This window comes from Phyllobates terribilis, unplaced genomic scaffold (assembly GCF_046119375.1).
Source record: "Phyllobates terribilis strain yellow unplaced genomic scaffold, ASM4611937v1 Scaffold_12__6_contigs__length_324123572, whole genome shotgun sequence".
NCBI classification, from domain to species: domain Eukaryota; kingdom Metazoa; phylum Chordata; class Amphibia; order Anura; family Dendrobatidae; genus Phyllobates; species Phyllobates terribilis.
In genome coordinates, this window is record NW_027362772.1 from 96,657,369 (window position 1) to 96,945,726 (window position 288,358).

At 49.5% G+C, this 288,358-nt stretch overlaps 7 protein-coding genes across 12 annotated transcripts; 4 read left to right on the plus strand and 3 right to left on the minus strand.

Moving 5' to 3' along the window:
* The first annotated feature begins 13,933 nt into the window (after positions 1–13,933).
* DNAJC16 (DnaJ heat shock protein family (Hsp40) member C16) lies at positions 13,934–25,627 on the plus strand. The gene is made up of 15 exons (XM_073656204.1): positions 13,934–14,107; positions 18,875–19,053; positions 19,203–19,269; positions 19,426–19,756; positions 20,012–20,196; positions 20,277–20,381; positions 21,149–21,307; positions 21,507–21,637; positions 21,800–21,980; positions 22,125–22,307; positions 22,495–22,571; positions 22,793–22,873; positions 22,951–23,049; positions 23,131–23,298; positions 23,738–25,627. The coding sequence occupies exons 2-15, from the start codon at positions 18,887–18,889 to the stop codon at positions 24,126–24,128; spliced, it is 2,325 nt and encodes a 774-aa protein (XP_073512305.1). The 5' UTR covers positions 13,934–14,107; positions 18,875–18,886; the 3' UTR covers positions 24,129–25,627.
* A 264-nt stretch (positions 25,628–25,891) lies between these two features.
* AGMAT (agmatinase (putative)) lies at positions 25,892–65,611 on the minus strand. The gene is made up of 7 exons (XM_073656205.1): positions 65,153–65,611; positions 28,881–29,083; positions 28,722–28,770; positions 28,379–28,574; positions 27,025–27,204; positions 26,635–26,719; positions 25,892–26,557 (listed from the first exon to the last, which is right to left on the minus strand). The coding sequence occupies exons 1-7, from the start codon at positions 65,608–65,610 to the stop codon at positions 26,484–26,486; spliced, it is 1,245 nt and encodes a 414-aa protein (XP_073512306.1). The 5' UTR covers position 65,611; the 3' UTR covers positions 25,892–26,483.
* A 145-nt stretch (positions 65,612–65,756) lies between these two features.
* CDA (cytidine deaminase) lies at positions 65,757–119,381 on the minus strand. Of its 5 annotated transcripts, XM_073656208.1 has the most exons (6): positions 116,825–119,381; positions 76,177–76,345; positions 68,496–68,703; positions 68,132–68,243; positions 66,839–66,896; positions 65,757–66,321 (listed from the first exon to the last, which is right to left on the minus strand). In XM_073656208.1, the coding sequence occupies exons 3-6, from the start codon at positions 68,674–68,676 to the stop codon at positions 66,208–66,210; spliced, it is 465 nt and encodes a 154-aa protein (XP_073512309.1). In that variant the 5' UTR covers positions 68,677–68,703; positions 76,177–76,345; positions 116,825–119,381; the 3' UTR covers positions 65,757–66,207. The 5 variants fall into 5 exon arrangements, with proteins under 5 accessions (XP_073512309.1, XP_073512307.1, XP_073512310.1 ...); XM_073656206.1 differs by lacking the exons at positions 76,177–76,345; positions 116,825–119,381 and adding an exon at positions 72,545–72,774; XM_073656209.1 differs by lacking the exons at positions 76,177–76,345; positions 116,825–119,381 and adding an exon at positions 72,411–72,488.
* On the plus strand, positions 74,601–174,284 carry LOC141171715 (trypsin-3-like). Its single transcript, XM_073655365.1, has 5 exons — positions 74,601–74,655; positions 76,938–77,100; positions 77,690–77,831; positions 105,936–106,202; positions 173,781–174,284. Exons 1-5 carry the CDS (start codon positions 74,601–74,603, stop codon positions 173,922–173,924), a joined length of 771 nt encoding a protein of 256 aa, XP_073511466.1. The 3' UTR covers positions 173,925–174,284.
* A 27,492-nt stretch (positions 174,285–201,776) lies between these two features.
* On the minus strand, positions 201,777–203,358 carry FAM43B (family with sequence similarity 43 member B). Its single transcript, XM_073657751.1, has one exon. The coding sequence runs from the start codon at positions 203,226–203,228 to the stop codon at positions 202,269–202,271; it is 960 nt and encodes a 319-aa protein (XP_073513852.1). The 5' UTR covers positions 203,229–203,358; the 3' UTR covers positions 201,777–202,268.
* Positions 203,359–219,169: 15,811 nt separating this feature from the next.
* Positions 219,170–227,561, plus strand: MUL1 (mitochondrial E3 ubiquitin protein ligase 1). Of its 2 annotated transcripts, none has more exons than XM_073657753.1 (5): positions 219,170–219,263; positions 219,590–219,711; positions 219,922–220,009; positions 220,161–220,281; positions 226,529–227,561. In XM_073657753.1, the coding sequence occupies exons 2-5, from the start codon at positions 219,592–219,594 to the stop codon at positions 227,247–227,249; spliced, it is 1,050 nt and encodes a 349-aa protein (XP_073513854.1). In that variant the 5' UTR covers positions 219,170–219,263; positions 219,590–219,591; the 3' UTR covers positions 227,250–227,561. The 2 variants fall into 2 exon arrangements, with proteins under 2 accessions (XP_073513854.1, XP_073513853.1); XM_073657752.1 differs by having other exon boundaries at positions 219,237–219,295.
* Positions 227,562–261,365: 33,804 nt separating this feature from the next.
* Positions 261,366–267,453, plus strand: CAMK2N1 (calcium/calmodulin dependent protein kinase II inhibitor 1). The gene is made up of 3 exons (XM_073656211.1): positions 261,366–261,523; positions 263,086–263,389; positions 265,590–267,453. The coding sequence occupies exons 2-3, from the start codon at positions 263,203–263,205 to the stop codon at positions 265,655–265,657; spliced, it is 255 nt and encodes an 84-aa protein (XP_073512312.1). The 5' UTR covers positions 261,366–261,523; positions 263,086–263,202; the 3' UTR covers positions 265,658–267,453.
* The last annotated feature ends 20,905 nt before the right edge of the window (positions 267,454–288,358 follow it).

A 288,358-nucleotide genomic window follows, 5' to 3' on the forward strand; every position in this document is an offset into this window, starting at 1 on the left:
GGGTCCTCAGCAGCACAGAGTATTTCAGGATAGGAGGGAGCTGATCTTATAGAGCAGGGTCCTCAGCAGCACAGAGTATTTCAGGATAGGAGGGAGCTGATCTTATAGAGCAGGGTCCTCACCAGCACAGAGTATTTCAGGACAGGAGGGAGCTGATCTTATAGAGCAGGGTCCTCAGCAGCACAGAGTATTTCAGGATAGGAGGGAGCTGATCTTATAGAGCAGGGTCCTCACCAGCACAGAGTATTTCAGGACAGGAGGGGGCTGATCTTATACAGCAGGGTCCCCAGCAGCACAGAGTATTTCAGGATAGGAGGGAGCTGATCTTATAGAGCAGGGTCCCCAGCAGCACAGAGTATTTCAGTACAGGAGGGAGCTGATCTTATAGAGCAGGGTCCCCAGCAGCACAGAGTATTTCAGGACAGGAGGGGGCTGATCTTATAGAGCAGGGTCCTCAGCAGCACAGAGTATTTCAGGACAGGAGGGAGCTGATCTTATAGAGCAGGGTCCTCAGCAGCACAGAGTATTTCAGGATAGGAGGGAGCTGATCTTATAGAGCAGGGTCCTCAGCAGCACAGAGTATTTCAGGACAGGAGGGGGCTGATCTTATACAGCAGGGTCCCCAGCAGCACAGAGTATTTCAGGACAGGAGGGAGCTGATCTTATAGAGCAGGGTCCCCAGCAGCACAGAGCATTTCAGGACAGGAGGGAGCTGATCATATAGAGCAGGGTCCTCACCAGCACAGAGTATTTCAGGACAGGAGGGGGCTGATCTTATACAGCAGGGTCCCCAGCAGCACAGAGTATTTCAGGACAGGAGGGGGCTGATCTTATAGAGCAGGGTTCCCAGCAGCACAGAGTATTTCAGGACAGGAGGGAGCTGATCTTATAGAGCAGGGTCCCCAGCAGCACAGAGTATTTCAGGACAGGAGGGAGCTGATCATATAGAGCAGGGTCCTCACCAGCACAGAGTATTTCAGGACAGGAGGGGGCTGATCTTATACAGCAGGGTCCCCAGCAGCACAGAGTATTTCAGGAGAGGAGGGAGCTGATCTTATAGAGCAGGGTCCCCAGCAGCACAGAGTATTTCAGGACAGGAGGGAGCTGATCTTATAGAGCAGGGTCCTCACCAGCACAGAGTATTTCAGGACAGGAGGGAGCTGATCTTATAGAGCAGGGTCCTCACCAGCACAGAGTATTTCAGGACTGGAGGGGGCTGATCTTATACAGCAGTGTCCCCAGCAGCACAGAGTATTTCAGGACAGGAGGGGTCTGATCTTATAGAGCAGGGTTCCCAGCAGCACAGAGTATTTCAGGACAGGAGGGAGCTGATCTTATAGAGCAGGGTCCCCAGCAGCACAGAGTATTTCAGGACAGGAGGGGGCTGATCTTATAGAGCAGGGTTCCAGCAACACAGAGTATTTCAGGATAGGAGGGGGCTGATCTTATAGAGCAGGATCCTCACCAGCACAGAGTATTTCAGGATAGGAGGGAGCTGATCTTATAGAGCAGGGTCCTCAGCAGCACAGAGTATTTCAGGACAGGAGGGGGCTGATCTTATAGAGCAGGGTCCTCAGCAGCACAGAGTATTTCAGGACTGGAGGGGGCTGATCTTATAGAGCAGGGTCCTCAGCAGCACAGAGTATTTCAGGACAGGAGGGCGCTGATCTTATAGAGCAGGGTCCTCAGCAGCACAGAGTATTTCAGGACGGGGGGGGGGGGGGGGCTGATCTTATAGAGCAGGGTCCTCAGCAGCACAGAGTATTTCAGGACAGGAGGGGGCTGATCTTATAGAGCAGGGTCCTCAGCAGCACAGAGTATTTCAGGACTGGAGGGGGCTGATCTTACAGAGCAGGGTCCCCAGCAGCACAGAGTATTTCAGGACAGGAGGGCGCTGATCTTATAGAGCAGGGTCCCCAGCAGCACAGAGTATTTCAGGACAGGAGGGAGCTGATCTTATAGAGCAGGGTCCCCAGCAGCACAGAGTATTTCAGGACAGGAGGGAGCTGATCTTATAGAGCAGGGCCCCCAGCAGCACAGAGTATTTCAGGACAGGACGGAGCTGATCTTATAGAGCAGGGTCCCCAGCAGCACAGAGTATTTCAGGATAGGAGGGCGCTGATCTTATAGAGCAGGGTCCTCAGCAGCACAGAGTATTTCAGGACAGTAGGGAGCTGATCTTATAGCGCAGGGTCCTCACCAGCACAGAGTATTTCAGGACAGTAGGGAGCTGATCTTATAGCGCAGGGTCCTCAGCAGCACAGAGTATTTCAGGACGGGGGGGGGGCTGATCTTATAGAGCAGGGTCCTCAGCAGCACAGTGTATTTCAGGACAGGAGGGGGCTGATCTTATAGAGCAGGGTCCTCAGCAGCACAGAGTATTTCAGGACTGGAGGGGGCTGATCTTATAGAGCAGGGTCCCCAGCAGCACAGAGTATTTCAGGACAGGAAGGAGCTGATCTTATAGAGCAGGGTCCTCACCAGCACAGAGTATTTCAGGACAGTAGGGAGCTGATCTTATAGAGCAGGGTCCTCACCAGCACAGAGTATTTCAGGACAGTAGGGAGCTGATCTTATAGAGCAGGGTCCTCACCAGCACAGAGTATTTCAGGACAGTAGGGAGCTGATCTTATAGCGCAGGGTCCTCAGCAGCACAGAGTATTTCAGGACGGGGGGGGGGGGCTGATCTTATAGAGCAGGGTCCTCAGCAGCACAGTGTATTTCAGGACAGGAGGGGGCTGATCTTATAGAGCAGGGTCCTCAGCAGCACAGAGTATTTCAGGACTGGAGGGGGCTGATCTTATAGAGCAGGGTCCCCAGCAGCACAGAGTATTTCAGGACAGGAAGGAGCTGATCTTATAGAGCAGGGTCCTCACCAGCACAGAGTATTTCAGGACAGTAGGGAGCTGATCTTATAGCGCAGGGTCCTCAGCAGCACAGAGTATTTCAGGACGGGGGGGGGGCTGATCTTATAGAGCAGGGTCCTCAGCAGCACAGAGTATTTCAGGACAGGAGGGGGCTGATCTTATAGAGCAGGGTCCTCAGCAGCACAGAGTATTTCAGGACTGGAGGGGGCTGATCTTATAGAGCAGGGTCCCAAGAAGCACAGAGTATTTCTGGACAGGAGGGCGCTGATCTTATAGAGCAGGGTCTCCCCAGCAGCACAGAGTATTTCAGGACAGGAGGGAGCTGATCTTATAGAGCAGGGTCCCCAGCAGCACAGAGTATTTCAGGACAGGAGGGAGCTGATCTTATAGAGCAGGGCCCCCAGCAGCACAGAGTATTTCTGGACAGTAGGGAGCTGATCTTATAGAGCAGGGTCCTTAGCAGCACAGAGTATTTCAGGACAGGAGGACGCTGATCTTATAAAGCAGGGTCTCCAGCAGCACAGAGTATTTCAGGATAGGAGGGAGCTGATCTTATAGAGCAGGGTCCTCACCAGCACAGAGTATTTCAGGACAGTAGGGAGCTGATCTTATAGAGCAGGGTCCTTAGCAGCACAGAGTATTTCAGGACAGGAGGGCGCTGATCTTATAGAGCAGGGTCCTCACCAGCACAGAGTATTTCAGGACAGTAGGGAGCTGATCTTATAGAGCAGGGTCCTTAGCAGCACAGAGTATTTCAGGACAGGAGGGCGCTGATCTTATAGAGCAGGGTCCTCACCAGCACAGAGTATTTCAGGATAGGAGGGAGCTGATCTTATAGAGCAGGGTCCTCACCAGCACAGAGTATTTCAGGACAGGAGGGAGCTGATCTTATAGAGCAGGGTCCTCACCAGCACAGAGTATTTCAGGATAGGAGGGGGCTGATCTTATAGAGCAGGGTCCCCAGAAGCACAGAGTATTTCAGGACACGAGGGAGCTGATCTTAGAGAGCAGGGTCCCCAGCAGCACAGAGTATTTCAGGACAGAAGGGAGCTGATCTTATAGAGCAGGGTCCTTAGCAGCACAGAGTATTTCAGGACAGGAGGGAGCTGATCTTATAGAGCAGGGTCCGCAGCAGCACAGAGTATTTCAGGACAGGAGGGCGCTGATCTTATAGAGCAGGGTCCTCACCAGCACATAGTATTTCAGGACAGTAGGGAGCTGATCTTATAGAGCAGGGTCCTTAGCAGCACAGAGTATTTCAGGACAGGAGGGAGCTGATCTTATAGGGCAGGGTCCGCAGCAGCACAGAGTATTTCAGGACAGGAGGGCGCTGATCTTATAGAGCAGGGTCCCCAGCAGCACATAGTATTTCAGGACAGTAGGGAGCTGATCTTATAGAGCAGGGTCCTTAGCAGCACAGAGTATTTCAGGACAGGAGGGAGCTGATCTTAGAGAGCAGGGTCCCCAGCAGCACAGAGTATTTCAGGACAGGAGGGCGCTGATCTTATAGAGCAGGGTCCTCACCAGCACAGAGTATTTCAGGACAGGAGGGAGCTGATCTTATAGAGCAGGGTCCTCAGCAGCACAGAGTATTTCAGGACAGTAGGGAGCTGATCTTATAGAGCAGGGTCCTTAGCAGCACAGAGTATTTCAGGACAGGAGGGAGCTGATCTTATAGAGCAGGGTCCGCAGCAGCACAGAGTATTTCAGGACAGAAGGGAGCTGATCTTATAGAGCAGGGTCCCCAGCAGCACAGAGTATTTCAGGATAGGAGGGAGCTGATCTTATAGAGCAGGGTCCCCAGAAGCACAGAGTATTTCAGGATAGGAGGGAGCTGATCTTATAGAGCAGGGTCCCCAGCAGCACAGAGTATTTCAGGACACGAGGGAGCTGATCTTAGAGAGCAGGGTCCCCAACAGCACAGAGTATTTCAGGACAGGAGGGAGCTGATCTTATAGAGTAGGGTCCTCACCAGCACATAGTATTTCAGGACAGTAGGGAGCTGATCTTATAGAGCAGGGTCCTCAGCAGCACAGAGTATTTCAGGACAGGAGGGCGCTGATCTTATAGAGCAGGGTCCTCAGCAGCACAGAGTATTTCAGGACAGGAGGGAGCTGATCTTATAGAGCAGGGTCCTCACCAGCACAGAGTATTTCAGGACAGGAGGGAGCTGATCTTATAGAGCAGGGTCCCCAGCAGCACAGAGTATTTCAGGACAGGAGGGAGCTGATCTTATAGAGCAGGGTCCTCACCAGCACAGAGTATTTCAGGACAGGAGGGAGCTGATCTTATAGAGCAGGGTCTCCAGCAGCACAGAGTATTTCAGGACAGGAGGGAGCTGATCTTATAGAGCAGGGTCCTTAGCAGCACAGAGTATTTCAGGACAGGAGGGCGCTGATCTTATAGAGCAGGGTCCCCAACAGCACAGAGTATTTCAGGACAGGAGGGAGCTGATCTTATAGAGTAGGGTCCCCAGCAGCACAGAGTATTTCAGGACAGGAGGGAGCTGATCTTGTAGAGCAGGGTCCTCACCAGCACAGAGTATTTCAGGACAGGAGGGAGCTGATCTTATAGAGCAGGGTCCTCACCAGCACAGAGTATTTCAGGACAGGAGGGAGCTGATCTTATAGAGCAGGGTCCCCAGCAGCACAGAGTATTTCAGGACAGGAGGGAGCTGATCTTATAGAGCAGGGTCCTTAGCAGCACAGAGTATTTCAGGACAGGAGGGCGCTGATCTTATAGAGCAGGGTCCCCAGCAGCACAGAGTATTTCAGGACAGGAGGGAGCTGATCTTATAGAGCAGGGTCCGCAGCAGCACAGAGTATTTCAGTACAGGAGGGAGCTGATCTTATAGAGCAGGGTCCTCAGCAGCACAGAGTATTTCAGGACTGGAGGGAGTTGTTCTTATAGAGCAGGGTCCCCAGCAGCACAGAGTATTTCAGGACTGGAGGGAGCTGTTCTTATAGAGGAGGGTCCACAGCAGCACAGAGTATTTCAGGACAGGATGGGGCTGATCTTATAGAGCAGGGTCCTCAGCAGCACAGAATATTTCAGGACAGGAGGATGCTGATCTTATAGGGCAGGGTCCCCAGCAGCACAGAGTATTTCAGGACAGGAGGGAGCTGATCTTATAGAGCAGGGTCCTCACCAGCACAGAGTATTTCAGGACTGGAGGGAGCTGATCTTATAGAGGAGGGTCCACAGCAGCACAGAGTATTTCAGGACAGGATGGGGCTGATCTTATAGAGCAGGGTCCTCAGCAGCACAGAGTATTTCAGGACAGGAGGATGCTGATCTTATAGGGCAGGGTCCCCAGCAGCACAGAGTATTTCAGGACAGGAGGGAGCTGATCTTATAGAGCAGGGTCCCCAGCAGCACAGAGTATTTCAGTACAGGAGGGAGCTGATCTTATAGAGCAGGGTCCCCAGCAGCACAGAGTATTTCAGGATAGGAGGGAGATGATCTTATAGAGCAGGGTCCGCAGCAGCACAGAGTATTTCAGAACAGGAGGGAGCTGATCTTATAGAGCAGGATCCCCAGCAGCACAGTGTATTTCAGGATAGGAGGGGGCTGATCTTATAGAGCAGGGTCCTCACCAGCACAGAGTATTTCAGGATAGGAGGGAGCTGATCTTATAGAGCAGGGTCCTCAGCAGCACAGAGTATTTCAGGATAGGAGGGAGCTGATCTTATAGAGCAGGGTCCTCAGCAGCACAGAGTATTTCAGGACAGGAGGGCGCTGATCTTATAAAGCAGGGTCCCCAGCAGCACAGAGTATTTCAGGATAGGAGGGAGCTGATCTTATAGAGCAGGGTCCCCAGCAGCACAGAGTATTTCAGGACAGGAGGGAGCTGATCTTATAGAGCAGGGTCCTCACCAGCACAGAGTATTTCAGGACTGGAGGGAGCTGATCTTATAGAGCAGGGTCTCCAGCAGCACAGAGTATTTCAGGACAGGAGGGAGCTGATCTTATAGAGCAGGGTCCCTAGCAGCACAGAGTATTTCAGGACAGGAGGGAGCTGATCTTATAGAGCAGGGTCCTCAGCAGCACAGAGTATTTCAGGACAGTAGGGAGCTGATCTTATAGAGCAGGGTCCCCAGCAGCACAGAGTATTTCAGGACAGGAGGGAGCTGATCTTATAGAGCAGGGTCCCCAGCAGCACAGAGTATTTCAGGATAGGAGGGAGCTGATCTTATAGAGCAGGGTCCCCAGCAGCACAGAGTATTTCAGGACAGGAGGGAGGTGATCTTATAGAGCAGGGTCCCCAACAGCACAGAGTATTTCAGGACAGGAGGGAGCTGATCTTATAGAGTAGGGTCCCCAGCAGCACAGAGTATTTCAGGACAGGAGGGAGCTGATCTTATAGAGCAGGGTCCTCACCAGCACAGAGTATTTCAGGACAGGAGGGAGCTGATCTTATAGAGCAGGGTCCCCAGCAGCACAGAGTATTTCAGGACAGGAGGGAGCTGATCTTATAGAGCAGGGTCCTCACCAGCACAGAGTATTTCAGGACAGGAGGGAGCTGATCTTATAGAGCAGGGTCCCCAGCAGCACAGAGTATTTCAGGACAGGAGGGAGCTGATCTTATAGAGCAGGGTCCTTAGCAGCACAGAGTATTTCAGGACAGGAGGGCGCTGATCTTATAGAGCAGGGTCCCCAGCAGCACAGAGTATTTCAGGACAGGAGGGAGCTGATCTTATAGAGCAGGGTGCTCAGCAGCACAGAGTATTTCAGGACTGGAGGGAGTTGTTCTTATAGAGCAGGGTCCCCAGCAGCACAGAGTATTTCAGGACTGGAGGGAGCTGTTCTTATAGAGGAGGGTCCACAGCAGCACAGAGTATTTCAGGACAGGATGGGGCTGATCTTATAGAGCAGGGTCCTCAGCAGCACAGAGTATTTCAGGACAGGAGGATGCTGATCTTATAGGGCAGGGTCCCCAGCAGCACAGAGTATTTCAGGACAGGAGGGAGCTGATCTTATAGAGCAGGGTCCTCACCAGCACAGAGTATTTCAGGACTGGAGGGAGCTGATCTTATAGAGGAGGGTCCACAGCAGCACAGAGTATTTCAGGACAGGATGGGGCTGATCTTATAGAGCAGGGTCCTCAGCAGCACAGAGTATTTCAGGACAGGAGGATGCTGATCTTATAGGGCAGGGTCCCCAGCAGCACAGAGTATTTCAGGACAGGAGGGAGCTGATCTCATAGAGCAGGATCCCCAGCAGCACAGTGTATTTCAGGATAGGAGGGGGCTGATCTTATAGAGCAGGGTCCTCACCAGCACAGAGTATTTCAGGATAGGAGGGAGCTGATCTTATAGAGCAGGGTCCTCAGCAGCACAGAGTATTTCAGGATAGGAGGGAGCTGATCTTATAGAGCAGGGTCCTCAGCAGCACAGAGTATTTCAGGACAGGAGGGCGCTGATCTTATAAAGCAGGGTCCCCAGCAGCACAGAGTATTTCAGGATAGGAGGGAGCTGATCTTATAGAGCAGGGTCCCCAGCAGCACAGAGTATTTCAGGACAGGAGGGAGCTGATCTTATAGAGCAGGGTCCTCACCAGCACAGAGTATTTCAGGACTGGAGGGAGCTGATCTTATAGAGCAGGGTCTCCAGCAGCACAGAGTATTTCAGGACAGGAGGGAGCTGATCTTATAGAGCAGGGTCCCTAGCAGCACAGAGTATTTCAGGACAGGAGGGAGCTGATCTTATAGAGCAGGGTCCTCAGCAGCACAGAGTATTTCAGGACAGTAGGGAGCTGATCTTATAGAGCAGGGTCCCCAGCAGCACAGAGTATTTCAGGACAGGAGGGAGCTGATCTTATAGAGCAGGGTCCCCAGCAGCACAGAGTATTTCAGGATAGGAGGGAGCTGATCTTATAGAGCAGGGTCCCCAGCAGCACAGAGTATTTCAGGACAGGAGGGAGGTGATCTTATAGAGCAGGGTCCCCAACAGCACAGAGTATTTCAGGACAGGAGGGAGCTGATCTTATAGAGTAGGGTCCCCAGCAGCACAGAGTATTTCAGGACAGGAGGGAGCTGATCTTATAGAGCAGGGTCCTCACCAGCACAGAGTATTTCAGGACAGGAGGGAGCTGATCTTATAGAGCAGGGTCCCCAGCAGCACAGAGTATTTCAGGACAGGAGGGAGCTGATCTTATAGAGCAGGGTCCTCACCAGCACAGAGTATTTCAGGACAGGAGGGAGCTGATCTTATAGAGCAGGGTCCCCAGCAGCACAGAGTATTTCAGGACAGGAGGGAGCTGATCTTATAGAGCAGGGTCCTTAGCAGCACAGAGTATTTCAGGACAGGAGGGCGCTGATCTTATAGAGCAGGGTCCCCAGCAGCACAGAGTATTTCAGGACAGGAGGGAGCTGATCTTATAGAGCAGGGTCCCCAGCAGCACAGAGTATTTCAGTACAGGAGGGAGCTGATCTTATAGAGCAGGGTCCTCAGCAGCACAGAGTATTTCAGGACTGGAGGGAGTTGTTCTTATAGAGCAGGGTCCCCAGCAGCACAGAGTATTTCAGGACTGGAGGGAGCTGTTCTTATAGAGGAGGGTCCACAGCAGCACAGAGTATTTCAGGACAGGATGGGGCTGATCTTATAGAGCAGGGTCCTCAGCAGCACAGAGTATTTCAGGACAGGAGGATGCTGATCTTATAGGGCAGGGTCCCCAGCAGCACAGAGTATTTCAGGACAGGAGGGAGCTGATCTTATAGAGCAGGGTCCTCACCAGCACAGAGTATTTCAGGACTGGAGGGAGCTGATCTTATAGAGGAGGGTCCACAGCAGCACAGAGTATTTCAGGACAGGATGGGGCTGATCTTATAGAGCAGGGTCCTCAGCAGCACAGAGTATTTCAGGACAGGAGGATGCTGATCTTATAGGGCAGGGTCCCCAGCAGCACAGAGTATTTCAGGACAGGAGGGAGCTGATCTCATAGAGCAGGGTCCCCAGCAGCACAGAGTATTTCAGTACAGGAGGGAGCTGATCTTATAGAGCAGGGTCCCCAGCAGCACAGAGTATTTCAGGATAGGAGGGAGATGATCTTATAGAGCAGGGTCCGCAGCAGCACAGAGTATTTCAGAACAGGAGGGAGCTGATCTTATAGAGCAGGGTCCCCAGCAGCACAGAGTATTTCAGGACAGGAGGGAGCTGATCTTATAGAGCAGGGTCCTCACCAGCACAGAGTATTTCAGGATAGGAGGGAGCTGATCTTATAGAGCAGGGTCCTCAGCAGCACAGAGTATTTCAGGACAGGAGGGCGCTGATCTTATAAAGCAGGGTCCCCAGCAGCACAGAGTATTTCAGGATAGGAGGGAGCTGATCTTATAGAGCAGGGTCCCCAGCAGCACAGAGTATTTCAGGACAGGAGGGAGCTGATCTTATAGAGCAGGGTCCTCACCAGCACAGAGTATTTCAGGACTGGAGGGAGCTGATCTTATAGAGCAGGGTCTCCAGCAGCACAGAGTATTTCAGGACAGGAGGGAGCTGATCTTATAGAGCAGGGTCCCTAGCAGCACAGAGTATTTCAGGACAGGAGGGAGCTGATCTTATAGAGCAGGGTCCTCAGCAGCACAGAGTATTTCAGGACAGTAGGGAGCTGATCTTATAGAGCAGGGTCCCCAGCAGCACAGAGTATTTCAGGACAGGAGGGAGCTGATCTTATAGAGCAGGGTCCCCAGCAGCACAGAGTATTTCAGGATAGGAGGGAGCTGATCTTATAGAGCAGGGTCCCCAGCAGCACAGAGTATTTCAGGACAGGAGGGAGCTGATCTTATAGAGCAGGGTCCTCAGCAGCACAGAGTATTTCAGGACAGTAGGGAGCTGATCTTATAGAGCAGGGTCCTTAGCAGCACAGAGTATTTCAGGACAGGAGGGCGCTGATCTTATAGAGCAGGGTCCCCAGCAGCACAGAGTATTTCAGGACAGGAGGGAGCTGATCTTATAGAGCAGGGTCCTCAGCAGCACAGAGTATTTCAGGATAGGAGGGGGCTGATCTTATAGAGCAGGGTCCCCAGCAGTACAGAGTATTTCAGGATAGGAGGGGGCTGATCTTATATAGCAGGGTCCCCAGCAGCACAGAGTATTTCAGTACAGGAGGGAGCTGATCTTATAGAGCAGGGTCCCCAGCAGCAATGAGTATTTCAGGACAGGAGGGAGATGATCTTATAGAGCAGGGTCCCAGCAGCACATAGTATTTCAGGACAGGAGGGGACTGATCTTATAGGGCAGGGTCCCCAGCAGCACAGAGTTTTTCAGGACAGGAGGGAGCTGATCTTATAGAGCAGGGTCCCCAGCAGCACAGAGTATTTCAGGACAGGAGGGGACTGATCTTATAGAGCAGGGTCCTTAGCAGTACAGAGTATTTCAGTACAGGAGGGAGCTGATCTTATAGAGCAGGGTCCCCAGCAGCACAGAGTATTTCAGGACAGGAGGGGACTGATCTTATAGGGCAGGGTCCCCAGCAGCACAGAGTTTTTCAGGACAGGAGGGAGCTGATCTTATAGAGCAGGGTCCCCAGCAGCACAGAGTATTTCAGGACAGGAGGGAGCTGATCTAATAGAGCAGGGTCCCCAGCAGCACAGAGTATTTCAGGATAGGAGGGAGCTGATCTTATAGAGCAGGGTCCCCAGCAGCACAGAGTATTTCAGGACAGGAGGGAGCAGATCTTATAAAGGAGGGTCCCCAGCAGTACAGAGTATTTCAGGACAGGAGGGGGCTGATCTTATAGAGCAGGGTCCCCAGCAGCACAGAGTATTTCAGGATAGGAGGGAGCTGATCTTATAGAGCAGGGTCCTCAGCAGCACAGAGTATTTCAGGACTGGAGGGAGCTGTTCTTATTGAGCAGGGTCCCCAGCAGCACAGAGTATTTCAGGATAGGAGGGAGCTGATCTTATAGAGCAAGGTCCTCAGCAGCACAGAGTATTTCAGGACTGGAGGGAGCTGTTCTTATAGAGCAGGGTCCCCAGCAGCACAGAGTATTTCAGGACAGGAGGGAGCTGATCTTATAGAGCAGGGTCCTCAGCAGCACAGAGTATTTCAGGACTGGAGGGAGCTGTTCTTATAGAGCAGGGTCCTCACCAGCACAGAGTATTTCAGGACTGGAGGGAGCTGTTCTTATAGAGCAGGGTCCCCAGCAGCACAGAGTATTTCAGGATAGGAGGGAGCTGATCTTATAGAGCAGGGTCCTCAGCAGCACAGAGTATTTCAGGACTGGAGGGAGCTGTTCTTATAGAGCAGGGTCCTCAGCAGCACAGAGTATTTCAGGACAGGAGGGAGCTGATCTTATAGAGCAGGGTCCTCAGCAGCACAGAGTATTTCAGGACTGGAGGGAGCTGTTCTTATAGAGCAGGGTCCCCAGCAGCACAGAGTATTTCAGGACAGGATGGGGCTGATCTTATACAGCAGGGTCCCCAGCAGCACAGAGTATTTCAGGACAGGAGGGGGCTGATCTTATAGAGCAGGGTCCCCAGCAGCACAGAGTATTTCAGGACTGGAGGGGGCTGATCTTATAGAGCAGGGTCCCCAGCAGCACAGAGTATTTCAGGACTGGAGGGAGCTGTTCTTATAGAGCAGGGTCCCCAGCAGCACAGAGTATTTCAGGACAGGAGGGAGCTGATCTTATAGAGCAGGGTCCCCAGCAGCACAGAGTATTTCAGGATTGGAGGGAGCTGTTCTTATAGAGCAGGGTCCCCAGCAGCTCAGAGTATTTCAGGATAGGAGGGAGCTGATCTTATACAGCAGGGTCCGCAGCAGCACAGAGTATTTCAGTACAGGAGGGAGCTGATCTTATAGAGCAGGGTCCCCAGCAACACAGAGTATTTCAGTACAGGAGGGAGCTGATCTTATAGAGCAGGGTCCGCAGCAGCACAGAGTATTTCAGAACAGGAGGGAGCTGATCTTATAGAGCAGGGTCCCCAGCAGCACAGAGTATTTCAGGATAGGAGGGAGCTGATCTTATAGAGCAGGGTCCCCAGAAGCACAGAGTATTTCAGGACAGGAGTGCGCTGATCTTATAGAGCAGGGTCCTCAGCAGCACAGAGCATTTCAGGACAGGAGGGAGCTGATCTTATAGAGCAGGGTCCCCAGCAGCACAGAGTATTTCAGGACAGGAGGGAGCTGATCTTATAGAGCAGGGTCCCCAGCAGCACAGAGTATTTCAGGATAGGAGGGAGCTGATCTTATAGAGCAGGGTCCCCAGCAGCACAGAGTATTTCAGGACAGGAGGGAGCTGATCTTATAGAGCAGGGTCCTCAGCAGCACAGAGTATTTCAGGATAGGAGGGAGCTGATCTTATAGAGCAGGGTCCCCAGCAGCACAGAGTATTTCAGGATAGGAGGGAGCTGATCTTATAGAGCAGGGTCCCCAGCAGCACAGAGTATTTCAGGACAGGAGGGAGCTGATCTTATAGAGCAGGGTCCTCAGCAGCACAGAGTATTTCAGGATAGGAGGGAGCTGATCTTATAGAGCAGGGTCCCCAGCAGCACAGAGTATTTCAGGACAGGAGGGAGCTGATCTTATAGAGCAGGGTCCTCAGCAGCACAGAGTATTTCAGGACTGGAGGGAGCTGTTCTTATAGAGCAGGGTCCCCAGCAGCACAGAGTATTTCAGGACAGGAGGGAGCTGATCTTATAGAGCAGGGTCCTCAGCAGCACAGAGTATTTCAGGACAGGAGGGAGCTGATCTTATAGAGCAGGGTCCTCAGCAGCACAGAGTATTTCAGGACAGGAGGGAGATGATGTTATAGAGCACTGTCCTCCGCAGCACAGAGTATTTCAGGAGACAGGCATGCATGCACAGTGACACTTCAGGAGGATGAATGTTCCGGCTGTGCGGAGAGGACGCAGGATGATAGGCAGTGGGGTGGAAAGGGTTAAGCGGCAGCGCAGAGAGCACGTAGTGTCGGCTCCATCGCTATAGCAACAGCACGGCGTTAGGGGACAGATCACGTGGGGAGATAGGGGCGGGCTCTAGAGTGTATCCATAGCAATGCTCACAGGGAGACCGGACTGCCAGTCAAGGACGGCGACTGCCGATTGGAGGAGACTGCTGTCAGTCATCTGGATTCAGCCACGGTTGATGGGCGGGGCTTTCGATTCGTTTTCCGGTTCCGTCTGTGAGGTGAGATTCAGGCCGTGATGGGGCGGTGAACGGAACCTGGAGCCGAGACCGGAGCCTGGAGCAGTGGAGCCGGAGCAGCCCCCACACGGGAGGACGCAGCGAGCGGCCGGGGAGGAGGTGAGGAGCGGTCTGAGCGGAGGAGCAGCCGCGGCGCCGGTTACATCATGTCCGGTTATGTCACCTGCAGCTGCCGCTCCCGGGCGCCGTCCACGGTCATAGTGACAGCTGTGTGCCCCGGTCCTATACTGTGTACGGTGCACGGACCCGCCGCCTGAGCCGGGCACTGTGCAGGGCCGCGTTCACACGGTGGACGGCTCACAGGCAAAACGCAAGAGAATACCAGGAGCAGAACCGGAGCCGGGAGGGCCGCTATGCGCGCGTTCACACTGGTGTCGGGTTACTGCCATTGCTGCGTCCTGATGGCTGCACCTTATAATATACCGGTTTATCCGCGGCCGCGTTACATTGTTGTCAGTTTTCTGCTCCCTCAGGTCCCGCTGATATTCCTGCTCTGTGACTATTTATTCCTGCAGAGATTTGCTAATTTTGTTTTATTTCTCCCTGTATACAGTATAGGGGGGCTGTCCTCTGTATACGGGGGCTCTGGCGGGGGGGCGCTGTCCTCTGTATACGGGGGCTCTGGCGGGGGGGCGCTGTCCTCTGTGTACGGGGGCTCTGGCGGGGGGGCTGTCCTCTGTATACGGGGGCTCTGGCGGGGGGGCTGTCCTCTGTGTACGGGGGCTCTGGCGGGGGGGCGCTGTCCTCTGTATACGGGGGCTCTGGCGGAGGGGCGCTGTCCTCTGTATACGGGGGCTCTGGCGGGGGGGCGCTGTCCTCTGTATACGGGGGCTCTGGCGGGGGGGCTGTCCTCTGTATACGGGGGCTCTGGCGGGGGGGCGCTGTCCTCTGTATACGGGGGCTCTGGCGGGGGGGCGCTGTCCTCTGTATACGGGGGCTCTGGCGGGGGGGCGCTGTCCTCTGTGTACGGGGGCTCTAGCTTGGGGGGCTGTCCTCTGTGTACGGGGGCTCTGGCGGGGGGGCGCTGTCCTCTGTATACGGGGGCTCTGGCGGGGGGGCGCTGTCCTCTGTATACGGGGGCTCTGGCGGGGGGGCGCTGTCCTCTGTATACGGGGGCTCTGGCGGAGGGGCGCTGTCCTCTGTATACGGGGGCTCTGGCGGGGGGGCGCTGTCCTCTGTATACGGGGGCTCTGGCGGGGGGGCGCTGTCCTCTGTATACGGGGGCTCTGGCGGGGGGGCGCTGTCCTCTGTGTACGGGGGCTCTGGCTGGGGGGGCTGTACTCTGTGTACAGGGGCTCTGGCTGGGGGGGCTGTACTCTGTGTACAGGGGCTCTGGCGGGGGGCTGTCCTCTGTGTACGGGGGCTCTGGCTGGGGGGGCTGTACTCTGTGTACAGGGGCTCTGGCGGGGGGCTGTCCTCTGTGTACAGGGGCTCTGGCGGGGGGCTGTCCTCTGTGTACGGGGGCTCTGGCTGGGGGGGCTGTCCTCTGTGTACAGGGGCTCTGGCGGGGGGCTGTCCTCTGTGTACAGGGGCTCTGGCGGGGGGCTGTCCTCTGTGTACGGGGGCTCTGGCTGGGGGGGCTGTACTCTGTGTACAGGGGCTCTGGCGGGGGGCTGTCCTCTGTGTACGGGGGCTCTGGCGGGGGGCTGTCCTCTGTGTACGCGGGCTCTGGCGGGGGGGGGCGCTGTCCTCTGTGTACGCGGGCTCTGGCGGGGGGGGCGCTGTCCTCTGTGTACGGGGGCTCTGGGGGGGGCTGTCCTCTGTATACGGGGGCTCTGGGGGGGGCTGTCCTCTGTATACGGGGGCTCTGTCCTCTGTATACGGGGGCTCTGGGGGGGGCTGTCCTCTGTATACGGGGGCTCTGTCCTCTGTATACGGGGGCTCTGGGGGGGGCTGTCCTCTGTATACGGGGGCTCTGTCCTCTGTATACGGGGGCTCTGGGGGGGGCTGTCCTCTGTATACGGGGGCTCTGTCCTCTGTATACGGGGGCTCTGGCTGGGGGGGCTGTCCTCTGTGTACGTGGGCTCTGGCTGGGGGGGCTGTCCTCTGTATACGGGGGCTCTGGCGGGGGGGCGCTGTCCTCTGTATACGGGGGCTCTGTCCTCTGTATACGGGGGCTCTGGCTGGGGGGGCTGTCCTCTGTGTACGTGGGCTCTGGCTGGGGGGGCTGTCCTCTGTATACGGGGGCTCTGGCGGGGGGGCGCTGTCCTCTGTATACGGGGGCTCTGGCGGGGGGGCGCTGTCCTCTGTATACGGGGGCTCTGGCGGGGGGGGGCGCTGTCCTCTGTATACGGGGGCTCTGGCGGGGGGGGCGCTGTTCTCTGTATACGGGGGCTCTGGCGGGGGGCTGTCCTCTGTATATGGGGGCTCTGTCCTCTGTATACGGGGGCTCTGTCCTCTGTATAAGGCGGCTCTGGCGGGGGGGGCGCTGTCCTCTGTATACGGGGGCTCTGGGGGGGCTGTCCTCTGTATACGGGGGCTCTGGGGGGGGCTGTCCTCTGTATACGGGGGCTCTGGGGGGGGCTGTCCTCTGTATACGGGGGCTCTGGGGGGGGGCTGTCCTCTGTGTACGGGGGCTCTGTCCTCTGTATACGGGGGCTCTGGGGGGGGCTGTCCTCTGTGTACGGGGTCTCTGGCGGGGGGGGGGCGCTGTCCTCTGTATACGGGGGCTCTGTCCTCTGTATACGGGGGCTCTGGCGGGGGGCTGTCCTCTGTGTACGGGGGCTCTGGCTGGGGGGGCTGTCCTCTGTGTACGGGGGCTCTGGCGGGGGGGGGCGCTGTCCTCTGTGTACGGGGGCTCTGGCTGGGGGGGCTCTGTCCTCTGTATACGGGGGCTCTGGCTGGGTGGGCTGTCCTCTGTGTACGTGGGCTCTGGCTGGGGGGGCTGTCCTCTGTGTACGTGGGCTCTGGCTGGGGGGGCTGTCCTCTGTGTACGGGGGCTCTGGCGGGGGGGGGGGCGCTGTCCTCTGTGTACGGGGGCTCTGGCTGGGGGGGCTCTGTCCTCTGTATACGGGGGCTCTGTCCTCTGTGTACGTGGGCTCTGGCTGGGGGGGCTGTCCTCTGTGTACGTGGGCTCTGGCTGGGGGGGCTGTCCTCTGTGTACGTGGGCTCTGGCTGGGGGGGCTGTCCTCTGTGTACGTGGGCTCTGGCGGGGGGCTGTCCTCTGTGTACGGGGGCTCTCGCTGGGGGGGGCTGTCCTCTGTGTACGGGGGCTCTGGCTGGGGGGGCTGTCCTCTGTGTACGGGGGCTCTGGCTGGGGGGGCTGTCCTCTGTGTACGGGGGCTCTGGCGGGGGGCTGTCCTCTGTGTACGGGGGCTCTGGCGGGGGGGGCGCTGTCCTCTGTGTACGGGGGCTCTGGCGGGGGGCTGTCCTCTGTGTACGGGGGCTCTGGCGGGGGGGGCGCTGTCCTCTGTGTACGGGGGCTCTGGCGGGGGGGGGCGCTGTCCTCTGTGTACGGGGGCTCTGGCGGGGGGGGGGCGCTGTCCTCTGTGTACGGGGGCTCTGGCGGGGGGCTGTCCTCTGTGTACGGGGGCTCTGGCTGGGGGGGCTGTCCTCTGTGTACGGGGGCTCTGGCGGGGGGCTGTCCTCTGTGTACGGGGGCTCTGGCGGGGGGGGGGGCTGTCCTCTGTGTACGGGGGCTCTGGCGGGGGGGGGCGCTGTCCTCTGTGTACGGGGGCTCTGGCGGGGGGGGGGGCTGTCCTCTGTATACGGGGGCTCTGTCCTCTGTATACGGGGGCTCTGGCTGGGTGGGCTGTCCTCTGTATACGGGGGCTCTGGCGGGGGGGGCGCTGTTCTCTGTATACGGGGGCTCTGTCCTCTGTATACGGGGGCTCTGTCCTCTGTATAAGGCGGCTCTGGCGGGGGTGGCTCTGTCCTCTGTATAAGGCGGCTCTGGCGGGGGGGGGCTGTCCTCTGTGTACGGGGGCTCTGGCGGGGGGGGGGCTGTCCTCTGTGTACGGGGGCTCTGGCGGGGGGGGGCTGTCCTCTGTGTACGGGGGCTCTGGCGGGGGGGGGCTGTCCTCTGTGTACGGGGGCTCTGGCGGGGGGGGGCTGTCCTCTGTGTACGGGGGCTCTGGCGGGGGGGCTGTCCTCTGTGTACGGGGGCTCTGGCGGGGGGGCTGTCCTCTGTGTACGGGGGCTCTGGCGGGGGGGGCTGTCCTCTGTGTACGGGGGCTCTGGCGGGGGGGCTGTCCTCTGTGTACGGGGGCTCTGGCGGGGGGGGCTGTCCTCTGTGTACGGGGGCTCTGGCGGGGGGGGCTGTCCTCTGTGTACGGGGGCTCTGGCGGGGTGGGCGCTGTCCTCTGTGTACGGGGTTTCTGGCGGGGGGGGCGCTGTCCTCTGTGTACGGGGGCTCTGGCGGGGGGGGCGCTGTCCTCTGTTTACGGGGGCTCTGGCGGGGGGGGCGCTGTCCTCTGTTTACGGGGGCTCTGGCGGGGGGGGGGGGCGGCACTGTCCTCGGTGTATGGCGGCTCTGGCAGGGGGGCTGTCCCTAGTACACTGGGGTATACAGCAGTTAATACCTGCCATCCAAGAAAGGATGCAAGTGATATATGAGAGTACGAGGCTCATTAATGTGGTGGAAGGAAAGTTGTCAGAGCGTGCAGAGCATCGCAGCTACGATAGAAAAGTGTCGTGATGTGCTGCAGACCCGCAGGGAGTAATGCACAATGCAGCTTTATACTGTGCAGGACGCACCCAGCCTTCAGTGAATGCATAGTCCATCCTTTCTGCAGCTCTGGATGTGAGTGGAGTATGAGCTATGATGTAACCGGATGCTTCCTTTCTGCAGCTCTGGATGTGACTGGAGCAGGGTCATTTCCACTGTGAGTTGAAGCTTTATCACAGATGACGATTTCTCTTTTTCAGTGACTGTGAGACATGGGCCACCGAAAACTGCGCCTCCTCTGGCGGTTTCTGGTATTTCTAACCCTCGCGCTCAAGATCCTTTCTGCAGCCGACTTCGATCCGTACCGCGTTCTGGGCGTGAGCCGGACAGCGAGCCAGGCGGACATCAAGAAAGCCTACAAGAAGCTGGCCCGAGAGTGGTGGGTGCCATCAGTGTGGCGGTGTATGAGTGGCGCACCTCCCGTAACCACCGGGTTTACAGAGCTCTCTGCGCCATTCTCCTGCCGTGGCTCCCTTGTGTTGGGTTCGGCGGTGACTTGTGAGGTTATAAATGTCTCGTTCATTTCAGGCATCCGGATAAGAATAAGAACCCGGGAGCGGAAGACAAATTCATCCAAGTCAGCAAAGCGTATGAGGTACGTGACCGAGCGCGGGGGGGCAGTGGATGAACCATGACGCGATGCTCGGACACCGGAGCTGTTCTGATCCATCCTGGGATCTGTAGTTCCCGCTGCTCGATGGTAGACTTACACTTCTGTGTTATTAATGTTCTGCAACCTCCGACTCCTTAGATTCTTTCAAACGAAGAGAAGAGGACGAACTACGACCGCTATGGAGACGTGGGGGAGAACCAGGGTTACTCCCAGCAGCAGCACCATCACTTCCGCCATTTCCACGACAGCTTCTACTTCGATGAGTCCTTCTTCCACTTTCCCTTTAATTCTGAGCGCAGGGATTCCACCGACGAGAAGTATCTCCTGCAATTCTCCCACTACATCAACGAGGTGGTCCCTGACAGCTTCCGCAAGCCCTACCTCATCAAGATCACCTCCGACTGGTGCTTCAGCTGCATCCACATCGAGCCCGTGTGGAAGGAGGTGGTGCAGGAACTGGAAGGGATAGGTATGTATATACTCCAGAGCTGCACTCACTATTCTGCTGCTGCAGTCACTGTGTACATACATTACATTACTGATCCTGAGTTACCTCCTGTATTATACTCCAGAGCTGCACTCACTATTCTGCTGCTGCAGTCACTGTGTACATACATTACATTACTGATCCTCAGTTACATCCTGTATTATCCTCCAGAGCTGCACTCACTATTCTGCTGGTGCAGTGATTTCTTATGCGGCTGACGTTATGTCTTTTTTCCAGGTGTTGGCATAGGAGTGGTGCATGCCGGGTACGAGAGGCGTCTGGCGCACCATCTTGGCGCACATAGCACCCCATCCATTTTGGGGGTGATTAATGGGAAGATCTCCTTCTTTCACAATGCCGTCTTACGGGAGAACCTGCGACATTTTGTAGAAAGTTTACTTCCAGGGAATCTGGTGGACAAGGTGAGCGCCGCTCTGGGGGATGAGATTTATCCGGGGGGCTCCCTGGAATATTATGACATCCAACCATCATTGTTTTACAGATCACAGATAAGAACTACGTCGGCTTCTTGTCCGGCTGGCAGCAGGAGAATAAGCCGCACGTCCTCCTGTTCGATCAGATGTCTCCTGTCCCACTGATCTACAAGGTGAGGACCACAGTCGGGGGCCACGTGCTGTCCTGTCTGTATGCTGATGGGACTGCTGGCAGCGGCGCCGTACGGGAGCCCGCGCTGTCCCCGGCTGGGAGCGGCGCCGTACAGGAGCCCGCGCTGTCCCCGGCTGGGAGCGGCGCCGTACAGGAGCCCGCGCTGTCCCCGGCTGGGAGCGGCGCCGCACGGGAGCCCGCGCTGTCCCCGGCTGGGAGCGGCGCCGCACGGGAGCCCGCGCTGTCCCCGGCTGGGAGCGGCGCCGCACGGGAGCCCGCGCTGTCCCCGGCTGGGAGCGGCGCCGCACGGGAGCCCGCGCTGTCCCCGGCTGGGAGCGGCGCCGTACGGGAGCCCGCGCTGTCCCCGGCTGGGAGCGGCGCCGTACGGGAGCCCGCGCTGTCCCCGGCTGGGAGCGGCGCCGTACGGGAGCCCGCGCTGTCCCCGGCTGGGAGCGGCGCCGCACGGGAGCCCGCGCTGTCCCCGGCTGGGAGCGGCGCCGCACGGGAGCCCGCGCTGTCCCCGGCTGGGAGCGGCGCCGCACGGGAGCCCGCGCTGTCCCCGGCTGGGAGCGGCGCCGCACGGGAGCCCGCGCTGTCCCCGGCTGGCAGCGGCGCCGCACGGGAGCCCGCGCTGTCCCCGGCTGGGAGCGGCGCCGCACGGGAGCCCGCGCTGTCCCCAGCTGGCAGCGGCGCCGTACGGGAGCCCGCGCTGTCCCCGGCGGACCCACGACCCCGGCCGTTCTCACCACATTGCCTTTGTTTCTGCAGCTGACTGCCTTCGCCTACAAGGATTACCTGTCGTTCGGGTACGTGGACCTGGGCCAGAGGGAGACGGAGCAGATGAGCAGTCAGTACAATATTAACATGTACGCGCCGACCATGCTGGTCTTCAAGGAGCACATTCACAAGCCGGCCGACGTGGTGCAGGTAACTCTCCGGGGAACGGGGGACTGGCGCTGCTGATTGGAGAGCGCCTGGAGTTTTGTTTGTACGGTCGTCAGAGGTAGGACTGGTTCATAGTAGGGGGCGACTATGAGCAATCAATGGGTGAATCAGTATGGGGGCCACTCCCGCACCCCTGACCGGACCCCGGACTAATGGGATCTCCTGTATACTTTGTCTTTAGGCACGTGGGATGAAAAAACAAGTCATCGACGACTTCATCTCTACCAACAAGTTCCTGCTGGCGGCGCGGCTGACTAATCAGAAGCTGTTCCAGGAGCTGTGCCCCGTGCGGAAATCTCACCGTCAGCGCAAGTAAGTCCCAGCACTCATGGTGCACACTGCATATCTGCACTCCATCCGTTACCGACTCTTTCCTGGCAGGTAAAAGGCGTCGCTCCCAATCCTAGATATTCCGCTTAGATGCTCGTTGTGCTCCTCGGCCGCTCTCTGTCCATCGCTTTCTGCTTCTTGCAGATATTGCGTCGTCCTGCTGACGGGAGAGGGAGAATCCTTCCAGAAAACGTACCGATCCTTCCTGGGTTTCGCCTCGGCCAACACCAAGGACACGGTGCGATTTGTCCACGTCTTCAAGGAGCGTCAACAAGAGCTCGCCATCTCGCTGCTAGGAGAAGATATAAAGCCCGGAGACTCCTCCGTATGTACCGCAGGGTTCTGGGCGGAAATGGTCGCCCCCTTATTTCTATGGCTCGGGGTGGGGGGGTGTACACCGCCACTGCGCCTCCAGGGAGGATCACAACGTGTCGGGGTCCAAAGCTGAATCATATTGACTCCCCGGCAGGCGGCCATCCTGGAGAGACGCAACTCGGCCGGCAGAATCGTGTACAAGACGCTGGCCGGCGTCTGGAGCGGCAGCGAGGAGAACAAGTTTGCCCTTTTGGAGTTCCTGGATCGCTTGAGGAAAGACCCCAGTCTGCTGTCGTCCGAGACCACCCTGTCCGATCTGAATGACGAGCTGGCGCCGGTACGTTCCTTGTGGTGTAGAGATCTCAGTCCAGCTTGGTTACATGCACGGCCGCCCCCCCCCCATCACTATATGGGGGGCTAAGAACACGAGGCGCAGAGTGGGGTGCAACATTCACATCGAGGGGGTGTGTGTCGGGCGACCCCCTCGAGGTCCTCGCTGTAACTGCTTTATTTATCGTTGTCAGGTGTTTTTCCTGCGCTGGTTTTATACCGCGGTCGACTACTGGTCGGATTTATGGGAGAGCGTTCTCCATAATAACTGGTAAGTAGCTTCACCCCGCAGTGTCCACCCGGGATCAGGGTCCCCTTTGGGGACTGGACCCTGCGACTTCTTGTTCTGCGGCCGGGCTTCATGGCGCATGCATTCGGCGTGCCGTGGGTGACGGCTGGGTAACGCCGCTTCTGCGCCCGCTACATACACCCGCACCTATACGCTTGGATCGCCGTCCGATACTGAAAGTGTTAATATTGGCTTCCGTGCAGGCGGGAGATGATGCCGCTGCTGTCCCTGATCTTCTCGGCCCTCTTCATCCTCTTCGGGACAGTGATCGTGCAGGCGTTCAGGTAAACGCGGGGTCCTCGGGGGGCCATGATGACCCTTGATATGAGATTAGGGTTAACCCTTTATCCACCTGTTTCAGTGACTCCAGCGATGAGCGAGACTCTGTGCCGTCTGATAAAGAAGAGCCGAGCGACAAGGAGAGGAGCGGCGAGGCCAGCTTCACCCGGGAGAGCACCAGGTAAGCGGGCGGCGTAGGAGTGACCAATATCCACCGCTCCCTCCGTGATCAGTGCCGGTGACCATTATATCGTTATCACAGGGTTCCTAAGAAAGGCTTTGTGGAGGTGACGGAGTTAACGGACGTGAATTACATGAGTAACCTGGTCCGGCTGCGCCCGGGGCACATGAACGTCGTCCTCATCCTCTCCAGCTCCACCAAGGCCAGCTTGCTGCAGAAGTTCGCTCAAGAGGTGTACACGTTCACCGGGTAAGCCTATCCGTGGTTATATCGCTGACATACGCTGTCACATCGCAGTGGCCGATACTGTGCCAGTTACAGATGTAGCAGAGGCGACTTGGTCATTTCGTTTGACAATCCATGACCAATCCAGCTCTGCTACATGTGTAGTGTGGGGATAACTCAAGTGTCCGTAGCTGGATAGCGTATGTATCTGATCCTGGCCATGTCGCTGTTCACATGGTGCAGTCAGTAGCAGCCCCTTTGTGGTTATAGGGGGGTTCCCCCTACTGGCGGGCACGCGTCAGGGGGGGGGTTCCCCCTGCTGGCTGGCGCGCGTCAGGGGGGAGGTTCCCCCTGCTGGCTGGCGCGCGTCAGGGGGGAGGTTCCCCCTGCTGGTGGGCGCGCGTCGGGGTGGAGTTCCCCCTGCTGGCGGGCGGTCGTCTTAGTGCCTTGTCCTCTGTCACAGGAGCAGCTCCCTGCACTTCTCCTTCCTGAACCTGGACAAGCACCGCGAGTGGCTGGAGTACCTGCTGGAGTTCGCCCAGGACGCGGCGCCCATCGCCTACCAGTATGACGAGCACTTCTTGGAGCGCGACCACACCGGGTACGTGCTGGCGCTGAACGGGCACAAGAAATACTTCTGTCTCTTTAAAGCGCAGTCCACGCTGGAGGAGGAGAAGCTCTGCGAGGAGGGGGATCTCTGCCCGCCCAGCGGGGACTCCTTACGGAAGATTTCTCTGGGCTCCGGGGCCGGACACATCAAAAAAAAATTAAATAAGCTGTCGCTGTGGATGGAGCGCCTCCTAGAGGGCTCGTTACAGAGGTTCTACATCCCCTCCTGGCCGTCACTGGACTGACACCGCACCAAACTGTGAACATTACAGGTCCGTCCTGACCTCAGGACCCCGACGCGCGTCATGGCGTCCTGCCAGGGGCAAACAGGGGGGTGCCGTGAGCGGCCCCCAGAACGACGCCATTGACTAGATCACATACTGCCTGCTTTTGTCTTAAGTTCTCTTCAGCTACATCAAAGAGCTTTACGCTGCCTCCGAGGGTCCGGGTCTGACAACCTCCTCCCCCACCTTCTCATTGACCCACAATTCTTCATGTCGACCACTAGAGGTCTCTAGTGAGTAATCGGCAGCGTCACCACCCCCCTGCATCCAATCCTGACAACTGTGGACTTAGCAATAAGGCACTCGACAACCCCACGTTCTGCGGGATGAGACGCACCCCAATACTTCCCGGAACAGCCGCACAATCATCAAGCCATCCCGGCAGACATCAATAGGGCGTGCAAACTTTTTTTTTTTTTAGAAAGTTTCTGTAGTTCTATTTTCCTAGTTTTTAACAGTGTGGCGCCATCTGGTGGACACATGCGGAATGACGCCTCGCTGCATTTTCTTTGTATCAAGGAACAGAGTGGTCAGACCTGCGGATTTAATTAATACCCCGGTGCATTATCATTATTAACCCCTGAGCTGCCACCCGATAAGAGTAGAACCAGGTGATTATCCAGACTAGCGGTCATTATATTTCGGTACATGGCCAGTGAATGTAGCTGATTTATCCCCGTCCTTCCTTCTGTTGGGGAGGGGGGGTGTACTTACTTATCTGCTGTCGTCATTATTATTTTATTTTTTTTTCCCCCCATTTTGATAATTAAGGTTTTTGTGACTTTCACGTTCAATGCCAAAGTCTCTGTCGCAGTGAAAGACGCCCCGAAACGCGCAGCTCTTCTATGTGGCCCCCCCACAAATCCTTAAAGGGGCCCAAATTCCAGACCCGTGTGAAAAGCTGCGTATTATCGTCTTGTGTTCTCTGTTATCAGGTTCTCATAAGCTCCATGACATTTCAGACGTAGACTCTCGCCCCGTCCTTCCTAAATGTGTAACGTCTTGTCCTGTAGATGTTTCCTGGAAATGTTGCTGCTGATATATATATATATATATTTTTTTTTTCTTCTTCCTAGTTTTTAACTTTACTTGAATTTTTCATGTACTTCTCCTTTAACGAGCGCACGATCGTTGGTTTCTGCCACTTGCATTAATTACTGCCACCAGGTGGACAGTTTAGGAATTGCAGTTCGGGAATCAGTACAGAGACTGGAGCTGCAGCGATCGGGGCGGACCCTGCGGTGGGTTTAGTGACGGCGGCCCCTTATTCCCCTGTCCTGTAGGTCACTGGTAAAGCCCCCGGTCCTTCCCCCCCCCCCCTCCGCATGTCCGTCTGCCCCCCGGTGTGACGAAGTTGTCAGGAGTTTGTCGCATTGCACGATACTTTCCTACTCCTGCAGCACTGAAACGGTTAAACGCCCCCCCGTGCTGAAGTCTTTTTTTTTTTTTTTTTTTTTTTTCTGTAAAGAATAAAAAGCGAAATCCCCCGGATTCTGTAACTTCCGTCTGGACGATCAGTTTGCACTTTTTTTTTTTTTTTTAGGAATAAAATAATTTATTTTAATTTTTTTTTTTTTTTTTTTAATATTTATTATTATTATTATTGCATTGGAAACGGAAATAAACTATTTTACTGTGTGAAGTAAACGCTGCGTCCTCTTTGTGGGGACGGGACTTAAAGGGGATAGAAAAAAAAACAGCGCCACTCCTGGTTACAGGTTGGATGTGGTATTGCAGCTCTGTTTTATTCCCTGCACAACCTGGAAGAGAAAGCAGCCATGTTTTTCTAATCATGGACATCCCCTTTAAGGGGTGTGGGAGAGGCGGAGCTTTTTGGGTGCTATTTGCATATCATGCTCCACCCCCTCAGTTACCCAGTGCTGTCCTCTGCTGGATACTGCATGTCCAGCCTAATTTAAAGGGCCGGTACACCTTTTTATGGAGTTGCCTGTTTGCACAGGGGTCGTAGAGGATCAGGTTTCCCGCCACGCGCAGGAGACTTAACAAAAGTGGACCTGCCCTTTAAGACCTGGCAGTAGGCTATGTATAGCTAATCTTATTTCCTGATCAATGTTGATCCATGGGAGAGATTTTGGGTGGAGTGGCCCTTTAATAATTAAAACCCCATTACAATTCCAGCTGTGAAACGTCAGGATCTGACAACCTCTGTCCATGGACGGGAAAGTGGTGTCGGATTGTGGGACTGGCGCTTAGGGCGCGGCGTTCCCCCTCCGGAGCTGCAGTTCTCTGATTGGTGGTTGCTGTGATCGTGTCTCCTCCTCCTCCTCCTCCTCCGCAGCGGCGCCCTCTGCTGGTTCAGTAGGTCGGGACGCCGGGCAGCACACACAGCATCTCGAACAGCAGGTTGGCGGCCAGCAGCGCGGTGTTACCTGGGGGAAGCAATTGTTTGTATCATCCATACTGAGCATGCTCGGCGGCCGGGCATTGTGGGAGTTGTAGTACTCACCTGACTGATCGTACACAGGCGCCACCTCCACCAGGTCACAGCCCACGAGGTTCAAGCCGCGACTTCCTCGAATAATCTGCAGCGCCTGCGCACAGGACAGACGTCACACGGTCAGTCTGCACCACCTCCTGTCTCTGCTTTACACTTCCACGTTGCTCTACTCGAGAACAGAATGGCCTTGCCCAGGCTCAAGTTTGCTGCTCTATGCTTCGCACTGCAGCGCTGCTCCGTTTGGAATTACAAATGGGAAGCACATTGCAGACTATCTCATCAGAGCCTTAAACTAGTGGTATCGTCCCCCATTCTTTACACTGCAGCGCTGCAGTAAGGTGCATGGAGAGATCACCAAAGAGAAAATAGCAGGGAGGGGTCCTGAGACCGGCTTCCTACCTGGTGGGATGTCAGGCCGGCGATCTCTGGGGTCCCGGTACCGGGGGCAAACGACGGGTCAATTCCATCAATGTCGAAGCTGAGGTAGACGGGTCGCTCGCCCATTTGTTGTCTCACTTCTGACATCAGCGGAACCAGAGACCGGAACCAGCAGTCCTCCACCGGGACCACCCGAAAACCCTGCGGGGTACCGGCGTCCGGTGAGAGTCATCCTCCAGACGATGGGAGTCCATTCACTAATCAGGCAGCTCTCCCATTCACCAGGTCTTATCCTCCAGTCACCCCCAGAGCTGCAGTCACTATTCTGCTGTTACATCACGTCTTATCCTCCAGTCACCCCCAGAGCTGCAGTCACTATTCTGCTGTTACGTTGTGTCTTATCCTCCAGTCACCTCCAGAGCTGCAGTCACTATTCTACAGTTACATCATTCCTTATCCTCCTGTCACCTCCAGAGCTGCACTCAATATTCTGCTGTTACATCGTGTCTTATCCTCCAGTCACCTCCAGAGCTGCAGTCACTATTCTGCTGTTACATCACGTCTTATCCTCCAGTCACCTCCAGAGCTGCAGTCACTATTCTACAGTTACATCATTCCTTATCCTCCTGTCACCTCCAGAGCTGCACTCAATATTCTGCTGTTACATCGTGTCTTATCCTCCAGTCACCTCCAGAGCTGCAGTCACTATTCTGCTGTTACGTTGTGTCTTATCCTCCAGTCACCTCCAGAGCTGCAGTCACTATTCTACAGTTACATCATTCCTTATCCTCCTGTCACCTCCAGAGCTGCACTCAATATTCTGCTGTTACATCGTGTCTTATCCTCCAGTCACCTCCAGAGCTGCAGTCACTATTCTGCTGTTACATCACGTCTTATCCTCCAGTCACCTCCAGAGCTGCAGTCACTATTCTGCTGTTACATCACGTCTTATCCTCCAGTCACCTCCAGAGCTGCAGTCACTATTCTACAGTTACATCATTCCTTATCCTCCTGTCACCTCCAGAGCTGCACTCAATATTCTGCTGTTACATCGTGTCTTATCCTCCAGTCACCTCCAGAGCTGCAGTCACTATTCTGCTGTTACGTTGTGTCTTATCCTCCAGTCACCTCCAGAGCTGCAGTCACTATTCTACAGTTACATCATTCCTTATCCTCCTGTCACCTCCAGAGCTGCACTCAATATTCTGCTGTTACATCGTGTCTTATCCTCCAGTCACCTCCAGAGCTGCAGTCACTATTCTGCTGTTACATCGTGTCTTATCCTACAGTCACCTCCAGAGCTGCACTTCAGGAGGGCTCGCTGCTGTGTTGCAGCTCTGGATGTGACTGGAGCACAGCCCATGAGGTTGATCACCTGCTCCCGGCAGAATTCGTATCTATCGGGGTCGTAGGCGGAACCGCGGATCCCGATCTGCACGACTCGCTGTCCGTCCAAGAGGCCTTCATCCAGGCAGCGGCGGAACGGGGTCCCATGATAGATCTTCTCGCCCAGCGCCTGCTCCCCGGTGTCGGTGTGCGCGTCCACGTGGATCAGACCCACAGGTCCGTGCCTAGAAGAAATGTGTTACCTGCGCTGACACACTGTAACAAACCCTCAGCTGGATTAGGTCCGGTTGGTTATTCAGCAAGCAGTGATACTGAACTGTGAGGACGGCCAATGTTCTAGGCAGCAGGGGGGGGGGTGGGGGGTCACTTACTTTTCTGCTACGGCCTGGAGGATGGGGTAGGTGATAGTATGATCTCCACCTACGGGAAAGAAAGCAGAGGTACTGACACTGCGCGGTGACCCACCGCAGCGAGGCCGCCCCCGTCCTCCACAGCTTCACCCAGGACGCCCCCGTCCTCCACAGCCTCACCCAGGGTCAGTGGGATGCAGCCGGCCGCCATGACCTTCTGGTAGGCGTCTCGAATCCTGCGGCAGCTGTCCGGCAGGTTGTACAGATTGACATTGACATCGCCGATATCCGCTACTTGCAGAGAGTTGTACGGCGCCGCCCTGGTGGCCACATTGTATCTCCGCACCATGCAGGATTCTGCTCTGATGTGACGAGGACCGAACCTGCGCAACAGTGACAGCAAGATGATGGGGAGAGTAGTGCCGCGGGGCATCTCAGCTGAGAGTATCACATAGGATTAGATACACGGCTCAGCAGACAGTATCACACAGGATAGGATTAGATACACGGCTCAGCAGACAGTATCACACAGGATAGGATTAGATACAGGGCTCAGCAGATAGTATCACACAGGAGAGGATTAGATACACGGCAGAGAGTATCACACAGGAGAGGATTAGATACACGGCTCAGCAGACAGTATCACACAGGAGAGGATTAGATACACAGCTCAGCAGACAGTATCACACAGGAGAGGATTAGATACACGGCAGAGAGTATCGCACAGGAGAGGATTAGATACACGGCTCAGCAGACAGTATCACACAGGAGAGGATTAGATACACGGCTCAGCAGACAGTATCACACAGGAGAGGATTAGATACACAGCTCAGCAGACAGTATCACACAGGATAGGATTAGATACACGGCTCAGCAGACAGTATCACACAGGAGAGGATTAGATACACGGCTCAGCAATCAGTATCGCACAGGAGAGGATTAGATACACGGCTCAGCAGACAGTATCACACAGGATGGGATTAGATACACGGCTCAGCAATCAGTATCACACAGGAGAGGATTAGATACACGGCTCAGCAGATAGTATCACACAGGATAGGATTAGATACACAACTCAGCAGACGGTATCACACAGGAGAAGATTAGATACACAGCTCAGCAGATAGTATCACACAGGAGAGAATTAGATACACGGCTCAGCAGACAGTATCACACAGGAGAGGATTAGATACACGGCTCAGCAGACGGTATCACACAGGATAGGATTAGATACACGGCTCAGCAGACGGTATCACACAGGAGAGGATTAGATACACAGCTCAGCAGACAGTATCACACAGGAGAGGATTAGATACACAACTCAGCAGACAGTATCACACAGGAGAGGATTAGATACACGGCTCAGCAGACAGTATCACACAGGAGAGGATTAGATACACGGCTCAGCAGACGGTATCACACAGGATAGGATTAGATACACGGCTCAGCAGACGGTATCACACAGGAGAGGATTAGATACACAACTCAGCAGACAGTATCACACAGGAGAAGATTAGATACACAACTCAGCAGACAGTATCACACAGGAGAAGATTAGATACACAGCTCAGCAGATAGTATCACACAGGAGAGGATTAGATACACAACTCAGCAGACAGTATCACACAGGAGAAGATTAGATACACGGCTCAGCAGACAGTATCACACAGGATAGGATTAGATACATGGCTCAGCAGACAGTATCACACAGGAGAAGATTAGATACACAGCTCAGCAGACAGTATCACACAGGATAGGATTAGATACACAGCTCAGCAGACAGTATCACACAGGAGAGGATTAGATACACGGCTCAGCAATCAGTATCGCACAGGAGAGGATTAGATACACGGCTCAGCAGACAGTATCACACCGAATAGGATTAGATACACGGCTCAGCAGACAGTATCACACAGGATGGGATTAGATACACGGCTCAGCAATCAGTATCGCACAGGAGAGGATTAGATACACAGCTCAGCAGATAGTATCACACAGGATAGGATTAGATACACAACTCAGCAGACGGTATCACACAGGAGAAGATTAGATACACAGCTCAGCAGACAGTATCACACAGGAGAGGATTAGATACACGGCTCAGCAGACAGTATCACACAGGAGAGGATTAGATACACGGCTCAGCAGACAGTATCACACGAGAGGATTAGATACACGGCTCAGCAGACAGTATCACACAGGAGAGGATTAGATACACGGCTCAGCAGACAGTATCACACAGGAGAGGATTAGATACACGGCTCAGCAGACAGTATCACACGAGAGGATTAGATACACAGCTCAGCAGTCAGTATCACACAGGAGAGGATTAGATACACGGCTCAGCAGACAGTATCACACAGGAAAGGATTAGATACACTGCTCAGCAGACAGTATCACACAGGAGAGGATTAGATACACGGCTCAGCAGACAGTATCACACAGGAGAGGATTAGATACACGGCTCAGCAGACGGTATCACACAGGAAAGGATTAGATACACGGCTCAGCAGACGGTATCACACAGGATGGGATTAGATACACGGCAGAGAGTATCACACAGGATAGGATTAGATACACGGCTCAGCAGACAGTATCACACAGGAGAGGATTAGATACACGGCTCAGCAATCAGTATCGCACAGGAGAGGATTAGATACACGGCTCAGCAGACAGTATCACACAGGAGAGGATTAGATACACGGCTCAGCAGACAGTATCACACAGGATAGGATTAGATACACGGCTCAGCAGACAGTATCACACAGGATGGGATTAGATACACGGCTCAGCAGACAGTATCACACAGGAGAGGATTAGATACACGGCTCAGCAATCAGTATCGCACAGGAGAGGATTAGATACACGGCTCAGCAGACAGTATCACACAGGAGAGGATTAGATACACGGCTCAGCAGACAGTATCACACAGGAGAGGATTAGATACACGGCTCAGCAGACAGTATCACACAGGAGAGGATTAGATACACGGCTCAGCAGACAGTATCACACAGGAGAGGATTAGATACATGGCTCAGCAATCAGTATCGCACAGGAGAGGATTAGATACACGGCTCAGCAGTCAGTATCACACAGGAGAGGATTAGATACACGGCTCAGCAGACAGTATCACACAGGAGAGGATTAGATACACGGCTCAGCAATCAGTATCGCACAGGAGAGGATTAGATACACGGCTCAGCAGACAGTATCACACAGGAGAGGATTAGATACACGGCTCAGCAGATAGTATCACACAGGATATGATTAGATACACGGCTCAGCAGACAGTATCACACAGGAGAGGATTAGATACACGGCTCAGCAGACAGTATCACACAGGAGAAGATTAGATACACAGCTCAGCAGACAGTATCGCACAGGAGAGGATTAGATACACGGCTCAGCAGACAGTATCACACAGGAGAGGATTAGATACACGGCAGAGAGTATCACACAGGATAGGATTAGATACACGGCTCAGCAATCAGTATCGCACAGGAGAGGATTAGATACACGGCTCAGCAGACAGTATCACACAGGAGAGGATTAGATACACGGCAGAGAGTATCACAAAGGATGGGATTAGATACACGGCTCAGCAATCAGTATCGCACAGGAGAGGAGTAGATACACGGCTCAGCAGACAGTATCACACAGGAGAGGATTAGATACACGGCAGAGAGTATCACACAGAATAGGATTAGATACACGGCTCAGCAGACAGTATCACACAGGATAGGATTAGATACACGGCTCAGCAGACAGTATCACACAGGATGGGATTAGATACACGGCTCAGCAGACAGTATCACACAGGAGAGGATTAGATACACGGCTCAGCAGTCAGTATCACACAGGATTGGATTAGATACACGGCTCAGCAGATAGTATCACACAGGATAGGATTAGATACACGGCTAAGCAGACAGTATCACACAGGAGAGGATTAGATACACGGCTCAGCAATCAGTATCGCACAGGAGAGGATTAGATACACGGCTCAGCAGACAGTATCACACAGGATGGGATTAGATACACGGCTCAGCAGACAGTATCACACAGGATAGGATTAGATACACGGCTCAGCAGACAGTATCACACAGGATAGGATTAGATACACGGCTCAGCAATCAGTATCGCACAGGAGAGGATTAGATACACGGCTCAGCAGACAGTATCACACAGGAGAGGATTAGATACAGGCTCAGCAGATAGTATCACACAGGATAGGATTAGATACACAACTCAGCAGACGGTATCACACAGGAGAAGATTAGATACACGGCTCAGCAGACAGTATCACACAGGAGAGGATTAGATACACGGCTCAGCAATCAGTATCGCACAGGAGAGGATTAGATACACGGCTCAGCAGACAGTATCACACAGGAGAGGATTAGATACACGGCTCAGCAGACAGTATCACACAGGAGAGGATTAGATACACGGCTCAGCAGACAGTATCACACAGGAGAGGATTAGATACACGGCTCAGCAGACAGTATCACACAGGAGAGGATTAGATACACGGCAGAGAGTATCACACAGGATAGGATTAGATACACGGCTCAGCAGACAGTATCACACAGGAAAGGATTAGATACACGGCTCAGCAGACAGTATCACACAGGATGGGATTAGATACACGGCTCAGCAGACAGTATCACACAGGATAGGATTAGATACACGGCTCAGCAGATAGTATCACACAGGAGAGGATTAGATACACGGCTCAGCAGACGGTATCACACAGGAGAGGATTAGATACACGGCTCAGCAGACGGTATCACACAGGAGAGGATTAGATACACGGCTCAGCAGACGGTATCACACAGGATAAGATTAGATACACGGCTCAGCAGACGGTATCACACAGGAGAGGATTAGATACACGGCTCAGCAGACGGTATCACACAGGATAGGATTAGATACACGGCTCAGCAGACGGTATCACACAGGAGAGGATTAGATACACGGCTCAGCAGACAGTATCACACAGGAGAGGATTAGATACACAGCTCAGCAGACAGTATCACACAGCATAGGATTAGATACACGGCTCAGCAGACAGTATCACACAGCATAGGATTAGATACACGGCTCAGCAGACGGTATCACACAGTAGAGGATTAGATACACGGCTCAGCAGACAGTATCACACAGGATGGGATTAGATACACGGCTCAGCAGTGAGTATCACACAGGAGAGGATTAGATACACGGCTCAGCAGACAGTATCACACAGGATGGGAGTAGATACACGGCTCAGCAGACAGTATCACACAGGAGAGGATTAGATACACGGCTCAGCAGACAGTATCACACAGGATGGGATTAGATACACGGCTCAGCAATCAGTATCGCACAGGAGAGGATTAGATACACGGCTCAGCAGACAGTATCACACAGGATAGGATTAGATACACGGCTCAGCAGTCAGTATCACACAGGATAGGATTAGATACACGGCAGAGAGTATCACACAGGATGGGATTAGATACACGGCTCAGCAATCAGTATCGCACAGGAGAGGATTAGATACACGGCTCAGCAGACAGTATCACACAGGATAGGATTAGATACACGGCTCAGCAGACAGTATCACACAGGAGAGGATTAGATACACGGCTCAGCAGACAGTATCACACAGGATAGGATTAGATACAGGCTCAGCAGACAGTATCACACAGGAGAGTATTAGATACAGGCTCAGCAGACAGTATCACACAGGATAAGATTAGATACACGGCTCAGCAGACAGTATCACACAGGAAAGGATTAGATACACGGCTCAGCAGACAGTATCACACAGGAGAGGATTAGACACACGGCTCAACAGACGGTATCACACAGGAGAGGATTAGATACATGGCTCAGCAGACAGTATCACACAGGAGAGGATTAGATACACGGCTCAGCAGACAGTATCACACAGGAAAGGATTAGATACACGGCTCAGCAGACAGTATCACACAGGATAGGATTAGATACACGGCTCAGCAGACAGTATCATACAGGATAGGATTAGATACACGGCTCAGCAGACGGTATCACACAGGAGAGGATTAGATACATGGCTCAGCAGACAGTATCACACAGGAAAGGATTAGATACACAGCTCAGCAGATAGTATCACACAGGAGAGGATTAGATACACAACTCAGCAGACAGTATCACACAGGAGAAGATTAGATACACAGCTCAGCAGACAGTATCACACAGGAGAGGATTAGATACACGGCTCAGCAGACAGTATCACACAGGAGAGGATTAGATACACGGCTCAGCAGACAGTATCACACAGGAGAGGATTAGATACACGGCTCAGCAGACAGTATCACACAGGATGGGATTAGATACACGGCTCAGCAGACAGTATCACACAGGATAGGATTAGATACACGGCTCAGCAGATAGTATCACACAGGAGAGGATTAGATACACGGCTCAGCAGACGGTATCACACAGGAGAGGATTAGATACACGGCTCATCAGATAGTATCACACAGGATAGGATTAGATACGCGGCTCAGCAGACGGTATCACACAGGAGAGGATTAGATACACGGCTCAGCAGACGGTATCACACAGGAGAGGATTAGATATACGGCTCAGCAGATAGTATCACACAGGATAGGATTAGATACAGGGCTCAGCAGACGGTATCACACAGGAGAGGATTAGATACACAGCTCAGCAGACAGTATCACACAGGAGAGGATTAGATACGCGGCTCAGCAGACAGTATCACACAGGAGAGGATTAGATACACAGCTCAGCAGACAGTATCACACAGGAGAGGATTAGATACGCGGCTCAGCAGACGGTATCACACAGGAGAGGATTAGATACACGGCTCAGCAGACGGTATCACACAGGATAGGATTAGATACACGGCTCAGCAGACGGTATCACACAGGATAGGATTAGATACACGGCTCAGCAGACGGTATCACACAGGAGAGGATTAGATACACGGCTCAGCAGACAGTATCACACAGGAGAGGATTAGATACACAGCTCAGCAGACAGTATCACACAGCATAGGATTAGATACACGGCTCAGCAGACAGTATCACACAGCATAGGATTAGATACACGGCTCAGCAGACGGTATCACACAGGAGAGGATTAGATACACGGCAGAGAGTATCACACAGGATAGGATTAGAAACACGGCTCAGCAGACAGTATCACACAGGAGAGGATTAGATACACGGCTCAGCAATCAGTATCGCACAGGAGAGGATTAGATACACGGCTCAGCAGACAGTATCACACAGGAGAGGATGAGATACATGGCTCAGCAGATAGTATCACACAGGATGGGATTAGATACACGGCTCAGCAGACAGTATCACACAGGAGAGGATTAGATACACGGCAGAGAGTATCACACAGGATAGGATTAGATACACGGCTCAGCAGACAGTATCATACAGGAGAGGATTAGATACATGGCTCAGCAGATAGTATCACACAGGATGGGATTAGATACACGGCTCAGCAGACAGTATCACACAGGAGAGGATCAGATACACGGCAGAGAGTATCACACAGGATAGGATTAGATACACGGCTCAGCAGACAGTATCACACAGGAGAGGATTAGATACACGGCAGAGAGTATCACACAGGATAGGATTAGATACACGGCTCAGCAATCAGTATCGCACAGGAGAGGATTAGATACACGGCTCAGCAGACAGTATCACACAGGAGAGGATTAGATACACGGCTCAGCAATCAGTATCGCACAGGAGAGGATTAGATACACGGCTCAGCAATCAGTATCGCACAGGAGAGGATTAGATACACGGCTCAGCAGACAGTATCACACAGGAGAGGATTAGATACACGGCAGAGAGTATCACACAGGAGAGGATTAGATACACAGCTCAGCAGACAGTATCGCACAGGGCGGGATTAGATACACGGCTCAGCAGACAGTATCACACAGGAGAGGATTAGATACACGGCTCAGCAGACGGTATCACACAGGAGAGGATTAGATACACGGCTCAGCAGACGGTATCACACAGGAGAGGATTAGATACACGGCTCAGCAGACGGTATCACACAGGATAAGATTAGATACACGGCTCAGCAGACGGTATCACACAGGAGAGGATTAGATACACGGCTCAGCAGACGGTATCACACAGGAGAGGATTAGATACACGGCTCAGCAGACAGTATCACACAGGAGAGGATTAGATACACAGCTCAGCAGACAGTATCACACAGCATAGGATTAGATACACGGCTCAGCAGACGGTATCACACAGGAGAGGATTAGATACACGGCAGAGAGTATCACACAGGATAGGATTAGATACACGGCAGATAGTATCACACAGGAGAGGATTAGATACACGGCAGAGAGTATCACACAGGAGAGGATTAGATACACGGCAGATAGTATCACACAGGAGAGGATTAGATACACGGCTCAGCAGACAGTATCACACAGGATAGGATTATATACACGGCTCAGCAGACAGTATCACACAGCATAGGATTAGATACACGGCTCAGCAGACGGTATCACACAGGAGAGGATTAGATACACGGCAGAGAGTATCACACAGGATAGGATTAGAAACACGGCTCAGCAGACAGTATCACACAGGAGAGGATTAGATACACGGCTCAGCAATCAGTATCGCACAGGAGAGGATTAGATACACGGCTCAGCAGACAGTATCACACAGGAGAGGATTAGATACATGGCTCAGCAGATAGTATCACACAGGATGGGATTAGATACACGGCTCAGCAGACAGTATCACACAGGATAGGATTAGATACACGGCAGAGAGTATCACACAGGATAGGATTAGATACACGGCTCAGCAGACAGTATCACACAGGAGAGGATTAGATACACGGCTCAGCAATCAGTATCGCACAGGAGAGGATTAGATACACGGCTCAGCAGACAGTATCACACAGGAGAGGATTAGATACACGGCTCAGCAGACAGTATCACACAGGATAGGATTAGATACACGGCTCAGCAGACAGTATCACACAGGATAGGATTAGATACACGGCTCAGCAGACAGTATCACACAGGAAAGGATTAGATACACGGCTCAGCAGACAGTATCACACAGGATAGGATTAGATACAGGGCTCAGCAGACAGTATCACACAGGAGAGGATTACATATACGGCTCAGCAGACAGTATCACACAGGATAGGATTAGATACAGGGCTCAGCAGACGGTATCACACAGGAGAGGATTAGATACACGGCTCAGCAGACAGTATCACACAGGAGAGGATTAGATACACGGCTCAGCAGACAGTATCACACAGGATAGGATTAGATACAGGGCTCAGCAGACAGTATCACACAGGAGAGGATTAGATACAGGGCTCAGCAGACAGTATCACACAGGATAGGATTAGATACACAGCTCAGCAGACAGTATCACACAGGAGAGGATTAGATACACAGCTCAGCAGACAGTATCACACAGGAGAGGATTAGATACACGGCTCAGCAGACAGTATCACACAGGATAGGATTAGATACACGGCTCAGCAGACAGTATCACACAGGATGGGATTAGATACACGGCAGAGAGTATCACACAGGAGAGGATTAGATACACGGCTCAGCAGACAGTATCACACAGGATGGGATTAGATACACGGCTCAGCAGACAGTATCACACAGGAGAGGATTAGATACACGGCAGAGAGTATCACACAGGATAGGATTAGATACACAGCTCAGCAGACAGTATCACACAGAAGAGGATTAGATACAGGGCTCAGCAGACAGTATCACACAGGAGAGGATTAGATACACGGCTCAGCAATCAGTATCGCACAGGAGAGGATTAGATACACGGCTCAGCAGACAGTATCACACAGGAGAGGATTAGATACACGGCTCAGCAGACAGTATCACACAGGAGAGGATTAGATACACGGCTCAGCAATCAGTATCGCACAGGAGAGGATTAGATACACGGCTCAGCAGACAGTATCACACAGGATGGGATTAGATACACGGCTCAGCAGACAGTATCACAGGAGAGGATTAGATACAGGGCTCAGCAGACAGTATCACACAGGATAGGATTAGATACACGGCAGAGAGTATCACACAGGAGAGGATTAGATACACGGCTCAGCAGACGGTATCACACAGGAGAGGATTAGATACAGGGCTCAGCAGACAGTATCACACAGGAGAGGATTAGATACACGGCTCAGCAGACAGTATCACACAGGATAGGATTAGATACACGGCTCAGCAGACAGTATCACACAGGATGGGATTAGATACACGGCTCAGCAGACGGTATCACACAGGAGAGGATTAGATACACGGCTCAGCAGACAGTATCACACAGGAGAGGATTAGATACACGGCTCAGCAATCAGTATCGCACAGGAGAGGATTAGATACACGGCTCAGCAGACAGTATCACACAGGATGGGATTAGATACACGGCTCAGCAATCAGTATCGCACAGGAGAGGATTAGATACACGGCTCAGCAGACAGTATCACACAGGAGAGGATTAGATACACGGCAGAGAGTATCACACAGGATAGGATTAGATACACGGCTCAGCAGACAGTATCACACAGGATGGGATTAGATACACGGCTCAGCAGACAGTATCACACAGGAGAGGATTAGATACACGGCTCAGCAGTCAGTATCACACAGGATAGGATTAGATACACAGCTCAGCAGACAGTATCACACAGGAGAGGATTAGATACACGGCTCAGCAGATAGTATCACACAGGAGAGGATTAGATACACGGCTCAGCAGACGGTATCACACAGGAGAGGATTAGATATACGGCTCAGCAGATAGTATCACACAGGATAGGATTAGATACGCGGCTCAGCAGACGGTATCACACAGGAGAGGATTAGATACACGGCTCAGCAGACGGTATCACACAGGAGAGGATTAGATACGCGGCTCAGCAGACGGTATCACACAGGAGAGGATTAGATACACGGCTCAGCAGATAGTATCACACAGGATAGGATTAGATACGCGGCTCAGCAGACGGTATCACACAGGATAGGATTAGATACACGGCTCAGCAGACAGTATCACACAGGATAGGATTAGATACGCGGCTCAGCAGACGGTATCACACAGGAGAGGATTAGATACACGGCTCAGCAGACGGTATCACACAGGAAAGGATTAGATACACGGCTCAGCAGACGGTATCACACAGGAGAGGATTAGATACACGGCTCAGCAGACGGTATCACACAGGAGAGGATTAGATACACGGCTCAGCAGACGATATCACACAGGAGAGGATTAGATACACGGCTCAGCAGACGGTATCACACAGGATTAGATTAGATACACGGCTCAGCAGACGGTATCACACAGGAGAGGATTAGATACACGGCTCAGCAGACGGTATCACACAGGATAGGATTAGATACACGGCTCAGCAGACGGTATCACACAGGAGAGGATTAGATACACGGCTCAGCAGACAGTATCACACAGGAGAGGATTAGATACACAGCTCAGCAGACAGTATAACACAGCATAAGATTAGATACACGGCTCAGCAGACAGTATCACACAGGAGAGGATTAGATACAGGGCTCAGCAGACAGTATCACACAGGATGGGATTAGATACACAGCTCAGCAGAGAGTATCACACAGGATATGATTAGATACACGGCTCAGCAGACAGTATCACACAGGAGAGGATTAGATACACGGCTCAGCAATCAGTATCGCACAGGAGAGGATTAGATACACGGCTCAGCAGACAGTATCACACAGGAGAGGATTAGATACACGGCAGAGAGTATCACACAGGATAGGATTAGATACACGGCTCAGCAATCAGTATCGCACAGGAGAGGATTAGATACACGGCTCAGCAGACAGTATCACACAGGAGAGGATTAGATACACGGCAGAGAGTATCACACAGGATAGGATTAGATACACGGCTCAGCAATCAGTATCGCACAGGAGAGGATTAGATACACGGCTCAGCAGACAGTATCACACAGGATAGGATTAGATACACGGCTCAGCAGACAGTATCACACAGGATGGGATTAGATACACAGCTCAGCAGACAGTATCACACAGGATGGGATTAGATACACAGCTCAGCAGACAGTATCACACAGGATAGGATTAGATACACGGCTCAGCAGACAGTATCACACAGGATAGGATTAGATAAACGGCTCAGCAGACAGTATCACACAGGAGAGGATTAGATACACGGCTCAGCAGATAGTATCACACAGGAGAGGATTAGATACACGGCTCAGCAGACGGTATCACACAGGAGAAGATTAGATACACAGCTCAGCAGACAGTATCACACAGGATAGGATTAGATACACAGCTCAGCAGACAGTATCACACAGGATAGGATTAGATAAACGGCTCAGCAGACAGTATCACACAGGATAGGATTAGATACACGGCTCAGCAGATAGTATCACACAGGAGAGAATTAGATACACGGCTCAGCAGACGGTATCACACAGGAGAAGATTAGATACACAGCTCAGCAGACAGTATCACACAGGATAGGATTAGATACACAGCTCAGCAGACAGTATCACACAGGATAGGATTAGATACACGGCTCAGCAGACAGTATCACACAGGAGAGGATTAGATACACGGCTCAGCAATCAGTATCGCACAGGAGAGGATTAGATACACGGCTCAGCAGACAGTATCACACAGGATGGGATTAGATACACGGCTCAGCAATCAGTATCGCACAGGAGAGGATTAGATACACAGCTCAGCAGACAGTATCACACAGGAGAGGATTAGATACAGGCTCAGCAGATAGTATCACACAGGATAGGATTAGATACACAACTCAGCAGACGGTATCACACAGGAGAAGATTAGATACACAGCTCAGCAGACAGTATCACACAGGAGAGGATTAGATACACGGCTCAGCAGACAGTATCACACAGGAGAGGATTAGATACACGGCTCAGCAGACAGTATCACACAGGAGAGGATTAGATACACGGCTCAGCAGACAGTATCACACAGGAGAGGATTAGATACACGGCAGAGAGTATCACACAGGATAGGATTAGATACACGGCTCAGCAGACAGTATCACACAGGAAAGGATTAGATACACGGCTCAGCAGACAGTATCACACAGGATGGGATTAGATACACGGCTCAGCAGACAGTATCACACAGGATAGGATTAGATACACGGCTCAGCAGATAGTATCACACAGGAGAGGATTAGATACACGGCTCAGCAGACGGTATCACACAGGAGAGGATTAGATACACGGCTCAGCAGATAGTATCACACAGGATAGGATTAGATACGCGGCTCAGCAGACGGTATCACACAGGAGAGGATTAGATACACGGCTCAGCAGACGGTATCACACAGGAGAGGATTAGATATACGGCTCAGCAGATAGTATCACACAGGATAGGATTAGATACACGGCTCAGCAGACGGTATCACACAGGAGAGGATTAGATACACGGCTCAGCAGACAGTATCACACAGGAGAGGATTAGATACGCGGCTCAGCAGACGGTATCACACAGGAGAGGATTAGATACACGGCTCAGCAGACTGTATCACACAGGAAAGGATTAGATACACGGCTCAGCAGACGGTATCACACAGGAGAGGATTAGATACACGGCTCAGCAGACGGTATCACACAGGAGAGGATTAGATACACGGCTCAGCAGACGGTATCACACAGGAGAGGATTAGATACACGGCTCAGCAGACGGTATCACACAGGATAAGATTAGATACACGGCTCAGCAGACGGTATCACACAGGAGAGGATTAGATACACGGCTCAGCAGACGGTATCACACAGGATAGGATTAGATACACGGCTCAGCAGACGGTATCACACAGGAGAGGATTAGATACACGGCTCAGCAGACAGTATCACACAGGAGAGGATTAGATACACAGCTCAGCAGACAGTATCACACAGCATAGGATTAGATACACGGCTCAGCAGACAGTATCACACAGCATAGGATTAGATACACGGCTCAGCAGACGGTATCACACAGGATGGGATTAGATACACGGCTCAGCAGACAGTATCACACAGGAGAGGATTAGATACACGGCAGAGAGTATCACACAGGATAGGATTAGAAACACGGCTCAGCAGACAGTATCACACAGGAGAGGATTAGATACACGGCTCAGCAATCAGTATCGCACAGGAGAGGATTAGATACACGGCTCAGCAGACAGTATCACACAGGAGAGGATTAGATACACGGCAGAGAGTATCACACAGGATAGGATTAGATACACGGCTCAGCAGACAGTATCACACAGGAGAGGATTAGATACATGGCTCAGCAGATAGTATCACACAGGATGGGATTAGATACACGGCTCAGCAGACAGTATCACACAGGAGAGGATTAGATACACGGCAGAGAGTATCACACAGGATAGGATTAGATACACGGCTCAGCAGACAGTATCACACAGGAGAGGATTAGATACACGGCTCAGCAATCAGTATCGCACAGGAGAGGATTAGATACACGGCTCAGCAGACAGTATCACACAGGAGAGGATTAGATACACGGCTCAGCAGACAGTATCACACAGGAGAGGATTAGATACACGGCAGAGAGTATCACACAGGAGAGGATTAGATACACAGCTCAGCAGACAGTATCGCACAGGGCGGGATTAGATACACGGCTCAGCAGACAGTATCACACAGGAGAGGATTAGATACACGGCTCAGCAGACAGTATCACACAGGAGAGGATTAGATACACGGCTCAGCAGACAGTATCACACAGGAGAGGATTAGATACACGGCTCAGCAGACAGTATCACACAGGAGAGGATTAGATACACGGCTCAGCAGACAGTATCACACAGGATGGGATTAGATACACGGCTCAGCAATCAGTATCGCACAGGAGAGGATTAGATACACGGCTCAGCAGACAGTATCACACAGGATAGGATTAGATACACGGCTCAGCAGTCAGTATCACACAGGAGAGGATTAGATACACGGCTCAGCAGACAGTATCACACAGGAGAGGATTAGATACACGGCTCAGCAGACAGTATCACACAGGATAGGATTAGATACACGGCAGAGAGTATCACACAGGATGGGATTAGATACACGGCTCAGCAATCAGTATCGCACAGGAGAGGATTAGATACACGGCTCAGCAGACAGTATCACACAGGATAGGATTAGATACACGGCTCAGCAGACAGTATCACACAGGAGAGTATTAGATACAGGCTCAGCAGACAGTATCACACAGGAGAGTATTAGATACAGGCTCAGCAGACAGTATCACACAGGATAAGATTAGATACACGGCTCAGCAGACAGTATCACACAGGAAAGGATTAGATACACGGCTCAGCAGACAGTATCACACAGGAGAGGATTAGACACACGGCTCAGCAGACGGTATCACACAGGATAGGATTAGATACTCAACTCAGCAGATAGTATCACACAGGATAGGATTAGATACACGGCTCAGCAGACAGTATCACACAGGAGAGGATTAGATACACGGCTCAGCAGACAGTATCACACAGGAAAGGATTAGATACACGGCTCAGCAGACAGTATCACACAGGATAGGATTAGATACACGGCTCAGCAGACAGTATCATACAGGATAGGATTAGATACACGGCTCAGCAGACGGTATCACACAGGAGAGGATTAGATACATGGCTCAGCAGACAGTATCACACAGGATAGGATTAGATATACGGCTCAGCAGACAGTATCACACAGGAAAGGATTAGATACACGGCTCAGCAGACAGTATCACACAGGATAGGATTAGATACACGGCTCAGCAGACAGTATCACACAGGAGAGGATTACATATACGGCTCAGCAGACAGTATCACACAGGATAGGATTAGATACAGGGCTCAGCAGACAGTATCACACAGGAGAGGATTAGATACACGGCTCAGCAGACAGTATCACACAGGAGAGGATTAGATACACGGCTCAGCAGACAGTATCACACAGGAGAGGATTAGATACAGGGCTCAGCAGACAGTATCACACAGGAGAGGATTAGATACACGGCTCAGCAGACAGTATCACACAGGATAGGATTAGATACACGGCTCAGCAGACAGTATCACACAGGATAGGATTAGATACAGGGCTCAGCAGACAGTATCACACAGGAGAGGATTAGATACAGGGCTCAGCAGACAGTATCACACAGGATAGGATTAGATACACAGCTCAGCAGACAGTATCACACAGGAGAGGATTAGATACACAGCTCAGCAGACAGTATCACACAGGAGAGGATTAGATACACGGCTCAGCAGACAGTATCACACAGGATAGGATTAGATACACGGCTCAGCAGACAGTATCACACAGGATGGGATTAGATACACGGCAGAGAGTATCACACAGGAGAGGATTAGATACACGGCTCAGCAGACAGTATCACACAGGATGGGATTAGATACACGGCTCAGCAGACAGTATCACACAGGAGAGGATTAGATACACGGCAGAGAGTATCACACAGGATAGGATTAGATACACAGCTCAGCAGACAGTATCACACAGGAGAGGATTAGATACAGGGCTCAGCAGACAGTATCACACAGGAGAGGATTAGATACACGGCTCAGCAATCAGTATCGCACAGGAGAGGATTAGATACACGGCTCAGCAGACAGTATCACACAGGAGAGGATTAGATACACGGCTCAGCAGACAGTATCACACAGGAGAGGATTAGATACACGGCTCAGCAATCAGTATCGCACAGGAGAGGATTAGATACACGGCTCAGCAGACAGTATCACACAGGATGGGATTAGATACACGGCTCAGCAGACAGTATCACACAGGAGAGGATTAGATACAGGGCTCAGCAGACAGTATCACACAGGAGAGGATTAGATACACGGCTCAGCAGACAGTATCACACAGGATAGGATTAGATACACGGCTCAGCAGACAGTATCACACAGGATAGGATTAGATACACGGCTCAGCAGACAGTATCACACAGGAGAGGATTAGATACACGGCTCAGCAGACGGTATCACACAGGAGAGGATTAGATACAGGGCTCAGCAGACAGTATCACACAGGAGAGGATTAGATACACAGCTCAGCAGACAGTATCACACAGGATGGGATTAGATACACGGCTCAGCAGACAGTATCACACAGGATGGGATTAGATACACGGCTCAGCAGACGGTATCACACAGGAGAGGATTAGATACACGGCTCAGCAGACAGTATCACACAGGAGAGGATTAGATACACGGCTCAGCAATCAGTATCGCACAGGAGAGGATTAGATACACGGCTCAGCAGACAGTATCACACAGGAGAGGATTAGATACACGGCAGAGAGTATCACACAGGATAGGATTAGATACACGGCTCAGCAGACAGTATCACACAGGATGGGATTAGATACACGGCTCAGCAGACAGTATCACACAGGAGAGGATTAGATACACGGCTCAGCAGTCAGTATCACACAGGATAGGATTAGATACACAGCTCAGCAGACAGTATCACACAGGAGAGGATTAGATACACGGCTCAGCAGATAGTATCACACAGGAGAGGATTAGATACACGGCTCAGCAGACGGTATCACAAAGGAGAGGATTAGATATACGGCTCAGCAGATAGTATCACACAGGATAGGATTAGATACGCGGCTCAGCAGACGGTATCACACAGGAGAGGATTAGATACACGGCTCAGCAGACGGTATCACACAGGAGAGGATTAGATATACGGCTCAGCAGATAGTATCACACAGGATAGGATTAGATACGCGGCTCAGCAGACGGTATCACACAGGATAGGATTAGATACACGGCTCAGCAGACAGTATCACACAGGATAGGATTAGATACGCGGCTCAGCAGACGGTATCACACAGGAGAGGATTAGATACACGGCTCAGCAGACGGTATCACACAGGAAAGGATTAGATACACGGCTCAGCAGACGGTATCACACAGGAGAGGATTAGATACACGGCTCAGCAGACGGTATCACACAGGAGAGGATTAGATACACGGCTCAGCAGACGATATCACACAGGAGAGGATTAGATACACGGCTCAGCAGACGGTATCACACAGGATAAGATTAGATACACGGCTCAGCAGACGGTATCACACAGGAGAGGATTAGATACACGGCTCAGCAGACGGTATCACACAGGATAGGATTAGATACACGGCTCAGCAGACGGTATCACACAGGAGAGGATTAGATACACGGCTCAGCAGACAGTATCACACAGGAGAGGATTAGATACACAGCTCAGCAGACAGTATAACACAGCATAGGATTAGATACACGGCTCAGCAGACAGTATCACACAGCATAGGATTAGATACACGGCTCAGCAGACGGTATCACACAGGATGGGATTAGATACACGGCTCAGCAGACAGTATCACACAGGAGAGGATTAGATACACGGCAGAGAGTATCACACAGGATAGGATTAGATACACGGCTCAGCAGACAGTATCACACAGGAGAGGATTAGATACACGGCTCAGCAATCAGTATCGCACAGGAGAGGATTAGATACACGGCTCAGCAGACAGTATCACACAGGAGAGGATTAGATACACGGCTCAGCAATCAGTATCGCACAGGAGAGGATTAGATACACGGCTCAGCAGACAGTATCACACAGGAGAGGATTAGATACACGGCTCAGCAGACAGTATCACACAGGAGAGGATTAGATACACGGCTCAGCAATCAGTATCGCACAGGAGAGGATTAGATACACGGCTCAGCAGACAGTATCACACAGGATGGGATTAGATACACGGCTCAGCAGACAGTATCACACAGGAGAGGATTAGATACAGGGCTCAGCAGACAGTATCACACAGGATAGGATTAGATACACGGCAGAGAGTATCACACAGGAGAGGATTAGATACACGGCTCAGCAGACGGTATCACACAGTAGAGGATTAGATACAGGGCTCAGCAGACAGTATCACACAGGAGAGGATTAGATACACGGCTCAGCAGACAGTATCACACAGGATAGGATTAGATACACGGCTCAGCAGACACTATCACACAGGATGGGATTAGATACACGGCTCAGCAGACGATATCACACAGGAGAGGATTAGATACACGGCTCAGCAGACAGTATCACACAGGAGAGGATTAGATACACGGCTCAGCAATCAGTATCGCACAGGAGAGGATTAGATACACGGCTCAGCAGACAGTATCACACAGGATGGGATTAGATACACGGCTCAGCAATCAGTATCGCACAGGAGAGGATTAGATACACGGCTCAGCAGACAGTATCACACAGGAGAGGATTAGATACACGGCAGAGAGTATCACACAGGATAGGATTAGATACACGGCTCAGCAGACAGTATCACACAGGATGGGATTAGATACACGGCTCAGCAGACAGTATCACACAGGAGAGGATTAGATACACGGCTCAGCAGTCAGTATCACACAGGATAGGATTAGATACACGGCTCAGCAGACAGTATCACACAGGAGAGGATTAGATACACGGCTCAGCAGATAGTATCACACAGGAGAGGATTAGATACACGGCTCAGCAGACGGTATCACACAGGAGAGGATTAGATATACGGCTCAGCAGATAGTATCACACAGGATAGGATTAGATACGCGGCTCAGCAGACGGTATCACACAGGAGAGGATTAGATACACGGCTCAGCAGACGGTATCACACAGGAGAGGATTAGATATACGGCTCAGCAGATAGTATCACACAGGATAGGATTAGATACGCGGCTCAGCAGACGGTATCACACAGGATAGGATTAGATACACGGCTCAGCAGACAGTATCACACAGGAGAGGATTAGATACGCGGCTCAGCAGACGGTATCACACAGGAGAGGATTAGATACACGGCTCAGCAGACGGTATCACACAGGAAAGGATTAGATACACGGCTCAGCAGACGGTATCACACAGGAGAGGATTAGATACACGGCTCAGCAGACGGTATCACACAGGAGAGGATTAGATACACGGCTCAGCAGACGATATCACACAGGAGAGGATTAGATACACGGCTCAGCAGACGGTATCACACAGGATAAGATTAGATACACGGCTCAGCAGACGGTATCACACAGGAGAGGATTAGATACACGGCTCAGCAGACGGTATCACACAGGATAGGATTAGATACACGGCTCAGCAGACGGTATCACACAGGAGAGGATTAGATACACGGCTCAGCAGACAGTATCACACAGGAGAGGATTAGATACACAGCTCAGCAGACAGTATAACACAGCATAAGATTAGATACACGGCTCAGCAGACAGTATCACACAGCATAGGATTAGATACACGGCTCAGCAGACGGTATCACACAGGAGAGGATTAGATACACGGCAGAGAGTATCACACAGGATAGGATTAGATACACGGCTCAGCAGACAGTATCACACAGGAGAGGATTAGATACACGGCTCAGCAATCAGTATCGCACAGGAGAGGATTAGATACACGGCTCAGCAGACAGTATCACACAGGAGAGGATTAGATACACGGCTCAGCAGACAGTATCACACAGGAGAGGATTAGATACACGGCAGAGAGTGTCACACAAGATAGGATAAGATACACGGCTCAGCAGACAGTATCACACAGGATAGGATTAGATACACGGCTCAGCAGTCAGTATCACACAGGATAGGATTAGATACACGGCTCAGCAGACGGTATCACACAGGAGAGGATTAGATAAACGGCTCAGCAGATAGTATCACACAGGAGAGGATTAGATACACGGCTCAGCAGACAGTATCACACAGGATAGGATTAGATACAGGGCTCAGCAGACAGTATCACACAGGAGAGGATTAGATACACGGCTCAGCAGATAGTATCACACAGGAGAGGATTAGATAAACGGCTCAGCAGACGGTATCACACAGGAGAGGATTAGATAAACGGCTCAGCAGACAGTATCACACAGGATAGGATTAGATACAGGGCTCAGCAGACAGTATCACACAGGAGAGGATTAGATACACGGCTCAGCAGATAGTATCACACAGGAGAGGATTAGATACACGGCTCAGCAGACAGTATCACACAGGAGAGGATTAGATACACGGCTCAGCAATCAGTATCGCACAGGAGAGGATTAGATACACGGCTCAGCAGACAGTATCACACAGGAGAGGATTAGATACACGGCAGAGAGTATCACACAGGATAGGATTAGATACACGGCTCAGCAATCAGTATCGCACAGGAGAGGATTAGATACACGGCAGTGAGTATCACACAGAATAGGATTAGATACACGGCTCAGCAGACAGTATCACACAGGATAGGATTAGATACACGGCTCAGCAGACAGTATCACACAGGATGGGATTAGATACACGGCTCAGCAGACAGTATCACACAGGAGAGGATTAGATACACGGCAGTGAGTATCACACAGAATAGGATTAGATACACGGCTCAGCAGACAGTATCACACAGGATAGGATTAGATACACGGCTCAGCAGACAGTATCACACAGGATGGGATTAGATACACGGCTCAGCAGACAGTATCACACAGGAGAGGATTAGATACACGGCTCAGCAGTCAGTATCACACAGGATAGGATTAGATACACGGCTCAGCAGATAGTATCACACAGGAGAGAATTAGATACACGGCTCAGCAGACGGTATCACACAGGAGAAGATTAGATACACAGCTCAGCAGACAGTATCACACAGGATAGGATTAGACACACAGCTCAGCAGACAGTATCACACAGGATAGGATTAGATACACGGCTCAGCAGACAGTATCACACAGGAGAGGATTAGATACACGGCTCAGCAATCAGTATCGCACAGGAGAGGATTAGATACACGGCTCAGCAGACAGTATCACACAGGATGGGATTAGATACACGGCTCAGCAATCAGTATCGCACAGGAGAGGATTAGATACACAGCTCAGCAGACAGTATCACACAGGAGAGGATTAGATACAGGCTCAGCAGATAGTATCACACAGGATAGGATTAGATACACAACTCAGCAGACGGTATCACACAGGAGAAGATTAGATACACAGCTCAGCAGACAGTATCACACAGGAGAGGATTAGATACACGGCTCAGCATACAGTATCACACAGGAGAGGATTAGATACACGGCTCAGCAGACAGTATCACACAGGAGAGGATTAGATACACGGCTCAGCAGACAGTATCACACAGGAGAGGATTAGATACACGGCAGAGAGTATCACACAGGATAGGATTAGATACACGGCTCAGCAGACAGTATCACACAGGAAAGGATTAGATACACGGCTCAGCAGACAGTATCACACAGGATGGGATTAGATACACGGCTCAGCAGACAGTATCACACAGGATAGGATTAGATACACGGCTCAGCAGATAGTATCACACAGGAGAGGATTAGATACACGGCTCAGCAGACGGTATCACACAGGATAGGATTAGATACACGGCTCAGCAGATAGTATCACACAGGATAGGATTAGATACACGGCTCAGCAGACGGTATCATACAGGAGAGGATTAGATACACGGCTCAGCAGACGGTATCACACAGGAGAGGATTAGATATACGGCTCAGCAGATAGTATCACACAGGATAGGATTAGATACACGGCTCAGCAGACGGTATCACACAGGAGAGGATTAGATACACGGCTCAGCAGACAGTATCACACAGGAGAGGATTAGATACGCGGCTCAGCAGACGGTATCACACAGGAGAGGATTAGATACACGGCTCAGCAGACTGTATCACACAGGAAAGGATTAGATACACGGCTCAGCAGACGGTATCACAGAGGAGAGGATTAGACACACGGCTCAGCAGACGGTATCACACAGGAGAGGATTAGATACATGGCTCAGCAGACAGTATCACACAGGAGAGGATTAGATACACGGCTCAGCAGACAGTATCACACAGGAAAGGATTAGATACACGGCTCAGCAGACAGTATCACACAGGATAGGATTAGATACACGGCTCAGCAGACAGTATCATACAGGATAGGATTAGATACACGGCTCAGCAGACGGTATCACACAGGAGAGGATTAGATACATGGCTCAGCAGACAGTATCACACAGGAGAGTATTAGATACACGGCTCAGCAGACAGTATCACACAGGAGAGGATTAGATACATGGCTCAGCAGACAGTATCACACAGGATAGGATTAGATACACGGCTCAGCAGACAGTATCACACAGGAAAGGATTAGATACACGGCTCAGCAGACAGTATCACACAGGATAGGATTAGATACAGGGCTCAGCAGACAGTATCACACAGGAGAGGATTAGATACACGGCTCAGCAGACAGTATCACACAGGAGAGGATTAGATACAGGGCTCAGCAGACAGTATCACACAGGAGAGGATTAGATACAGGGCTCAGCAGACAGTATCACACAGGATAGGATTAGATACACGGCTCAGCAGACAGTATCACACAGGATAGGATTAGATACACGGCTCAGCAGACAGTATCACACAGGATAGGATTAGATACAGGGCTCAGCAGACAGTATCACACAGGAGAGGATTAGATACACAGCTCAGCAGACAGTATCACACAGGAGAGGATTAGATACACAGCTCAGCAGACAGTATCACACAGGAGAGGATTAGATACACGGCTCAGCAGACAGTATCACACAGGATAAGATTAGATACACGGCTCAGCAGACAGTATCACACAGGATGGGATTAGATACACGGCAGAGAGTATCACACAGAATAGGATTAGATACACGGCTCAGCAGACAGTATCACACAGGATAGGATTAGATACACGGCTCAGCAGACAGTATCACACAGGATGGGATTAGATACACGGCTCAGCAGACAGTATCACACAGGAGAGGATTAGATACACGGCTCAGCAGTCAGTATCACACAGGATAGGATTAGATACACGGCTCAGCAGATAGTATCACACAGGAGAGAATTAGATACACGGCTCAGCAGACGGTATCACACAGGAGAAGATTAGATACACAGCTCAGCAGACAGTATCACACAGGATAGGATTAGACACACAGCTCAGCAGACAGTATCACACAGGATAGGATTAGATACACGGCTCAGCAGACAGTATCACACAGGAGAGGATTAGATACACGGCTCAGCAGACAGTATCACACAGGATAGGATTAGATACACGGCTCAGCAGACAGTATCACACAGGAAAGGATTAGATACACGGCTCAGCAGACAGTATCACACAGGATAGGATTAGATACAGGGCTCAGCAGACAGTATCACACAGGAGAGGATTAGATACACGGCTCAGCAGATAGTATCACACAGGATGGGATTAGATACACGGCTCAGCAGACAGTATCACACAGGAGAGGATAAGATACATGGCTCAGCAGACAGTATCACACAGGATGGGATTAGATACACGGCTCAGCAGACAGTATCACACAGGATGGGATTAGATACACGGCTCAGCAGACAGTATCACACAGGATGGGATTAGATACACGGCTCAGCAGACAGTATCACACAGGAGAGGATTAGATACAGGGCTCAGCAGACAGTATCACACAGGAGAGGATTAGATACAGGGCTCAGCAATCAGTATCGCACAGGAGAGGATTAGATACACGGCTCAGCAATCAGTATCGCACAGGAGAGGATTAGATACACGGCTCAGCAGACAGTATCACACAGGAGAGGATTAGATACACGGCTCAGCAGACAGTATCACACAGGAGAGGATTAGATACACGGCTCAGCAATCAGTATCGCACAGGAGAGGATTAGATACACGGCTCAGCAGACAGTATCACACAGGATGGGATTAGATACACGGCTCAGCAGACAGTATCACACAGGAGAGGATTAGATACAGGGCTCAGCAGACAGTATCACACAGGAGAGGATTAGATACAGGGCTCAGCAGACAGTATCACACAGGAAAGGATTAGATACACGGCTCAGCAGACAGTATCACACAGGATAGGATTAGATACACGGCTCAGCAGACAGTATCACACAGGAGAGGATTAGATACACGGCTCATCAGACGGTATCACACAGGATAGGATTAGATACACGGCTCAGCAGACAGTATCACACAGGATAGGATTAGATACACGGCTCAGCAGACAGTATCACACAGGATGGGATTAGATACACGGCTCAGCAGACGGTATCACACAGGAGAGGATTAGATACACGGCTCAGCAGACAGCATCACACAGGAGAGGATTAGATACACGGCTCAGCAATCAGTATCGCACAGGAGAGGATTAGATACACGGCTCAGCAGACAGTATCACACAGGATGGGATTAGATACACGGCTCAGCAGACAGTATCACACAGGAGAGGATTAGATACACGGCTCAGCAGTCAGTATCACACAGGATAGGATTAGATACACAGCTCAGCAGACAGTATCACACAGGAGAGGATTAGATACACGGCTCAGCAGATAGTATCACACAGGAGAGGATTAGATACACGGCTCAGCAGACGGTATCACACAGGAGAGGATTAGATATACGGCTCAGCAGATAGTATCACACAGGATAGGATTAGATACGCGGCTCAGCAGACGGTATCACACAGGAGAGGATTAGATACACGGCTCAGCAGACGGTATCACACAGGAGAGGATTAGATATACGGCTCAGCAGATAGTATCACACAGGATAGGATTAGATACGCGGCTCAGCAGACGGTATCACACAGGATAGGATTAGATACACGGCTCAGCAGACAGTATCACACAGGATAGGATTAGATACGCGGCTCAGCAGACGGTATCACACAGGAGAGGATTAGATACACGGCTCAGCAGACGGTATCACACAGGAAAGGATTAGATACACGGCTCAGCAGACGGTATCACACAGGAGAGGATTAGATACACGGCTCAGCAGACGGTATCACACAGGAGAGGATTAGATACACGGCTCAGCAGACGATATCACACAGGAGAGGATTAGATACACGGCTCAGCAGACGGTATCACACAGGATAAGATTAGATACACGGCTCAGCAGACGGTATCACACAGGAGAGGATTAGATACACGGCTCAGCAGACGGTATCACACAGGATAGGATTAGATACACGGCTCAGCAGACGGTATCACACAGGAGAGGATTAGATACACGGCTCAGCAGACAGTATCACACAGGAGAGGATTAGATACACAGCTCAGCAGACAGTATAACACAGCATAGGATTAGATACACGGCTCAGCAGACAGTATCACACAGCATAGGATTAGATACACGGCTCAGCAGACACAAAGGATGGGATTAGATACACGGCTCAGCAGACAGTATCACACAGGAGAGGATTAGATACACGGCAGAGAGTATCACACAGGATAGGATTAGATACACGGCTCAGCAGACAGTATCACACAGGAGAGGATTAGATACACGGCTCAGCAATCAGTATCGCACAGGAGAGGATTAGATACACGGCTCAGCAGACAGTATCACACAGGAGAGGATTAGATACACGGCTCAGCAGACAGTATCACACAGGAGAGGATTAGATACACGGCAGACAGTATCACACAGGATAGGATTAGATACACGGCTCAGCAGACAGTATCACACAGGATAGGATTAGATACACGGCTCAGCAGTCAGTATCACACAGGATAGGATTAGATACACGGCTCAGCAGACGGTATCACACAGGAGAGGATTAGATAAACGGCTCAGCAGACAGTATCACACAGGAGAGGATTAGATACAGAGCTCAGCAGACGGTATCACACAGGAGAGGATTAGATACACGGCTCAGCAGACAGTATCACACAGGATAGGATTAGATACACGGCTCAGCAGACGGTATCACACAGGAGAGGATTAGATACACGGCTCAGCAGACAGTATCACACAGGAGAGGATTAGATACACAACTCAGCAGACGGTATCACACAGGAGAGGATTAGATACACGGCTCAGCAGACAGTATCACACAGGAGAGGATTAGATACACGGCTCAGCAGACGGAATCACACAGGAGAGGATTAGATACACTGCTCAGCAGACAGTATCACACAGGATAGGATTAGATACACTGCTCAGCAGACAGTATCACACAGGATAGGATTAGATACACTGCTCAGCAGACAGTATCACACAGGATAGGATTAGATACACAGCTCAGCAGACGGTATCACACAGGAGAGGATTAGATACACTGCTCAGCAGACAGTATCACACAGGATAGGATTAGATACACAGCTCAGCAGACGGTATCACACAGGAGAGGATTAGATACACGGCTCAGCAGACAGTATCACACAGGATAGGATTAGATACACGGCTCAGCAGACAGTATCACACAGGATAGGATTAGATACACGGCTCAGCAGACAGTATCACACAGGATGGGATTAGATACACGGCTCAGCAGACAGTATCACACAGGAGAGGATTAGATACACGGCTCAGCAGTCAGTATCACACAGGATAGGATTAGATACACAGCTCAGCAGACAGTATCACACAGGAGAGGATTAGATACACGGCTCAGCAGATAGTATCACACAGGATATGATTAGATACACGGCTCAGCAGACAGTATCACACAGGAGAGGATTAGATACACGGCTCAGCAGACAGTATCACACAGGATGGGATTAGATACACGGCTCAGCAATCAGTATCGCACAGGAGAGGATTAGATACACGGCTCAGCAGACAGTATCACACAGGATGGGATTAGATACACGGCTCAGCAATCAGTATCGCACAGGAGAGGATTAGATACACGGCTCAGCAGACAGTATCACACAGGAGAGGATTAGATACACGGCTCAGCAGACGGTATCACACAGGAGAGGATTAGATATACGGCTCAGCAGATAGTATCACACAGGATAGGATTAGATACGCGGCTCAGCAGACGGTATCACACAGGATAGGATTAGATACACGGCTCAGCAGACAGTATCACACAGGATAGGATTAGATACGCGGCTCAGCAGACGGTATCACACAGGAGAGGATTAGATACACGGCTCAGCAGACGGTATCACACAGGAAAGGATTAGATACACGGCTCAGCAGACGGTATCACACAGGAGAGGATTAGATACACGGCTCAGCAGACGGTATCACACAGGAGAGGATTAGATACACGGCTCAGCAGACGATATCACACAGGAGAGGATTAGATACACGGCTCAGCAGACGGTATCACACAGGATAAGATTAGATACACGGCTCAGCAGACGGTATCACACAGGAGAGGATTAGATACACGGCTCAGCAGACGGTATCACACAGGATAGGATTAGATACACGGCTCAGCAGACGGTATCACACAGGAGAGGATTAGATACACGGCTCAGCAGACAGTATCACACAGGAGAGGATTAGATACACAGCTCAGCAGACAGTATAACACAGCATAGGATTAGATACACGGCTCAGCAGACAGTATCACACAGCATAGGATTAGATACACGGCTCAGCAGACACAAAGGATGGGATTAGATACACGGCTCAGCAGACAGTATCACACAGGAGAGGATTAGATACACGGCAGAGAGTATCACACAGGATAGGATTAGATACACGGCTCAGCAGACAGTATCACACAGGAGAGGATTAGATACACGGCTCAGCAATCAGTATCGCACAGGAGAGGATTAGATACACGGCTCAGCAGACAGTATCACACAGGAGAGGATTAGATACACGGCTCAGCAGACAGTATCACACAGGAGAGGATTAGATACACGGCAGACAGTATCACACAGGATAGGATTAGATACACGGCTCAGCAGACAGTATCACACAGGATAGGATTAGATACACGGCTCAGCAGTCAGTATCACACAGGATAGGATTAGATACACGGCTCAGCAGACGGTATCACACAGGAGAGGATTAGATAAACGGCTCAGCAGACAGTATCACACAGGAGAGGATTAGATACAGAGCTCAGCAGACGGTATCACACAGGAGAGGATTAGATACACGGCTCAGCAGACAGTATCACACAGGATAGGATTAGATACACGGCTCAGCAGACGGTATCAAACAGGAGAGGATTAGATACACGGCTCAGCAGACAGTATCACACAGGAGAGGATTAGATACACAACTCAGCAGACGGTATCACACAGGAGAGGATTAGATACACGGCTCAGCAGACAGTATCACACAGGAGAGGATTAGATACACGGCTCAGCAGACGGAATCACACAGGAGAGGATTAGATACACTGCTCAGCAGACAGTATCACACAGGATAGGATTAGATACACTGCTCAGCAGACAGTATCACACAGGATAGGATTAGATACACTGCTCAGCAGACAGTATCACACAGGATAGGATTAGATACACAGCTCAGCAGACGGTATCACACAGGAGAGGATTAGATACACTGCTCAGCAGACAGTATCACACAGGATAGGATTAGATACACAGCTCAGCAGACGGTATCACACAGGAGAGGATTAGATACACGGCTCAGCAGACAGTATCACACAGGATAGGATTAGATACACGGCTCAGCAGACAGTATCACACAGGATAGGATTAGATACACGGCTCAGCAGACAGTATCACACAGGATGGGATTAGATACACGGCTCAGCAGACAGTATCACACAGGAGAGGATTAGATACACGGCTCAGCAGTCAGTATCACACAGGATAGGATTAGATACACAGCTCAGCAGACAGTATCACACAGGAGAGGATTAGATACACGGCTCAGCAGATAGTATCACACAGGATATGATTAGATACACGGCTCAGCAGACAGTATCACACAGGAGAGGATTAGATACACGGCTCAGCAGACAGTATCACACAGGATGGGATTAGATACACGGCTCAGCAATCAGTATCGCACAGGAGAGGATTAGATACACGGCTCAGCAGACAGTATCACACAGGATGGGATTAGATACACGGCTCAGCAATCAGTATCGCACAGGAGAGGATTAGATACACGGCTCAGCAGACAGTATCACACAGGAGAGGATTAGATACACGGCAGAGAGTATCACACAGGATAGGATTAGATACACGGCTCAGCAGACAGTATCACACAGGATAGGATTAGATACACGGCTCAGCAGACAGTATCACACAGGATGGGATTAGATACACGGCTCAGCAGACAGTATCACACAGGATAGGATTAGATACACGGCTCAGCAGTCAGTATCACACAGGAGAGGATTAGATACACAGCTCAGCAGACAGTATCACACAGGAGAGGATTAGATACACGGCTCAGCAGATAGTATCACACAGGATAGGATTAGATACACGGCTCAGCAGACAGTATCACACAGGAGAGGATTAGATACACAGCTCAGCAGACAGTATCACACAGGAGAGGATTAGATACACAGCTCAGCAGACAGTATCACACAGGAGAGGATTAGATACACGGCTCAGCAGATAGTATCACACAGGAGAGGATTAGATACACGGCTCAGCAGACGGTATCACACATGAGAGGATTAGATACACGGCTCAGCAGACAGTATCACACAGGAGAGGATTAGATACGCGGCTCAGCAGACGGTATCACACAGGATAGGATTAGATACGCGGCTCAGCAGACGGTATCACACAGGAGAGGATTAGATACAGAGCTCAGCAGACGGTATCACACAGGAGAGGATTAGATACACGGCTCAGCAGACAGTATCACACAGGATAGGATTAGATACACGGCTCAGCAGACGGTATCACACAGGAGAGGATTAGATACACGGCTCAGCAGACAGTATCACACAGGAGAGGATTAGATACACAGCTCAGCAGACGGTATCACACAGGATAGGATTAGATACACGGCTCAGCAGACGGTATCACACAGGAGAGGATTAGATACACGGCTCAGCAGACGGTATCACACAGGATAGGATTAGATACACGGCTCAGCAGACGGTATCACACAGGAGAGGATTAGATACACGGCTCAGCAGACAGTATCACACAGGAGAGGATTAGATACACAGCTCAGCAGACAGTATCACACAGCATAGGATTAGATACACGGCTCAGCAGACAGTATCACACAGCATAGGATTAGATACACGGCTCAGCAGACGGTATCACACAGGATGGGATTAGATACACGGCTCAGCAGACAGTATCACACAGGAGAGGATTAGATACACGGCAGAGAGTATCACACAGGATAGGATTAGATACACGGCTCAGCAGACAGTATCACACAGGAGAGGATTAGATACACGGCAGAGAGTATCACACAGGAGAGGATTAGATACACGGCTAAGCAGACAGTATCACACAGGAGAGGATTAGATACACGGCAGAGAGTATCACACAGGATAGGATTAGATACACGGCTCAGCAGACAGTATCACACAGGAGAGGATTAGATACATGGCTCAGCAGATAGTATCACACAGGATGGGATTAGATACACGGCTCAGCAGACAGTATCACACAGGAGAGGATTAGATACACGGCAGAGAGTATCACACAGGATAGGATTAGATACACGGCTCAGCAGACAGTATCACACAGGAGAGGATTAGATACACGGCTCAGCAGACAGTATCACACAGGAGAGGATTAGATACACGGCAGACAGTATCACACAGGAGAGGATTAGATACACGGCTCAGCAGACAGTATCACACAGGAGAGTATTAGATACAGGCTCAGCAGACAGTATCACACAGGAGAGGATTAGATACACGGCTCAGCAGACGGTATCACACAGGATAAGATTAGATACACGGCTCAGCAGACAGTATCACACAGGAAAGGATTAGATACAGGGCTCAGCAGACGGTATCACACAGGATAAGATTAGATACACGGCTCAGCAATCAGTATCGCACAGGAGAGGATTAGATACACGGCTCAGCAGACAGTATCACACAGGATAGGATTAGATACACGGCTCAGCAGACAGTATCACACAGGAGAGTATTAGATACAGGCTCAGCAGACAGTATCACACAGGAGAGGATTAGATACACGGCTCAGCAGACGGTATCACACAGGATAAGATTAGATACACGGCTCAGCAGACAGTATCACACAGGAAAGGATTAGATACACGGCTCAGCAGACAGTATCACACAGGAGAGGATTAGATACACGGCTCAGCAGACAGTATCACACAGGAGAGGATTAGATACACGGCTCAGCAGACGGTATCACACAGGATATGATTAGATACACGGCTCAGCAGACAGTATCACACAGGAGAGGATTAGATACACGGCTCAGCAGACGGTATCACACAGGATAAGATTAGATACACGGCTCAGCAGATGGTATCACACAGGAGAGGATTAGATACACGGCTCAGCAGACGGTATCACACAGGATAAGATCAGATACACGGCTCAGCAGACAGTATCACACAGGAAAGGATTAGATACACGGCTCAGCAGACAGTATCACACAGGAGAGGATTAGATACACGGCTCAGCAGACGGTATCACACAGGAGAGGATTAGATACACGGCTCAGCAGACAGTATCACACAGGAGAGGATTAGATACACGGCTCAGCAGACAGTATCACACAGGATAGGATTAGATACACGTCTCAGAAGACAGTATCACACAGGATAGGATTAGATACACGGCTCAGCAGACAGTATCACACAGGAAAGGATTAGATACACGGCTCAGCAGACAGTATCACACAGGATAGGATTAGATACACGGCTCAGCAGACAGTATCACACAGGAAAGGATTAGATACACGGCTCAGCAGACAGTATCACACAGGAAAGGATTAGATACACGGCTCAGCAGACAGTATCACACAGGAAAGGATTAGATACAGGGCTCAGCAGACAGTATCACACAGGAGAGGATTAGATACACGGCTCAGCAGACAGTATCACACAGGAAAGGATTAGATACACGGCTCAGCAGACAGTATCACACAGGATAGGATTAGATACACGGCTCAGCAGAGAGTATCACACAGGATGGGATTAGATACACGGCTCAGCAGACAGTATCACACATGATAGGATTAGATACACGGCTCAGCAGACAGTATCACACAGGAGAGGATTAGATACACGGCTCAGCAGACAGTATCACACAGGATAGGATTAGATACACGGCTCAGCAGACAGTATCACACAGGAGAGGATTAGATACACGGCTCAGCAGACAGTATCACACAGGAAAGGATTAGATACACGGCTCAGCAGACAGTATCACACAGGAAAGGATTAGATACACGGCTCAGCAGACAGTATCACACAGGAAAGGATTAGATACACGGCTCAGAAGACAGTATCACACAGGATAGGATTAGATACACGGCTCAGCAGACAGTATCACACAGGAAAGGATTAGATACACGGCTCAGCAGACAGTATCACACAGGATAGGATTAGATACACGGCTCAGCAGACAGTATCACACAGGATGGGATTAGATACACGGCTCAGCAGACAGTATCACACAGGAGAGGATTAGATACACGGCTCAGCAGACAGTATCACACAGGAGAGGATTAGATACACGGCTCAGCAGACAGTATCACACAGGATAGGATTAGATACAGGGCTCAGCAGACAGTATCACACAGGAGAGGATTAGATACAGGGCTCAGCAGACAGTATCACACAGGATAGGATTAGATACACAGCTCAGCAGACAGTATCACACAGGAGAGGATTAGATACACGGCTCAGCAGACAGTATCACACAGGAGAGGATTAGATACACGGCTCAGCAGATAGTATCACACAGGAGAGGATTAGATACACGGCTCAGCAGACAGTATCACACAGGATAGGATTAGATACAGGGCTCAGCAGACGGTATCACACAGGAGAGGATTAGATACAGGGCTCAGCAGACAGTATCACACAGGATAGGATTAGATACAGGGCTCAGCAGACAGTATCACACAGGAGAGGATTAGATACACGGCTCAGCAGACAGTATCACACAGGAGAGGATTAGATACAGGGCTCAGCAGACAGTATCACACAGGAGAGGATTAGATACACGGCTCAGCAGACAGTATCACACAGGATAGGATTAGATACACGGCTCAGCAGACAGTATCACACAGGAGAGGATTAGATACAGGGCTCAGCAGACAGTATCACACAGGATAGGATTAGATACACAGCTCAGCAGACAGTATCACACAGGAGAGGATTAGATACACGGCTCAGCAGACAGTATCACACAGGAGAGGATTAGATACACGGCAGAGAGTATCACACAGGATAGGATTAGATACACAGCTCAGCAGACAGTATCACACAGGAGAGGATTAGATACAGGGCTCAGCAGACAGTATCACACAGGATAGGATTAGATACACAGCTCAGCAGACAGTATCACACAGGAGAGGATTAGATACACGGCTCAGCAATCAGTATCGCACAGGAGAGGATTAGATACACGGCTCAGCAGACAGTATCACACAGGAGAGGATTAGATACACAGATCAGCAGACAGTATCACACAGGAGAGGATTAGATACACGGCTCAGCAGACAGTATCACACAGGATAGGATTAGATACACAGCTTAGCAGACAGTATCACACAGGATAGGATTAGATACACAGCTCAGCAGACAGTATCACACAGGAGAGGATTAGATACACGGCTCAGCAGACAGTATCACACAGGATAGGATTAGATACACGGCTCAGCAGACAGTATCACACAGGATAGGATTAGATACACAGCTTAGCAGACAGTATCACACGGGATAGGATTAGATACACGGCTCAGCAGTCAGTATCACACAGGATAGGATTAGATACACGGCTCAGCAGACAGTATCACACAGGATAGGATTAGATACACGGCTCAGCAGACAGTATCACACAGGACAGGATTAGATACACAGATCAGCAGACAGTATCACACAGGAGAGGATTAGATACACGGCTCAGCAGACAGTATCACACAGGATAGGATTAGATACACGGCTTAGCAGACAGTATCACACAGGATAGGATTAGATACACGGCTCAGCAGACAGTATCACACAGCATATGATTAGATACACGGCTCAGCAGACAGTATCACACAGGATAGGATTAGATACACGGCTCAGCAGACAGTATCACACAGGATAGGATTAGATACACGGCTCAGCAGACAGTATCACACAGGATAGGATTAGATACACGGCTTAGCAGACAGTATCACACAGGATAGGATTAGATACACGGCTCAGCAGACAGTATCACACAGCATATGATTAGATACACGGCTCAGCAGACAGTATCACACAGGAGAGGATTAGATACATGAGTCAGCAGACAGTATCACACGGGAGAGGATTAGATACACGGCTCAGCAGACAGTATCACACAGGATAGGATTAGATACACGGCTCAGAAGATCGTATCACACAGGATAGGATTAGATACATGAGTCAGCAGACAGTATCACACGGGAGAGGATTAGATACACGGCTCAGCAGACAGTATCACACAGGAGAGGATTAGATACACGGCTTAGCAGACAGTATCACACGGGATTGGATTAGATACACGGCTCAGCAGACAGTATCACACAGGATAGGATTAGATACACGGCTCAGTAGACAGTATCACACAGGATAGGATTAGATACACGGCTCAGCAGACAGTATCACACAGGATAGGATTAGATACACGGCTCAGCAGACAGTACCACACAGGATAGGATTAGATACACGGCTCAGCAATCAGTATCACACAGGACAGGATTAGATACACGGCTCAGCAGTCAGTATCACACAGGAGAGGATTAGATACACGGCTCAGCAGACAGTATCACACAGGAGAGGATTAGATACACGGCTCAGCAGACAGTATCACACAGGATAGGATTAGATACACAGCTCAGCAGACAGTATCACACAGGATAGGATTAGATACACGGCTCAGCAGACCGTATCACACAGGATAGGATGAGATACACGGCTCAGCAGACAGTATCACACAGGATAGGATTAGATACACATGGACTATTTCTGAACATACTGTGCCCCTTAGACTTTATGATGACACTTTTCTTCCCGGCTGCAGCCACCCCCAGAGGGCGCTCATCACACACACACCGTATAATTACACGGGAATTGGCTCCCCCTAGTGGAGGCTGCGGGAGCTTTTGCAGGATATTTGCATGTCAGCGGTTGGGATCTCCTTTATTTTGGGAGCCCTCCAGACCTTCCCGGAGAGGGGACATACGATCCCTCTGCTCAGCAGCTCAGTAACACATGAGATAATGTTACGCTCCATAATGGAGAATAAGCCCCCCCGGACCGCCCCCTCTGCCCTGCGGGGACCTGCGGGGGCAGCATGGTCCGGCCGCACCGTTCTGCGCTCCTTGCCTTGCTCCAGGTCGGTTGGAGGTGCCGGTATCCAGGGGGACCCCGATAAACGCTGCGTCCAGCCCCTCCGCAGACTCCTGGTAGGGAAGACGACACATGGTGCTTACTCCGGCCATTCGAGCCACCTCTTCAGCGCTCAGCGGCTCGTTAAACCTCGAACCAGACATCCTGCGCCCAGGGGGGGCTCCCCTGCTCCCACAATCCGGCAGAGACCCCAAAACTGAGCAGGAGGCCCAGCGGGGGTGCAGTTTCCGGATGCACGGAGCGGCGGCTCTGCAGATGGCGATCACTTTGGCCATGACGAGATACTTGTCCCAGAGTACAAGGTGCGGACGTCTCCTTCTTGTGTCGCTCTCCGCCCCTCGGGTGACAGCGGATCTAATGCTTCTCCCCTCCCCTAAATTCGGACACCTCCAGCCCTCCAGGTGCTGGATGTGGCCCTCGGTCTCTGGTGACATCTGTTGGTCACTGCTGGTATTGCACTGATGGTGCAGAGAGTGACCCTTGGCCCCGCGCGGTCATAAAGGCTTATTACTGACGCTCTACAGAAATTGGCCCTCTCCATTGCAAACAACGCCGCGGCCTGTGGGGGGCGCAGAAGGACGATCTCAGTGTCAGATTTGGTTGTGACTAGAGTAATGTGCACAGGCCACATCTATTTATTGGTACATTAAAATCATCAGCACAAATCAGTCCCGGCCTCAACGTCGGCCGTCATCGGGCCACAACTTCTATTTCTCTGTGACAATGACCACCGGTACGCCCGCCGGTACTTCTCCCTCTGCGGCCATCACTCAGCTTTTCCTGATCCTGAATGGCACCTTGTCTCGTTACACAGCAACATGGGAGACGGCTCGTATGGCTGTATATGGGACAGAAGGCCATTCTGGATGTGTGATGTCAGCCCCAGGGTGGAGTTGGGGACCCTATGACCTTCCTCGTGGCTGCGCTCCGGGGGGTCCGCGCTCCGGGGGGTTCGCGCAGTGTCCGTTCTCCTGGAATATCTCATCTTCATTTAATAAATAACCATTTACATCTGGTGAATGTTCATCCTCTTATTTCATGGTCAAGTTCTCGGGTCCAAAGGACATGGGCAGCAGCTGCTGGAGGGTGGTGATGACGTAGGAGCCGCTCGGCTTGGTGAGGATGATCTGCCACTCCGAGCCAAACTGCAAGAAAGAGACACGAGATCAGACTGTGCAGCCTGCAAGATCCGTCCGTACTGGGCCGGGGAAGCGGCACGTGGCCAAAGATCGCTAAATTGTGCAGCACGATTGAAGTCAATGGGGTCGCACTGAGAGGCTGCAACCGCAACAAGAAATCGCTTCTTAGAATTGCTTGTCAAAAGTCGCCGTGTAGTCCTAAATGAAGGAGTGCACCGGCACCAAGACAGCGAGCGTGCACCCCCTACGTCCTGACGCGCATGCACCCCCTGCGTCCTGACGCGCGTGCACCCCCTGCGTCCTGACGCGCGTGCACCCCCTGCGTCCTGACGCGCGTGCACCCCCTGCGTCCTGACGCGCGTGCACCCCCTGCATCCTGATGCGCGTGCACCCCCTACAATCACTACTCGCTTGCCACCCTTGCACTCCCCAGAATCAGATCAGCTATTCGCTACTTGTCAAACTGAAATGAAGTCGACCAATGGATCAGATAAAAGAGCTGCTTAGCAATGACCCCTCGTACCTCCCTCATGACCTGTCTGCAGGCCCCGCACGGAGTTATAAATTCGTTTTCCACGTCACTGTAAGAAAAAAAAGCAGAAAAACACAATCAAATCTATAAAGAAAATGAATCTAAAAGTGATTGCACTATTCACACTGGCCACCAGAGGGCAGCAATGCTGAGAAGTGATCTGTATACTGCAGGAACCGGATTGGCAGGATAAGCGCAGTGAGAACGGCAGTGTGGACGCGGCCCTATACCGGCGCAGTTATTTCACCTTCTTCCAGACAGTTGATTATTTCCCTGTTATAATAGATCGGTTATAATATAATCGCACGATCCGACTCCTCCTGTTAACCAGTAATCGGCAGAAGCTCAGCTGTCAATCATTAATCCGTGGGGTCAGGTCTGAGGCTGCAATCATTAACCCCATGTGAGTCCCTGGTACATGATTAACCCAAGGTTTCCCCTACCGTTCTCTGTTATCTGCCATTTTTAGGAGTACAGAATACAATCTATTGTTCTCTGTTATCAGCCATGCCAGGCTGGGTTATCATGGTGGTCACATGTATCTAACACCATCGCCTCCCGCTGACACAGCTGCGGTCGTTACAGTGTCTCAGCGCAGCAGCTCTTATACTTTGGGATACGTTTTTTGCACCCAGCTATGTAGATCTGTTCATCCTGAGCTTCCTGGTTCAGGAGTTAGATGATTCATACACAGAGAATGGGACTTGGACTTCAGGCCATTCTGGGTTCATGGAAAGTTGGGTGACGAGACGACGAGATCAGCGGCGCCTCCGACATTGTAACACGGCAGTAACGACGACGTATAAAATGTCAATAAAATCTTTTACGGATAAGATTGTTAGAATTTACAAAGTGACGCGTAAAGTTTATTGAGACCTTGGATCTCCTGGGGGCGCCCGCATCTTATTTATGGGGGTCATGTGGTTAGAAGTCACCATTGTGCTGACATTTGTGATCCCCCCCCATGTGATCTCATGTAACTGAGCTCATCCTGAGCCTCTTGGTTCATGAACAGAATGCCAAATCCACAGTTTGCACTGACATCTTCGGAGGATGATGGAATATTCCCTGCACATCGGGCACCGGGACGACTTTTACACTTCAATGTGGTTGTCTGGGACCAGAAAAAAACATGGACGCTTCTTTCTAGAAACAGCACCCCCCCTCTGATCATGGCTGGGTCTGGTATTGCAGCTCCATTGAAGTGAATGTAGCTGACTTGCAATACCAGATACAACCTGTTGACAGGAGTGGCGCTGTTTCTTTCATACTTTTTTTACCTACCTGGCTATAGCGATGGCAGTGAACTTCTTGGACCCCTCGGACACGGCAGTTTGGATGGCGGTCCGCTCGGCGCAGATCCCCAGCGTGTAACAGGCGTTCTCTATATTACAGCCTACAAAAAAAATATATATATATATCAACCCATAAGGATGGAGCAATCAGCAGCAGTAAGTACACCAGCCTCATGGGGCTGAGGAGGGGCACATAAAGGAAATGCACAGCAATACAACAAGTACAAGCTTGGCCATTTAAAGGGTCCCTGACCTCCAGATATTGGGGTTCACAGCTGAGGACTGGGGGGGTCATTGTGACCCCCCGTTGAGGATGTGATGGTGCTGGTGGATTTTTGGGATTTCACATTTACCCAGGAAGATCCTCCCGTCCGGACTGAGCAGCGCCGCCCCGACCCGGAACCTGCTGTAGGGGCAGTGGGCGAAAGCTTTGGCTTCGTGGCTCTTCCGGATGAGACTTTGGATCAGTTCGGGCTCCAGGCCGCAGTGCGAAGGACCGTTGTGGACGCCATCTTCATGGAAGTCGTCATTCATCTTCTTAGTGACGGAGGATCCTTCAATCTGGGGGAAGAGAAAAGATTGAGATTTACCAAGGTGATTCCTTTCTGCTCTCCGAACACCCTTCACCGTCGCCCCTCGTCTCTCCGCACTTTCCAAAACTGCAAAATGCGTCAAAACCCCTAAAGACGAAGCGACTTCTTCACCATCATCGTTGGGAAAGGCCGGTGATTCAAACTTTCCAGCTTTATAAAAACCTCCTCTAACCTTGTGCCAAAAACCAGCAGCCGTGGGACCTTCTAAGCAGCCGCCGAGCACTGACAATGGTGGAGGACACAAAGCTGGAGAAGCTATAAGAAGATAGCAAAGAGTTTTCAGGTTGCCCTTTCCTCAGTTCAAAATGTAATTAAGAAATGGCAGTTACCAGGAACAGTGGAGGTCAAGATCAGGTCTGGAAGACCAAGCAAAATTTCAGTGAGAGCTGCTCATTCAATTGCTAGAGAGGCAAATCAGAAGCCCCGCTTGACTGCAAAAGACCTTCAGAAAGATTTAGCAGACTCTGGAGTTGTGGTACATTGTTCTACTGTTCAGAGACACCTGCACAAATATGGCCTTCATGGAAGAGTCATCAGAAGAAAACCTCTCCTGCGTCATCACCATAAAATTCAGCATCAGAAGTGAAAAAGAACATCTAAACAAGCCTGATGTATCCTGGAAACAAGTCCTGTGGACCGATGAGGAAAAATAGAAGTCTTTGTCCACAATGATGAAAGGAATGTGTGGAGAAAAAAGGGCACAGAATTTCAGGAAAAGAACATCCCGCCGACCATTAAGCATGGCGGTGGATCAATCATGCTTTGGGGTTGTGTTGCAGCCAATGGCACGGGGAACATTTCACGGGTAGAGGGAAGAATGGATTCAATGACATGTCAACAAATTCTTGATGCAAACCTAACACCATCTGTAAAAAAGCTGAAGGTGAAAAGAGGATGATTCTACAAATGGATAATGATCCTAAACACACGTCATAATCTGCAATAGACGACCTCAAAAGAAGCAAGCAGAAGGTTTTACAATGGCCCTCACAGTCCCCTGATCTGAACATCATTGAAAATCTGTGGCTAAACCTCAAAATAGCAGAGGAGGCAAGACGCCCCAGGAATCTCACAGAACTGGAGGAATTCTCCAAGGAAGAATCGAGGAAAATCCCTCAAACAAGAACTGAAAGACTCTTTTCTGGCTACAAAATGCGTTTACAAGCTGTGATACTTGCAAAAGGGGGCGCTACTAGGTACTGACCATGCAGGGCGCACAAACTTTTGCATCGGTCTATTTTCCTTTTTAAAATGTAAAAAATTATAATATATATATATATTTTGCTTAAAATACAAAGGAAATGTGTCATCTGTAACTTTAGGCCTTTTAGATCATTTCATCTTCAACTTGCTGAACTGTTCACAATAACAGGAATTTTGACCAGGGGTGCACAAACTTTTACATGCCACTGTATATATATATTTCTATACCTGTCTCATATATATATATATATATATATATATATATATATATATATATATATATATATATATATATATATATATATATACACAGACACACACACACACACACACGTATGTGCTCACCTGTCGCCTCCTCTAGCTCGGTGTTGCTCTCGCACTGAGACGTCCCGGCTCGGCAGCAGATATATCAGCAGGTCGCGGCGTCCGCCCGTCCGCAGTTCTCGGAGCTCATTGGATGACGAGTGACAAACAGCTGAGTCGTCCCCGGACATCACAATAGTCTGTGCTGCCAGTGACAGCATTGTGCAGCCTCCGGTCACAGCTGATGGGAGTGGAAACAATGGGGGTTGTAGTGGATATCCACCTCCCCCACTATAACAACCAGACCTGTCACCAACAGGATGAAAACTTCTACAACTCTGATCGCTTTGTGTTTCAGTTTATCAGACTTTTCTTCTTGCAGTCCGTGACCCTAGTGCTGCTCACAGCTGATATTTGGCACAGTTGCATCCAGTCTAGGCGATCCTTTGTGCCGTAATGAAGCCTTACCTGTAAAGATCTCCGCTTGCTGCCAATGAATAGAAATATTCTCCTTTTCTCTACAGTCTATTCTAAACTCAGAGCGAAACAACCTGGACTCCAAACTGGTACATTGTAACAAAGCATCTGCTCAGGACAAGGTTTGTGCGGCTCACAGAGGATTGCTCAGGCTGGGTTCAATACTAAGAAAAACAGGAATTCTCCCATTCACTGACAGCAAGCGGAGATGTAGAAAATAGGGATGAAGAGTAAGGAGGTTGCTGTACACAGTGGCACAGGGTGGAATATAAACCGATGCATGCTGGCAGATGTAGTGTCACAACAGCTGGAGAGCCGCAGGTTGCAGACTCTGATCTGGCACTGATACTGGAGGGAACAGCACAGGCTGGGAATGGCCATCAGGGCTGGACTGGGCATCCGGCAATTCTACAAATGGATAATGATCCTAAACACACGTCACAATCCACAATAGACGACCTCAAAAGGCGCAAGCTGAAGGTTTTACAATGGCCCTCACAGTCCCCTGATCTGAACATCATTGAAAATCTATGGCTAGATCTCAAAATAGGAGAGGAAAGCAAGACGCCCCAGGAATCTCACAGAACTGGAGGAATTCTCCAAGGAAGAAAGGAGGAAAATCCCTCAAACAAGAACTGAAAGACTCTTGTCTGGCTACAAAAAGCGTTTACAAGCTGTGATACTTTCCAAAAGGGGGCGCTACTAGGTACTAACCATGCAGGGTGCCCAAACTTTTGCATCAGCCCATTTTCCTTTTTGTAATTTTTAATATGTAAAAGATGAAAAAATATATATTTTTTTTGCCCAAATTACAAAGTAAAGATGTCTGTGTGCTACATCTTACAGAGATGAATTATAGACGGAAGAAGGTGTCATGGCGGTCTGGACCGAATGCAAAGGAAAAAAGAAAATAAGCGACAACAATCAGTGAGAACGTCACTGGTGAGAAACTGCACAGTGCACACATATAGGGTCTGCAGAGCGCTGGTGTAGACCTGCTATTACTTGTATACGGTCAGTGTGTGGTGGTGATATCAGTCCTAGTACAGAGGTTTTGGTTAACGCTCACTATGGCGGTATTATTATTATTGGTTTTGCAGTAAATGTTGATTTCCTCCAGGCCGGGTAACGTTAGTAATACATATATATGAGGCTCGGGGGCCTGTGTACTTTCTAATGCCAGGGCCGAGTTTCAGTCCCAGTCCGTCCCTGGTGGTCATACATTTAGGAGCACAGAGGTCGGGTCGTTAGTACGGATCATGCAAACACCGAAAGTGCAAACTGAGGTTTACTTAGCGCCAAACGTGAGCGATATTGCCTTCAGGGTCACCAACATCACGGGCAGCGCCAGTATCTGAGCATTTACAGGGGCCTCACCCGGAAAATCTGCCCAGCAGCGCCCCCACGTACACACCTGACATGCCGGACCCCAGGAAAGCTGGGTCAGAACCTAAAAAAGAATCATTAACAACCAGGAAACAAACTAATGCAACATGTTACAAAGTAACAGAACTTAAAGGGACAGAGGGATAAAAAGGCCACTAGATGGCGCAAGGCTTTTTTTTCTTTCTTTACATTAATAGCAGATTAACCTGCTGCATCAACCCAAGATCTAGTGCAACCAACGTGCTGAAGGGCCAATGTCTATACTCTTCTGGGACTTGTAGTTCCTCACCTGTCAGTGTGTATTACCTGGTCGGTGCATATATAAGGTCACCTGCTGTATATTCACGTTGGTGATGAAGGAAATGAAACAGGAAGCGGCAGAGCAACAAAGTGTCATCAGCAGGAAATACACAGGAGGGGGCACCGATGCCGACACTCACCCATCTTATAAGGGATGAGCGCACTCCAAGAGGGACCAGATTAGCTGCCGACAGGAGGAGCGGCTCTGAAAGTTGATGCCGAGTGTGAACAGGAGTGAAGATTTGAGACCGGTGTCTGAGTGTGAAGGATCGATACATGTAACTGTGAGACCAAAGGACACTTCTGCAACAAGAGGCTGGCTGTGTGAGCTGAAAACCATGCCAAAGAGCAGGAGGTGCTGCTGAAGACCATGCCAAAGAGCAGGAGGTGCTGCTGAAGACCATGCCAAAGAGCAGGAGGTGCTGCTGAAGACCATGCCAAAGAGCAGGAGGTGCTGCTGAAGACCATGCCAAAGAGCAGGAGGTGCTGTTGAAGACCATGCCAAAGAGCAGGAGGTGCTGCTGAAGACCATGCCAAAGAGCAGGAGGTGCTGTTGAAGACTATGCCAAAGAGCAGGAGGTGCTGTTGAAGACCATGCCAAAGAGCAGGAGGTGCTGCTGAAGACCATGCCAAAGAGCAGGAGGTGCTGCTGAAGACCATGCCAAGGAGGAGGTGCTGCTGAAGACCATGCCAAAGAGCAGGAGGTGCTGCTGAAGACCATGCCAAAGAGCAGGAGGTGCTGCTGAACACTATGCCAAAGAGCATGAGGTGCTGCTGAAGACCATGCCAAATAGCAGTAGGTGCTGCTGAAGACATTGCCAGCAGACAGAAAAGTGTCCCGTCAGCTCACCACTGCTAATTGTGTACCTCTGTTTTAGTAAAGCTGTTGAAACCATCAAGTCCATCGCCTCATGTAAGATTATGCAAGCATCAATTAACTTAATTGCCCCATGACAGACCATGCAACCATCAAGTTCATTGCCTCATGCAACCATCAACCTTTTCTCGCTCATCTAACTAAAATTGCTGAACTCTCCCTTGTGTGCACGTCTGCCGGTCCTAAGTAGGGAATCACTCTACCAACAAGGACCAGAATATTCTATAATATTAAAGTACCGCTCCACCATCTATCCTCTTTAAATAAAGAAGTTGCACTAAGTTTCAGTCTCTTTTCCACTCACCTTCAGACCTCACATGTTGCTCCTAGTTTCAGGCTTTTCTCATGTCAGGACCTGCTGGATGTAGGGTGCCACCTTAACTGGCTCTCAAGTATCAGCACAGCTTCATTCCTGGAGTGACCCCTCTCTCTGTACGGTGACACAGCTGGGTGATCTGCCCTCTCCAACACAGTCTCTACATCGTCTTCCTCCTCCCTGCTGGCTCTGCTGATGCCATACTTACCCTCAACCAGGAAAGCCTTTTTGGTAGGACACAGCATGTGGCACGCAAAGAGAACTTGTTTTCCAGGCCACCACCTCCATGAAAAAGTTTCAGAGGGTTTTGGTGGGGTTCAGCAGTGCCCAAAAGCTTCTGGGAATTTGAGGGGATCTTCTTTTCCTAGGGGCTGTGTGCAGACAGAATTATGTGACATTCAGCAGGACAACCAGCTATTTACAGGGGTTGCACAGACTCTACATCAGGAAAATGTTTTTGTTTTTTTTCCAGGAGACTGGGAAGCTGAGCGATTAACCCCACGTGGGAGCTGAAGTAATGGCCACGGTAGTCACCCAGTTTTCCCAACGACGACTGAATAGGGGCTAGTAAAATAACTGCAGAGTTTTTGATTTTTGGGGGGGGGGGACTTTACATTAGTTACACGTCTTCTGGTGCTTCAGAGTTTTTTTTTCCAGGTTTTCACAGAGTTAACAGAGATTTTACAGAACCAAGCTGTCAGGATTCGGTTCTCGAGGTGACGACCTGGATGCACACATGACAATGTGAGGAAACATCTCATGTTATCCCGACAGGTGCCAGCGAAACCAGAGATGCCCTGATGCCACCTACGGCTCCGTGGCATGAGCCGCCGGGGGGTAAGATGAGCTGCCTCCTCTGTCCTCAGATACCTCATGGGACATAATAGCCCTTTCTACCTGGTTGTAGCGTTGCCGTGGTGAGAGGGGAAGGAAGCGGGTACCGGGTGGCAGGGTTTTGTGGGTCACACGGCTGAGTTCTTTCTCTGCCCGTCGACACTATAGGATGGATTGTCACAAGCTGCGGCTCCTGCTCATCCTGCAATTTTCTACATTGATCGGTGAGTTTCCTGAACGGACGTTGGGGAATTGCTGTGTAAGTAATTTCCTGGGATCTCTCCTACTCCTGGGATGGAGGTAATTGCCGTGTATGCGATTGTATAGTGATCAGATCACATCTGCCTGTATAGGGGAATCAGTCCCACACTTGTCGGGTAATTGCCGTCTAAGCGATTGTCTTATCAGATCACTTCTGCTTATAACGACTATTATGAGATCGCGCTCTGGATTGGCGATTTATGGGATTGCCTTAATGTAAGGAAGAAATCTACGATACTGAGCAGTGACGGGGGTGAACTTGTGCTTGCGGCATTTAAAGGGGTATTCCGGAATCGTATCCTAATCACACAGGTGACACCGCGGGAGGGGGGGGGGGTCACGGCGGAGACACAGCTGTGCGAATGGGCTGCAACAGTCCATCGTGGACATTGCTGGGGGTCTTCACTCATGGACTCCCCCATTTATGATTCTATCATAGGACGATCATTTGGAAAAGTGACGCCGTCCTCTTAGTGCATTATTGGGGGGGGTTCCCCCGTCCTCTGTACATGGATGACCGTTCATCAGGACGGCCGCCATTGTGTGCGACATGTCCAGCCACAGAGAACGGCGCCTCCCCCGGACACATCAGCGGTATATTGGGGTGCGGGGAGGGGGCCCCTTTAATGTTTTAATGCCTAAACTGAAACATTGTAACCCTCCAAATACCTGAGCGAATGGTGATGATACGTCATTAACCCTTCACTTACCTGTAAGCAATATCGTCCATCATTAACCCGTTCCATCCTGGCAATATATTCCTTTATAAACCCCTCGCTTACCTGTAAGATCGTCCATGATTAACCTGTAACGGTCAGGTCATTCATTTACCCCTTCCTTTCCTGCAATATGCCCCATCATTAACCCTTTCCTTAACTGTAACATGACCGCTTTCCTCACCTGTGCAATAGCCCATTATTAACCTCTTCTTTACCTGTAACACGGCCCAACATGAACCCATTGTCCATCATTAACCCATTCATTATCTAAAATTAACCCGTTCCTTACCTGCCATATAGTCCATCATTAACCCGTTCCTTACCTGCAATATAGTCCATCATTAACCCGTTCCTTACCTGCCATATAGTCCATCATTAACCCGTTCCTTACCTGCCATATAGTCCATCATTAACCCGTTCCTTACCTGCCATATAGTCCATCATTAACCCGTTCCTTACCTGCCATATAGTCCATCATTAACCCGTTCCTTACCTGCAATATAGTCCATCATTAACCTGTTCCTTACCTGTAATATAGTCCATCATTAACCCGTTCCTTACCTGCAATATAGTCCATCATTAACCCGTTCCTTACCTGCAATATAGTCCGTCATTAACCCGTTCCTTACCTGCAATATAGTCTATCATTAACCCGTTCCTTACCTGCCATATAGTCCATCATTAACCAGCTCCTTACCTGCAATATAGTCCATCATTAACCCGTTCCTTACCTGCCATATAGTCCATCATTAACCAGCTCCTTACCTGCAATATAGTCCATCATTAACCCGTTCCTTGCCAGTGCTGTCCTGGCCCGGGGTGGACGGGTCATTTCTATGCAATGAGCGACTAATCAGCTTAATGGAGATTTCCAGGAACGCGCGTCAGGGCTCAGCGCCGGCTGCTCTTCCAGGAATCCTGAGCTGCACAGAATCTGCGATAGAGAAGTGGGAAAAGTCACATGAAGGGTCCGAGGCGCCTACAATAAATGCAACCTGACATGGAGAGAAAATCCTGTAAAGGGCTTCTCCGGGACCCCTATAGATCCCAGTGTCGTGAATCTTGATCATTCCAGATTTACCTTAATTTTTTCAGCCTTCTGCTCATCCTGAGCTTTCTGGTGCACGAATGTAATGCTAGAGCTGCACTGACACTGAGCAGTTTAGATACCCTGCCGTTTAGATACCATTTTGAGTATCTAATCTGCTCCTTTTCAGCTGTATTACTGGTGCAAAGATGACGCTGAGGTTGTTACAATGTGTCAGTGCAGTAAATGCATCACAGAGGATTGCGCAGACTGGACACAATTGTGACAAAGCTTCAGCTGTGAGGTCTTTAGGTTTTTCAGCCTCTGGATGTAACAAGAAGTATCAGCAAGCAGAGATCTTGAAAATGGGGCGAGATAAAGCACGACATATACCAGAAGCGGCGGCACTTTCCATTACTCAGTGATTGACGTCATGATTGTCAGCTCACGAGACCAGAACAGCGAATGTCGCAGTAATGACTGACTTGTGATGTTCCAGGTGAGGGGAAGAGGACCATGCCCCGTATTATCGGGGGGCATTCAGTGTCGCCATACTCCACGCGGTACCTGGTGTCTCTGAGGAGGAATACAGGGCTCCACTTCTGTGGGGGGTCGCTGGTCAGCAGGTTCTGGGTCCTCACGGCCGCCCATTGCAAGATCGAGTAAGTAAAGGCGGGAGACAATATGGCTGCAGGTGGGGGGCTGCAGGAGACGGCCGGCAAGTGGGGGTCTGCAGGTGGGGGGCGGCAGGTGGCCAGGGGCTGCAAGTGACAGGCTGCAGGAGACGGCCGGCAAATGGGGGTCTGCAAGTGACGGGCTGCAGGTGGGGGTAGCGGCAGGTGGCCAGGGGCTGCAAGTGACGGGCTGCAGGTGGGGGGCTGCAGGAGATGGCCAGCAAATGGGGGTCTGAAAATGACGGACTGCAGGTGGGGGGCGGCAGGTGGTGAGGGGCTGCAAGTGGGGGGCTGCAAGTGGCGGGCTGGTATCTGATCGGAACTTGTTTTATAAAGCGGTGAATGCTGTCATTATACTCCAGTCACATCCAAAGCTGCAATTACAAATCCTGTACCACATCTCTCTACTGCCCCCTAATGGTGGGTGTAATGCAGCACTGACAATTCTGGTGGTGTGTAAATGCAGCTCTGGATGTGACTAGAGGCCAGAACCTGTGAAGTGTTTCCGATGTGACTGGACATTGGACGGATCTTACGTGTTGATTTAAACCGCGGTGATCGTTCATCGTGTCCAAAGACAGAACCAGATGGTGGTCGTCGCTGGGGAATATTCCTTGTCCATCTTCGAAGGGACGGAGCAGATTTTCCGGCCTGTGAAGCTCGTGTGTCACCCGAACTACAGCTCGTCCTCCAAGAACGCCGACATCATGCTGATCAAGGTGAGCAAAGGGGGCGCCCGTGAGAAATGTAACAATGCGGGTGACGGGGTCACACTGCGACCCACAAAACACCGCAACAAAAAAGTCATAAAACGTCCAACTGCTGCTGACAAAGCCGCATGCACACAAAGCATAGCCACACAGAGAGCATAGCCGCACATAGAGCATAGCCGCGCACACACAGAGCATAGCCGCACACAGAGCATAGCCGCATGCACACAAAGCATAGCCACACAGAGAGCATAGCCGCGCACACACAGAGCATAGCCGCACACAGAGCATAGCCGCACACAGAGCATAGCCGCATGCACACAAAGCATAGCCGCACACAGAGCATAGCCGCGCACACACAAAGCATAGCCGCACACAGAGCATAGCCGCATGCACACAAAGCATAGCCGCACACAGAGCATAGCCGCGCACAAAGCATAGCCGCGCGCACACAAAGCATAGCCGCGCACACACAAAGCATAGCCGCACACACACAGAGCATAGCCGCACACACACAGAGCATAGCCACGCACACACAGAGCATAGCCGCACACACACAGAGCATAGCCACACAGAGAGCATAGCCGCGCACACACAGAGCATAGCCACACAGAGAGCATAGCTGCGCACACACAGAACATAGCCGCACACAGAGCATAGCCGCACACAGAGCATAGCCGCACACAGAGCATAGCCGCACACAGAGCACAGCCACATGCACACAAAGCATAGCCGCACACAGAGCATAGCCGCGCACACACAAAGCATAGCCGCACATAGAGCATAGCCGCACACAGAGCATAGCCGCACACACACAGAGCATAGCCGCGCACACACAGAGCATAGCCGCGCACACACAGAGCATAGCCGCGCACACACAGAGCATAGCCGCGCACACACAGAGCATAGCCGCGCGCACACAGAGCATAGCCGCACGCACACAGAGCATAGCCGCACACACACAGAGCATAGCCGCACACACACAGAGCATAGCCGCACACACACAGAGCATAGCCGCACACACACAGAGCATAGCCGCACACACACAGAGCATAGCCGCACACACACAGAGCATAGCCGCACACACACAGAGCATAGCCACACACACAGAGCATAGTCGCACACAGAGCATAGCCGCACACAGAGCATAGCCGCACACAGACAGAGCATAGTCGCACACAGAGCATAGCCGCACACAGAGCATAGCCACACACAGAGCAAAGCCACACACAGAGCAAAGCCACACACAGAGCAAAGCCACACACAGAGCATAGCCGCACACACAGAGCATAGCCGCACACAGAGCATAGCCGCACACAGAGCATAGCCGCACACAGAGCATAGCCGCGCACACACAGAGCATAGCCGCACACAGAGCATAGCCGCACACAGAGCATAGCCGCATGCACACAAAGCATAGCCGCACACAGAGCATAGCCGCGCACACACAAAGCATAGCCGCACACACACAAAGCATAGCCGCACACACACAGAGCATAGCCGCACACACACAGAGCATAGCCGCACACACACAGAGCATAGCCACACAGAGAGCATAGCCGCGCACACACAGAGCATAGCCGCACATACACAGAGCATAGCCACACAGAGAGCATAGCCGCGCACACACAGAGCATAGCCGCACACAGAGCATAGCCACACAGAGAGCATAGCCGCACACAGAGGATAGCCGCACACAGAGCATAGCCGCACACAGAGCATAGCCGCACACAGAGCATAGCCACATGCACACAAAGCATAGCCGCACACAGAGCATAGCCGCGCACACACAAAGCATAGCCGCACATAGAGCATAGCCGCACACAGAGCATAGCCGCACACACACAGAGCATAGCCGCGCACACACAGAGCATAGCCGCGCACACACAGAGCATAGCCGCGCACACACAGAGCATAGCCGCGCACACACAGAGCATAACCGCGCACACACAGAGCATAGCCGCGCACAAACAGAGCATAGCCGCACACAGAGCATAGCCGCATGCACACAAAGCATAGCCGCACATAGAGCATAGCCGCACACAGAGCATAGCCGCACGCACACACACAGAGCATAGCCGCACACACACAGAGCATAGCCGCGCACAGAGCATAGCCGCGCACACACAAAGCATAGCCGCACATAGAGCATAGCCGCACACAGAGCATAGCCGCACACACACAGAGCATAGCCGCACACACACAGAGCATAGCCGCACACACACAGAGCATAGCCGCACACACACAGAGCATAGCCGCACACACACAGAGCATAGCCGCACACATACAGAGCATAGCCGCACACATACAGAGCATAGCCGCACACATACAGAGCATAGCCGCACAAACACAGAGCATAGCCGCACACAGACAGAGCATAGCCGCACACAGAGCATAGCCGCACACAGAGCATAGCCGCACACACACAGAGCATAGCCGCACACAGAGCATAGCCGCACATAGAGCAAAGCCACACACAGAGCAAAGCCACACACAGAGCAAAGCCACACACAGAGCATAGCCGCACACAGAGCATAGCCGCACACACACAGAGCATAGCCGCACACAGAGCATAGCCGCACACAGAGCATAGCCGCACACACACAGAGCATAGCAGCACACAGAGCATAGCCGCACACAGAGCATAGCCGCACACACACAGAGCATAGCCGCACACACACAGAGCATAGCCGCACACACACAGAGCATAGCCGCACACACACAGAGCATAGCCGCACACAGAGCATAGCCGCACACACACAGAGCATAGCCGCACACACACAGACCATAGCCGCACACAAAGCATAGCCGCACACACAAAGCATAGCCGCACACACAAAGCATAGCCGCACGCACACAAAGCATAGCCGCACGCACACAGAGCATAGCCGCACGCACACAGAGCATAGCCGCACACAAAGCATAGCCGCACACACACAGAGCATAGCCGCACACACACAGAGCATAGCCGCACACACACAGAGCATAGCCGCACACACACAGAGCATAGCCGCACACACAGAACATAGCCGCACACACAGAGCATAGCCGCACACACAGAGCATAGCCGCACACAGAGCATAGCAGCACACAGAGCATAGCAGCACGCACACAGAGCATAGCCGCACACAGAGCATAGCCGCACACACACACAGAGCATAGCCGCACACACACACAGAGCATAGCCGCACACACACACAGAGCATAGCCGCACACACACACAGAGCATAGCCGCACACACACAGAGCATAGCCGCACATAGAACATAGCCAAACACACAAAGCATAGCCGCACACACACAGAGCATAGCCGCACATAGAACATAGCCACACACACAAAGCATAGCCGCACATAGAGCATAGCCGCACATAGAGCATAGCCGCACACAGAGCATAGCCGCACACAGAGGATAGCCGCACACAGAGCATAGCCGCACACAGAGCATAGCCGCACACAGAGCATAGCCACATGCACACAAAGCATAGCCGCACACAGAGCATAGCCGCGCACACACAAAGCATAGCCGCACATAGAGCATAGCCGCACACAGAGCATAGCCGCACACACACAGAGCATAGCCGCGCACACACAGAGCATAGCCGCGCACACACAGAGCAAAGCCGCGCACACACAGAGCATAGCCGCGCACACACAGAGCATAGCCGCGCACACACAGAGCATAGCCGCGCACACACAGAGCATAGCCGCGCACAGAGCATAGCCGCATGCACACAAAGCATAGCCGCACATAGAGCATAGCCGCACACAGAGCATAGCCGCACACACACAGAGCATAGCCGCACACACACAGAGCATAGCCGCACACACACAGAGCATAGCCGCACACACACAGAGCATAGCCGCGCACAGAGCATAGCCGCGCACAGAGCATAGCCGCGCACACACAAAGCATAGCCGCACATAGAGCATAGCCGCACACAGAGCATAGCCGCACACACACAGAGCATAGCCGCACACACACAGAGCATAGCCGCACACACACAGAGCATAGCCGCACACATACAGAGCATAGCCGCACACATACAGAGCATAGCCGCACAAACACAGAGCATAGCCGCACACAGACAGAGCATAGCCGCACACAGAGCATAGCCGCACACAGAGCATAGCCGCACACACACAGAGCATAGCCGCACACAGAGCATAGCCGCACATAGAGCAAAGCCACACACAGAGCAAAGCCACACACAGAGCATAGCCGCACACAGAGCATAGCCGCACACACACAGAGCATAGCCGCACACAGAGCATAGCCGCACACAGAGCATAGCCGCACACACACAGAGCATAGCCGCACACAGAGCATAGCCGCACACAGAGCATAGCCGCACACAGAGCATAGCCGCACACACACAGAGCATAGCCGCACACACACAGAGCATAGCCGCACACAGAGCATAGCCGCACACACACAGAGCATAGCCGCACACACACAGACCATAGCCGCACACAAAGCATAGCCGCACACACAAAGCATAGCCGCACGCACACAAAGCATAGCCGCACGCACACAGAGCATAGCCGCACACACACAGAGCATAGCCGCACACACACAGAGCATAGCCGCACACACACAGAGCATAGCCGCACACACACAGAGCATAGCCGCACACACACAGAGCATAGCCGCACACACAGAACATAGCCGCACACACAGAGCATAGCCGCACACACAGAGCATAGCCGCACACACAGAGCATAGCCGCACACAGAGCATAGCAGCACACAGAGCATAGCAGCACGCACACAGAGCATAGCCGCACACAGAGCATAGCCGCACACACACACAGAGCATAGCCGCACACACACACAGAGCATAGCCGCACACACACACAGAGCATAGCCGCACACACACACAGAGCATAGCCGCACACACACACAGAGCATAGCCGCACACACACAGAGCACAGCCGCACATAGAACATAGCCAAACACACAAAGCATAGCCGCACACACACAGAGCATAGCCGCACATAGAACATAGCCACACACACAAAGCATAGCCGCACATAGAGCATAGCCGCACACACAAAGAGCATAGCCGCACACAAAGCATAGCCGCACACAGAGCATAGCCGCACACAGAGCATAGCCGCACACACACAGAGCATTGCCGCACACAAAGCATAGCCGCACACAAAGCATAGCCGCACACACATAAAGCATAGCCGCATGCACACAAAGCATAGCCGCAAAGCATAGCCGCACACACACAAAGCATAGCCGCACACACACAAAGCATAGCCGCACACAGAGCATAGCAGCACACAAAGCATAGTAGCACACAGAGCATAGCCGCACACAAAGCAGAGCCGCACACACATAAAGCATAGCCGCACACACAAAGCATAGCTGCACACACAAAGCATAGCCGCACACACAGAAAGCATAGCCGCGCACACAAAGCATAGTAGCACACAGAGCATAGCCGCACACAAACAAAGCATAGCCGCACACAAACAAAGCATAGACGCACACAGAGCATAGCCGAACGCACACAAAGCATAGCCGCACACAGAGCATAGCCGCAAGCACACAAAGCATAGCCGCACGCACACAAAGCATAGCCGCACACACACAGAGCATAGCCGTACACAGAGCATAGCCGCACGCACACAAAACATAGCCACACACACACACAGAGCATAGCCGCACACAGAGCATAGCCGCACACAGAGCATAGCCACACACAGAGCATAGCCACACACAGAGCATAGCCGCACACACAGAGCGTAGCCGCACACACAGAGCGTAGCCGCACACACAGAGCATAGCCGCACACACAGAGCATAGCCGCACGTACAAAAAGCATAGCCACGCACACAGAGCATAGCCACGCACACAGAGCATAGCCACGCACACAGAGCATAGCCACGCACACAGAGCATAGCCACGCACACAGAGCATAGCCGCACACAAAGCATAGCCGCACACAAAGCATAGCCGCACACAAAGCATAGCCGCACACAGAGCATAGCCGCACACAGACAGCATAGCCGCACAGACAGCATAGCCGCACAGACAGCATAGCCGCACACAGAGCATAGCCGTACACAGAGCATAGCCGTACACAGAGCATAGCCGCACACACACAGAGCATAGCCGCACACACACAGAGCATAGCCGCACACACACAGAGCATAGCCGCACACAAAGCATAGCCGCACACACACAGAGCATAGCCGCACACACACAGAGCATAGCCGCACACACAGAGCAGAGCCGCACACACAGAGCAGAGCCGCACACACAGAGCATAGCCGCACACAGAGCATAGCCACACACAGAGCATAGCCGCACACAGAGCATAGCCGCACACAGAGCATAGCCGCACACACACAGAGCATAGCCGCACACACACAGAGCATAGCCGCACACACACAGAGCATAGCCGCACACAGAGCATAGTCGCACATAGAACATAGCCGCACACACACACACAGCATAGCCGCACACACACACACAGCATAGCCGCACACACACAGAGCATAGCCGCACACACACAGAGCATAGCCGCACACACAGAGCATAGCCACACAAAGCATAGCCGCACACAGAGCAAAGCCACACACACACAAAGCATAGCCGCACACACACAGAGCATAGCCGCACACACAAAGCATAGCCGCACACAAACAGAGCATAGCCGCACACACACAAAGCATAGCCGCACACACACAGAGCATAGCCACACACAAAGCATAGCCACACACAAAGCATAGCCGCACACACACAGAGCATAGCCACACACAGAGCATAGCCGCACACACACAGAGCAGAGCCGCACACACACAGAGCAGAGCCGCACACAAAGCAGAGCCGCACACAAAGCAGAGCCGCACACAGAGCATAGCCGCACACAGAGCATAGCCGCACACAGAGAATAGCCGCACACACACAGAGCATAGCCGCACACAGAGCATAGCCGCACATAGAGCATAGCCGCACATAGAGCATAGCCGCACATAGAGCATAGCCGCACACACACAGAGCATTGCCGCACACAAAGCATAGCCGCGTACAAAGCATAGCCGCACACAAAGCATAGCCGCACACACACACAAAGCATAGCCGCACACAAAGCATAGCCGCACACAAAGCATAGCCGCACACAAAGCATAGCCGCACACACAGAGCATAGCCGAACACACAGAGCATAGCCGCACACACAGAGCATAGCCGCACACAGAGCATAGCCGCACACAAAGCATAGCCGCACACAAAGCATAGCCGCACGCAAAGCATAGTAGCACGCACACAAAGCATAGTCGCACGCACACAAAGCACAGCCACACACAGAGCATAGCCGCACACAGAGCATAGCCGCACGCACACAGAGCATAGCCGCACGCACACAGAGCATAGCCGCACGCACACAGAGCATAGCCGCACACAGAGCATAGCCGCACACAGAGCATAGCCGCACACAGAGCATAGCCGCACACAGAGCATAGCCGCACGCACACAAAGCATAGTCGCACGCACACAGAGCATAGCCGCACGCACACAGAGCATAGCCGCACACAGAGCCTAGCCGCACACACACAGAGCATAGCCGCACACACAGAGCATAGCCGCACACACACAGGGCATAGCCGCACACAGAGCATAGCCGTACACACACAGGGCATAGCCGCACACAGAGCATAGCCGTACACAGAGCATAGCCGTACATAGAGCATAGCCGCACGCACACAGAGCAGAGCCACACACACAGAGAATAGCCGCACACACAGAGCATAGCCACACACAAAGCATAGCCGCACACACACAGAGCATAGCCACACACAAAGCATAGCCGCACACACACAGAGCATAGCCACACTCAGAGCATAGCCGCACGTACACAAAGCATAATCGCACGCACACAGAGCATAGCCGCACATAGAGTATAGCCACACATAGAGCATAGCCACACACACACAGACCATAGCCGCACACACACAAAGCATAGCCGCACACACACAAAGCATAGCCGCACACACACAAAGCATAGCCGCACACACACAAAGAATAGCCGAACACACAGAGCATAGCCGCACGCAGAGCATAGCCGCACGCAAAGCATAGCCGCACGCAAAGCATAGCCGCACACACACAAAGCATAGCCGCACACACACAAAGCATAGCCGCACACACACAAAGCATAGCCGAACACACAGAGCATAGCCGCACGCAAAGCATAGCCGCACGCAAAGCATAGCCGCACGCAAAGCATAGCCGAACGCACACAAAGCATAGTAGCACGCACACAAAGCATAGTCGCACGCACACAAAGCACAGCCACACACAGAGCACAGCCGCACACAGAGCACAGCCGCACACAGAGCACAGCCGCACACAGAGCACAGCCGCACACAGAGCATAGCCGCACACAGAGCACAGCCGCACACAGAGCACAGCCGCACACAGAGCACAGCCGCACACAGAGCATAGCCGCACACAGAGCATAGCCGCACACAGAGCATAGCCGCACACACACAGAGCATAGCCGCACACAGAGCATAGCCGCACACAGAGCATAGCCGCACACGAGCATAGCCACACGCACACAAAGCATATTCGCACGCACACAAAGCATATTCGCACGCACACAGAACATAGCCGCACGCACACAGAGCATAGCCGCACACAGAGCATAGCCGCACACAGAGCATAGCCGCACACACACAGAGCATAGCCGCACACACAGAGCATAGCCGCACACACACAGAGCATAGCCGCACACACACAGAGCATAGCCGCACACACACAGAGCATAGCCACACACACAGAGCATAGCCGCACACAGAGCATAGCCACACACACACAGAGCATAGCCACACACAGAGCATAGCCGCACGTACACAAAGCATAATCGCACGCACACAGAGCATAGCCACACACAGAGCATAGCCGCACGCACACAGAGCATAGCCGCACACAGAGCATAGCCGCACGCACACAGAGCATAGCCGCACACACACAGAGCATAGCCGCACACACACAGAGCATAGCCGCACACACACAGAGCATAGCCGCACACAAAGCATAGCCGCACACAGAGCATAGCCGCACACAGAGCATAGCCGCACACAGAGCATAGCCGCACGCACACAAAGCATAGTCGCACGCACACAGAGCATAGCCGCACACACACAGAGCATAGACGCACACACACAGAGCATAGCCGCACACACACAGAGCATAGCCGCACGCACACAGAGCATAGCCACACACACAGAGCATAGCCACACACAAAGCATAGCCGCACACATACAGAACATAGCCACACACAAAGCATAGCCGCACACACACAGAGCATAGCCACACACACAGCATAGCCGCACGAACACAAAGCATAATCGCACGCACACAGAGCATAGCCGCACGCACACAAACCATAGCCGCACACAGAGCATAGCCGCACGCACACAAAGCATAGCCGCACACACAGAGCATAGCCACACGCACACAAAGCATAGTCGCACGCACACAAAGCATAGCCGCACACAGAGCATAGCCGCACACACACAGAGCATAGCCGCACACACAGAGCATAGCCGCACACAGAGCATAGCCACACACACAGAGCATAGCCACACACACAGAGCATAGCCACACACACAGAGCATAGCCACACACACAGAGCACAGCCGCACACAGATCATAGCCACACACAAAGCATAGCCGCACACACACAGAGCATAGCCACACACAAAGCAAAGCCGCACACACACAGAGCATAGCCGAACGTACACAAAGCATAATCGCACGCACACAGAGCATAGCCACACACAGAGCATAGCCGCACGCACACAAACCATAGTCGCACCAGAGCATAGCCGCACGCACACAAACCATAGCCGCACACAGAGCATAGCCGCACACACACAGAGCATAGCCGCACACAGAGCATAGCCGCACACAGAGCATAGCCGCACACACACAGAGCATAGCCGCACACAAAGCATAGCCGCACACAGAGCATAGCCGCACACAAAGCATAGTCGCACGCACACAGAGCATAGCCGCACGCACACAGAGCATAGCCGCACACAGAGCATAGCCGCACACACACAGAGCATAGCCGCACACACACAGAGCATAGCCGCGCACACACAGAGCATAGCCACACACAGAGCATAGCCACACACAGAGCATAGCCACACACACAGAGCATAGCCACACACACAGAGCATAGCCGCACACAGAGCATAGCCACACACACAGAGCATAGCCGCACACAGAGCATAGCCGCACAAAAAGAATAGCCGCACACACACAGAGCATAGCCACACACAGAGCATAGCCACACACAGAGCATAGCCACACACAGAGCATAGCCACACACAGAGCATAGCCGCACGCACACAAACCATAGCCGCACACAGAGCATAGCCGCACGCACACAGAGCATAGCCGCACGCACACAGAGCATAGCCGCACGCACACACACAGAGCATAGCCGCACACACACAGAGCATAGCCGCACACACACAGAGCATAGCCGCACACACACAGAGCATAGCCGCACACACACAGAGCATAGCCGCACACACACAGAGCATAGCCACACGCACACAGAGCATAGCCACACACACAGAGCATAGTCACACACAAAGCATAGCCGCACACAAAGCATAGCCGCACACACACAAAGCATAGCTGCACACACACAGAGCATAGCCACACACAGAGCATAGCCACACGTACACAAAGCATAGCCACACACAGAGCATAGCCGCACACAGAGCATAGCCGTACACAGAGCATAGCCGCACGCACACAGAGCATAGCCACACACACAGAGCATAGCCACACACAAAGCATAGCCGCACACAAAGCATAGCCGCACACACACAGAGCATAGCCACACACACACAGAGCATAGCCACACACAGAGCATAGCCACACACAGAGCATAGCCGCACGCACACAGAGCATAGCCACACACAGAGCATAGCCACACACAGAGCATAGCCGCACGCACACAGAGCATAGCCACACACAGAGCATAGCCGCAAGCACACAAACCATAGCCGCACACAGAGCATAGCCGCACGCACACAAACCATAGCCGCACACAGAGCATAGCCGCACACATAGCATAGCCGCACGCACACAAAGCATAGCCGCACACACACAGAGCATAGCCGCACACAGAGCATAGCCGCACACACACAGAGCATAGCCGCACACACACAGAGCATAGCCGCACACAGAGCATAGCCGCACGCACACAGAGCATAGCCGCACGCACACAGAGCATAGCCGCACACACAGAGCATAGCCGCACACACAGAGCATAGCCGCACGCACAGAGCATAGCCGCACGTACACAAAGCATAACCGCACGTACACAAAGCATAACCGCACGTACACAAAGCATAACCGCACGTACACAAAGCATAACCGCACGCACACAGAGCATAGCCACACACAGAGCATAACCGCACGCACACAAAGCATAGCCACACACAGAGCATAACCGCACGCACACAAAGCATAGCCGCACACAGAGCATAGCCGCACACAGAGCATAGCCGCACACAGAGCATAGCCGCACACACACAAAGCATAGCCACACACAGAGCATAGCCGCAAACAGAGCATAGCCGCACACAGAGCATAGCCGCACACACACAAAGCATAGCCGCACACAAAGCATAGCCACACACAGAGCATAGCCGCACACAGAGCATAGCCGCACACAGAGCATAGCCGCACACAGAGCATAGCCGCACACAGAGCATAGCCACACACACACAAAGCATAGCCGCACACAAAGCATAGCCACACACAGAGCATAGCCGCACACAGAGCATAGCCGCACACAGAGCATAGCCGCACACAGAGCATAGCCGCGCACACACAAAGCATAGCCGCACGCACACAAAGCATAGCCAAACACAGAGCATAGCCACACGCACACAAATCATATCCACACACAGAGCATAGCCGCACACAGAGCATAGCCGCACGCACACAAAGCATAGCCGCACACAGAGCATAGCCGCACACAGAGCATAGCCGCACACAGAGCATAGCCGCACACAAAGCATAGCCGCACACACAGAGCATAGCCGCACACACAGAGCATAGCCGCACACACAGAGCAAAGCCGCACACAGAGAGCATAGCCGCGCACAGAGCATAGCCGCGCACAGAGCATAGCCGCGCACAGAGCATAGCCGCGCACAATAAGCATAGCCGCACACAATAAGCATAGCCGCACACAATAAGCATAGCCGCACACAGAAAGCATAGCCGCACGCACACAAAGCATAGCCGCACGTACACAAAGCAAAGCCACACACCGAGCATAGCCGCAAGCACACAAAGCATAGCCGCACGCACACAAAGCATAGCCACACGCAGAGCATAGCCGCACGCACACAAAGCATAACCACACACAGAGCATAGCCGCACACAGAGCATAGCCGCACACAGAGCATAGCCGCACGCACACAGAGCATAGCCGCACGCACACAGAGCATAGCCACACACAGAGCATAGCCACACACAGAGCATAGCCGCGCACAAAGCATAGCCGCACACAAAGCATAGCCGCACGCACACAGAGCATAGCCGCACAGAGAGCATAGCCGCGCACAGAGCATAGCCGCGCACAGAGCATAGCCGCGCACAGAGCATAGCCGCGCACAGAGCATAGCCGCACACAAAAAGCATAGCCGCACACAAAAAGCATAGCCGCACGCACACAAAGCATAGCCGCACGTACACAAAGCAAAGCCACACACCGAGCATAGCCGCAAGCACACAAAGCATAGCCGCACACACACAAAGCATAGCCACACGCAGAGCATAGCCGCACGCACACAAAGCATAGCCACACACAGAGCATAGCCGCACACAGAGCATAGCCGCACGCACACAGAGCATAGCCACACACAGAGCATAGCCGCACACAGAGCATAGCCGCACACAGAGCATAGCCGCACACAGAGCATAGCCGCACACAAAAAGCATAGCCGCACACAAAAAGCATAGCCGCACACAAAAAGCATAGCCGCACGCACACAGAGCATAGCCGCACACAGAGCATAGCCGCACACAGAGCATAGCCGCACACAGAGCATAGCCGCACACAGAGCATAGCCGCACACAGAGCATAGCCGCACACAAAAAGCATAGCCGCACACAAAAAGCATAGCCGCACACAAAAAGCATAGCCGCACGCACACAGAGCATAGCCGCACGCACACAGAGCATAGCCGCACACAGAGCATAGCCGCACGCACACAAAGCATAGCCGCACGCACACAAAGCATAGCCGCACGCACACAAAGCATAGCCACACACAAAGCATAGCCGCACGCACACAAAGCATAGCCACACACAAAGCATAGCCGCACACACACAAAGCATAGCCGCACACAGAGCATAGCCGCACGCACACAGAGCATAGCCACACACAGAGCATAGCCACACACAGAGCATAGCCACACACAGAGCATAACCGCACACAGAGCATAGCCGCACGCACACAAAGCATAGCCACACAGAGCATAGCCGCACACAGAGCATAGCCGCACACAGAGCATAGCCGCACACAGAGCATAGCCGCACACAGAGCATAGCCGCACACAGAGCAAAGCCGCACACAGAGCAAAGCCGCACACAGAGCAAAGCCACACACAGAGCAAAGCCACACACAGAGCAAAGCCACACACAGAGCATAGCCGCACACACACAAAGCATAGCCACACACAAAGCATAGCCGCACACACACAAAGCATAGCCGCACACAGAGCATAGCCGCACGCACACAGAGCATAGCCACACACAGAGCATAGCCACACACAGAGCATAGCCACACACAGAGCATAACCGCACACAGAGCATAGCCGCACGCACACAAAGCATAGCCACACAGAGCATAGCCGCACACAGAGCATAGCCGCACACAGAGCATAGCCGCACACAGAGCATAGCCGCACACAGAGCATAGCCGCACACAGAGCAAAGCCGCACACAGAGCAAAGCCGCACACAGAGCAAAGCCACACACAGAGCAAAGCCACACACAGAGCAAAGCCACACACAGAGCATAGCCGCACACACACAAAGCATAGCCGCACACAGAGCATATCCGCACACAAAGCATAGCCACACACAGAGCATAGCCACACACAGAGCATAGCCGCACACAGAGCATAGCCGCACACAGAGCATAGCCGCACACAGAGCATAGCCGCACACACACACAAAGCATAGCCGCACACAAAGCATAGCCACACACAGAGCATAGCCGCACACAGAGCATAGCCGCACACAGAGCATAGCCGCACACAGAGCATAGCCGCACACAGAGCATAGCCGCACACAGAGCATAGCCGCACACAGAGCATAGCCGCACACAGAGCATAGCCACACACAGAGCATAGCCACACACACACAAAGCATAGCCGCACACAGAGCATAGCCCCACACACACAACGCATAGCCGCACACAGAGCATAGCCGCACGCACACAAAGCATAGCCACACACAGAGCATAGCCACACACACACAAAGCATAGCCACACACACACAAAGCATAGCCACACACACACAAAGCATAGCCACACACAGAGCATAGTCGCACACAGAGCAAAGCCACACACAGAGCATAGCCACACACAGAGCATAGCCGCACGCACACAGAGCATAGCCACACACAGAGCAAAGCCACACACAGAGCATAGCCACACACAGAGCATAGCCACACACAGAGCATAGCCACACACAGAGCATAGCCACACACAGAGCATAGCCGCACGCACACAAAGCATAGCCGCACACAGAGCATAGCCGCACACAGAGCAAAGTTGCACGCACACAAAGCATAGCCACACACAGAGCATAGCCACACACAGAGCATAGCCACACACAGAGCATAGCAGCACACAGAGCATAGCAGCACACAGAGCATAGCAGCACACAGAGCATAGCAGCACACAGAGCATAGCAGCACACACACAAAGCATAGCCACACACAGAGCATAGCCACACACAGAGCATAGCCACACACAGAGCATAGCAGCACACAGAGCATAGCCGCACGCACACAGAGCATAGCCGCACACAGAGCATAGCCGCACACAGAGCAAAGCCACACACAGAGCATAGCCACACACACACAAAGCATAGCCGCACACAGAGCATAGCTGCACGCACACAAAGCATAGCCAAACACAGAGCATAGCCGCATGCACACAAAGCATAGCCACACACAGAGCATAGCCGCACACAAAGCATAGCCGCACACAAAGCATAGCCGCACACAAAGCATAGCCGCACACAAAGCATAGCCGCACACAGAGCAAAGCGGCGCACAGAGCATAGCCGCGCACAGAGCAAAGCCGCGCACAGAGCAAAGCCACGCACAGAGCATAGCCGCGCACAGAGCATAGCCGCGCACAGAGCATAGCCGCACACAAAAAGCATAGCCGCACACAAAAAGCATAGCCGCAAGCACACAAAGCATAGCCGCACGTACACAAAGCAAAGCCACACACCGAGCATAGCCGCAAGCACACAAAGCATAGTCGCACGCAGAGCATAGTCGCACACAGAGCATAGCCGCACACAGAGCATAGCCGCACACAGACCATAGCCGCTCGCAGAGCATAGCCGCACACAGAGCATAGCCGCACGCACACAGAGCATAGCCGCACGCACACAAAGCATAGCCGCACGCACACAAAGCATAGCCACACACAGAGCATAGCCGCTTGCACACAGAGCATAGCCGCACACAGAGCATAGCCGCACACAGAGCATAGCCGCACACAGAGCATAGCCGCACACAGAGCATAGCCGCACACAAAAAGCATAGCCGCACACAAAAAGCATAGCCGCACACAAAAAGCATAGCCGCACGCACACAGAGCATAGCCGCACGCACACAGAGCATAGCCGCACGCACACAAAGCATAGCCGCACACAAAGCATAGCCGCACACAAAGCATAGCCGCACGCACACAAAGCATAGCCACACACAGAGTATAGCCGCACACAGAGCATAGCCACACACAGAGCATAGCCGCACACAGAGCATAGCCGCACACAGAGCATAGCCGCACGCACACAAAGCATAGCCACACACAGAGTATAGCCGCACACAGAGCATAGCCACACACAGAGCATAGCCGCACACAGAGCATAGCCGCACACAGAGCATAGCCGCACACAGAGCATAGCCGCACACAGAGCATAGCCGCACACAGAGCATAGCCGCACACAGAGCAAAGCCACACACACACAAAGCATAGCCGCACACAGAGCATAGCCACACACACACAAAGCATAGCCGCACACAGAGCATAGCCGCACGCACACAAAGCATAGCCACACACAGAGCATAGCCACACACACACAAAGCATAGCCACACACACACAAAGCATAGCCACACACACACAAAGCATAGCCACACACAGAGTATAGCCGCACACAGAGCATAGCCACACACAGAGCATAGCCGCACACAGAGCATAGCCGCACACAGAGCATAGCCGCACACAGAGCATAGCCGCACACAAAAAGCATAGCCGCACACAAAAAGCATAGCCGCACACAAAAAGCATAGCCGCACGCACACAGAGCATAGCCGCACGCACACAGAGCATAGCCGCACACAGAGCATAGCCGCACACAGAGCATAGCCGCACGCACACAAAGCATAGCCGCACGCACACAAAGCATAGCCGCACGCACACAAAGCATAGCCGCACGCACACAAAGCATAGCCACACACAAAGCATAGCCGCACGCACCCAAAGCATAGCCACACACAGAGCATAGCCACACACAGAGCATAACCGCACACAGAGCATAGCCGCACGCACACAAAGCATAGCCACACAGAGCATAGCCGCACACAGAGCATAGCCGCACACAGAGCATAGCCGCACACAGAGCATAGCCGCACACAGAGCATAGCCGCACACAGAGCAAAGCCGCACACAGAGCAAAGCCGCACACAGAGCAAAGCCACACACAGAGCAAAGCCACACACAGAGCATAGCCGCACACACACAAAGCATAGCCGCACACAGAGCATATCCGCACACAAAGCATAGCCACACACAGAGCATAGCCACACACAGAGCATAGCCGCACACAGAGCATAGCCGCACACAGAGCATAGCCGCACACAGAGCATAGCCGCACACACACACAAAGCATAGCCGCACACAAAGCATAGCCACACACAGAGCATAGCCGCACACAGAGCATAGCCGCACACAGAGCATAGCCGCACACAGAGCATAGCCGCACACAGAGCATAGCCGCACACAGAGCATAGCCGCACACAGAGCATAGCCGCACACAGAGCATAGCCACACACACACAAAGCATAGCCGCACACAGAGCATAGCCACACACACACAAAGCATAGCCGCACACAGAGCATAGCCGCACGCACACAAAGCATAGCCACACACAGAGCATAGCCACACACACACAAAGCATAGCCACACACACACAAAGCATAGCCACACACAGAGCATAGTCGCACACAGAGCAAAGCCACACACAGAGCATAGCCACACACAGAGCATAGCCGCACGCACACAAAGCATAGCCACACACAGAGCATAGCCACACACAGAGCAAAGCCACACACAGAGCATAGCCACACACAGAGCATAGCCACACACAGAGCATAGCCACACACAGAGCATAGCCACACACAGAGCATAGCCACACACAGAGCATAGCCGCACGCACACAAAGCATAGCCGCACACAGAGCATAGCCGCACACAGAGCATAGCCGCACACAGAGCATAGCCGCACACAGAGCAAAGTTGCACGCACACAAAGCATAGCCACACACAGAGCATAGCCACACACAGAGCATAGCCACACACAGAGCATAGCAGCACACAGAGCATAGCAGCACACAGAGCATAGCAGCACACAGAGCATAGCAGCACACACACAAAGCATAGCCACACACAGAGCATAGCCACACACAGAGCATAGCCACACACAGAGCATAGCAGCACACAGAGCATAGCCGCACGCACACAGAGCATAGCCGCACACAGAGCATAGCCGCACACAGAGCAAAGCCACACACAGAGCATAGCCACACACACACAAAGCATAGCCGCACACAGAGCATAGCTGCACGCACACAAAGCATAGCCAAACACAGAGCATAGCCGCATGCACACAAAGCATAGCCACACACAGAGCATAGCCGCACACAAAGCATAGCCGCACACAAAGCATAGCCGCACACAAAGCATAGCCGCACACAAAGCATAGCCGCACACAAAGCATAGCCGCACACAGAGCAAAGCGGCGCACAGAGCATAGCCGCGCACAGAGCAAAGCCGCGCACAGAGCAAAGCCGCGCACAGAGCAAAGCCACGCACAGAGCATAGCCGCGCACAGAGCATAGCCGCGCACAGAGCATAGCCGCACACAAAAAGCATAGCCGCACACAAAAAGCATAGCCGCAAGCACACAAAGCATAGCCGCACGTACACAAAGCAAAGCCACACACCGAGCATAGCCGCAAGCACACAAAGCATAGTCGCACGCAGAGCATAGTCGCACACAGAGCATAGCCGCACACAGAGCATAGCCGCACACAGACCATAGCCGCTCGCAGAGCATAGCCGCACACAGAGCATAGCCGCACGCACACAGAGCATAGCCGCACGCACACAAAGCATAGCCGCACGCACACAAAGCATAGCCACACACAGAGCATAGCCGCTTGCACACAGAGCATAGCCGCACACAGAGCATAGCCGCACACAGAGCATAGCCGCACACAGAGCATAGCCGCACACAGAGCATAGCCGCACACAGAGCATAGCCGCACACAGAGCATAGCCGCACACAAAAAGCATAGCCGCACACAAAAAGCATAGCCGCACACAAAAAGCATAGCCGCACGCACACAGAGCATAGCCGCACGCACACAGAGCATAGCCGCACGCACACAAAGCATAGCCGCACACAAAGCATAGCCGCACACAAAGCATAGCCGCACGCACACAAAGCATAGCCACACACAGAGTATAGCCGCACACAGAGCATAGCCACACACAGAGTATAGCCGCACACAGAGCATAGCCGCACACAGAGCATAGCCGCACACAGAGCATAGCCGCACACAGAGCATAGCCGCACACAGAGCATAGCCGCACGCACACAAAGCATAGCCACACACAGAGTATAGCCGCACACAGAGCATAGCCACACACAGAGCATAGCCGCACACAGAGCATAGCCGCACACAGAGCATAGCCGCACACAGAGCATAGCCGCACACAGAGCATAGCCGCACACAGAGCATAGCCGCACACAGAGCAAAGCCGCACACAGAGCATAGCCGCACACAGAGCATAGCCGCACACAGAGCAAAGCCACACACAGAGCAAAGCCACACACAGAGCATAGCCGCACACAGAGCATAGCCGCACACACACAAAGCATAGCCGCACACAGAGCATATCCGCACACAAAGCATAGCCACACACAGAGCATAGCCACACACAGAGCATAGCCACACACAGAGCATAGCCGCACACAGAGCAAAGCCACACACAGAGCATAGCCGCACACAGAGCATAGCCGCACACAGAGCAAAGCCGCACACAGAGCATAGCCGCACACAGAGCATAGCCGCACACAGAGCATAGCCGCACACAGAGCATAGCCACACACAGAGCATAGCCACACACAGAGCATAGCCACACACAGAGCATAGCCACACGCACACAAATCATATCCACACACAGAGCATAGCCGCTCACAGAGCATAGCCGCACACAGAGCATAGCCGCACACAGAGCATAGCCACACGCACACAGAGCATAGCCACACGCACACAGAGCATAGCCACACGCACACAGAGCATAGCCACACACAGAGCATAGCCACACACAGAGCATAGCCACACGCACACAAAGCATAGCCACACACAAAGCATAGCCACACACAGAGCATAGCCGCACACAGAGCATAGCCGCACACAGAGCATAGCCGCACACAGAGCATAGCCACACACAGAGCATAGCCACACACAGAGCATAGCCACACACAGAGCATAGCCACACACAGAGCATAGCCACACGCACACAAAGCATAGCCACACACAGAGCATAGCCGCACACAGAGCATAGCCGCACACAGAGCATAGCCGCACACAGAGCATAGCCACACACAGAGCATAGCCACACACACACAAAGCATAGCCGCACGCACACAAAGCATAGCCACACACAGAGCATAGCCACACACAGAGCATAGCCACACACAGAGCATAGCCACACGCACACAAAGCATAGCCACACGCTCCCAAAGCATAGCCGCACACAGAGCATAGCCGCACACAGAGCATAGCCGCACACAGAGCATAGCCGCACGCACACAAAGCATAGCCGCAAGCACACAGAGCATAGCCGCAAGCACACAGAGCATAGCCGCACGCACACAGAGCATAGCCGCACACAGAGCATAGCCGCACACAGAGCATAGCCGCACACAGAGCATAGCCGCACACAGAGCATAGCCGCACACAGAGCATAGCCACACACAGAGCATAGCCACACACAGAGCATAGCCACACACAGAGCATAGCCACACACAGAGCATAGCCACACACAGAGCATAGCCGCACACAGAGCACAGCCGCACACAAAGCATAGCCGCACACAAAGCATAGCCCTACACAAAGCATAGCCGCACGCACACAGAGCATAGCCTCACACAGAGCATAGCCACACACAAAGCATAGCCGCACACAGAGCATAGCCGCACACAGAGCATAGCCGCACACAGAGCATAGCCGCACACAGAGCATAGCCGCACACAGAGCATAGCCGCACACAGAGCATAGCCGCACACAAAGCATAGCCGCACACAAAGCATAGCCGCACGCACACAGAGCATAGGCGCACACACACAGAGCATAGGCGCACACACAGAGCATAGGCGCACACACAGAGCATAGGCGCACACACACACAGAGGATAGCCACGCAAACACAGAGGATAGCCACGCACACACAGAGGATAGCCACGCACGCACAGAGGATAGCCACGCACGCACAGAGCATAGCCACGCACACACAGAGCATAGCCACGCACACACAGAGCATAGCCACGCACACACAGAGGATAGCCGCACACAGAGCATAGCCGCACACAGAGCATAGCCGCACACAGACCATAGCCGCTCACAGACCATAGCCGCACACAGAGCATAGCCGCACACAGAGCATAGCCGCACACAGAGCATAGCCGCACGCACACAAAGCATAGCCGCACGCACACAGAGCATAGCCACACACAGAGCATAGCCGCACACAGAGCATAGCCGCACACAAAAAGCATAGCCGCACACAAAAAGCATAGCCGCACACAAAAAGCATAGCCGCACGCACACAGAGCAAAGCCGCACGCACACAGAGCAAAGCCGCACACAGAGCATAGCCGCACGCACACAAAGCATAGCCGCACGCACACAAAGCATAGCCGCACGCACACAAAGCATAGCCGCACACAGAACATAGCCGCACGCACACAAAGCATAGCCACACACAGAACATAGCCGCACACAAAGCATAGCCACACACAGAGCATAGCCACACACAGAGCATAGCCGCACACAGAGCATAGCCACACACAAAGCATAGCCGCACACAAAGCATAGCCGCACACAAAGCATAGCCGCACACAGAGCATAGCCACACACAGAGCATAGCCGCACACAGAGCATATCCGCACACAAAGCATAGCCACACACAGAGCATAGCCGCACGCACACAAAGCATAGCCGCACGCACACAAAGCATAGCCGCACGCACACAAAGCATAGCCACACACAGAGCATAGCCGCACACAGAGCATAGCCGCACACAGAGCATAGCCACACACAAAGCATAGCCGCACACAAAGCATAGCCGCACACAAAGCATAGCCACACACAAAGCATAGCCGCACAGAGCATATCCGCACAGAGCATAGCCACACACAGAGCATAGCCGCACACACACAGAGCATAGCCACACACACAGAGCATAGCCGCACACAGAGCATAGCCGCACACAGAGCATAGCCGCACACAGAGCATAGCCGCACACACACACAAAGCATAGCCGCACACAAAGCATAGCCACACACAAAGCATAGCCACACACAAAGCATAGCCACACACAGAGCATAGCCACACACAGAGCATAGCCACACACAGAGCATAGCCGCACACAGAGCATAGCCGCACACAGAGCATAGCCGCACACAGAGCATAGCCACACACACACAAAGCATAGCCGCACACAGAGCATAGCCACACACACACAAAGCATAGCCGCACGCACACAAAGCATAGCCACACACAGAGCATAGCCACACGCACACAAATCATATCCACACACAGAGCATAGCCGCACGCACACAAAGCATAGCCGCACACAGAGCATAGTTGCACGCACACAAAGCATAGCCACACACAGAGCATAGCCACACACAGAGCATAGCAGCACACACACAAAGCATAGCCACACACAGAGCATAGCCGCACGCACACAAATCATATCCACACACAGAGCATAGCCGCACGCACACAAAGCATAGCCGCACACAGAGCATAGTTGCACGCACACAAAGCATAGCCACACACAGAGCATAGCCACACACAGAGCATAGCAGCACACACACAAAGCATAGCCACACACAGAGCATAGCCACACACAGAGCATAGCCGCACACAGAGCATAGCCGCACACAGAGCATAGCCGCACACAGAGCATAGCCGCACACAGAGCAAAGCCACACACAGAGCAAAGCCACACACAGAGCATAGCCGCACACAGAGCATAGCCGCACACAGAGCATAGCCGCACACAGAGCATAGCCGCACACAGAGCATAGCCGCACACAGAGCAAAGCCGCACACAGAGCAAAGCCGCACACAGAGCATAGCCACACACAGAGCATAGCCACACACAGAGCATAGCCACACGCACACAAATCATATCCACACACAGAGCATAGCCGCTCACAGAGCATAGCCACACACAGAGCATAGCCACACGCACACAAATCATATCCACACACAGAGCATAGCCGCTCACAGAGCAAAGCCACACACAGAGCATAGCCACACACAGAGCATAGCCACACACAGAGCATAGCCGCACACAGACCATAGCCGCACACAGACCATAGCCGCACACAGAGCATAGCCGCACACAGAGCATAGCCGCACACAGAGCATAGCCGCACACAGAGCATAGCCACACACAGAGCATAGCCACACACAGAGCATAGCCGCACACAGAGCATAGCCGCACACAGAGCATAGCCGCACACAGAGCATAGCCGCACACAAAGCATAGCCGCACACAAAGCATAGCCGCACACAGAGCATAGCCGCACACAAAGCACAGCCGAACACAAAGCACAGCCGCACACAAAGCATAGCCGCACACAAAGCATAGCCGCACGCACACAGAGCATAGCCACACACAGAGCATAGCCACACACAGAGCATAGCCACACACAGAGCATAGCCACACACAGAGCATAGCCACACACAGAGCATAGCCAGACACAGAGCATAGCCAGACACAGAGCATAGCAGCACACAGAGCATAGCCGCACACAGAGCATAGCCGCACACAGAGCATAGCCGCACACAGAGCATAGCCGCACACAGAGCATAGCCGCACGCACACAGAGCATAGGCGCACACACACAGAGCATAGGCGCACACACACAGAGCATAGGCGCACACACACAGAGCATAGGCGCACACACACAGAGCATAGGCACACACACAGAGCATAGGCACACACACAGAGCATAGGCACACACACACACAGAGCATAGGCGCACACACACACAGAGCATAGGCGCACACACAGAGCATAGGCACACACACAGAGCATAGGCGCACACACAGAGCATAGGCACACACACAGAGCATAGGCACACACACAGAGCATAGGCACACACACACACAGAGCATAGGCGCACACACACACAGAGCATAGGCGCACACACAGAGCATAGGCGCACACACACACAGAGCATAGGCGCACACACACACAGAGCATAGGCGCACACACACACAGAGCATAGGCGCACACACACACAGAGCATAGGCGCACACACAGAGCATAGCCACGCAAACACAGAGCATAGCCACGCAAACACAGAGGATAGCCACGCACACACAGAGCATAGCCACGCACACACAGAGCATAGCCACGCACACACAGAGGATAGCCACGCACACACAGAGGATAGCCACGCACACACAGAGGATAGCCACGCCAACACAGAGGATAGCCACACCAACACAGAGGATAGCCACGCCAACACAGAGGATAGCCACGCCAACACAGAGGATAGCCACGCCAACACAGAGCATAGCCACGCCAACACAGAGGATAGCCACGCACACACAGAGGATAGCCACGCACACACAGAGGATAGCCACGCACACACAGAGCATAGCCACGCCAACACAGAGCATAGCCACGCCAACACAGAGCATAGCCACGCGCACCCAGAGCATAGCCACGCCAACACAGAGGATAGCAACGCCAACACAGAGGATTGCCATGCACACACACACAGAGCATAGCCACGCGCACACAGAGCATAGCCACGCCAACACAGAGGATAGCCATGCACACATACACAGAGCATAGCCACACAGACAGAGCATAGATACATACAGAACACAATGACTGACAAAAGAGCAACAAAGCATAAATGACAGAGGTTTCGTGCTAGGAACATATTTCATTAGTATAATGACCCCCCACAATACAACATTATAGAATTCTATACACATAGAAAACAGGAAAGAGATGAAATAAACTAAAACCACCCAGAAAGATGATATGCCAGTATATTAAAATTAAAACGTTATTAGTATTTCTAAAAACATAAAGTACAGTACAGTACCATAAGAAGTCAGCAAAGATGAAGAAAACAAGTAAAGAAACCGAGCCGAGTGATCCACAGAAAAATATATATATGGGAGAGCAGTGAAAACCGTTATTGCCCAACCATTTGTGAAGCAGATCACTATACCTAGAAGACAACATGAGTACATTTTAGGTTTAATAACAGAAGGTACAGTTGTGCTCAAAAGTTTTCACACCCCGGCAGCATTGTTCCTTTCTCGGCCTTGTTTCAGAGAATATTAATGAGAACAAAAAAACTTTTCCTCCACTCATAGCCATTGGTTGGGTGAAGCCATTTATTGTGTTTTCTCTTTTTAAATCTTAATAACAACCAAAAACATCCAAATGACCCTGATCAAAAGTTCCCATCCCCCAGTTCTTAATACCGTGTATTGCCCCCTCTAACATCAATGACAGCTTGAAGTCTTTTGTGGTAGTTGTGGATGAGGTTCTTTATTTTCTCAGATGGTAAAGCTGCCCATTCTTCTTGGCAAAAAGCCTCCAGTTCCTGTAAATTCCTGGGCTGTCTAGCATGAACTGTGCGCTTGAGATCTCCCCAGAGTGGCTCAATGATAGTGAGGTCAGGAGCCTGAGATGGCCACTCCAGAACCTTCACTTTGTTCTGCTGGAGCCAATGACAGGTCGCCTTGGCCTTGTGTTTTGGATCGTTGTCATGTTGGAACGTCCAAGTACGTCCCATGCGCAGCTTCCGTGCTGATAAGTGTAAATTTGCCTCCAGTATTTGCTGATAACGTGCTACATTCATCTTTCCTTCAACTTTTACCAAGTTTCCTGTGCCTTTGTAGCTCACACATCCCCAAAACATCAGCGATCCACCTCCATGCTTTACTGTAGGAATGGTGTTCCTTTCATCATAGGTCTTGTTGACCTCTCTCCAAATGTAACGTTTATGGTTGTGGCCAAAAAGTAAAATTTTGGTCTCATCACTCCAAATTACCTTGTTCCAGAAGTTTTGAGGCTTGTCTCTGTGCTGTTTGGTGTATTGTAGGTGAGATACTTTGTGGCATTTGCGCAGTAATGACTTTCTTCTGGCGACTCGACCATGCAGCCTATTTTTCTTCAAGTGCCTCCTTATTGTGCATCTTATAACAGCCACACCGCTAGTTCTCAGAGAGTCCTGAATTTCAGCTGATGTTATTTGTGGGTTTTTCTTTGCATCCCGAATAATTTTCCTGGCAGTTGTGGCCGAAATTTTTGTTGGTCTACCTGACCGTGGTTTGGTTTTTACAGAGCCCCTGATTTTCCATTTGTTAATCATAGTTTGAACGCTGCTGACTGGCATTATCAATTCCTTGGATATCTTTTTATATCCCTTTCCTGTGTTATACAGTTCAACTACCTTTTCCCGTAGATCCGCTGACAATTCTTTTGCTTTCCCCATGACTCACAATCCAGAAACGTCAGTGGCTGGATGAAAGATGCAAGAGTCTGTCTGGATCCCAGAAACTCACTCAGCTTTTATACACACACACACTGATTACAAGCAAACAGGTCACAGGTGATGATGTTACCTTTAGCAGCCATTCAAACCCATTTGTGTCAAATCCTGTGCATGTTATCAGGCCCAAATCACCAGGGTATGTGAACTTTTGATCAGGGTCATTTGGATGTTTTTGGTTGTCATTAAGATTTAAAAAGAGAAAACACAGTAGTTTGACAATAAATGACTTCACCCAACCAATAACCATGAGTGGAGAAAAAGGTTTTTTGTTATCATTCATATTCTCTGAAAAAAGGCCAAGAAAGGAAAAATACTGCCAGGGTGTGTAAACTTTTGAGCACAACTGTATCTACCATTGAAAAATACATTAGCCCACTGTCAGTGGTTGGAAACAAGTAAATCAATTGTGCAACATAAAAAATTATAAAGGTCAAAGTGACAAATGCGTAGCTAATAACAGCACCACGAGATTGCAATTGCTAATACAAAATTAATATATGGAGGCAGACAGATTTATATACAACATTAAAGTGGCAAGTGCATGATGACATATATAAAGTGCTGGTGTGCTGAAAAAATATAACTGTCTGCAAAAATATTAGTATAAGGCTAATCTCAGCAAAAGGACAGGGGTCAATATAAAATATTGTCATGAAGCATGAGAGAATGTCGTGCATGACTCTCCGTATAAATAACATCTCAGCACATGAGATAATTGTATTACTCACCCATAAATGGATAGATGAAGGGGATCACTCACTCATACCCCGACGCGCGTTTCTCCTCTGGCTTTTATGAGGGGATGCACATACTGAGCACAGCCATGAACACACAGAGCATAGCCACACTCACACAGAGCATAGCCAGAAATACACGCAGAGCATAACCACGCACAGAGCATAACCATGGACAGAGCATAGCCACACATACAGAGCATAGCCACGTGCACGCACAGAGCATAGCCACGCACAGAGGAAAGCCATGCACACACACACAGAGCATAGTCACACACAAAGCATAGTCACACACACTCAGAGGATAGCCACACACGCACACAGATGATAGCGCCCACCCACACAAACACACGATAGCCACACACACACACACACACACACACACACACAGGATAGCCACGCACACACAGAGGATAGCCACACACACACAGAGGATAGCCACACACACACACACAGATGATAGCGCCCCCCCACACACACACACAGGATAGCCACACACACACACACACACAGGATAGCCACGCACACACAGAGGATAGCCGCGCACACACACACACAGAGGATAGCCATGCATTCACAGAGGATAGCCACGCACGCACAGAGGATAGCCACACAGATTAGACACTCTGCAGCTCTATTTCTGCACAGAAGTTGTCAGTAAAGCTGAGATGAGACTTGTTAGGTTCTCATTGACTCGGCTGGTTCTGTATTATTAACATTGGGGGTTTCCCGCACCAAATACGTAACATGTGAACTTACCCCAAGCATAAATTCCCACGTTGCAGATTTTGCTGCAGATATTTCTGAGGCTACAATATGGCTCCATTTGTTTAAAGGGCGAAGATTCAGAGCAACAGAACAAAAGCAAAACTTTCCGCATCAGAATCCACAGCAAATATTTAATGAGCACTAGGAGTAATGTGAATGCCTGAGAAGTAACGCCACCGCCATTTGTTTTCACAGCTGAATCGTGCCGCGGTGTATAACTCCTTTGTGTCCATAGTGCCTCTTCCAGCACAGGGGGTCTCGCCCAGTGGGGGTCGCCTGTGTCAGGTGTCTGGCTGGGGTTACACCAGTGCAATCAGCGGCAAAGCCTCCGACATTCTGCGCAGCGTCAAACTGCCCATTGTCCCGCTGCGACTGTGCAACAGCTCCGCCTCGTACTCCGGACACATCACCAAGAACATGATCTGTGCCGGCTACAACAACGGGGGCAAAGACGCCTGCCAGGTAACCGTCACCACCCGCTCTGCCTGCAGGGGGCAGCTTTATATGGGGGAAAATAGAAACGTGCTACAGTAAAGTACCCAAGTAATATCGCCATATAGTGCTAGATGTCAGCACCAGCCATAATACTGCCATACAGTACCCCAGTAATATCGCCATATAGTGCTAGATGTCAGCACCAGCCATAATACTGCCATACAGTACCCCAGTAATATCGCCATATAGTGCTAGATGTCAGTACCAGCTGTAATACTGCCATACAGTACCCCAGTAATATCGCCATATAGTGCTAGATGTCAGCACCAGCTGTAATACTGCCATACAGTACCCCAGTAATATCGCCATATAGTGCTAGATGTCAGCACCAGCTGTAATACTGCCATACAGTACCCCAGTAATATCGCCATATAGTGCTAGATGTCAGCACCAGCCATAATACTGCCATACAGTACCCCAGTAATATCGCCATATAGTGCTAGATGTCAGCACCAGCTGTAATACTGCCATACAGTACCCAGTAATATCGCCATATAGTGCTAGATGTCAGTACCAGCTGTAATACTGCCATACAGTACCCCAGTAATATCGCCATATAGTGCTAGATGTCAGCACCAGCTGTAATACTGCCATACAGTACCCAGTAATATCGCCATATAGTGCTAGATGTCAGCACCAGCTGTAATACTGCCATACAGTACCCCAGTAATATTGCCATATAGTGCTAGATGTCAGCACCAGCTGTAATACTGCCATACAGTACCCCAGTAATATCGCCATATAGTGCTAGATGTCAGCACCAGCCATAATACTGCCATACAGTACCCCAGTAATATCGCCATATAGTGCTAGATGTCAGCACCAGCCATAATACTGCCATACAGTACCCCAGTAATATCGCCATATAGTGCTAGATGTCAGTACCAGCTGTAATACTGCCATACAGTACCCCAGTAATATCGCCATATAGTGCTAGATGTCAGCACCAGCTGTAATACTGCCATACAGTACCCCAGTAATATCGCCATATAGTGCTAGATGTCAGCACCAGCTGTAATACTGCCATACAGTACCCCAGTAATATCGCCATATAGTGCTAGATGTCAGCACCAGCCGTAATACTGCCATACAGTACCCCAGTAATATCGCCATATAGTGCTAGATGTCAGCACCAGCCATAATACTGCCATACAGTACGCCAGTAATATCGCCATATAGTGCTACATGTCAGCACCAGCTGTAATACTACCATACAGTACCCCAGTAATATCGCCATATAGTGCTAGATGTCAGCACCAGACATAATACAACCATACAGTACCCCAGTAATATCGCCATATAGTGCTAGATGTCAGCACCAGCCTTAATACTGCCATACAGTACCCCAGTAATATCGCCATATAGTGCTAGATGTCAGCACCAGCCTTAATACTGTCATACAGTACCCCAGTAATATCACCATATAGTGCTAGATGTCAGCACCAGCCATAATACTGCCATACAGTACCCCAGTAATATCGCCATATAGTGTTAGATGTCAGCACCAGCCATAATACTGCCATACAGTACCCCAGTAATATCGCCACATAGTGCTAGATGTCAGTACCAGCTGTAATACTGCCATACAGTACCCCAGTAATATCGCCATATAGTGCTAAATGTCAGTACCAGCTGTAATACTGTCATACAGTACCCCAGTAATATCGCCATATAGTGCTAGATGTCAGCACCAGCCATAATACTGCCATACAGTACCCCAGTAATATCGCCATATAGTGCTAGATGTCAGCACCAGCCATAATACTGCCATACAGTACCCCAGTAATATCGCCATATAGTGCTAAATGTCAGCACCAGCCATAATACTGCCATACAGTACCCCAGTAATATCGCCATATAGTGCTAGATGTCAGCACCAGCTGTAATACTGCCATACAGTACCCCAGTAATATCGCCATATAGTGCTAGATGTCAGCACCAGCCATAATACAGCCATACAGTACCCCAGTAATATCGCCATATAGTGCTAGATGTCAGCACCAGCCATAATACAGCCATACAGTACCCCAGTAATATCGCCATATAGTGCTAGATGTCAGCACCAGCCATAATACAGCCATACAGTACCCCAGTAATATCGCCATATAGTGCTAGATGTCAGTACCAGCTGTAATACTGTCATACAGTACCCCAGTAATATCGCCATATAGTGCTAGATGTCAACACCAGCTGTAATACTGCCATACAGTACCCCAGTAATATCGCCATATAGTGCTAGATGTCAGCACCAGCCTTAATACTGCCATACAGTACCCCAGTAATATCACCATATAGTGCTAGATGTCAGTACCTGCCGTAATACTGCCATACAGTAGACCAGTAATATTGCCATATAGTGCTAAATGTCAGTACCAGCTGTAATACTGTCATACAGTACCCCAGTAATATCGCCATATAGTGCTAGATGTCAGCACAAGCTGTAATACCGCCATACAGTACCCCAGTAATATCGCCATATAGTGCTAGATGTCAGCAGCCGTAATACAGTCATACAGTACGCCAGTAATATCGCCATATAGTGCTAGATGTCAGTACCAGCTGTAATACTGCCATACAGTACGCCAGTAATATTGCCATATAGTGCTAGATGTCAGTACCAGCTGTAATACTGCCATACAGTACCCCAGTAATATCGCCATATAGTGCTAGGTGTCAGCACAAGCTGTAATACCGCCATACAGTACCCCAGTAATATCGCCATATAGTGCTAGATGTCAGTACCAGCTGTAATACTGCCATACAGTACCACAGTAATATCGCTATATAGTGCTAGATGTCAGCACAAGCTGTAATACCGCCATACAGTAACCCAGTAATATCGCCATATAGTGCTAGATGTCAGCACAAGCTGTAATACCGCCATACAGTACCCCAGTAATATCGCCATATAGTGCTAGATGTCAGTACCAGCTGTAATACCGCCATACAGTACCCCAGTAATATCGCCATATAGTGCTAGATGTCAGTACCAGCTGTAATACCGCCATACAGTACCCCAGTAATATCGCCATATAGTGCTAGGTGTCAGCACAAGCTGTAATACCGCCATACAGTACCCCAGTAATATCGCCATATACTGCTAGATGTCAGCACAAGCTGTAATACCGCCATACAGTACCCCAGTAATATCGCCATATAGTGCTAGGTGTCAGCACAAGCTGTAATACCGCCATACAGTACCCCAGTAATATCGCCATATAGTGCTAGATGTCAGTACCAGCTGTAATACCGCCATACAGTACCACAGTAATATCGCCATATAGTGCTAGATGTCAGCACAAGCTGTAATACCGCCATACAGTACCCCAGTAATATCGCCATATAGTGCTAGATGTCAGCACAAGCTGTAATACCGCCATACAGTACCCCAGTAATATCGCCATATAGTGCTAGAGGTCTGTACCTGCCGTAATACCGCCATACAGTACCCCAGTAATATCGCCATATAGTGCTAGATGTCAGCATCAGCCGCAATACTGTCATACAGTACCCCAGTAATATCACCATATAGTGCTAGATGTCAGCACAAGCTGTAATACCGCCATACAGTAACCCAGTAATATCGCCATATAGTGCTAGATGTCAGCACCAGACATAATACAACCATACAGTACCCCAGTAATATCGCCATATAGTGCTAGATGTCAGCACCAGCCTTAATACTGCCATACAGTACCCCAGTAATATCGCCATATAGTGCTAGATGTCAGCATCAGCCGTAATACTGCCATACAGTACCCCAGTAATATCGCCATATAGTGCTAAATGTCAGCACCAGCCATAATACTGCCATACAGTACCCCAGTAATATCGCCATATAGTGCTAGATGTCAGCACCAGCTGTAATACTGCCATACAGTACCCCAGTAATATCGCCATATAGTGCTAGATGTCAGCACCAGCCATAATACAGCCATACAGTACCCCAGTAATATCGCCATATAGTGCTAGATGTCAGCACCAGCCATAATACAGCCATACAGTACCCCAGTAATATCGCCATATAGTGCTAGATGTCAGCACCAGCCATAATACAGCCATACAGTACCCCAGTAATATCGCCATATAGTGCTAGATGTCAGTACCAGCTGTAATACTGTCATACAGTACCCCAGTAATATCGCCATATAGTGCTAGATGTCAACACCAGCTGTAATACTGCCATACAGTACCCCAGTAATATCGCCATATAGTGCTAGATGTCAGCACCAGCCTTAATACTGCCATACAGTACCCCAGTAATATCACCATAGAGTGCTAGATGTCAGTACCTGCCGTAATACTGCCATACAGTAGACCAGTAATATTGCCATATAGTGCTAAATGTCAGTACCAGCTGTAATACTGTCATACAGTACCCCAGTAATATCGCCATATAGTGCTAGATGTCAGCACAAGCTGTAATACCGCCATACAGTACCCCAGTAATATCGCCATATAGTGCTAGATGTCAGCAGCCGTAATACTGTCATACAGTACGCCAGTAATATCGCCATATAGTGCTAGATGTCAGTACCAGCTGTAATACTGCCATACAGTACGCCAGTAATATTGCCATATAGTGCTAGATGTCAGTACCAGCTGTAATACTGCCATACAGTACCCCAGTAATATCGCCATATAGTGCTAGGTGTCAGCACAAGCTGTAATACCGCCATACAGTACCCCAGTAATATCGCCATATAGTGCTAGATGTCAGTACCAGCTGTAATACTGCCATACAGTACCACAGTAATATCGCTATATAGTGCTAGATGTCAGCACAAGCTGTAATACCGCCATACAGTACCCCAGTAATATCGCCATATAGTGCTAGATGTCAGCACAAGCTGTAATACCGCCATACAGTACCCCAGTAATATCGCCATATAGTGCTAGATGTCAGTACCAGCTGTAATACCGCCATACAGTACCCCAGTAATATCGCCATATAGTGCTAGATGTCAGTACCAGCTGTAATACCGCCATACAGTACCCCAGTAATATCGCCATATAGTGCTAGGTGTCAGCACAAGCTGTAATACCGCCATACAGTACCCCAGTAATATCGCCATATACTGCTAGATGTCAGCACAAGCTGTAATACCGCCATACAGTACCCCAGTAATATCGCCATATAGTGCTAGGTGTCAGCACAAGCTGTAATACCGCCATACAGTACCCCAGTAATATCGCCATATAGTGCTAGATGTCAGTACCAGCTGTAATACCGCCATACAGTACCACAGTAATATCGCCATATAGTGCTAGATGTCAGCACAAGCTGTAATACCGCCATACAGTACCCCAGTAATATCGCCATATAGTGCTAGATGTCAGCACAAGCTGTAATACCGCCATACAGTACCGCAGTAATATCGCCATATAGTGCTAGAGGTCAGTACCTGCCGTAATACCGCCATACAGTACCCCAGTAATATCGCCATATAGTGCTAGATGTCAGCATCAGCCGCAATACTGTCATACAGTACCCCAGTAATATCACCATATAGTGCTAGATGTCAGCACAAGCTGTAATACCGCCATACAGTAACCCAGTAATATCGCCATATAGTGCTAGATGTCAGTACCTGCCGTAATACTGCCATACAGTACCCCAGTAATATCGCCATATAGTGCTAGATGTCAGCATCAGCCGCAATACTGTCATATAGTACGCCAGTAATATCGCCATATAGTGCTAGATGTCAGTACCTGCCGTAATACTGCCATACCGTACCCCAGTAATATCGCCATATAGTGCTAGATGTCAGTACCTGCCGTAATACTACCATACAGTACCCCAGTAATATCGCCATATAGTGCTAGATGTCAGTACCTGCCGTAATACCGCCATACCGCACCCCAGTAATATCGCCATATAGTGCTAGATGTCAGTACCTGACGTAATACCGCCATACCGTACCCCAGTAATATCGCCATATAGTGCTAGATGTCAGTAACTGCCGTAATACCGCCATACCGTACCCCAGTAATATCGCCATATAGTGCTAGATGTCAGTACAGCTGTAATACTGTCATACAGTACCACAGTAATATCGCCATATAGTGCTAGATGTCAGCACAAGCTGTAATACCGCCATACAGTACCCCAGTAATATCGCCATATAGTGCTAGATGTCAGCATCAGCCAAAATACTGTCATACAGTACGCCAGTAATATCGCCATATAGTGCTAGATGTCAACACCAGCTGTAATACTGCCATACAGTACGCCAGTAATATCGCCATATAGTGCTAGATGTCAGTACCTGCCGTAATACTGCCATATAGTACGCCAGTAATATCGCCATATAGTGCTAGATGTCAGTACCAGCTGTAATGATGCCATAGAGTACCCCAGTAATATCGCCATATAGTGCTAGATGTCAGCACCAGCCATAATACTGCCATACAGTACCCCAGTAATATCACCATATAGTGCTAGATGTCAGCACCAGCCGTAATACTGTCATACAGTGCCCCAGTAATATCGCCATATAGTGCTAGATGCCAGTACCTGCCGTAATACTGTCATACAGTACCCCAGTAATATCGCCATATAGTGCGAGATGTCAGTACCTGCCATAATACTGCCATACAGTACCACAGTAATATCACCATATAGTGCTAGATGTCAGCACAAGCTGTAATACCGCCATACAGTACCCCAGTAATATCGCCATATAGTGCTAGATGTCAGTACCTGCCGTAATACTGCCATACAGTACCCCAGTAACATCGCCATATAGTGCGAGATGTCAGCACCAGCCATAATACAGCCATACAGTACCCCAGTAATATCGCCATATAGTGCTAGATGTCAGTATCAGCTGTAATACTGTCATACAGTACCCCAGTAATATCGCCATATAGTGCTAGATGTCAACACCAGCTGTAATACTGCCATACAGTAGACCAGTAATATCGCCATATAGTGCTAAATGTCAGTACCAGCTGTAATACTGTCATACAGTACCCCAGTAATATCGCCATATAGTGCTAGATGTCAGCACAAGCTGTAATACCGCCATACAGTACCCCAGTAATATCGCCATATAGTGCTAGATGTCAGCATCAGCCGTAATACTGTCATACAGTACGCCAGTAATATCGCCATATAGTGCTAGATGTCAGTACCAGCTGTAATACTGCCATACAGTACGCCAGTAATATCGCCATATAGTGCTAGATGTCAGTACCAGCTGTAATACTGCCATACAGTACCCCAGTAATATCGCCATATAGTGCTAAGTGTCAGCACAAGCTGTAATACCGCCATACAGTACCCCAGTAATATCGCCATATAGTGCTAGATGTCAGTACCAGCTGTAATACTGCCATACAGTACCACAGTAATATCGCCATATAGTGCTAGATGTCAGCACAAGCTGTAATACCGCCATACAGTACCCCAGTAATATCGCCATATAGTGCTAGATGTCAGCACAAGCTGTAATACCGCCATACAGTACCCCAGTAATATCGCCATATAGTGCTAGATGTCAGTACCAGCTGTAATACCGCCATACAGTACCCCAGTAATATCGCCATATAGTGCTAGATGTCAGTACCAGCTCTAATACGGCCATACAGTACCCCAGTAATATCGCCATATAGTGCTAGGTGTCAGCACAAGCTGTAATACCGCCATACAGTACCCCAGTAATATCGCCATATAGTGCTAGGTGTCAGCACAAGCTGTAATACCGCCATACAGTACCCTAGTAATATCGCCATATAGTGCTAGATGTCAGCACAAGCTGTAATACCGCCATACAGTACCCCAGTAATATCGCCATATAGTGCTAGATGTCAGTACCAGCTGTAATACTGCCATACAGTACCACAGTAATATCGCCATATAGTGCTAGATGTCAGCACAAGCTGTAATACCGCCATACAGTACCCCAGTAATATCGCCATATAGTGCTAGATGTCAGCACAAGCTGTAATACCGCCATACAGTACCCCAGTAATATCGCCATATAGTGCTAGATGTCAGTACCAGCTGTAATACCGCCATACAGTACCCCAGTAATATCGCCATATAGTGCTAGATGTCAGTACCAGCTGTAATACGGCCATACAGTACCCCAGTAATATCGCCATATAGTGCTAGGTGTCAGCACAAGCTGTAATACCGCCATACAGTACCCCAGTAATATCGCCATATAGTGCTAGGTGTCAGCACAAGCTGTAATACCGCCATACAGTACCCTAGTAATATCGCCATATAGTGCTAGATGTCAGCACAAGCTGTAATACCGCCATACAGTATCCCAGTAATATCGCCATATAGTGCTAGGTGTCAGCACAAGCTGTAATAGCGCCATACAGTACCCCAGTAATATCGCCATATAGTGCTAGATGTCAGTATCAGCTGTAATACCGCCATACAGTACCACAGTAATATCGCCATATAGTGCTAGATGTCAGTACCTGCCGTAATACTGTCATACAGTACCCCAGTAATATCGCCATATAGTGCTAGATGTCAGCATCAGCCGCAATACCGTCATACAGTACCCCAGTAATATCACCATATAGTGCTAGATGTCAGCACAAGCTGTAATACCGCCATACAGTAACCCAGTAATATCGCCATATAGTGCTAGATGTCAGTACCTGCCGTAATACTGCCATACATTACCCCAGTAATATCGCCATATAGTGCTAGATGTCAGCATCAGCCGCAATACTGTCATACAGTACGCCAGTAATATCGCCATATAGTGCTAGATGTCAGTACCTGCCGTAATACTGCCATACCGTACCCCAGTAATATCGCCATATAGTGCTAGATGTCAGTACCTGCCGTAATACTGCCATACAGTACCCCAGTAATATCGCCATATAGTGCTAGATGTCAGTACCTGCCGTAATACCGCCATACCGCACCCCAGTAATATCGCCATATAGTGCTAGATGTCAGTACCTGACGTAATACCGCCATACCGTACCCCAGTAATATCGCCATATAGTGCTAGATGTCAGTACAGCTGTAATACTGTCATACAGTACCACAGTAATATCGCCATATAGTGCTAGATGTCAGCACAAGCTGTAATACCGCCATACAGTACCCCAGTAATATCGCCATATAGTGCTAGATGTCAGCATCAGCCAAAATACTGTCATACAGTACGCCAGTAATATCGCCATATAGTGCTAGATGTCAGTACCTGCCGTAATACTGCCATACAGTACGCCAGTAATATCGCCATATAGTGCTAGATGTCAGTACCAGCTGTAATACTGCCATACAGTACCCCAGTAATATCGCCATATAGTGCTAGATGTCAGTACCTGCCGTAATACTGCCATACAGTAGACCAGTAATATCGCCATATAGTGCTAGATGTCAGTACCAGCTGTAATGCTGCCATACAGTACCCCAGTAATATCGCCATATAGTGCTAGATGTCAGTACCTGCCGTAATACCGCCATACCGCACCCCAGTAATATCGCCATACAGTGCTAGATGTCAGCATCAGTCGCAATACTGCCATACAGTACGCCAGTAATATCGCCATATAGTGCTAAATGTCAGTACCAGCTGTAATACTGTCATACAGTACCCCAGTAATATCGCCATATAGTGCTAGATGTCAGCACAAGCTGTAATACCGCCATACAGTACCCCAGTAATATCGCCATATAGTGCTAGATGTCAGCATCAGCCTAATACTGTCATACAGTACGCCAGTAATATCGCCATATAATGCTAGATGTCAGTACCAGCTGTAATACTGCCATACAGTACGCCAGTAATATCGCCATATAGTGCTAGATGTTAGTACCAGCTGTAATACAGCCATACAGTACCCCAGTAATATCGCCATATAGTGCTAGATGTCAGTACCTGCCGTAATACTGCCATACAGTACCCCAGTAATATCGCCATATAGTGCTAGATGTCAGCACAAGTTGTAATACCGCCATACAGTACCCCAGTAATATCGCCATATAGTGCTAGATGTCAGTACCTGCCGTAATACTGCCATACAGTACCACAGTAATATCGCCATATAGTGCTAGATGTCAGCACAAGCTGTAATACCGCCATACAGTACCCCAGTAATATCGGCATATAGTGCTAGATGTCAGTATCAGCCGTAATACTGTCATACAGTACGCCAGTAATATCGCCATATAGTGCTAGATGTCAACACCAGCTGTAATACTGCCATACAGTAGACCAGTAATATCGCCATATAGTGCTAGATGTCAGTACCAGCTGTAATGCTGCCATAGAGTACCCCAGTAATATCGCCATATAGTGCTAGAAGTCAGTACCTGCCGTAATACTGCCATACAGTACCCCAGTAATATCGCCATATAGTGCTAGATGTCAGCACCAGCAGTAATACTGCAATACAGTACCACAGTAATATCGCCATACAGTGCTAGATGTCAGCACCAGCAGTAAAACTGCAATACAGTACCCCAGTAATATCACCATATAGTGCTAGATGTCAGCACCAGCCGTAATACTGCCATACAGTACCCCAGTAATATCGCCATATAGTGCTAGTGACGCGCCCCTGGGCCTGTGTCGCGCTGCGTTGCGCACGCGGGAGCTTACCCGGAGCCGGATCTGTTTAGGGTTGTAGTCTCGTGGCGGTGACCCGGTCCGTGCCCAGGGAGTCAAACTGGACGGCAGTCTGTTAGCGGTAGAAAATGGTTGATGACTACGCCACCCGTTGAATGCAGCCAGGGGGCTGCTGCTGCAGGGCAGACCGCTGAGGCCGGTGGAAGGATGGTGCAGCGTGATAGTATAACCCCCAACGGGAGGGGTATGGCCTCAGGGCAGCCGACGTGGATGATGGGGGTAGCAGGAACCACTCAGAGACGGTATGGTAGCGTTCAGGGTCTTTACTGGTAACAACGATAGACCCTCCCGGAGTACTTGCTAGCGAACGGGGCCTGGTCAGTCCTTGAGCAGATGGGATCTCCCCTGGCCAGGCGTAGTTGTAGGCCTCCCAAGCTGACTGTACTCTTCTGGCTACCTTGCTAGAAGCTGATGTAAGTAGCCCACGTCCCTGAGTGTACCGTGTGGTGCTCACCCGTATGGCCGGTGACTCGGGGCCTTCTAATGGCTTCCGCTCCACGATGGCGGTGCTGGTCCCACGCGTGTGACCGGGCCTTCGGGCTTCTGGGCCAGGGGACCTGAAATCCCCTGCCTGACGGATTCTGCTGCTGGGTAGAAGTTAGTCCCCACAGCCTCGGACTCCGGGTCCGGTAAAGAATCTTCTTAGTCAGGGCGAGCTCTTTAGCTGCCAGCCCCTGACTCCTTGTGACTCTGCTGCTTCCTATGCTGCTCTTGTCTCTACTCTTCCTGGACTCCAGGCTCAGGCCCCTGGACAGGGCCTGCCTGTGGAGCAGAGCCCATAGAGCAGCTCTGCTCCCTGTCTTCTCCTCTCAGAACCTTCTACTCTGCCTCAGCCCCAGGTTTATATAGGGGAAGTCCTTCCCCTCCCAAGACTGGGCAGGAGGTGTGGCATGCACAGGATCCCTGACCAAAGGACCTCCCACCTGCTCTCAGACGTAATATCTCTATCACTGTGACAACCAGACCCCTGGGGTGTCACACTCCCCCCTAGTGAAATTTAGTACTCCGGGACTAAACACTTTTTATAAAAATATAACAAGGTATATCAAAGAACAATAAAATACAATAAGGAAACACAATAAGATGGTCACGGATGTCCGCAACCGGGTGCAGTCTTTGAAGAGCAAGGTGTCCATTTCACCAAAACAGGGAGACGTAACCAGGTAGGGGTCTGTCCTACCCCGAGTCCTTAACAGTCTTTTAGTCCATCCTGGGTTACGCTCCACTAACTGTACAAAGGATTCCCGGTAAATCCACCAAGGACTCCTATAAATAACTGGAAACACATAATATTTACAAGATATGGCCGCTCTCAGTCCTCGGCCAGTGGGGATAAGGATTGGCTGCTCACAGTCCTCAGCCTGTGGGGAGATGGGATGGCTGCTCACAGTCCTCAGCCTGGTTAAGGATAGGGGACACACGGGAACAGTTCACACTTGTCCCAACGGGGACCATATTTTAATTAGCAACACAAGTACCCCTATGGGTAACTATGTACAGTTCCACTTTACCGTACTTCAGTAACGGCATCCTCCTGCTCCTTCTTGTGTGTAGGCTTCAGACCCGTCCGGGTCCTCTTGGATTTCCTCGTATTGGTAGTACTGCAGCTCCTCCTTGGTTAACGTGGAGGGCGTACAGTCCTTTTGCACCTGGGGAGTTCAGGCCTTGCGACCAGGCGTGGAGACGGTCGCCGTTGATGACGCCCGGGGTCAGAGGGTGCAACTTTGGGCCTGGGCGCGGGCTGGTGGTGGTAGTGCCCAGGGCTGGAGGGCTTGGCCGCAGGGCTTGTTGCGGGGGCTGGAGCAGGTCGGTGTCTGCAGCGCCCGGAATCGGCGGCTCCACCAGGGGGCCCGGGAGCAGGCTGACGCTGGCAGCGTCCGGGACAGGGAGACTCCTCTTACCTGCTCCCGCGACCGCTCCTGCGTCACGCGTCTTCTCCCGGCGCTGGTCGGGGCCGGCGACGACTGGGGCACTGCCGATGCTGGGCAGCTTAGTCTGCTGCCGGTCGGCCATCTTGCTGTCCGTTCCTGGTGTCCTCCTCCCCCCTAGTGGACCGTGGCCTACCTTCCGGAGATCCTCTTCCGTAGGCCGCGGCTCCGCAGTCAATCGTCGGGGTAGAGGACCTGGCGTCGCGCTCCTGTGACGTCGGCGTCTGCTGGGCTCCTTCCAGGACCTTACGCAACGTCCGGACGTGAGGCGGGGCTTCCGTTCTCGCGCGCTTTCGGAGTCCACGCCCCTCTTCTTCCCGCGCGGCGTCCTCAAGATGGCGTCCAATGGCGGGAAAACTCCACGGATGGCGGGAAGAAGGCTGAAGATGGCGCCGGATGGCGGGAAACTTCACCGATGGCGGGAAGAAGGCTGAAGATGGCGCCGGATGGCGGGAATCTTTCACCGATGGCGGGAATCTTCACCACTGGTAAGTTTGAACAGTCTTTGCTTTTCAGGCACGCAGTACCCGGTGGTTGCGGGCACGTGATCCTGCCGACTACGCCAAAGTTGACGCGCCCCTGGGCCTGTGTCGCGCTGCGTTGCGCACGCGGGAGCTTACCCGGAGCCGGATCTGTTTAGGGTTGTAGTCTCGTGGCGGTGACCCGGTCCGTGCCCAGGGAGTCAAACTGGACGGCAGTCTGTTAGCGGTAGAAAATGGTTGATGACTACGCCACCCGTTGAATGCAGCCAGGGGGCTGCTGCTGCAGGGCAGACCGCTGAGGCCGGTGGAAGGATGGTGCAGCGTGATAGTATAACCCCCAACGGGAGGGGTATGGCCTCAGGGCAGCCGACGTGGATGATGGGGGTAGCAGGAACCACTCAGAGACGGTATGGTAGCGTTCAGGGTCTTTACTGGTAACAACGATAGACCCTCCCGGAGTACTTGCTAGCGAACGGGGCCTGGTCAGTCCTTGAGCAGATGGGATCTCCCCTGGCCAGGCGTAGTTGTAGGCCTCCCAAGCTGACTGTACTCTTCTGGCTACCTTGCTAGAAGCTGATGTAAGTAGCCCACGTCCCTGAGTGTACCGTGTGGTGCTCACCCGTATGGCCGGTGACTCGGGGCCTTCTAATGGCTTCCGCTCCACGATGGCGGTGCTGGTCCCACGCGTGTGACCGGGCCTTCGGGCTTCTGGGCCAGGGGACCTGAAATCCCCTGCCTGACGGATTCTGCTGCTGGGTAGAAGTTAGTCCCCACAGCCTCGGACTCCGGGTCCGGTAAAGAATCTTCTTAGTCAGGGCGAGCTCTTTAGCTGCCAGCCCCTGACTCCTTGTGACTCTGCTGCTTCCTATGCTGCTCTTGTCTCTACTCTTCCTGGACTCCAGGCTCAGGCCCCTGGACAGGGCCTGCCTGTGGAGCAGAGCCCATAGAGCAGCTCTGCTCCCTGTCTTCTCCTCTCAGAACCTTCTACTCTGCCTCAGCCCCAGGTTTATATAGGGGAAGTCCTTCCCCTCCCAAGACTGGGCAGGAGGTGTGGCATGCACAGGATCCCTGACCAAAGGACCTCCCACCTGCTCTCAGACGTAATATCTCTATCACTGTGACAACCAGACCCCTGGGGTGTCACACTCCCCCCTAGTGAAATTTAGTACTCCGGGACTAAACACTTTTTATAAAAATATAACAAGGTATATCAAAGAACAATAAAATACAATAAGGAAACACAATAAGATGGTCACGGATGTCCGCAACCGGGTGCAGTCTTTGAAGAGCAAGGTGTCCATTTCACCAAAACAGGGAGACGTAACCAGGTAGGGGTCTGTCCTACCCCGAGTCCTTAACAGTCTTTTAGTCCATCCTGGGTTACGCTCCACTAACTGTACAAAGGATTCCCGGTAAATCCACCAAGGACTCCTATAAATAACTGGAAACACATAATATTTACAAGATATGGCCGCTCTCAGTCCTCGGCCAGTGGGGATAAGGATTGGCTGCTCACAGTCCTCAGCCTGTGGGGAGATGGGATGGCTGCTCACAGTCCTCAGCCTGGTTAAGGATAGGGGACACACGGGAACAGTTCACACTTGTCCCAACGGGGACCATATTTTAATTAGCAACACAAGTACCCCTATGGGTAACTATGTACAGTTCCACTTTACCGTACTTCAGTAACGGCATCCTCCTGCTCCTTCTTGTGTGTAGGCTTCAGACCCGTCCGGGTCCTCTTGGATTTCCTCGTATTGGTAGTACTGCAGCTCCTCCTTGGTTAACGTGGAGGGCGTACAGTCCTTTTGCACCTGGGGAGTTCAGGCCTTGCGACCAGGCGTGGAGACGGTCGCCGTTGATGACGCCCGGGGTCAGAGGGTGCAACTTTGGGCCTGGGCGCGGGCTGGTGGTGGTAGTGCCCAGGGCTGGAGGGCTTGGCCGCAGGGCTTGTTGCGGGGGCTGGAGCAGGTCGGTGTCTGCAGCGCCCGGAATCGGCGGCTCCACCAGGGGGCCCGGGAGCAGGCTGACGCTGGCAGCGTCCGGGACAGGGAGACTCCTCTTACCTGCTCCCGCGACCGCTCCTGCGTCACGCGTCTTCTCCCGGCGCTGGTCGGGGCCGGCGACGACTGGGGCACTGCCGATGCTGGGCAGCTTAGTCTGCTGCCGGTCGGCCATCTTGCTGTCCGTTCCTGGTGTCCTCCTCCCCCCTAGTGGACCGTGGCCTACCTTCCGGAGATCCTCTTCCGTAGGCCGCGGCTCCGCAGTCAATCGTCGGGGTAGAGGACCTGGCGTCGCGCTCCTGTGACGTCGGCGTCTGCTGGGCTCCTTCCAGGACCTTACGCAACGTCCGGACGTGAGGCGGGGCTTCCGTTCTCGCGCGCTTTCGGAGTCCACGCCCCTCTTCTTCCCGCGCGGCGTCCTCAAGATGGCGTCCAATGGCGGGAAAACTCCACGGATGGCGGGAAGAAGGCTGAAGATGGCGCCGGATGGCGGGAAACTTCACCGATGGCGGGAAGAAGGCTGAAGATGGCGCCGGATGGCGGGAATCTTTCACCGATGGCGGGAATCTTCACCACTGGTAAGTTTGAACAGTCTTTGCTTTTCAGGCACGCAGTACCCGGTGGTTGCGGGCACGTGATCCTGCCGACTACGCCAAAGTTGACGCGCCCCTGGGCCTGTGTCGCGCTGCGTTGCGCACGCGGGAGCTTACCCGGAGCCGGATCTGTTTAGGGTTGTAGTCTCGTGGCGGTGACCCGGTCCGTGCCCAGGGAGTCAAACTGGACGGCAGTCTGTTAGCGGTAGAAAATGGTTGATGACTACGCCACCCGTTGAATGCAGCCAGGGGGCTGCTGCTGCAGGGCAGACCGCTGAGGCCGGTGGAAGGATGGTGCAGCGTGATAGTATAACCCCCAACGGGAGGGGTATGGCCTCAGGGCAGCCGACGTGGATGATGGGGGTAGCAGGAACCACTCAGAGACGGTATGGTAGCGTTCAGGGTCTTTACTGGTAACAACGATAGACCCTCCCGGAGTACTTGCTAGCGAACGGGGCCTGGTCAGTCCTTGAGCAGATGGGATCTCCCCTGGCCAGGCGTAGTTGTAGGCCTCCCAAGCTGACTGTACTCTTCTGGCTACCTTGCTAGAAGCTGATGTAAGTAGCCCACGTCCCTGAGTGTACCGTGTGGTGCTCACCCGTATGGCCGGTGACTTGGGGCCTTCTAATGGCTTCCGCTCCACGATGGCGGTGCTGGTCCCACGCGTGTGACCGGGCCTTCGGGCTTCTGGGCCAGGGGACCTGAAATCCCCTGCCTGACGGATTCTGCTGCTGGGTAGAAGTTAGTCCCCACAGCCTCGGACTCCGGGTCCGGTAAAGAATCTTCTTAGTCAGGGCGAGCTCTTTAGCTGCCAGCCCCTGACTCCTTGTGACTCTGCTGCTTCCTATGCTGCTCTTGTCTCTACTCTTCCTGGACTCCAGGCTCAGGCCCCTGGACAGGGCCTGCCTGTGGAGCAGAGCCCATAGAGCAGCTCTGCTCCCTGTCTTCTCCTCTCAGAACCTTCTACTCTGCCTCAGCCCCAGGTTTATATAGGGGAAGTCCTTCCCCTCCCAAGACTGGGCAGGAGGTGTGGCATGCACAGGATCCCTGACCAAAGGACCTCCCACCTGCTCTCAGACGTAATATCTCTATCACTGTGACAACCAGACCCCTGGGGTGTCACACTAGATGTCAGCATCAGCCGCAATACTGCCATACAGTACGCCAGTAATATCGCCATATAGTGCTAAAAGTCAGTACCAGCTGTAATACTGTCATACAGTACCCCAGTAATATCGCCATATAGTGCTAGATGTCAGCACAAGCTGTAATACCGCCATACAGTACCCCAGTAATATCGCCATATAGTGCTAGATGTCAGCATCAGCCGTAATACTGTCATACAGTATGCCAGTAATATCGCCATATAATCCTAGATGTCAGTACCAGCTGTAATACTGCCATACAGTACGCCAGTAATATCGCCATATAGTGCTAGATGTCAGTACCAGCTGTAATACCGCCATACAGTACCCCAGTAATATCACCATATAGTGCTAGATGTCAGTACTAGCTGTAATACAGCCATACAGTACCCCAGTAATATCACCATATAGTGCTAGATGTCAGCACAAGCTGTAATACCGCCATACAGTACCCCAGTAATATCGCCATATAGTGCTAGATGTCAGCATAAGCCGTAATACTGTCATACAGTATGCCAGTAATATCGCCATATAATCCTAGATGTCAGTACCAGCTGTAATACTGCCATACAGTACGCCAGTAATATCGCCATATAGTGCTAGATGTCAGTACCAGCTGTAATACTGCCATACAGTACCCCAGTAATATCACCATATAGTGCTAGATGTCAGTACTAGCTGTAATACAGCCATACAGTACCCCAGTAATATCACCATATAGTGCTAGAAGTCAGCACAAGCTGTAATACCGCCATACAGTACCCAAGTAATATCGCCATATAGTGCTAGATGTCAGTACCTGCCGTAATACTGCCATACAGTACCCCAGTAATATCGCCATATAGTGCTAGATGTCAGCATCAGCCGCAATACTGTCATACAGTACCCCAGTAATATCGCCATATAGTACTAGATGTCAGCATCAGCCGCAATACTGTCATACAGTACGCCAGTAATATCGCCATGTAGTGCTAGATGTCAGTACCTGCCGTAATACTGCCATACCGTACTCCAGTAATATCGCCATATAGTGCTAGATGTCAGTACCTGCCGTAATACTGCCATACAGTACCCCAGTAATATCACCATATAGTGCTGGATGTCAGTACCTGCCGTAATACTGCCATACAGTACCCCAGCAATATCACCATATAGTGCTAGATGTCAGTACCTGCCGTAATACTGCCATACTGTACCCCAGTAATATCGCCATATAGTGTTAGATGTCAGTACCTGCCGTAATACCGCCATACCGTACCCCAGTAATATCGCCATATAGTGCTAGATGTCAGTACCTGCCGTAATACTGCCATACAGTACCCCAGTAATATCGCCATATAGTGCTAGATGTCAGTACCTGCCGTAATACTGCCATACAGTACCCCAGTAATATCGCCATATAGTGCTAGGTGTCAGTACCTGCCGTAATACTGCCATACCGTACCCCAGTAATATCGCCATATAGTGCTAGGTGTCAGTACCTGCCGTAATACTGCCATACCGTACCCCAGTAATATCGCCATATAGTACTAGATGTCAGCATCAGCCGCAATACTGTCATACAGTACGCCAGTAATATCGCCATGTAGTGCTAGATGTCAGTACCTGCCGTAATACTGCCATACCGTACTCCAGTAATATCGCCATATAGTGCTAGATGTCAGTACCTGCCGTAATACTGCCATACAGTACCCCAGTAATATCACCATATAGTGCTAGATGTCAGTACCTGCCGTAATACTGCCATACAGTACCCCAGCAATATCACCATATAGTGCTAGATGTCAGTACCTGCCGTAATACTGCCATACTGTACCCCAGTAATATCGCCATATAGTGTTAGATGTCAGTACCTGCCGTAATACCGCCATACCGTACCCCAGTAATATCGCCATATAGTGCTAGATGTCAGTACCTGCCGTAATACTGCCATACAGTACCCCAGTAATATCGCCATATAGTGCTAGATGTCAGTACCTGCCGTAATACTGCCATACAGTACCCCAGTAATATCGCCATATAGTGCTAGGTGTCAGTACCTGCCGTAATACTGCCATACCGTACCCCAGTAATATCGCCATATAGTACTAGATGTCAATACCTGCAGCAAAACCCCATACAGTATCCCAGTAATATCGCCATATAGTGCTAGATGTCAGTACCAGCTGTAATGCTGCCATAGAGTACCCCAGTAATATCGCCATATAGTGCTAGATGTCAGTACCTGATGTAATACTGCCATACAGTACCCCAGTAATATCGCCATATAGTGCTAGATGTCAGCACAAGCTGTAATACCGCCATACAGTACCCCAGTAATATCGCCATATAGTGCTAGATGTCAGCATTAGCCGTAATACTGTCATACAGTACGCCAGTAATATCGCCATATAGTGCTAGATGTCAGTACCAGCTGTAATACTGCCATACAGTACGCCAGTAATATCGCCATATAGTGCTAGATGTCAGTACCAGCTGTAATACTGCCATACAGTACCACAGTAATATCACCATATAGTGCTAGATGTCAGCAAAAGCTGTAATACCGCCATACAGTACCCCAGTAATATCGCCATATAGTGCTAGATGTCAGTAACTGCCGTAATACTGCCATACAGTACCCCAGTAATATCGCCATATAGTGCTAGATGTCAGCATCAGCCGCAATACTGTCATACAGTACCCCAGTAATATCGCCATATAGTGCTAGATGTCAGCATCAGCCGCAATACTGTCATACAGTACGCCAGTAATATCGCCATATAGTGCTAGATGTCAGTACCTGCCGTAATACTGCCATACCGTACCCCAGTAATATCGCCATATAGTGCTAGATGTCAGTACCTGACGTAATACTGCCATACAGTACCCCAGTAATATCACCATATAGTGATAGATGTCAGTACCTGCCGTAATACTGCCATACCGTACCCCAGTAATATCACCATATAGTGCTAGATGTCAGTTCCTGCCGTAATACTGTCATACAGTACCCCAGTAATATCGCCATATAGTGCTAGATGTCAGCATCAGCCGCAATACTGTCATACAGTACGCCAGTAATATCGCCATATAGTGCTAGATGTCAGTACCTGCCGTAATACTGCCATACCGTACCCCAGTAATATCGCCATATAGTGCTAGATGTCAGTAGCTGCCGTAATACTGCCATACAGTACCCCAGTAATATCACCATATAGTGCTAGATGTCAGCACCAGCAGTAATACTGCCATAGAGTACCCCAGTAATATCGCCATATAGTGCTAGATGTCAGTACCTGCCGTAATACTGCCATACAGTACCCCAGTAATATCACCATATAGTGCTAGATGTCAGTACCTGCCGTAATACTGCCATACCGTACCCCAGTAATATCGCCATATAGTGTTAGATGTCATTACCTGCCGTAATAACGCCATACCGTACCCCAGTAATATCGCCATATAGTGCTAGATGTCAGTACCTGCCGTAATACCGCCATACCGTACCCCAATAATATCGCCATATAGTGCTAGATGTCAGTACCTGCCGTAATACTGCCATACAGTACCCCAGTAATATCGCCATATAGTGCTAGATGTCAGTACCTGCCGTAATACCGCCATACCGTACCCCAGTAATATCGCCATATAGTGCTAAATGTCAGTACCATCTGTAATACTGTCATACAGTACCACAGTAATATCGCCATATAGTGCTAGATGTCAGCACAAGCTGTAATACCGCCATACAGTACCCCAGTAATATCGCCATATAGTGCTAGATGTCAGCATCAGCCATAATGCTCATACAGTACGCCAGTAATATCGCCATATAGTGCTAGATGTCAGTACCTGCCGTAATACTGCCATACAGTACCCCAGTAATATCGCCATATAGTGCTAGATGTCAGTACCAGCTGTAATGCTGCCATAGAGTACCCCAGTAATATCACCGCATAGTGCTAGATGTCAGCACCAGCCATAATACTGCCATACAGTACCCCAGTAATATCGCCATATAGTGCTAGATGTCAGTACCTGCCGTAATACTGCCATACAGTAGACCAGTAATATCGCCATATAGTGCTAGATGTCAGTACCTGCCGTAATACTGCCATACAGTACCCCAGTAATATCGCCATATAGTGCTAGATGTCAGTACCTGCCGTAATACTGCCATACAGTACCCCAGTAATATCGCCATATAGTGCTAGATGTCAGTACCTGCCGTAACACTGCCATACAGTAGACCAGTAATATCGCCATATAGTGCTAGATGTCAGTATCTGCCGTAATACTGCCATACAGTAGACCAGTAATATCGCCATATAGTGCTAGATGTCAGCACCAGCCATAATACTGCCATACAGTACCCCAGTAATATCGCCATATAGTGCTAGATGTCAGTACCTGCCGTAATACTGCCATACAGTACCCCAGTAATATCGCCATATAGTGCTAGATGTCAGTACCTGCCGTAATACTGCCATACAGTAGACCAGTAATATCGCCATATAGTGCTAGATGTCAGTACCAGTTGTAATACCGCCATACAGTACCCCAGTAATATCACCATATAGTGCTAGATGTCAGTACCAGCAGTAATACAGCCATAGAGTACCCCAGTAATATCGCCATATAGTGCTAGATGTCAGTACCTGCCGTAATACTGCCATACAGTAGACCAGTAATATCGCCATATAGTGCTAAATGTCAGTACCAGCTGTAATACTGTCATACAGTACCACTGTAATATCGCCATATAGTGCTATATGTGAGCACAAGCTGTAATACCGCCATACAGTACCCCAGTAATATCGGCATATAGTGCTAGATGTCAGCATCAGCCATAACACTGTCATACAGTACGCCAGTAATATCGCCATATAGTGCTAGATGTCAACACCAGCTGTAATACTGCCATACAGTACGCCAGTAATATCGCCATATAGTGCTAGATGTCAGTACCAGCTGTAATGCTGCCATAGAGTACCCCAGTATTATCGCCATATAGTGCTAGATGTCAGTACCTGCGGTAATACTGCCATACAGTACCCCAGTAATATCGCCATATAGTGCTAGATGTCAGCACCAGCAGTAATACTGCAATACAGTACCACAGTAATATCGCCATACAGTGCTAGATGTCAGCACCAGCAGTAAAACTGCAATACAGTACCCCAGTAATATCACCATATAGTGCTAGATGTCAGCACCAGCCGTAATACTGCCATACAGTACCCCAGTAATATCGCCATATAGTGCTAGATGTCAGCAAAGGCAGTAATACTGCAATACAGTACCACAGTAATATCGCCATACAGTGCTAGATGTCAGCATCAGCCGCAATACTGCCATACAGTACGCCAGTAATATCGCCATATAGTGCTAAAAGTCAGTACCAGCTGTAATACTGTCATACAGTACCCCAGTAATATCGCCATATAGTGCTAGATGTCAGCACAAGCTGTAATACCGCCATACAGTACCCCAGTAATATCGCCATATAGTGCTAGATGTCAGCATCAGCCGTAATACTGTCATGCAGTATGCCAGTAATATCGCCATATAATCCTAGATGTCAGTACCAGCTGTAATACTGCCATACAGTACGCCAGTAATATCGCCATATAGTGCTAGATGTCAGTACCAGCTGTAATACTGCCATACAGTACCCCAGTAATATCACCATATAGTGCTAGATGTCAGTACTAGCTGTAATACAGCCATACAGTACCCCAGTAATATCACCATATAGTGCTAGATGTCAGCACAAGCTGTAATACCGCCATACAGTACCCCAGTAATATCGCCATATAGTGCTAGATGTCAGCATCAGCCGTAATACTGTCATACAGTATGCCAGTAATATCGCCATATAGTGCTAGATGTCAGTACCTGCCGTAATACTGCCATACAGTACCCCAGTAATATCGCCATATAGTGCTAGATGTCAGCATCAGCCGCAATACTGTCATACAGTACCCCAGTAATATCGCCATATAATCCTAGATGTCAGTACCAGCTGTAATACTGCCATACAGTACGCCAGTAATATCGCCATATATTGCTAGATGTCAGTACCAGCTGTAATACTGCCATACAGTACCCCAGTAATATCACCATATAGTGCTAGATGTCAGCACAAGCTGTAATACCGCCATACAGTACCCCAGTAATATCGCCATATAGTGCTAGATGTCAGTACCTGCCGTAATACTGCCATACAGTACCCCAGTAATATCGCCATATAGTGCTAGATGTCAGCATCAGCCGCAATACTGTCATACAGTACCCCAGTAATATCGCCATATAGTACTAGATGTCAGCATCAGCCGCAATACTGTCATACAGTACGCCAGTAATATCGCCATATAGTGCTAGATGTCAGTACCTGCCGTAATACTGCCATACCGTACTCCAGTAATATCGCCATATAGTGCTAGATGTTAGTACCTGCCGTAATACTGCCATACAGTACCCCAGTAATATCACCATATAGTGCTAGATGTCAGTACCTGCCGTAATACTGCCATACAGTACCCCAGCAATATCACCATATAGTGCTAGATGTCAGTACCTGCCGTAATACTGCCATACTGTATCCCAGTAATATCGCCATATAGTGTTAGATGTCAGTACCTGCCGTAATACCGCCATACCGTACCCCAGTAATATCGCCATATAGTGCTAGATGTCAGTACCTGCCGTAATACTGCCATACAGTACCCCAGTAATATCGCCATATAGTGCTAGATGTCAGTACCTGCCGTAATACTGCCATACAGTACCCCAGTAATATCGCCATATAGTGCTAGGTGTCAGTACCTGCCGTAATACTGCCATACCGTACCCCAGTAATATCGCCATATAGTACTAGATGTCAATACCTGCAGCAAAACCCCATACAGTATCCCAGTAATATCGCCATATAGTGCTAGATGTCAGTACCAGCTGTAATGCTGCCATAGAGTACCCCAGTACTATCGCCATATAGTGCTAGATGTCAGTACCTGACGTAATACTGCCATACAGTACCCCAGTAATATCGCCATATAGTGCTAGATGTCAGCACAAGCTGTAATACCGCCATACAGTACCCCAGTAATATCGCCATATAGTGCTAGATGTCAGCATTAGCCGTAATACTGTCATACAGTACGCCAGTAATATCGCCATATAGTGCTAGATGTCAGTACCAGCTGTAATACTGCCATACAGTACGCCAGTAATATCGCCATATAGTGCTAGATGTCAGTACCAGCTGTAATACTGCCATACAGTACCACAGTAATATCACCATATAGTGCTAGATGTCAGCACAAGCTGTAATACCGCCATACAGTACCCCAGTAATATCGCCATATAGTGCTAGATGTCAGCACAAGCTGTAATACCGCCATACAGTACCCCAGTAATATCGCCATATAGTGCTAGATGTCAGCATCAGCCATAATGCTCATACAGTACGCCAGTAATATCGCCATATAGTGCTAGATGTCAGTACCTGCCGTAATACTGCCATACAGTACCCCAGTAATATCGCCATATAGTGCTAGATGTCAGTACCAGCTGTAATGCTGCCATAGAGTACCACAGTAATATCGCCATATAGTGCTAGATGTCAGTACCTGCCGTAATACTGCCATACAGTAGACCAGTAATATCGCCATATAGTGCTAGATGTCAGTACCTGCCGTAATACTGCCATACAGTACCCCAGTAATATCGCCATATAGTGCTAGATGTCAGTACCTGCCGTAATACTACCATACAGTACCCCAGTAATATCGCCATATAGTGCTAGATGTCAGTACCTGCCGTAATATTGCCATACAGTAGACCAGTAATATCGCCATATAGTGCTAGATGTCAGTACCTGCCGTAATACTGCCATACAGTAGACCAGTAATATCGCCATATAGTGCTAGATGTCAGCACCAGCCATAATACTGCCATACAGTACCCCAGTAATATCGCCATATAGTGCTAGATGTCAGTACCTGCAGTAATACTGCCATACAGTACCCCAGTAATATCGCCATATAGTGCTAGATGTCAGTACCTGCCGTAATACTGCCATACAGTAGACCAGTAATATCGCCATATAGTGCTAGATGTCAGTACCAGTTGTAATACCGCCATACAGTACCCCAGTAATATCACCATATAGTGCTAGATGTCAGTACCAGCAGTAATACAGCCATAGAGTACCCCAGTAATATCGCCATATAGTGCTAGATGTCAGTACCTGCCGTAATACTGCCATACAGTAGACCAGTAATATCGCCATACAGTGCTAAATGTCAGTACCAGCTGTAATACTGTCATACAGTACCACTGTAATATCGCCATATAGTGCTAGATGTCAGCACAAGCTGTAATACCGCCATACAGTACCCCAGTAATATCGCCATATAGTGCTAGATGTCAGCATCAGCCGTAATACTGTCATACAGTACGCCAATAATATCGCCATATAGTGCTAGATGTCAGTACCAGCTGTAATACTGCCATACAGTACGCCAGTAATATCGCCATATAGTGCTAGATGTCAGTACCAGCTGTAATACAGCCATACAGTACCCCAGTAATATCGCCATATAGTGCTAGATGTCAGCACAAGCTGTAATACTGCCATACAGTACCCCAGTAATATCGCCATATAGTGCTAGATGTCAGTACCTGCCGTAATACTGCCATACAGTACCACAGTAATATCGCCAGATAGTGCTAGATGTCAGCACAAGCTGTAATACCGCCATACAGTACCCCAGTAATATCGGCATATAGTGCTAGATGTCAGTATCAGCCGTAATACTGTCATACAGTACGCCAGTAATATCGCCATATAGTGCTAAATGTCAACACCAGCTGTAATACTGCCATACAGTACGCCAGTAATATCGCCATATAGTGCTAGATGTCAGTACCTGCCGTAATACTGCCATACAGTAGACCAGTAATATCGCCATATAGTGCTAGATGTCAGTACCAGCTGTAATGCTGCCATAGAGTACCCCAGTAATATCGCCATATAGTGCTAGATGTCAGTACCTGCCGTAATACTGCCATACAGTACCCCAGTAATATCGCCATATAGTGCTAGATGTCAGCACCAGCAGTAATACTGCAATACAGTACCACAGTAATATCGCCATACAGTGCTAGATGTCAGCATCAGCCGCAATACTGCCATACAGTACGCCAGTAATATCGCCATATAGTGCTAAATGTCAGTACCAGCTGTAATACTGTCATACAGTACCCCAGTAATATCGCCATATAGTGCTAGATGTCAGCACAAGCTGTAATACCGCCATACAGTACCCTAGTAATATCGCCATATAGTGCTAGATGTCAGCATCAGCCGTAATACTGTCATACAGTATGCCAGTAATATCGCCATATAATCCTAGATGTCAGTACCAGCTGTAATACTGCCATACAGTACGCCAATAATATCGCCATATAGTGCTAGATGTCAGTACCAGCTGTAATACTGCCATACAGTACCCCAGTAATATCACCATATAGTGCTAGATGTCAGTACCAGCTGTAATACAGCCATACAGTACCCCAGTGATATCACCATATAGTGCTAGATGTCAGCACAAGCTGTAATACCGCCATACAGTACCCCAGTAATATCGCCATATAGTGCTAGATGTCAGTACCTGCCGTAATACTGCCATACAGTACCCCAGTAATATCGCCATATAGTGCTAGATGTCAGCATCAGCCGCAATACTGTCATACAGTACCCCAGTAATATCGCCATATAGTACTAGATGTCAGCATCAGCCGCAATAATGTCATACAGTACGCCAGTAATATCGCCATATAGTGCTAGATGTCAGTACCTGCCGTAATACTGCCATACCGTACTCCAGTAATATCGCCATATAGTGCTAGATGTCAGTACCTGCCGTAATACTGCCATACAGTACCCCAGTAATATCACCATATAGTGCTAGATGTCAGTACCTGCCGTAATACTGCCATACAGTACCCCAGCAATATCACCATATAGTGCTAGATGTCAGTACCTGCCGTAATACTGCCATACTGTACCCCAGTAATATCGCCATATAGTGTTAGATGTCAGTACCTGCCGTAATACCGCCATACCGTACCCCAGTAATATCGCCATATAGTGCTAAATGTCAGTACCAGCTGTAATACTGTCATACAGTACCCCAGTAATATCGCCATATAGTGCTAGATGTCAGCACAAGCTGTAATACCGCCATACAGTACCCTATTAATATCGCCATATAGTGCTAGATGTCAGCATCAGCCGTAATACTGTCATACAGTATGCCAGTAATATCGCCATATAATCCTAGATGTCAGTACCAGCTGTAATACTGCCATACAGTACGCCAGTAATATCGCCATATAGTGCTAGATGTCAGTACCTGCCGTAATACTGCCATACCGTACCCCAGTAATATCGCCATATAGTGCTAAATGTCAGAACCAGCTGTAATACTGTCATACAGTACCCCAGTAATATCGCAATACAGTGCTAGATGTCAGCACAAGCTGTAATACCGCCATACAGTACCCTAGTAATATCGCCATATAGTGCTAGATGTCAGCATCAGCCGTAATACTGTCATACAGTATGCCAGTAATATCGCCATATAATCCTAGATGTCAGTACCAGCTGTAATACTGCCATACAGTACCCCAGTAATATCACCATATAGTGCTAGATGTCAGTACCAGCTGTAATACAGCCATACAGTACCCCAGTAATATCACCATATAGTGCTAGATGTCAGCACAAGCTGTAATACCGCCATACAGTACCCCAGTAATATCGCCATATAGTGCTAGATGTCAGTACCTGCCGTAATACTGCCATACAGTACCCCAGTAATATCGCCATATAGTGCTAGATGTCAGCATCAGCCGCAATACTGTCATACAGTACCCCAGTAATATCGCCATATAGTACTAGATGTCAGCATCAGCCGCAATAATGTCATACAGTACGCCAGTAATATCGCCATATAGTGCTAGATGTCAGTACCTGCCGTAATACTGCCATACCGTACTCCAGTAATATCGCCATATAGTGCTAGATGTCAGTACCTGCCGTAATACTGCCATACAGTACCCCAGTAATATCACCATATAGTGCTAGATGTCAGTACCTGCCGTAATACTGCCATACAGTACCCCAGCAATATCACCATATAGTGCTAGATGTCAGTACCTGCCGTAATACTGCCATACTGTACCCCAGTAATATCGCCATATAGTGTTAGATGTCAGTACCTGCCGTAATACCGCCATACCGTACCCCAGTAATATCGCCATATAGTGCTAGATGTCAGTACCTGCCGTAATACTGCCATACAGTACCCCAGTAATATCGCCATATAGTGCTAGATGTCAGTACCTGCCGTAATACTGCCATACAGTACCCCAGTAATATCGCCATATAGTGCTAGGTGTCAGTACCTGCCGTAATACTGCCATACCGTACCCCAGTAATATCGCCATATAGTACTAGATGTCAGTACCTGCATCAAAACCCCATACAGTATCCCAGTAATATCGCCATATAGTGCTAGATGTCAGTACCAGCTGTAATGCTGCCATAGAGTACCCCAGTAATATCGCCATATAGTGCTAGATGTCAGCATAAGCTGTAATACCGCCATACAGTACCCCAGTAATATCGCCATATAGTGCTAGATGTCAGCATCAGCCGTAATACTGTCATACAGTACGCCAGCAATATCGCCATATAGTGCTAGATGTCAGTACCAGCTGTAATACTGCCATACAGTACGCCAGTAATATCGCCATATAGTGCTAGATGTCAGTACCAGCTGTAATACTGCCATACAGTACCACAGTAATATCACCATATAGTGCTAGATGTCAGCACAAGCTGTAATACCGCCATACAGTACCCCAGTAATATCGCCATATAGTGCTAGATGTCAGTACCTGCCGTAATACTGCCATACAGTACCCCAGTAATATCGCCATATAGTGCTAGATGTCAGCATCAGCCGCAATACTGTCATACAGTACCCCAGTAATATCGCCATATAGTGCTAGATGTCAGCATCAGCCGCAATACTGTCATACAGTACGCCAGTAATATCGCCATATAGTGCTAGATGTCAGTACCTGCCGTAATACTGCCATACCGTACCCCAGTAATATCGCCATATAGTGCTAGATGTCAGTACCTGCCGTAATACTGCCATACAGTACCCCAGTAATATCACCATATAGTGCTAGATGTCAGTACCTGCCGTAATACTGCCATACAGTACCCCAGTAATATCGCCATATAGTGCTAGATGTCAGTACCTGCCGTAATACTGCCATACAGTACCCCAGTAATATCGCCATATAGTGCTAGATGTCAGTACCTGCCGTAATACCGCCATACCGTACCCCAGTAATATCACCATATAGTGCTAGATGTCAGTACCTGCCGTAATACTGCCATACAGTACCCCAGTAATATCGCCATATAGTGCTAGATGTCAGCATCAGCCGCAATACTGTCATACAGTACGCCAGTAATATCGCCATATAGTGCTAGATGTCAGTACCTTCCGTAATACTGCCATACCGTACCCCAGTAATATCGCCATATAGTGCTAGATGTCAGGACCTGCCGTAATACTGCCATACAGTACCCCAGTAATATCACCATATAGTGATAGATGTCAGTACCTGCCGTAATACTGCCATACAGTACCCCAGTAATATCGCCATATAGTGCTAGATGTCAGTACCTGCCGTAATACTGCCATACAGTACCCCAGTAATATCGCCATATAGTGCTAGATGTCAGTACCTGCCATAATACCGCCATACAGTACCCCAGTAATATCACCATAGAGTGCTAGATGTCAGTACCAGCTGTAATACTGCCATACCGTATCCCAGTAATATCACCATATAGTGCTAGATGTCAGTACCTGCCGTAATACTGCCATACAGTACCCCATTAATATCGCCATATAGTGCTAGATGTCAGTACCAGCTGTAATACTGCCATACCGTACCCCAGTAATATCACCATATAGTGCTAGATGTCAGTACCTGCCGTAATACTGCCATACCGTACCCCAGTAATATCGCCATATAGTGCTAGATGTCAGTACCTGCCGTAATACTGCCATACAGTACCCCAGTAATATCACCATATAGTGATAGATGTCAGTACCTGCCGTAATACTGCCATACAGTACCCCAGCAATATCACCATATAGTGATAGATGTCAGTACCTGCCGTAATACTGCCATACCGTACCCCAGTAATATCACCATATAGTGCTAGATGTCAGTACCAGCTGTAATACTGCCATACCGTACCCCAGTAATATCACCATATAGTGCTAGATGTCAGTACCTGCCGTAATACTGCCATACAGTACCCCAGCAATATCACCATATAGTGATAGATGTCAGTACCTGCCGTAATACTGCCATACAGTACCCCAGTAATATCACCATATAGTGCTAGATGTCAGCACCAGCAGTAATACTGCCATAGAGTACCCCAGTAATATTGCCATATAGTGCTAGATGTCAGTACCTGCTGTAATACTGCCATACCGTACCCCAGTAATATCGCCATATAGTGTTAGATGTCAGTACCTGCCGTAATAACGCCATACCGTACCCCAGTAATAGTAATAGTAATAGTTAGTAAAGCCGAATAAAGACTTGCGTCCATCAAGTTCGACCTGTTAGTTCTGTAATTGCTAAAGTTGATCCAGAGGAGGCAAAAACCCCAAATGATTTGGCCAATCTTCACCTGAGGAAAAATTCCCTCCCGACTCTGAAACCAGCAGTCAGAATAAATCCCTGTATCAACCTACTATTTTATTTTATTTTTAAGTATACGCTGAAATCTGCCTGGTATCTAGAAAAGCATCCAGTCCCCGCTTGAACTGGTTTAGTGAATCTGACATTACCGTCTCCTCACTCAGTGAATTCCATATTCTCACTGCTCTTACCGTAAAGAACCCCTTCCTATGCTGGTGCTGAAACCTTTTCTCTTCCAGTCTTAGTGAGTGCCCTCTTGTTACCGTAATATCCCTCCTTTTGAACAAATCCCGGCCAAGGTCTCTATACTGTCCCCTAACATATTTGTTCGCCATATAGTGCTAGATGTCAGTACCTGCCGTAATACCGCCATACCGTACCCCAGTAATATCGCCATATAGTGCTAGATGTCAGTACCTGCCGTAATACTGCAATAGAGTACCCCAGTAATATCGCCATATAGTGCTAGATGTCAGTACCTGCCGTAATACCGCCATACCGTACCCCAGTAATATCGCCATATAGTGCTAGATGTCAGTACCTGCCGTAATACTGCCATACAGTACCCCAGTAATATCGCCATATAGTGCTAGATGTCAGTACCTGCCGTAATACTGCCATACCGCACCCCAGTAATATCACCATATAGTGCTAGGTGTCAGTACGTGCCGTAATACTGCCATAGAGTACCCCAGTAATATCGCCATATAGTACTAGGCGTCAGCACCAGCCATAATACCGCCATACAGTACCCCAGTAATATCGCCATATAGTGCTAGATGTCAGCACCAGCAGTAATACTGTCATACAGTACGCCAGTAATATCGCCATATAGTGCTAGGTGTCAGCACCAGCTGTAATACTGCCATACAGTATCACAGTAATATCGCCATATAGTGCTAGATGTCAGCACAAGCTGTAATACCGCCATACAGTACCCCAGTAATATCGCCATATAGTGCTAGATGTCAGTACCTGCCGTAATACTGCCATACTGTACCCCAGTAATATCGCCATATAGCACTAGATATCAGTACCAGCCGCAATACCGCCATACAGTATCCCAGTAATATCGCCATAGAGTGCTAGATGTCAGTACCTGCCGTAATACTGCCATACAGTACCCCAGTAATATCGCCATATAGTGCTAGATGTCAGCATCAGCCGCAATACTGTCATACAGTACGCCAGTAATATCGCCATATAGTGCTAGATGTCAGTACCTGCCGTAATACTGCCATACAGTGCCCCAGTAATATCATCATATAGTGATAGATGTCAGTACCTGCCGTAATACTGCCATACAGTACCCCATTAATATCGCCATATAGTGCTACGTGTCAGTACCTGCCGTAATACTGCCATACCGTACCCCAGTAATATCGCCATATAGTGCTAGATGTCAGCACAAGCTGTAATACCGCCATACAGTACCCTAGTAATATCGCCATATAGTGCTAGATGTCAGCATCAGCCGTAATACTGTCATACAGTATGCCAGTAATATCGCCATATAATCCTAGATGTCAGTACCAGCTGTAATACTGCCATACAGTACGCCAGTAATATCGCCATATAGTGCTAGATGTCAGTACCAGCTGTAATACTGCCATACAGTACCCCAGTAATATCACCATATAGTGCTAGATGTCAGTACCAGCTGTAATACTGTCATACAGTACCCCAGTAATATCGCCATATAGTGCTAGATGTCAGTACCAGCTGTAATACTGCCATACAGTACCCCAGTAATATCGCCATATAGTGCTAGATGTCAGTACCAGCTGTAATACTGCCATACAGTACCCCAGTAATATCACCATATAGTGCTAGATGTCAGCACAAGCTGTAATACCGCCATACAGTACCCCAGTAATATCGCCATATAGTGCTAGATGTCAGTACCTGCCGTAATACTGCCATACAGTACCCCAGTAATATCGCCATATAGTGCTAGATGTCAGCATCAGCCGCAATACTGTCATACAGTACCCCAGTAATATCGCCATATAGTACTAGATGTCAGCATCAGCCGCAATAATGTCATACAGTACGCCAGTAATATCGCCATATAGTGCTAGATGTCAGTACCTGCCGTAATACTGCCATACCGTCCTCCAGTAATATCGCCATATAGTGCTAGATGTCAGTACCTGCCGTAATACTGCCATACAGTACCCCAGTAATATCACCATATAGTGCTAGATGTCAGTACCTGCCGTAATACTGCCATACAGTACCCCAGCAATATCACCATATAGTGCTAGATGTCAGTACCTGCCGTAATACTGCCATACTGTACCCCAGTAATATCGCCATATAGTGTTAGATGTCAGTACCTGCCGTAATACCGCCATACCGTACCCCAGTAATATCGCCATATAGTGCTAGATGTCAGTACCTGCCGTAATACTGCCATACAGTACCCCAGTAATATCGCCATATAGTGCTAGATGTCAGTACCTGCCGTAATACTGCCATACAGTACCCCAGTAATATCGCCATATAGTGCTAGGTGTCAGTACCTGCCGTAATACTGCCATACCGTACCCCAGTAATATCGCCATATAGTACTAGATGTCAGTACCTGCAGCAAAACCCCATACAGTATCCCAGTAATATCGCCATATAGTGCTAGATGTCAGTACCAGCTGTAATGCTGCCATAGAGTACCCCAGTAATATCGCCATATAGTGCTACATGTCAGTACCTGACGTAATACTGCCATACAGTACCCCAGTAATATCGCCATATAGTGCTAGATGTCAGCACAAGCTGTAATACCGCCATACAGTAGCCCAGTAATATCGCCATATAGTGCTAGATGTCAGCATCAGCCGTAATACTGTCATACAGTACGCCAGTAATATCGCCATATAGTGCTAGATGTCAGTACCTGACGTAATACTGCCATACAGTACCCCAGTAATATCGCCATATAGTGCTAGATGTCAGCACAAGCTGTAATACCGCCATACAGTAGCCTAGTAATATCGCCATATAGTGCTAGATGTCAGCATCAGCCGTAATACTGTCATACAGTACGCCAGCAATATCGCCATATAGAGCTAGATGTCAGCACAAGCTGTAATACCGCCATACAGTACCCCAGTAATATCGCCATATAGTGCTAGATGTCAGTACCTGCCGTAATACTGCCATACAGTACCACAGTAATATCACCATATAGTGCTAGATGTCAGCACAAGCTGTAATACCGCCATACAGTACCCCAGTAATATCGCCATATAGTGCTAGATGTCAGTACCTGCCGTAATACTGCCATACAGTACCCCAGTAATATCGCCATATAGTGCTAGATGTCAGCATCAGCCGCAATACTGTCATACAGTACCCCAGTAATATCGCCATATAGTACTAGATGTCAGCATCAGCCGCAATACTGTCATACAGTACGCCAGTAATATCGCCATATAGTGCTAGATGTCAGTACCTGCCGTAATACTGCCATACCGTACTCCAGTAATATCGCCATATAGTGCTAGATGTCAGTACCTGCCGTAATACTGCCATACAGTACCCCAGTAATATCACCATATAGTGCTAGATGTCAGTACCTGCCGTAATACTGCCATACAGTACCCCAGCAATATCACCATATAGTGCTAGATGTCAGTACTTGCCGTAATACTGCCATACTGTACCCCAGTAATATCGCCATATAGTGTTAGATGTCAGTACCTGCCGTAATACCGCCATACCGTACCCCAGTAATATCGCCATATAGTGCTAGATGTCAGTACCTGCCGTAATACTGCCATACAGTACCCCAGTAATATCGCCATATAGTGCTAGATGTCAGTACCTGCCGTAATACTGCCATACCGTACCCCAGTAATATCGCCATATAGTACTAGATGTCAGTACCTGCAGCAAAACCCCATACAGTATCCCAGTAATATCGCCATATAGTGCTAGATGTCAGTACCAGCTGTAATGCTGCCATAGAGTACCCCAGTAATATCGCCATATAGTGCTAGATGTCAGCACAAGCTGTAATACCGCCATACAGTACCCCAGTAATATCGCCATATAGTGCTAGATGTCAGCATCAGCCGTAATACTGTCATACAGTACGCCAGCAATATCGCCATATAGTGCTAGATGTCAGTACCAGCTGTAATACTGCCATACAGTACGCCAGTAATATCGCCATATAGTGCTAGATGTCAGTACCAGCTGTAATACTGCCATACAGTACCACAGTAATATCACCATATAGTGCTAGATGTCAGCACAAGCTGTAATACCGCCATACAGTACCCCAGTAATATCGCCATATAGTGCTAGATGTCAGTACCTGCCGTAATACTACCATACAGTACCCCAGTAATATCGCCATATAGTGCTAGATGTCAGCATCAGCCGCAATACTGTCATACAGTACCCCAGTAATATTGCCATATAGTGCTAGATGTCAGCATCAGCCGCAATACTGTCATACAGTACCCCAGTAATATCGCCATATAGTGCTAGATGTCAGTACCTGCCGTAATACTGCCATACCGTACCCCAGTAATATCGCCATATAGTGCTAGATGTCAGTACCTGCCGTAATACTGCCATACAGTACCCCAGTAATATCACCATATAGTGATAGATGTCAGTACCTGCCGTAATACTGCCATACAGTACCCCAGTAATATCGCCATATAGTGCTAGATGTCAGTACCTGCCGTAATACTGCCATACAGTACCCCAGTAATATCGCCATATAGTGCTAGATGTCAGTACCTGCCGTAATACCGCCATACCGTACCCCAGTAATATCACCATATAGTGCTAGATGTCAGTACCTGCCGTAATACTGCCATACAGTACCCCAGTAATATCGCCATATAGTGCTAGATGTCAGCATCAGCCGCAATACTGTCATACAGTACGCCAGTAATATCGCCATATAGTGCTAGATGTCAGTACCTTCCGTAATACTGCCATACCGTACCCCAGTAATATCGCCATATAGTGCTAGATGTCAGGACCTGCCGTAATACTGCCATACAGTACCCCAGTAATATCACCATATAGTGATAGATGTCAGTACCTGCCGTAATACTGCCATACAGTACCCCAGTAATATCGCCATATAGTGCTAGATGTCAGTACCTGCCGTAATACTGCCATACAGTACCCCAGTAATATCGCCATATAGTGCTAGATGTCAGTACCTGCCGTAATACCGCCATACAGTACCCCAGTAATATCACCATAGAGTGCTAGATGTCAGTACCAGCTGTAATACTGCCATACCGTACCCCAGTAATATCACCATATAGTGCTAGATGTCAGTACCTGCCGTAATACTGCCATACAGTACCCCAGTAATATCGCCATATAGTGCTAGATGTCAGTACCAGCTGTAATACTGCCATACCGTACCCCAGTAATATCGCCATATAGTGCTAGATGTCAGTACCTGCCGTAATACTGCCATACCGTACCCCAGTAATATCGCCATATAGTGCTAGATGTCAGTACCTGCCGTAATACTGCCATACAGTACCCCAGTAATATCACCATATAGTGATAGATGTCAGTACCTGCCGTAATACTGCCATACAGTACCCCAGCAATATCACCATATAGTGATAGATGTCAGTACCTGCCGTAATACTGCCATACCGTACCCCAGTAATATCACCATATAGTGCTAGATGTCAGTACCAGCTGTAATACTGCCATACCGTACCCCAGTAATATCACCATATAGTGCTAGATGTCAGTACCTGCCGTAATACTGCCATACAGTACCCCAGCAATATCACCATATAGTGATAGATGTCAGTACCTGCCGTAATACTGCCATACAGTACCCCAGTAATATCACCATATAGTGCTAGATGTCAGCACCAGCAGTAATACTGCCATAGAGTACCACAGTAATATCACCATATAGTGCTAGATGTCAGTACCTGCCGTAATACTGCCATACCGTACCCCAGTAATATTGCCATATAGTGCTAGATGTCAGTACCTGCCGTAATACTGCCATACCGTACCCCAGTAATATCGCCATATAGTGTTAGATGTCAGCACCAGCCATAATACCGCCATACAGTACCCCAGTAATATCGCCATATAGTGCTAGATGTCAGCACCAGCAGTAATACTGTCATACAGTACGCTAGTAATATCGCCATATAGTGCTAGGTGTCAGCACCAGCTGTAATACTGCCATACAGTATCCCAGTAATATCGCCATATAGTGCTAGATGTCAGCACAAGCTGTAATACCGCCATACAGTACCCCAGTAATATCGCCATATAGTGCTAGATGTCAGTACCTGCCGTAATACTGCCATACTGTACCCCAGTAATATCGCCATATAGCACTAGATATCAGTAACAGCCGCAATACCGCCATACAGTATCCCAGTAATATCGCCATATAGTGTTAGATGTCAGCACCAGCCATAATACCGCCATACAGTACCCCAGTAATATCGCCATATAGTGCTAGATGTCAGTACCTGCCGTAATACTGCCATACCATACTCCAGTAATATCGCCATATAGTGCTAGATGTCAGTACCAGCTGTAATACTGCCATACAGTACCACAGTAATATCACCATATAGTGCTAGATGTCAGCACCAGCAGTAATACTGCCATACAGTACGCCAGTAATATCGCCATATAGTGCTAGATGTCAGTACCTGCCGTAATACTGCCATACAGTACCCCAGCAATATCACCATATAGTGCTAGATGTCAGTACCTGCCGTAATACTGCCATACAGTACCCCAGTAATATCGCCATATAGTGCTAGATGTCAGTACCTGCCGTAATACTGCCATACAGTACCCCAGTAATATCGCCATATAGTACTAGATGTCAGTACCTGCAGCAAAACCCCATACAGTATCCCAGTAATATCGCGATATAGTGCTAGATGTCAGTACCAGCTGTAATGCTGCCATAGAGTACCCCAGTAATATCGCCATATAGTGCTAGATGTCAGTACCTGACGTAATACTGCCATACAGTACCCCAGTAATATCGCCATATAGTGCTAGATGTCAGCACAAGCTGATATACTGCCATACAGTACCCCAGTAAAATCGCCATATAGTGCTAGATGTCAGCATCAGCCGTAATACTGTCATACAGTACGCCAGCAATATCGCCATATAGTGCTAGATGTCAGTACCAGCTGTAATACTGCCATACAGTACGCCAGTAATATCGCCATATAGTGCTAGATGTCAGTACCAGCTGTAATACTGCCATACAGTACCCCAGTAATATCGCTATAGTGCTAGATGTCAGTACCTGCCGTAATACTGCCATACAGTACCCCAGTAATATCGCCATATAGTGCTAGATGTCAGCATCAGCCGCAATACTGTCATACAGTACCCCAGTAATATCGCCATATAGTGCTAGATGTCAGCATCAGCCGCAATACTGTCATACAGTACGCCAGTAATATCGCCATATAGTGCTAGATGTCAGTACCTGCCGTAATACTGCCATACCGTACCCCAGTAATATCGCCATATAGTGCTAGATGTCAGTACCTGCCGTAATACTGCCATACAGTACCCCAGTAATATCACCATATAGTGATAGATGTCAGTACCTGCCGTAATACTGCCATACAGTACCCCAGTAATATCGCCATATAGTGCTAGATGTCAGTACCTGCTGTAATACTGCCATACAGTACCCCAGTAATATCGCCATATAGTGCTAGATGTCAGTACCTGCCGTAATACCGCCATACCGTACCCCAGTAATATCACCATATAGTGCTAGATGTCAGTACCTGCCGTAATACTGCCATACAGTACCCCAGTAATATCGCCATATAGTGCTAGATGTCAGCATCAGCCGCAATACTGTCATACAGTACGCCAGTAATATCACCATATAGTGCTAGATGTCAGTACCTGCCGTAATACTGCCATACCGTACCCCAGTAATATCACCATATAGTGCTAGATGTCAGGACCTGCCGTAATACTGCCATACAGTACCCCAGTAATATCGCCATATAGTGCTAGATGTCAGTACCTGCCGTAATACTGCCATACAGTACCCCAGTAATATCGCCATATAGTGCTAGATGTCAGTACCTGCCGTAATACCGCCATACAGTACCCCAGTAATATCACCATATAGTGCTAGATGTCAGTACCAGCTGTAATACTGCCATACCGTACCCCAGTAATATCACCATATAGTGCTAGATGTCAGTACCTGCCGTAATACTGCCATACAGTACCCCAGTAATATCACCATATAGTGCTAGATGTCAGCACCAGCAGTAATACTGCCATAGAGTACCCCAGTAATATTGCCATATAGTGCTAGATGTCAGTACCTGCCGTAATACTGCCATACAGTACCCCAGTAATATCACCATATAGTGCTAGATGTCAGTACCTGCCGTAATACTGCCATACCGTACCCCAGTAATATCGCCATATAGTGTTAGATGTCAGTACCTGCCGTAATAACGCCATACCGTACCCCAGTAATATCGACATATAGTGCTAGATGTCAGTACCTGCCGTAATACCGCCATACCGTACCCCAGTAATATCGCCATATAGTGCTAGATGTCAGTACCTGCCGTAATACTGCCATACAGTACCCCAGTAATATCGCCATATAGTGCTAGATGTCAGTACCTGCCGTAATACTGCCATACAGTACCCCAGTAATATCGCTATATAGTGCTAGATGTCAGTACCTGCCGTAATACTGCCATAGAGTACCCCAGTAATATCGCCATATAGTGCTAGGTGTCAGCACCAGCTGTAATACTGCCATACAGTACCCCAGTAATATCGCCATATAGTGCTAGGTGTCAGCACCAGCTGTAATACTGCCATACAGTATCCCAGTAATATCGCCATATAGTGCTAGATGTCAGCACCAGCTGTAATACTGCCATACAGTACGCCAGTAATATCGCCATATAGTGCTAGATGTCAGTAACAGCCGTAATACTGCCATACCGTACCCCAGTAATATCACCATATAGTGCTAGATGTCAGTACCTGCCGTAATACTGTCATACAGTACCCCAGTAATATCACCATATAGTGCTAGGTATCAGCACCAGCCATAATACTGCCATACAGTACCACAGTAATATCACCATATAGTGCTAGATGTCAGCACAAGCTGTAATACCGCCATACAGTACCCCAGTAATATCGCCAAATAGTTCTAGATGTCAGTACCTGCCGTAATACTGCCATACCGTACCCCAGTAATATCGCCATATAGTGCTAGATGTCAGTACCTGCCGTAATACCGCCATACCGTACCCCAGTAATATCGCCATATAGTGCTAGATGTCAGTAACTGCCGTAATACCGCCATACCGTACCCCAGTAATATCGCCATATAGTGCTAGATGTCAGTACCAGCTGTAATACTGTCATACAGTACCACAGTAAAATCGCCATATAGTGCTAGATGTCAGCACAAGCTGAAATACCGCCATACAGTACCCCAGTAATATCGCCATATAGTGCTAGATGTCAGCATCAGCCATAATACTGTCATACAGTACGTCAGTAATTTCGCCATATAGTGCTAGATGTCAACACCCGCTGTAATACTGCCATACAGTACGCCAGTAATATCGCCATATAGTGCTAGATGTCAGTACCTGCCGTAATACTGCCATACAGTACGCCAGTAATATCGCCATATAGTGCTAGAAGTCAGTACCAGCTGTAATGCTGCCATAGAGTACCACAGTAATATCACCATATAGTGCTAGATGTCAGCACCAGCCATAATACTGCCATACAGTACCCCAGTAATATCACCATATAGTGCTAGATGTCAGCACCAGCAGTAATACTGCCATAGAGTACCCCAGTAATATCGCCATATAGTGCTAGATGTCAGTACCTGCCGTAATACTGCCATACAGTACCCCAGTAATATCACCATATAGTGCTAGATGTCAGTACCTGCCGTAATACTGCCATACCGTTCCCCAGTAATATCGCCATATAGTGTTAGATGTCAGTACCTGCCGTAATACCGCCATACCGTATCCCAGTAATATCGCCATATAGTGCTAGATGTCAGTACCTGCCGTAATACCGCCATACCATACCCTGTAATATCGCCATATAGTGCTAGGTGTCAGTACCTGCCGTAATACTGCCATACAGTACCCCAGTAATATCGCCATATAGTGCTAGATGTCAGTACCTGCCGTAATACTGCCATACAGTACCCCAGTAATATCGCTATATAGTGCTAGGTGTCAGTACCTGCCGTAATACTGCCATACAGTACCCCAGTAATATCGCCATATAGTACTAGGCGTCAGCACCAGCCATAATACCGCCATACAGTACCCCAGTAATATCGCCATATAGTGCTAGATGTCAGTACCAGCTGTAATACTGTCATAGAGTACCCCAGTAATATCGCCATATAGTGCTAGATGTCAGCACCAGCAGTAATACTGCCATACAGTACGCCAGTAATATCGCCATATAGTGCTAGGTGTCAGCACCAGCTGTAATACTGCCATACAGTATCCCAGTAATATCGCCATATAGTGCTAGATGTCAGCACAAGCTGTAATAATGCCATACAGTACGCCAGTAATATCGCCATATAGTGCTAGGTGTCAGCACCAGCTGTAATACTGCCATACTGTACCCCAGTAATATCGCCATATAGTACTAGATGTCAGTACCAGCCGCAATACCGCCATACAGTATCCCAGTAATATCGCCATATAGTGCTAGATGTCAGCACCAGCTGTAATATGCCATACAGTACCCCAGTAATATCGCCATATAGTGCTAGATGTCAGTACCAGCCGCAATACCGCCATACAGTATCCCAGTAATATCGCCATATAGTGCTAGATTTCAGTACCTGCTGTAATACTGCCATACTGTACCCCAGTAATATCGCCATATAGTACTAGATGTCAGTACCAGCCGCAATACCGCCATACAGTATCCCAGTAATATCGCCATATAGTGCTAGATGTCAGTACCTGCTGTAATACTGCCATACTGTACCCCAGTAATATCGCCATATAGTACTAGATGTCAGTACCAGCCGCAATACCGCCATACAGTATCCCAGTAATATCGCCATATAGTGCTAGATGTCAACACCAGCTGTAATATGCCATACAGTACCCCAGTAATATCGCCATATAGTACTAGATGTCAGCACAAGCTGTAATACCGCCATACCGTACCCCAGTAATATCGCCATATAGTACTAGATGTCAGTACCAGCCGCAAAACCGCCATACAGTATCCCAGTAATATCGCCATATAGTGCTAGATGTCAACACCAGCTGTAATATGCCATACAGTACCCCAGTAATATCGCCATATAGTACTAGATGTCAGTACCAGCCGCAATACCGCCATACAGTATCCCAGTAATATCGCCATATAGTGCTAGATGTCAACACCAGCTGTAATATGCCATACAGTACCCCAGTAATATCGCCATATAGTACTAGATGTCAGTACCAGCCGCAATACCGCCATACAGTATCCCAGTAATATCGCCATATAGTGCTAGATGTCAACACCAGCTGTAATATGCCATACAGTACCCCAGTAATATCGCCATATAGTGCTAGATGTCAGTACCTGCCGTAATACTGCCATACAGTATCCCAGTAATATCGCCATATAGTGCTAGATGTCAACACCAGCTGTAATACTGCCATACAGTACCCCAGTAATATCACTATATAGTGCTAGATGTCAACACCAGCTGTAATACTGCCATACAGTACCCCAGTAATATCACCATATAGTGCTAGATGTCAGTACCTGCCGTAATACTGCCATACAGTAACCCAGTAATATCGCCATATAGTGCTAGATGTCAGCACCAGCCATAATACTGCCATACAGTACCCCAGTAATATCGCCATATAGTGCTAGATGTCAGCACCAGACATAATACAGCCATACAGTACCCCAGTAATATCGCCATATAGTGCTAGATGTCAGCACCAGCCATAATACTGCCATACAGTACCCCAGTAATATCGCCATGTAGTGCTAGATGTCAGCACCACCAATAATACTGCCATACAGTACCCCAGTAATATCGCCATATAGTGCTAAATGTCAGTACCAGCTGTAATACTGTCATACAGTACCCCAGTAATATCGCCATATAGTGCTAGATGTCAGCACAAGCTGTAATACCGCCATACAGTACCCCAGTAATATCGCCATATAGTGCTAGATGTCAGCATCAGCCGTAATACTGTCATACAGTACCCTAGTAATATCGCCATATAGTGCTAAATGTCAGTACCAGCTGTAATACTGTCATACAGTACCCCAGTAATATCGCCATATAGTGCTAGATGTCAGTACCAGCTGTAATACTGCCATACAGTACGCCAGTAATATCGCCATATAGTGCTAGATGTCAGTACCAGCCGTAATACTGCCATACAGTACCCCAGTAATATCACCATATAGTGCTAGATGTCAGTACCTGCCGTAATACTGCCATACAGTACCCCAGTAATATCGCCATATAGTGCTAGATGTCAGTACCTGCCGTAATACTGCCATACAGTACCCCAGTAATATCGCCATATAGTGCTAGATGTCAGTACCTGCCGTAATACTGCCATACAGTACCCCAGTAATATCACCATATAGTGCTAGAAGTCAGTACCAGCTGTAATACTGCCATACAGTACCACAGTAATATCACCATATAGTGATAGATGTCAGCACCAGCCATAATACTGTCATACAGTACCCCAGTATTATCGCCATATAGTGCTAGATGTCAGTACCTGCCGTAATACTGCCATACATTACCCCAGTAATATCGCCATATAGTGCTAGATGTCAGTACCAGCTGTAATACTGCCATACAGTACCCCAGTAATATCACCATATAGTGCTAGATGTCAGTACCTGCCGTAATACTGCAATAGAGTACCCCAGTAATATCGCCATATAGTGCTAGATGTCAGTACCTGCCGTAATACTGCCATACACTACCCCAGTAATATCACCATATAGTGCTAGATGTCAGCACCAGCCATAATACTGCCATACAGTACCCCAGTAATATCACCATATAGTGCTAGATGTCAGCACCAGCCATAATACTGCCATACAGTACCCCAGTAATATCGCCATATAGTGCTAGATGTCAGTACCTGCCGTAATACTGCCATACAGTACGCCAGTAATATCGCCATATAGTGCTAGAAGTCAGTACCAGCTGTAATGCTGCCATAGAGTACCACAGTAATATCACCATATAGTGCTAGATGTCAGCACCAGCCATAATACTGTCATACAGTACCCCAGTAATATCGCCATATAGTGCTAGATGTCAGTACCTGCCGTAATACTGCCATACATTACCCCAGTAATATCGCCATATAGTGCTAGATGTCAGTACCTGTCGTAATACTGCAATAGAGTACCCCAGTAATATCGCCATATAGTGCTAGATGTCAGTACCTGCCGTAATACTGCCATACACTACCCCAGTAATATCACCATATAGTGCTAGATGTCAGCACCAGCCATAATACTGCCATACAGTACCCCAGTAATATCGCCATATAGTGCTAGATGTCAGTACCTGCCGTAATACTGCCATACAGTACCCCAGTAATATCGCCATATAGTGCTAGATGTCAGTACCAGCCGTAATACTGCCATACAGTACCACAGTAATATCACCATATAGTGCTAGATGTCAGCACAAGCTGTAATACCGCCATACAGTACCCCAGTAATATCGCCATATAGTGCTAGATGTCAGTACCTGCCGTAATACTGCCATACAGTACCCCAGTAATATCGCCATATAGTGCTAGATGTCAGCATCAGCCGCAATACTGTCATACAGTACGCCAGTAATATCGCCATATAGTGCTAGATGTCAGTACCTGCCGTAATACTGCCATACAGTACCCCAGTAATATCACCATATAGTGCTAGAAGTCAGTACCAGCTGTAATGCTGCCATAGAGTACCACAGTAATATCACCATATAGTGATAGATGTCAGCACCAGCCATAATACTGTCATACAGTACCCCAGTATTATCGCCATATAGTGCTAGATGTCAGTACCTGCCGTAATACTGCCATACATTACCCCAGTAATATCGCCATATAGTGCTAGATGTCAGTACCAGCTGTAATACTGCCATACACTACCCCAGTAATATCGCCATATAGTGATAGATGTCAGTACCTGCCGTAATACTGCAATAGAGTACCCCAGTAATATCGCCATATAGTGCTAGATGTCAGTACCTGCCGTAATACTGCCATACACTACCCCAGTAATATCGCCATATAGTGCTAGATGTCAACACCAGCTGTAATATGCCATACAGTACCCCAGTAATATCGCCATATAGTACTAGATGTCAGCACAAGCTGTAATACCGCCATACCGTACCCCAGTAATATCGCCATATAGTACTAGATGTCAGTACCAGCCGCAATACCGCCATACAGTATCCCAGTAATATCGCCATATAGTGCTAGATGTCAACACCAGCTGTAATATGCCATACAGTACCCCAGTAATATCGCCATATAGTACTAGATGTCAGTACCAGCCGCAATACCGCCATACAGTATCCCAGTAATATCGCCATATAGTGCTAGATGTCAACACCAGCTGTAATATGCCATACAGTACCCCAGTAATATCGCCATATAGTACTAGATGTCAGTACCAGCCGCAATACCGCCATACAGTATCCCAGTAATATCGCCATATAGTGCTAGATGTCAACACCAGCTGTAATATGCCATACAGTACCCCAGTAATATCGCCATATAGTGCTAGATGTCAGTACCTGCCGTAATACTGCCATACAGTATCCCAGTAACATCGCCATATAGTGCTAGATGTCAACACCAGCTGTAATACTGCCATACAGTACCCCAGTAATATCACTATATAGTGCTAGATGTCAACACCAGCTGTAATACTGCCATACAGTACCCCAGTAATATCACCATATAGTGCTAGATGTCAGTACCTGCCGTAATACTGCCATACAGTAACCCAGTAATATCGCCATATAGTGCTAGAAGTCAGCACCAGCCATAATACTGCCATACAGTACCCCAGTAATATCGCCATATAGTGCTAGATGTCAGCACCAGCCATAATACAGCCATACAGTACCCCAGTAATATCGCCATATAGTGCTAGATGTCAGCACCAGCCATAATACTGCCATACAGTACCCCAGTAATATCGCCATGTAGTGCTAGATGTCAGCACCACCAATAATACTGCCATACAGTACCCCAGTAATATCGCCATATAGTGCTAAATGTCAGTACCAGCTGTAATACTGTCATACAGTACCCCAGTAATATCGCCATATAGTGCTAGATGTCAGCACAAGCTGTAATACCGCCATACAGTACCCCAGTAATATCGCCATATAGTGCTAGATGTCAGCATCAGCCGTAATACTGTCATACAGTACCCTAGTAATATCGCCATATAGTGCTAAATGTCAGTACCAGCTGTAATACTGTCATACAGTACCCCAGTAATATAGCCATATAGTGCTCGATGTCAGTACCAGCTGTAATACTGCCATACAGTACGCCAGTAATATCGCCATATAGTGCTAGATGTCAGTACCAGCCGTAATACTGCCATACAGTACCCCAGTAATATCACCATATAGTGCTAGATGTCAGTACCTGCCGTAATACTGTCATACAGTACCCCAGTAATATCGCCATATAGTGCTAGATGTCAGTACCTGCCGTAATACTGCCATACAGTACCCCAGTAATATCGCCATATAGTGCTAGATGTCAGTACCTGCCGTAATACTGCCATACAGTACCCCAGTAATATCACCATATAGTGCTAGAAGTCAGTACCAGCTGTAATGCTGCCATAGAGTACCACAGTAATATCACCATATAGTGATAGATGTCAGCACCAGCCATAATACTGTCATACAGTACCCCAGTATTATCGCCATATAGTGCTAGATGTCAGTACCTGCCGTAATACTGCCATACATTACCCCAGTAATATCGCCATATAGTGCTAGATGTCAGTACCAGCTGTAATACTGCCATACAGTAGACCAGTAATATCACCATATAGTGCTAGATGTCAGTACCAGCTGTAATACTGCCATAGAGTACCCCAGTAATATCGCCATATAGTGCTAGATGTCAGTACCTGCCGTAATACTGCCATACAGTACCCCAGTAATATCGCCATATAGTGCTAGATGTCAGTACCTGCCGTAATACTGCCATACAGTAGACCAGTAATATCGCCATATAGTGCTAAATGTCAGCATCAGCCGTAATACTGTCATACAGTACCACAGTAATATCGCCATATAGTGCTAGATGTCAGCACAAGCTGTAATACCGCCATACAGTACCCCAGTAATATCGGCATATAGTGCTAGATGTCAGCAACAGCCGTAATACTGTCATACAGTACGCCAGTAATATCGCCATATAGTGCTAGATGTCAACACCAGCTGTAATACTGCCATACAGTACGCCAGTAATATCGCCATATAGTGCTAGATGTCAGTACCTGCCATAATACTGCCATACAGTAGACCAGTAATATCGCCATATAGTGCTAGATGTCAGTACCTGCCGTAATACTGCCATACAGTAGACCAGTAATATCGCCATATAGTGCTAGATGTCAGTACCAGCTGTAATGCTGCCATAGAGTACCCCAGTAATATCGCCATATAGTGCTAGATGTCAGTACCTGCCGTAATACTGCCATACAGTACCCCAGTAATATCGCCATATAGTGCTAGATGTCAGCACCAGCAGTAATACTGCCATACAGTACCACAGTAATATCACCATATAGTGCTAGATGTGAGCACCAGCCGCAATACCGCCATACAGTACCCCAGTAATATCGCCATATAGTGCTAAATGTCAGTACCAGCTGTAATAGTGTCATACAGTACCCCAGTAATATCGCCATAAAGTGCTAGATGTCAGCACCAGCAGTTATACTGCCATACAGTACCACAGTAATATCACCATATAGTGCTAGATGTCAGCACCAGCCGCAATACCGCCATACAGTACCCCAGTAATATCGCCATATAGTGCTAAATGTCAGTACCAGCTGTAATACTGTCATACAGTACCCCAGTAATATCGCCATACAGTGCTAGATGTCAGCATCAGACGCAATACTGCCATACAGTACCCCAGTAATATCGCCATATAATGCTAAAAGTCAGTACAAGCTGTAATACCGCCACACAGTACCCCAGTAATATCGCCATATAGTGCTAGATGTCAGTACCAGCTGTAATACTGCCATACAGTACGCCAGTAATATCGCCATATAGTGCTAGATGTCAGTACCAGCGGTAATACTGCCATACAGTACGCCAGTAATATCGCCATATAGTGCTAGATGTCAGTACCAGCTGTAATACTGCCATACAGTACCACAGTAATATCACCATATAGTGCTAGATGTCAGTACCTGCCGTAATACTGCCATACAGTACCCCAGTAATATCGCCATATAGTGCTAGATGTCAGTACCTGCCGTAATACTGCCATACAGTACCCCAGTAATATCGCCATATAGTGCTAGATGTCAGTACCTGCCGTAATACTGCAATAGAGTACCCCAGTAATATCGCCATATAGTGCTAGATGTCAGCACCAGCCATAATACTGCCATACAGTACCCCAGTAATATCGCCATATAGTGCTAAATGTCAGCATCAGCCATAATACTGTCGTACAGTACCCCAGTAATATCGCCATATAGTGCTAAATGTCAGCATCAGCCATAATACTGTCGTACAGTACGCCAGTAATATCGCCATATAGTGCTAGATGTCAACACCAGCTGTAATACTGCCATACAGTACGCCAGTAATATCGCTATATAGTGCTAGATGTCAGTACCCGCCGTAATACTGCCATACAGTACGCCAGTAATATCGCCATATAGTGCTAGATGTCAGTACCTGCAGTAATACTGCCATACAGTACCCCAGTAATATCACCATATAGTGCTAAATGTCAGCACCAGCAGTAATACTGCCATAAAGTACCCCAGTAATATCGCCATATAGTGCTAGATGTCAGTACCTGCCGTAATACCGCCATACCGTACCCCAGTAATATCGCCATATAGTGCTAGATGTCAGTACCAGCCGTAATACTGTCATACAGTACCACAGTAATATCGCCATATAGTGCTAGATGTCAGCACAAGCAGTAATACCGCCATACAGTACCCCAGTAATATCGCCATATAGTGCTAGATGTCAGTACCTGCCGTAATACCGCCATACCGTACCCCAGTAATATCGCCATATAGTGCTAGATGTCAGTACCAGCCGTAATACTGTCATACAGTACCACAGTAATATCGCCATATAGTGCTAGATGTCAGCACAAGCTGTAATACCGCCATACAGTACGCCAGTAATATCGCCATATAGTGCTAGATGTCAGTACCTGCCGTAATACTGCCATACAGTACCCCAGTAATATCGCCATATAGTGCTAGATGTCAGTACCAGCTGTAATACTGCCATACAGTACCCCAGTAATATCGCCATATAGTGATAGATGTCAGTACCTGCCGTAATACTGCCATACAGTACCCCAGTAATATCGCCATATAGTGCTAGATGTCAGTAGCTGCCGTAATACTGCCATACAGTACCCCAGTAATATCGCCATATAGTGATAGATGTCAGTACCTGCCGTAATACTGCCATACAGTACCCCAGTAATATCGCCATATAGTGCTAGATGTCAGTACCAGCTGTAATACTGCCATACAGTACCCCAGTAATATCGCCATATAGTGCTAGATGTCAGTACCTGCCGTAATACTGCCATACAGTACCCCAGTAATATCACCATATAGTGCTAGATGTCAGCACAAGCTGTAATACCGCCATACAGTACCCCAGTAATATCACCATATAGTGCTAGATGTCAGCACCAGCCATAATACTGCCATACAGTACCCCAGTAATATCGCCATATAGTGCTAGATGTCAGTACCAGCCATAATACTGCCATACAGTACCCCAGTAATATCGCCATATAGTGCTAGATGTCAGCATCAGTCGCAATACTGTCATACAGTACCCCAGTAATATCGCCATATAGTGCTAGATGTCAGCATCAGCCGCAATACTGTCATACAGTACGCCAGTAATATCGCCATATAGTGCTAGATGTCAGTACCTGCTGTAATACTGCCACACAGTACCCCAGTAATATCGCCATATAGTGCTAGATGTCAGTACCTGCCGTAATACTGCCATACCGTACCCCAGTAATATCGCCATATAGTGCTAGATGTCAGTACCTGCCGTAATACCGCCATTCCGTACCCCAGTAATATCGCCATATAGTGCTAAATGTCAGTACCAGCTGTAATACTGTCATACAGTACCACAGTAATATCGCCATATAGTGCTAGATGTCAGCACAAGCAGTAATACCGCCATACAGTACCCCAGTAATATCGCCATATAGTGCTAGATGTCAGCATCAGCCATAATACTGTCATGCAGTACGCCAGTAATATCGCCATATAGTGCTAGATGTCAACACCAGCTGTAATACTGCCATACAGTACGCCAGTAATATCGCTATATAGTGCTAGATGTCAGTACCTGCCGTAATACTGCCATACAGTACGCCAGTAATATCGCCATATAGTGCTAGATGTCAGTACCTGCAGTAATACTGCCATACAGTACCCCAGTAATATCGCCATATAGTGCTAGATGTCAGTACTTGCCGTAATACTGCCATACCGTACCCCAGTAATATCGCCATATAGTGCTAGATGTCAGTACCTGCCGTAATACCGCCATTCCGTACCCCAGTAATATCGCCATATAGTGCTAAATGTCAGTACCAGCTGTAATACTGTCATACAGTACCACAGTAATATCGCCATATAGTGCTAGATGTCAGCACAAGCTGTAATACCGCCATACAGTACCCCAGTAATATCGCCATATAGTGCTAGATGTCAGCATCAGCCATAATACTGTCATACAGTACGCCAGTAATATCGCCATATAGTGCTAGATGTCAATACCAGCTGTAATACTGCCATACAGTACGCCAGTAATATCGCCATATAGTGCTAGATGTCAGTACCAGCTGTAATGCTGCCATAGAGTACTCCAGTAATATCACCATATAGTGCTAGATGTCAGTACCAGCCGCAATACTGTCATACAGTACCCCAGTAATATCGCCATATAGTGCTAGATGTCAGTACCTGCCGTAATACCGCCATACCGTACCCCAGTAATATCGCCATATAGTGCTAGATGTCAGTACCAGCCGTAATACTGTCATACAGTACCACAGTAATATCGCCATATAGTGCTAGATGTCAGCACAAGCTGTAATACCGCCATAGTACCCCAGTAATATCGCCATATAGTGCTAGATGTCAACACCAGCTGTAATACTGCCATACAGTACGCCAGTAATATCGCCATATAGTGCTAGATGTCAGTACCTGCCGTAATACTGCCATACAGTACGCCAGTGATATCGCCATATAGTGCTAGATGTCAGTACCAGCTGTAATGCTGCCATACAGTACCCCAGTAATATCACCATATAGTGCTAGATGTCAGCACCAGCCATAATACTGCCATACAGTACCCCAGTAATATCGCCATATAGTGCTAGATGTCAGTACCTGCCGTAATACTGCCATACAGTACCCCAGTAATATCGCCATATAGTGCTAGATGTCAGTACCAGCTGTAATACTGCCATACAGTACCCCAGTAATATCGCCATATAGTGATAGATGTCAGTACCTGCCGTAGTACTGCCATACAGTACCCCAGTAATATCGCCATATAGTGCTAGATGTCAGTACCAGCTGTAATACTGCCATACAGTACCCCAGTAATATCGCCATATAGTGCTAGATGTCAGCATCAGCCGCAATACTGTCATACAGTACGCCAGTAATATCGCCATATAGTGCTAGATGTCAGTACCTGCCGTAATACTGCCATACAGTACCCCAGTAATATCGCCATATAGTGCTAGATGTCAGTACCTGCCGTAATACTGCCATACCGTACCCCAGTAATATCGCCATATAGTGCTAGATGTCAGTACCTGCCGTAATACCGCCATTCCGTACCCCAGTAATATCGCCATATAGTGCTAAATGTCAGTACCAGCTGTAATACTGTCATACAGTACCACAGTAATATCGCCATATAGTGCTAGATGTCAGCACAAGCAGTAATACCGCCATACAGTACCCCAGTAATATCGCCATATAGTGCTAGATGTCAGCATCAGCCATAATACTGTCATACAGTACGCCAGTAATATCGCCATATAGTGCTAGATGTCAACACCAGCTGTAATACTGCCATACAGTACGCCAGTAATATCGCTATATAGTGCTAGATGTCAGTACCTGCCGTAATACTGCCATACAGTACGCCAGTAATATCGCCATATAGTGCTAGATGTCAGTACCTGCCGTAATACTGCCATACAGTACCCCAGTAATATCGCCATATAGTGCTAGATGTCAGTACCTGCCGTAATACTGCCATACCGTACCCCAGTAATATTGCCATATAGTGCTAGATGTCAGTACCTGCCGTAATACTGCCATTCCGTACCCCAGTAATATCGCCATATAGTGCTAAATGTCAGTACCAGCTGTAATACTGTCATACAGTACCACAGTAATATCGCCATATAGTGCTAGATGTCAGCACAAGCAGTAATACCGCCATACAGTACCCCAGTAATATCGCCATATAGTGATAGATGTCAGCATCAGTCATAATACTGTCATACAGTACGCCAGTAATATCGCCATATAGTGCTAGATGTCAGTACCTGCCGTAATACTGCCATACAGTACGCCAGTAATATCGCCATATAGTGCTAGATGTCAGTACCTGCCGTAATACTGCCATACAGTAGACCAGTAATATCACCATATAGTGCTAGATGTCAGTATCAGCTGTAATACTGCCATAGAGTACCCCAGTAATATCGCCATATAGTGCTAGATGTCAACACCAGCTGTAATACTGCCATACAGTACGCCAGTAATATCGCCATACAGTGCTACGTGTCAGCATCAGCTGCAATACTGCCATACAGTACGCCAGTAATATCGCCATATAGTGCTAGATGTCAGTACCTGCCGTAATACTGCCATACAGTAGACCAGTAATATCACCATATAGTGCTAGATGTCAGCATCAGCCATAATACTGCCATAGAGTACCCCAGTAATATCGACATATAGTGCTAGATGTCAGTACCTGCCGTAATACTGCCATACAGTACGCCAGTAATATCGCCATATAGTGCTGGATGTCAGTACCTGCCGTAATACTGCCATACAGTACCCCAGTAATATCGCCATATAGTGCTAGATGTCAGCATCAGCCGCAATACTGTCATACAGTATGCCAGTAATATCGCCATATAGTGCTAGATGTCAGTACCTGCCGTAATACCGCCATACCGTACCCCAGTAATATCGCCATATAGTGCTAGATGTCAGTACCAGCTGTAATACTGTCATACAGTACCCCAGTAATATCGCCATATAGTGCTAGATGTCAGCATCAGCCATAATACTGTCATACAGTACGCCAGTAATATCGCCATATAGTGCTAGATGTCAATACCAGCTGTAATACTGCCATACAGTACGCCAGTAATATCGCCATATAGTGCTAGATGTCAGTACCAGCTGTAATGCTGCCATAGAGTACTCCAGTAATATCACCATATAGTGCTAGATGTCAGTACCAGCCGCAATACTGTCATACAGTACCCCAGTAATATCGCCATATAGTGCTAGATGTCAGTACCTGCCGTAATACCGCCATACCGTACCCCAGTAATATCGCCATATAGTGCTAGATGTCAGTACCAGCCGTAATACTGTCATACAGTACCACAGTAATATCGCCATATAGTGCTAGATGTCAGCACAAGCTGTAATACCGCCATAGTACCCCAGTAATATCGCCATATAGTGCTAGATGTCAGTACCTGCCGTAATACTGCCATACAGTACGCCAGTGATATCGCCATATAGTGCTAGATGTCAGTACCAGCTGTAATGCTGCCATACAGTACCCCAGTAATATCACCATATAGTGCTAGATGTCAGCACCAGCCATAATACTGCCATACAGTACCCCAGTAATATCGCCATATAGTGCTAGATGTCAGTACCTGCCGTAATACTGCCATACAGTACCCCAGTAATATCGCCATATAGTGCTAGATGTCAGTACCAGCTGTAATACTGCCATACAGTACCCCAGTAATATCGCCATATAGTGATAGATGTCAGTACCTGCCGTAATACTGCCATACAGTACCCCAGTAATATCGCCATATAGTGCTAGATGTCAGTACCAGCTGTAATACTGCCATACAGTACCCCAGTAATATCGCCATATAGTGCTAGATGTCAGCATCAGTCGCAATACTGTCATACAGTACCCCAGTAATATCGCCATATAGTGCTAGATGTCAGCATCAGCCGCAATACTGTCATACAGTACGCCAGTAATATCGCCATATAGTGCTAGATGTCAGTACCTGCCGTAATACTGCCATACAGTACCCCAGTAAAATCGCCATATAGTGCTAGATGTCAGTACATGCCGTAATACTGCCATACCGTACCCCAGTAATATCGCTATATAGTGCTAGATGTCAGTACCTGCCGTAATACCGCCATTCCGTAACCCAGTAATATCGCCATATAGTGCTAAATGTCAGTACCAGCTGTAATACTGTCATACAGTACCACAGTAATATCGCCATATAGTGCTAGATGTCAGCACAAGCAGTAATACCGCCATACAGTACCCCAGTAATATCGCCATATAGTGCTAGATGTCAGCATCAGCCATAATACTGTCATACAGTACGCCAGTAATATCGCCATATAGTGCTAGATGTCAACACCAGCTGTAATACTGCCATACAGTACGCCAGTAATACGCTATATAGTGCTAGATGTCAGTACCTGCCGTAATACTGCCATACAGTACGCCAGTAATATCGCCATATAGTGCTAGATGTCAGTACCTGCAGTAATACTGCCATACAGTACCCCAGTAATATCACCATACAGTGCTAGGTGTCAGCATCAGCTGCAATACTGCCATACAGTACGCCAGTAATATCACCATATAGTGCTAGATGTCAGTACCTGCCGTAATACTGCCATACAGTACCCCAGTAATATCGCAATATAGTGCTAGATGTCAGTACCTGCCGTAATACTGCCATACCGTACCCCAGTAATATTGCCATATAGTGCTAGATGTCAGTACCTGCCGTAATACCGCCATTCCGTACCCCAGTAATATCGCCATATAGTGCTAAATGTCAGTACCAGCTGTAATACTGTCATACAGTACCACAGTAATATCGCCATATAGTGCTAGATGTCAGCACAAGCAGTAATACCGCCATACCGTACCCCAGTAATATCGCCATATAGTGCTAGATGTCAGTACCTGCCGTAATACCGCCATTCCGTACCCCAGTAATATCGCCATATAGTGCTAAATGTCAGTACCAGCTGTAATACTGTCATACAGTACCACAGTATTATCGCCATATAGTGCTAGATGTCAGAACAAGCAGTAATACCGCCATACAGTACCCCAGTAATATCGCCATATAGTGATAGATGTCAGCATCAGCCATAATACTGTCATACAGTACGCCAGTAATATCGCCATATAGTGCTAGATGTCAGTACCAGCTGTAATACTGCCATACAGTACGCCAGTAATATTGCTATATAGTGCTAGATGTCAGTACCTGCCGTAATACTGCCATACAGTACCCCAGTAATATCGCCATACAGTGCTACGTGTCAGCATCAGCTGCAATACTGCCATACAGTACGCCAGTAATATCGCCATATAGTGCTAGATGTCAGTACCTGCCGTAATACTGCCATACAGTAGACCAGTAATATCACCATATAGTGCTAGATGTCAGTATCAGCTGTAATACTGCCATAGAGTACACCAGTAATATCGCCATATAGTGCTAGATGTCAGTACCTGCCGTAATACTGCCATACAGTACGCCAGTAATATCGCCATATAGTGCTAGATGTCAGCATCAGCCATAATACTGCCATACAGTACGCCAGTAATATCGCCATATAATGCTAGATGTCAGTACCTGCCGTAATACTGCCATACAGTAGACCAGTAATATCGCCATATAGTGCTAGATGTCAGTACCTGCCGTAATACTGCCATACAGTACCCCAGTAATATCGCCATATAGTGCTAGATGTCAGCACCAGCAGTAATACTGCCATACAGTACCCCAGTAATATCGCCATATAGTGCTAGATGTCAGCATCAGCCGCAATACTGCCATACAGTAAGCCAAGTAATATCGCCATATAGTGCTAAATGTCAGTACCAGCTGTTATACTGTCATACAGTACCCCAGTAATATCGCCATATAGTGCTAGATGTCAGCACAAGCTGTAATACCGCCATACAGTACCCCAGTAATATCGCCATATAGTGCTAGATGTCAGCATCAGCCGTAATACTGTCATACAGAACGCCAGTAATATCGCCATATAGTGCTAGATGTCAGTACCAGCAGTAATACTGCCATACAGTACGCCAGTAATATCGCCATATAGTGCTAGATGTCAGCACAAGCTGTAATACCGCCATACAGTACGCCAGTAATATCGCCATATAGTGCTAGATGTCAGCACCAGCCATAATACAGCCATACAGTACCCCAGTAATATCGCCATATAGTGCTAGATGTCAGTACCAGCTGTAATACTGCCATACAGTACGCCAGTAATATCGCCATATAGTGCTAGATGTCAGTACCAGCTGTAATACTGCCATACAGTACCACAGTAATATCACCATATAGTGCTAGATGTCAGCACAAGCTGTAATACCGCCATACAGTACCCCAGTAATATCGCCATATAGTGCTAGATGTCAGTACCTGCCGTAATACTGCCATACAGTACCCCAGTAATATCGCCATATAGTGCTAGATGTCAGCATCAGCCGCAATACTGTCATACAGTACGCCAGTAATATCGCCATATAGTGCTAGATGTCAGTACCTGCCGTAATACCGCCATACCGTACCCCAGTAATATCGCCATATAGTGCTAGATGTCAGTACCAGCTGTAATACTGTCATACAGTACCACAGTAATATCGCCATATAGTGCTAGATGTCAGCACAAGCTGTAATACCGCCATACAGTACCCCAGTAATATCGCCATATAGTGCTAGATGTCAGCATCAGCCATAATACTGTCATACAGTACGCCAGTAATATCGCCATATATTGCTAGATGTCAATACCAGCTGTAATACTGCCATACAGTACGCCAGTAATATCGCCATATAGTGCTAGATGTCAGCATCAGCCATAATACTGTCATACAGTACGCCAGTAATATCGCCATATAGTGCTAGATGTCAGTACCAGCTGTAATACTGCCATACAGTACCCCAGTAATATCGCCATATAGTGATAGATGTCAGTACCTGCCGTAATACTGCCATACAGTACCCCAGTAATATCGCCATATAGTGCTAGATGTCAGTACCAGCTGTAATACTGCCATACAGTACCCCAGTAATATCGCCATATAGTGCTAGATGTCAGTACCTGCCGTAATACTGCCATACAGTACCCCAGTAATATCACCATATAGTGCTAGATGTCAGCACAAGCTGTAATACCGCCATACAGTACCCCAGTAATATCACCATATAGTGCTAGATGTCAGCACAAGCCATAATACTGCCATACAGTACCCCAGTAATATCGCCATATAGTGCTAGATGTCAGCATCAGTCGCAATACTGTCATACAGTACCCCAGTAATATCGCCATATAGTGCTAGATGTCAGCATCAGCCGCAATACTGTCATACAGTACGCCAGTAATATCGCCATATAGTGCTAGATGTCAGTACCTGCCGTAATACTGCCATACAGTACCCCAGTAATATCGCCATATAGTGCTAGATGTCAGTACCTGCCGTAATACTGCCATACCGTACCCCAGTAATATCGCCATATAGTGCTAGATGTTAGTACCTGCCGTAATACCGCCATTCCGTTCCCCAGTAATATCGCCATATAGTGCTAAATGTCAGTACCAGCTGTAATACTGTCATACAGTAGCACAGTAATATCGCCATATAGTGCTAGATGTCAGCACAAGCAGTAATACCGCCATACAGTACCCCAGTAATATCGCCATATAGTGCTAGATGTCAGCATCAGCCATAATACTGTCATACAGTACCCCAGTAATATCGCCATATAGTGCTAGATGTCAACACCAGCTGTAATACTGCCATACAGTACGCCAGTAATATCGCTATATAGTGCTAGATGTCAGTACCTGCCGTAATACTGACATACAGTACGCCAGTAATATCGCCATATAGTGCTAGATGTCAGTACCAGATGTAATGCTGCCATAGAGTACCCCAGTAATATCACCATATAGTGCTAGATGTCAGTACCTGCCGTAATACTGCCATACAGTACCCCAGTAATATCGCCATACAGTGCTAGGTGTCAGCATCAGCTGCAATACTGCCATACAGTACGCCAGTAATATCGCCATATAGTGCTAGATGTCAGTACCTGCCGTAATACTGCCATACAGTACCCCAGTAATATCGCCATATAGTGCTAGATGTCAGTACCTGCCGTAATACTGCCATACAGTAGACCAGTAATATCGCCATATAGTGCTAGATGTCAGTACCAGCTGTAATGCTGCCATAGAGTACCCCAGTAATATCGCCATATAGTGCTAGATGTCAGTACCTGCCGTAATACTGCCATACAGTACCCCAGTAATATCGCCATATAGTGCTAGATGTCAGCACCAGCAGTAATACTGCCATACAGTACCCCAGTAATATCGCCATATAGTGCTAGATGTCAGCATCAGCGGCAATACTGCCATACAGTAAGCCAGTAATATCGCCATATAGTTCTAAATGTCAGTACCAGCTGTAATACTGTCATACAGTACCCCAGTAATATCGCCATATAGTGCTAGATGTCAGCACAAGCTGTAAAACCGCCATACAGTACCCCAGTAATATCGCCATATAGTGCTAGATGTCAGCATCAGCCGTAATACTGTCATACAGTACGCCAGTAATATCGCCATATAGTGCTAGAAGTCAGTACCAGCTGTAATACTGCCATACAGTACGCCAGTAATATCGCCATATAGTGCTAGATGTCAGTACCAGCTGTAATGCTGCCATAGAGTACCCCAGTAATATCACCATATAGTGCTAGATGTCAGTACCTGCCGTAATACTGCCATACAGTACCCCAGTAATATCGCCATACAGTGCTAGGTGTCAGCATCAGCTGCAATACTGCCATACAGTACGCCAGTAATATCGCCATATAGTGCTAGATGTCAGTACCTGCCGTAATACTGCCATACAGTACCCCAGTAATATCGCCATATAGTGCTAGATGTCAGTACCTGCCGTAATACTGCCATACTGTACCCCAGTAATATCGCCATATAGTGCTAGATGTCAGTACCTGCCGTAATACTGCCATACAGTAGACCAGTAATATCGCCATATAGTGCTAGATGTCAGTACCAGCTGTAATGCTGCCATAGAGTACCCCAGTAATATCGCCATATAGTGCTAGATGTCAGTACCTGCCGTAATACTGCCATACAGTACCCCAGTAATATCGCCATATAGTGCTAGATGTCAGCACCAGCAGTAATACTGCCATACAGTACCCCAGTAATATCGCCATATAGTGCTAGATGTCAGCATCAGCCGCAATACTGCCATACAGTACCCCAGTAATATCGCCATATAGTGCTAGATGTCAGTACCTGCCGTAATACTGCCATACAGTACCCCAGTAATATCGCCATATAGTTCTAAATGTCAGTACCAGCTGTAATACTGTCATACAGTACCCCAGTAATATCGCCATATAGTGCTAGATGTCAGCACAAGCTGTAAAACCGCCATACAGTACCCCAGTAATATCGCCATATAGTGCTAGATGTCAGCATCAGCCGTAATACTGTCATACAGTACGCCAGTAATATCGCCATATAGTGCTAGATGTCAGTACCAGCTGTAATACTGCCATACAGTACGCCAGTAATATCGCCATGTAGTGCTAGATGTCAGTACCAGCTGTAATACCGCCATACAGTACCCCAGTAATATCGCCATATAGTGCTAGATGTCAGTACCTGCCGTAATACTGTCATACAGTACGAGAGTAATATCGCCATATAGTGCTAGATGTCAGCATCAGCCGCAATACTGCCATACAGTACGCCAGTAATATCGCCATATAGTGCTAGATGTCAGCATCAGCCGCAATACTGTCATACAGTACGCCAGTAACATCGCCATATAGTGCTAGATGTCAGTACCTGCCGTAATACTGTCATACAGTACGCCAGTAATATCGCCATATAGTGCTAGATGTCAGTACCTGCCGTAATACTGCCATACAGTAGACCAGTAATATCGCCATATAGTGCTAGATGTCAGTACCAGCTGTAATGCTGCCATAGAGTACCCCAGTAATATCGCCATATAGTGCTAGATGTCAGTACCTGCCGTAATACTGCCATACAGTACCCCAGTAATATCGCCATATAGTGCTAGATGTCAGCACCAGCAGTAATACTGCCATACAGTACCCCAGTAATATCGCCATATAGTGCTAGATGTCAGCATCAGCCGCAATACTGCCATACAGTAAGCCAGTAATATCGCCATATAGTTCTAAATGTCAGTACCAGCTGTAATACTGTCATACAGTACCCCAGTAATATCGCCATATAGTGCTAGATGTCAGTACCTGCCGTAATACTGCCATACCGTACCCCAGTAATATCGCCATATAGTGTTAGATGTCAGTACCTGCCGTAATACTGCCATACAGTACCACAGTAATATCACCATATAGTGCTAGATGTCAGCACAAGATGTAATACCGCCATACAGTACCCCAGTAATATCGCCATATAGTGCTAGATGTCAGTACCTGCCGTAATACTGTCATACAGTACGCCAGTAATATCGCCATATAGTGCTAGATGTCAGCATCAGCCACAATACTGTCATACAGTACGCCAGTAATATCGCCATATAGTGCTAGATGTCAGCATCAGCCGCAATACTGTCATACAGTACGCCAGTAATATCGCCATATAGTGCTAGATGTCAGTACCTGCCGTAATACTGCCATACAGTACCCCAGTAATATCGCCATATAGTGCTAGATGTCAGTACCTGCCGTAATACTGCCATACCGTACCCCAGTAATATCGCCATATAGTGTTAGATGTCAGTACCTGCCGTAATACCGCCATACCGTACCCCATTAATATCGCCATATAGTGCTAGATGTCAGTACCTGCCGTAATACCGCCATACCGTACCCCAGTAATATCGCCATATAGTGCTAGATGTCAGTACCTGCCGTAATACTGTCATACAGTACGCCAGTAATATCGCCATATAGTGCTAGATGTCAGTACCTGCCGTAATACTGCCATACCGTACCCCAGTAATATCGCCATATAGTGCTAGATGTCAGTACCTGCCGTAATACTGTCATACAGTACGCCAGTAATATCGCCATATAGTGCTAGATGTCAGTACCTGCCGTAATACTGCCATACAGTACCCCAGTAATATCGCCATATAGTGCTAGATGTCAGTACCTGCCGTAATACTGCCATACCGTACCCCAGTAATATCGCCATATAGTGCTAGATGTCAGTACCTGCCGTAATACTGTCATACAGTACGCCAGTAATATCGCCATATAGTGCTAGATGTCAGTACCTGCCGTAATACTGCCATACAGTACCCCAGTAATATCGCCATATAGTGCTAGATGTCAGTACCTGCCGTAATACTGCCATACCGTACCCCAGTAATATCGCCATATAGTGTTAGATGTCAGTACCTGCCGTAATACCGCCATACCGTACCCCATTAATATCGCCATATAGTGCTAGATGTCAGTACCTGCCGTAATACCGCCATACCGTACCCCAGTAATATCGCCATATAGTGCTAGATGTCAGTACCTGCCGTAATACTGCCATACAGTACCCCAGTAATATCGCCATATAGTGCTAGGTGTCAGTACCTGCCGTAATACTGCCATACCGTACCCCAGTAATATCGCCATATAGTACTAGATGTCAGTACCTGCAGCAAAACCCCATACAGTATCCCAGTAATATCGCCATATATTGCTAGGTGTCAGCACCAGCTGTAATACTGCCATACAGTACCCCAGTAATATCGCCATATAGTGCTAGGTGTCAGTACCTGCCGTAATACTGCCATACCGTACCCCAGTAATATCGCCATATAGTACTAGATGTCAGTACCTGCAGCAAAACCCCATACAGTATCCCAGTAATATCGCCATATAGTGCTAGATGTCAGTACCAGCTGTAATACTGCCATACAGTACCCCAGTAATATCGCCATATAGTGCTAGATGTCAGCACCAGCAGTAATACTGCCATACAGTACCCCAGTAATATCGCCATATAATGCTAGATGTCAGTACCTGCCGTAATACTGCCATACAGTACCCCAGTAATATCACCATATAGTACTAGATGTCAGTACCTGCCGTAATACTGCCATAGAGTACCCCAGTAATATCATCATATAGTGCTAGATGTCAGTACCTGCCGTAACACTGCCATACAGTACCCCAGTAATATCGCCATATAGTGCTAGATGTCAGTACCTGCCTTAATACTGCCATACAGTACCCCAGTAATATCGCCATATAGTGCTAGATGTCAGCACCAGCAGTAATACTGCCATAGAGTACCCCAGTAATATCGCCATATAGTGCTAGATGTCAGTACCTGCCGTAATACTGCCATACAGTACCCCAGTAATATCACCATATAGTGCTAGATGTCAGCACCAGCAGTAATACTGCCATAGAGTACCCCAGTAATATCACCATATAGTGCTAGATGTCAGCACCAGCCGCAATACCGCCATACAGTACCCCAGTAATATCACCATATAGTGCTAGATGTCAGCACCAGCAGTAATACTGCCATAGAGTACCCCAGTAATATCACCATATAGTGCTAGATGTCAGTACCTGCCGTAATACTGCCATACAGTACCCCAGTAATATCGCCATATAGTGCTAGATGTCAGCACCAGCAGTAATTCTGCCATACAGTACCCTAGTAATATCACCATATAGTGCTAGATGTCAGCACCAGCCGCAATACCGCCATACAGTACCCCAGTAATATCACCATATAGTGCTAGATGTCAGCACCAGCAGTAATACTGCCATAGAGTACCCCAGTAATATCGCCATATAGTGCTAGATGTCAGTACCTGCCGTAATACTGCCATACAGTACCCCAGTAATATCACCATATAGTGCTAGATGTCAGCACCAGCAGTAATACTGCCATATAGTACCCCAGTAATATCACCATATAGTGCTAGATGTCAGTACCTGCCGTAATACTGCCATACAGTACCCCAGTAATATCGCCATATAGTGCTAGATGTCAGCACCAGCTGTAATACTGCCATACAGTATCCCAGTAATATCATCATATAGTGCTAGATGTCAGCACCAGCAGTAATACTGCCATAAAGTACCCCAGTAATATCGCCATATAGTGCTAGATGTCAGTACCTGCCGTAATACTGCCATACAGTACCCCAGTAATATCACCATATAGTGCTAGATGTCAGTACCTGCCGTAATACCGCCATACAGCACCCCAGTAATATCGCCATATAGTGCTAGATGTCAGTACCTGCCGTAATACTGCCATAGAGTACCCCAGTAATATCATCATATAGTGCTAGATGTCAACACCAGCAGTAATACTGCCATACATTACCCCAGTAATATCACCATATAGTGCTAGATGTCAGTACCTGCCGTAATACTGTCATACAGCACCCCAGTAATATCACCATATAGTGCTAGATGTCAGTACCTGCCGTTATACTGTCATACAGTACCCCAGTAATATCGCCATATAGTGCTAGATGTCAGCACCAGCTGTAATACTGCCATACAGTATCCCAGTAATATCATCATATAGTGCTAGATGTCAGCACCAGCAGTAATACTGCCATAAAGTACCCCAGTAATATCGCCATATAGTGCTAGATGTCAGTACCTGCCGTAATACTGCCATACAGTACCCCAGTAATATCACCATATAGTGCTAGATGTCAGTACCTGCCGTAATACTGCCATACATTACCCCAGTAATATCACCATATAGTGCTAGATGTCAACACCAGCAGTAATACTGCCATACAGTACGCCAGTAATATCGCCATATAGTGCTAGATGTCAGTACCTGCCGTAATACTGCCACACAGTACCCCAGTAATATCACCATATAGTGCTAGATTTCAGCACCAGCAGTAATACTGCCATACAGTACCCCAGTAATATCACCATATAGTGCTAGATGTCAGTACCTGCCGTAATACTGCCATACAGTATCCCAGTAATATCACCATATAGTGCTAGATGTCAGTACCTGCCGTAATACTGCCATACAGTACCCCAGTAATATCACCATATAGTGCTAGATGTCAGCACCAGCAGTAATACTGCCATACAGTACCCCAGTAATATCACCATATAGTGCTAGATGTCAGTACCTGCCGTAAGACTGCCATACATTACCCCAGTAATATCACCATATAGTGCTAGATGTCAACACCAGCAGTAATACTGCCATACAGTACGCCAGTAATATCGCCATATAGTGCTAGATGTCAGTACCTGCCGTAATACTGCCATACAGTACCCCAGTAATATCACCATATAGTGCTAGATGTCAGCACCAGCAGTAATACTGCCATACAGTACCCCAGTAATATCACCATATAGTGCTAGATGTCAGTACCTGCCGTAATACTGCCATACATTACCCCAGTAATATCACCATATAGTGCTAGATGTCAACACCAGCAGTAATACTGCCATACAGTACGCCAGTAATATCGCCATATAGTGCTAGATGTCAGCACCAGCAGTAATACTGCCATACAGTACCCCAGTAATATCGCCATATAGTGCTAGATGTCAGTACCTGCCGTAATACTGCCATACAGTATCCCAGTAATATCACCATATAGTGCTAGATGTCAGTACCTGCCGTTATACCGCCATACAGTACCCCAGTAATATCACCATATAGTGCTAGATGTCAGCACCAGCAGTAATACTGCCATACAGTACCCCAGTAATATCACCATATAGTGATAGATGTCAGTACCTGCCGTAATACTGCCATACATTACCCCAGTAATATCACCATATAGTGCTAGATGTCAACACCAGCAGTAATACTGCCATACAGTACGCCAGTAATATCGCCATATAGTGCTAGATGTCAGCACCAGCAGTAATACTGCCATACAGTACCCCAGTAATATCGCCATATAGTGCTAGATGTCAGTACCTGCCGTAATACTGCCATACAGTACCCCAGTAATATCACCATATAGTGCTAGATGTCAGTACCTGCCGTAATACTGCCCTACAGTACCCCAGTAATATCACCATATAGTGCTAGATGTCAGCACCAGCAGTAATACTGCCATACAGTACCCCAGTAATATCGCCATATAGTGCTAGATGTCAGTACCTGCCGTAATACTGCCATACAGTACCACAGTAATATCGCCATATAGTACTAGATGTCAGCACCAGCAGTAATACTGCAATACAGTACCACAGTAATATCGCCATACAGTGCTAGATGTCAGCATCAGCCGCAATACTGTCATACAGTACCCCAGTAATATCACCATATAGTGCTAGATGTCAGTACCAGCAGTAATACTGCCATAGAGTACCCCAGTAATATCACCATATAGTGCTAGATGTCAGTACCAGCAGTAATACTGCCATAGAGTACCACAGTAATATCACCATATAGTGCTAGATGTCAGTACCTGCCGTAATACTGCCATACAGTACCCCAGTAATATCGCCATATAGTGCTAGATGTCAGCACCAGCAGTAATACTGCCATAGAGTACCACAGTAATATCACCATATAGTGCTAGATGTCAGTACCTGCCGTAATACTGCCATACAGTACCCCAGTAATATCGCCATATAGTGCTAGATGTCAGCACCAGCAGTAATACTGCCATAGAGTACCACAGTAATATCACCATATAGTGCTAGATGTCAGTACCTGCCGTAATACTGCCATACAGTACCCCAGTAATATCGCCATATAGTGCTAGATGTCAGCACCAGCAGTAATACTGCCATACATTACCCCAGTAATATCGCCATATAGTGCTAGATGTCAGCACCTGCCGTAATACTGCCATACAGTACCCCAGTAATATCGCCATATAGTGCTAGATGTCAGTACCTGCCGTAATACTGCCATACAGTACCCCAGTAATATCACCATATAGTGCTAGATGTCAGTACCTGCCGTAATACTGCCATACTGTACCCCAGTAATATCGCCATATAGTGCTAGATGTCAGTACCAGCTGTAATACTGCCATACAGTACCCCAGTAATATCGCCATATAGTACTAGATGTCAGTACCAGCCGCAATACCGCCATACAGTATCCCAGTAATATCGCCATATAGTGCTAGATGTCAACACCAGCTGTAATACTGCCATACAGTACCCCAGTAATATCGCCATATAGTGCTAGATGTTAGTACCAGCTATAATACTGTCATACAGTACCCCAGTAATATCGCCATATAGTGCTAGATGTCAGTACCTGCCGTAATACTGCCATACAGTACCCCAGTAATATCGCCATATAGTGCTAGATGTCAGTACCTGCCGTAATACTGCCATACAGTACCCCAGTAATATCGCCATATAGTGCTAGATGTCAGTACCTGCCGTAATACTGCCATACAGTACCCCAGTAATATCACTATATAGTGCTAGATGTCAACACCAGCTGTAATACTGCCATACAGTACCCCAGTAATATCACCATATAGTGCTAGATGTCAGTACCTGCTGTAATACTGCCATACAGTACCCCAGTAATATCGCCATATAGTGCTAGATGTCAACACCAGCTGTAATACTGCCATACAGTACCCCAGTAATATCGCCATATAGTGCTAGATGTCAGTACCAGCCGTAATACTGCCATACAGTACCCCAGTAATATCGCCATATAGTGCTAGATGTCAGTACCTGCCGTCATACTGCCATACAGTACCCCAGTAATATCGCCATATAGTGCTAGATGTCAGTACCTGCCGTAATACTGCCATACAGTACCCAAGTAATATCGCCATATAGTGCTAGGTGTCAGTACCAGCCACAATACTGCCATACAGTACCCCACTAATATCGCCATATAGTGCTAGGTGTCAGTACCTGCCGTAATACCGCCATACAGTACCCAAGTAATATCGCCATATAGTGCTAGGTGTCAGTACCAGCCACAATACTGCCATACAGTACCGCAGTAATATCGCCATATAGTGCTAGGTGTCAGTACCTGCCGTAATACCGCCATACAGTACCCCAGTAATATCGCCATATAGTGCTAGATGTCAGCACCAGCCAGTTCACATGTAATGCTACCATATAGTCGTAAATAGTGATACCAGCCGGTTGATATGTAATACTGTCATACAGCACATAAATAATACTGCCATCTAGTCCCCACATAATACTCCGGTACAGTTCCTATATAGCAGTGCAGTCCAGACTTCTGGTTACATTTGTTTTGCCCCTCGGCCCCTTTTAACCCCTCAGCATGTGGACACGTATTACGGAGACTTAGGGTAACTTCTCCCCTTCTTCGTTACAGGGCGACTCCGGGGGGCCCCTGGTCTGTGACGGGCGAGTGTTTGGCATTGTATCCTGGGGTCACAGCTGTGCGAACCCCAAATACCCCGGGGTGTATACGGCCGTGGCCAATTTCCAGAAGTGGATTTACAGGACAATATTTTAAAGAAATTCAACATCTGTGGTGAAATTTTGTGACTAAAGACCTCGGGGTGCAGCAGCCAAAAGAACAGGGGAAAAGTGGGGTTCATGGACACGGTGACCTCTGACCCGTCCGTCCCGGTATAATGGTGCTCGGCAGCACACCGCTGCCACATGGGTTACACCGCACAGGGATATCAGGACCATTGGGGGCACTTTCTTCTTGGTGCTGGGGGAAAAGAAAAGAAGAATTCTGGGGTTCATAGGTTCAAAGTGTCTCTGCACCCCAAGTCTGAGGCAATGTATAAACCTGATGACCCCCCGGTGGTCCTGGTGTCAGCCCTGTGACCGGCGGTGCCCTCCCCGTCTCCTCGCCCTGTCTGTACCCGGATATTAATTACAGTCTCGCCTCTTTTGCACCTTTACTCTCTTGTCTGATCATTGTTGTGTTACTTTGGGAGGGAAATCTGCAAATCTGTGCAGCATGAAGAGGCAGTCTGCTCTACAGCAGGTCTATGCACTTCTGCACCTGTGGCCATAACTTCTCAGCAATGTTACATAGATGACAGATGCCCGGTATACGGCGGGTCTTGTGGGGTGTTCCCCGTATACGGCGGGTCTTGTGGGGTGTTCCCCGTATACGGCGGGTCTTGTGGGGTGTTCCCCGTATACGGCGGGCCGTGTGGGGTACTCTCGGTATACGGCGGGCCGTGTGGGGTACTCTCGGTATACGGCGGGCCGTGTGGGGTACTCTCGGTATACGGCGGGCCGTGTGGGGTACTCTCGGTATACGGCGGGCCGTGTGGGGTACTCTCGGTATACGGCGGCCCGTGTGGGGTACTCTCGGTATACGGCGGCCCGTGTGGGGTACTCTCGGTATACGGCGGCCCGTGTGGGGTACTCTCGGTATACGGCGGCCCGTGTGGGGTACTCTCGGTATACGGCGGCCCGTGTGGGGTACTCTCGGTATACGGCGGCCCGTGTGGGGTACTCTCGGTATACGGCGGCCCGTGTGGGGTACTCTCGGTATACGGCGGCCCGTGTGGGGTACTCTCGGTATACGGCGGGCCGTGTGGGGTACTCTCGGTATACGGCGGCCCGTGTGGGGTACTCTCGGTATACGGCGGCCCGTGTGGGGTACTCCCGCTATACGGTGGGTCTCGGGTGTTTCCGGAATGTGGCTGGTCTTATGGGGGGATCCTGGTATACAGAAGGTCTTACGAGGGGTTCAGCAGCAGAGTCATCAATGTGTGAGCTCCTCTTGGGCTATGACGTATTGGTGGTCACCCAGCTTTCCCAGGAACAGAAAGAAAAAGGAATGACCATTTTTTGGTTGAAATAAAGTGAAGGAAGAGACGGGGGCAGCAGCTGTGAGGAAGCGCAGACGTCTCCAGGTGACGGCTGCCATGACACGGTGACCGCCCGAGGACCGAGCCCTTATTACAGCTATTGATTTTGCTCCTTGGCAGGTGGGGGAGGGGATTATTAGGACGGGGGTTCTCTGCCCTCCATTCATCGATCAGCCTCTTCTCCGGAGACTATAGAAATTGCAACTTGTCGTCATAGCAACACTGGTGACATCATCAGGCGGATTGTTGCTTAAGAAACGCAGTGAATTCCAAATGTATCCAAAAGCGTCATCACCTCCTTCACTGGTCTGGGGGCAAATGTGCCCATTAACCTCTTTCCTTGACAAGTTTCAAAGCTCCTTCAAGAGTAGGACATTGAGTTATAGGATAACTACAAAGACGGCCCAAGACACGGAGCCTTATCCGAAGGACGTCAAAAAGTACACACTGTACCAGAAACTCAGCCGTCTTGTACTATGCGTACTCTATAGGTCTCTATGCTAAAAGACAACTTCATGATAGGAGTTAATTATAAGGGTTCCGCTAGTCGCCTGTAGTCACCACTAGGGGGAGCTCCCTGTATACAGAGATACATAATAAGATCCTGTCTGCAGCCACCACTAGGGGGAGCTCCCTGTATTTAGAGATACATGATAAGATTCTGTCTGCACCCACCACTAGGGGGAGCTCCCTGTATACAGAGATACATGATAAGATTCTGTCTGCAGCCACCACTAGGGGGAGCTCCCTGTATACAGAGATACATGATAAGATTCTGTCTGCAGTCACCACTATGGGGAGCTCCCTGTATACAGAGATACATGATAAGATCCTGTCTGCAGCCACCACTAGGGGGAGCTCCCTGTATACAGGAGATACATGATAAGATTCTGTCTGCAGTCACCACTAGGGGGAGCTCCCTGTATACAGAGATACATGATAAGATTCTGTCTGCAGCCACCACTAGGGGGAGCTCCCTGTATACAGAGATACATGATAAGATCCAGTCTGCAGTCACCACTAGGGGGAGCTCCCTGTATATAGAGATACATGATAAGATCCTGTCTGCAGTCACCACTAGGGGGACCTCCCTGTATACAGAGATACATGATAAGATACTGTCTGCAGCCACCACTAGGGGGAGCTCCCTGTATACAGAGATACATGATAAGATTCTGTCTGCAGCCACCACTAGGGGGAGCTCCCTGTATACAGAGATACATGATAAGATCCTGTCTGCAGTCACCACTAGGGGGAGCTCCCTGTATATAGAGATACATGATAAGATCCTGTCTGTAGCCACCACTAGGGGGAGCTCACTGTATACAGAGATACATGATAAGATCCTGTCTGCAGCCACAACTAGGGGGAGCTCCCTGTATACAGAGATACATGATAAGATTCTGTCTGCAGCCACCACTAGGGGGAGCGCCCTGTATACAGAGATACATGATAAGATTCTGTCTGCAGTCACCACTAGGGGGAGCTCCCTGTATACAGAGATACATGATAAGATTCTGTCTGCAGCCACCACTAGGGGGAGCTCCCTGTATACAGAGATACGTGATAAGATCCAGTCTGCAGTCACCACTAGGGGGAGCTCCCTGTATATAGAGATACATGATAAGATCCTGTCTGCAGTCACCACTAGGGGGACCTCCCTGTATACAGAGATACATGATAAGATACTGTCTGCAGCCACCACTAGGGGGAGCTCCCTGTATACAGAGATACATGATAAGATTCTGTCTGCAGCCACCACTAGGGGGAGCTCCCTGTATACAGAGATACATGATAAGATCCTGTCTGCAGTCACCACTAGGGGGAGCTCCCTGTATATAGAGATACATGATAAGATCCTGTCTGCAGTCACCACTAGGGGGACCTCCCTGTGTACAGAGATACATGATAAGATTCTGTCTGAAGCCACCACTAGGGGAGCTCCCTGTATATAGACATATATGATAAGATTCTGTCTGCAGCCACGACTAGGGGGAGCTCCCTGTATACAGAGATACATGATAAGATTCTGTCTGCAGCCACCACTAGGGGGAGCTCCCTGTACACAGAGATACATGATAAGATTCTGTCTGCCGACACCACTAGGGGGAGCTCCCAGTATACAGAGATACATGATAAGATTCTGTCTGCAGCCACCACTAGGGGGAGCTCCCTGTATACAGAGATACATGATAAGATCCTGTCTGCAGCCACCACTAGGGGGAGCTCCCTGTATACAGAGATACATGATAAGATTCTGTCTGCAGCCACCACTAGGGGGAGCTCCCTGTATACAGAGATACATGATAAGATTCTGTCTGCAGCCACCACTAGGGGGAGCGCCCTGTATACAGAGATACATGATAAGACCCTGTCTGCAGTCTCCACTAGGGGGAGCTCCCTGTATACAGAGATACATGATAAGATTCTGTCTGCAGCCACCACTAGGGGGAGCTCCCTGTATACAGAGATACATGATAACATTCTGTCTGCAGCCACCACTAGGGGGAGCTCCCTGTATACAGAGATACATGATAAGATCCTGTCTGCAGCCACCACTAGAGGGAACTCCCTGTATACAGAGATACATGATAAGATTCTGTCTGCAGTCACCACTAGGGCGAGCTCCCTGTATACAGAGATACATAATAAGATTCTGTCTGCAGTCACCACTAGGGCGAGCTCCCTGTATACAGAGATACATAATAAGATTCTGTCTGCAGCCACCACTAGGGGGAGCTCACTGTATACAGAGATACATGATAAGATCCTGTCTGTAGCCACCACTAGGGGGAGCTCACTGTATACAGAGATACATGATAAGATTCTGTCTGCAGCCACCACTAGGGGGAGCTCCCTGTAGACAGAGATACATGATAAGATCCTGTCTGCAGTCACCACTATGGGAAGCTCCCTGTATACAGGGATACATGATAAGATTCTGTCTGCAGCCACCACTAGGGGGAGCTCTCTGTATACAGAGATACATGACGAGATCCTGTCTGCAGTCACCACTAGGGGGAGCTCCCTGTATACAGAGATACATAATAAGATTCTGTCTGCAGCCACCACTAGGGGGAGCTCCCTGTATACAGAGATACATGATAAGATTCTGTCTGCAGCCACCACTAGGGGGAGCTCCCTGTATACAGAGATACATGATAAGATCTTCACTGCAGCCACCACTAGGGGGAGCTCCCTGTATACAGAGATACATGATAAGATTCTGTCTGCAGCCACCACTAGGGGGAGCTCCCTGTATACAGAGATACATAATAAGATTCTGTCTGCAGCCACCACTAGGGGGAGCTCCCTGTATACAGAGATACATGATAAGATCCTGTCTGCAGCCACCACTAGAGGGAACTCCCTGTATACAGAGATACATGATAAGATTCTGTCTGCAGTCACCACTAGGGGGAGCTCCCTGTATACAGAGATACATAATAAGAATCTGTCTGCAGCCACCACTAGGGGGAGCTCACTGTATACAGAGATACATGATAAGATCCTGTCTGCAGTCACCACTAGGGGGAGCTCCCTGTAGACAGAGATACATGATAAGATCCTGTCTGCAGTCACCACTAGGGGGAGCTCCCTGTATACAGAGATACATGATAAGATTCTGTCTGCAGCCACCACTAGGGGGAGCTCCATGTATACAGAGATACATGATAAGATCCTGTCTGCAGCCACCACTAGGGGGAGCTCCCTGTATACAGAGATACATGATAAGATCCTGTCTGCAGCCACCACTAGGGGGAGCTCCATGTATATATAGAGATACATGATAAGATCCTGTCTGCAGCCACCACTAGGGGGAGCTCCATGTATATATAGAGATACATGATAAGATCCTGTCTGCAGTCACCACTAGGGGAAGCTCCCTGTATACAGAGATACATGATAAGATCCTGTCTGCAGCCACCACTAGGGGGAGCTCCATGTATATATAGAGATACATGATAAGATCCTGTCTGCAGCCAACACTAGGGGGAGCTCCCTGTATACAGAGATACATGAAAAGATCCAGTCTGCAGTCACCACTATGGGAAGCTCCCTGTATACAGGGATACATGATAAGATCCTGTCTGCAGCCACCACTAGGGGGAGCGCCCTGTATGCAGAGATACATGATAAGATCCTCACTGCAGCCACCACTAGGGGGAGCTCCCTGTATACAGAGATATACAATAAGATTCTGTCTGCAGCCACCACTAGGGGGAGCTCCCTGTATACAGAGATACATGACGAGATCCTGTCTGCAGCCACCACTAGGGGAAGCTCCCTGTATACAGAGATACATGATAAGATCCTGTCTGCAGCCACCACTAGGGGGAGCTCACTGTATACAGAGATATATGATAAGATTCTGTCTGCAGCCACCACTAGGGGGAGCTCACTGTATACAGAGATACATGATAAGATCCTGTCTGCAGCCACCACTAGGGGGAGCTCCCTGTATACAGAGATACATGATAAGATTCTGTCTGCAGTCACCACTAGGGGGAGCGCCCTGTATACAGAGATTCATGATAAGATCCTGTCTGCAGCCACCACTAGGGGGAGCTCCCTGTATACAGAGATACATGATAAGATTCTGTCTGCAGTCACCACTAGGGGGAGCTCCCTGTATACAGAGATACATGACGAGATCCTGTCTGCAGCCACCACTAGGGGGAGCTCCCTGTATACAGAGATACATGATAAGATCCTGTCTGCAGCCACCACTAGGAGGAGCTCCCTGTATACAGAGATACATGATAAGATCCTGTCTGCAGTCGCCACTAGGGGGAGCTCCCTGTATACAGAGATACATGATAAGATCCTGTCTGCAGTCACCACTAGGGGGAGCTCCCTGTATACAGAGATACATGATAAGATCCTGTCTGCAGTCACCACTAGGGGGAGCTCACTGTATACAGAGATACATGATAAGATTCTGTCTGCAACCACCACTAGGGGGAGCTCATTGTATACAGAGATACATGATAAGATCCTGTCTGCTGCCACCACTAGAGGGAGCTCCCTGTATACAGAGATACATGATAAGATCCTGTTTGCAGCCACCACAAGAGAGAGCTCCCTGTATACAGAGATACATGATAAAATCCTGTCTGCAGCCACCACTAGGGGGAGCTCACTGTATACAGAGATACATGATAAGATCCTGTCTGCAGCCACCACTAGGGGGAGCTCCCTGTATACAGAGATACATGATAAGATTCTGTCTGCAGCCACCACTAGGGGGAGCTCACTGTATACAGATATACATGATAAGATCCTGTCTGCAGCCACCACTAGGGGGAGCTCACTGTATACAGAGATACATGATAAGTTCCTGTCTGTAGCCACCACTAGGGGGAGCTCACTGTATACAGAGATACATGATAAGATCCTGTCTGCAGCCACAACTAGGGGGAGCTCCCTGTATACAGAGATACATGATAAGATTCTGTCTGCAGCCACCACTAGGGGGATCTCCCTGTATATATAGAGATACGTGATAAGATTCTGTCTGCAGCCACCACTAGGGGGAGCTACCTGTATACAGAGATACATGATAAGATTCTGTCTGCAGCCACCACTAGGGGGAGCTCCCTGTACACAGAGATACATGATAAGATTTTGTCTGCAGTCACCACTAGGGGGAGCTCCCTGTATACAGAAATACATGATAAGATCCTATCTGCAGCCACCACTAGGGGGAGCTCCCTGTACACAGAGATACATGATAAGATTCTGTCTGCAGTCACCACTAGGGGGAGCTCCCAGTATACAGAGATACATGATAAGATTCTGTCTGCAGCCACCACTAGGGGGAGCTCCCTGTATACAGAGATACATGATAAGATCCTGTCTGCAGCCACCACAAGGGGAGCTCCCTGTATATAGACATATATGATAAGATTCTGTCTGCAGCCACCACTAGGGGGAGCTCCCTGTATACAGAGATACATGATAAGATTCTGTCTGCAGCCACCACTAGGGGGAGCTCCCTGTACACAGAGATTCATGATAAGATTCTGTCTGCTGTCACCACTAGGGGGAGCTCCCAGTATACAGAGATACATGATAAGATTCTGTCTGCAGCCACCACTAGGGGGAGCTCCCTGTATACAGAGATACATGATAAGATTCTGTCTGCAGTCACCACTAGGGCGAGCTCCCTGTATACAGAGATACATAATAAGATTCTGTCTGCAGCCACCACTAGGGGGAGCTCACTGTATACAGAGATACATGATAAGATCCTGTCTGTAGCCACCACTAGGGGGAGCTCACTGTATACAGAGATACATGATAAGATTCTGTCTGCAGCCACCACTAGGGGGAGCTCCCTGTAGACAGAGAGATACATGATAAGATCCTGTCTGCAGTCACCACTAGGGGGGGCTCCCTGTATACAGAGATACATGATAAGATTCTGTCTGCAGCCACCACTAGGGGGAGCTCCCTGTATACAGAGATACATGATGAGATTCTATCTGCAGCCACCACTAGGGGGAGCTGCCTGTATACAGAGATACATGATAAGATCCTGTCCGCAGCCACCACTAGGGGGAGCTCCCTATATACAGAGATACATGATAAGATTCTGTCTGCAGCCACCACTAGGGGGAGCTCCATGTATACAGAGATACATGATAAGATCCTGTCTGCAGCCACCACTAGGGGGAGCTCCCTGTATACAGAGATACATGATAAGATCCTGTCTGCAGCCACCACTAGGGGGAGCTCCATGTATATATAGAGATACATGATAAGATCCTGTCTGCAGCCAACACTAGGGGGAGCTCCCTGTATACAGAGATACATGATAAGATCCAGTCTGCAGTCACCACTATGGGAAGCTCCCTGTATACAGGGATACATGATAAGATTCTGTCTGCAGCCACCACTAGGGGGAGCTCCCTGTATACAGAGATACATGACGAGATCCTGTCTGCAGTCACCACTAGGGGGAGCTCCCTGTATACAGAGATACATAATAAGATTCTGTCTGCAGCCACCACTAGGGGGAGCTCCCTGTATACAGAGATACATGATAAGATTCTGTCTGCAGCCACCACTACGGGGAGCTCCCTGTATACAGAGATACATGATAAGATCCTCACTGCAGCCACCACTAGGGGGAGCTCCCTGTATACAGAGATACATGATAAGATTCTGTCTGCAGCCACCACTAGGGGGAGCTCCCTGTATACAGAGATACATAATAAGATTCTGTCTGCAGCCACCACTAGGGGGAGCTCCCTGTATACAGAGATACATGATAAGATCCTGTCTGCAGCCACCACTAGAGGGAACTCCCTGTATACAGAGATACATGATAAGATTCTGTCTGCAGTCACCACTAGGGGGAGCTCCCTGTATACAGAGATACATAATAAGAATCTGTCTGCAGCCACCACTAGGGGGTGCTCACTGTATACAGAGATACATGATAAGATCCTGTCTGCAGTCACCACTAGTGGGAGCTCCCTGTAGACAGAGATACATGATAAGATCCTGTCTGCAGTCACCACTAGGGGGAGCTCCCTGTATACAGAGATACATGATAAGATTCTGTCTGCAGCCAGCACTAGGGGGAGCTCCATGTATACAGAGATACATGATAAGATCCTGTCTGCAGCCACCACTAGGGGGAGCTCCCTGTATACAGAGATACATGATAAGATCCTGTCTGCAGCCACCACTAGGGGGAGCTCCATGTATATATAGAGATACATGATAAGATCCTGTCTGCAGCCACCACTAGGGGGAGCTCCATGTACATATAGAGATACATGATAAGATCCTGTCTGCAGTCACCACTAGGGGAAGCTCCCTGTATACAGAGATACATGATAAGATCCTGTCTGCAGCCACCACTAGGGGGAGCTCCATGTATATATAGAGATACATGATAAGATACTGTCTGCAGCCAACACTAGGGGGAGCTCCCTGTATACAGAGATACATGAAAAGATCCAGTCTGCAGTCACCACTATGGGAAGCTCCCTGTATACAGGGATACATGATAAGATCCTGTCTGCAGCCACCACTAGGGGGAGCGCCCTGTATGCAGAGATACATGATAAGATCCTCACTGCAGCCACCACTAGGGGGAGCTCCCTGTATACAGAGATATATAATAAGATTCTGTCTGCAGCCACCACTAGGGGGAGCTCCCTGTATACAGAGATACATGACGAGATCCTGTCTGCAGCCACCACTAGGGGAAGCTCCCTGTATACAGAGATACATGATAAGATCCTGTCTGCAGCCACCACTAGGGGGAGCTCACTGTATACAGAGATATATGATAAAATTCTGTCTGCAGCCACCACTAGGGGGAGCTCACTGTATACAGAGATACATGATAAGATCCTGTCTGCAGCCACCACTAGGGGGAGCTCCCTGCATACAGAAATACATGATAAGATTCTGTCTGCAGCCACCACTAGGGGGAGCTCCCTGTATACAGAGATACATGATAAGATTCTGTCTGCAGTCACCACTAGGGGGAGCGCCCTGTATACAGAGATTCATGATAAGATCCTGTCTGCAGCCACCACTAGGGGGAGCTCCCTGTATACAGAGATACATGATAAGATTCTGTCTGCAGTCACCACTAGGGGGAGCTCCCTGTATACAGAGATACATGATAAGATTCTATCTGCAGCCACCACTAGGGGGAGCTCCCTGTATACAGAGATACATGATAAGATTCTGTCTGCAGTCACCACTAGGGGGAGCTCCCTGTATGCAGAGATACATGATAAGATTCTGTCTGCAGCCACCACTAGGGAGAGCTCCCTGTATACAGAGATACATGACGAGATCCTGTCTGCAGCCACCACTAGGGGGAGCTCCCTGTATACAGAGATACATGATAAGATCCTGTCTGCAGCCACCACTAGGAGGAGCTCCCTGTATACAGAGATACATGATAAGATCCTGTCTGCAGTCACCACTAGGGGGAGCTCCCTGTATACAGAGATACATGATAAGATCCTGTCTGCAGTCACCACTAGGGGGAGCTCCCTGTATACAGAGATACATGATAAGATCCTGTCTGCAGCCACCACTAGGGGGAGCTCCCTGTATACAGAGATACATGATAAGATCCTGTCTGCAGCCACCACTAGGGGGAGCTCCCTGTATACAGAGATACATGATAAGATCCTGTCTGCAGCCACCACTAGGGGGAGCTCCCTGTATACAGAGATACATGATAAGATTCTGTCTGCAGTCACCACTAGGGGGAGCTCACTGTATACAGAGATACATGATACGATTCTGTCTGCAGCCACCACTAGGGGGAGCTCATTGTATACAGAGATACATGATAAGATCCTGTCTGCTGCCACCACTAGAGGGAGCTGCCTGTATACAGAGATACATGATAAGATCCTGTTTGCAGCCACCACAAGAGAGAGCTCCCTGTATACAGAGATACATGATAAAATCCTGTCTGCAGCCACCACTAGGGGGAGCTCACTGTATACAGAGATACATGATAAGATCCTGTCTGCAGCCACCACTAGGGGGAGCTCCCTGTATACAGAGATACATGATAAGATTCTGTCTGCAGCCACCACTAGGGGGAGCTCACTGTATACAGATATACATGATAAGATCCTGTCTGCAGCCACCACTAGGGGGAGCTCACTGTATACAGAGATACATGATAAGATCCTGTCTGCAGCCACCACTAGGGGGAGCTCACTGTATACAGAGATACATGATAAGATCCTGTCTGCAGCCACAACTAGGGGGAGCTCCCTGTATACAGAGATACATGATAAGATTCTGTCTGCAGCCACCACTAGGGGGATCTCCCTGTATATATAGAGATACGTGATAAGATTCTGTCTGCAGCCACCACTAGGGGGAGCTACCTGTATACAGAGATACATGATAAGATTCTGTCTGCAGCCACCACTAGGGGGAGCTCCCTGTACACAGAGATACATGATAAGATTTTGCTGCAGTCACCACTAGGGGGAGCTCCCTGTATACAGAAATACATGATAAGATCCTATCTGCAGCCACCACTAGGGGGAGCTCCCTGTACACAGAGATACATGATAAGATTCTGTCTGCAGTCACCACTAGGGGGAGCTCCCAGTATACAGAGATACATGATAAGATTCTGTCTGCAGCCACCACTAGGGGGAGCTCCCTGTATACAGAGATACATGATAAGATCCTGTCTGCAGCCACCACAAGGGGAGCTCCCTGTATACAGAGATACATGATAAGATCCTGTCTGCAGCCACCACTAGGGGGAGCTCCCTGTATACAGAGATACATGATAAGATTCTGTCTGCAGCCACCACTAGGGGGAGCTCCCTGTACACAGAGATTCATGATAAGATTCTGTCTGCTGTCACCACTAGGGGGAGCTCCCAGTATACAGAGATACATGATAAGATTCTGTCTGCAGCCACCACTAGGGGGAGCTCCCTGTATACAGAGATACATGATAAGATTCTGTCTGCAGCCACCACTAGGGGGAGCTCCTTGTATACAGAGATACATGATAAGATTCTGTCTGCAGCCACCACTAGGGGGAGCTCCCTGTATACAGAGATACATGATAAGATTCTGTCTGCAGCCACCACTAGGGGGAGCGCCCTGTATACAGAGATACATGATAAGATCCTCACTGCAGCCACCACTAGGGGGAGCTCCCTGTATACAGAGATACATAATAAGATTCTGTCTGCAGCCACCACTAGGGGGAGCTCCCTGTATACAGAGATACATGATAAGATCCTCTCTGCAATCACCACTAGGGGGAGCTCCCTGTATACAGAGATACATGATAAGATTCTGTCTGCAGCCACCACTAGGGGGAGCTCCCTGTATACAGAGATACATGATGAGATTCTATCTGCAGCCACCACTAGGGGGAGCTGCCTCTATACAGAGATACATGATAAGATCCTGTCCGCAGCCACCACCAGGGGAAGCTCCCTGTATACAGAGATACATGATAAGATTCTGTCTGCAGCCACCACTAGGGGGAGCTCCATGTATACAGAGATACATGATAAGATCCTGTCTGCAGCCACCACTAGGGGGAGCTCCCTGTATACAGAGATACATGATAAGATCCTGTCTGCAGCCACCACTAGGGGGAGCTCCATGTATATATAGAGATACATGATAAGATCCTGTCTGCAGCCAACACTAGGGGGAGCTCCCTGTATACAGAGATACATGATAAAATCCTGTCTGCAGTCACCACTATGGGAAGCTCCCTGTATACAGGGATACATGATAAGATCCTGTCTGCAGCCACCACTAGGGGGAGCGCCCTGTATACAGAGATACATGATAAGATCCTCACTGCAGCCACCACTAGGGGGAGCTCCCTGTATACAGAGATATATAATAAGATTCTGTCTGCAGCCACCACTAGGGGGAGCTCCCTGTATACAGAGATACATGACGAGATCCTGTCTGCAGCCACCACTAGGGGAAGCTCCCTGTATACAGAGATACATGATAAGATCCTGTCTGCAGCCACCACTAGGGGGAGCTCACTGTATACAGAGATACATGATAAGATCCTGTCTGCAGCCACCACTAGGGGGAGCTCCCTGCATACAGAGATACATGATAAGATTCTGTCTGTAGTCACCACTAGGGGGAGCGCCCTGTATACAGAGATTCATGATAAGATCCTGTCTGCAGCCACCACTAGGGGGAGCTCCCTGTATACAGAGATACATGATAAGATTCTGTCTGCAGTCACCACTAGGGGGAGCTCCCTGTATACAGAGATACATGATAAGATTCTGTCTGCAGCCACCACTAGGGGGAGCTCCCTGTATACAGAGATACATGATAAGATTCTGTCTGCAGTCACCACTAGGGGGAGCTCCCTGTATACAGAGATACATGATAAGATTCTGTCTGCAGCCACCACTAGGGGGAGCTCCCTGTATACAGAGATACATGACGAGATCCTGTCTGCAGCCACCACTAGGGGAAGCTCCCTGTATACAGAGATACATGATAAGATCCTGTCTGCAGCCACCACTAGGGGGAGCTCATTGTATACAGAGATACATGATAAGATCCTGTCTGCAGCCACCACTAGGGGGAGCTCCCTGCATACAGAAATACATGATAAGATTCTGTCTGCAGTCACCACTAGGCGGAGCTCCCTGTATACTGAGATACATGATAAGATTCTGTCTGCAGCCACCACTAGGGGGAGCTCCCTGTATACAGAGATACATGATAAGATTCTGTCTGTAATCACCACTAGGGGGAGCGCCCTGTATACAGAGATTCATGATAAGATCCTGTCTGCAGCCACCACTAGGGGGAGCTCCCTGTATACAGAGATACATGATAAGATTCTGTCTGCAGTCACCACTAGGGGGAGCTCCCTGTATACAGAGATACATGATAAGATTCTGTCTGCAGCCACCACTAGGGGAGCTCCCTGTATACAGAGATACATGATAAGATTCTGTCTGCAGTCACCACTAGGGGGAGCTCACTGTATACAGAGATACATGATAAGATTCTGTCTGCAGCCACCACTAGGGGGAGCTCCCTGTATACAGAGATACATGACGAGATCCTGTCTGCAGCCACCACTAGGGGGAGCTCCCTGTATACAGAGATACATGATAAGATCCTGTCTGCAGCCACCACTCTGAGGAGCTCCCTGTATACAGAGATACATGATAAGATTCTGTCAGCAGTCACCACTATGGGGAGCTCCCTGTATACAGAGATACATGATAAGATCCTGTCTACAGTCACCACTAGGGGGAGCTCCCTGTATACAGAGATACATGATAAGATTCTGTCTGCAGCCACTACTAGGGGGAGCTCACTGTATACAGAGATACATGATAAGATCCTGTCTGCAGTCACCACTAGGGGGAGCTCCCTGTATACAGAGATACATGATAAGATCCTGTCTGCAGCCACCACTAGGGGGAGCTCCCTGTATACAGAGATACATGATAAGATCCTGTCTGCAGCCACCACTAGGGGGAGCTCCCTGTATACAGAGATACATGATAAGATTCTGTCTGCAGTCACCACTAGGGGGAGCTCACTGTATACAGAGATACATGATAAGATTCTGTCTGCAGCCACCACTAGGGGGCGCTCACTGTATACAGAGATACATGATAAGATCCTGTCTGCTGCCACCACTAGGGGGAGCTCCCTGTATACAGAGATACATGATAAGATCCTGTCTGCAGCCACCACTAGAGAGAGCTCCCTGTATACAGAGATACATGATAAAATCCTGTCTGCAGCCACCACTAGGGGGAGCTCACTGTATACAGATATACATGATAAGATCCTGTCTGCAGCCACCACTAGGGGGAGCTCACTGTATACAGAGATAAATGATAAGATCCTGTCTGCAGCCACCACTAGGGGGAGCTCACTGTATACAGAGATACATGATAAGATCCTGTCTGCAGCCACAACTAGGGGGAGCTCCCTGTATACAGAGATACATGATAAGATTCTGTCTGCAGCCACCACTAGGGGGATCTCCCTGTATATATAGAGATACATGATAAGATTCTGTCTGCAGCCACCACTAGGGGGAGCTACCTGTATACAGAGATACATGATAAGATTCTGTCTGCAGCCACCACTAGGGGGAGCTCCCTGTACACAGAGATACATGATAAGATTTTGTCTACAGTCACCACTAGGGGGAGCTCCCTGTATACAGAAATACATGATAAGATCCTATCTGCAGCCACCACTAGGGGGGGGCTCCCTGTACACAGAGATACATGATAAGATTCTGCCTGCTGTCACCACTAGGGGGAGCTCCCAGTATACAGAGATACATGATAAGATTCTGTCTGCAGCCACCACTAGCGGGAGCTCCCTGTATACAGAGATACATGATAAGATCCTGTCTGCAGCCACCACTAGAGGGAACTCCCTGTATACAGAGATACATGATAAGATTCTGTCTGCAGCCACCACTAGGGGGAGCTCACAGTATACAGAGATACATGATAAGATCCTGTCTGTAGCCACAACTAGGGGGAGCTCACTGTATACAGAGATACATGATAAGATTCTGTCTGCAGCCACCACTAGGGGGAGCTCCCTGTATACAGAGATACATGATAAGACCCTGTCTGCAGTCACCACTAGGGGGAGCTCCCTGTATATAGAGATACATGATAAGATCCTGTCTGCAGTCACCACTAGGGGGAGCTCCCTGTGTACAGAGATACATGATAAGATTCTGTCTGAAGCCACCACTAGGGGAGCTCCCTGTATATAGACATATATGATAAGATTCTGTCTGCAGCCACCACTAGGGGGAGCTCCCAGTATACAGAGATACATGATAAGATTCTGTCTGCAGCCACCACTAGGGGGAGCTCCCTGTATACAGAGATACATGATAAGATCCTGTCTGCAGCCACCACTAGGGGGAGCTGCCTGTATACAGAGATACATGATAAGATCCTGTCCGCAGCCACCACTAGGGGGAGCTCCCTGTATACAGAGATACATGATAAGATTCTGTCTGCAGCCACCACTAGGGGGAGCTCCATGTATACAGAGATACATGATAAGATCCTGTCTGCAGCCACCACTAGGGGGAGCTCCCTGTATACAGAGATACATGATAAGATCCTGTCTGCAGCCACCACTAGGGGGAGCTCCATGTATATATAGAGATACATGATAAGATCCTGTCTGCAGCCAACACTAGGGGGAGCTCCCTATATACAGAGATACATGATAAGATCCTGTCTGCAGTCACCACTATGGGAAGCTCCCTGTATACAGGGATACATGATAAGATCCTGTCTGCAGCCACCACTAGGGGGAGCGCCCTGTATGCAGAGATACATGATAAGATCCTCACTGCAGCCACCACTAGGGGGAGCTCCCTGTATACAGAGATATATAATAAGATTCTGTCTGCAGCCACCACTAGGGGGAGCTCCCTGTATACAGAGATACATGACGAGATCCTGTCTGCAGCCACCACTAGGGGAAGCTCCCTGTATACAGAGATACATGATAAGATCCTGTCTGCAGCCACCACTAGGGGGAGCTCCCTGTATACAGAGATACATGATAAGATTCTGTCTGCAGCCACCACTAGGGGGAGCTCCCTGTATACAGAGATACATGATAAGATTCTGTCTGCAGCCACCACTAGGGGGAGCGCCCTGTATACAGAGATACATGATAAGATCCTCACTGCAGCCACCACTAGGGGGAGCTCCCTGTATACAGAGATACATAATAAGATTCTGTCTGCAGCCACCACTAGGGGGAGCTCCCTGTATACAGAGATACATGATAAGATCCTGTCTGCAGCCACCACTAGAGGGAACTCCTTGTATACAGAGATACATGATAAGATTCTGTCTGCAGCCACCACTAGGGGGAGCTCACTGTATACAGAGATACATGATAAGATCCTGTCTGTAGCCACAACTAGGGGGAGCTCACTGTATACAGAGATACATGATAAGATTCTGTCTGCAGCCACCACTAGGGGGAGCTCCCTGTAGACAGAGATACATGATAAGATCCTGTCTGCAGTCACCACTAGGGGTAGCTCCCTGTATACAGAGATACATGATGAGATTCTATCTGCAGCCACCACTAGGGGGAGCTGCCTGTATACAGAGATACATGATAAGATCCTGTCCGCAGCCACCACTAGGGGGAGCTGCCTGTATACAGAGATACATGATAAGATCCTGTCCGCAGCCACCACTAGGGGGAGCTCCCTGTATACAGAGATACATGATACGATTCTGTCTGCAGCCACCACTAGGGGGAGCTCCATGTATACAGAGATACATGATAAGATCCTGTCTGCAGCCACCACTAGGGGGAGCTCCCTGTATACAGAGATACATGATAAGATCCTGTCTGCAGCCACCACTAGGCGGAGCTCCATGTATATATAGAGATACATGATAAGATCCTGTCTGCAGCCAAAACTAGGGGGAGCTCCCTGTATACAGAGATACATGATAAGATCCTGTCTGCAGTCACCACTATGGGAAGCTCCCTGTATACAGGGATACATGATAAGATCCTGTCTGCAGCCACCACTAGGGGGAGCGCCCTGTATGCAGAGATACATGATAAGATACTCACTGCAGCCACCACTAGGGGGAGCTCCCTGTATACAGAGATATATAATAAGATTCTGTCTGCAGCCACCACTAGGGGGAGCTCCCTGTATACAGAGATACATGACGAGATCCTGTCTGCAGCCACCACTAGGGGAAGCTCCCTGTATACAGAGATACATGATAAGATCCTGTCTGCAGCCACCACTAGGGGGAGCTCACTGTAAACAGAGATACATGATAAGATTCTGTCTGCAGCCACGACTAGGGGGAGCTCACTGTATACAGAGATACATGATAAGATCCTGTCTGCAGCCACCACTAGGGGGAGCTCCCTGCATACAGAAATACATGATAAGATTCTGTCTGCAGTCACCACTAGGCGGAGCTCCCTGTATACTGAGATACATGATAAGATCCTGTCTGCAGCCACCACTAGGGGGAGCTCCCTGTATACAGAGATACATGATAAGATTCTGTCTGCAGTCACCACTAGGGGGAGCGCCCTGTATACAGAGATTCATGATAAGATCCTGTCTGCAGCCACCACTAGGGGGAGCTCCCTGTATACAGAGATACATGATAAAATTCTGTCTGCAGTCACCACTAGGGGGAGCTCCCTGTATACAGAGATACATGATAAGATTCTGTCTGCAGCCACCACTAGGGGGAGCTCCCTGTATACAGAGATACATGATAAGATTCTGTCTGCAGTCACCACTAGGGGGAGCTCCCTGTATACAGAGATACATGATAAGATTCTGTCTGCAGTCTCCACTAGGGGGAGCTCCCTGTATACAGAGATACATGATAAGATCCTGTCTGCAGCCACCACTAGGAGGAGCTCCCTGTATACAGAGATACATGATAAGATTCTGTCAGCAGTCACCACTATGGGGAGCTCCCTGTATACAGAGATACATGATAAGATCCTGTCTGCAGTCACCACTAGGGGGAGCTCCCTGTATACAGAGATACATGATAAGATTCTGTCTGCAGCCACCACTAGGGGGAGCTCACTGTATACAGAGATACACGATAAGATCCTGTCTGCAGCCACCACTAGGGGGAGCTCCCTGTATACAGAGATACATGATAAGATTCTGTCTGCAGCCACCACTAGGGGGAGCTCACTGTATACAGATATACATGATAAATCCTGTCTGCAGCCACCACTAGGGGGAGCTCACTGTATACAGAGATACATGATAAGATCGTGTCTGCAGCCACCACTAGGGGGAGCTCACTGTATACAGAGATACATGATAAGATCCTGTCTGCAACCACAACTAGGGGGAGCTCCCTGTATACAGAGATACATGATAAGATTCTGTCTGCAGCCACCACTAGGGGGATCTCCCTGTATATATAGAGATACATGATAAGATTCTGTCTGCAGCCACCACTAGGGGGAGCTACCTGTATACAGAGATACATGATAAGATTCTGTCTGCAGCCACCACTAGGGGGAGCTCCCTGTACACAGAGATACATGATAAGATTTTGTCTACAGTCACCACTAGGGGGAGCTCCCTGTATACAGAAACACATGATAAGATCCTATCTGCAGCCACCACTAGGGGGAGCTCCCTGTACACAGAGATACATGATAAGATTCTGCCTGCTGCCACCACTAGTGGGAGCTCCCAGTATACAGAGATACATGATAAGATCCTCACTGCAGCCACCACTAGGGGGAGCTCCCTGTATACAGAGATACATAATAAGATTCTGTCTGCAGCCACCACTAGGGGGAGCTCACTGTATACAGAGATACATGATAAGATCCTGTCTGTAGCCACAACTAGGGGGAGCTCCCTGTATACAGAGATTCATGATAAGATCCTGTCTGCAGCCACCACTAGGGGTAGCTCCCTGTAGACAGAGATACATGATAAGATCCTGTCTGCAGTCACCACTAGGGGTAGCTCCCTGTATACAGAGATACATGATAAGATTCTGTCTGCAGCCACCACTAGGGGGAGCTCCCTGTAGACAGAGATACATGATAAGATCCTGTCTGCAGTCACCACTAGGGGTAGCTCCCTGTATACAGAGATACATGATAAGATTCTGTCTGCAGCCACCACTAGGGGGAGCTCCATGTATACAGAGATACATGATAAGATCCTGTCTGCAGCCACCACTAGGGGGAGCTCCCTGTATACAGAGATACATGATAAGATCCTGTCTGCAGCCACCACTAGGGGGAGCTCCATGTATATATAGAGATACATGATAAGATCCTGTCTGCAGCCACCACTAGGGGGAGCTCCATGTATATATAGAGATACATGATAAGATCCTGTCTGCAGCCAACACTAGGGGGAGCTCCCTGTATACAGAGATACATGATAAGATCCTGTCTGCAGTCACCACTATGGGAAGCTCCCTGTATACAGGGATACATGATAAGATCCTGTCTGCAGCCACCACTAGGGGGAGCGCCCTGTATGCAGAGATACATGATAAGATCCTCACTGCAGCCACCACTAGGGGGAGCTCCCTGTATACAGAGATATATAATAAGATTCTGTCTGCAGCCACCACTAGGGGGAGCTCCCTGTATACAGAGATACATGACGAGATCCTGTCTGCAGCCACCACTAGGGGAAGCTCCCTGTATACAGAGATACATGATAAGATCCTGTCTGCAGTCACCACTAGGGGGAGCTCACTGTATACAGAGATACATGATAAGATCCTGTCTGCAGCCACCACTAGGGGGAGCTCCCTGCATACAGAAATACATGATAAGATTCTGTCTGCAGCCACCACTAGGGGGAGCTCCCTGTATACAGAGATACATGATAAGATTCTGTCTGCAGCCACCACTAGGGGGAGCTCCCTGTATACAGAGATTCATGATAAGATTCTGTCTGCAGCCACCACTAGGGGGAGCTCCCTGTACACAGAGATACATGATAAGATTTTGTCTGCAGTCACCACTAGGGAGAGCTCCCTATATACAGAGATACATGATAAGATCCTATCTGCAGCCACCACTAGGGGGAGCTCCCTGTACACAGAGATACATGATAAGATTCTGTCTGCTGTCACCACTAGGGGGATCTCCCAGTATACAGAGATACATGATAAGATTCTGTCTGCAGCCACCACTAGGGGGATCTCCCTGTATACAGAGATACATGATAAGATCCTGTCTGCAGCCACCACTAGGGGGAGCTCCCTGTATACAGAGATACATGATAAGATTCTGTCTGCAGCCACCACTAGGGGGAGCTCCCTGTATACAGAGATACATGATAAGATCCTGTCTGCAGTCACCACTAGGGGGAGCTCCCTGTATATAGAGATACATGATAAGATCCTGTCTGCAGTCACCACTAGGGGGACCTCCCTGTGTACAGAGATACATGATAAGATTCTGTCTGAAGCCACCACTAGGGGAGCTCCCTGTATATAGACATATATGATAAGATTCTGTCTGCAGCCACCACTAGGGGGAGCTCCCTGTACACAGAGATACATGATAAGATTCTGTCTGCTGTCACCACTAGGGGGAGCTCCCAGTATACAGAGATACATGATAAGATTCTGTCTGCAGCCACCACTAGGGGGAGCTCCCTGTATACAGAGATACATGATAAGATCCTGTCTGCAGCCACCACTAGGGGGAGCTCCCTGTATACAGAGATACATGATAAGATTCTGTCTGCAGCCACCACTAGGGGGAGCGCCCTGTATACAGAGATACATGATAAGATCCTCACTGCAGCCACCACTAGGGGGAGCTCCCTGTATACAGAGATACATAATAAGATTCTGTCTGCAGCCACCACTAGGGGGAGCTCCCTGTATACAGAGATACATGATAAGATTCTGTCTGCAGCCACCACTAGGGGGAGCTCCCTGTACACAGAGATACATGATAAGATTCTGTATGCTGTCACCACTAGGGGGAGCTCCCAGTATACAGAGATACATGATAAGATTCTGTCTGCAGCCACCACTAGGGGGAGCTCCCTGTATACAGAGATACATGATAAGATCCTGTCTGCAGCCACCACTAGGGGGAGCTCCCTGTATACAGAGATACATGATAAGATTCTGTCTGCAGCCACCACTAGGGGGAGCTCCCTGTATACAGAGATACATGATAAGATTCTGTCTGCAGCCACCACTAGGGGGAGCTCCCTGTATACAGAGATACATGATAAGATCCTGTCTGCAGTCACCACTAGGGGGAGCTCCCTGTATACAGAGATACATGATAAGATCCTGTCTGCAGCCACCACTAGAGGGACCTCCCTGTATACAGAGATACATGATAAGATTCTGTCTGCAGTCACCACTAGGGGGAGCTCCCTGTATACAGAGATACATAGTAAGATTCTGTCTGCAGCCACCACTAGGGGGAGCTCACTGTATACAGAGATACATGATAAGATCCTGTCTGTAGCCACCACTAGGGGGAGCTCACTGTATACAGAGATACATGATAAGATTCTGTCTGCAGCCACCAGTAGGGGGAGCTCCCTGTAGACAGAGATACATGATAAGATCCTGTCTGCAGTCACCACTAGGGGGAGCTCCCTGTAGACAGAGATACATGATAAGATCCTGTCTGCAGTCACCACTAGGGGGAGCTCCCTGTATACAGAGATACTTGATAAGATTCTGTCTGCAGCCACCACTAGGGGGAGCTCCCTGTATACAGAGATACATGATGAGATTCTATCTGCAGCCACCACTAGGGGGAGCTGCCTGTATACAGAGATACATGATAAGATCTTGTCCGCAGCCACCACTAGGGTGAGCTCCCTGTATACAGAGATATATGATAAGATTCTGTCTGCAGCCACCACTAGGGGGAGCTCCATGTATACAGAGATACATGATAAGATCCTGTCTGCAGCCACCACTAGGGGGAGCTCCCTGTATACAGAGATACATGATAAGATCCTGTCTGCAGCCACCACTAGGGGGAGCTCCATGTATATATAGAGATACATGATCAGATCCTGTCTGCAGCCAACACTAGGGGGAGCTCCCTGTATACAGAGAAACATGATAAGATTCTGTCTGCAGTCACCACTAGGGGGAGCTCCCTGTATACAGAGATACATGATGAGATTCTGTCTGCAGCCACCACTAGGGGGAGCTCCCTGTATACAGAGATACATGACGAGATCCTGTCTGCAGTCACCACTAGGGGGAGCTCCCTGTATACAGAGATACATGATAAGATCCTGTCTGCAGCCACCACTAGGGGGAGCTCCCTGTATACAGAGATACATGATAAGATTCTGTCTGCAGCCACCACTAGGGGGAGCTCCCTGTATACAGAGATACATGATAAGATCCTGTCTGCAGCCACCACTAGATGGAGCTCCCTGTATACAGAAATACATGAGAAGACCCTGTCTGCAGCCACCACTAGGGGGAGCTCCCTGTATACAGAGATACATGATAAGATCCTGTCTGCAGCCACCACTAGGGGGAGCTCCCTGTATACAGAGATATATGATAAGATCCTGTCTGCAGTCACCACTAGGGGGAGCTCCCTGTATACAGAGATACATCATAAGATTCTGTCTGCAGCCACCACTAGGGGGAGGTCCCTGTATACAGAGATACATGATAAGATTCTGTCTGCAGCCACCACTAGGGGGAGCTCCCTGTATACAGATATACATGATAAGATCCTGTCTGCAGCCACCACTAGGGGGAGCTCCCTGTATACAGAGATATATGATAAGATCCTGTCTGCAGTCACCACTAGGGGGAGCTCCCTGTATACAGAGATACATGATAAGATCCTGTCTGCAGCCACCACTAGGGGGAGCTCCCTGTATACAGAGATACATGATAAGATCCTGTCTGCAGCCACCACTAGGGGGAGCTCCCTGTATACAGAGATACATGATAAGATCCTGTCTGCAGCCACCACTAGGGGGAGCTCCCTGTATACAGAGATACATGATAAGATTCTGTCTGCAGTCACCACTAGGGGGAGCTCACTGTATACAGAGATACATGATAAGATCCTGTCTGCAGCCACCACTAGGGGGAGCTCACTGTATACAGAGATACATGATAAGATCCTGTCTGCAGCCACCACTAGGGGGAGCTCCCTGTATACAGAGATACATGATAAGATCCTGTCTGCAGCCACCACTAGGGGGAGCTCACTGTATACAGAGATACATGATAAGATTCTGTCTGCAGCCACCACTAGGGGGAGCTCCCTGTATACAGAGATACATGATAAGATCCTGTCTGCAGTCACCACTAGGGGGAGCGCCCTGTATACAGAGATTCATGATAAGATCCTGTCTGCAGACACCACTAGGGGGAGCTCACTGTATACAGAGATACATGATAAGATCCTGTCTGCAGTCACCACTAGGGGGAGCGCCCTGTATACAGAGATTCATGATAAGATCCTGTCTGCAGCCACCACTAGGGGGAGCTCCCTGTATACAGAGATACATGATAAGATTCTGTCTGCAGCCACCACTAGGGGGAGCTCCCTGTATACAGAGATACACGATGAGATTCTGTCTGCAGCCACCACTAGGGGGAGGTCCCTGTATACAGAGATACATGATAAGATTCTGTCTGCAGTCACCACTAGGGGGAGCTCCCTGTATACAGAGATACATGATGAGATTCTGTCTGCAGCCACCACTAGGGGGAACTCCCTGTATACAGAGATACATGATAAGATTCTGTCTGCAGTCACCACTAGGGGGAGCTCCCTGTATACAGAGATACATGATAAGATCCTGTCTGCAGCCACCACTAGAGGGAGCTCCCTGTATACAGAAATACATGAGAAGACCCTGTCTGCAGCCACCACTAGGGGGAGCTCCCTGTATACAGAGATACATGATAAGATTCTGTCTGCAGCCACCACTAGGGGGAGCTCCCTGTATACAGAGATACATGATAAGATCCTGTCTGCAGCCACCACTAGAGGGAGCTCCCTGTATACAGAAATACATGAGAAGACCCTGTCTGCAGCCACCACTAGGGGGAGCTCCCTGTATACAGAGATACATGATAAGATTCTGTCTGCAGCCACCACTAGGGGGAGCTCCCTGTATACAGAGATACATGATAAGATCCTGTCTGCAGCCACCACTAGGGGGAGCTCTCTGTATACAGAGATACGTGATAAGATCCTGTCTGCAGTCACCACTAGGGGGAGCTCCCTGTATACAGAGATACATGATAAGATCCTGTCTGCAGCCACCACTAGGGGGAGCTCCCTGTATACAGAGATACATGATGAGATTCTGTCTGCAGCCACCACTAGGGGGAGCTCCCTGTATACAGAGATACATGATAAGATTCTGTCTGCAGCCACCACTAGGGGGAGCTCCCTGTATACAGAGATACATGATAAGATCCTGTCTGCAGCCACCACTAGAGGGAGCTCCCTGTATACAGAAATACATGAGAAGACCCTGTCTGCAGCCACCACTAGGGGGAGCTCCCTGTATACAGAGATACATGATAAGATCCTGTCTGCAGCCACCACTAGGGGGAGCTCCCTGTATACAGAGATATATGATAAGATCCTGTCTGCAGTCACCACTAGGGGGAGCTCCCTGTATACAGAGATACATGATAAGATTCTGTCTGCAGCCACCACTAGGGGGAGCTCCCTGTATACAGAGATACATGATAAGATCCTGTCTGCAGCCACCACTAGAGGGAGCTCCCTGTATACAGAAATACATGAGAAGACCCTGTCTGCAGCCACCACTAGGGGGAGCTCCCTGTATACAGAGATACATGATAAGATCCTGTCTGCAGCCACCACTAGGGGGAGCTCCCTGTATACAGAGATATATGATAAGATCCTGTCTGCAGTCACCACTAGGGGGAGCTCCCTGTATACAGAGATACATGATAAGATTCTGTCTGCAGCCACCACTAGGGGGAGCTCCCTGTATACAGAGATACATGATAAGATCCTGTCTGCAGCCACCACTAGAGGGAGCTCCCTGTATACAGAAATACATGAGAAGACCCTGTCTGCAGCCACCACTAGGGGGAGCTCCCTGTATACAGAGATATATGATAAGATCCTGTCTGCAGTCACCACTAGGGGGAGCTCCCTGTATACAGAGATACATGATAAGATTCTGTCTGCAGCCACCACTAGGGGGAGCTCCCTGTATACAGAGATACATGATAAGATCCTGTCTGCAGCCACCACTAGGGGGAGCTCTCTGTATACAGAGATACGTGATAAGATCCTGTCTGCAGTCACCACTAGGGGGAGCTCCCTGTATACAGAGATACATGATAAGATTCTGTCTGCAGCCACCACTAGGGGGAGCTCCCTGTACACAGAGATACATGATAAGATTCTGTCTGCAGCCACCACTAGGGGGAGCTCACTGTATACAGAAATACATGATAAGATCCTGTCTGCAGTCACCACTAGGGGGAGCTCCCTGTATATAGAGATACATGATAAGATTCTGTCTGCAGTCACCACTAGGGGGAGCTCCCTGTATACAGAGATACATGACAAGATCCTGTCTGCAGTCACCACTAGGGGGAGCTCACTGTATACAGAAATACATGATAAGATCCTGTCTGCAGTCACCACTAGGGGGAGCTCACTGTATACAGAGATACATGATAAGATTCTGTCTGCAGCCACCACTAGGGGGAGCTCACTGTATACAGAGATACGTGATAAGATCCTGTCTGCAGTCACCACTAGGGGGAGCTCCCTGTATACAGAGATACATGATAAGATTCTGTCTGCAGCCACCACTAGGGGGAGCTCCCTGTATACAGAGATACATGATAAGATCCTGTCTGCAGCCACCACTAGGGGGAGCTCCTTGTACACAGAGATACATGATAAGATTTTGTCTGCAGTCACCACTAGGGGGAGCTCCCTGTACATAGAGATACAGGATAAGATCATGTGTGTAGTAATAAATATATGCAGTTACTGGTGGGGGGTGGGAGAGCACATAACAGTGGATTTGGAGGGTCAACATATCATACAATGGGATTAGTCAGTATGGCCACCCTATTACCTGCCAGAGAATAGTTCTGCTAACACAGCTGACAGCTCGTTACAATGTATTAGTGGAGGTGAGCGCTGTCTAAACTTTCAGTACTAGACCTGGTGCGTTGTTACAATGTATCACTCCCAGGAAGGAAACATGGTGGACATTGCTCCTTCCCTTGACCTGAACTGATCTTGATGATGTCACAGTGTTAGATTAGTGATGTCACCTGGGGCTCAGCACTAACATATTCCATACTGTGGCATCATTTGTAAGATCTATGAATGGACACATTGTCGCTTACATTGGATGGTTCTTTGTTGCAATGTGAACAGACACAACACAGAATTCATTTTATTCCTATTGTCACTATATATATATATACACTGTGGGAATCCGGTGTCTGGTGTTGTACTTGAGGCCGGGGTCACGCGGACAATCCTCCTTTGTATACATTGTGTACACACACAACACGAGTGCGGCAGCGTGATGTCATCACAGACAATCAGCGCAGGGTTAATAACAATCACTTACAGTCACACGGAAGGAAAATTTCCACTGCAGGCGCAAAATCCACACCGACAACTTAAAGGACAAACTAGAAAAAAACAAAAAATTCCACCAAAAATTGAAAAAAAAAAAAAAATAATAATATATTATATATATAAAATAAAAAAATCAGTAAAATATAAATAATAATAAAAATATATTTATAATAATCATAAAAAATAACCATAATAATAATACAAATGAAAAAGTAATAAAAAAACAATGTTTATAATAATAATAATAATAATACAAACAATAAAATATAAAATAATAATAATAAATCTCTTTGCTGGCTGACAACTATTATTGCTCTCACTCGGGTTGTCATTTTAATTTGCTTATTGAGTGTTTGGAAAATTAAGGCCACAGCCAACATGGCTGCGATGACAACTCCCAGCAGGGGAGGTCACCCAGCTTTCCAAACTCTGATCACCCGTAACGGAGTCGAGTGGATTCTGCGCATCCAATACATGTGAACAGCGATTCCACAACTGTTCGCACGTATTGAAAAATGTATGGATAAGTTGAGTATTAATCTCTACTCTATCCCTGGGACTGAAAGTGGGGCACATAACTGTGCTCAAGAGCAGTAAAGGCGGCCATATTGGTTGTCACCCAGCTTTCCCAGGTGCAGATAAAACAGAAATTCATCATTTCTATCTACAATTTGCAGAACAGAATAAAACCACGAAGCCGTCATCACATCACCAGCAGCGGGCACAGCTAGAGCCTAATGAGCTACAACCTGAAATGGCTGATAACAGGAAACAATAGACTGAAACTTATTCGCAAGCAGAAGGTATACCGTCCCTTTAATTTACAGACCGGGTCGCCGGTGAATTTACAGGAGAGACACAAATGCTGGGACGTGCGGTTTATTGGCACAGGTTATAAACCGAGATTTTCCATAGTTAACACTTCCTGGAAATCACTGATTGCATCAATGCAATCATTATAGTGAACAGCCTCGGCTGCTTCTGAACCTCTTTAGATGACGAGACTTCTGGGCAAAGACGTTAGAAATTACAAGGCGGTCACTGAATGTTATGTCTGTCTATGGGGACCACCAGCCAGGAAGACAGAGGTTAGTGAAACAATGTAGCCTTCACAAGTAACTCGCAGTTATCAGCCACCACCAACATAGCAAGAAGTCACCACCATCTACAAGTAACCAAGCCCAGTCTGTGTCCACCACCGGAGAGGGAGCTGAGTGCCAGGGGGTGGCATCAAGCCACTTTGCCCCAGCCAGGGTAATTAGATGAATTTTTGCCCCAGGTGACAGCCTGGTGGTTCCTGTGCCACATGGGGTCTGCATGAGACCAGGACTTGGAGGTGCCCCCCGGGAAGAAGCTCAGCAGATAGTCCTCATGGGGCGCTTCCAGTCGGACAGCTGTGTGCCAGGGGTGTAAAGGAGTTTTTGGGCCAAAGCTCTTTGGATGCTGAGTCTCCGGAGGTCCTGGGCAAGTTCCAGGATGATGTCCCTGTCACAATGTAGATGCTGATGGAGGATCACCCTCTGAGGGTCCATCCAGTCCTCCTCACCACCCTCCTCCTCCTCCTCCTCTTCCAATATTGAGCTCAGCCTGGGCACAGTCCTGCTCCTCTCCACAGGTGGGTTATAGGAGCAGGTCGCATTCAGGATCTTCCTCAGGGGGATTTTGGGGACCGCAGACTCCCCCAGAAAAGCCTTCTGCTCCCTCCTAAAATCACTTTGCCTCTTTAACCTTTTAAACTCGTTGAAGGCAACCATGGAGGTCTGGCACAGGGTCTGCTCCATGGCTTTAGCCTTCTCCGCCTTGGAGACCAGGGCGGCATGGCATCTCAGGACCACCGCCTTGTTCTTAATTTGGTGCCTGTAGACCCAGGAGAAGACCTTGGGGTGCCCGGCGTTGGCTGCGCAGTAGGTGATACGGTGCAGGAGGTAGGCATGGACCGTTTTTCTGGAGCCTCTTTTGGAGGGGCTCATCCTGATTCCATAAGACCCCAAAGAGAGTTTCATCTTGGTGCTGCAGCCCCCTGATTCGCTCTTCTGCCAGATCTTGTTGACCGCTTCCACCGTGCAGCCCTCTCCCTTGGCTTGGAGGGTCACGGCATTGCCCAGGTACCACACCGTGTATGATGGGTCCTCTTGGTTTAGGACTACCTTCTGCCTCCTGCTGCTGAAGACATTGCCCAGGCGCTCCAGGGGCAGCGGAGGCAGGAGGTCAGGGCAGGAGTGGAGGAAGGAGGACAGCAGGGAAGAGTAACTCACCCCCTTCCCCTTCTTGTCCTTCTTCACCAGCACAAACTTGCTTTTCCTCCAGGGCAGCATGGTGCGATCTCCAGTGCAGGAGCTTTGTGCTGTGGAGCAAGGAGCCTGGATGCTGGAGGAATGAGGAGGAGAAGGCTGCGGCTGCCTCCCTCTTCCTCTGCCACACCTCTGCTATTCCAACTTCATCACCGTTGCTAGAAAACCACCGCCACGTTATTTGCACTCGCCCTCTGACTGCCACCGCCACCAGAAAAAAAAGCCACCCACACATGCCCATTGGGGAATTGCTATTTATGCAACTTCTTCATGAGTACCCGCTCCAAATAAATCCACTTGCCTTTAATAAATAATAATCTTTTTATTTGTATAGCGCCAACATATCCTTCAGCGCTTTACAATTCAGACAATTTACAGACATTATCGGCACTGTCCCCATTGGGGCTCACTTTCTACATCCCTTATCACTTTATTGTTGGGAGTGTGGGGGGAAACCCATGCAAACTTTGTCCTGGGTGGGATTTGAACCCAGGACCCCAGTGCTTCAAGACTGCAGTGCTAACCACTGAGCCACCATACAGTGCTAACCACTGAGCCACCGTGCTGCCCAGCCCTGCTTTTTCCCCTGCTAGACACCTTGTTTGCAAATCCGTAGTGTGAGAAAGCAGATTAGATTGCACTATAACGTCTACCGATCCCACCTGCCCCAGCGAGGGGCATCAATTACTGCACCACTAGGCGGTATTCTTTATGGGAGACTGGAAACGCCGGAGGACACTGAGTGCGAGTGGTAAGGGCTCTCAGCTCCACAACTAAGAGAAATAGCCGATCAGGGGTCTGGGAAAGCTGAGTGACAGCCCAGCCGGCAGCAGCAGTGGGCCATCGGAGAAAGACTCCATTGAGGCAAGGGTCATAATTGATTTACTGAAAGTGTCCAGCAGATAATTTATTGCTCCTGAGTTTCTAGGAAATTGTTTCGTTGTATCTGTATAGGACGTGATCTCCGAGGAGACATTGATTGATGGAAACCAATCGATCGGAAGGATCACGAGCTCCCGAGAACGGCTCACAGCACAGACAGCACACCATAACCTCAGCGCGGGGCAATCACAACCCGCAGACCCTGAATATCCACCAGCAGCCATACTGTGCATCTCCCCCTCTCTGTGTTCCCGACTCCACATTCCTCTGCAGGAGTCCTGTGTACCTGGCAGCAGATCCTGGTTTGGTGCGGACTTCATACCTTGGATGAAATCTGGGGATCTGGAAATAAAGTCATCACCTTCGCTGACCATTATCTGCTGCCATTAAGGGAATCCACTGCCAGGAAGGCGACGCTGTACAATATAGGCAGGCGGTATGGTCCGATACATGCAGAACATCACCCCACCACCCTGCAGAACATCGCCCCGTCACCCTGCCTTTCCTGGTAAGTCTCCTTCCCATAGTGCACCCATCGCTTACCAAGGAAAATGGACACCGCCACCAAAGCCACAGAGCACCGGGGCTACCCCCGCCAAATCTGCCATGAACCAGGGGCACCCCTGTCAAATCTATCACACACTGGGGACACCCCTGCCAAATCTTATGTGAACCGGGGCCACCCCTGCCAAAACTGCCGTGCACCAGGGATACCCCCACAAAAGCCGCTGTGCATCAGAGACACCCCCACAAAAGGCGCGGTGCACCGGGGACACCCCCACAAAAGGCGATGTGCATCGGAGACATCCCCACAAAAGGCGCGGTGCACCGGGGACACCCCCGCAAAATCTGCCGTGCACCGGGGACACCACCACAAAAGTGCTGTGCATCGGGGACACCCCCACAAAAGGCGCAGTGCACCGGGGACACCCCCACAAAAGGCGCTGTGCATTGGGGACACCCCCAGAAAAGGCACTGTGCATCAGGGACACCCCCACAAAAGTCGCTGTGCATCGGGGACACCCCCACAAAAGGCGCTGTGCATCGGGGACACCCCCACAAAAGGCGCTGTGCATCGGGGACACCCCCGCCAAATCTGCCGTGCACTAGGGACACCACCACAAAAGTGCTGTGCATCGGGGACACCCCCACAAAAGGCATTGTGCACCCAAGGACACCCCCCACAGGACACTATGGTTTACTATGCGCCGCTGTCACCAAACAATACATATTATTCCTCTCCCCTGCTGTTGTTTTTAATGTTATGGCAGACGGGTGTATGAGCAGACTGTTCCCGTATACGGTAATGAGGCGATACTACCAGCATTACCACAACCTCAATGGTTCCCATGGGAGAATCGCCGTCGCCATGAGGCTCCAGGCTGCCGTCAGAAATATAGGCCTCATCTATCAAAACTGACTCCGTTGCCCATAGCAACCAATCAGAGCTCAGCTTTCAGTCCTCACAAGACTCTGATTCAATGAAAGCTGCGCTGTGATTGGCTGCTATGGGCAGCAGAGCTGATGCAGACATCTCCCCCAGTAACATTCTCATTTTTGACAGAAAATTGGTGTTGATATCCCCCCCAGTGTATAAAACGTATCCACCAGAGAGCCCCTCTAATGGGGGCCACTTCCACAATGCATTTATTGAGTGCACCCGCCGCCCTTATCAGCATCACGTGACTGAGTCTCATTCATCCGTTATCGTTACATCGGCGCCAGTGTCATAACATGAATGAAATCAGTACAAAATATTCACTAATCCCCCCCCCCCCACCCCCTACACCTTCCAACAAAATGAATATGAATGCCGCCGCGTCAGAAAACTTTCTATATTTATCGGCTGCGTTCTGTTTCTACGGCAACCGAAGTTCTGAAAATGATGTCAAGTAACGAACTTCACAAAGTTGCCATGGAAACTGACAGGAGACAAAAATTAATATCGGAATAAATTCTGCGCCTCGGTTCTCTGGATACGATGTCGCCCCTCAGAAAGGAGCAGACGGCCGTCCCTCCGACTGGGGGGGGCACCAACTATGGGGGGAAATCGGTCCAAGAAGAGAGGCACCTTGAAATTATCACATAATAGCAAATCCTTAACCCTCTAATAATGTCGCCTATTTTCCATTTTTTTTGCTCTATTTCCCCCCCCCTCATCTTTCTTTCTTGAGCCATAGCTTTTTTTATTTTTCCACTCCCATTTCCATAGAATGGATTTATTTTTTGTGGGACAAGATGTAATTTTTAATGCCGCCGCTGATTTTTACCATACGATGTACTGAAAAACAAGAAAAAGAAAAAAAAGTGCGATGAAGTTGTGATGAAAGCCGGCCGGTGGGTGCAGCTCTCTGGCGCCCCCTTACCTCTCAGGTCAGTCAAGGTACTGCACCTAGAGAAAGTAGTGCCAGGTAGCTGCAACCAGCGCAGGGAACACGGTAGTGTGTTATCCCTTCAACGTCACTAAACCGTAACGTCACTACACAGCACAACTCGCTAGCGCCCTCTTAGCCTCAGGTCAGTCAAGGAACTGCACCTAGGATAAGCGGTCGCCAGGGAGACTGTCCTGTAACCTACTGGGTATCGGGGCCCTCTGTAGTGAGGGCGGTATATATATCTTCCTTGGCCGCGCCAGGAATATATATATCTGAACCTCCGACCGTCACTACCAGCCTTCCCCAATCCCCAGTTGGTATGCTGCCACCAGTCCCTATTTTAGATATACGCCCAGTCCGTGAATGGGCCTATATCGGGTCAGGAACCAACCCTGGGTAGCGTTTTGGCTTGAGCCGAGCTCACACGGACGTGCGTTCGTTATGCAGAATAAAAGGCAGGCCCACAATTACTTGAGGTAATTGATTATAATAATACACTAGATACACGATATACAACTAAATATACACAGGTATAAGGTCAGGCTAAACTATACAACAATGGAATACAACACACAGAATCACCACAGCATATCAGTTACCGGTTTCTTGATTTTCTTGTGACGCAGGGAGAGGATTCTGCGATCGCAGGCACGGTTCTTTGTTACAGGCTGAGGCCTACCACCGCATGGTCAAACTGCTCCTCCCCTTGGTGGCCTCAGCTGGTGCTCAGATGTTCAGCACACCACTCTTGGGTCAAGACTGACTTGTCTCTTGTCTGTCCTGCTATCTTACCTGCCCCGTCCCGCCCACTGCTGGTGAGGTCAGCTGGCTCAGTCTCCACCCTCAGGTCTAACTTCGATCAGAAGCCCAAATTCTATGGAACCCAATAACTTCTTCTGGGATGGTCTCATGATACCCCCAGGGGTTCCCATGGATTCGGGCCGCCGTAACCGACCTTTTGATATCAATTATGATACCATACGGTCCTCAGGAATGGCTCCGCGCTATATCTTGGCTTCCAGAGCACGTACAAACGTCTACCGCGGAGGCTTGTGTGCGCAATGGCTCCGGGACGCCGTGATATTTTTTTATTGGCCCATCCCACGCAACATGCGTGTACTATTCATGTTTCTATATCTTATGCCTCCATGCTTGTGACAGACAAAGAAACTAGTCCTATGGGACAAATGGTCAGGTACAGATAGACGAAGCACCCCCCCCTGCTGGCTGTGTTTCCTCTCGCAGTCTTTGAAGCTCCTAGCATTCAAGTGTTAAGTAGGCTTCTTATCTTACAGGAGCCTGGATGGGGGGAAACTATCTAGTTGACGTTTTAACAGAAGGTCCCAAGGGTGGGGGCTGCTGAAGTGTGGCCATCCCTGGATATGATTTATCATTACCAAGATGGCGGCTACAGGTTCATCACACCTCCCCCTATACGAGGGCGCGAGGGGGTAGCACATTCCTGTGTTCCCCCGTGCGTCCTTCTGCACCCTCCCCTTGCCGGGATAACCCGTCAGCGTTACCGTGGTCACGGCCTCTTCTGTGGCGAATGGAGAAGTGGTACTGCTGGAGAGCGAGGCTCCAGCGTAGCAACCTGCCATTCGACCCAGAGACCGTGTGTAACCAGCTGAGGGGGTTGTGGTCCGTCTCCACGGTGAAATGGCTCCCGTACAAGTAGGGCTGCAGACGCTGCAGGGCCCATACAATTGCCAGGCATTCTTTTTCCACCGTGGAGTAAGCCACCTCCCGGGGCAGTAGCTTCCTGCTCAGGTACAAGACAGGATGTTCCTGGCCTGTCGTGTTGACCTGACTTAGCACAGCACCGAGGCCAAAGTCACTGGCGTCGGTCTGTACCACAAACGGCCGGTCGAAGTCGGCAGCTTGCAGTACAGGGGAGCTACTTAGGGCGGCCTTGAGTGCCCCGAAAGCTGTCTCGCAGGCGACTGTCCAGTCGACTGCGACGGGCAGCTTCTTCTTGGTGAGGTCCGTCAGGGGCTTGGCCAGGGTGCTATAGTGTGGGACGAACCTCCTATAGTACCCGGCGGTCCCCAAGAAGGACATCACCTGCTTTTTGGTCCTAGGAGTGGGCCAGGATGCGATGGCATCCACTTTCCCCGGTTCTGGCTTCAGAACCCCCCCGCCTACCCGGTGACCCAGGTAGAGGACCTCACTCATGCCCAGCTGGCACTTTTCCGGCTTGATGGTCAAGCCTGCCCGGTGGATCCGACCGAGCACCTGCCGCAGGTGCTCTAGGTGATCCTCCCAAGTGGGACTGAAGACTGCAATATCGTCCAAGTACGCAGCCGCGTACCCTTCAAGTCCCTCAAGCAGCGTATTGACCATCCGCTGAAAAGTGGCAGGGGCATTCTTCATGCCGAATGGCATCACTGTGGACTCGTACAGTCCAAAAGGGGTGATAAAGGCAGAGCGTTCCCTTGCCGCGGGGGTCAGAGGAATCTGCCAGTACCCCCGGCTCAGATCCATGATGGTCAGGTACTTAGCCCCGGCCATCCGATCGAGCAGGTCATCGATGCGTGGTATGGGGAACGCATCGGTGGCCGTTACAGCGTTGAGCCCCCGGTAGTCCACGCAGAACCGTGTAGTTCGGTCCTTCTTTGGTACGAGGACTACAGGCGAGGCCCACGCGCTGCTGGATGCCTGGATCACCCCCAGCTTCAGCATCTCGTCTATCTCTTGGCGCATGTTTCCCTGCACCTCGAAAGAGACCCGATATGCTGAACGCCGGATCGGCGGGTGATCGCCAGTGTCCACGTCGTGGACAGCCATCTCAGTCCTTCCGGGCAGGCTGCTGAACAGCCCCCGGAAGGGGTGCAGGGTGGTCCCCAGCTGGGACCGTTGGTCCTCCGTGAGCTGGTGGCCAACCCCCACATCCTCGATGGACCCACCCGCCTTGGCTTGGGTGAGCAGATCCAGGAGGGTTTCTACCTCTCCTTCCTCGGGAAGGTTGCACACTGGGTGGGCAGTCGCTTCCCGCTCATGATGAGCCTTCATCATGTTCACGTGGAAGGCCTTCCTCCTTCCACGGGCGTGATCCAGGGTGACCAGATAGGTGACGGCATTGAGTTTCTGGTGCACGAAGTAGGGACCTTCCCAGGCTGCCTGAAGCTTGTTCTGTGGTACGGGGACCAGTACCCACACCTTTTGACCCACCTGGTAGGTCCTCTCACAAGCATTCTGGTCGTACCACCGCTTCTGGTCGGCCTGGGCCTGGGCCATATTGTCCTGCACCAGCTTTGCCAAGGCCATCATCCTGTCCCGGTGGCGCACGACATACTCGATGACCGACACCTCGGGGGTGGCCAAATCCCCTTCCCATGCTTCCTTCACCAGAGCCAGGGGGCCCCGTACCCGTCGCCCGTACAGGAGCTCAAAGGGGGAGAACCCCGTTGAGGCCTGCGGAACCTCCCGGTAAGCAAATAGGAGGTGTGGGAGGTAACGCTCCCAGTCTCTCCCGTGGGAGTCGACCAACATCTTAAGCATCTGCTTTAAGGTGCCATTGAACCGCTCACACAGGCCATTAGTCTGTGGGTGATACGGGCTGGCCACCAGATGTTGCACCTGCATTTGCTTACAGAGGGACTCCATCAGCCGCGACATGAACTGGGTCCCTCGGTCGGTGAGCATTTCTTGGGGGAAACCCACTCTGGAGAAGATCTCCAGTAAGGCGGTAGCCACCTTGTCGGCCCGAATGGACGACAAAGCTACCGCTTCCGGGTACCGGGTGGCATAGTCCACTACCGTGAGTATGAAGCATTTCCCGGAGTGGCTGGGAGTGGACAGAGGTCCAATAAGATCCACAGCAACCCTCGAGAAAGGCTCTTCGATGATTGGCAGAGTTACCAGTGGGGCTTTGGGGCGCGGCCCCGCCTTCCCCACCCTCTGACAGGTGTCACACGAACGGCAGTAGGCACCCACCGCGGCTCCCATCCCAGGCCAGTAGAAATGCTGAGCTATCCTGGCCTTGGTTTTAGCGATCCCTAGGTGTCCGGCCATCGGAATCTCGTGTGCGATCCGCAACAATTCCGCCCTGAACGGATAGGGTACCACTAACTGTCGGTCCCTGGGCCACACCTCCGGTGAACCCTGCTGGACCGTTACCCGGTACAGCCGTCCCTGGTCCCAGACCACCCGCTCGCAGTCTGACTCCATGGGAGGCTGTGCCGCCTGTTCCTTGAGAGCTTTCAGGCTGTCGTCTGCTTCCAACGCAGCCTGAAATTCCTGACTTGATGTGGCCAGAATCGACGAAACTGCCACATCCTCTGTCAGCCCCTCCGGGCATGTCACCTGGCCGCTGTCTGACCCGGCAGACACTTGGTCAGAAGTGGGGAAGCCGTCGGACCTCTGCAAGGCTCCTTGGGCTCCGGCGCTCCCACTCCTGGTGACAGCGGCTATGACCGCTGTGACCGTGGGTAGTGCCTGCTTCCCCTCTGTTTCTGACCAAGCCGCCCGATCAGGCAGGCTTCCTAGGCCTTTGGACATCTCGGATGTGGGGAACTCCTGCCCTGGGGTCTTACCTGGCGGCTCCTCTCTTGGGACACCCCCACCTCCCATGGCCTGTTCCTCCCCCTGCAGTGGGCCTATACTCAGCAGCCTGGATACCCCTGGGAGCCCTACACTGCCGGTAGCTGCCCCCCTCTCCATCCCTGAGCTTCCCTCTACAGAATCCTGCCCGCCCCCTCCCTCACCGGAGGACAAGAGGTCACGGCACGCCGGCTGAGCACCTCTGCGGGCATCCCCACACTCCCCACCTGCTTTCACTAACCCTGTTTGTGTTGTGTCTGTGCAGGTGTTACCCTCAGGTTTCACTCCCTCCTCCTCAGCAGGACACACACTACATACAACATGGTTGGCATTAGCAGCAGACAAATCAATACACTCTTGGGGGGCCGAACTTGGGGGTTCAGAGGGTACATACTGCGATACTAGACGCCCCAAGTCGGTCCCTAATAAAACATTTGCGGGAATATTTGGCGTTACTCCCACCTCCCGCATCCCCCTTCCAGCACCCCAGTCCAAATACACCATGGCAACGGGAAGTGCCGGCTCCACGCCTCCAACCCCGGAGACGGAAAGAGTCTTTCCTGGTACCAAGTCCTGGGGGGACACCACCTCAGGCCGTACCAGTGTTCGTTCAGCGCCCGTGTCCCGCAGTCCCATGACCGCAGAACGGCCTATGGTGACGGGTTGGATGTTGTCCAGGGACCTACCACCACCCCCTCCCACACACAAAACATTGGGCGCTCTCTGGGACTGGGATGGGGTCTTTTGGCGCTGGGGACACTCAGCCCTAAAGTGTCCTGGTTTGTTGCATAGATGACAACGTCTTACGTCTGGTCCTTGCCTGGAGAGGGCAACAGGGGGATACACCCCTTGTGTTCTAGGGGCCGGGGAAACAGGGGCATGACTGGGCTTACCCCCTCTCCAGGTGCTGCTGGCAGACTTCTTCAGCTCAGGCGCCCTGTTATTGGCATACTCGTCTGCCAGGGCGGCTGTAGCAGAAGCCCCTGTTGGTTTTCGGTCACGGAGGAACTGTCGGAGGTCCTCTGGGCAGTTCCACAAGAACTGCTCCGTGACGAACAGTTCCTGGACCTCCTGGCGGGTAGTAAGCGCTAGACCCGAGGTCCAGTGCTCTGCGGCTCTCAACAGCGCCCGCATATGATCGGTCCAGGTGTCCTTGGGGCCACGCAGCAGGCTCCGGAACTTCTGGCGGTACGACTCGGGAGTGAGGTTGTACTGCCGGATCAGGGCCCGCTTGATGCAGTCGTAGTTCTGTACCTCCCCGGCAGGTAAGTCCCCCAAGGCATCCAGGGACTTACCCCTCAAACGGGGGGTCAGGTATCTGGCCCACTGATCCCGGGCCAGATGGTGCTGAAGACAGGTCCGTTCAAATGCCACCAGAAAGGAGTCCAGGTCCCCATCCTTCTCCAGTAGAGGGAAGTCCTCAGCTCGGACTTTGGACGACTTGGTCTCCTGATGGGTTGGTTGCTCTAGCGGAAGCCCCCGCTGGGCCAGGTCCAGTTGGTGCTGGCGCTCCGCAGCTCGCTCTGCACGCTCTGCAGCTTCACGCTCCGCAGCCTCCCGGCGCTCTGCAGCCCGCTCTGCACGCTCCGCAGCCTCCCGGCGCTCCGCAGCTTCGCGCTCCTCCTCCGCTGCCTTCTCTGATGCTGCCAGGAGGGTTTTGTAGACGGCATCGCCATGAGACTGGAGACTTGCCATAGCCGCTTGTAAAAGGGCTTGTGATCTGGACAGGCTGGGCTGGGTAGGTGGTGGGCAGCCCACTGCGGGACCGTATACTGGGGACTGGCTCCCTGAGGTGCCCGGGCTGGACTCCTCCTCGCCATGAGTAACAATGTCCTCCCCTCCTGCCACACGGACCGTAGCATTAGCCTCCTGCAGGGTCTTGCTCCTGGTGCCGTCTGCCATCTTGGTAACCGACACCGCTGCAACCCTGAGTTTGCACACACCTTGTTATACTTTTAGCCTGACCGTCTAATGTTGGGCTGACCTTAAGACTCCAGCAGTGGAAGTTACCACTGGCAGTCTTTAGTGCCTGGGAGTAGGGGTCCCACAACACTATTATTCTGCAATCCCACCGCTCTGCCACCAATGTTATGAAAGCCGGCCGGTGGGTGCAGCTCTCTGGCGCCCCCTTACCTCTCAGGTCAGTCAAGGTACTGCACCTAGAGAAAGTAGTGCCAGGTAGCTGCAACCAGCGCAGGGAACACGGTAGTGTGTTATCCCTTCAACGTCACTAAACCGTAACGTCACTACACAGCACAACTCGCTAGCGCCCTCTTAGCCTCAGGTCAGTCAAGGAACTGCACCTAGGATAAGCGGTCGCCAGGGAGACTGTCCTGTAACCTACTGGGTATCGGGGCCCTCTGTAGTGAGGGCGGTATATATATCTTCCTTGGCCGCGCCAGGAATATATATATCTGAACCTCCGACCGTCACTACCAGCCTTCCCCAATCCCCAGTTGGTATGCTGCCACCAGTCCCTATTTTAGATATACGCCCAGTCCGTGAATGGGCCTATATCGGGTCAGGAACCAACCCTGGGTAGCGTTTTGGCTTGAGCCGAGCTCACACGGACGTGCGTTCGTTATGCAGAATAAAAGGCAGGCCCACAATTACTTGAGGTAATTGATTATAATAATACACTAGATACACGATATACAACTAAATATACACAGGTATAAGGTCAGGCTAAACTATACAACAATGGAATACAACACACAGAATCACCACAGCATATCAGTTACCGGTTTCTTGATTTTCTTGTGACGCAGGGAGAGGATTCTGCGGTCGCAGGCACGGTTCTTTGTTACAGGCTGAGGCCTACCACCGCATGGTCAAACTGCTCCTCCCCTTGGTGGCCTCAGCTGGTGCTCAGATGTTCAGCACACCACTCTTGGGTCAAGACTGACTTGTCTCTTGTCTGTCCTGCTATCTTACCTGCCCCGTCCCGCCCACTGCTGGTGAGGTCAGCTGGCTCAGTCTCCACCCTCAGGTCTAACTTCGATCAGAAGCCCAAATTCTATGGAACCCAATAACTTCTTCTGGGATGGTCTCATGATACCCCCAGGGGTTCCCATGGATTCGGGCCGCCGTAACCGACCTTTTGATATCAATTATGATACCATACGGTCCTCAGGAATGGCTCCGCGCTATATCTTGGCTTCCAGAGCACGTACAAACGTCTACCGCGGAGGCTTGTGTGCGCAATGGCTCCGGGACGCCGTGATATTTTTTTATTGGCCCATCCCACGCAACATGCGTGTACTATTCATGTTTCTATATCTTATGCCTCCATGCTTGTGACAGACAAAGAAACTAGTCCTATGGGACAAATGGTCAGGTACAGATAGACGAAGCACCCCCCCCTGCTGGCTGTGTTTCCTCTCGCAGTCTTTGAAGCTCCTAGCATTCAAGTGTTAAGTAGGCTTCTTATCTTACAGGAGCCTGGATGGGGGGAAACTATCTAGTTGACGTTTTAACAGAAGGTCCCAAGGGTGGGGGCTGCTGAAGTGTGGCCATCCCTGGATATGATTTATCATTACCAAGATGGCGGCTACAGGTTCATCACAGAAGTAATTGGAAAAAAAAAAAAAAAGCAATTCCAATACATTTTTTTTTTAGGTTTTGATTTTACAATGCTCATTACACAAAAAAAAGTGACCTGGCAACATGATTCTCCCGGTCAGTGCGATTATGGCGATACCAAACTGCCGAATTTTGTAAAAATAAATAAATAAATATATATATACACATACACCAGAAGTTTCCATCCACTATATATAAAGACACATCTGCAGGTTTTTCTCAACATCTGACATGAAATCAGAATAAACCTTTCCCGTTTTAGGACAATTAGGATTATACCATAATGTTTAATATTTGCCAAATGCCGGAATAATGAGAGAGAGAGAAGGTTTAAGGCATTTTTATTACTTACTGCAAAGTCAAAAGTTTCCATACACTAAGGTTACTCTGCCTCTATACAATTCTGGACGGCCCATATAATGATGTCATGTGTTTGGAAGCTTCTGATAGTTTTTTTTTTTTGCATCATCTGAGTTAATTAGAGACACAGCTGTGGATGTATTTTAATGCACACCTGAAACACACTGCTTTATTGTGTAGCATCATGGGAAAGTCTAAAGAAATCAGCCAAGATATCAGGAAGAGAATTGTGGACTTGCACAAGTCTGGCTCATCCTTGGATACAATTTCTAGATCCCTGAAGGCGCCTCGTTCATCTGTACAAACAATTATACACAAGTACAGACAAGATGGGAATGTCCAGCCATCATACCGCTCAGGAAGGAGACGGGTTCTGTGTCCCAGAGATGAACGTGCTTTGGTCCGACATGTGCATATCAACCCAAGGACAAAAGCAAAAGACCTTGTGAAGATGATGGCGGAAGCTGGTGAGATTGTGTCAATATCCACAGTGAAACGAGTACTGTATCAACATGGGCTGAAAGGCCACTCTGCCAGGAAGAAGCCATTACTCCAAAAGAAACAAAAAAAAACAGATTAATGTTTGCAAATGCACACAGGAACAAAGACCTTAATTTTTGGAGACATGTCCTGTGGTCTGGTGAAACTAAAATTGAACTTTTTGGGCATAATGACCATCGTGGAGGAAAAAGGGAGAAGCTTAGAAGCCTAAGAACACCATCCCAACTGTGAAACACGGAGGTGGCAGCATCATGTTGTGGGGTTGTTTTGCTGCAGGATGGACTGGTGCACTTCACAAAATAGATGGCATCATGAGAAAAAAAGATTATGTGGCAATACTGAAGCAACATGTCAAGACATCAAGCAGGGAAGTTAGAGCTTGAGTGGAAATGGGTCTTCCAAATGGGCAATGACCTGAAGCATACTGCCAAAAGGGTAACAAAGTGGCTTAAGGACAACAAGTCAATGTTTTGGAGCGGCCATCACAAAGCCCTGATCTCTATCCTATTGAAAATGTATGGGCAAAACCGAAAAGGCAGTGAGCAAAGCGACCTACAGACCTGGATCAGTGACACCAGTTTTGTCAGGAGGAATCGGCCCAAATTGTGACCAACTATAGTGAGAAGCTGTGGAAGGAGGAGATCCCAAACGTGTGACCCAAGTCATTCAGTTTAAGGGCAATGGGACCAAATACTAATGAAATGGATGGAAACTTCTGACTTTGCAGTAAGTAATAAAAATGCCTTAAAACATTCTCTCTCTCTCATTATTCCGGCATTTGGCAAATATTAAACATTATGGTAATTGTCCTAAAACGGGAAAGGTTTATTCTGATTTCATGTCAGATATTGAGAAAAACCCGCAGATGTGTCTATTTATACAGTGTATGGAAACTTCTGATTTCAACAGTACAGTATAGTACTAACCATCATCTCCTACACTTGTGGTTGGGTGCTTGGTTTCATAGAAGTACCAAGATGGCAGTGATGGGGGCCTTCAACCCATCGGCACCTCCTCGATCACTTGGCAAGAGGTCCAATGGGCACCCAAATGGATGTGTCACTAGGATGGGGGTGACTTAAAACGCTGCTGTGAGAGGTGGGTGCCCGTTCCATACACCCCTTTGAAATGTGAAGGGGCTAAAGGGGTATACCAGATATGGGAAAAAAAATCTGCTTTCCTTCTGAAAAGCGCAGTATAAAAAGGGTTGAGGTGCAGTACCTGATGCAGCCATAGATGCAGAGTGGCGCTAATTCTGCAAGAAACCCCTGTAAAGTGACCGTCCACAGCCACTAGAGGGCGCCAAATGTTGGCTGCAATAATAAGTCAGTATACAATGAGCTCCCCCTAGTGGTGGCTGCAAAAATAAAAAAAAAGATTAAATTGTGATATTATGTATCAGAAGGGAGTCCTGGGCTGAGAATGGGTCTGATCATCGTGCAGCAATGTGATATTGCATTCAGCCATTGTTGGTTTAACTGTATTGTGACGTTGCGGCATACGGCAAACCAGACCCAGAACCGCGGAGCTGCAGGATTTGTGGTCACAAAGTCCAATATTTACAGAATCATATTTGGAGAACACAATACAGACCTGATACGCGGCGGCCGCTGACGCTTTGTCGCGCTCCCCCTCCCCTGCTGGGTCCTGACACAGTAACCCGCTTTCTTATCTATGCGGCTGGTGACGCACACCGCGCCCGGATATTGATTAGCGGCTCCACAACAAGACGCCAGAATCTGGATCCGGAGATTAATGGAAAAGAGGCGACGCCGGGATCTGGAATAGAAATGTACGAGAAACGGTGACCCGGGTACAGCGCAGCCGGGGGTCTGACGTGACGTCAGGTCGGGGGAGTATTGCACCAGGGCGAGAAGTCATAGAAAAACTTAGAATGAAATAATCTTATAACTGAGCCGTCTGTGATTCAGTATAGGGTCTACGGTGCGCTCATTACAGAGCAGGGGTCCGGAGCTAATCCCACCCATCAGTACAGCATCTATACCTGAATGCTGAGGCTCCTAAGGTAGTCAGTAACTAAGGGGGCCGCCCTCCATAACCAGGCCGGCAGGAAAGCTCGGGAACAGCTACTAAGAACACCATATAGTGGTCACCCAACTTTACTGGAAAAAGAACATTCAGGAACCAACAACTAGCCTCGTATACCGGGAACCCCCTGCGAGACCAGCGGTATACCGGGAACCCCCCGCGAGACCAGCCGTATACCGGGAACCCCCCGCGAGACCAGCCGTATACCGGGAACCCCCCGCGAGACCAGCCGTATACCGGGACACCCCTCAAAACCCAACATATACCGGGAACACCCCACAAGACCCAACATATACCGGGAACACCCCACAAGACCCAACATATACCGGGAACACCCCACAAGACCCAACATATACCGGGAACACTCCACAAAACCTGCCATATACCAGAAACACCCCACAAGACCCTCTGTATACCGGGGACACCCCACAACACCTGCCGTATACCGAGGACACCCCACAAGACCCGCCGTATACCGGGGACACCCCACAAGACCCGCCGTATACCGGGGACACCCCACAAGACCCGCCGTATACCAGGAACATCCCACAAGACCTGCCGTATACCAGGAACACCCCACAAGACCTGCCATATACCAGGAACACCCCACAAGACCTGCCGTATACCAGGGTCACCCCACAAGACCTGCCGTATACCAGGAACACCCCACAAGACCTGCCGTATACCGGGAACACCCCACAAGACCCTCTGTATACAGGGAACACCCCACAAGACCTGCCGTATACCGGGAACACCCCACAAGACCTGCCGTATACCAGGAACACCCCACAAGACCTGCCATATACCAGGAACACCCCACAAGACCCTCTGTATACCAGGAACACCCCACAAGACCTGCCGTATACCAGGAACACCCCACAAGACCTGCCGTATACCAGGAACACCCCACAAGCCCTGCCGTATACCAGGAACACCCCACAAGACCCTCTGTATACCAGGAACATCCCACAAGACCCGCCATATACCAGGTACACCCCACAAGACCTGCCGTATACAGGGAACACCCCACAAGACCCAACATATACCGGGAACACCCCACAAGACCCAACATATAACGGGAACACCCCACAAGACCCAACATATACCGGGAACACTCCACAAAACCTGCCATATACCAGAAACACCCCACAAGACCCTCTGTATACTGGGGACACCCCACAAGACCTGCCGTATACCGGGGACACCCCACAAGACCCGCCGTATACCGGGAACACCCCACAAGACCCACTGTATACCAGGAACACCCCACAAGACCCACTGTATACCAGGAACACCCCACAAGACCCACTGTATACCAGGAACACCCCACAAGACCTGCCGTATACTGGGACCACCCGAGCAGCAGCACAGACTATACTGGTGGTCTCTCAGCTTTCCCAGCAGCAGGTTTTGCTGTAGCTGACAGAGATTTGTTACTAGAGAAAACACATTTCTTAAGTATATATCAGGCTCTGTCTACCCATAAGGATGTAGGTGTGTAGATAATTATACATATGCAGCCGCCGTCTCCTCCCCGTCTCCTCCCCGTCTCCTCCCCGTCTCCTCCCCGTCTCCTCCCCGTCTCCTCCCCGTCTCCTCCTCTCACCCCTGTCTTCTGTCGCCGATGTCGCGCGTCTGCAGTTTATAACTAGTGACTAAAATCACATGACTTCTATTGGGCGGAGCTTATAATTAACCACGCCCCCCGTGCGGTGAGCTTCCCGCCCACGCATGACGTCATCGGAGATTGGCTGCGCATGAGCAGGAAGTGAGTGTGGAGGGTTTGGTGCCGGACTGGCGGTGGGTGACTCCTGTACTCCGGGGTCTGGAGGGATTTCTGCTGCCTGTGGGGGGGTGGGCTATAACATACAGGACCCTATATGTTAATGCCTCAGTGTGGCTGCAGTTCTGTGTCTTATCTATGGGGGTCAATCCTGGATATTGTGTTTACGTCCCTATGACAACTCTGCTGGTTACAGTATTGGGGAATTGTGTCTAGGACCTCCACATTGTCAGGACTGACCGTTCCGCCACGGTCACATGACCAGACACGCCTCCGTAACCGTCCGTTTAATCTGTCGCCATCTTCCGCAGCGATGGAGGGTAACGGGCGGCCGTCCCTCGGTCAGATCCTCCTCTTGGCCTCCAGCTCCGCCGTCACCGCCATCTTCTACTCGCTTTACCGCCAGAAATATCGCCGGGTGCAGACCCTGAAGGTAAGAGGTGGTCGGCGGCCCCCCCAGGCTCCGGCCGTAACCCCCTAAGTCCCAGGTGAGGTCTCCACTTTTTCTTTCTGTTTTGGGGTCGATGCGACATTTTTCGTTCCTCTTAAAGTGACAGCTCTGCAGATGAAAGTCCTTGTTTAGATTTCTAAGGTAACATGGTACCGTCCCTTTAAGAGATTATTTTTTTTTTGTGATTTAAAGGGGGCGAAGAAAATCTCTCTGGATGACGATTTACAGAACGTCCTGATGGATTTGCCCGGAAAGTGCGTCCCCTACGCGGTGATCGAAGGTGAGATGTGCGATTATATCCGAGTGTAAGCTCTGGTGGTCAATCCCCCCAAGTTAAAGGGACGGCGTCGCATGGGATTGTCGGGGGACTTCAGGGTCGCACGTTACGCCTGGCTTTCCGTCCTTGCCGGTGACGTTTTGCTCTTTTTCAGGGGTCGTCCGGTCGGTGAAGGATTCTCTGCACAGTCAGTTTGTGGAGAACTGCAGAGGCGTCATCCACAGGCTGTCCTTAAAGGAGCACAAGATGGTGTGGAACGGGACCACCCACCTCTGGTAAGTCGCCCCCCGACATCACCAATCCTCCCAGTGTAATCACCGCTCTGGGGCACAGGCTGCGCTCCTGGTGTGGGCGCTCTGCTGGCGGCACAGGCTGCTTCCCTGCGCTGTCGCCTGGTGCGGGCGCTCTGCTGGGGCACAGGCGGCGCTTTCTGCGCTGTCGCCTGGTGCGGGCGCTCTGCTGGGGGCACAGGCGGCGCTCCCTGCGCTGTCGCCTGGTGCGGGCGCTTTGCTGGGGGCACAGGCGGCGCTCCCTGCGCTGTCGCCTGGTGCGGGCGCTTTGCTGGGGGCACAGGCGGCGCTCCCTGCGCTGTCGCCTGGTGCGGGCGCTCTGCTGGGGGCACAGGCGGCGCTCCCTGCGCTGTCGCCTGGTGCGGGCGCTCTGCTGGGGGCACAGGCGGCGCTCCTGGTGCAGGCGCTCTGCTGGGGGCACAGGCGGCGCTCCCTGCGCTGTCGCCTGGTGCGGGCGCTCTGCTGGGGGCACAGGCGGCGCTCCTGGTGCAGGCGCTCTGCCGGGGCACAGGCTGCGCTCCTGGTGTGGGCGCTCTGCCGGGGCACAGGCTGCGCTCCTGGTGTGGGCGCTCTGCCGGGGCACAGGCTGCGGTCTTGGTGCGGGTGCTCTGCTGGGGGCACAGGCGGCGCTCCCTGCGCTGTCGCCTGGTGCGGGCGCTCTGCTGGGGGCACAGGCTGCACTCCTAGTGCGGGCGCTCTGCCGGGGCACAGGCTGCGCTCCTGGTGCGGGCGCTCTACCGGGGCACAGGCTGCGCTCCTGATGCGGGCGCTCTGCCGGGGCACAGGCGGCTCTCCTGGTGCGGGCGCTCTGCTGGGGCACAGGCGGCACTCCCTGCGCTGTCGCCTGGTGCGGGCGCTCTGCTGGGGGCTCAGGCTGCGCTCCTGGTGCGGGCGCTCTGCCGGGGCTCAGGCTGCGCTCCTGGTGCGGGCGCTCTGCCGGGGCTCAGGCTGCGCTCCTGGTGCGGGCGCTCTGCCGGGGCACAGGCTGTGCTCCTGGTGCGGGCGCTCTGCTGGGGGCACAGGCGGCGCTCCCTGCGCTGTCGCCTGGTGCGGGCGCTCTGCTGGGGGCACAGGCGGCGCTCCCTGCGCTGTCGCCTGGTGCGGGCGCTCTGCTGGGGGCACAGGCGGCGCTCCCTGCGCTGTCGCCTGGTGCGGGCGCTCTGCTGGGGGCACAGGCGGCTCTCCTGGTGCGGGCGCTCTGCTGGGGGCACAGGCTGCGCTCCTGGTGCGGGCGCTCTGCTGGGGGCACAGGCTGCGCTCCTGGTGCGGGCGCTCTGCTGGGGCACAGGCGGCGCTCCCTGCGCTGTCGCCTGGTGCGGGCGCTCTGCTGGGGGCACAGGCTGCGCTCCTGGTGTGGGCGCTCTGCCGGGGCACAGGCTGCGCTCCTGGTGTGGGCGCTCTGCCGGGGCACAGGCTGCCCTCCTGGTGTGGGCGCTCTGCCGGGGCACAGGCTGCGGTCTTGGTGCGGGCGCTCTGCTGGGGGCACAGGCGGCGCTCCCTGCGCTGCCGCCTGGTGCGGGCGCTCTGCTGGGGGCACAGGCTGCGCTCCTGGTGCGGGCGCTCTGCCGGGGCACAGGCTGCGCTCCTGGTGCGGGCGCTCTGCCGGGGCACAGGCTGCGCTCCTGGTGCGGGCGCTCTGCCGCGGCACAGGCTGCGCTCCTGGTGCGGGCGCTCTGCCGGGGCACAGGCTGCGCTCCTGGTGCGGGCGCTCTGCCGGGGCACAGGCTGCGCTCCTGGTGCGGGCGCTCTGCCGGGGCACAGGCTGCGCTCCTGGTGCGGGCGCTCTGCTGGGGGCACAGGCTGCGCTCCTAGTGCGGGCGCTATGCCGGGGCACAGGCTGCGCTCCTGATGCGGGCGCTATGCCGGGGCACAGGCGGCGCTCCTGGTGCGGGCGCTCTGCTGGGGCACAGGCGGCACTCCCTGCGCTGTCGCCTGGTGCGGGCGCTCTGCCGGGGGCACAGGCTGCGCTTCTAGTGCGGGCGCTCTGCCGGGGCTCAGGCTGCGCTCCTGGTGCGGGCGCTCTGCCGGGGCACAGGCTGCGCTCCTGGTGCGGGCGCTCTGCCGGGGCACAGGCTGCGCTCCTGGTGCGGGCGCTCTACCGCGGCACAGGCTGCGCTCCTGGTGCGGGCGCTCTGCCGGGGCACAGGCTGCGCTCCTGGTGCGGGCGCTCTGCCGGGGCACAGGCTGCGCTCCTGGTGCGGGCGCTCTGCTGGGGGCACAGGCGGCGCTCCCTGCGCTGTCGCCTGGTGCGGGCGCTCTGCTGGGGGCACAGGCGGCGCTCCCTGCGCTGTCGCCTGGTGCGGGCGCTCTGCTGGGGGCACAGGCGGCGCTCCCTGCGCTGTCGCCTGGTGCGGGCGCTCTGCTGGGGGCACAGGCGGCGCTCCCTGCGCTGTCGCCTGGTGCGGGCGCTCTGCTGGGGGCACAGGCGGCTCTCCTGGTGCGGGCGCTCTGCTGGGGGCACAGGCTGCGCTCCTGGTGCGGGCGCTCTGCTGGGGGCACAGGCTGCGCTCCTGGTGCGGGCGCTCTGCTGGGGCACGGGCGGCGCTCCCTGCGCTGTCGCCTGGTGCGGGCGCTCTGCTGGGGGCACAGGTTGCGCTCCTGGTGTGGGCGCTCTGCGGGGGCACAGGCTGCGCTCCTGGTGTGGGCGCTCTGCCGGCGCACAGGCTGCGCTCCTGGTGTGGACGCTCTGCCGGCGCACAGGCTGCGGTCCTGGTGCGGGCGCTCTGCTGGGGGCACAGGCGGCGCTCCCTGCGCTGTCGCCTGGTGCGGGCGCTCTGCTGGGGGCACAGGCGGCGCTCCCTGCGCTGTCGCCTGGTGCGGGCGCTCTGCTGGGGGCACAGGTTGCGCTCCTGGTGTGGGCGCTCTGCGGGGGCACAGGTTGCGCTCCTGGTGTGGGCGCTCTGCGGGGGCACAGGCTGCGCTCCTGGTGTGGGCGCTCTGCCGGCGCACAGGCTGCGCTCCTGGTGTGGACGCTCTGCCGGGGCACAGGCTGCGGTCCTGGTGCGGGCGCTCTGCTGGGGGCACAGGCGGCGCTCCCTGCGCTGTCGCCTGGTGCGGGCGCTCTGCTGGGGGCACAGGCGGCGCTCCCTGCGCTGTCGCCTGGTGCGGGCGCTCTGCTGGGGGCACAGGCTGCGCTCCTGGTGCGGGCGCTCTGCCGGGGCACAGGCTGCGCTCCTGGTGCGGGCACTCAGCCGGGGCACAGGCTGCGCTCCTGGTGCGGGCGCTCTGCTGGGCCACAGGCGGCGCTCCTGGTGCGGGCGCTCTGCTGGGCCACAGGCGGCGCTCCTGGTGCGGGCGCTCTGCTGGGGCACAGGCGGCACTCCCTGCGCTGTCGCCTGGTGCGGGCGCTCTGCTGGGGGCACAGGCTGCGCTCCTAGTGCGGGCGCTCTGCCGGGGCACAGGCTGCGCTCCTGGTGCGGGCGCTCTGCCGGGGCACAGGCTGCGCTCCTGGTGCGGGCGCTCTGCCGGGGCACAGGCTGCGCTCCTGGTGCGGGTGCTCTGCCGGGGCACAGGCTGCGCTCCTGGTGCGGGCGCTCTGCCGGGGCACAGGCTGCGCTCCTGGTGCGGGCGCTCTGCCGGGGCACAGGCTGCGCTCCCTGCGCTGTCGCCTGGTGTGGGCGCTCTGCTGGGGGCACAGGCTGCGCTCCTGGTGCGGGCGCTCTGCCGGGGCACAGGCTGCGGTCCTGGTGCGGGCGCTCTGCTGGGGGCACAGGCGGCGCTCCCTGCGCTGTCGCCTGGTGCGGGCGCTCTGCTGGGGGCACAGGCTGCGCTCCTGGTGCGGGCGCTCTGCCGGGGCACAGGCGGCGCTCCTGGTGCGGGCACTCAGCCGGGGCACAGGCGGCGCTCCTGGTGCGGGCGCTCTGCTGGGCCACAGGCGGCGCTCCTGGTGCGGGCGCTCTGCTGGGCCACAGGCGGCGCTCCTGGTGCGGGCGCTCTGCTGGGGCACAGGCGGCACTCCCTGCGCTGTCGCCTGGTGCGGGCGCTCTGCTGGGGGCACAGGCTGCGCTCCTAGTGCGGGCGCTCTGCCGGGGCACAGGCTGCGCTCCTGGTGCGGGCGCTCTGCCGGGGCACAGGCTGCGCTCCTGGTGCGGGCGCTCTGCCGGGGCACAGGCTGCGCTCCTGGTGCGGGCGCTCTGCCGGGGCACAGGCTGCGCTCCTGGTGCGGGCGCTCTGCCGGGGCACAGGCTGCGCTCCTGGTGCGGGCGCTCTGCCGGGGCACAGGCTGCGCTCCTGGTGCGGGCGCTCTGCCGGGGCACAGGCTGCGCTCCTGGTGCGGGCGCTCTGCCGGGGCACAGGCTGCGCTCCTGGTGCGGGCGCTCTGCTGGGACACAGGCTGCGCTCCTGGTGTGGGCGCTCTGCCAGGGCACAGGCTGCGCTCCTGGTGCGGGCGCTCTGCCGGGGCACAGGCTGCGCTCCTGGTGCGGGCGCTCTGCCGGGGCACAGGCTGCGCTCCTGGTGCGGGCGCTCTGCCGGGACACAGGCTGCGCTCCTGGTGTGGGCTCTCTGCCGGGGCACAGGCTGCGCTCCCTGCGCTGTCGCCTGGTGTGGGCTCTCTGCCGGGGCACAGGTGGCGCTCCCTGCGCTGTCGACTGGTGCGGGCGCTGTGCTCGACCCCCCCCACAACTGAAAACTGCTGTTATGTCCTCTGGCCGATGCCACCCAGCTTTTCCCGGATCCAGAGCGGTAAATGTGCTGAGTTATGCCGCATGTATTAACTGCGCAGACCAGCATTGTCACCCAGCTTTCCTAGATTCCTGAAAGGAAAGCAGAGCACATACCAATACCTGGTTAGGCAGATGGGTCATTAAAGGGGATGCCACTTGACCACTGAGCCCCCTTTTAAGAGTCCTGACTAAACTGGCTGGTAACCATAATAGTCTTTACCGCTCCCGTATCTGAAGGCACACAGCTTTTCTACACTCTCCAGTCTGCCTGGTTCATGTATGTTTTACTGCAAGTGGACCACTCAGGAGTTTGGAAAAGTAGTGTGACAGTAATATACAACCCCTGGCAAAATTATGGAATCACCGGGCTCAGAGGATGTTCATTCAGTTGTTTAATGTTGTTGAAAAAAAGCAGATCACAGACATGGCACAAAACTAAAGTCATTTCAAATGGCAACTTTAGGGCTTTAAGAAACACTAAATGTCTTCCTTGGTCTACCAGTATGTTTGCCTTTAACAACCTTCCCATGTTGTTTGTATTTGGGCCAGATTTTAGACACAGCTGACTGTGAACAACCAACATCTTTTGCAACATTGTGTGATGATTTACCTTCTTTCAAGAGTTTGATAATCCTCTCCTTTGTTTCAATTGACATCTCTCCTGTTTGAGCCATGATTCATGTCAGTCCACTTGGTGCAACAGCTCTCCAAGGGGCGATCACTCCTTTTTAGATGCAGACTAACGAGCAGATCTAATTTGATGCAGGTGTTAGTTTTGGAAATGAAAAATTTACAGGGTGATTCCATAATTTTTTTTTCCTCAGAATTGAGTGATTCCATAATTTTTTCCCTCTGCTTGGTCTGAAAAAAATTACCCTTACTGAGTAGCACATTTTTAATCTTGATTTCTTTTAGTGTGTTACCATTTGAAATGACTTTAGTTTTGTGCCATGTCTGTGATCTGCTTTTTTTTTTCAACAACATTAAACAACTGAATGAACATCCTCCGAGCCCGGTGATTCCATAATTTTTTCCAGGGGTTGTATATAATATACCATTATAACTTTATTATTGATACTCACCCGGCTCTCCTAGGCCCCTGAAAGCTAAAGCTGCGCAGTCAAACAGCATTTGGTTTCATTACTGCTGATGGGCTTTTCAGTTGTCAGGGAAAGCTGGGTGACAGTAATATAGCTCCCTTATTACTGCCCCCATGTATTGTTACCCAGCTTTCCTAGACTCCGGACAGGTAAATTATAGATTTGCAAAATTCACCTGGAAATTAGAGCAATTACCTTTCCCCCAGAGAAGGGATAGATTCCTAGGAATAGGCGGGTGAATCACTGGGCATAGGAGGAGGCATCACTCAGCTTTACCAGGGTCCAGAAAGGCAGATCTGCTGCTCGGTGCAGGCACATTTGTATCCCCTTGCATTACCTACAGGTGTGGTCACCCAGCTTTTCCCAGACTTGTGAGAGGCTCATCTTCCCCAGTAGGATGTAGTTTTAGCCTTTCTGGATTCTGGGAAAGCTGGGTCTGGACCGATCAATGATCTGTGTCTCCTGCAGGAGCGACCAGGAGAAAGTGATCCACCAGAGGACCAACTCCGTGCCCTTTGACCTGACGCGAGACGATGACGACGACCCTCCCGGCCCGTCCATCCGCGTCATCAAACCCCTGGAGGCGGCGGAGCTGGACCTGGAGACTGTGTACGAGAAGTTCCACCCCGCGGCGCAGTCCTTCACCAACGTCCTGGGACACTTCATCACCGGCGAGAGGCCGAAAGGGATCCAGGAGACGGAGGAGATGCTGAGGATCGGCGCCACCGTGACGGGCGTGGGCGAGCTGGTGCTGGACAACAAGACGGTGAGGCTGCAGCCTCCCCGGGCCGGGATGCCCTTCTACCTGAGCAGCCTGGACTTCCACGCCTTGGTGCAGCGTCACGAGTCCCAGGTCCGGCTCTGGAGGGTCCTGGCACTGATTTGTGGGGTGGCCACTTGCGTCACCCTCTTCTTCATCCTGCGGCGCCAGTACCGGCGGCACAAGGAGCGTCAGCGCCTCAAGCAACTGCAGAGGGAGTTCGAAGAGGCCAGCGCCAGGTCTGAGGAAGGGGAGGAGGAGGTGCGCAACGCCTGCACCATCTGCCTGAGCGGCCAGAAGTCCTGCGTCTTCCTGGAGTGTGGCCACGTCTGCTCCTGCTACCCGTGCTACCAGGCCCTGCCCCGGCCCAAAAAGTGCCCCATCTGCAGGAACAGCATCTCCAGAATGGTGCCCTTATATAACAGCTAGAACCTGGGAAAGCTGGGTGCCTGCCAACATGGCCGCCAGTACCGCGCAGGTGCTTTCATGGCGGCCATATTGGTCATCGCCCAGCTTTCCTAACCGTGACTCGTCTGATCATAGAAATAATTAAAGGGATCCGTTGTCTTTATTTCCAGAATTTGGGGTGAAATTCTCTCTATAAAAAAATATATATATATATTTTTGTCAATAATTATATTGAATTTTTTTTTTATTTTTTTTTTTCACCAAAGATTTTGCAGCACTTGCAGGATGTCACTTTATGGCAGCTTGAGCCTTAATAAATGTTTACGATGTGAAGTGTTGGCGTCCTTCTTCCTGAGCGGTATGATGGCTGGACATTCCCATCTTGTTTGTACTTGCATATAATTGTACAGATGAACGAGGCGCCTTCAGGTATCTAGAAACTGTACCCAAGAATGAGCCAGACTTGTTCAAGTCCACAATTCTCTTCCTGATATCTTGGCTGATTTCTTTAGACTTTCCCATGATGCTACACAAAGAAGCAGTGTGTTTCAGGTGTGCACACCTGTGCTTCAACTGTATATGTATTTACTTGTGCGCACACATCTGGCATTGAGCGCTTGTTCTCCTGCGGTGACACCTAGTGGTCACATGCTGTAATGTTCCCAAGATGGATTTTTTTTGGTAGAAATTGATGATTCCGTTTTCTTTTCAGCAGGAAAGTGATTGGAAAATATTGTTAGATCCGGAGCGGCTCATCGCATGTATGGATGAATTCCATTATTATCCCCGTCCTCTGTTCTTGTGGGTCCCATCACAATGGTAAAGCGGAAATCCGGAGGTGGAGCGGCCAATGGTTGTGGGCGTCTCTGTGACCGATGTGAGGCATACGCTGTATAGATCGGTCATTGCTGACTGTTTCCGCTCTGATGCAGTGTCAGATCCTTTAGTTCTGAATCGCGGGCCTCTTGGTAATCGGGATAAATTGATTGGAAGGTTTTGTGTGTAGTACTAAGAACTGGACACTAGAGGGAGACATGACACCACTTGTACATTCTCTGCTGAGGTCACTAATATTTGACGAACTACAGATACCAGAAATTCTGCTTCATAGTAAAGTGGACGTAACTACGGCTCACACCGGACCTAACCGAAGAACGTCATCTGAATTTCTTGTTAACATTATGGTCACTGTTTCTAAGCTTAATACTGTCTGCTGAACCGTGTATCTAATCCTATCCTGTGTGATACTGTCTGCTGAACCGTGTATCTAATCCTATCCTGTGTGATACTGTCTGCTGAGCCGTGTATCTAATCCTATCCTGTGTGATACTGTCTGCTGAGCCCTGTATCTAATCCTCTCCTGTGTGATACTGTCTGCTGAGCCCTGTATCTAATCCTCTCCTGTGTGATGCCGTCTGCTGAGCCGTGTATCTAATCCTATCCTGTGTGATACCGTCTGCTGAGCCGTGTATCTAATCCTCTCCTGTGTGATACTGTCTGCTGAGCCGTGTATCTAATCCTCTCCTGTGTGATGCCGTCTGCTGAGCCGTGTATCTAATCCTATCCTGTGTGATACCGTCTGCTGAGCCGTGTATCTAATCCTCTCCTGTGTGATACTGTCTGCTGAGCCGTGTATCTAATCCTCTCCTGTGTGATACTGTCTGCTGAGCCGTGTATCTAATCCTCTCCTGTGTGATACTGTCTGCTGAGCCGTGTATCTAATCCTCTCCTGTGTGATGCCGTCTGCTGAGCCGTGTATCTAATCCTCTCCTGTGTGATACTGTCTGCTGAGCCGTGTATCTAATCCTCTCCTGTGTGATGCCGTCTGCTGAGCCGTGTATCTAATCCTCTCCTGTGTGATGCCGTCTGCTGAGCCGTGTATCTAATCCTATCCTGTGTGATACTGTCTGCTGAGCCGTGTATCTAATCCTCTCCTGTGTGATACTGTCTGCTGAGCCGTGTATCTAATCCTATCCTGTGTGATGCTGTCTGCTGAGCCGTGTATCTAATCCTATCCTGTGTGATATTGTCTGCTGAGCCGTGTATCTAATCCTATCCTGTGTGATACTGTCTGCTGAGCCGTGTATCTAATCCCATCCTGTGTGATACTGTCTGCTGAGCCGTGTATTTAATCCTATCCTGTGTGATACTGTCTGCTGAGCCGTGTATCTAATCCCATCCTGTGTGATACTGTCTGCTGAGCCGTGTATCTGATCCTCTCCTGTGTGATACTGTCTGCTGAGCCGTGTATCTAATCCTAGCCTGTGTGATACTGTCTGCTGAGCCGTGTATCTAATCCTATCCTGTGTGATACTGTCTGCTGAGCCCTGTATCTAATCCTCTCCTGTGTGATACTGTCTGCTGAGCCCTGTATCTAATCCTCTCCTGTGTGATGCCGTCTGCTGAGCCGTGTATCTAATCCTATCCTGTGTGATACTGTCTGCTGAGCCGTGTATCTAATCCTATCCTGTGTGATACTGTCTGCTGAGCCCTGTATCTAATCCTCTCCTGTGTGATACTGTCTGCTGAGCCGTGTATCTAATCCTCTCCTGTGTGATGCCGTCTGCTGAGCCGTGTATCTAATCCTATCCTGTGTGATACCGTCTGCTGAGCCGTGTATCTAATCCTCTCCTGTGTGATACTGTCTGCTGAGCCGTGTATCTAATCCTCTCCTGTGTGATACTGTCTGCTGAGCCGTGTATCTAATCCTCTCCTGTGTGATACTGTCTGCTGAGCCGTGTATCTAATCCTCTCCTGTGTGATGCCGTCTGCTGAGCCGTGTATCTAATCCTCTCCTGTGTGATACTGTCTGCTGAGCCGTGTATCTAATCCTCTCCTGTGTGATGCCGTCTGCTGAGCCGTGTATCTAATCCTCTCCTGTGTGATGCCGTCTGCTGAGCCGTGTATCTAATCCTATCCTGTGTGATACTGTCTGCTGAGCCGTGTATCTAATCCTCTCCTGTGTGATACTGTCTGCTGAGCCGTGTATCTAATCCTATCCTGTGTGATGCTGTCTGCTGAGCCGTGTATCTAATCCTATCCTGTGTGATATTGTCTGCTGAGCCGTGTATCTAATCCTATCCTGTGTGATACTGTCTGCTGAGCCGTGTATCTAATCCCATCCTGTGTGATACTGTCTGCTGAGCCGTGTATCTAATCCTATCCTGTGTGATACTGTCTGCTGAGCCGTGTATCTAATCCCATCCTGTGTGATACTGTCTGCTGAGCCGTGTATCTGATCCTCTCCTGTGTGATACTGTCTGCTGAGCCGTGTATCTAATCCTAGCCTGTGTGATACTGTCTGCTGAGCCGTGTATCTAATCCTCCTGTGTGATACTGTCTCCTGAGCCGTGTATCTAATCCTCCTGTGTGATACTGTCTCCTGAGCCGTGTATCTAATCCTCCTGTGTGATACTGTCTCCTGAGCCGTGTATCTAATCCTCTCCTGTGTGATACCGTCTGCTGAGCCGTGTATCTAATCCTCTCCTGTGTGATGCCGTCTACTGAGCCGTGTATCTAATCCTATCCTGTGTGATACCGCCTGCTGAGCCGTGTATCTAATCCTCTCCTGTGTGATGCCGTCTGCTGAGCCCTGTATCTAATCCTCTCCTGTGCCATACTGACTGCTGAGCCGTGTATCTAATCCTATCCTGTGTGATACTGTCTGCTGAGCCGTGTATCTAATCCTATCCTGTGTGATACTGTCTGCTGAGCCGTGTATCTAATCCTATCCTGTGTGATACTGTCTGCTGAGCTGTGCATCTAATCCTATCCTGTGTGATACTGTCTCCTGAGCCGTGTATCTAATCCTCTCCTGTGTGATACTGTCTGCTGAGCCGTGTATCTAATCCTCTCCTGTGTGATGCCGTCTGCTGAGCCGTGTATCTAATCCTCTCCTGTGTGATGCCGTCTGCTGAGCCGTGTATCTAATCCTATCCTGTGTGATGCCGTCTGCTGAGCCGTGTATCTAATCCTCTCCTGTGTGATACTGTCTGCTGAGCCGTGTATCTAATCCTCTCCTGTGTGATACTGTCTGCTGAGCTGTGTATCTAATCCTCTCCTGTGTGATACTGTCTGCTGAGCCGTGTATCTAATCCTCTCCTGTGTGATACTGTCTGCTGAGCCGTGTATCTAATCCTCTCCTGTGTGATACTGTCTGCTGAGCCGTGTATCTAATCCTCTCCTGTGTGATACTGTCTGCTGAGCTGTGTATCTAATCCTCTCCTGTGTGATACTGTCTGCTGAGCTGTGTATCTAATCCTCCTGTGTGATACTGTCTGCTGAGCCGTGTATCTAATCCTCTCCTGTGTGATACTGTCTGCTGAGCCGTGTATCTAATCCTATCCTATGTGATACTGTCTGCTGAGCCGTGTATCTAATCCTCTCCTGTGTGATACTGTCTGCTGAGCCGTGTATCTAATCCTATCCTATGTGATACTGACTGCTGAGCCGTGTATCTAATCTTCCTGTGTGATACTGTCTCCTGAGCCGTGTATCTAATCCTCTCCTGTGTGATACCGTCTGCTGAGCCGTGTATCTAATCCTCTCCTGTGTGATGCCGTCTACTGAGCCGTGTATCTAATCCTATCCTGTGTGATACCGCCTGCTGAGCCGTGTATCTAATCCTCTCCTGTGTGATGCCGTCTGCTGAGCCCTGTATCTAATCCTCTCCTGTGCCATACTGACTGCTGAGCCGTGTATCTAATCCTATCCTGTGTGATACTGTCTGCTGAGCCGTGTATCTAATCCTATCCTGTGTGATACTGTCTGCTGAGCTGTGTATCTAATCCTATCCTGTGTGATACTGTCTGCTGAGCCGTGTATCTAATCCTCTCCTGTGTGATACTGTCTGCTGAGCCGTGTATCTAATCCTATCCTGTGTGATACTGTCTGCTGAGCCGTGTATCTAATCCTATCCTGTGTGATACTGTCTGCTGAGCCGTGTATCTAATCCTCTCCTGTGTGATACTGTCTGCTGAGCCGTGTATCTAATCCTATCCTGTGTGATACTGTCTGCTGAGCCGTGTATCTAATCCTCTCCTGTGTGATACTGTCTGCTGAGCCGTGTATCTAATCCTATCCTGTGTGATACTGTCTGCTGAGCTGTGTATCTAATCCTATCCTGTGTGATACTGTCTCCTGAGCCGTGTATCTAATCCTCTCCTGTGTGATACTGTCTGCTGAGCCGTGTATCTAATCCTCTCCTGTGTGATACTGTCTGCTGAGCCGTGTATCTAATCCTCTCCTGTGTGATGCCGTCTGCTGAGCCGTGTATCTAATCCTATCCTGTGTGATACTGTCTGCTGAGCCGTGTATCTAATCCTCTCCTGTGCCATACTGACTGCTGAGCCGTGTATCTAATCCTCTCCTGTGTGATGCTGTCTGCTGAGCCGTGTATCTAATCCTATCCTGTGTGATACTGTCTGCTGAGCCGTGTATCTAATCCTCTCCTGTGCCATACTGACTGCTGAGCCGTGTATCTAATCCTCTCCTGTGCCATACTGACTGCTGAGCCGTGTATCTAATCCTCTCCTGTGTGATACTGTCTGCTGAGCCGTGTATCTAATCCTATCCTGTGTGATACTGTCTGCTGAGCCCTGTATCTAATCCTCTCCTGTGTGATACTGTCTGCTGAGCCCTGTATCTAATCCTCTCCTGTGTGATACTGTCTGCTGAGCCGTGTATCTAATCCTCTCCTGTGTGATGCCGTCTGCTGAGCCGTGTATCTAATCCTATCCCGTGTGATACCGTCTGCTGAGCCGTGTATCTAATCCTCTCCTGTGTGATACTGTCTGCTGAGCCGTGTATCTAATCCTCTCCTGTGTGATACTGTCTGCTGAGCCGTGTATCTAATCCTCTCCTGTGTGATACTGTCTGCTGAGCCGTGTATCTAATCCTCTCCTGTGTGATGCTGTCTGCTGAGCCGTGTATCTAATCCTCTCCTGTGTGATGCCGTCTGCTGAGCCGTGTATCTAATCCTATCCTGTGTGATACCGTCTGCTGAGCCGTGTATCTAATCCTATCCTGTGTGATACTGTCTGCTGAGCCGTGTATCTAATCCTATCCTGTGTGATACTGACTGCTGAGCCGTGTATCTAATCCTATCCTGTGTGATACCGTCTGCTGAGCCATGTATCTAATCCTATCCTGTGTGATACTGTCTGCTGAGCCGTGTATCTAATCCTCTCGTGTGATACTGTCTGCTGAGCTGTGTATCTAATCCCATCCTGTGTGATACCGTCTGCTGAGCCGTGTATCTAATCCTATCGTGTGATACCGTCTGCTGAGCCGTGTATCTAATCCTATCCTGTGTGATACCGTCTGCTGAGCCGTGTATCTAATCCTATCCTGTGTGATACCGTCTGCTGAGCCGTGTATCTAATCCCATCCTGTGTGATACTGTCTCCTGAGCCGTGTATCTAATCCTATTCTGTGTGATACCGTCTGCTGAGCTGTGTATCTAATCCTATCCTGTGTGATACCTTCTGCTGAGCCGTGTATCTAATCCCATCCTGTGTGATACTGTCTGCTGAGCCGTGTATCTAATCCTATCCTGTGTGATACTGTCTCCTGAGCCGTGTATCTAATCCTATTCTGTGTGATACCGTCTGCTGAGCTGTGTATCTAATCCTATCCTGTGTGATACCGTCTGCTGAGCCGTGTATCTAATCCTATCCTGTGATACCGTCTGCTGAGCCGTGTATCTAATCCTATCCTGTGTGATACTGTCTGCTGAGCCGCGTATCTAATCCTATCCTGTGTGATACTGTCTGCTGAGCCGCGTATCTAATCCTATCCTGTGTGATACTGTCTGCTGAGCTGTGTATCTAATCCTCTCCTGGGTGATACTGTCTGCTGAGCTGTGTATCTAATCCTATCCTGTGTGATACTGTCTGCTGAGCTGTGTATCTAATCCTATCCTGTGTGATACTGACTGCTGAGCCGTGTATCTAATCCTCTCCTGTGTGATACTGTCTGCTGAGCTGTGTATCTAATCCTATCCTGTGTGATACCTTCTGCTGAGCTGTGTATCTAATCCTATCCTGTGTGATACTGTCTGCTGAGCCGTGTATCTAATCCTATCCTGTGTGATACTGTCTGCTGAGCTGTGTATCTAATCCTATCCTGTGTGATACTGTCTGCTGAGCAGTGTATCTAATCCTATCCTGTGTGATACCGTCTGCTGAGCCGTGTATCTAATCCTCTCCTGTGTGATACTGTCTGCTGAGCTGTGTATCTAATCCTCTCCTGTGTGATACTGCCCGGGGAGCCGTGTATCTAATCCTATCCTGTGTGATACTGTCTGCTGAGCTGTGTATCTAATCCTCTCCTGTGTGATACTGTCTGCTGAGCCGTGTATCTAATCCTCTCCTGTGTGATACTGTCTGCTGAGCCGTGTATCTAATCCTCTCCTGTGTGATACTGTCTGCTGAGCCGTGTATCTAATCCTCTCCTGTGTGATACTGTCTGCTGAGCTGTGTATCTAATCCTATCCTGTGTGATACTGTCTGCTGAGCCGCGTATCTAATCCTATCCTGTGTGATACCGTCTGCTGAGCCGCGTATCTAATCCTCTCCTGTGTGATACTGTCTGCTGAGCCGCGTATCTAATCCTATCCTGTGTGATACCGTCTGCTGAGCCGCGTATCTAATCCTCTCCTGTGTGATACTGTCTGCTGAGCTGTGTATCTAATCCTCTCCTGTGTGATACTGTCTGCTGAGCCGCGTATCTAATCCTCTCCTGTGTGATACTGTCTGCTGAGCCGTGTATCTAATCCTCTCCTGTGTGATACTGTCTGCTGAGCCGTGTATCTAATCCTCTCCTGTGTGATACTATCTGCTGAGCTGTGTATCTAATCCTCTCCTGTGTGATACTGTCTGCTGAGCCGCGTATCTAATCCTATCCTGTGTGATACCTTCTGCTGAGCTGTGTATCTAATCCTCTCCTGTGTGATACTGTCTGCTGAGCCGTGTATCTAATCCTCTCCTGTGTGATACTGTCTGCTGAGCCGTGTATCTAATCCTATCCTGTGTGATACTGTCTGCTGAGCCATGTATCTAATCCTCTCCTGTGTGATACTGTCTGCTGAGCCGTGTATCTAATTCTATCCTGTGTGATACTGTCTGCTGAGCTGTGTATCTAATCCTCTCCTGTGTGATACTATCTGCTGAGCCGTGTATCTAATCCTCTCCTGTGTGATACTATCTGCTGAGCTGTGTATCTAATCCTATCCTGTGTGATACTTTGCTGAGCCGTGTATCTAATCCTATCCTGTGTGATACTGTCTGCTGAGCCGTGTATCTAATCCTATCCTGTGTGATACTTTGCTGAGCCGTGTATCTAATCCTATCCTGTGTGATACTGTCTGCTGAACTGTGTATCTAATCCCCTCCTGTGTGATACTGTCTGCTGAGCCGTGTATCTAATCCCATCCTGTGTGATACCGTCTGCTGAGCCGTGTATCTAATCCTTTCCTGTGATACTGACTGCTGAGCTGTGTATCTAATCCTCTCCTGTGTGATACTGTGTGCTGAGCCGTGTATCTAATCCTCTCCTGTGTGATACTATCTGCTGAGCTGTGTATCTAATCCTCTCCTGTGTGATACTGTCTGCTGAGCCGCGTATCTAATCCTATCCTGTGTGATACCTTCTGCTGAGCTATGTATCTAATCCTCTCCTGTGTGATACTGTCTGCTGAGCCGTGTATCTAATCCTATCCTGTGTGATACTGTCTGCTGAGCCGTGTATCTAATCCTCTCCTGTGTGATACTGTCTGCTGAGCCGTGTATCTAATCCTCTCCTGTGTGATACTATCTGCTGAGCTGTGTATCTAATCCTCTCCTGTGTGATACTGTCTGCTGAGCTGTGTATCTAATCCTATCCTGTGTGATACTTTGCTGAGCCGTGTATCTAATCCTCTCCTGTGTGATACTGTCTGCTGAGCCGTGTATCTAATCCTATCCTGTGTGATACTTTGCTGAGCCGTGTATCTAATCCTATCCTGTGTGATACTTTGCTGAGCCGTGTATCTAATCCTATCCTGTGTGATACTGTCTGCTGAGCTGTGTATCTAATCCCCTCCTGTGTGATACCGTCTGCTGAGCCGTGTATCTAATCCTATCCTGTGTGATACTGTCTGCTGAGCCGTGTATCTAATCCCATCCTGTGTGATACCGTCTGCTGAGCCGTGTATCTAATCCTTTCCTGTGATACTGACTGCTGAGCTGTGTATCTAATCCTATCCTGTGTGATACTGTCTGCTGAGCCGTGTATCTAATCCTATCCTGTGTGATACTGTCTGCTGAGCCGTGTATCTAATCCTATCCTGTGTGATACTGTCTGCTGAGCCGTGTATCTAATCCTATCCTGTGTGATACTGTCTGCTGAGCTGTGTATCTAATCCTATCCTGTGTGATACTGTCTGCTGAGCCGTGTATCTAATCCTATCCTGTGTGATACTGTCTGCTGAGCCGTGTATCTAATCCTATCCTGTGTGATACTGACTGCTGAGCTGTGTATCTAATCCTATCCTGTGTGATACTGTCTGCTGAGCCGTGTATCAAATCCTATCCTGTGTGATACTGTCTGCTGAGCCGTGTATCAAATCCCATCCTGTGTGATACTGTCTGCTGAGCCGTGTATCTAATCCCATCCTGTGTGATACTGTCTGCTGAGCCGTGTATCTAATCCTCTCCTGTGTGATACTGTCTGCTGAGCCGTGTATCTAATCCTCTCCTGTGTGATACTGTCTGCTGAGCCGTGTATCTAATCCTCTCCTGTGTGATACTGTCTGCTGAGCCGTGTATCTAATCCTCTCCTGTGTGATACTGTCTGCTGAGCCGTGTATCTAATCCCATCCTGTGTGATACTGTCTGCTGAGCCGTGTATCTAATCTTCTCCTGTGTGATACTGTCTGCTGAGCCGTGTATCTAATCTTCTCCTGTGTGATACTGTCTGCTGAGCCGTGTATCTAATCCTCTCCTGTGTGATACTGTCTGCTGAGCCGTGTATCTAATCCCATCCTGTGTGATACTGTCTGCTGAGCCGTGTATCTAATCCTCTCCTGTGTGATACTGTCTGCTGAGCCGTGTATCTAATCCTCTCCTGTGTGATACTGTCTGCTGAGCCGTGTATCTAATCCTATCCTGTGTGATACTGTCTGCTGAGCCGTGTATCTAATCCTATCCTGTGTGATACTGTCTGCTGAGCCGTGTATCTAATCCCATCCTGTGTGATACTGTCTGCTGAGCCGTGTATCTAATCCTCTCCTGTGTGATACTGTCTGCTGAGCCGTGTATCTAATCCCATCCTGTGTGATACTGTCTGCTGAGCCGTGTATCTAATCCTATCCTGTGTGATACTGTCTGCTGAGCCGTGTATCTAATCCTATCCTGTGTGATACTGTCTGCTGAGCTGTGTATCTAATCCTATCCTGTGTGATACTGTCTGCTGAGCCGTGTATCTAATCCTCTCCTGTGTGATACTGTCTGCTGAGCCGTGTATCTAATCCCATCCTGTGTGATACTGTCTGCTGAGCCGTGTATCTAATCCTATCCTGTGTGATACTGTCTGCTGAGCCGTGTATCTAATCCTATCCTGTGTGATACTGTCTGCTGAGCCGTGTATCTAATCCTCTCCTGTGTGATACTGTCTGCTGAGCCGTGTATCTAATCCTCTCCTGTGTGATACTGTCTGCTGTGATGACTCGGGGCATTTTGCGTCTTCTGGTTTCTCCGGCACTCGCACGTTGGAAGCAGCTGCGGGGGTCTGATGAGCATCGAGGGGTCTGCAGCCGGAGCTGTGTCCGCTGTTAACATCTGACCCACTTGTCACAATGTCGCCTTTCTCAGGCATGAGAACCTGAGACACAGAGAAACTGCAGCAACTCAGCCATGAAGTGGAGACCCCGTAACTTACAGAGCGGGGGGCCAAGTGCTGAGAAGCAGAGGGCTGAAAATTCCTCACTCCCCACAACTGCAGAATCCAGACCTCCTCTGGTATCAGCACAAACACTGCGCCCCCTGCCGGGAGCTTCATGGCCGAGCAGCTGCATGCAGCCGTACATCACCAAGCACAATGCCGAGCGTCGGATGGAGTGGTGTAAAGCTGCCACCACTGGATTCTGGAGGACGTCTGATGGAGGAGTCTGGGTTTGGTGATTCCAGTAGGACGTTACCCCGTGACTGCATTGTACAGATGATGGACTAATGCTATGGGCTGTTATCAGGGGTCAGCATTGGGCCCTTAGTTCTGGCAAAGGGAAATCTTGTGCATTTTTTACCCTTACCGACCCGAAGGATGAGATCCAGGTAGATGTGGGATTGCGATCTGTAGGGTTTTCCTGTGTGTTGTGGTTTTGAGTGTTTATTTGTCTTGTATCCCGGAGGAGCATCTCCCATCTATTTCCGTCCCAGGTCAGAAGACAGAAGAGCGGGGGATTCCTTGCATCTCCTAGGAGCCCCCTAAATGTTTACACAGTACAGATATAGACGTATAGAGCAGAAATGTGAGCGGCAACCCCGACACGACAGCTGGAAATCTACACATGTCCTGCAAGGGTGAACTCCCATCCCAGCAACCCCGCAGGCGGGGAAATCCCGCTATCTGCTCCGGGGCCACAGCAAACAATCCTAGTAGTTTCAGTGGCGTGCATAAGTATTCACCCCCCTCCTTGGCTTTTTACCTATTTTGTTACATTACAATCTGGGTGTAAATATTTTTGCATTCTGATCTGTGTGATGTATCAGCGCTAAATAGTCTAAGCCGGTGAAGTGAGAAAAATAATATAGGCAGAAATTTAATGTATGGGATCAAATAACTAAAAATTGTCATGTGCATATGTGTTCACCCCCTTTTGCTATGAAGCCCCTAAGAATTTCCAATGCAGGCAATTCCCTTCACAAGTCCCATGCTTAGTGACAGGACGTCCCCCTGCGTGCAATCTAATGTCACATGTCTGTCAGTATATACTTTACCTTCTCTGAAAGGCCACAGAGGCTGCAACACCATTAACAGGAGGCAAAACTAACCAACCACCATGAAGACCGAGGAGATGACCAAACACCACCAGGAAGACCGAGGAGATGACCAAACACCACCACGAAGAGCGAGGAGATCTCCAAACACCACCACGAAGAGCGAGGAGATCTCCAAACACCACCACGAAGCGCGAGGAGATCTCCAAACACCACCACGAAGCCCGAGGAGATCTCCAAACACCACCACGAAGCCCGAGGAGATCTCCAAACACCACCACGAAGCCCGAGGAGATCTCCAAACACCACCACGAAGCCCGAGGAGATGACCAAACACCACCAGGAAGACCGAGGAGATGACCAAACACCACAACAAAGACCGAGGAGATCACCAAGCACCACCAGGAAGACCGAGGAGATGACCAAACACCACCAGGAAGACCGAGGAGATGACCAAACACCACCAGGAAGACCGAGGAGATGACCAAACCCCACCACGAAGACCGAGGAGATGACCAAACACCACCACGAAGACCGAGGAGATCTCAAAACAAGTCAGGGACAAAGTTGTTGATACGTATAAGTCAAGGTAGTGTTATAAAATAATATCCCAATCTCTGATGTTCCCCTGGAGCACCATCAAATCCATTATCAAATGGAAAGAATATGGTACCACAACAAACCTGCCAAGAGAGGGCGCCCACCAAAACTCTCAGCCCGGGCAAGGAGGGCATTAATCAGAGAGGCACCACAGAGACCAAAGGTAACCATGAAGAAGCTGCAGAGTTCCCAAGCAGAGACTAGAGTATCTGTCCATACGACCACAATAAGCCGTACAGTCCATAGAGGTGGCCTTTATGGAAGAGTGGGCAGAAAAAAAGCCTTTACTTACACACAAAAATTGAAAAGCTCGTTTTCAGATTGCCAAAGACGTGGGAGACTCCTCAAATGTACAGAGGAAGGTGCTGTGGTCCGATGAGACCAAAATTTAACTTTTTGGCCACCAAGGTAAACGCTATGTCTGGTGCCAAACCAACACAGCTCATCACCCCAAGAACACCATCCCCACAGTGAAACGTGGTGGCAGCATCATGCTGTGGGGATGTTTTTTCAGGGACAGGGAAAATGATCAGTCGTGGGGAAGATGGATGGTGCAAAATACAGGGATATTCTTGAGCAAAACCTGTTTGTCAGTGATTTGGAACGGAGACAGAGGTTCAGCTTCCAGAAAGACAATAACCAAAAGCATACTGGTAAAGCAACACTCGAGTGGTGTAAGGGGAAACGTGGAAATGTTCTGGAGTGGCCGAGTCACAGCCCAGACCTTAATCCAATGGAGAATCTGTGGTCAGATGTGAAGATCGCTGTTCACCAGAGGAAACCTCTAACCTGAAGGAGCTGGAGCAGTTTTACCTTGAGGAATAGGAAAATCCCAGTGGCCAGATGTGGAAAGATCATAGAGACTTATCCAAAGCGACTGCAGCTGTAATTGCTGCAAAAGGAGGCTCCACAAAGTACTGACTTTAGGGGGGTGAATAGTTCTGTTTGCTTCAGAATAAAAAGAAAACCAAATGTTCACAGTTGTCGGGATCTTCTCTACATGAAGTGATACAAACTCTCAAAAAAAAATTTCTTGTACACAAGGACAGTATTATAGTAGTTATATTCTTGTACATAGGGGGCAGTATTATAGTAGTTATATTCTTGTACATAGGGGGCAGTATTATAGTAGTTATATTCTTGTACATAGGGGGCAGTATTATAGTAGTTATATTCTTGTACATAGGGGCAGTATTATAGTAGTTATATTCTTGTACATAGGGGGCAGTATTATAGTAGTTATATTCTTGTACATAGGAGCAGTATTATAGTAGTTATATTCTTGTACATAGGAGCAGTATTATAGTAGTTATATTCTTGTACATAGGGGGCAGTATTATAGTAATTATATTCTTGTACATAGGGGGCAGTATTATAGTAGTTATATTCTTGTACATAGGGGGCAGTATTATAGCAGTTATATTCTTGTACATAGGGAGCAGTATTATAGTAGTTATATTCTTGTACATAGGGGGCAGTATTATAGTAGTTATATTGTACATAGGAGCAGTATTATAGTAGTTATATTCTTGTACATAGGAGCAGTATTATAGTAGTTATATTCTTGTACATAGAGAGTAGTATTATAGTAGTTATATTCTTGTACATAGGGGGCAGTATTATAGTAGTTATATTCTTGTACATAGAGAGTAGTATTATAGTAGTTATATTCCTGTACATAGGAGCAGTATTATAGTAGTTATATTCTTGTACATAGGGGGCAGTATTATAGTAGTTATATCCTTGTACATAGGGAGCAGTATTATAGTAGTTATATTCTTGTACATAGGGAGCAGTATTATAGTAGTTATATCCTTGTACATAGGGAGCAGTATTATAGTAGTTATATTCTTGTACATAGGGGGCAGTATTATAGTAGTTATATCCTTGTACATAGGGAGCAGTATTATAGTAGTTATATTCTTGTACATAGGGAGCAGTATTATAGTAGTTATATCCTTGTACATAGGGAGCAGTATTATAGTAGTTATATTCTTGTACATAGGAGCAGTATTATAGTAGTTATATCCTTGTACATAGGGAGCAGTATTATAGTAGTTATATCCTTGTACATAGGGAGCAGTATTATAGTAGTTATATTCTTGTACATAGGGGCAGTATTATAGTAGTTATATTCTTGTACATAGGGGTAGTATTATAGAAGTTATATTCTTGTACATAGGGGCAGTATTATAGTAGTTATATTCTTGTACATAGGGGCAGTATTATAGTAGTTATATTCTTGTACATAGGGGGCAGTATTATAGTAGTTATATTCTTGTACATAGGGGGCAGTATTATAGTAGTTATATTCTTGTACATAGGGGGCAGTATTATAGTAGTTATATTCTTGTACACAGGGGCAGTATTATAGTAGTTATATTCTTGTACATAGGAGCAGTATTATAGTAGTTATATTCTTGTACATAGGGGTAGTATTATAGCAGTTATATTCTTGTACATAGGGAGCAGTATTATAGTAGTTATATTCTTGTACATAGAGAGCAGTATTATAGTAGTTATATTCTTGTACATAGGAGCAGTATTATAGTAGTTATATTCTAGTACATAGGGGCAGTATTATAGTAGTTATATTCTTGTACATAGGGAGCAGTATAATAGTAGTTATATTCTTGTACATAGGGCAGTATTATAGTAGTTATATTCTTGTACATAGGGGTAGTATTATAGAAGTTATATTCTTGTACATAGGGGCAGTATTATAGTAGTTATATTCTTGTACATAGGGGCAGTATTATAGTAGTTATATTCTTGTACATAGGGGGCAGTATTATAGTAGTTATATTCTTGTACATAGGGGGCAGTATTATAGTAGTTATATTCTTGTACACAGGGGCAGTATTATAGTAGTTATATTCTTGTACATAGGAGCAGTATTATAGTAGTTATATTCTTGTACATAGGGGCAGTATTATAGTAGTTATATTCTTGTACATAGGAGCAGTATTATAGTAGTTATATTCTTGTACATAGGGGTAGTATTATAGTAGTTATATTCTTGTACATAGGAGCAGTATTATAGTAGTTATATTCTTGTACATAGGGGGCAGTATTATAGTAGTTATATTCTTGTACATAGGGGGCAGTATTATAGTAGTTATATTCTTGTACATAGGGAGCAGTATTATAGTAGTTATATTCTTGTACATAGGGAGCAGTATTATAGTAGTTATATTCTTGTACATAGAGAGCAGTATTATAGTAGTTATATTCTTGTACATAGGAGCAGTATTATAGTAGTTATATTCTAGTACATAGGGGCAGTATTATAGTAGTTATATTCTTGTACATAGGGAGCAGTATAATAGTAGTTATATTCTTGTACATAGGGCAGTATTATAGTAGTTATATTCTTGTACATAGGGGTAGTATTATAGAAGTTATATTCTTGTACATAGGGGCAGTATTATAGTAGTTATATTCTTGTACATAGGGGCAGTATTATAGTAGTTATATTCTTGTACATAGGGGGCAGTATTATAGTAGTTATATTCTTGTACATAGGGGGCAGTATTATAGTAGTTATATTCTTGTACACAGGGGCAGTATTATAGTAGTTATATTCTTGTACATAGGAGCAGTATTATAGTAGTTATATTCTTGTACATAGGGGCAGTATTATAGTAGTTATATTCTTGTACATAGGAGCAGTATTATAGTAGTTATATTCTTGTACATAGGGGTAGTATTATAGTAGTTATATTCTTGTACATAGGAGCAGTATTATAGTAGTTATATTCTTGTACATAGGGGGCAGTATTATAGTAGTTATATTCTTGTACATAGGGAGCAGTATTATAGTAGTTATATTCTTGTACATAGGGAGCAGTATTATAGTAGTTATATTCTTGTACATAGAGAGCAGTATTATAGTAGTTATATTCTTGTACATAGGAGCAGTATTATAGTAGTTATATTCTAGTACATAGGGGCAGTATTATAGTAGTTATATTCTTGTACATAGGGAGCAGTATAATAGTAGTTATATTCTTGTACATAGGGGCAGTATTATAGTAGTTATATTCTTGTACATAGGGGTAGTATTATAGAAGTTATATTCTTATACATAGGGGCAGTATTATAGTAGTTATATTCTTGTACATAGGGGCAGTATTATAGTAGTTATATTCTTGTACATAGGGGGCAGTATTATAGTAGTTATATTCTTGTACATAGGGGGCAGTATTATAGTAGTTATATTCTTGTACATAGGGGCAGGATTATAGTAGTTATATCCTTGTACATAGGGGGCAGTATTATAGTAGTTATATTCTTGTACATAGGGGTAGTATTATAGTAGTTATATTCTTGTACATAGGAGCAGTATTATAGTAGTTATATTCTTGTACATAGGGAGCAGTATTACAGTAGTTATAGTCTTGTACATAGGGGGCTGTATTACAGTAGTTATATTCTTGTATATAGGGGCAGTATTATAGTAGTTATATTCTTGTATATAGGGGGCAGTATTATAGTAGTTATATTCTTGTACATTGGAGCAGTATTATAGTAGTTATATTCTTGTACATAGGGGGCAGTATTATAGTAGTTATATTCTTGTACATAGGGAGCAGTATTACAGTAGTTATATTCTTGTACATAGGGGGCAGTATTATAGTAGTTATATTCTTGTACATAGGGGGCAGTATTATAGTAGTTATATTCTTGTACATAGGGGGCAGTATTATAGTAGTTATATTCTTGTACATAGGGAGCAGTATTATAGTAGTTATATTCTTGTACATAGAGAGCAGTATTATAGTAGTTATATTCTTGTACATAGGGGGCAGTATTATAGTAGTTATATCCTTGTACATAGGGAGCAGTATTATAGTAGTTATATTCTTGTACATAGGGAGCAGTATTATAGTAGTTATATCCTTGTACATAGGGAGCAGTATTATAGTAGTTATATTCTTGTACATAGGGGGCAGTATTATAGTAGTTATATCCTTGTACATAGGGAGCAGTATTATAGTAGTTATATTCTTGTACATAGGGAGCAGTATTATAGTAGTTATATCCTTGTACATAGGGAGCAGTATTATAGTAGTTATATTCTTGTACATAGGGGGCAGTATTATAGTAGTTATATCCTTGTACATAGGGAGCAGTATTATAGTAGTTATATTCTTGTACATAGGGAGCAGTATTATAGTAGTTATATCCTTGTACATAGGGAGCAGTATTATAGTAGTTATATTCTTGTACATAGGAGCAGTATTATAGTAGTTATATCCTTGTACATAGGGAGCAGTATTATAGTAGTTATATCCTTGTACATAGGGAGCAGTATTATAGTAGTTATATTCTTGTACATAGGGGCAGTATTATAGTAGTTATATTCTTGTACATAGGGGTAGTATTATAGAAGTTATATTCTTGTACATAGGGGCAGTATTATAGTAGTTATATTCTTGTACATAGGGGCAGTATTATAGTAGTTATATTCTTGTACATAGGGGGCAGTATTATAGTAGTTATATTCTTGTACATAGGGGGCAGTATTATAGTAGTTATATTCTTGTACACAGGGGCAGTATTATAGTAGTTATATTCTTGTACATAGGAGCAGTATTATAGTAGTTATATTCTTGTACATAGGGGCAGTATTATAGTAGTTATATTCTTGTACATAGGAGCAGTATTATAGTAGTTATATTCTTGTACATAGGGGTAGTATTATAGTAGTTATATTCTTGTACATAGGGGGCAGTATTATAGTAATTATATTCTTGTACATAGGGGGCAGTATTATAGTAGTTATATTCTTGTACATAGGGGGCAGTATTATAGCAGTTATATTCTTGTACATAGGGAGCAGTATTATAGTAGTTATATTCTTGTACATAGAGAGCAGTATTATAGTAGTTATATTCTTGTACATAGGAGCAGTATTATAGTAGTTATATTCTAGTACATAGGGGCAGTATTATAGTAGTTATATTCTTGTACATAGGGAGCAGTATAATAGTAGTTATATTCTTGTACATAGGGGCAGTATTATAGTAGTTATATTCTTGTACATAGGGGTAGTATTATAGAAGTTATATTCTTGTACATAGGGGCAGTATTATAGTAGTTATATTCTTGTACATAGGGGCAGTATTATAGTAGTTATATTCCTGTACATAGGGGGCAGTATTATAGTAGTTATATTCTTGTACATAGGGGGCAGTATTATAGTAGTTATATTCTTGTACACAGGGGCAGTATTATAGTAGTTATATTCTTGTACATAGGAGCAGTATTATAGTAGTTATATTCTTGTACATAGGGGCAGTATTATAGTAGTTATATTCTTGTACATAGGAGCAGTATTATAGTAGTTATATTCTTGTACATAGGGGTAGTATTATAGTAGTTATATTCTTGTACATAGGAGCAGTATTATAGTAGTTATATTCTTGTACATAGGGGGCAGTATTATAGTAGTTATATTCTTGTACATAGGGGGCAGTATTATAGTAGTTATATTCTTGTACATAGGGGGCAGTATTATAGTAGTTATATTCTTGTACATAGGAGCAGTATTATAGTAGTTATATTCTTGTACATAGGGGCAGTATTATAGTAGTTATATTCTTGTACATAGGAGCAGTATTATAGTAGTTATATTCTTGTACATAGGGGTAGTATTATAGTAGTTATATTCTTGTACATAGGAGCAGTATTATAGTAGTTATATTCTTGTACATAGGGGGCAGTATTATAGTAGTTATATTCTTGTACATAGGGGGCAGTATTATAGTAGTTATATTCTTGTACATAGGGGGCAGTATTATAGTAGTTATATTCTTGTACATAGGGGGCAGTATTATAGTAGTTATATTCTTGTACATAGGGGGCAGTATTATAGTAGTTATATTCTTGTACATAGGAGCAGTATTATAGTAGTTATATTCTTGTACATAGGGGCAGTATTATAGTAGTTATATTCTTGTACATAGGAGCAGTATTATAGTAGTTATATTCTTGTACATAGGGGTAGTATTATAGTAGTTATATTCTTGTACATAGGAGCAGTATTATAGTAGTTATATTCTTGTACATAGGGGGCAGTATTATAGTAGTTATATTCTTGTACATAGGGGGCAGTATTATAGTAGTTATATTCTTGTACATAGGGAGCAGTATTATAGTAGTTATATTCTTGTACATAGGGAGCAGTATTATAGTAGTTATATTCTTGTACATAGGGAGCAGTATTATAGTAGTTATATTCTTGTACATAGAGAGCAGTATTATAGTAGTTATATTCTTGTACATAGGAGCAGTATTATAGTAGTTATATTCTAGTACATAGGGGCAGTATTATAGTAGTTATATTCTTGTACATAGGGAGCAGTATAATAGTAGTTATATTCTTGTACATAGGGGCAGTATTATAGTAGTTATATTCTTGTACATAGGGGTAGTATTATAGAAGTTATATTCTTATACATAGGGGCAGTATTATAGTAGTTATATTCTTGTACATAGGGGCAGTATTATAGTAGTTATATTCTTGTACATAGGGGGCAGTATTATAGTAGTTATATTCTTGTACATAGGGGGCAGTATTATAGTAGTTATATTCTTGTACATAGGGGCAGGATTATAGTAGTTATATTATTGTACATAGGGGTAGTATTATAGAAGTTATATTCTTATACATAGGGGCAGTATTATAGTAGTTATATTCTTGTACATAGGGGCAGTATTATAGAAGTTATATTCTTATACATAGGGGCAGTATTATAGAAGTTATATTCTTATACATAGGGGCAGTATTATAGTAGTTATATTCTTGTACATAGGGGTAGTATTATAGAAGTTATATTCTTATACATAGGGGCAGTATTATAGTAGTTATATTCTTGTACATAGGGGCAGTATTATAGTAGTTATATTCTTGTACATAGGGGGCAGTATTATAGTAGTTATATCCTTGTACATAGGGGGCAGTATTATAGTAGTTATATTCTTGTACATAGGGGTAGTATTATAGTAGTTATATTCTTGTACATAGGAGCAGTATTATAGTAGTTATATTCTTGTACATAGGGAGCAGTATTACAGTAGTTAGTCTTGTACATAGGGGGCAGTATTACAGTAGTTATATTCTTGTATATAGGGGGCTGTATTATAGTAGTTATATTCTTGTACATTGGAGCAGTATTACAGTAGTTATATTCTTGTATATAGGGGGCTGTATTATAGTAGTTATATTCTTGTACATTGGAGCAGTATTATAGTAGTTATATTCTTGTACATAGGGGGCAGTATTATAGTAGTTATATTCTTGTACATAGGGAGCAGTATTACAGTAGTTATATTCTTGTACATAGGGGGCAGTATTATAGTAGTTATATTCTTGTACATAGGGGGCAGTATTATAGTAGTTATATTCTTGTACATAGGGGGCAGTATTATAGTAGTTATATTCTTGTACATAGGGAGCAGTATTATAGTAGTTATATTCTTGTACATAGAGAGCAGTATTATAGTAGTTATATTCTTGTACATAGGAGCAGTATTATAGTAGTTATATTCTAGTACATAGGGGCAGTATTATAGTAGTTATATTCTTGTACATAGGGAGCAGTATAATAGTAGTTATATTCTTGTACATAGGGGCAGTATTATAGTAGTTATATTCTTGTACATAGGGGTAGTATTATAGAAGTTATATTCTTGTACATAGGGGCAGTATTATAGTAGTTATATTCTTGTACATAGGGGCAGTATTATAGTAGTTATATTCTTGTACATAGGGGGCAGTATTATAGTAGTTATATTCTTGTACATAGGGGGCAGTATTATAGTAGTTATATTCTTGTACATAGGGGCAGGATTATAGTAGTTATATCCTTGTACATAGGGGGCAGTATTATAGTAGTTATATTCTTGTACATAGGGGTAGTATTATAGTAGTTATATTCTTGTACATAGGAGCAGTATTATAGTAGTTATATTCTTGTACATAGGGGGCAGTATTATAGTAGTCATATTCTTGTACATAGGGAGCAGTATTACAGTAGTTATAGTCTTGTACATAGGGGGCAGTATTACAGTAGTTATATTCTTGTATATAGGGGGCTGTATTATAGTAGTTATATTCTTGTATATAGGGGGCAGTATTATAGTAGTTATATTCTTGTACATAGGGAGCAGTATTATAGTAGTTATATTCTTGTACATAGGGAGCAGTATTACAGTAGTTATATTCTTGTACATAGGGGGCAGTATTATAGTAGTTATATTCTTGTACATAGGGGGCAGTATTATAGTAGTTATATTCTTGTACATAGGGGGCAGTATTATAGTAGTTATATTCTTGTACATAGGAGCAGTATTATAGTAGTTATATTCTTGCACATAGGGGCAGCATTATAGTAGTTATATTCTTGTACATAGGAGCAGTATTATAGTAGTTATATTCTTGCACATAGGGGGCAGTATTATAGTAGTTATATTCCTGTACATACAGTGGTGGCCAAAAGTATTGGCACCCCTGCAATTCTGTCAGATAATACTCAGTTTCTTGCAATCACAAATTCTTTGGTCTTATTCTCTTCATTTAATTTGCTTGCAAGGAAAAAACACAAAAGAGAATGAAGCAAAAATCAAATCATTGATCATTTCACACAAAACTCCAAAAAAGGGCCGGACAAAAGTATTGGCACCCTCAGCCTAATACTTGGTTGCACAACCTTTAGCCAAAATAACTGCGAACAACCGCTTCCGGTAACCATCAATGAGTTTCTTACAATGCTCTGCTGGAATTGTAGACCATTCTTCTTTGGCAAACTGCTCCAGGTCCCTGATATTTGAAGGGTGCCTTCTCCAAACTGCCATTTTGCGATCTCTCCACAGGTGTTCTATGGGATTCAGGTCTGGACTCATTGCTGGCCACCTTAGAAGTCTCCAGTGCTTTCTCCCATACCATTTTATAGTGCTTTTGGAAGTGTGTTTTGGGTCATTGTCCTGCAGGAAGACCCATGACCTCTGAGGGAGACCCAGCTTTCTCACACTGGGCCCTACATTATGCTGCAAAATTTGTTGGTAGTCTTCAGACTTCATAAGGCCGTGCACACGGTCAAGCAGTCCAGTGCCAGAGGCAGCAAAGCAACCCCAAAACATCAGGGAACCTCTGTAACGGGTCTGGGAGGCGGAACTTCTGAGCTACTATACAAGGGGGCGGTCCTTGTAAGGGAGCGGGTGGCGACCAGGGAAGACGGGCAGGCAGTCACAGCAGGTGACCGGGACAGTCTCTGGGTGAACGGGCTGGAGGTCACGGCAAGTGACCGGGGCAGACTCTGGATGAACGGGCAGGAGGTCACGGCAAGTGACCGGGGCAGTCTCTGGATGAACGGGCAGGAGGTCACGGCAAGTGACCGGGGCAGTCTCTGGGTAAAGGGTAGGTACGACCTGTGATGGCTGAGCCTCCAGGTAGGCCAACAGACAGGCAGCAGATGAGCGCTCCCAGGTGAGCGGGCAAGAGTCTCTGGACTGGCAGGTGGTCACAGCACGTGACGGCGGAGCCTCCAGGTAGGCTAGCAGGCAGGTAGCAGATGTGCGCTCCCAGGTGAGCGGGCAAGCTGGTCCATAGACAGACTGACAGGAGTAGGAAGGCAGACCGTCGGACCTCAGGCTAGCAAGCAGGTAGGAGGAATGTCAGGCAGGAAACAGACAGCAAACTGGCAGGTTTCTGGCAGGTAACTGGCAACGGGACCTGAGGGCTGAAGCAGAGTAGTGAACAGTGCAACAACATTGCTCGGGCACCTCCATTTTGGAGGAGGTGCCTTATATATGGTGAAGTCCTCCGGCCATTGGCCGGGGACTCTGTAGGACGGCGCGCGCGGCCCCTCTAAGAGGGAGGGAGCGCGCGCGCCCTAAGCACAGTGGCCGGGAAGGAGCGCGCGCTGCCAGCAGAGCGTGAGGAGGACGCCGGGCTCGGAGCAGAGGGGTGAGGGGAACAGCGTCCCTGCCTAGCAGAGGGCAGGGACGCCGGCGCTACAGTACCCCCCCCTTTAGGCCCCCCCTTTTTTAGGCCAGAGAGAAATTTAGCTAGGATGAGAGGGGCATGGATGTTCTCCCGGGGCTCCCACGTTCTCTCCTCAGGACCAAACCCCTTCCAATCTACTAGAAAAAAGGTCTTCCCTCTTACCCTTTTGGTGGCCAGAATGTTCTCTACCTCAAATTCGTTTTCAGCGGAAACCGGAGCAGGAGGCGTACCTGTAGACTTGGAAAAAGAGTTAAGTACCACAGGTTTGAGGAGAGATACATGGAAGGAGTTAGGGATCCGTAAGTTGGCCGGGAGTTTCAATTTATAGGCCACCGGGTTGATCTGACTGATGACCTCCAGAGGACCGATGAACCGAGGCCCTAACTTATAGGAAGGAATCTTGAGCCGGACATACTTGGACGAGAGCCAGACCTTATCCCCTGGACGGAATTGAGGAGGATCCAGACGTTTTTTGTCAGCATGTCTTTTCATACGCTCGGATGACAGAAGGAGTGCGGACCGGGTACTCTCCCATATGGAGGAAAATTTGTTAACAAGAGATTCCGCAGCCGGATTGTCCACCGAGGTGGAGACGGGAAATGGGATCCGAGGATGCTGACCGAAGACAACAAAAAACGGGGATTTGGAGGAAGATTCGCTCTCGTGATTGTTGTAAGAAAATTGGGCCCATGGCAGGAGATCCACCCAGTCAGAATGATGGGCATTAACGAAGTGCCGGAGGTAACTGGTCAGGTTCTGATTGATCCGCTCCACTTGACCATTAGACTGTGGGTGGTAAGCGGAGGAGAAGTCCAGGGTGACGTCTAGCAGTTTACAAGTGGCTCTCCAGAAGCGTGAGGTGAACTGTACCCCACGATCCGACACGATGTGGAGGGGCAGGCCATGAAGACAGAAGATGTGGCGGATAAAGTCTTTAGCCAGCTCGGGTGCAGACGGGAGGCCTGGCAGGGGAACGAAATGAGCCATCTTGGAGAAGCGGTCAGCGACCACCCAAATGACCGTACAACCGGCAGAGACGGGGAGATCAGTTATAAAGTCCATTGCTATATGCTGCCAGGGGGCAGCAGGTACAGGAAGCGGAAGGAGGCGGCCGGCTGGCAGATGTCTCGGAACCTTGTTGCGGGCGCAGGACACACAGGCAGAAACAAAGTCTATTACGTCCTTGTGCAGGGTAGGCCACCAGTAGTGCCGGGTAATAAGCTGGAGGGTCTTTTCCTGACCGGCGTGGCCAGCTAGTTTAGACGAATGACCCCAGTGTAGGATCTTCTCCCGATCAGGTACTGATACGAACGTCTTACCGGGAGGGAAACGATTTAGACTCACGGGAGCCACCTGCATTACTCTGGCGGGATCGATGATGTGTTTCGGTTCTTCCTCGAGATCAGACACCAGAAAGGATCGGGACAAGGCATCCGCCTTGATGTTTTTGTCAGCCGGGCGAAAATGAAGAATAAAATCAAAGCGAGCAAAAAACAAGGACCACCGAGCTTGGCGCGGGTTAAGTCTCTGGGCATGCTGGAGGTAAGCCAAGTTCTTGTGGTCAGTGTAAATTATTACCGGGTGAAGAGCCCCTTCGAGCAGGTAACGCCACTCCTCCAATGCCAGCTTGATGGCCAATAACTCTCGATCTCCTATGGAATAGTTGCGCTCAGAAGAGGAGAAGAGTTTGGAGAAGAAGCCACAAGTTACCATTCTCCCGGAAGATGATTTTTGGGTAAGTACCGCTCCGGCTCCAGAGGAGGAGGCGTCAACCTCCAGGAAGAACTGCTTGTTGCCATCTGGGCGATGCAGCACCGGGGCGGAAGAGAAGGCCTGTTTTAAGGAAAGAAAGGCCTCCTCTGCTTCGGGCGGCCACTCTCTGGGATTAGTGCCCTTACGGGTGAGCGCGGAAATTGGGGCAGTCCGGGAAGAGAAGTGCGGTATGAAGAGGCAGTAGTAGTTGGCGAAGCCCAGGAACCGCTGAATGGCCTTCAACCCCTCCGGTCGGGGCCATTTCTCGATGGCAGACAGTTTCTCTGGATCCATTCGTAGGCCGGTCTGAGAAATAATGTAGCCCAAAAACGGAAGCGAGGTCTGCTCAAAGAGGCACTTCTCATATTTAGCGAAGAGGTGATTCTGCCTGAGCCTGAGCAGGACCTGACGAACGTCTCTCCGGTGAGTCTGGAGATCCGGAGAGAAGACCAAGATGTCGTCCAGGTACACCACTACGCAGGAGTAGAGAAGGTCCCGGAAGATGTCATTGACCAACTCTTGAAAGACGGCAGGAGCGTTACAGAGACCAAAGGGCATTACCAGATATTCATAGTGGCCGTCCCGGGTGTTGAATGCCGTCTTCCATTCATCCCCTTGACTGATACGGACCAGGTTGTACGCCCCACGGAGGTCCAGTTTGGTGAAGATTCTAGCCCCCCTCAGACGATCAAATAATTCTGGAATGAGCGGAAGGGGGTACTTATTCTTCACCGTGATCTGGTTAAGGCCTCTATAGTCTATACAGGGACGGAGAGAGCCGTCCTTCTTTTTTACGAAAAAGAAGCCTGCTCCCGCCGGGGAGGTAGATTTCCGGATGAATCCCCTGGCCAAATTCTCCTCAATATATTCGGACATCGACCGGGTCTCAGCAGCGGACAATGGGTAAATACGCCCAAGGGGAGGCGTAGTACCGGGTAACAGGCCGATAGGACAGTCGTATGGTCTATGAGGGGGTAATGTCTCTGCCTCCTTTTTATTAAAGACATCAGCAAATGACCAATAGGGAATCGGAAGTCCAGGTAGATTAGCTGGGGTAGGAGAAGGACGGGCGGGATGAACAGGAACCAAACAAGTCTTATGACAGTCCTGTCCCCAGCGAAGGACTTCTCCGGTCTGCCAGTCAAGCACGGGTGCATGTCTCTGGAGCCAAGGTAGACCTAGTAAGAGGGCGTGAGAGAGTCCAGGCAGAACATGAAAAGAGATGCTCTCAGAATGCAGCATTCCCACCTGCAGAGTTATGGATTCGGTGATGAGTTGGATGGGACATGGTAAGAGGCCCCCATCCACAGCAGCGACAGATAATGGTATAGCCAGAGGTTTGGTGGGAATGCGGTATTTTTCTACCAGGGCCTGTGAAATAAGATTCCCGGCCGCTCCAGAGTCAAGTTGGGCTAGTTCGAAATAACGATTCTCCCCACAGATAATTGAGACTGACAGCAGCAGAGATGGAGAGGATTTATTCTTGTCTAGGTCGACCTCTCTGAGCGAACCTAGACACAGGCGTTTCCCGACCTCTCCGGGCAGGTACGGATCCGGTGCTCCTTACTGCCACAGTAGAAGCAGCTCCCCTCGGCACGGCGTAAGTCCTGACGGGTTTTGACCATCTTGGTCTGGTCGACCTGCATAGGCTCAGGAGAGTGTACCTGGGGAGAAACGGAGGGAGTGACGGGTTTCTGAAAAGTAGGAGCTAGACGTGGAAACCTCCTCTCACGGGTGACTTCTTTGGCACGCTCCTGGAACCGTAGGTCAATCCGGGTGGCAAGAGTTATTAGGTCATCGAGAGTGGTAGGGATGTCTTGACCGGCGAGTTCATCTTTAATACGGCCGGACAGACCCTCCCAGAAGACAGATACCAGAGCGTCGTTATCCCAGGCCAGCTCCGAGGCAAGGGTACGGAACCGTATGGCATATTGGCCCACGGTGAGACTTCCCTGACGGAGGCGTAGCAGAGATGATGCGGATGAGGTCTTCCGTCCGGGTTCGTCGAAGACTTTCCGGAAAGCCGTGAGAAAGGCAGGCAAGTCGGACACCAGGGGGTCTCCTCTCTCCCATAGAGGATTTAGCCAGGCCAGGGCCTCCCTGGTGAGATGGGACATGATGAAGGCAATTTTGGCCCGGTCGGAGTTAAACTGGTGGGACAGGAGTTCAAAGTGCAGGGTGCACTGATTTATAAAGCCCCGAGCCTGAGCGGAGTCGCCTCCGAAGCGAGGAGGTGCAGAAAGCCGGGGTCCGGGGTAGGATACCATAGTATTGGTGGGCAGCGGAGCTGCCGGATTGCGAGTCATGGCACTGGCGGTGGTTGCTGGTGGAGCAGTCAGAGTGTCCAGACGAGAATTGACATTCCGCAGGTGACCCAGGATGGACTCCTGTTGGGACCTCTGACGGGACAGTTCATGACACAGGTCCGAGAGTGAGGGAGCTTGGGTGCCACCGGGTTCCATGGCCCGAGCAAACTGTAACGGGTCTGGGAGGCGGAACCTCTGAGCTACTATACAAGGGGGCGGTCCTTGTAAGGGAGCGGGTGGCGACCAGGGAAGACGGGCAGGCAGTCACAGCAGGTGACCGGGACAGTCTCTGGGTGAATGGGCTGGAGGTCACGGCAAGTGACCGGGACAGTCTCTGGGTGAACGGGCTGGAGGTCACGGCAAGTGACCGGGGCAGTCTCTGGATGAACGGGCTGGAGGTCACGGCAAGTGACCGGGGCAGTCTCTGGATGAACGGGCAGGAGGTCACGGCAAGTGACCGGGGCAGTCTCTGGATGAACGGGCAGGAGGTCACGGCAAGTGACCGGGGCAGTCTCTGGATGAACGGGCAGGAGGTCACGGCAAGTGACCGGGGCAGTCTCTGGATGAACGGGCAGGAGGTCACGGCAAGTGACCGGGGCAGTCTCTGGGTAAAGGGAAGGTACGACCTGTGATGGCTGAGCCTCCAGGTAGGCTAGCAGGCAGATGGTAGATGTGTGCTCCCAGGTGAGCAAGCGAGAGTCTCTGGATAAACGGGTGGTCACAGCATGTGACGGCAGAGCCTCCAGGTAGGCCAACAGACAGGCAGCAGATGAGCGCTCCCAGGTGAGCGGGCAGGAGTCTCTGGAATGGCAGGTGGTCACAGCACGTGACGGCGGAGCCTCCAGGTAGGCTAGCAGGCAGGTAGCAGATGTGCGCTCCCAGGTGAGCGGGCAGGAGTCTCTGGAATGGCAGGTGGTCACAGCACGTGACGGCGGAGCCTCCAGGTAGGCTAGCAGGCAGGTAGCAGATGTGCGCTCCCAGGTGAGCGGGCAAGCTGGTCCATAGACAGACTGACAGGAGTAGGAAGGCAGACTGTCGGACCTCAGGCTAGCAAGCAGGTAGGAGGAATGTCAGGCAGGAAACAGACAGCAAACTGGCAGGTTTCTGCCATGTAACTGGCAGGTAACTGGCAACGGGACCTGAGGGCTGAAGCAGAGTAGTGAACAGTGCAACAACATTGCTCTGGCACCTCCATTTTGGAGGAGGTGCCTTATATATGGTGAAGTCCTCCGGCCATTGGCCGGGGACTCCTTAGGACGGCGAGCGCGGCCCCTTTAAGAGGGAGGGAGCGCGCGCGCCCTAAGCACAGTGGCCGGGAAGGAGCGCGCGCTGCCAGCAGAGCGGGAGGAGGACGCCGGGCTTGGAGCAGAGGGGTGAGGGGAACAGCGTCCCTGCCTAGCAGAGGGCAGGGACGCCGGCGCTACAACCTCCACCATGTTTGACTGTAGGGAGCGTGTTTTTTTCTTTGAATGCCTCTTTTTTTTTTTCCTGTACACTCTATGTTGATGCTTTTTCCCCAAAAGCTCTACTTTTGTCTCATCTGACCAGAGAACATTCTTCCAAAACGTTTTAGGCTTTCTCAGGTAAGTTTTGGCAAACTCCAGCCTGGCTTTTTTATGTCTCGGGGTAAGAAGTGGGGTCTTCCTGGGTATCCTACCTTACAGTCCCTTTTCATTCAGACGCCGACGGATAGTAAGGGTTGACACTGTTGTACCCTCGGACTGCAGGGCAGCTTGAACTTGTTTGGATGTTAGTCGAGGTTCTTTATCCACCATCCGCACAATCTTGCGTTGAAATCTCTCGTCAATTTTTCTTTTCCGTCCACATCTAGGGAGGTTAGCCACAGTGCCATGGGCTTTACACTGACACTGCGCACGGAAGACACAGGAACATTCAGGTCTTTGGAGATGGACTTGTAGCCTTGAGATTGCTCATGCTTCCTCACAATTTGGTTTCTCAAGTCCTCAGACAGTTCTTTGGTCTTCTTTCTTTTCTCCATGCTCAATGTGGTCACACAAGGACACAGGACAGAGGTTGAGTCAACTTTAATCCATATTAACTGGCTGCAAGTGTGATTTAGTTATTGCCAACACCTGTTAGGTGCCACAGGTAAGTTACAGGTGCTGTTAATTACACAAATTACAGAAGCATCACAGGATTTTTCAAAGGGTGCCAATACTTTTGTCCACCCCCTTTTTAGGTTTGGTGTGGAATTATATCCAATTTGGCTTTAGGACAATTCTTTTTGTGTTTTTTTCATTGAAGACAAATTAAATGAAGAGAATAATACCAAAGAATTTGTGATTGCAATCATTTTCAGGAAGAAACTGAGTATTATCTGACAGAATTGCAGGGGTGCCAATACTTTTGGCCAGCACTGTAGGGGGCAGTATTATAGTAGTTATATTCTTGTACATAGGGGCCGTATTATAGTAGTTATATTCTTGTACATAGGGGGCAGTATTATAGTAGTTATATTCTTGTACATAGGGGGCAGTATTATAGTAGTTATATTCTTGTACATAGGGAGCAGTATTATAGTAGTTATAGGCTGGATGGTGCTGGTGACTTGACGCTGGTGTTACTGGGTCTCGGTGTTGCTCTTTAACCCTGGTTGCTCGGGGCTGTGATTCATGTGACATAATTCTCCGATATTTCTTGGTTGCTGGCGGTGACTGTCACTGACTATAGCGATGCTGCGGACATCATGACTCATGTGCCCCTCCCCCCCCACTTGTTTTTTGTTGGTGTCTCCCGTAGGAACCCAGCGCCACGTGCAACAGGATGGGGGATGTAGGCGAGAATTGTCCGGCTTTGTGCACTGCTGCGCTCGCCCGGCTTTGTGCACTGCTGCCCTCGCCCGGCTTTGTGCACTGCTGCCCTCGCCCGGCTTTGTGCACTGCTGCCCTCGCCCGGCTTTGTGCACTGCTGCGCTCGCCCGGCTTTGTGCACTGCTGCCCTCGCCCGGCTTTGTGCACTGCTGCCCTCGCCCGGCTTTGTGCACTGCTGCCCTCGCCCGGCTTTGTGCACTGCAGCGCTCGCCCGGCTTTATGCACTGCTGCGCTCGCCCGGCTTTGTGCACTGCTGCGCTCGCCCGGCTTTGTGCACTGCTGCGCTCGTGCAGGGTTTGCATTGTGCGCCGCTCTCTTCTTCTGACCAGCAGAGGAGACATATTGGCTACCAGTTGCTCCCGCGTAGGGATACCCCCTCTCTGGCAGCGCTGCGGCTCAGGATCTCTGTTATCTGCATCCAAAACATTGCTGGGAGGATGGCAGCAATCAGATCTGGGGGAGGCAGCGAGATTGCGGATCCCCCCATCCCAGAAAATAATAAATCCGCCGCCCCCACTGCAGTGCTGGGATGTAGTGGAGATCCGGCACTGCAGAGCTGTTATGCAAGATTGCACCCAGTGCACAAGGCGTCCGCCGCCAGATCTGCTAATCTCACAGCAAATCCCCAACACGGCAGCATTCTCCAGCGCTGCTGTGTATGGGGACAGGATTCTGCAGTTCCGCTCCTGCATCGACCCCGCTCAGCACGGTGCTGGGGGTTAGGGTATTGCTAAACCAGCATTTTTCTTGAGCCTTGACATCAGTCGTTGCTTCTATCAGTCATAGGACAGAGGACGCAACAGGCTGTTAAATCAAATGTCCATCTATTGATCAATTTGTTACAGAACTGCGGTTTGTGCTCCAGAGCTGCACTCCATGTAAGAAGTCACCACCAGTCATAAAAGAGGCCGAGGAGCGCAGAACTTGGTCACCAATCAATACATCCCTCCATACCTGTCCATCTTCTGTGTGTTATCCTCCACTCCTGCACGGACCCTATAGACAGTGGGTACGGAAAGTATTCAGACCCCTTTAAATTTTTCACTCTTTGTTTCATTGCAGCCATTTGGTAAATTCTAAAAAGTTCATTTTTTTTTCTCATTAAAGTACAAAGGAACTGCCCAAGGAGCTCAGAGACAGAATTGTTGTAAGGCACAGATCTGGCCAAGGTTACAAAAGAATTTCTGCATTACTCAAGGTTCCTAAGAGCACAGTGGTCTCCATAATCCTTAAATGGAAGAAGTTTGGGACCACCAGTAGTCTTCCTAGACCTGGCCGTCCAACCAAACTGAGCAATCGTGGGAGAAGAGCCTTGGTGAAAGAGGTAAAGAAGAACCCCAAGATCACTGTGGCTGAGCTCCAGAGATGCAGTAGGGAGATGAGAGAAAGTTCCACAAAGTCAACTATCACTGCAGCCCTCCACCAGTCGGGCCTTTATGGCAGAGTGGCCCGACAGAAGCCTCTCCTCAGTGCAAGACATATGAAAGCCCGCATAGAGTTTGCTCAAAAACACATGAAGGACTCCCAGACTATGAGAAATAAGATTCTCTGGTCTGATGAGACGAAGACAGAACTTTTTGGTGATAATTCTAAGTGGTATGTGTGGAGAAAACCAGGCACTGCTCATCACCTGCCCAATACAATCCCAACAGTGAAACAAGGTGGAGGAAGCATCATGCTATGGGGGTGTTTTTCAGCTGCAGAGACAGGACGACTTGTTGCAATTGAAGGAAACATGAATGCGCAAAGTACAGAGATATCCTGGATGAAAACCTCTTCCAGAGTGCTCTGGACCTCAGACTTGGCCGAAGGTTCACCTTCCAACAAGACAATGACCCTAAGCACACAGCTAAAATAACAAAGGAGTGGCTTCAGAACAACTCTGTGACAATTCCTGACTGGCCCAGCCAGAGCCCTGACCTAAACCCAATTGAGCATCTCTGGAGACCTGAAAATGGCTGTCCACCAACGTTCACCATCCAACCTGATGGAACTGGAGAGGATCTGCAAGGAAGAATGGCAGAGAATCCCCAAATCCAGGTGTGAAAAACTTGTTGCATCATTCCCAAGAAGGCTCATGGCTGTACTAGCTCAAAAGGGGGTTTCTACTCAATACTGAGCAAAGGGTTTGAATACTAATGATCATGTGATATTTCAGTTTTTCATTTTTAATAAATTTGCAAAAATTTCTACATTTCTGTTTTTTTCAGTCAAGATGGGGTGCAGAGTGAACCTTAATGGGAAAAAAATGAACTTTTTAGAATTTACCAAATGGCTGCAATGAAACAGTGAAAAATTAAAGGGGTCTGAATACTTTCTATACCCACTGTAGGTGTAAACGTCAACAGGAGAGCACAGGGGTACCCCAAGAGTCAGCGTCATTATCCTGAACCCCGAGTGTCTGGGTCATTATCCTGTACTCCGAGTGTCAGGGTCATTATCCCCTGTACCCCGAGTGTCAGGGTCATTATCCCCTGTACCCCCAGTGTCAGGGTCATTATCCTGTACCCCCAGTGTCAGGGTCATTATCCTGTACCCCGAGTGTCATTATCCTGTACCCTGAGTGTCAGGGTCATTATCCCCTGTACCCCCAGTGTCAGGGTCATTATCCTGTACCCCCAGTGTCAGGGTCATTATCCTGTACTCCGAGTGTCATTATCCTGTACCCCGAGTGTCAGGGTCATTATCCCCTGTACCCCGAGTGTCAGTGTCATTATCCTGTACGCCGAGTGTCAGGGTCATTATCCTGTACCCCGAGTGTCAGAGTCATTATCCTGTACCCCGAGTGTCATTATCCTGTACCGCGAGTGTCAGTATCATTATCCTGTACTCCGAGTGTCAGCGCCATTATCCTGTACCGCGAGTGTCAGCGCCATTATCCTGTACCCCGAGTGTCAGCGTCATTATCCTGCACCCCGAGTGTCAGTGTCATTATCCTGCACCCCGAGTGTCAGTGTCATTATCCTGCACCCCGAGTGTCAGCGTCATTATACTGTACCCCGAGTGTCATTATCCTGTACTCCGAGTGTCAGCGCCATTATCCTGTACCCCGAATGTCAGGGTCATTATCCCGTACCCCGAATGTCAGCGCCATTATCCCGTACCCCGAGTGTCAGCATCATTATACTGTACCCCGAGTGTCAGCGTCATTATACTGTACCCCGAGTGTCATTATCCTGTACTCCGAGTGTCAGCGCCATTATACTGTACCCCGAGTGTCAGCATACACTGCTGAAAGCCCCATTTGGTCATGAATATTCTTTTTTCCTCTATAGCTCCTGCATAGTCAGTAGCGCTGTACAGCAGGAGCAGGTTGTGGCTGGAGTTTCCTTTGCAGGGTCATAAAACATCAGTGTCGCAGGACGGAGCGGCTGTGGATGTGTGCTGCGCTGCACAGGGGAATATATATATATATATATATATATATATATATATATATATATATATTACACACTGTAATGCATCACACCTCCCTTTCTCATTGCCTCCCCTCATTGTCAGGAGAGGACATGGTGTGGCCCCTCCAGGTGCAGTGCAGCCACCATTGTTGTTGTGCAGAGGTGACTGAGCCGCTCTCCTCCTCTACATACAGATGATGATGATGATGATGATGATGATGATGATGATGATGATGATGATGGTGTAAGAATATTTAAAGCAGAGCCTGGTCCCCCTGTGTGCAGGCGCTTCCTCCCCAGCTCTCCCCCAGTTACAGGCTCCTTCCCTGCCCTCTCATTTCTATGTCACTCCACCTCCCCTGCCTGTCTCCGCTCCCAGCAGCAGCAGGATCTGCCTGTCTCCGCTCTGCTCTCTCCCTCCGGTAGGTTCTGTCTCATTCTCACCCCAATATTACCCGTTTTGTAGCCCCATCGCCCATCCAGCTCCCCCCATCTGCACCTGAGACCGAGCTGTCAATCATCCCCTGCTCACAGCACCTGAACCTGTTCCATCTGCAGCCTCTGCTCCCTCCAGACAGCACCAGGTCGTATACTACCCCCCATGTATCTGTAACTGAGCATCCCCTGCATGCAACACCTGAACCTGCTCTCTCCAGACAGCACCAGGTCATATATTACCCCCATGTAACCTCCCCCGCCCCCCCAGTGCACCTGTAAATCATCCCATGCATGCAACACCTGATCCTGCTCCACCAGCACATTGCATAACCCCTACGCACTGCAGCAGGTCGTATATTACCCCCATGCAACTGTAAATCATCCTATGCATGCAACACCTGATCCTGCTCCACCTGCAGGCTATAACCCCTACGCACTGCAGCAGGTCGTATATTACCCCCATGCAACTGTAAATCATCCTATGCATGCAACACCTGATCCTGCTCCACCTGCAGGCTATAACCCCTACGCACTGCAGCAGGTCGTATATTACCCCCATGCACCTGTAAATCATCCCATACATGCAGCACAAGAATCTGCTCCACCTGCAGCTTCTGAGCCTCTGCTCTCCACACAGCATCAGTTCATGTGTTACCCCCATGTAACCTCCCCTCTCCCCCACGGCATCGGTAACCGAGGTGTCACTCCACCTGCAGCCTAAAACCCCATATACCTTCACCAATCAGAACCCTTCCCTGATCTGTACAGCCCCACACCCACCTGTAAACGAGCTGTCAATCATCTATGCTACACCTCAACCTGCTCCTCCTGCAGGTCGAGTCCCTCTCATCTGATCGCTCAGCGGCCGGTTGTGTTTTACCCCCCAGCACACACCTGTAACCGAGCTGTCACTCATCCTCTGCATGCTGCACCTCAACCTGCTCCTCCTGCACCAGGCTGAACCGTCTCATTTTATGGCCGTCTGCAGCTGTTTGGGGTTCAGCACCATGGACCTCGGCAATCCAACGCCCCGTAATAATGATGGTATGGGGGTTCTACTCCGTGCAGAGACCCCCAAATGTCATAGTCGCCATCTTGTCTGGGGTCTGCCTGTTTGTGAGCCTGCCCTCATCCTGTGTCGCCAGGACCCCTTTAATCTTTCCCATTGATAAATGCTGCTCTTCAGCCCCCCGTAACCCTAACAATACCCCTATGAACCCAGCAGTGCTCCCTCCTTAACCTTCCAGCTCTGGAGACCCCCTTACATTGTTTCAAGAACCATTCCACTCAGCACCCCCCCCCCCAACTTCCATACTAGGTGCCCCCCAATAATGCTATCAGCTGCCCCCAGTATTAACCCCTTCTGCTCTGCAGAAGTCCCAGCACTGGACTTCACGACTAACCATGCACAGTTCAGACCCCCAACACTGCAGAAAGCGACCTCCCCAGCCAGCAGAGCCTGTCCTAGGCATTCCCTGCCTCCAGGTGCCCCATCTCCTAATATTCCCCCCCTCCTTCTGACTGCTGTTCGTGCTATCCCTCCCAGGTCGCCTCCGCACCCCCAGCCGGAGGATGTGATCGGGAGTCTCCGTGGTGAGTGATCAGCGTCCTCTGGAGTGGGCTGTGATCGGTGTCCGTGTCCCCGGGGATCCCCAGTGTCACCATGTCCGAGGTGCTGCCCTTCAGCGAGGCCGAGCAGCGGGGGCACTACGCGGATGGAGGTGGGGACATGGCCGGACAGATCCCCCTCACCTGTCGCCTGCAGGACACCGGCAACTTCTATGGTAGCTCGGGACAGGGGGGCGGCAAGAGGCCCCCCAAACTCGGCCAGATTGGCCGCAGCAAGAGAGGTGGGTAACCTGTCAGCCAGTACCCCTATACCCCTCAATTCTCAGTGCACCCTAAAGCTTCTGTCTCATGTACCCCAAAGTCCTCCCTATGTGCATAATGAGCCCCTGAACTTTGCATGTATGTATTGCATAAATCCTACCTGTATGCGCGCCCCCTTTCCGTATGCGCACGCCCCTCCTGTATTTTCACGCCCCTTCCCGTATGCACGCCCCCCTCCTGTATTTGCGTGCCCCCCTCCTGTATGCAGCCAACAAGCTTGCACTTCTTTAAACCTGTAAATATTGGCTGCTCTGCCCCATGTACCGCCAAATAATGTGTATGTATACTGCCTGCACCCCATAATATCACCGCCTGCTCTCCATAATATCACCGCCTGCTCTCCATAATATCACCGCCTGCTCCCCATAATATCTCCTCCTGCTCCCCATAATGTTACCTCCTGCACCCCATAATGTTACCTCCTGCACCCCATAATGTTACCTCCTGCTCCCCATAATGTTACCTCCTGCTCCCCATAATGTTACCTCCTGCACCCCATAATGTTACCTCCTGCACCCCATAATGTTACCTCCTGCTCCCCATAATGTTACCTCCTGCTCCCCATAATGTTACCACCTGCTCCCCATAATATCACCGCCTGCTCCCCATAATATCACCGCCTGCTCCCCATAATATCACCGCCTGCTCCCCATAATGTCTCCTCCTGCTCCCCATAATGTCTCCTCCTGCTCCCCATAATGTCACCTCCTGCTCCCCATAATGTCACCTCCTGCTCCCCATAATATCACCTTCTGCATTCTGTAAGCATTGTTCTATTCATTTATCACTATCTAAATATTCAATATGATGTCATCAGCCCCCTGTGATTATTTGTATGTCATCAACTTCCCTGATGGGTTACATATTGTGTCCTCAAGCCCCCTGTGGGTTAGGTGTGATGTCATTGCCCCCCCCCCCGTGGGTTAGATGTGATGTCATTGCACCCCCCCCCCCCGTGGGTTAGATGTGATATCATTGCACCCCCCTCTGTAGGTTAGGTGTGATGTTATTGCCCCCCCCTGTGGGTTAGGTGTGATGTCATTGCCCTACCCCCTGTGGGTTGGGTGTGATGTCATTGCCCCCCCCCCCCGTGGGTTAGATGTGATGTCATTGCCCCCCTCTGTGGGTTAGATGTGATGTCATTGCCCCTCCCCCTGTAGGTTAGGTGTGATGTTATTGCCTCCCCCCGTGGGTTAGGTGTGATGTCATTGCCCTACCCCCCTTGTGGGTTAGGTGTGATGTCATTGCCCCCCCCCCCCTTGCGGGCTAGGTGTGATGTCATTGCTCCCCCCCTGTAGATTAGGTGTGATGTCATTGCTCCCCCCCCCCGTGGGTTAGGTGTGATGTCATTGCCCCCCTCGATGTGAGTTAGGTGTGATGTCATTGCCCCCCCCAGTGGGTTAGGTGTGATGTTATTGCCCCCCCCCCTGTGGGTTAGGTGTGATGTCATTGTCCTCCCCCTTTGTGGGTTAGGTGTGATGTCGTTGCTCCCCCCCCCTGTGGGTTGGGTGTGATGTCATTGCCCCCCTCGCTCTGGGTTAGGTGTGATGTCATTGCCCCCCTCGCTCTGGGTTAGGTGTGATGTCATTGCTCCCCCCCTGTGGGTTAGGTGTGATGTCATTGCTCCCCCCCCGTGGGTTAGGTGTGATGTCATTGGTGTGATGTTATTGCTCCCCCCCACCCCTGTGGGTTAGGTGTGATGTCATTGCCCCCTGTGGATTAGGTGTGATATCAGTGCCCCCCCCGTGGGTTAGGTGTGATGTCATTGCCCCCCTCGATGTGAGTTAGGTGCGATGTCATTGCCCCCCTCGCTCTGGGTTAGGTGCGATGTCATTGCCCCCCTCGCTCTGGGTTAGGTGCGATGTCATTGCCCCCCTCGCTCTGGGTTAGGTGCGATGTCATTGCCCCCCTCGCTCTGGGTTAGGTGTGATGTCATTGCCCCCCTCGCTCTGGGTTAGGTGTGATGTCATCGGGCCCAAGCTGGTGTTAGATGTGACGTCATCGGCAGCCATTGCTGGTCCCGTAGTGTGCTGGCTGTGTACACTGCGGTGGTAGTAGATGTGGTGGGCCGGCCTGGGCCTCGGGGGGCCGTATCTGACCTCCGATACGTTGCAGCTTCTGCCTTCCCTCGTGGCCCTAACTCTGCGCTTCTCTTCCCAGTGGTGATAGAAGACGAGCGGATCGAGGCCGTTCTCACAATGTCTGAGAAAGCTCCGCCAGCTGTCTAAACCTTCCACCCCGAATCCTCAAGGATCCCATCGACCCACGTAACAACCCCATAACCCGGATCTACGGGGGCCATCAACAACGTCACCACTCATCCTGCTCGGATCATCGGAAGACTCCACCGCGGGGGGAGGGGAAGCGATAAGAGACGTAACGTACACACCCAGACCAGGGGGACAGACTCCATGCAGCAGCTGAGCTTGTATTGCCCCCCACCATCACCGCCATTTGGGGGGTGCAGCAAAAAAGCCCATTACCCGTATAGTCTTATGCCGGATTCCGTTTAACATCCATTTACTTTTTTATTTTGGCGCCAAATTAATGGCGGTCCAGGCTGCGATCATCACTGCTTCCAGATTATATCCTACTGACGCTGCGGGGATAGCGCCCCCCCCCCATCGCCTGTCTGGATGGCGGCTGTAGGGGGGCGTACGGCATCGGCTTCTCCGGATTAAACAAAACCTTTTAACGTAAAAATTAAGGCCAAATTCTGACCACGACACATAATGGGATTGCAATGTCTAAGAAATTACAAAAACAACAACAAAAAATTCTTCTGATTTTTGTTCCTTACGGGGTTTTTTTTGCTCAAAGATTTACATTTATTGGATTTAACTATTTTTGGTTCTTCTTAACCCATTGGTGTTTTTTTTATTTTATTTTTTTTTTTATTATTTTTAAAAGACAGGTAAAAGCATTACAATCTCAGAATTAGCTCACTGTCGGTTTCTCAGTCAACTCATTCTGCAGCCAGCAATAGACCGTGCGGCACAGAGGCTACCGAAGACAAACCGTGCAACGGTTAAAAAATTCAAAAGGATTTTAGCTCCAAATTCACAAATTTAAGTAAAATTTTTTTTTTTAAAAAGGCCACGAAGGTGGAGAACCCCTTTAAATTATGTGATGCCACCATATAGCCATGACGCGTACACCTGCCAGGTTTTATCATCCCCCGACCCCAAACCAATAATCAAAATGTGGGCCTTTATGTGTCGATTGGTTGACAGGGTTAATCTCTGTGGGCGGCCATTTTTATTCTTTATTCGTCAGCTGCTGCACAGAACCGTACGATCGTCTCCCCGGGTCACCGAAGGTTTTTAATCATAACCCAGATTTCTCTGGGAGAGAAAAAAAATAAACATAAAAAAATATATAAAAAAAAAAATAACAGAAAACTATTGTCAATAATATAGTATATCTGAATTCCTGGTGGTCGCGGGGCTGTCGCGGTCGCGGGACTGTTGCGGTCGCGCCCGCTCTGTTCTAAATACTGTTTACATGATTTAATCTTGCAAAAAAAAAAGGCATATATAGATACATATATATGTGACAAACTGTGCACCTTTGCATGCGGATATCGTTTTTTGACATGTGACATTCTTTGACGAATGGAATTCTTTTTAGCCGTGCAAAATATCGCGTGTTCCTTGACTATTGTTTTGTTAAAAAGAGAGGAAAGAAAAAAAGGAACTTAAAGGAGAAAGAATTTATCATTGTATTTTTTTAAGAGAGAGACAATTGTATCATAGGTTTTCTTTTTTTTTTTTTTTTTTACAGTAGCTTCCTTTGTGCTGTAACGCCCCTCCCCCTTTAACTGTTTTTGGAGGAACTGTCTCTTTAAGACATTGTAAATTTTGATATGTTATATTTGATGCTGGGGATATTAGAGGAAGGGGGCCGCTACAGCCTTTAGATTGATCTAGGCCCTTCGGTGCTGAAGGGGTTAAATAAAAAAAAAAAATAATCACCCCGGCCCCAGTTGGTGTTTTATTTTTATACTTTTTTTTTTTTTTTAAAAGTGCCAAATTTGTGTGCGACTCCGGTTTATTCTGGAGGCCATTTTTTTTTTTTTTGCCTAGAAGGAGGCAACCAGAGACCCTAGTGTGGGGCAGACTGGGACTTGTAGTTCTGCCGTCAGCTTGCTATCTTGATAATATTTTTTTACCATTTCTGGAGTAAAAATAAAAAGGTCGCTGCTTCTTTAAATGGGTCACCCGCCACGGGCCGTGGTTTTTTTGTTTTTTTTTGGTCTGATTTCAGAAAAAGATTTTTATGCGTCACAGATTTTTGATTTATTGTTCGCCATTTTGAGTTGCGTTGTTTCCGTGTGTGTGTATGTGTGTGTGTGTATATATATATATCCTTCAGAGCTGCAGAGATGGTCACAATATCCTGCGCTCTTACGTTCTTCCTTCCAATCCTAGACGCTGTATATAGATAAACCTTTTTTTTTAAATTATTTTTTTTACTTTATATAAATGAAGCAAACGGGACTGTATTACACGTTCACAACATTAATGGAATCCCCCTTTAAATGGGCCCTGTCATTTGCCATAATTGGTCAGAAAGCCGCCATTTCCCTGAATCCAGCGTGGTTTTTCTTATGTTCCTGCGCCTTTCCGTTCCTGAGATATGACTCGTTTTTCCTGTTATAAAAATGTAGCTTTTATAGCCAAGTGGGCGTGATTCTCTCTGAAGTGACGACGCCCACTTGCCAAAAAAAAACAAAACAACAATTTATATATGAAGAAGAAGGGCCCATATTGCAGGAACGGAGAGGAGCAGGAACAAAAGAAAAACGGCGCCGGATTCAGGAGAACGGCGAAATTTACACAAAGTAAAAAAAAAAAAAAATACACATTTATGGCAAATGATGGGTCCCCTTTAAGGAATGGCGGCAGCCATTTTGTATGCAGGGCCATTGATGGAGTCAAGGCCGCCATTTTGTATGGAGGGCCATTGATGGAGTCAAGGCCGCCATTTTGTATGGAGGGCCATTGATGGAGTCAAGGAGAAGGCAGCTATTTCGGTCTTGCCATTGGGTTGCGCAATTTTGTGAACCCATTTACTTCTACTGTAGTACGATTGTGCGCAATTCTTACTGTAAGGCTCAAAATGGCGCAATGTCGTCTAATGTGCTCACAAAATGGCGGCCACCAGCGTCGGGAGACTTAATAGCACTGAATATGTTCTCTGCATGGCTCAGGATTTCCGAATAACCCGCGGGTACGGACTTATTGTATAAAATGGAGGGAGATGCGGGAAGATTTGGGTTTGGGGGGGGGGCAATGGCGTGTCTATATGAAATTATTTATGGTCCGTCCATCATGGCGACTTCTCTAGTAAGCAACATCCCGTTGATGAACTACAACCCCCAGCAGTTTTGCTTTGAGGGTTTTAACCCAATAATCGGCAGCGGTGATGTTTCTTACTTGCGACAGCTTAAAACATGGACGGACAGTCCTGATTTAACAAGAAATGGCTGCTACGATGGACTTTTTGTAACGATTACCGTCAGGATTTCAAAATGGCTGCTATACGGTAGACTGTATTGATAATGGTCAGGGCTTAAAATGGCTGGTAAGTATGGTGGACTTTATAAACGACAGCCAGGTTATAATGGACGCTGTGCGAAGAGGCCGAATTTCAAAATGGCTGCCAGGTGGCATCCAGTAAACTAGATGAGACTTAAAATGGCGGCTGGCACCTTATTTGACTGTAACGATGGCAGAAACGTATGTGTGGGATGAAGGCTGAGACATTACTAGGCCTTGGAACATGTGACCTTGTTGCTCATGGCAACCAGAGTTTATTGTTTTTAGCTAATTTGTCCATAGCAACCAAAGTTCACGTTTCTTGTTTCCCCCATAGCAACCAATCAGAATGCATTTTGTACGTTTTGTTGTCCACAGTGACCAATTAGATTTCAGCTTCTATTTCCCCTTTGCAGCCAGCAGCAACCAATCAGAATTTGGCTTCCTTTTTTGCTCACAGGATCCAATCAGAACTTGACTTCTATTTTTTTTTTTTTAAGCTCTATTGACCATATCGACCAATCAGAGTTTAGTTTACATTTTGTAAAGTGCTGTGTAAAAATAAAACAAGGATTCCGATTGGCTAGTTTTGTGCCGCCATGTTTCTTCCTTACCGAGGCGCTTTTTGCTAAATAAATTCTGTCGGTTGTAGACTCGTGTTTCAGATATTATTGTATATGGACTGAGAATCCCGTAAAAAATAAAATGGCAGGAGAGGTTAGGTCCTGATGGAGGCCGAGACAAGTAGATGCCCCTTTAAGGAGGTCCTCCGCGCAAATCTGATTACTACGGCAGACAGGAAAGTGTCTAAAAATGGCCGCCATGGGTGTCGTATTGCCCCTGACGTCAATTAAAAACTGCTTGCTAGGGAAATAACGCCTGACAACCATGTTAAAAAGTGGTTATTAGGTAGTGTAACCATAGTAACCGCTGTGTTCAGTGGCCGCAGTCACTCCACATCTTGGCCGCCATTAGTAATCAGATTTAAAGTGACACTCCCCCTATTCCCGTCCACGTCCGGTGAGCTCCTCCCGGCATCCATTATTGCTCTGGCTGTTTTTTGTCCACCTTTATAGTGTAATATACGTGAACAATGGTATTCAGGCTGCGGGTGTCCCTGCCGGTGGCTTTTTATTTTTGCAGGAGACCCGCCGCTCCAGATATTGCACAAGGTGAAATCACGGACAAGCACTAATATTATTATTATTTTATTTATTTTGGTCCGGCTTCTCTGAGACTTCGGTGCTAGGTTCGTTCACCTCTTCCTTCCGTCATGCTGGAGCGGCGTTGCGGGGCTGATTGCAGATGGTGTTAGCGGGGCCAGAGTTGGCGTAACGTTGTTTTTGGATCCGACCGTTATATTACAGCTCTTTTTTTTCTCCTCGTACCTCGTAAATGTGTTTGCGGCAAAAACCTCTGCCGTCAAAGGGGTTAAAACGTGTGTCTGTAACGGGGGAGGGCGGGACTGAGGCACTTGAAATAATTATCATATATTACCGCTGTTTTTATTGCAATAAAATGTTGATACAGTTGAGTCGTTCGCGTCTTTATTCTCATGAAGATTTTTGCGCAATTTTTCAGTTGTGAGAAGTGGAGTTCCCCTTTAAGAAGGACATGTTTATTTTTTTTTTTTGCCTGTCATTGGATTTCTTAAAGGGCAGTTCCATCTGCACGTTGATTTCTGATCCCCCTCATCCCCCCGGTTCTTTAGACTCGCAGTTTTGATGGTGGTTATGTCTCGTCTTCCTGACTTTCTCACGGTGGTCTTAGATTTAGATGAGATGGATGACATTTCCACCTCCCCAGGTATAAACATCGGCTCTGTCCTGAGGCCGAGGAGACGGTGGAACGGAGACATTGTGTACTCGTAGACTTCCTGCTCCCAGGAAGCTGAGACACAAATGACGGGGCTGGAATGTGTCTCCTGTGTCATGGAAAAGTGTGCAGGGGGCCCGGGCAGGAGAAACACGACCCACCGCGGCCCCCCACATATGTGTGCGGAGAGACACCGCATGAGTCCGGGAATGACAGCGCCACCATATTCTGTCTCCAGCCTAGACAATCCTATGATGTGTGATGATTGCATGTTCACCTCACAATCATACATCCATCCTCATACATCATCCTTCCACCATTTTATACTAAATGTAAAACCCGCGCCGCCTTCGCGATCAAAGGCAATGGGGTTTTTATGTAAAGATTAAACTAGGATCTGTCCCTTTAAGAAATCGATATAAATAGTGGACGTACTGTATTATGAGAGTGTATATTTATGTACAGCAGCTATAACAAAAAGACCACCCCCCAACTCAGTATGTAGGTGCTTTTTTTTTTTTTATCCTCCGACGCCCTTGAGTAGCCATGACCATCACCAGTTGTCCTTCACTGGACAACTTCTGGTAAGTAATAACCACTACAAGACCAGGAACACCCCACAAGACCTGGTATATACTGGGAACATCCCACAAGAGCAAAGGTATACTGGGAACATCCCACAAGACCTGCCGTATACGTGGAACACTCAACAAGACCCGCCGTATGCCGGGAGCACCCAACAAGACCCGCCGTATGCCGGGAGCACCCAACAAGACCCGCCGTATGTCGGGAACACCCAACAAGACCTGCCATATACCAGGAACACCCAACAAGACCTACCGTATACCGGGAACACCCAACAAGACCTGCCATATACCGAAGACCTGCCATATACTGGGAACACCCCACAAGACCTGCCGTATACCGGGACAACCCAATAAGACCCGCCGTATACTGGGAACACTCCACAACACCTGCCGTATACCAAGAACATCCCACAAGACCTGCCGTATACCGGGAACACCTCACAAGACCTGTTGTAAAGTGGGAACACCCCACAAGACCTGCCGTATACCAGGAACATCCCACAAGACCTGCCGTATACCGGGAACACCCTACAAGACCCGCCGTATACCGGGAACACCCCTCAAGACCAGCCGTATAGCGGGAACACCCCTCAAGACCAGCCGTATAGCGGGAACACCCAACAAGACCAGCCGTATAGCGGGAACACCCAACAAGACCTGCCGTATACCGGGAACACCCAACAAGACCTGCCGTATACCGGGAACACCCAACAAGACCTGCCGTATACAGGGAACACCCAACAAGACCTGCCGTATACAGGGAACACCCAAGACCTGCCGTATACCGGGAAAACCCTACAAGACCCGCCGTATAGCGGGAACACCCAACAAGACCAGCCGTATAGCGGGAACACCCAACAAGACCTGCCGCATACAGGGAACACCCAACAAGACCTGCCGTATACCGGGAACACCCAACAAGACCTGCCGTATACCGGGAACACCCCACAAGACCCGCCGTATACCAGGAACATCCCACAAGACCTGCCGTATACCGGGAACACCCCACAAGCTGATAATATCTCTCCCCTGGCAGGTTCCATTGTCACCCATCAGTGGTTCTGGCTGATGGGTGTGTAGCGTCTCTCACCCCGGGTGTATGTATAATTAATGGTTGACGTGCGGTGGGTGCGGAGGCCTCATTAGGTGCATGGCTTTTCCCGCGTCCGTTCTCCGAGCTCCTTTACATTATTTATTGCCTGCGGCGCTCAGGAGATCCTGTGATACCAGAGAATGGCCGCAGCGAGTCCCCTCCAGACCAGCTGATGGCCGCACACGGCATAACCCGCGGACACGGGAAACATGGAGTCAGTGATTGATGCTCTGCAACGAGTGAGCACCGCAGTCGCAGAGGAGGTCTATACATTGGGGGCTGTGGTAACGTAGGGACCCCACATACAGGAGAGAGGGGTATATTTGTCCCTTATTCTCATGGGGCCCCCCGCTCCGGCAGCGGCGGCTGTGATCTGCTCTCACACTGATCCGCCTCATTAGCTTGCAGGCAGCGGAGGAGATCTCATCAGACACCTGGCTGCCATGGCAACCGCTGACTTCTTCATCTCCTCTAACAGCGCCGTACAGGAGGGGGAGGGGGGCGGACGGTAAGCGACACCGATACCACCGCTGCCGGCAGAAAGAAAAGACATAATGACATCACTGGACGAGCAGGGCGGCCTCAAGAGAAGCGCAGGTGGCAACAAAGGATGTCTAACCTTAAGGTGACCCTCAAGCTAATGAACGCCCCCCCAAAGAAGTGGTCTAATTATAAAGAGTTCCACTAATGTAGGGTAAATTATACCCTGAATAAGCCAAACTGTACCCTCTGTATACAGGGAGCTCCCCCTAGTGGTGGCTGCAGACAGGATCTTATCATGTATCTCAGTATACAGGGAGCTCCCCCTAGTGGTGACTGCAGACAGAATCTTATCATGTATCTCTGTATACAGGGAGCTCCCCCTAGTGGTGACTGCAGACAGAATCTTATCATGTATCTCTGTATACAGGGAGCTCCCCCTAGTGGTGTCTGCACACAGAATCTTATCATGTATCTCTGTATACAGGGAGCTCCCCCTAGTGGTTGCTGCGGACAGGATCTTATCATGTATCTCTGTATACAGGGAGCTCCCCCTAGTGGTGGCTGCAGACAGAATCTTATCATGTATCTCTGTATGCAGGGAGCTCCACCTAGTGGTGGCTGCAGACAGGATCTGATCATGTATCTCTATACAGGGAGCTCCCCCTAGTGGTGGCTGCAGACAGAATCTTATCATGTATATCTGTATACAAGGAGCTCCCCCTAGTGGTGTCTGCAGACAGGATCTTATCATGTATATCTGTATACAGGGAGCTCCCCCTAGTGGTGGCTGCAGATAGGATCTTATCATGTATCTCTGTATACAGGGAGCTCCCCCTAGTGGTGGCTGCAGACAGGATCTGATCATGTATCTCTATACAGGGAGCTCCCCCTAGTGGTGGCTGCAGACAGAATCTTATCATGTATATCTGTATACAGGGAGCTCCCCCTAGTGGTGTCTGCAGACAGGATCTTATCATGTATATCTGTATACAGGGAGCTCCCCCTAGTGGTGACTGCAGACAGGATCTTATCATGTATCTCTGTATACAGGGAGCTCCCCCTAGTGGTGGCGGCAGACAGGATCTTATCATGTATCTCTGCACACAGGGAGCTCCCCCTAGTGGTGGCTGCAGACAGGATCTTATCATGTATCTCTGTATACAGAGAGCTCCCCCTAGTGGTGGCTGCAGACAGGATCTTATCATGTATCTCTGTATACAGGGAGCTCCCCCTAGTGGTGGCCGCAGACATGATCTTATCATGTATCTCTGTATGTAGGGAGCTCCACCTAGTGGTGGCTGCAGACAGGATCTGATCATGTATCTCTATACAGGGAGCTACCCCTAGTGGTGGCTGCAGACAGAATCTTATCATGTATCTCTGTATACAGGGAGCTCCCCCTAGTGTTGGCTGCAGACAGAATCTTATCATGTATCTCTGTATACAGGGAGCTCCCCCTAGTGGTGGCGGCAGACAGGATCTTATCATGTATCTCTGCATACAGGGAGCTCCCCCTAGTGGTGGCTGCAGACAGGGTCTTATCATGTATCTCTGTATACAGAGAGCTCCCCCTAGTGGTGGCTGCAGACAGGATCTTATCATGTATCTCTGTATACAGGGAGCTCCCCCTAGTGGTGACTGCAGACAGGATCTTATCATGTATCTCTCTATACAGGGAGCTCCCCTTAGTGGTGGCTGCAGACAGGATCTTATCATGTATCTCTGTATACAGGGAGCTCCCCCTATTGGTGGCTGCAGACAGAATCTTATCATGTATCTCTGTATACAGGGAGCTCCCCATAGTGGTGGCTGCAGACAGAATCTTATCCCGTATCTCTGTATACAGGGAGCTCCCCCTAGTGGTGGCTGCAGACAGAATCTTATCATGTATCTCTGTAAATAGGGAGCTCCCCCTAGTGGTGGCCGCAGACATGATCTTATCATGTATCTCTGTATGCAGGGAGCTCCACCTAGTGGTGGCTGCAGACAGGATCTGATCATGTATCTCTATACAGGGAGCTCCCCCTAGTGGTGGCTGCAGACAGAATCTTATCATGTATATCTGTATACAAGGAGCTCCCCCTAGTGGTGTCTGCAGACAGGATCTTATCATGTATATCTGTATACAGGGAGCTCCCCCTAGTGGTGTCTGCAGACAGGATCTTATCATGTATCTCTGTATACAGGGAGCTCCCCCTAGTGGTGGCTGCAGACAGGATCTGATCATGTATCTCTATACAGGGAGCTCCCCCTAGTGGTGGCTGCAGACAGAATCTTATGTATCTCTGTATACAGGGAGCTCCCCCTAGTGATGGCTGCAGACAGAATCTTATCATGTATCTCTGTATACAGGGAGCTCCCCCTAGTGGTGGCGGCAGACAGGATCTTATCATGTATCTCTGCATACAGGGAGCTCCCCCTAGTGGTGGCTGCAGACAGGATCTTATCATGTATCTCTGTATACAGAGAGCTCCCCCTAGTGGTGGCTGCAGACAGGATCTTATCATGTATCTCTGTATACAGGGAGCTTCCCCTAGTGGTGGCCGCAGACATGATCTTATCATGTATTTCTGTATGTAGGGAGCTCCACCTAGTGGTGGCTGCAGACAGGATCTGATCATGTATCTCTATACAGGGAGCTCCCCCTAGTGGTGGCTGCAGACAGAATCTTATCATGTATCTCTGTATACAGGGAGCTCCCCCTAGTGGTGGCTGCACACAGAATCTTATCATGTATCTCTGTATACAGGGAGCTCCCCCTAGTGGTTGCTGCGGACAGGATCTTATCATGTATCTCTGTATGCAGGGAGCTCCACCTAGTGGTGGCTGCAGACAGGATCTTATCATGTATATCTGTATACAGGGAGCTCCCCCTAGTGGTGGCTGCAGACAGGATCTGATCATGTATCTCTATACAGGGAGCTCCCCCTAGTGGTGTCTGCAGACAGAATCTTATCATGTATCTCTGTATACAGGGAGCTCCCCCTAGTGGTGACTGCAGACAGAATCTTATCATGTATCTCTGTATACAGGGAGCTCCCCCTAGTGGTGACTGCAGACAGAATCTTATCATGTATCTCTGTATACAGGGAGCTCCCCCTAGTGGTGTCTGCACACAGAATCTTATCATGTATCTCTGTATACAGGGAGCTCCCCCTAGTGGTTGCTGCGGACAGGATCTTATCATGTATCTCTGTATACAGGGAGCTCCCCCTAGTGGTGGCTGCGGACAGAATCTTATCATGTATCTCTGTATGCAGGGAGCTCCACCTAGTGGTGGCTGCAGACAGGATCTGATCATGTATCTCTATACAGGGAGCTCCCCCTAGTGGTGGCTGCAGACAGAATCTTATCATGTATATCTGTATACAAGGAGCTCCCCCTAGTGGTGTCTGCAGACAGGATCTTATCATGTATATCTGTATACAGGGAGCTCCCCCTAGTGGTGGCTGCAGACAGGATCTTATCATGTATCTCTGTATACAGGGAGCTCCCCCTAGTGGTGGCTGCAGACAGGATCTGATCATGTATCTCTATACAGGGAGCTCCCCCTAGTGGTGGCTGCAGACAGAATCTTATCATGTATATCTGTATACAGGGAGCTCCCCCTAGTGGTGTCTGCAGACAGGATCTTATCATGTATATCTGTATACAGGGAGCTCCCCCTAGTGGTGACTGCAGACAGGATCTTATCATGTATCTCTGTATACAGGGAGCTCCCCCTAGTGGTGGCGGCAGACAGGATCTTATCATGTATCTCTGCACACAGGGAGCTCCCCCTAGTGGTGGCTGCAGACAGGATCTTATCATGTATCTCTGTATACAGAGAGCTCCCCCTAGTGGTGGCTGCAGACAGGATCTTATCATGTATCTCTGTATACAGGGAGCTCCCCCTAGTGGTGGCCGCAGACATGATCTTATCATGTATCTCTGTATGTAGGGAGCTCCACCTAGTGGTGGCTGCAGACAGGATCTGATCATGTATCTCTATACAGGGAGCTCCCCCTAGTGGTGGCTGCAGACAGAATCTTATCATGTATCTCTGTTTACAGGGAGCTCCCCCTAGTGTTGGCTGCAGACAGAATCTTATCATGTATCTCTGTATACAGGGAGCTCCCCCTAGTGGTGGCGGCAGACAGGATCTTATCATGTATCTCTGCATACAGGGAGCTCCCCCTAGTGGTGGCTGCAGACAGGATCTTATCATGTATCTCTGTATACAGAGAGCTCCCCCTAGTGGTGGCTGCAGACAGGATCTTATCATGTATCTCTGTATACAGGGAGCTCCCCCTAGTGGTGACTGCAGACAGGATCTTATCATGTATCTCTCTATACAGGGAGCTCCCCTTAGTGGTGGCTGCAGACAGGATCTTATCATGTATCTCTGTATACAGGGAGCTCCCCCTATTGGTGACTGCAGACAGAATCTTATCATGTATCTCTGTATACAGGGAGCTCCCCCTAGTGGTGGCTGCAGACAGAATCTTATCCCGTATCTCTGTATACAGGGAGCTCCCCCTAGTGGTGGCTGCAGACAGAATCTTATCATGTATCTCTGTAAATAGGGAGCTCCCCCTAGTGGTGGCCGCAGACATGATCTTATCATGTATCTCTGTATGCAGGGAGCTCCACCTAGTGGTGGCTGCAGACAGGATCTGATCATGTATCTCTATACAGGGAGCTCCCCCTAGTGGTGGCTGCAGACAGAATCTTATCATGTATATCTGTATACAAGGAGCTCCCCCTAGTGGTGTCTGCAGACAGGATCTTATCATGTATATCTGTATACAGGGAGCTCCCCCTAGTGGTGTCTGCAGACAGGATCTCATCATGTATCTCTGTATACAGGGAGCTCCCCCTAGTGGTGGCTGCAGACAGGATCTGATCATGTATCTCTATACAGGGAGCTCCCCCTAGTGGTGGCTGCAGACAGAATCTTATGTATCTCTGTATACAGGGAGCTCCCCCTAGTGATGGCTGCAGACAGAATCTTATCATGTATCTCTGTATACAGGGAGCTCCCCCTAGTGGTGGCGGCAGACAGGATCTTATCATGTATCTCTGCATACAGGGAGCTCCCCCTAGTGGTGGCTGCAGACAGGATCTTATCATGTATCTCTGTATACAGAGAGCTCCCCCTAGTGGTGGCTGCAGACAGGATCTTATCATGTATCTCTGTATACAGGGAGCTTCCCCTAGTGGTGGCCGCAGACATGATCTTATCATGTATTTCTGTATGTAGGGAGCTCCACCTAGTGGTGGCTGCAGACAGGATCTGATCATGTATCTCTATACAGGGAGCTCCCCCTAGTGGTGGCTGCAGACAGAATCTTATCATGTATCTCTGTATACAGGGAGCTCCCCCTAGTGGTGGCTGCACACAGAATCTTATCATGTATCTCTGTATACAGGGAGCTCCCCCTAGTGGTTGCTGCGGACAGGATCTTATCATGTATCTCTGTATGCAGGGAGCTCCACCTAGTGGTGGCTGCAGACAGGATCTGATCATGTATCTCTATACAGGGAGCTCCCCCTAGTGGTGGCTGCAGACAGAATCTTATCATGTATATCTGTATACAAGGAGCTCCCCCTAGTGGTGTCTGCAGACAGGATCTTATCATGTATATCTGTATACAGGGAGCTCCCCCTAGTGGTGTCTGCAGACAGGATCTTATCATGTATCTCTGTATACAGGGAGCTCCCCCTAGTGGTGGCTGCAGACAGGATCTGATCATGTATCTCTATACAGGGAGCTCCCCCTAGTGGTGGCTGCAGACAGAATCTTATGTATCTCTGTATACAGGGAGCTCCCCCTAGTGATGGCTGCAGACAGAATCTTATCATGTATCTCTGTATACAGGGAGCTCCCCCTAGTGGTGGCGGCAGACAGGATCTTATCATGTATCTCTGCATACAGGGAGCTCCCCCTAGTGGTGGCTGCAGACAGGATCTTATCATGTATCTCTGTATACAGAGAGCTCCCCCTAGTGGTGGCTGCAGACAGGATCTTATCATGTATCTCTGTATACAGGGAGCTTCCCCTAGTGGTGGCCGCAGACATGATCTTATCATGTATTTCTGTATGTAGGGAGCTCCACCTAGTGGTGGCTGCAGACAGGATCTGATCATGTATCTCTATACAGGGAGCTCCCCCTAGTGGTGGCTGCAGACAGAATCTTATCATGTATCTCTGTATACAGGGAGCTCCCCCTAGTGGTGGCTGCACACAGAATCTTATCATGTATCTCTGTATACAGGGAGCTCCCCCTAGTGGTTGCTGCGGACAGGATCTTATCATGTATCTCTGTATGCAGGGAGCTCCACCTAGTGGTGGCTGCAGACAGGATCTGATCATGTATCTCTATACAGGGAGCTCCCCCTAGTGGTGGCTGCAGACAGAATCTTATCATGTATATCTGTATACAAGGAGCTCCCCCTAGTGGTGTCTGCAGACAGGATCTTATCATGTATATCTGTATACAGGGAGCTCCCCCTAGTGGTGGCTGCAGACAGGATCTTATCATGTATCTCTGTATACAGGGAGCTCCCCCTAGTGGTGGCTGCAGACAGGATCTGATCATGTATCTCTATACAGGGAGCTCCCCCTAGTGGTGTCTGCAGACAGAATCTTATCATGTACAGTACAGACCAAAAGTTTGGACACACCTTCTCATTTAAAGATTTTTCTGTATTTTCATGCCTATGAAAATTATACATTCACACTGAAGGCATCAAAACTATGAATGAACACATGTGGAATTATATACTTAACAAAAAAGTGTGAAACAACAGAAAATATGTCTTATATTTTAGATTCTTCAAAGTAGCCACCTTTTGCTTTGATGACTGCTTTGCACACTCTTGGCATTCTCTGGATGAGCTTCAAGAGGTAGTGAACGGAAATGGTTTTCACTTCACAGGTGTGCCCTGTCAGGTTTAATAAGTGGGATTTCTTGCCTTATAAATGGGGTTGGGACCATCAGTTGTGTTGTGCAGAAGTCTGGTGGATACACAGCTGATAGATCTACTGAATAGACTGTTAGAATTTTTATTATGGCAAGAAAAAAGCAGCTAAATAAAGAAAAACGAGTGGCCATCATTACTTTAAGAAATGAAGGTCAGTCAGTCCGAAAAATAAGGAAAACTTTGAAAGTGTCCCCAAGTGCAGTTGCAAAAACCATCAAGCGCTAGAAAGAAACTGGCTCACATGAGGACCGCCCGAGGAAAGGAAGACCAAGAGTCACCTCTGCTTCTGAGGATAAGTTTATCCGAGTCACCCGCCTCAGAAATCACAGGTTAACAGCAGTTCAGATTAGAGACCAGGTCAATGCCACACAGAGTTCTAGCAGCAGACACATCTCTACAACAACTGTTAAGAGGAGACTTTGTGCAGCAGGCCTTCATGGTAAAATAGCTGCTAGGAAACCACTGTTCTGGACAGGCAACAAGCAGAAGAGACTTGTTTAGGCTAAAGAACACAAGGAATGGACATTAGACCAGTGGAAATCTGTGCTTTGGTCTGATGAGTCCAAATTTGAGATCTTTGGTTCCAACCACCGTGTCTTTGTGCGACGCAGAAAAGGTGAACGGATGGACTCTACATGCCTGGTTCCCACCGTGAAGCATGGAGGAGGAGGTGTGATGGTGTAGGGGTGCTTTGCTGGTGACATTGTTGGGGATTTATTCAAAATTGAAGGCATACTGAACCAGCATGGCTACCACAGCATCTTGCAGCAGCATGCTATTCCATCCGGTTTGCGTTTAGTTGGACCATCATTTATTTTTCAACAGGACAATGACCCCAAACACACCTCCAGGCTGTGTAAGGGCTATTTTACCAAGAAGGAGAGTGATGGGGGGCTACGCCAGATGACCTGGCCTCCACAGTCACCAGACCTGAACCCAATCGAGATGGTTTGGGGTGAGCTGGACCGCAGAGTGAAGGCAAAAGGGCCAACAAGTGCTAAGCATCTCTGGGAACTCCTTCAAGATTGTTGGAAGACCATTTCCGGTGACTACCTCTTGAAGCTCATCAAGAGAATGCCAAGAGTGTGCAAAGCAGTCATCAAAGCAAAAGGTGGCTACTTTGAAGAACCAAGAATATAAGACATATTTTCAGTTGTTTCACACTTTTTTGTTAAGTATATAATTCCACATGTGTTAATTCATAGTTTTGATGCCTACAGTGTGAATGTACAATCTTTATAGTCATGAAAATACAGAAAAATCTTTAAACAAGAAGGTGTGTCCAAACTTTTGGTCTGTACTGTATATCTGTATACAGGGAGCTCCCCCTAGTGGTGTCTGCAGACAGGATCTTATCATGTATATCTGTATACAGGGAGCTCCCCCTAGTGGTGGCAGCAGACAGGATCTTATCATGTATCTCTGCACACAGGGAGCTCCCCCTAGTGGTGGCTGCAGACAGGATCTTATCATGTATCTCTGTATACAGGGAGCTCCTCCTAGTGATGGCTGCAGACAGAATCTTATCATGTATCTCTGTATACAGGGAGCTCCTCCTAGTGGTGGCTGCAGACAGGATCTTATCATGTATCTCTGTATACAGAGAGCTCCCCCTAGTGGTGGCTGCAGACAGGATCTTATCATGTATCTCTGTATACAGAGAGCTCCCCCTAGTGGTGGCCGCAGACATGATCTTATCATGTATCTCTGTATGTAGGGAGCTCCACCTAGTGGTGGCTGCAGACAGGATCTGATCATGTATCTCTATACAGGGAGCTCCCCCTAGTGGTGGCGGCAGACAGGATCTTATCATGTATCTCTGCATACAGGGAGCTCCCCCTAGTGGTGGCTGCAGACAGGATCTTATCATGTATCTCTGTATACAGAGAGCTCCCCCTAGTGGTGGCTGCAGACAGAATGTTATGAATGTTGGTGTTATTTATATGAGCAGAATATTGATTTTTTTTGTCTTTTTTTAATCCATCATAAATAAAGAAATTAACTCTATGAAATCCTTATACTTCCAGGAATATTAACCTCTAACAATAGTCCAATTAACCCCTTTGACCACCATAGACTTCTAGGGTTATTACAGTTCATCCCAAACTACTGTAAAACTTTATGTATATTTCTTATTAAGCTGGTTACTACCGTAGACCACCGGAGATATTAATTATCACCCCCCGTGATCCGCCCTAACCTCCCAGACGTATTAACTCCGTAACAACCGTCGCGGGAATGCTACATACTGTATATGTATAATACGGCAATCTGTAGAGCAATTATCCCGCATTGTTTGCCCCCCAGTCCTGATTCCCCCCCCCCGGCACTGGACACAATGGCAGTGATGATGATCTGCAGCGACGACTCCCAGCAGAGCGTTTCTTCTCTCGGCTTCTCCTATTTATATTCTTCTGCTCAGTGCGGATTCTGCAGATGTGAGAGTTTCGGAGGCCGGAGCTGCGCTCATTTATCAGCACAGACTTCCCCCGTCACACTCGTAACTGACACTGAGGAGTCCCCTCTGCGCCGAGGGTGTAAACACGGCTGCGGCCTGGTGACGTATGTGCCCCGCAGAACATCGCAGCCGCCTCATCTCTGTAATTACGAGATGGAAGCGGCGGCCTCACATCTGCTCCGCGCTCCCCCCCAGGGCCGCCGCCGCTCGCCCATTACACACAGAAAGGCGGATTATCCAGAGCAGACAAAGCTCAGCCGTGACCCCGCTAATGAATAGCGGACTAATTAAAGGGGAAGTGACCTGCCATGCAAGAGCCGCCATCATACAGCTGCAGGTCATAATCCCGGCCATGGATTCATCGGCATAAACCTGTTGTTACAATGTATCCAGTGGATCAGAGCGGTGGCTACAATGTATCACTCAGGATTCCGGGCTGCTACATTGTAACAGCTCTTAGCCCCAGAGATCCACCATTACCGCTCCCCCGAGAACCCCCCGTGCTGCAGCTCGTCCCCGACAGGCAGAGTTGTCGTAGTCTCATCTCCCTCGGATACGTAAGGAACTTGGATACTGCAGGTAGTTTCCATAGCAACAGGCCGGTCAGATGACCGCGGTTCCGCTGCGTCCTTTCCGAGCTGTTGATTACTCACGGCCAGGACGGGCGTAGGGGGGCTCCTCATATACAAAGGGGGGCTCCTCCATGATTGCAGGGGCTCCGCTTTAACCCTATGCATACCAAAAGCTGCTGGGTCTCTGTGGAATCAGTGGCGCCTTATAAGCGAATAAAATAAATAAATGATAATAAAGAATGTCCAATGATACATAATAACGAATAATTGGATAGAAATGTAAAAAAAAACGATAAAGAGAATAAATGTGCAAATCACAATCGGGGCGTTAACAGGCGCCGTCATCCTGCCCTAGAATAGTCTCCAAATCAACGCCGGCCGCTCTACAGATATTGGTGGCGCCACCTTCTGGAGATTAGTAAAAATGCAGCATCAGGATTATAAACTCCTATTATCTGCAACCAGTAACTTCCCAGCTGGTGTAAAACTACAACTCCCAGCATTCCCTGCAGTCTGGGCAATTCTGATCACATCATTATGCCCAACATGACTTTTTTTAATGTAACTAATCTGTAGCATGCAGGGAGGAACCAGGAGGGCTGAGACCCTGACTTTGTAATGTCCCCCAGTCCTCCAGCCTTCAGGTGAGTTTACTATACAATGAAATGGGACACGCAGCTTTTTTTTTTCTAGCTCATTGGTGGTCTCTTAGCCTCATCTGCTTTGACGAAGGGGGCTTGTCACACTCTAATCCCAAAATGGCAGCTTGTACTGCAGGTGATGAGGCTGTACATCCCATTCCTGCCCTTTGTAGCATACAAATTACAGCAGCAAAGGGTATGTGCTCTGCCATCTGGTGTCCAATGGTGGTATTGCATGGCAAGGGATATGCAGTTCCTGCCCTATATAATGCACAAATTACTTGCTTGTATGTTACATATACTGTCACCTAGTGGTGACTGGTGGAATTACAGCACCGTACTTTTATACTCTCTGTCCTCTGAATCTAAATTTTTGCAATAATAATAAAACAACCCTTCTCCTATCAGGTCATTACATCAATATTACAATGTACGATGCTTGATAATGTCACATTATATGTATTTATGGTCATCGTCCTTGGTGCCGCTCCTGGTATCTCATCATCTCCTCTGTGTCTGGTGATGGCCGCCTCATTTACCCCCTCATGCAGACGGGTGGTCCTTCCAGTCCGGGAGACACGATGAAGGCTTTAAGCGTCACGTCGGTGGCATTTAGACTTGTGCGCACATAATGTGACATCTACAGCGAGGTCCCCGGCTGCGATATTGAGCCATCGATCCGTATCCTGCAGGTTATTTACATGATGAGGGTCCATGTAACGACTCTGGCAACCCCCCCAGGAACAGCGGAGGAAGGAAAAAATTCTCCTGTTTCTGTCTCTTCCGCTCTGTAGCAATGTACCATGTGCTGAAATCCGGTGCCAGTAACCCAGCTTATTTCTCACAGCATCCATTTCTCTTACATGTATATGACACAGACCCCTCTGACCAGTAGCAGACGCAGCAGAGACCCCCGTGCAAGAAGAGTACATGGGGCCCCTGCAGTCCAACAGCTCCTCCTAATGCACAATTCCACCTGTTTTGGAGATGGGAGTGGGCCCCTGACCTCCTGGACCCCTGTGAGGCTGCACAGGTTTGCACCAATGCCATGTCTGCCCCTATAACTGGAAAGAGATGTGACCCCCGGCCCATGGAAGCTGCACAGCGGTGTTCACACAGCGCGACCTTTCATCTATTCTGAACCCAAATCTGCTGAAAAACCTTTAAAATACTCATGCGGCTGTAGAACGTCCGGCTCAAAATGTGAAAAAAGAATATCTGACAGTGACCAGGCAGAGCGCGGATGAAGCCCACTGCCTGGTCAAAATGCTACCTGTGCAGTCATTCAGTAGTTGCCTGTTCTCTCTATTTTCCTGAGATAATTTTGATAATTAAGGTAATCTGTGTTTGTGTGGGGGGAGAAGTCTGTGTGAGGGAGAAAGCCATAGGGAGAAGTCTGTGTGAGGGAGAAAACCATGGGGAGAAGTCTGTGTGAGGGAGAAGACCATGGGGAGAAGTCTGTGTGAGGGAGAAGACCATGGGGAGAAGTCTGTGTGAGGGAGAAGACCATGGGGAGAAGTCTGTGTGAGGGAGAAGACCATGGGGAGAAGTCTGTGTGAGGGAGAAAACCATGGGGAGAAGTCTGTGTGAGGGAGAAAACCAGGGGGAGAAGTCTGTGTGAGGGAGAAAACCAGGGGGAGAAGTCTGTGTGAGGGAGAAGACCATGGGGAGAAGTCTGTGTGAGGGAGAAAACCATGGGGAGAAGTCTGTGTGAGGGAGAAAACCATAGGGAGAAGTCTGTGTGAGGGAGAAAGCCATAGGGAGAAGTCTGTGTGAGGGAGAAAACCATGGGGAGAAGTCTGTATGAGAGAGAAAACCATGGGGAGAAGTCTGTGTGAGGGAGAAAACCAGGGGGAGAAGTCTGTGTGAGGGAGAAAACCAGGGGGAGAAGTCTGTGTGAGGGAGAAGACCATGGGGAGAAGTCTGTGTGAGGGAGAAAACCATGGGGAGAAGTCTGTGTGAGGGAGAAGACCATGGGGAGAAGTCTGTGTGAGGGAGAAAGCCATAGGGAGAAGTCTGTGTGAGGGAGAAAACCATGGGGAGAAGTCTGTATGAGAGAGAAAACCATGGGGAGACGTCTGTGTGAGGGAGAAAACCAGGGGGAGAAGTCTGTGTGAGGGAGAAAACCATGGGGAGAAGTCTGTGTGAGAGAGAAATCCATGGGGAGAAGTCTGTGTGAGGGAGAAAACCATGGGGAGAGGTCTGTGTGAGAGAGAAAACCATGGGGAGAGGTCTGTGTGAGAGAGAAAACCATGGGGAGAGGTCTGTGTGAGAGAGAAAACCATGGGGAGAGGTCTGTGTGAGGGAGAAAACCATGGGGAGCAGTCTGTGTGAGGGAGCACTATGGGGAGAAGTCTGTGTGTGGGAGAAAGCCATGGGGAGAAGTCTGTGTGAGGGAGAAAACCATGGGGAGAAGTCTGTGTGAGGGAGAAAACCATGGGGGGAGAAGTCTGTGTGAGGGAGAAAACCAGGGGGAGAAGTCTGTGTGAGGGAGAAAACCAGGGGGAGAAGTCTGTGTGAGGGAGAAAACCAGGGGGAGAAGTCTGTGTGAGGGAGAAAACCAGGGGGAGAAGTCTGTGTGAGGGAGAAAACCATGGAGAGAAGTCTGTGTGAGGGAGAAAACCATGGGGAGAAGTCTGTGTGTGGGAGAAAACCATAGGGAGAAGTCTGTGTGAGGGAGCACTATGGGGAGAAGTCTGTGTGAGAGAGAAAGCCAAGGGGAGAAGTCTGTGTGAGGGAGAAAGCCATGGGGAGAAGTCTGTGTGAGGGAGAAAACCATGGGGAGAAGTCTGTGTGAGGGAGAAAACCATGGGGGGAGAAGTCTGTGTGAGGGAGAAAACCATGGGGGGAGAAGTCTGTGTGAGGGAGAAAACCATGGGGAGAAGTCTGTGTGAGGGAGAAAACCATGGGGAGAAGTCTGTGTGAGGGAGAAAACCATGGGGAGAAGTCTGCGTGAGGGAGAAAACCATAGGGAGAAGTCTGCGTGAGGGAGAAAACCATGGGGAGAAGTCTGCGTGAGGGAGAAAACCATGGGGAGAAGTCTGCGTGAGGGAGAAAACCATGGGGAGAAGTCTGTGTGAGGGAGAAAACCATGGGGGTGAAGTCTGTGTGAGGGAGAAAACCATGGGGAGAAGTCTGTGTGAGGGAGACGACCATGGGGAGAAGTCTGTGTGAGGGAGAAGACCATGGGGAGAAGTCTGTGTGAGGGAGAAGACCATTGGGAGCGAAGTCTGTGTGAGGGAGAAAACCAGGGGAGAAGTCTGTGTGAGGGAGAAAACCATGGGGAGAGGTCTGTGTGAGGGAGAAAACCATGGGGAGAGGTCTGTGTGAGGGAGAAAACCATGGGGAGCAGCCTGTGTGAGGGAGAAAACCATGGGGAGCAGCCTGTGTGAGGGAGAAAACCAGGGGAAGAAGTCTGTGTGAGGGAGAAAACCATGGGGAGAAGTCTGCGTGAGGGAGAAAACCAGGGGGAGAAGTCTGTGTGAGGGAGAAAACCATGGGGAGAGGTCTGTGTGAGGGAGAAAACAATGGGGAGAGGTCTGTGTGAGGGAGAAAACCATGGGGAGCTGTCTGTGTGAGGGAGAAAACCAGGGGGAGAAGTCTGTGTGAGGGAGAAAACCATGGGGAGAAGTCTGTGTGAGGGAGAAAACCATGGGGAGAAGTCTGTGTGTGGGAGAAAACCATAGGGAGAAGTCTGTGTGAGGGAGCACTATGGGGAGAAGTCTGTGTGAGGGAGAAAGCCATGGGGAGAAGTCTGTGTGAGGGAGAAAACCATGGGGAGAAGTCTGTGTGAGGGAGAAAACCATGGGGGGAGAAGTCTGTGTGAGGGAGAAAACCATGGGGAGAAGTCTGTGTGAGGGAGAAAACCATGGGGAGAAGTCTGTGTGAGGGAGAAAACCATGGGGAGAAGTCTCTGTGAGGGAGAAAACCAGGGGGAGAAGTCTGTGTGAGGGAGAAAACCAGGGGGAGAGGTCTGTGAGGGAGAAAACCAGGGGGAGAAGTCTGTGTGAGGGAGAAAACCAGGGGGAGAAGTCTGTGTGAGGGAGAAAACCAGGGGGAGAAGTCTGTGTGAGGGAGAAAACCATGGAGAGAAGTCTGTGTGAGGGAGAAAACCATGGGGAGAAGTCTGTGTGTGGAAGAAAACCATAGGGAGAAGTCTGTGTGAGGGAGCACTATGAGGAGAAGTCTGTGTGAGGGAGAAAGCCATGGGGAGAAGTCTGTGTGAGGGAGAAAACCATGGGGAGAAGTCTGTGTGAGGGAGAAAACCATGGGGGGAGAAGTCTGTGTGAGGGAGAAAACCATGGGGAGAGGTCTGTGTGAGGGAGAAAACCATGGGGAGAGGTCTGTGTGAGGGAGAAAACCAGGGGGAGAAGTCTGTGTGAGGGAGAAAACCATGGGGAGAGGTCTGTGTGAGGGAGAAAACCATGGGGACAGGTCTGTGTGAGGGAGAAAACCATGGGGAGCAGCCTGTGTGAGGGAGAAAACCATGGGGAGCAGCCTGTGTGAGGGAGAAAACCATTGGGAGCGAAGTCTGTGTGAGGGAGAAAACCAGGGGGAGAAGTCTGTGTGAGGGAGAAAACCATGGGGAGAAGTCTGTGTGAGGGAGAAAACCAGGGGGAGAAGTCTGTGTGAGGGAGAAAACCATGGGGAGAGGTCTGTGTGAGGGAGAAAACCATGGGGAGAGGTCTGTGTGAGGGAGAAAACCATGGGGAGCAGTCTGTGTGAGGGAGAAAACCAGGGGGAGAAGTCTGTGTGAGGGAGAAAACCATGGGGA

Excerpts from the sequence above, each read along its gene's own strand:
- FAM43B (XM_073657751.1), bottom strand. The coding sequence starts at position 203,228 with ATGCTGCCCTGGAGGAAAAGCAAGTTTGTGCTGGTGAAGAAGGACAAG.
- LOC141171715 (XM_073655365.1), top strand. The coding sequence starts at position 74,601 with ATGGATTGTCACAAGCTGCGGCTCCTGCTCATCCTGCAATTTTCTACA. Across the intron at positions 77,832-105,935 it reads CCGACATCATGCTGATCAAG|CTGAATCGTGCCGCGGTGTA; the intron begins GTGAGCAAAGGG and ends TTGTTTTCACAG. Across the intron at positions 106,203-173,780 it reads GGGGCAAAGACGCCTGCCAG|GGCGACTCCGGGGGGCCCCT; the intron begins GTAACCGTCACC and ends TCTTCGTTACAG.
- CDA (XM_073656206.1), bottom strand. The coding sequence starts at position 72,682 with ATGTATCGATCCTTCACACTCAGACACCGGTCTCAAATCTTCACTCCT. Across the intron at positions 66,897-68,131 it reads ACTGCCATCGCTATAGCCAG|TGACGTGGAAAACGAATTTA; the intron begins GTAGGTAAAAAA and ends TTTTTCTTACAG. Across the intron at positions 66,322-66,838 it reads GCAGACAGGTCATGAGGGAG|TTTGGCTCGGAGTGGCAGAT; the intron begins GTACGAGGGGTC and ends TCTTTCTTGCAG.
- MUL1 (XM_073657753.1), top strand. The coding sequence starts at position 219,592 with ATGGAGGGTAACGGGCGGCCGTCCCTCGGTCAGATCCTCCTCTTGGCC. Across the intron at positions 219,712-219,921 it reads GCCGGGTGCAGACCCTGAAG|GGGGCGAAGAAAATCTCTCT; the intron begins GTAAGAGGTGGT and ends TGTGATTTAAAG. Across the intron at positions 220,282-226,528 it reads AACGGGACCACCCACCTCTG|GAGCGACCAGGAGAAAGTGA; the intron begins GTAAGTCGCCCC and ends TGTCTCCTGCAG.
- DNAJC16 (XM_073656204.1), top strand. The coding sequence starts at position 18,887 with ATGGGCCACCGAAAACTGCGCCTCCTCTGGCGGTTTCTGGTATTTCTA. Across the intron at positions 19,270-19,425 it reads AAGTCAGCAAAGCGTATGAG|ATTCTTTCAAACGAAGAGAA; the intron begins GTACGTGACCGA and ends CCGACTCCTTAG. Across the intron at positions 21,308-21,506 it reads AGCCGGCCGACGTGGTGCAG|GCACGTGGGATGAAAAAACA; the intron begins GTAACTCTCCGG and ends CTTTGTCTTTAG.
- AGMAT (XM_073656205.1), bottom strand. The coding sequence starts at position 65,610 with ATGTCACCAGAGACCGAGGGCCACATCCAGCACCTGGAGGGCTGGAGG. Across the intron at positions 29,084-65,152 it reads TCCAACCGACCTGGAGCAAG|GTTCGGTCCTCGTCACATCA; the intron begins GCAAGGAGCGCA and ends ACTGTTGCGCAG. Across the intron at positions 28,771-28,880 it reads CTGCATCCCACTGACCCTGG|GTGGAGATCATACTATCACC; the intron begins GTGAGGCTGTGG and ends TCTTTCCCGTAG.
- CAMK2N1 (XM_073656211.1), top strand. The coding sequence starts at position 263,203 with ATGTCCGAGGTGCTGCCCTTCAGCGAGGCCGAGCAGCGGGGGCACTAC. Across the intron at positions 263,390-265,589 it reads GATTGGCCGCAGCAAGAGAG|TGGTGATAGAAGACGAGCGG; the intron begins GTGGGTAACCTG and ends TTCTCTTCCCAG.